The 231,775-nt window shown below is 37.1% G+C and overlaps 27 protein-coding genes across 44 annotated transcripts; 13 read left to right on the forward strand and 14 right to left on the reverse strand.

The window, feature by feature from the left end:
• The first annotated feature begins 22,978 nt into the window (after positions 1–22,978).
• On the forward strand, positions 22,979–30,126 carry LOC137710378 (agamous-like MADS-box protein AGL11). 6 transcript variants are annotated; one of them, XM_068449356.1, is made up of 10 exons: positions 22,983–23,187; positions 24,066–24,091; positions 24,689–24,920; positions 28,093–28,177; positions 28,437–28,498; positions 28,768–28,867; positions 29,031–29,072; positions 29,160–29,201; positions 29,539–29,696; positions 29,842–30,125. In XM_068449356.1, the coding sequence occupies exons 3-10, from the start codon at positions 24,739–24,741 to the stop codon at positions 29,843–29,845; spliced, it is 675 nt and encodes a 224-aa protein (XP_068305457.1). In that variant the 5' UTR covers positions 22,983–23,187; positions 24,066–24,091; positions 24,689–24,738; the 3' UTR covers positions 29,846–30,125. The 6 variants fall into 6 exon arrangements, with proteins under 6 accessions (XP_068305488.1, XP_068305477.1, XP_068305457.1 ...); XM_068449387.1 differs by lacking the exon at positions 24,066–24,091 and having other exon boundaries at positions 22,979–23,193; positions 28,096–28,177; positions 29,842–30,126; XM_068449338.1 differs by lacking the exon at positions 24,066–24,091 and having other exon boundaries at positions 22,984–23,193.
• Positions 30,127–31,799: 1,673 nt separating this feature from the next.
• On the reverse strand, positions 31,800–36,395 carry LOC137710355 (immune-associated nucleotide-binding protein 9-like). Of its 3 annotated transcripts, none has more exons than XM_068449319.1 (6): positions 36,324–36,395; positions 34,951–35,199; positions 34,507–34,784; positions 33,477–33,641; positions 33,254–33,388; positions 31,800–32,193 (listed from the first exon to the last, which is right to left on the reverse strand). In XM_068449319.1, the coding sequence occupies exons 2-6, from the start codon at positions 35,180–35,182 to the stop codon at positions 31,993–31,995; spliced, it is 1,011 nt and encodes a 336-aa protein (XP_068305420.1). In that variant the 5' UTR covers positions 35,183–35,199; positions 36,324–36,395; the 3' UTR covers positions 31,800–31,992. The 3 variants fall into 3 exon arrangements, with proteins under 3 accessions (XP_068305420.1, XP_068305413.1, XP_068305429.1); XM_068449312.1 differs by having other exon boundaries at positions 34,951–35,204; positions 36,324–36,385; XM_068449328.1 differs by lacking the exon at positions 36,324–36,395 and adding an exon at positions 36,194–36,228 and having other exon boundaries at positions 34,951–35,204.
• A 1,975-nt stretch (positions 36,396–38,370) lies between these two features.
• Positions 38,371–45,653, forward strand: LOC137710411 (regulator of nonsense transcripts UPF3-like). Of its 3 annotated transcripts, none has more exons than XM_068449425.1 (14): positions 38,371–38,640; positions 39,534–39,640; positions 39,929–40,024; positions 40,288–40,386; positions 40,543–40,622; positions 41,653–41,751; positions 42,089–42,212; positions 43,474–43,559; positions 43,720–44,203; positions 44,350–44,445; positions 44,571–44,689; positions 44,783–44,838; positions 45,093–45,232; positions 45,323–45,653. In XM_068449425.1, exons 1-12 carry the CDS (start codon positions 38,501–38,503, stop codon positions 44,822–44,824), a joined length of 1,572 nt encoding a protein of 523 aa, XP_068305526.1. In that variant the 5' UTR covers positions 38,371–38,500; the 3' UTR covers positions 44,825–44,838; positions 45,093–45,232; positions 45,323–45,653. The 3 variants fall into 3 exon arrangements, with proteins under 3 accessions (XP_068305526.1, XP_068305534.1, XP_068305541.1); XM_068449433.1 differs by having other exon boundaries at positions 44,786–44,838; XM_068449440.1 differs by having other exon boundaries at positions 41,674–41,751.
• A 394-nt stretch (positions 45,654–46,047) lies between these two features.
• On the reverse strand, positions 46,048–50,254 carry LOC137710432 (putative methylesterase 14, chloroplastic). Of its 2 annotated transcripts, XM_068449452.1 has the most exons (5): positions 49,721–50,254; positions 48,345–48,584; positions 48,118–48,261; positions 47,536–47,670; positions 46,048–46,573 (listed from the first exon to the last, which is right to left on the reverse strand). In XM_068449452.1, the coding sequence occupies exons 1-5, from the start codon at positions 49,967–49,969 to the stop codon at positions 46,301–46,303; spliced, it is 1,041 nt and encodes a 346-aa protein (XP_068305553.1). In that variant the 5' UTR covers positions 49,970–50,254; the 3' UTR covers positions 46,048–46,300. The 2 variants fall into 2 exon arrangements, with proteins under 2 accessions (XP_068305553.1, XP_068305562.1); XM_068449461.1 differs by lacking the exon at positions 48,118–48,261.
• A 2,839-nt stretch (positions 50,255–53,093) lies between these two features.
• LOC137742104 (vacuolar protein sorting-associated protein 60.1-like) lies at positions 53,094–57,229 on the reverse strand. 2 transcript variants are annotated; one of them, XM_068481854.1, is made up of 8 exons: positions 56,983–57,229; positions 56,715–56,869; positions 56,180–56,331; positions 55,287–55,380; positions 54,482–54,553; positions 54,277–54,388; positions 53,869–54,029; positions 53,094–53,721 (listed from the first exon to the last, which is right to left on the reverse strand). In XM_068481854.1, exons 2-8 carry the CDS (start codon positions 56,781–56,783, stop codon positions 53,665–53,667), a joined length of 717 nt encoding a protein of 238 aa, XP_068337955.1. In that variant the 5' UTR covers positions 56,784–56,869; positions 56,983–57,229; the 3' UTR covers positions 53,094–53,664. The 2 variants fall into 2 exon arrangements, with proteins under 2 accessions (XP_068337955.1, XP_068337964.1); XM_068481863.1 differs by having other exon boundaries at positions 53,099–53,718; positions 56,983–57,219.
• Positions 57,230–61,423: 4,194 nt separating this feature from the next.
• On the forward strand, positions 61,424–66,132 carry LOC137716324 (crossover junction endonuclease EME1B-like). The gene is made up of 12 exons (XM_068456077.1): positions 61,424–61,749; positions 61,976–62,131; positions 62,286–62,356; positions 62,904–63,080; positions 63,154–63,307; positions 63,397–63,506; positions 63,756–63,931; positions 64,203–64,266; positions 64,390–64,508; positions 64,803–64,892; positions 65,172–65,286; positions 65,642–66,132. Exons 1-12 carry the CDS (start codon positions 61,461–61,463, stop codon positions 65,855–65,857), a joined length of 1,737 nt encoding a protein of 578 aa, XP_068312178.1. The 5' UTR covers positions 61,424–61,460; the 3' UTR covers positions 65,858–66,132.
• A 1,438-nt stretch (positions 66,133–67,570) lies between these two features.
• LOC137744017 (pentatricopeptide repeat-containing protein At1g71490-like) lies at positions 67,571–74,648 on the reverse strand. The gene is made up of 5 exons (XM_068483878.1): positions 74,365–74,648; positions 74,020–74,099; positions 73,596–73,667; positions 72,749–72,844; positions 67,571–70,031 (listed from the first exon to the last, which is right to left on the reverse strand). Exon 5 carries the CDS (start codon positions 69,860–69,862, stop codon positions 67,685–67,687), a length of 2,178 nt encoding a protein of 725 aa, XP_068339979.1. The 5' UTR covers positions 69,863–70,031; positions 72,749–72,844; positions 73,596–73,667; positions 74,020–74,099; positions 74,365–74,648; the 3' UTR covers positions 67,571–67,684.
• A 1,637-nt stretch (positions 74,649–76,285) lies between these two features.
• Positions 76,286–88,481, forward strand: LOC137727832 (DEAD-box ATP-dependent RNA helicase FANCM). The gene is made up of 22 exons (XM_068466670.1): positions 76,286–76,678; positions 77,110–77,253; positions 77,554–77,636; positions 77,748–77,862; positions 78,077–78,168; positions 78,357–78,411; positions 78,483–78,604; positions 78,677–78,790; positions 79,138–79,325; positions 79,860–79,990; positions 81,234–81,294; positions 81,396–81,466; positions 82,497–82,546; positions 82,611–82,776; positions 82,897–83,024; positions 83,114–83,446; positions 83,538–83,619; positions 85,037–85,780; positions 85,888–86,340; positions 86,558–86,609; positions 86,815–86,961; positions 87,786–88,481. The coding sequence occupies exons 1-22, from the start codon at positions 76,303–76,305 to the stop codon at positions 88,321–88,323; spliced, it is 4,245 nt and encodes a 1,414-aa protein (XP_068322771.1). The 5' UTR covers positions 76,286–76,302; the 3' UTR covers positions 88,324–88,481.
• A 4,218-nt stretch (positions 88,482–92,699) lies between these two features.
• Positions 92,700–98,092, forward strand: LOC137710456 (probable alkaline/neutral invertase D). Its single transcript, XM_068449480.1, has 5 exons — positions 92,700–92,899; positions 93,639–94,140; positions 94,475–94,906; positions 96,081–96,639; positions 97,510–98,092. The coding sequence occupies exons 2-5, from the start codon at positions 93,754–93,756 to the stop codon at positions 97,803–97,805; spliced, it is 1,674 nt and encodes a 557-aa protein (XP_068305581.1). The 5' UTR covers positions 92,700–92,899; positions 93,639–93,753; the 3' UTR covers positions 97,806–98,092.
• A 1,529-nt stretch (positions 98,093–99,621) lies between these two features.
• On the forward strand, positions 99,622–102,939 carry LOC137708046 (F-box protein CPR1-like). 3 transcript variants are annotated; one of them, XM_068447026.1, is made up of 3 exons: positions 99,622–99,841; positions 100,011–100,094; positions 101,535–102,939. In XM_068447026.1, the coding sequence occupies exon 3, from the start codon at positions 101,564–101,566 to the stop codon at positions 102,821–102,823; it is 1,260 nt and encodes a 419-aa protein (XP_068303127.1). In that variant the 5' UTR covers positions 99,622–99,841; positions 100,011–100,094; positions 101,535–101,563; the 3' UTR covers positions 102,824–102,939. The 3 variants fall into 3 exon arrangements, with proteins under 3 accessions (XP_068303127.1, XP_068303135.1, XP_068303144.1); XM_068447034.1 differs by lacking the exon at positions 100,011–100,094; XM_068447043.1 differs by lacking the exons at positions 99,622–99,841; positions 100,011–100,094 and adding an exon at positions 100,598–101,387.
• Positions 102,940–105,699: 2,760 nt separating this feature from the next.
• On the forward strand, positions 105,700–110,284 carry LOC137747316 (probable alkaline/neutral invertase F). Of its 2 annotated transcripts, none has more exons than XM_068487412.1 (4): positions 105,700–106,421; positions 106,772–107,203; positions 108,306–108,864; positions 109,705–110,284. In XM_068487412.1, exons 2-3 carry the CDS (start codon positions 107,108–107,110, stop codon positions 108,732–108,734), a joined length of 525 nt encoding a protein of 174 aa, XP_068343513.1. In that variant the 5' UTR covers positions 105,700–106,421; positions 106,772–107,107; the 3' UTR covers positions 108,735–108,864; positions 109,705–110,284. Both variants share the same exon structure in this region, with proteins under 2 accessions (XP_068343513.1, XP_068343519.1).
• Positions 108,753–110,000, forward strand: LOC137727841 (cytosolic invertase 1-like). Its single transcript, XM_068466675.1, has 2 exons — positions 108,753–108,864; positions 109,705–110,000. The coding sequence occupies exons 1-2, from the start codon at positions 108,753–108,755 to the stop codon at positions 109,998–110,000; spliced, it is 408 nt and encodes a 135-aa protein (XP_068322776.1).
• Positions 110,285–118,547: 8,263 nt separating the features above from the next.
• Positions 118,548–121,732, forward strand: LOC137742928 (F-box protein CPR1-like). Of its 4 annotated transcripts, none has more exons than XM_068482877.1 (4): positions 118,568–118,692; positions 118,861–118,944; positions 119,961–120,164; positions 120,312–121,732. In XM_068482877.1, the coding sequence occupies exon 4, from the start codon at positions 120,341–120,343 to the stop codon at positions 121,598–121,600; it is 1,260 nt and encodes a 419-aa protein (XP_068338978.1). In that variant the 5' UTR covers positions 118,568–118,692; positions 118,861–118,944; positions 119,961–120,164; positions 120,312–120,340; the 3' UTR covers positions 121,601–121,732. The 4 variants fall into 4 exon arrangements, with proteins under 4 accessions (XP_068338982.1, XP_068338978.1, XP_068338972.1 ...); XM_068482871.1 differs by having other exon boundaries at positions 120,054–120,164; XM_068482866.1 differs by lacking the exon at positions 119,961–120,164.
• A 2,370-nt stretch (positions 121,733–124,102) lies between these two features.
• Positions 124,103–129,262, forward strand: LOC137710530 (adenylate kinase, chloroplastic). The gene is made up of 7 exons (XM_068449578.1): positions 124,103–124,512; positions 124,596–124,691; positions 125,069–125,197; positions 125,282–125,416; positions 125,704–125,850; positions 126,025–126,099; positions 128,858–129,262. Exons 1-7 carry the CDS (start codon positions 124,285–124,287, stop codon positions 128,960–128,962), a joined length of 915 nt encoding a protein of 304 aa, XP_068305679.1. The 5' UTR covers positions 124,103–124,284; the 3' UTR covers positions 128,963–129,262.
• Positions 129,263–130,108: 846 nt separating this feature from the next.
• LOC137710519 (serine/threonine-protein kinase-like protein CCR4) lies at positions 130,109–132,901 on the reverse strand. Its single transcript, XM_068449567.1, has one exon. It carries the CDS (start codon positions 132,685–132,687, stop codon positions 130,321–130,323), a length of 2,367 nt encoding a protein of 788 aa, XP_068305668.1. The 5' UTR covers positions 132,688–132,901; the 3' UTR covers positions 130,109–130,320.
• An 879-nt stretch (positions 132,902–133,780) lies between these two features.
• On the reverse strand, positions 133,781–139,376 carry LOC137710509 (receptor protein-tyrosine kinase CEPR2-like). The gene is made up of 3 exons (XM_068449555.1): positions 138,738–139,376; positions 134,531–137,248; positions 133,781–134,272 (listed from the first exon to the last, which is right to left on the reverse strand). The coding sequence occupies exons 2-3, from the start codon at positions 137,091–137,093 to the stop codon at positions 133,875–133,877; spliced, it is 2,961 nt and encodes a 986-aa protein (XP_068305656.1). The 5' UTR covers positions 137,094–137,248; positions 138,738–139,376; the 3' UTR covers positions 133,781–133,874.
• Positions 139,377–142,770: 3,394 nt separating this feature from the next.
• Positions 142,771–147,150, reverse strand: LOC137743920 (uncharacterized). Its single transcript, XM_068483852.1, has 5 exons — positions 146,819–147,150; positions 144,572–144,771; positions 143,754–143,855; positions 143,513–143,564; positions 142,771–143,416 (listed from the first exon to the last, which is right to left on the reverse strand). The coding sequence occupies exons 1-5, from the start codon at positions 146,907–146,909 to the stop codon at positions 143,304–143,306; spliced, it is 558 nt and encodes a 185-aa protein (XP_068339953.1). The 5' UTR covers positions 146,910–147,150; the 3' UTR covers positions 142,771–143,303.
• Positions 147,151–149,580: 2,430 nt separating this feature from the next.
• LOC137710555 (uncharacterized) lies at positions 149,581–155,406 on the forward strand. Its single transcript, XM_068449621.1, has 7 exons — positions 149,581–149,890; positions 150,152–150,220; positions 151,537–151,653; positions 151,731–151,805; positions 152,160–152,294; positions 153,126–153,267; positions 153,487–155,406. The coding sequence occupies exons 1-7, from the start codon at positions 149,663–149,665 to the stop codon at positions 153,645–153,647; spliced, it is 927 nt and encodes a 308-aa protein (XP_068305722.1). The 5' UTR covers positions 149,581–149,662; the 3' UTR covers positions 153,648–155,406.
• LOC137710564 (MICOS complex subunit MIC10-like) lies at positions 154,974–158,825 on the reverse strand. The gene is made up of 3 exons (XM_068449632.1): positions 158,564–158,825; positions 156,742–156,884; positions 154,974–155,403 (listed from the first exon to the last, which is right to left on the reverse strand). The coding sequence occupies exons 1-3, from the start codon at positions 158,694–158,696 to the stop codon at positions 155,389–155,391; spliced, it is 291 nt and encodes a 96-aa protein (XP_068305733.1). The 5' UTR covers positions 158,697–158,825; the 3' UTR covers positions 154,974–155,388.
• Positions 158,826–159,814: 989 nt separating this feature from the next.
• On the forward strand, positions 159,815–162,185 carry LOC137710573 (patellin-3-like). The gene is made up of 4 exons (XM_068449640.1): positions 159,815–161,028; positions 161,170–161,294; positions 161,436–161,586; positions 161,698–162,185. Exons 1-4 carry the CDS (start codon positions 159,979–159,981, stop codon positions 161,950–161,952), a joined length of 1,581 nt encoding a protein of 526 aa, XP_068305741.1. The 5' UTR covers positions 159,815–159,978; the 3' UTR covers positions 161,953–162,185.
• A 6,299-nt stretch (positions 162,186–168,484) lies between these two features.
• On the reverse strand, positions 168,485–171,394 carry LOC137710584 (patellin-3-like). The gene is made up of 4 exons (XM_068449653.1): positions 169,973–171,394; positions 169,616–169,740; positions 169,353–169,494; positions 168,485–169,098 (listed from the first exon to the last, which is right to left on the reverse strand). Exons 1-4 carry the CDS (start codon positions 171,272–171,274, stop codon positions 168,838–168,840), a joined length of 1,830 nt encoding a protein of 609 aa, XP_068305754.1. The 5' UTR covers positions 171,275–171,394; the 3' UTR covers positions 168,485–168,837.
• Positions 171,395–180,284: 8,890 nt separating this feature from the next.
• Positions 180,285–185,432, reverse strand: LOC137710628 (protein NRT1/ PTR FAMILY 5.10-like). The gene is made up of 4 exons (XM_068449705.1): positions 185,188–185,432; positions 184,885–185,102; positions 181,706–182,202; positions 180,285–181,323 (listed from the first exon to the last, which is right to left on the reverse strand). Exons 1-4 carry the CDS (start codon positions 185,330–185,332, stop codon positions 180,510–180,512), a joined length of 1,674 nt encoding a protein of 557 aa, XP_068305806.1. The 5' UTR covers positions 185,333–185,432; the 3' UTR covers positions 180,285–180,509.
• A 10,612-nt stretch (positions 185,433–196,044) lies between these two features.
• Positions 196,045–201,834, reverse strand: LOC137710620 (protein NRT1/ PTR FAMILY 5.10-like). Its single transcript, XM_068449693.1, has 4 exons — positions 201,551–201,834; positions 201,205–201,422; positions 197,520–198,016; positions 196,045–197,020 (listed from the first exon to the last, which is right to left on the reverse strand). Exons 1-4 carry the CDS (start codon positions 201,693–201,695, stop codon positions 196,207–196,209), a joined length of 1,674 nt encoding a protein of 557 aa, XP_068305794.1. The 5' UTR covers positions 201,696–201,834; the 3' UTR covers positions 196,045–196,206.
• Positions 201,835–208,705: 6,871 nt separating this feature from the next.
• Positions 208,706–209,050, reverse strand: LOC137727864 (uncharacterized). The gene has a single exon (XM_068466704.1). The coding sequence runs from the start codon at positions 209,048–209,050 to the stop codon at positions 208,706–208,708; it is 345 nt and encodes a 114-aa protein (XP_068322805.1).
• A 1,850-nt stretch (positions 209,051–210,900) lies between these two features.
• LOC137718680 (uncharacterized) lies at positions 210,901–211,750 on the reverse strand. The gene has a single exon (XM_068458231.1). The coding sequence runs from the start codon at positions 211,691–211,693 to the stop codon at positions 211,073–211,075; it is 621 nt and encodes a 206-aa protein (XP_068314332.1). The 5' UTR covers positions 211,694–211,750; the 3' UTR covers positions 210,901–211,072.
• Positions 211,751–213,762: 2,012 nt separating this feature from the next.
• Positions 213,763–214,539, forward strand: LOC137727875 (uncharacterized). Its single transcript, XM_068466714.1, has one exon. The coding sequence runs from the start codon at positions 213,763–213,765 to the stop codon at positions 214,537–214,539; it is 777 nt and encodes a 258-aa protein (XP_068322815.1).
• A 6,473-nt stretch (positions 214,540–221,012) lies between these two features.
• LOC137710671 (26S proteasome non-ATPase regulatory subunit 1 homolog A-like) lies at positions 221,013–229,625 on the reverse strand. The gene is made up of 13 exons (XM_068449766.1): positions 229,368–229,625; positions 228,507–228,576; positions 228,046–228,151; positions 227,644–227,755; positions 227,402–227,570; positions 225,075–225,538; positions 224,827–224,962; positions 224,481–224,732; positions 224,173–224,393; positions 223,692–223,950; positions 223,333–223,565; positions 221,877–222,396; positions 221,013–221,656 (listed from the first exon to the last, which is right to left on the reverse strand). Exons 1-13 carry the CDS (start codon positions 229,508–229,510, stop codon positions 221,324–221,326), a joined length of 3,018 nt encoding a protein of 1,005 aa, XP_068305867.1. The 5' UTR covers positions 229,511–229,625; the 3' UTR covers positions 221,013–221,323.
• Positions 229,626–231,775: the final 2,150 nt, after the last annotated feature.

A 231,775-nucleotide genomic window follows, 5' to 3' on the forward strand; every position in this document is an offset into this window, starting at 1 on the left:
ATTTTTTCTGTCAACCTGCATTAGTGAAGAAGAATTCAGAAAGTTTATCCTATATTAGATAGAAGATATATGAACATAGGATATAAAAACGTTTTGAGTGTTGCATGAGTACGACCATCAATAGTTGGAACATTTGAGGATGATCTTTTGATTATACAAAAACATGATCAAGTCTAGATCAGGATGTCATGATGGATGAGTGTCGTAGATTGTGAATCTTCGAATACAGAATCAAGGTGATTTGTCAAATCTAGAGGTAGCATAATTGAAAATAAGCTTGCACGGAACAGTCTGAATTGATTCTGTTGTGTGCTTTTTTACTAAAATCGCAGTACGTAATAACAATGTCAATTGGGGCTGAACGCGATAACCTCATGGATCATTGTAATCTAGTTAAAGAAAAAGTTTCTGGTGATAGCTACCGGTGATGTTTGGCATTATGAAATATCATGCAATGGAATATTTTTGTGAATTGAAGTTATTTCTTTCTCTTGTCAATTGTGTCGTATGTGATGCTAAAGTTATTGGTATGCTTTTGCACTCTGGGATTTCTGGAGCTGTTGATGGTCTCTATCTAAACCCTTTCGTTTTTTTTCCCTAATGTTTTAATGTTTCAACTGAAGTTATTATACAATTGTGTGTGTTAAACAATTTGGTTAGAGAGCTTCATTGGGATGGAATTTTGAGAGGGATGAGAAGATGCTTCTAGATTTATATCTTTTAAAGTAGGTAATGCCATAATAGAGTGGTTTGCTTTTGGCATGTTGCATGCTGATGTTCTTTTGAAATGTCTTTTACATTGATCTGGTCTACAATATGGCTACTGATAAGCATAAAGCACGTGACGGTGAGTTGTATAGGTAGGGTTTGGGTCTTGAGATTTATTATTAAGTAGTTGCATCCTATTTTCATTCAGAATATGAAGGATCTAGTGATGGGAGATGTTATTGTTGTTAGGTCTTATGAAGGCCCAGAGCATGTGGGAGAGGTCATGATGTAAGAATCTGGAGGATAGGTACTAAATGGAACCTTATTCATTCGCTTGAAATCTTAGTATTCGTCTCTGTGTGGGATTTAACCAGTATTCCTAATCTGGTGTTCGGTGGTTGTTCGTGTAGATATTATTGTTCTTTTTAGACACTCGTTAGAGAATCTGGACTCGATAATTTAATTAAGAGACGGCAGGTTATTGGAAACTGGTGTTGCATGTGTAAACAAGCAGGGAATCAGTTGAACATCCTCTATGGTAAAGGTGTTTAGATTCTTGAGTGGAGAAGTGTGGGAAGTGAGAATGTTAATATTATTTCCGATTTAGAAGGAACTGTTCAAGGAATACATAGGTTGTTAGTGTTGGAAATTCAAATTAAAAGTCATGTGATCTGTCCATGTGATGCTAACCTTTCTTTACAGATTGTTTCCAGCAAAATATAATCATCATTGCTCCTTCATTATTCAGCCGAATGGTGATGAAAGACAGCAAGTGTGCTGCCATGTGATGTGCTAGCAGGAAGGCAGCAGTGTGCTGCCATGTGCTAGCCGAATGTAGACAACCTGGAATACATTTGGTCTTTTCATTTTTCACGTTCCCATGTGTTAAAGACAGCAGATATGCTGCTGTCTGTGTGCTGTCAATTGATGGTGTAAAGGTGTAGGTTGTGTTGTATTTAAGGAAGCCTCTCGTAAGGCTTTAGAAATTAATCCCATCTGATTTGTCATTCAATTCTAGAAGTGTATTTGCAATCTGTTTTTTAATATCAAAGTGCATTGTTTGCCAAAGCTTGTAGCTTCCCTCATTTCTCAATTTTTGTCCAATTTTATTGAGAGTGAAAGTGAGAGGTGTGATAGAGTTTGTAAACTTATCACCCACATATTTTGGTATTGAGTTAGTAAACTTTTCAAAACCAACAATTGGTATCAGAGCCAGAATACCATTCTGGCAGGTGCAGCAGTTATGGCATCCAACTTAGTACAGCTCAAAGTTCCCACATTGAAGAAAGAAAATTATGAAAGATGGTGCATCCAATTCAAAGCATTGTTTGGATCACAAGAGCTATGGGAAGTTGTCAGTAATGGGTATGTTGTACCCACTACCGAGCAAGAAGCCACATATACTGCAGATCAAAGGAACACTCTTAAGGATTTACGAAAGAAGGACCAGAAGGCGTTGTATCTTCTTTATCAAGGATTAGAAGATTCAACGTTCGAGAAGGTTGCAGAAGCAACAACGAGCAAGCAAGTATGGGACACACTCAGTACAATCTACAAAGGAGTAGATCGGGTCAAGAAAGTGAGATTATAGTCACTTCGAGCAGATTTTGAAACTGCTCACATGAATAAAGGAGAGAGCATCTCCGACTATCACTCAAGGCTCATTGTGATAGTAAATCAGATGAGGAGAAATGGCGAGAGACTCGATGAAGTATGAGTTGTGGAGAAGATACTCCGGTCACTCACATCTAAGTTTGAGCATGTGGTGATTGCCATTGAGGAATCCAAGGATTTGGAGGCGATGAGCGCAAAGGAGCTACTAGCATCCCTCATAGTTCACGAGCAACGCATTCAGAAGAATGCAAGCCCCACAACGCTAGAGCAAGCTTTGGAGTCAAAGTTGAATATTGACAAACCAAATAAAGGTCATGGGCAGTGGAACTCATGTCGTGGGAGTTCATCCAACCGTAGCCGAGGACGAGCCCGAGGAAGAGGTCGAGGCTATGCACAAAATCTAGGTCAATCTCAGGAGTGGAGATCTACTCAAGGAAAGACGCATATCCAGTGTCACAGTTGCAAGCAGTATGGACATTATGCAAATGAATGTTCATATAAAAATGGTGAGCATGTCAACATGGCAGAATCAAGTGGAAATGCTGGTGAAAAATTACAGTCTTACTAGCACACCATGATATCAGTAGCCAAAAAGATGTCTGGTATTTAGACTCTGGTGCAAGCAACCACATGTGTGGAAAGAAAGAGTTTTTTGCCGAACTCAAAGATAGGCCTTATGGATCTGTGAGTCTTGGTGACTCCTCAAAGTTGCCAGTTGAAGGCAAAGGAAAAATCAAAATCATTTAGAATGATGGTAAAGAAGAATACATCTCCGATACCTACTACATACCAGGTATGAAGAGCAACATTTTGAGCATTGGTCAACTGCTCCAGAAAGGGTATGTTATACATATGGAGGATATGTTTCTCACTCTCAGGAATGCAAGAAGAAAGCTTATTGCACGTGTTCAAATGTCAAAAAACCGAATGTTCCCGTTGAAGTTGAACGCAAAGATTGGGAGTTGCAACATCGGTGTAATGGAAGATGGGTCATGGAAATGGCATCTTCGGTATGGCCATCTTCATTTCAATGGCCTAAAGTTACTGTCAAATGAAGGAATGGTTCGTGGTCTACCCCAGATTGAAACCACATGCCAAGTATGTGAAGGTTGTGTGCTTGGCAAGCAAGCACGACTATCATTCCCTGTTGGTGATACATGGAGAGCAAGGGCACCACTGCAGTTGGTGCACACAGATATATGTGGTCCATTGGATCCCATGTCTTATGAAGGTAATAGGTATTTTATTACTTTCATTGATGATTTTAGTAGGAAGACACTTGGGTTTATTTTCTCAAGGAGAAGTCGGCTGCCCTAAAAATCTTCAAGGAGTTCAAGGCACTCACAGAGGCTGAAAGCAACCACAAGCTTGTGGCTGTGAGATCAGATAGAGGTGGAGAGTACACCTCCAATGCTTTCCAAGCCTACTGCAAGGAGCAAGGAATTAGGCATCAACTGATTGCTGCCTATACATCACAGCAAAATGGGATAGCCGAAAGAAAGAATCGAACCATCTTTGACATGACAAGGTTCATGCTTAAGGAGAAGAATTTGCCAAAAGAATTATGGGCAGAAGCTGTAGCTTGTTCGATTTATTTGTTGAATCGATGTCCAACAAAGAGTGTAAAGAGAATGACACCACAAGAGGCTTGGAGTGGGTACAAGCCGAATGTTGCACACCTAAGAGTTTTTGGGTGTGTTGCATATGCTCAGGTTCCAGAAGCCGAGAGGAGAAAGCTCGATGATCGAGGTGAAAAGTGTGTTTGTGGAACCTGAGCATATGCAACACACCCAAAAACTCTTAGGTGTGCAACATTCGGCTTGTACCCACTCCAAGCCTCTTGTGGTGTCATCTTCTTGACATTCTTTGTTGGACATCGATTCAACAAATAAATCGAACAAGCTACAGCTTCTGCCCACAATTCTTTTGGCAAATTCTTCTCCTTAAGCATGGACCTTGTCATGTCAAGGATGGTTCCATTATTTCTTTCGGTTATCCCATTTTGCTGTGGTGTATAGGCATCAGTCAGTTGATGCCTAATTCCTTGCTCCTTGCAGTAGGCTTGGAAAGCATTGGAGGTGTACTCTCCACCTCTATCTGATCTCATAGCCACAAGTTTGTGGTTGCTTTCAGCCTCTGTGAGTGCCTTGAACTCCTTGAAGATTTTTAGGGCAGCCGACTTCTCCTTGAGAAAATAAACCCAAGTCTTCCTACTAAAATCATCAATGAAAGTAATAAAATACCTATTACCTTCATAAGACATAGGATCCAATGGACCACATATATCTGTGTGCACCAACTGCAGTGGTGCCCTTGCTCTCCATGTATCACCAACAGGGAATGATAGTCGTGCTTGCTTGCCAAGCACACAACCTTCACATACTTGGCGTGTGACTTCAATCTGGGGTAGACCACGAACCATTCCTTCATTTGACAGCAACTTTAGGCCATCGAAATGAATATGGCCATACCGAAGATGCCATTTCCATGACCCATCTTCCATTACACCGATGTTGCAACTCCCAATCTTTGCGTTCAACTTCAACGGGAACATTCGGTTTTTTGACATTTGAACACGTGCAATAAGCTTTCTTCTTGCATTCCTGAGAGTGAGAAACATATCCTCTATATGTATATCATACCCTTTCTAGAGCAGTTGACCAATGCTCAAAATGTTGCTCTTCATACCTGGTATGTAGTAGATATCGGAGATGTATTCTTCTTTACCATCCTTCTGGATGATTTTGATTTTTCCTTTGCCTTCAACTGGCAACTTTGAGGAGTCACCAAGACTCACAGATCCATAAGGCCCATCTTTGAGTTCGGCAAAAAACTTTCTTTCCACACATGTGGTTGCTTGCACCAGAGTCTAAATACCAGACATTTTTTGGCTACTGATATCATGGTGTGCTAGTAAGACTGTAATTTTTCACCAGCATTTCCACTTGATTCTGCCATGTTGACATGCTCACCATTTTTATATGAACATTCATTTGCATAATGTCTATACTGCTTGCAACTGTGACACTGGATATGCGCCTTTCCTCGAGTAGATCTCCACTCCTGAGACTGACCTAGATTTTGTTCATAGCCTCGACCTCTTCCTCGGGCTCGTCCTCGGCTACGGTTGGATGAACTCCCACGACGTGAGTTCCACTGCCCATGACCTTTATTTGGTTTGTCAATATTCAACTTTGACTCCAAAGCTTGCTCTAGCGTTGTGGGGCTTGCATTCTTCTGAATGCGTTGCTCGTGAACTATGAGGGATCCTAGTAGCTCCTTTGCGCTCATCGCCTCCAAATCCTTGGATTCCTCAATGGCAGTCACCACATGCTCAAACTTAGATGTGAGTGACCGGAGTATCTTCTTCACAACTCGTACTTCATCGAGTCTCTCGCCATTTCTCCTCATCTGATTTACTATCACAATGAGCCTTGAGTGATAGTCGGAGATGCTCTCTCCTTTATTCATGTGAGCAGTTTCAAAATCTGCTCGAAGTGACTGTAATCTCACTTTCTTGACCCGATCTACTCCTTTGTAGATTGTACTGAGTGTGTCCCATACTTGTTTGCTCGTTGTTGCTTCTGCAACCTTCTCGAACGTTGAATCTTCTAATCCTTGATAAAGAAGATACAACGCCTTCTGGTCCTTCTTTCGTAAATCCTTGAGAGTGTTCCTTTGATCTGCAGTATATGTGGCTTCTTGCTCGGTAGTGGGTACAACATACCCATTACTGACAACTTCCCATAGCTCTTGTGATCCAAACAATGCTTTGAATTGGATGCACCATCTTTCATAATTTTCTTTCTTCAATGTGGGAACTTGGAGCTGCACTAAGTTGGATGCCATAACTGCTGCACCTGCCAGAATGATATTCTGGCTCTGATACCAATTGTTGGTTTTGAAAAGTTTACTAACTCAATACCAAAATATGTGGGTGATAAGTTTACAAACTCTATCACACCTCTCACTTTCACTCTCAATAAAATTGGACAAAAATTGAGAAATGAGGGAAGCTACAAGCTTTGGCAAACAAGGCACTTTGATATTAAAAAACAGATTGCAAATACACTTCTAGAATTGAATGACAAATCAGATAGGATTAATTTCTAAAGTCTTACGAGAGGCTTCCTTAAATACAACACAACCTACACCTTTACACCATCAATTGACAGCACACAGACAGCAGCATATCTGCTGTCTTTAACACATGGGAACGTGAAAAATGAAAAGACCAAATGTATTCCAGGTTGTCTACATTCGGCTAGCACATGGCAGCACACTGCTGTCTTCCTGCTAGCACATCACATGGCAGCACACTTGCTGTCTTTCATCACCATTCGGCTGAATAATGAAGGAGCAATGATGATTATATTTTGCTGGAAACAATATGTAAAGAAAGGTTAGCATCACATGGACAGATCACATGACTTTTAATTTGAATTTCCAACATGCCCCCTCAAATTAAAACGCCTTCATACCTAGCATTTCACGTAACAGCCGGAATGATTCAACTGGTAATGGCTTAGTGAAGATGTCTGCCACTTGTTCCTTCGTGTGACAATAGACAAGCTCAATTGTCTTTTGCTTCACATGGTCCCTTAGAAAATGGAACATGGTATCAATGTGCTTGCTCCTTGCATGTTGAACAGGATTCTTTGCAAGCTTGATTGCAGACATGTTATCCACATGAATCACAATCGATTCCACTTGTGGATGACACACTGACTTCAATAGATTTCTTAACCAAATTGCTTCACATACTGTTGAGGCTACAACAACATACTCGGCTTCACATGATGACAAAGCAACAATTGATTGCTTCTTTGAAGTCCATAAGAAAGTTGTTGATCCTAGAAAAAACACATAGTCAGTTGTGTTTTTCCATTCATCTTGGTCACCTCCCCAATCACTATCTGAATAACCAAATAATTTTGCATTTTCACCAAAATTATAAAACAGACCATAGGTTAGAGTACCTTTTATGTACCTCAAAATTCTCTTAGCAGCCAGCCAATGAGACTCCCTTGGTGTTTCATGTATCGACTCACGAGTCCAACACCATAAACTATATCAGGTCTTGTGATTGTAAGGTACCTTAGACTTCCAACCAAGCTTTTGTACACGATTGAGTTTACAAACTCACATTCTCCTTCCTTGGACAGCTTCAATCCAGTTGCAACTGGAGTGTTGACAATATTGCACTTATCCATATTGAATTTCTCCAATATATCTCTCATGTACTTTTGTTTCTATGTAGATGAGAATAGCCATGGAGGAAGAAATCCATGCTATCAAGAAAAATGACACTTGGAAGTTGACAAAGCTTCCACCAAATCAGAAGGCTATTGGTGTTAAGTGGGTGTACAAGATCAAACGCACTGCAGATGGGAGTGTAGATCGGTACAAATCAAGGCTTATAGCAAAGGGCTACAAACAGAAGTATGGAGTGGACTATGATGAAGTCTATGCTCCAGTTGCAAGACTTGACACGGTAAGATTGCTAATCTCTCTTGCCGCTCATCATAAATGGAAAATTTATAAACATGTCAAGTCAGCCTTCCTTAATGGAGTTCTTGAGGAAGAAGTGTACGTGGAACAACCGGAAGGCTTCCAAGTACAAGGAGAAGAAGAAAAGGTGTATCGTTTGAAGAATGCTTTGTATGGCCTCAAGCAAGCACCACGAGCTTGGAACTCAAAGATTGATAACTACCTTCACCAAAATGGATTTCAGAAATGTCCATACGAGCATTCAGTTTACATGAAGAATGGTGCAAAAGGGGAGTTCGTAATTATTTGTCTCTATGTAGATGATTTGTTGTTTACAGGAAATAATGAAGCAATGTTCTGTGAGTTCAAGCAATCCATGTTCAGTGAATTTGAGATGACTGACAATGGATTAATGTCATACTTTCTTGGCATAGAGGTGAAGCAAGAAAGTGACGGTATCTACATCTCTCACAAAAGTACATGAGAGATATATTGGAGAAATTCAATATGGATAAGTGCAATATTGTCAACACTCCAGTTGCAACTGGATTGAAGCTGTCCAAGGAAGGAGAAGGTGAGTTTGTAAACTCAACCGTGTACAAAAGCTTGGTTGGAAGTCTAAGGTACCTTACAATCACAAGACCTGATATAGTTTATGGTGTTGGACTCGTGAGTCGATACATGGAAACACCAAGGGAGTCTCATTGGTTGGCTGCTAAGAGAATTTTGAGGTACATAAAAGGTACTCTAACCTATGGTCTGTTTTATAATTTTGGTGAAAATGCAAAATTATTTGGTTATTCAGATAGTGATTGGGGGAGGTGACCAAGATGAATGGAAAAGCACAACTGGCTATGTGTTTTTCTAGGATCAACAGCTTTCTCATGGACTTCAAAGAAGCAATCAATTGTTGCTTTGTCATCATGTGAAGCCAAGTATGTTGATGTAGCCTCAACAGTATGTGAAGCAATTTGGTTAAGAAATCTATTGAAGTCAGTGTGTCATCCACAAGTGGAATCGACTGTGATTCATGTGGATAACATGTCTGCAATCAAGCTTGCAAAGAATCCTGTTCAACATGGAATGAGCAAGCACATTGATAACAGGTTCCATTTTCTAAGGGACCATGTGAAGCAAAAGACAATTGAGCTTGTCTATTGTCACACGAAGGAACAAGTGGCAGACATCTTCACTAAGCCATTACCAGTTGAATCATTCCGGCTGTTACGTGAAATGCTAGGCATGAAGGCGTTTTAATTTGAGGGGGCATGTTGGAAATTCAAATTAAAAGTCATGTGATCTGTCCATGTGATGCTAACCTTTCTTTACATATTGTTTCTAGCAAAATATAATCATCATTGCTCCTTCATTATTCAGCCGAATGGTGATGAAAGACAGCAAGTGTGCTGCCATGTGATGTGCTAGCAGGAAGACAACAGTGTGCTGCCATGTGATGTGCTTGCAGGAAGACAGCAGTGTGCTACCATGTGCTAGCCGAATGTAGACAACCTGGAATACATTTGGTCTTTTCATTTTTCACGTTCCCATGTGTTAAAGACAGCAGATATGCTGCTGTCTGTGTGCTGTCAATTGATGGTGTAAAGGTGTAGGTTGTGTTGTATTTAAGGAAGCCTCTCGTAAAGCTTTAGAAATTAATCCCATCTGATTTGTCATTCAATTTTAGAAGTGTATTTGCAATCTGTTTTTTAATATCAAAGTGCCTTGTTTGCCAAAGCTTGTAGCTTCCCTCATTTCTCAATTTTGGTCCAATTTTATTGGGAGTGAAAGTGAGAGTTGTGATAGAGTTTGTAAACTTATCACCCACATATTTTGGTATTGAGTTAGTAAACTTTTCAAAACCAACAGTTAGGAAGTCCACCTTCTCGGTTTTGAGTGCATTGTTGACAATTAGGGGGTGCAAAGAAAAAAAGAAGAAAAGCAGTGAAGAATAAAGCAGATTGATTTGATGTAATACCCGTTTTTTGTGAGCTTTACACGCGATAGAAATTTCTTATGAAGTGCAACCATCTTAATAATGATTAATTTTCAGATTGATTTCATGAAATTCTCTGTTGTATTAAGCACCATCTTGACAACTACCTATTTGTTTTCTTGTTAGGCTATCGTCTTTCTTCTGTTGTCTATTTTCGGTGCCGGATAACAGTAAATATTTTATGTTGGTTATCAGTGTTGATGTGTAGATTCTAGACAAGAAGAATACGTAATTGATAGTGGAAACTCGGAGCCAGGTTCAAATCATTCGTATTCGAAGAATTATGTTGCTGCTCTTGTTAGTGGGGTTTGGGTAGGGATGAGGGTAGAGTTGGCTTTCAATTCAACCTCTGGTGTATTCGGATTTAGGATAATTGTGTGTACCAAACTGCGTAAGTTGTGGATGCATTTTGGGACTCCTTGCAAAATCCCGACGTCTCATCGCAGATTTCTGGTGGCCTCATTAGATCGTGCGCCGTATTGCGCAGCATAGCGAGCTACTTAATAATATGATTCATTGACAAGTTTCTAATGTGGATGCAATTCCATTTACTTTGGATGCTAATTGCTAGCCTCGGTACCTTAAAACATTTCAAACTAATGGATGTTCGGTTTTGTGATCTTTAGCCCGAAATCATCATACCAAACCGGACAGACCGAACCGGCCAGCAAAGAAACCGACAGTCCGGTCTAGTAACTGTCTACTAAAATACAACCCTTTTATGCAAAGGGATCCTCATTTTTTTTCAAAAAATGGGAATTAGATATGGGATCCATTTCACATTGAACTTCAACGATCAGAACCGTCTATTTTATAAGTCTCGATTCATAGATCATCCTTTCAAAATTTTAATTCAATCCAAAATCAATTGTCTATTTAATTATCAAGATTAAATTTCATTGTTTCTTATATAACAAAATATTTGTTTTTTTTTTAACCCAATTCGATGTCTTAAATATTTTCAATTTGACTAATATTTTGCAAAAATGATCTATGAGGTGTAATTTAAAAAATAGATGGTTTGGATCGTTAAAATTCGATATGATGTGGACCCACAACTAATCTTCATTAAAAAAACAAAAAAAAAATCACTTCTCTTGAAGGCTTCCCATAGATATATGACAAAGTCAACATCAAGTCAAAATCAATAGAAGGGAAAAAAGACAACAATTTCCAATTTACACTATACATGATGAATATGCTACCTTTCGGCTACTGGTGCTAGACATTTAATTACAAGCCCACACACTAGGCTTGACGATTACTTCTCTATTCAAAATTAGAATACTTGAAAAGAAAAACAAAGTAGAAGAAAAATGCATAACCAAAGTTGAATTAAGGATAAAAATTTTGTACCAGAATTGTAACTTCGTTATTTTTGCAAAATACTTGTAGCTCAGTTAGTTAAAAATACTTCTAAGATTTTTAGGATTTTATAACTGTTAGATTTTGATTTTTGTGATTTTAACAAAAAATTTAACAGTTAAAAAGTTCGAAGTATCTGAAACTCAAAGCCAACCTAGCAAACAAGTCGTGTTTGTCGTATTTGTGTCGTTGTCCTGTCAAATTTATTATCTTAATGAGTTCTTAACATGTGACTCGATAACAATCATGTTCGATATGGTTCTTGTCATCTTGTGTCGAATTAACAAGTCTGCAAGAAATTGTCATGCCTAGATTTGGCAAATGATATCTTATCGGGTTCTAACGAATGACCCAATAACGACCCAACTCATTAATGTGTTCTTAACAAGTGACCCAATAACAATCCAACTCGTTAACAAATTGACCCGAAATCTATTATTTTAATGTTGTTTCATGACAAATTAACGAGTCGTGTGAAAAATTGTCAGACCTACTCTGAAGCACATTAGATCTCAAATGAGTGCACGTCGTTTTCATCATAAGTGGCAAGAGAGAAGAAAGAGTAGGCACAAAAAACGATGCCCTAGCAAGCAAATGCAGTTCGTGAAAGCTCTATGCATTCAGATGCCGTAGGTTTCCTAAAGCGTATAGATTTCACGTGGCCCAAATAGAACTTCCTTCCATAACAGGTTAGGCTATTGCTCTCCTGCCTTTACTGGTCACTAATAATAAAGTATTTTGCTTCATATTATATGTAAGTGTCGTAGTTCATATTTTATATCTATTAAATTATTGTAAAATGGGGGATAAATTCAAAATAAGCAGAGAAGTGTTTGTTGCATCTTTGCAATCAAGAAAAATGGTAAGTAAGAACTTGTCACATCGGTGATACACAAATAAGGTGTGAGTCAATGATTTTTCGACGTCTAAATTAAACTTAAATGGTGAATAGTGTTTCTTGGTGGATGAATGGTTACATTCCATTAGTGAAATGCTATCTTTTTTTATAGCAGTAGAGATGAGCATGATGAATAACTTATAGAGAGAGGTCTATGTCGTGTGTTGTCATTGGTTCCTTTATGAACTGTTATCCTTCTCATCAAGTCAATTAGTCTTTATATTTGAGAGACGGGGTGAAGGAGGTAATTACGAGCCTCTGAGTTTCGACTTTTTAAATACATTATGAGTTTCTGTGGTTGACTCATAGCTCAAGTTGGCCATTGTAGTATAAACGTTGTTGATCATAACTCCGTGATCAAGATTTTCAGTAATCATAGCCCAATTCCAAATTTCTATCAAAACTCCGTCCACTTGGGTCAACTTAAAATATGAACCTCATCACCTGGACCACAAAAATAATTTGGCCTAAATTATAATTTTTTTTTATGGACAGATAATTAGTTTTTTTTTTTTTTTAGTCCTGTATGTATGTATGTGTGTGTGTGTGTGTGTGTGTGTGTGTGTGTGTGTGTGTGTGTGTAATAATATATCAAAAATTAGAAGGTATGAAGTAAGCATATCAAGACCCAGTAAGCCAATCATGTATTATGGATCACCATTTAAGGAGGGGATAGGGATCTCATACCAATGAGCATATATCAGCTAGCTAATAATAACTAGTCAATTTTGTTATACATATATAGGCCTCTGATCTCCTATCACCGATGAATTCCTACATCATAAACGATATATAGGCAGACCCCAGTTACTGGAAGGTTGCAGCCAAAAATGGTACTAACATATATCAAACTAAAATGGCCAAAATATATTGAATTTTATACTGCAATCAGATCATACTAGATTTGACGTAAAGACCACGATAACCATTTCAGAAGCTACGTTGCATTTTCTAATGAATGTCCAACCACAATATTTAGTTGAAATTCGGTTTCAACAAGAATTGAATTTAAATTGTTTTAATTACAACTGGAAAAAAAAATATTAAATTATTGTATTAAGTGATCCTCTAATGATCAACATAATGGGGTAACTATAATATTTCCACTTTAACCAAAATCCAAAGCTGACATAAATTCTAAACATGATGATTTCATAGTATAAGGACACATCTGACATGTTTTAACAACTTTCTTGGATCATCTTCCATGTCTCTTCGACAAGATTATTCATTGACATATGCTGGTACGAAATTGATATTTGTTTTTAACCTTGTGTTATGATGAGCTAATACTATACCACAGAAAGTTCTTTGATTAGATCTTGTTGTAAATATATGGCAGAATGGATCCATCCACCCTCCAGGTTGGTTGGTTTGTACATTTTACAAGATCATGATATCATTGTGTGGTTGTAGGTAGCAGCCTTTATCGTGTTTATTGGGAAATTAATCCATATTTTTCTTCTGTAATCTTCTTTTGATGCCTTTTTCTATTTACTAATGTATGGAAAGGAAGATAATACCACACAAATACAATGGCTATCTCAGATCTGGTTTTATCTTGTGAATTGCAGCTTTAATTGGTCGAACGTCGAATATCTAGTGATCTTGATGTGTTCAACACCGTTTAACTTGTATTTTTTACTCTAAAACTTTTGATTTACAGATAGATGTGGTGATGGTACTATGATTTAACTTTGCTAGGTTAATTAGTTGAACATGATGAGTACTACTGACAATTATAGAGCAATGTGATTTTTATTTTTTCTGTCAACCTGCATTTGCGAAGAAGAATTCAGAACGTTTATTCCTATATTAGATAGAAGATATATGAACAAAGGATATAAAAACGTTTCGAGTGTTGCATGAGTACGTACGACCATCAATGGTTGGAACATTTGAGGATGTTCTCTTTTGATTATACAAAAACATGAGCAAGTCTAGGTCAGGATGTCATGGATGGATGAGTGTCGTAGATGGTGAATCTTCAAATACAGAATCAAGGTGATTTGTCAAATCTAGGGGTAGCATGAAAATAAGCTTGCGCGGAATAGTCTGAATTGATTCCGTTGTGTGCTATGTAGAGCAATTACTATCGAGGGGTATGCTTTTTTACTAAAATCGCAGTAATAACAATGTCAATTGGGGCTGAACGCGATAACCTCATGGATCATTGTAATCTAGGTAAAGGAAAAGTTTCTGGTGATAGCTACTGGTGATGTTTGGCATTATGAAATATCATGCAACGGAATATTTTTGTGAATTGAAGTTATTTCTTTCTCTTGTCAATTGTGTCGTAAACTCGTATGTGGCACTAAAGTTGTTGGTATGCTTTTGCACTCTGGGATTTCTGGAGCTGTTGATAGTCTCTTTCTAAACCCTTTTGGTTAGAGACCTTCAGTGGGATGGAATTTTGAGAGGGATGAGAAGATGTTTCTAGATTTATGTCTTTTAAAGTGGGTAATGCTGTAATGGTAGAGTGGTTTGCTTTTGGCATGTTGCACGCTGATGTTCTTTTGAAATGTCTTTTCCATTTATCTGGTCTACAATATGGCTACTGATAGGCATAAAGCATGTGACAGTGAGTTGTTGTATATGTAGGGTTTGGGTTTTAAGAGACGGCAGGTTATTGTAAACTGGTGTTGCATGGCAGGGAATCAGTTGAACATCCTCTATCGTAAAGGTGTTTAGATTCTTGAGTGGAGAAGTGTGGGGAGTGAGAATGTTAATATTGTTTCCGATTAAGGAACTGTTCAAGGAATGCATAGGTTGTTAGGATGTCCGCCCTTACGGTTTTGAGTGCATTGTTGACCACAAAGTTTCTTAGGGGTGCAAAATAAAAAAAGAAGAAAAGCAGTGAAGAATAAAGCAGATTGATTTGATGTAATATCTACAACTCTTGATAACTATGCTTTACAATTAGCATGAAGAGCCTTTCTCCGAAGGGTCGATGGCTCGCTATCGTAATGAGATAAGAGTTTTGGGGCTGATCCTTTATCCCGAATTTTCCGTTTTTGTACGTGAGTCCCATATTAGTTGAAGACAATAACGGCTTATAGGAAGCCGGGTGTTCGATTCTGAGACTGATTGGAAACCTGCACCTGTTTTTTGTGGGCATTACCAGCGACAGAAATTGCTTATGAAGCGCAACCATCTTAGTAGTGAATAATTTTCAGATTGATTTCGGGAAATTCTCTGTTGTATTAAGCTCCATCTTAAGGACAACCTATTAGTTTTCTTGTTAGGCTATCGTCTTTCTTCTATTGTCTATTCGTTGCTGGGTAACAGTTAAATATTTTATGTTGGTTATCAGTGTTGATGCGTAGATTCTAAAGAAGATCACGTAATTGATAGCGGAAATTCAGGGCCAGGTTCGAATCATTCGTATACGAAGAATTATGTTGCTGCTCTTGTTCGGGGGCCGGGTTTGGGTGGGGATGAGGGTAGAATTAGCTTTTAATTCAATCTCCGCTATATTCGGATTTAGGATAATTGTGTGTACCAACCTGCGTAAATTGTATATGCATTTTGATACTCTCGGAATCCCGACGCCTCATCGCAGATTTCCGGTCACCTAGTGTGCGCCGTTTACGCAACATAGCGAGCTATTTAATAGAATGATTCATTGACAAGTTTCTAATGTCGATGTAATTCCGTTTACTTTGGATGTTAATTGCTAGCCTAGATACCATAAAACATTTCAAACTAATGGACAGACCGAACCGGCCAGCAAAGAAACCATCATACCAAACTGGACAGACCGAACCGGCCAGCAAAGAAACCGACAGTCCGGTCCGGTAACTGTCTAGCTACTAAAGATATATGACAAAGTCAGCATCAAGTCAAAATCATTAGAAGGAAAAAAAGACAACAATTCCCAGTTTACACTATTCAAAATCAGAATACTTGAAAAGAAAAACAAAGTAGAAGAGAAAAGCTTAATCAAAGTCGAATAAAGGATAAAATATTTGTAAAAAAATTGTAACTCCGTTATTTTTGCAAAGTACTTGTAACTCAATTAGTTAAAAACACTTCAAAGATATTCTTTTATAATTGTTAGATCTTGATTTTTGTGATTTTAACAAAAAATTTAACAGCTAAAAAATCCAATGTATCTGATACCGAAGTAAGCCTAGCAAACAAGTCATGTTTGTCGTGTTCGTGTCGTTGCCCTGTCAAATTTGTTAAATTAACGGGTTCTTAATATGTGACTCGATAACAACTCGATTAGTTACGGAGTGTCATTTTGTGTCAGATTATCAGGTCTACAAGAAATTGTCATGCCTAAATTTGGTAAATGATATCTTATCGGATTCTTAATGGATGATCGGTAACGACCCAACTCGTTAACGGGTTCTTAACATGTGATCCATAGCAACCTAACTCATTAATAAGTTAATCCAAAACTCATTATTTTCATGTCAAATCAACGAGTCGGGCAAAAATTTATCAACGCGTACTTCGAAGCCAAGTAAAAGATCTCATACGAGTGCATGTCGTTTTCATCATAAGTGGCGAGAGAGAAGAAAGAGGAGGCACAAAAAACGATGCCCTAGCAAGCAAATGAAGGTCGTGAAAGCTGTATGCATTCAGACAATGAAGGTTTCCTAAAGCGTATAGATGTTCACGTGGCCCAAGTAGAACTTCCTTCCATAACTGGTTAGGTTATTGCTCTCCTGCCTTTTACTGGTCACTACTAATAAAGTATTTTACTTCTTATTAAATATAAGTAGCGTAGTTCATATTTTATATCTACTAAATTGTTGTAAATTATTTTGGGGGGAAAATTCAAAATAAGCTGTAAAGTGTTTGTTGCCTCTCTGCAATCGAGAAAAATGATAGGTAAGATTTAGTCACATTGGTGATACATAAATAAGGTGTGAGTCAATGATTTTTAGATGTTTAAATTAAACTTAGATGGTGATCAATAGTGTTTCTTGGTGGATGAATGGTTATGTTCCATAGTGAAAGCCTATCTTTTTTTTTTCTTTGGTTTTTTTTTTTTTTTTTTATAGCGGTAGGAGTGAGTACAATGATAGCTTTATAGAGGTCTATGTAGTGTGTTGTCATTGGTTCCGTTATGAACTGTTATCCCTCTAATCAAGTCAATTAGTCTTTTGACTTGAGAGACGTGGGTGAAGGAGGTAATTACGAGACTCTAAGTTTCGGGTCTTTAAATGCATTATGAGTTTCTATGGTTGACTCATAGTTTCAATTGACCATTGTAGTATAAAAGTTGTTAATCATAACTCCGTGGTCAAGTTTTTTAGTAATCATAGCCCAATTCGAAATTTTCATCAAAACTCCATCAACATGGGTCAACTTACAATATGAGTCTCACCACCTAGACCACCAAAATAATTTGGCCTAAATTATAAAAAAATTTAGTACATCATGTTCAGTTAATTCAATAGCTTTTTTCATTGCTTTGCGAAATGAACTCTATTCTTTAATTGTCCGGCTATAAATTCTGCAAGAATATTGGGGTGCCCGTAAGGATTTGCAATTCTTGTAATAGCAATGTTGAGTTTTCGGTTTACACAATTAAGTTCTTTTTGTACATGTGTCTGTAATTCTTCAATTGTTCGGGTCATGTCTTCTATTTGATGAATAATGTAGGCTGATAGGAAAACTGTTAGTAGCAGTTAGTACTGTTAGTAGCTATTAAAACGGTTAACTAAAAGGTTGTTAGGTAGTTGGTTCTGTTAAAAACAGATTGCTTAGAGTGTAAGCCATGTGTGGCTACATAAGCAAATGTAATAGCATCAAACAAACAATGGAAATACAATATAGAAAATACAATTGAGAATTCTCTTCCTTCTCTCTTCTTTCTCTCTTTAAGGATTGTTCTTCTTTCTTGTTTTCTCTACAACATTGGTTCATTTTCTGCGACTCTTTATTTCTGTTATCATGGTATCAATCGCTAAACGATTCTTGGTGTTGTTCTTCCGCTGACATTGTTGAAGATTTATGGTGTTTCTCTGTGATTTGGGTAACGATTTTGACAATCATCAAGCTTGTTCTTTTCATGGTTGCTGAAATGCACATCACCTATTTGTTTCAATGCGTCAATGAACATTGTTTTGCATGGTGTTTTACTTGAAAATTCAAGGCTGATAGCCATAAATTGAGTCTTTGCAGTAGAGAATTGTTAAGGCCGATAGCCAAAGAGTGTGTTGTTGATAAGGCCAATAGCCATTTCTAGTGAATTTCAACAAGGTCAATAGCCATTTCTTGATTCTTGCACTTCTGTAAGGCCGATAGCCAAAGTGTATTGTTGGGTACTCCATATCATATGCGTTCTTTCATTACAAGTTCCTTAAAATATCATGTCTGAGTTCGTGAAGATTGAGGGGTTGCTGGGAATGCTTACAGATAGGCTTCAAGATGATAATTGTGTGAAATAGAGCTTTCAATTTCAGTCTGTTTTGAGAGGTTATGATCTGTTTGATTTCTTCACTGGAGATTCGCCATGTCCACCAAAGTATGTAATCAATATAGACACTGGAGTTACTACATCATATAAAGATTGGGTGAAGAAGGATCTTGCATTGCTAAGTCTGCTCATTGCCACCCTGTCTGATGATGCCATGGAACATGTCTTTGGGTGCAAAACTTCACAAGAAGCTTAGAATTGTCTACGAGAAAGGTTTGCATCTGTATCAATGGTTCGTGTGAATCAACTGAAGACGGAATTTCATACTGCACAAAAAGGAGGAGACTCTGTGGACAAATTCATGCTTAGACTCAAGGGGATTCGAGATCAATTAATTTCTGCTGGTGAAAAGATATCAAATGATGATTATATCATTGTTATTTTATCTGGACTACCTACAGATTTTGAAGTAATCAAGACGGTGATTCTTGCAAGGGATTCCATAATGTCACTTAAAGATTTTCAAGCACAATTGTTGGGTGCAGAAGCTAGTATTGAGCCTCGGATGCAGGTTCTTTCCAACTCCATGTCTGCAATGTATGTACAAGGCGATGGGGCAAGTTCTAGCACATTTTAAGGAGGAAACCAGAGTTATGAGCATGGAGAAAGTTCAAATTCACAAGGGGGTGACACTAGCTCAAACTTTAAAGGAGGATCTTGGAATGGCAATACCAACTATAAGAATGCTATCTCACCTGAGTGTCAAATCTGTTCAAAGAAAGGACACACTGCACCAAATTGTTATTACCGGGCTGATAACAATGGACAACCTTCAAATTTGTTGTGTGCCAAATCTATGGAAAGAAGGGTCACATTGCCCTTGAATGCTATCACATGAACAATTTCTCATACCAAGGTAATCCACCACCACCTTCCCTCACTGCTTTGTCTGGACAAACCAATCTGAGGCAACCAAATACAAATGTTGTCAATGATAATGGATTCAATGCTGCTGAAACTTGGATTCTGGACACTGGTGCAACACACCACATGATGGCCAATGCTACCAACATTAATCAAGCTACCCCATACAATGGAAATGAGAAGATTATCATCGGCAATGGGGAAGGACAAGGCCACAAGAGTGATTTTATATCAAGGAATGAGTGATGGTGAGGATTTGTTCAGAATTCCAGTTAATGCATTTTCAAATTCATTTGCTACAAGGTTGAGTAGATGTGCTTACTAAAGGTCTTCACAGTCCTACCCTTGTTAAGCATTGCTTCAATCTCAAACTAGGAAACCCAGTTGAGATTGAGGGGGGGGTGATGAAGCCGATAGGAAAACTGTTAGTAGCTGTTAAAAAGGTTAACAGAAAGGTTGTTATGTAGTTGGTTCTGTTAAAAACATATTGCTTAGAGTGTAAGCCATGTGTGGCTATATAAGCAAATGTAATAGCATCAAACAAACAATGGAAATACAATACAAAATAATACAATTGAGAATTCTCTTCCTTCTCTCTTCTTTCTCTCTCTAAGAATTGTTCTTCTTTCTTGTTTTCTCTACAACATTGGTTCATTTTCTGTGACTCTTCATTTCTGTTATCACTATTAATAACTAGGGGAATCCCATATAATGATATTTTTACACTAAGGGAGGAGAAGTTCGGCTTAACCACACAATGGGCAGCTAAATTTGATATTGAATTCATCAATCACGAGATTCAAACCTAAAGTGAAGACAAATACCACTAAACCGTAGTACTAAATGGCAAATTATAAATTTTTTTAGATGGACAGATAATTAGTTTTTTTTTTTTTCCTAATCCTACATGTATGTATTTGTATAATATAATATATCAAATATTAGAATTGGGTTACTTCCCCCAAAAATGAAGGGAGGCGGCACCACCGCAGCCGGAGCATGGGGGAACGGCTCCTTAATCCTCACTACAACCAATAAAAATGTTCTTCATATTGATATATTGTGCTAATTCGAGACCGAGATAGAGAGAGATGGCTGCTAAGGTATGAACTAAGCATATCAAGACCAGTAAGCCAATCATGGATTATGGATCACCATTTAAGGAGGGGATGGGGATCTTATACCAATGAGCATATATCAGGTAGCTAATAACAACTAGTCAATTTTGTTATACATATATAGGCCTCTCTCCTATCAACGATGAATGATGTAGAAACGATATATAGGCAGGCCCCATTTATTGGAAGGTTGCCACCCAAAAATGGTACTAGTAGATATCAAAGTAAAATGGCCAAAATATATTACATATGAAGTTTTATACTGCAATCTGATCATACTAGATTTGAAGTAAAGAACCACGATAATCATTTCATAAGCTACGTCGCATTTTCCAATGAATGTCCAACCATAATATTTGGTTCAAATTCGGTTTCAACAAAAATTGAATTTAAATATTTTACTTACAATTGAAAAAAAAATATTACTAAACTGCAGTACTAAGTGATTCTCTAACGATCAACGTAACGAGTAACTATAATATTTCTACTTTAACTAAATGCAAAACTGACATAGATTATAAACATAACGATTTCATAGTATAAACACACATTTGACACGTTTTAACAACTTTCTTGGATCGTCTTCCATGTCTCTTCGACAAGATTATTCATTGACATATGTTGGTACGGAATTCATATTTTTTTTTAACTTCGTGTTATGATGAATTAATATCATACAAAAGAAAGTTCTTTGATTAGATCTTGTTGTAAATATATGGTAGAATGGATTGAATATCAAGTTGAAAGGCGCAAATCCGGCACTATTAATAGAACTCTGTGGATTTGGAATCTAGTGTTTGATTTAGGTCAATGACCCACCTTTCTAAAGAAAATAGTATCATGAGTTCACTATGCCGTGACATATGGGATTTTTCAGCCGAAATCTATTGTTTGTAATGTTTTATTAGGATTCTAAGATTTTAGGACGTTTCAGTATTCTGTCATTTTTTAATACTTTTCCAATTTGAACTCCTGAAAAGTATATTAAGACTAAGAGGTATTATAAATACCACTTTCTTGTTTATTTCATAATTTTTATCATGAACTTTGAGATTTTCTCATACTTTTTAGTGAATTACAGTTTCATCATTCTTTATTATTATTATCAATTTATACCCATTATTTGTCACGCTGCGCCAAATTTGCATATGAAGTTCCTCGATTGGATCTAATTAAGCCTCAGTCTCTTGATCTTCAATTTTCATCAGATAATGATATAGGAGTCTGTATGTGAATATGCAATTCATATTTAAGCAATTGAGAACATAGCTCATTGCGTCAATAATCCAAACGAAATGAGTATGTCAAACTCGATCGGTGGATAACTAAATTGAAATGTAAAGTTTCGTAAATCCTTTGTCAAGAACCTACCGTTTTTTACCAAGGCCTGCAGTCCATTGATTTTTTGAAATCCAGCAAGAAGCTCATTAGTGCTATAAGTTCAAAAGAGGACCCGAACTTCTCAGTTATGTTATGTAATTAGGCATTGAGCATAGCTCTACCGCACACCTAAACATTTGATGAAACTTTTTATAAAGTCCCGATTAAGGACAAATTAAAAATGGTTGAAACAAATTAACATCTGATAGAGAGGTCTTAACTTATTCACATTACACCTTAAGATTTTAAAATTGTATCAATTTATGCCTTTTGTGAGTTTGTCTAACGAATTCTTTGAATCTTCGTAAAACTGATGATATGGTGAGCATGTAACCTGTAATTGGGTAAGCCACATTTGTATCAGATTGATTATAAACTCATCAATTTAACGGAGAATTATAGTTCAATTAAACAAAAGGTATAAATTGATACAATTACAAAACCATAGAATGCAACGTATATGAGAATTAAAACCTCATAGTTCAATTTAAAAATCACTTAAAACGTTAAGGGTATAAAATGTAATTAGCCCTTAGCAATGCCTGAAAATGACTTTTCATTCTTCTATTTGTTGAAAAACCTAGTGCAGGCATATATGGATAGCACCATACCCTAATCTGTCATACGGTAATTAATTCCATTGACCCATTTTGGAAATTTCCCTCACATATTTTGATCGCTAGAAGAAGAAGAAAAAAAATTTGTATACCGATGATGAATAATTCATTAGCTAGCTAAAATAGATTAATAGATAGGATTCTTGTAGAGAAACTTACATAAAATCGATTCACTGTCATGTAGTGTTTCAATTCAATATCATGATACGTGTTGAAAAACCATGTCATTTTTTTATAGGAATGAGATGCCACAGAAGAGATAAACCTCATTGTATGCAAGTTCTATTATTCTTTAAGGGCATTTTAGTCAGGTTAGCTCTTCATTTCACCAAATAATTAATTATAAACTAACATTTGAACAAAACTTGCAGTTATATATGGAGCGAATTTGAACCTGCAAAGCTGTTCAAATCAGCTCAAACAACCACATCTTGTATCCCATTTCGGTAAAGGGCCAACCCTCTCTCTCTCTCTCTCTCTCTCTCTCTCTCTCTCTCTCTCTCTCTCTCTCTCTCTCTCTCTCTCTAGACTCACACACACACAAATCAAAGTTGGACAAAGTAAGAAAGAGGCTATAATTGGCGTGGGAAAGAGGACTTGCCTACAAGCTTTGGCTTCTTCGGGATTAGATATTTCCGAAAGCTGAGGTGAGGTCAATTGAAGAGAAGACCCAAAGGAGTTGTGGGGAGTTGTGGAACCCTAAAGTAAAGGTCCTCAGCTCATTATGTTTAAACAAAATCATCTCATCATTTTTCCATGGAAAAACTAAAACAATAATTATGTTGTTTAATTTCCAAATACTAATTATTTTTCATCGTGTCGCATTTCATATGTAGCTAGATCTTTGTTTCCGAACTTTTATTTAGCTAATCTTGTCTTCTTATTTTATTTATTTTATCTTGTATACAAATTCTGGGTTTTATAGTGTTCTTGATATATATGATCCCAAATATATATCATCTGTTGCTTCATCTTTCTGACTTTCTTCACTTTCTTTTTCTTCCCTGTCAACTTTTTTATTTTCATATTGAACATGATATCAAGAATAAAATAACTGAGACTTCGTTTTTATATAAATTTAGGCCTTTGGCTTTGCAATATATATATGTGTATATATGTGTGTATGTGTGTGTGTGTGTGTGTATATATATATAATTTAACATATATGTGTGTGTGTGTATTCTAATTAATTTGCAGAACCACCACCTCCTTCTTCTTTTTTCTTTGAATTTGATTTCAGCCCCAGTTTTCTTCAGCTAACTTCCAGCATGCTCACAAACCTAGCTAGCTCAGTAATCTATATATTACTGATCTGTGTTTCTCTCAAATGGTTGAGAGAGAGGGGGAGAGAGAGAAGGAAAGAGTTCCCAGTAAAGGGTACTGCACCATTAATGGTGCCATGACTACCGAAATCTTGTTCAGCATGTTGTAGATTCTGGTACCACGGTTTGTATAGGGCATTTTTTTCTATGCTTAATATATATTGGACTCTTTTCTTTTTTTGTTTTTGGGTAAAATATTTATTGACTTTTTTCTATCTTAGTTTGGCCTCCGCATTAATCAAACTGCTGTTTTTTTTCAGTGGCCTACAACCCTCATACTTTTCCGGTGAGATCTACTTCTTCTAGATCTCCTCAACTTTTTGTCTGATTTCCTTTTTTCTTATCATACTTTTGTCTGATTTCCTTGATCTATTTTTCTTTTGTTATTTTCGTCTCTAACACAATAATCCTTGATGTCTGCAGTACTCGTTATATTATCCCATTACCCGATCGATTCTCCATTATAATCATCTTTTTCTTTTATAATATCTTAATTTCAGTCGTTGATCTTCTCCAATAAAACCCCTATTAGAAAAAAAATTTCTTCCTTAATCGTTGTATGTACAGAGTTCAATCTGCTGAATTTTAATTTTGTAACTATTTCTCTTTCCCTTTGATAGCTCGAGAAGAGAGAGGAGGAGATATCTCAAAGAGGATTTTCTTCTTTTTTTTTAATTTTTTTCAGTCTGTTCTATTTAATTAGCAGTTTATTTTCCATTTAGTAATATATATGTATGTATGCGCACACATATGCTAGCTTTCTCTTTTATTCAGAATTAATTCTTGTTATTTTAATTAGTGATCATGCTGCAACGATCTATATGAAATTAGTACTATATATATCCTATTTATTAATATTGTATAAATTCTTTTATGTATACAGGCAGGAGGTTGGTTCGCTCTTGGATCTGATCAAAGTAATTAGATATTAAGATGGGGAGGGGAAAGATTGAAATCAAGAGGATTGAGAACACGACGAATCGGCAAGTGACCTTCTGCAAACGAAGAAATGGGCTGCTGAAGAAAGCATATGAATTATCCATTCTCTGTGATGCTGAAATTGCCCTCATTGTCTTCTCTAGCCGGGGCCGTCTCTACGAGTACTCTAACAACAAGTAATATCCTATAACTAAATTCGTCCTTAACTGTTCCTTAACTTCACTTCACTTCACTTATCAATTAATTATTTATTTTCTTCACTTGCATGCATGCATTGATTAAGTAGTTAATTGCAACAACAAGAAGTATTATCCTACTAAGTTGGTCGGGTGTATGAATTCTATAACGTCACTCGTGAGCTCGGTTTTTCCGAGAAGTCTTCTATTAGCTCCAATTTCTCTATTTCTTTTCTTAAAATCTCTTTTTAAGTCTTCATAGGTCTTCATGTACCTCTTTTATCCTAAGCCCCTATCTCATAATTGTATTTTCTAGGAGCATTTGTAGATCTTCGTTTCACATGTCTAAACCACCTTAACCAATTTTTTCTCATATTATCTTTAATTGCAACCACTCTTACTTTACCTCAGATATACTTGCTCTTAATCATGTCCTTTCTCATGTGCCATACATCCGAGACAGGACATGATTAAGAACGAGAATATCCAAGATGAAATAGGAGTGGTTGTAATTAAAGACTATTCAAATATTTTGAGTCCAACTATATATTATTGGAGATTTTTCTTGTCTTTATTAAATCCCAATTTTTGAGTCCAACTAAATTTGATTTTATGAAAATAATTTAGAAAGCGTTGAGTCCAACTTAAATAGCGCTTGCATGTGTCTGTGTGGGTTTGCGTGTGTTACTGTTGTATATATGGTGAACCACTGTAGTCACAGTTTTCTCAAAGATATAAAAGTGAATGAAAAGGAAACAGTTGCACCAATTTGGACCTACTTTGTTCCACAGGAATCCAGTACTTGTTGGGTGTGTTTGATACTTCATTTTCTTCATTTTTAGGGTTACAAATCTATTAGAATCTCTCTCTCTCTCTCTCTCTCTCTCTCTCTCTCTCTCTCTCTCTCTCTCTCTCTCTCTCTCTCTCTCTCTGCAGTGGCATGCATTGAGATCACATATATCATGATACCGTGTCGATGGTCTTCCCTTTCCATTTCTGGCTTTCAAACCCTTACTACCCTTCTGTTTGTCTTTATCTAGCTATTGTGCAGTACTCTAATTCAAGAGAAAGCTTCTTCGACTTTTCACTTTGGCTTTCACTCTGAAAGGTTAAAACTTTCATAATATATATATATATATATATGTATGTATATTTACTTACCACTTTGCAAAAAAGAATATGAAACTCTAATAAACCCTGTGCTTAGTTTTAGTTTAAGGGTTTCTATTTTAATACATGCAAGGGTAACATGCACGTGCCATGCTGCTGCATGTGTGGGGGTTATGCATATGGAACAAGTTAACTGACCCATCCATGATCCACCCATACTCTTTTTTGACTCTTGAGGTTTGGGGTTGGACTGGAATTCTCTCCGGATCTCTACCATCTGAATCCTCTCTAGATCCTTCAATTATGAAGCTGGTGAGAGAGAGAGATGGAGATCAAGGGGGAAGAAGATGAACAAGGAAGAAGATGAACGGAAGAAGAAGAAGGTGAAGGTGAACAGGGAATAAATTCCTGACCGTTCAAATTTTGGTTAAACAGACAGATCATTGAAGAGTTTGGAGAGCTCATTGATCAATGGGGTTTCTTTGCATGAATGGGGAGTTTTACACGTACCGTACGTAATTGTGCTGACATTTAGTCTTTTGTTGCATGCATGCAAGTCTTCCTACATCCTCCTAAGTCCAAATTGCCTTCCAGTGTCAAATTTTCGTCTTATTCGTCTTCAACGTCAAAATTGTCTGCTTTAGCACAGATCTAAAGCTATGTCAAATTAAAAATTGCAAAACTTTTGAACTATTTATTTTACAATAGCAGTATGTCTTTTGATAATGACTTGTATAGAATTGAGTTACACCTATGTAGCAGTAAACTCGTTTCTTATGAATTATTCTTCTATCTTTTTGAGAGTCCACGTTTTTTCTCTTATGCTTCCCATTTCTTAATTTGTTTGAGAAAACCTCCTTGTTTAATTAACATTTTTCTCCCTAAAACTAAAAAACTTTCGAAATAATTGTTTGTTTTATTAAGTGGTGATTTATATATTTATGTATATAGCTGAGAAAAGAAATACTAAAAGTAGGGGAGAAAATAAAGTGTCTTATTTGTAATAGACATCTGCGTGGCTGCGTGGTGGCCACTGCTGTGCATATATATGTCATTGCCCTCCACAAAAGGGATTGAATTGACTCGAGAGCCACGCCATGCATATATAGTGGTTCCCTGTTTAATCTGATATATTATCCATAGGCAGTGTGCCCTGTCTCTCATTCATGTCCCGTCTCACCAACATATATATGTGCTTTCAGCCACCCCTTCATTGTTTGACACCTCGAAATCGCATGAGGTTATTTTTGCACTAAAAGTTCTGTTTATTGAACAAAACCAAATATGCTCGTATATAAGTATTTAGGTCATCTTCAGTCAAGGGTATCTAACAAAGGACCAAAATGAATCAGCTAAAAGAATCAAATCTAAATTTAACAAAGGGCAGGCCCGGCAGGGTATATACAACGAGCCCTCAAGTCCCTTGGCGGCCCCAACGTGTGCTTCTAAAGTCATGCCCGTTTAGAGATGAAATAATTTAGTCATGTATGACTGGAGAAAGAAAGACTTAACCTTACAATATTCTTTAAAATATTGGTTTATGAGTGGCTAAAACGTAGCCAAGGGCTAAGTACGTTTTAGCCGTCCATGACTGTAAATAGCCTTAGCTAAAGAAAGCTGAAAAACATTATTTGGCATGGAATAGCAGTTTACAGTATCTAATAATCTTTTTTATATATTTAGAATCACCCCTTAAAAGTCATGTAGTTCTACAATATTCAAGCTCACTATAAGCCGAACTTCGTTGACACCCTCAAAATTCATCTAACATAAGATACAACTTCCAATTATATATTGTCATGAATTATATATATATATATATATATATATATATATATATATATATATCTAGCTCTCTCTGCCTCTCTATATTTATAATGTTTCAAAAATTTATGAACCCATACAGTGCGAGTAATTATTCTATTGGTTCATCAACTCTTTTTTATCCTTCCTGGATCCTTTTTGTGGGTTCATGTGAAATTAACTTATTTGAAAAAGAAGTTGATCAGTTGACACATCTGTATCACCCATTGACAATTCACAATTTAAATTTGACCTGCAGCAGTATAAGAAACACCATAGAGAGGTACAAGAAGGCATGTTCAGATAGCACAGGATCAACTTCTATTACTGAAATTAACGCTCAGGTACTCCATATATATATTATATACATATTTTTTTAATGTATTTTTATTTTAGTTTTTATGCCTAACCAGATATTATGTGAGTGTGTGTGTGTGTGTGTGTGTGTGTGTGTGTGTGTGTAAAAACCTTGGTCCTTGCATATACCTTTCTGTTGAAGTTTGATACATATCTTGTGGTCTGGTTAATGGGTTAACTTACTTTGGATAATGGCATTTGTCAAATTGACAGAAATTCTTGCTGCATTTTTGTCTTGATATGCAGTATTATCAACAGGAATCGGCAAAACTGAGGCAACAGATTCAAATGCTGCAGAACTCTAACAGGTGATCCACTCCACTGTATATTTCCTTGTTTATACATGCATTGAACTGGAAAAGGACCATTAATTTGATCGCAATTATTTATAACCTCCCGAATGAACCTGCATGAAAATAGTCCAAAATATATACATATTTCATCAGTTACCTAGAGATATCAATTATTTGTTTTGAAATTAAAGTATACTTCTCTATAGAATTGACCTAGTTTGCATCTCAAGGCGCTTAATTGTATATATAGTGGATGAATAAAAATATTGATTGCTTAATTGTAGGCACTTCATGGGAGATGCCTTGAGTAATCTAACTGTGAAAGAACTAAAGCAGCTGGAGAATAAGCTTGAACGAGGCATGACTAGAATCAGGTCCAAGAAGGTAATTAATTCGCTCAATTAAACAATTGATTTATACGATATTCTTGATGGCTTTCGAAGAATGCTGCATACGCGTATTTTCCAATTTAGTAATTGGCCATCTTCAATGTTCCTCTCGCAATTAATTATTTCCCGGTATGTATGTATCTGATGCTTGAGAACAGGAAGAAATGCTGATTGCAGAGATTGAGTACTTGCAGAAAAAGGTAAACCTTTTACATTTAAGAAGAGTTGCCCTCTTCCTATGAAGTGAATGCTCTAAATATAATCAATTATTTCTGTTATGTACGTAGGAGATTGAGCTGGAAAACGAAAATGTTTATCTTCGAACTAAGGTATGCGCAAGCGCAGAGATTAGTATTCATATACGTTAATTTTATGAAAATGCATGCCGAAACTAATTCATCATCAGATGAAGACAGTACTTTCCCATCTGTGCGTGTATACATATATATATATATATATATATATATATATATATACATGTTTAATTAGCCACTAAAATCACTCAAAAAAAACTGATATGCATGCAACTCTAAGTTATATATGTTTTATATAACTTCTCAAAAAATATAATGTACGTACGATATTCCAAGATTTACTATCTAATTGAATCACAAATTATTGATATATGCACAACGATGTTTAATTTTCCGATGGATCGATGATCAGATATCAGAAGTTGAGAGGCTTCACCAAGCAAACATGGTTTCTGTGCCAGAGATGAATGCAATCCAGGCATTAGCTTCTCGCAATTTCTTTAGCCAGAATATCATTGAGGGTGGAGGAGCTACCTTCCCACAGCAAAACAAGAAGATTCTCCATCTTGGGTAATCACTAAATTACTAATAATTATATATACATATATATATATATATAAATATAATTTAACCTGTAATTTAATTCGTACAGAAACAATAATTAAACACAAATTTTTATCTCTTGAGTTTCATATTTTGTTGTGTTTACGTGCAGGTAATTAATTAGCTTTTTGGAGGCAGAATCTTCAAATGCAGGAAATGCTACCTCTGTCACCTCAATCATCTTAATTATATCCAGATATTAATAATGACGATTTATCTTCTCCCATGTGTTCGGAACGAACATTGACTTTTTCAACAAGATTTCTAATTAGTAGCTTAATTATGTATTTGTAAGGATTGTAATATGACTTTGGGATTTAGTACCTAGTACTACCCAGAATAATTTTTTTTTAAATACTACGCAGAATAATTACTACACTATGTCTTGTAATTTAATTAATTAGCTTAATTATGGCAGTGATGATGAACTATTCGTTACATAAGATGAGATAATGAGTAGCTGGGTTTCCCAGTTTCCTTCATGGTGTTATCTATGCTAGCACGTACTAGTATATCTTCGACAGAACTTTCCCCTTCCGTTGATTGGATGCAATAATTAAAACTACTAAGGTTTCGTTACACGACGATGCAGTTTTGCAATTATCATCGATTTTGATAACCATGGTAGTTTTCAATTTAAATTTAAAAAAAAATTGCAAGACTGAAAGTTTGTGACTATTTTTTTTTAGTTTTTAATTTTTTTTTAAAGTGAAAATTGAAAAAAGTAGCTTTTTTATTTTCAAAAACCAAAACCAAGCACACTTTTGAAAACTAAAAGCTACCGAACAATCTTTCATGTAAAAAATAAATGAAAACAAAAACTAAAATATAAAATCGAAATAACTATCAAATACACTCTAAACAGATTAAATGAGTGTCATCATGTCTCTTTGCCAAGTGTTACCCCAAAGAGAAACTCTTTGAATTATAGAATAATGTCTAGAAGTGTATTATCCACACTTTTTTTTTTATTTCTCACTCTTATTAATATTTTTTTTTAATTCATTCGATCTTACCTTCACTATTTAAAAAGGTACATAAGTAAAAAAAAAGATATACAGCACAATCCTAATGTCTAATTGTGCTTGCAATCCCTACCTTTTCGTACAAAATTAAAACATAATATTATTTGTTTAGACAAAGAAAACTCACCCACTAATAGACGTGGGTCCTACCATAGCCGACAACTCTATTGCCGACATATCAATTGTTGTACCCTAATTTGGGTGTGACTTCTTAGCCCACGTGAACGTATGTAGAAAAGGAGGCTTGCGCTTATTTATAAAAGAGCAACCTCACCCAAATTTGATACGAGGCGCGTAACCCTAGATACCTCACTCTCTCAAACTCTTGTAAATGTAACCAAACAATTTTTCCGGTAAAAACGGAAACGACATCAGTGTGGATGTAACCCAACTTCAGTTGAACAACGATATATCACTTGTGGCTCCACATTTAACATCAAACAGTTTGACACCGTTATGAGAATCGACGCGAAAAGCTAGGAGAAGCTGGGACTCTGGTACAAAAATTTTGGCAAGGATTTTTTGGTTTCTTTTCTTTTTATGGTCAGTGATTTTTTGTTCCTATTCCAAGTTTCAGTTCTCTTTTCTCCGATTCATTTTTCCTTTCATCTTTCCATCGTACGCATACCATCACTGGTTGCTCAAAAAAATAAAACAATGGCTTCTTTCGATCTCCACAAGTATCCCATTCTCTACAAACACTTCACGACACACACAAACTACGCTTAACACTTAAGCTACAAATCTCTTGCCTCACTGGAAATTCGATTGACAAATCAAATTCGCAAGGCAAGGAAACTCTAAGGATTCTCTAATGGATCAGGGTCAATCTTATGGTAAGTTCAAAATGCAAGGGCCGCCTTGTCTTCGAGTCGACCCTTCCTGGCTTAAACTATCAATTAAAACTGCGTAAAATAAACACAGAGAACCGAAGATAAAGATTTAACTCATTCAAGAAATCTAAACGGGTGGTATGTGTGAAGGTGGTTTCAGTTGCAAACTGAAGGATATGCTGAAATTGTAAGCCAAAGTTGCAGACAAAATATATAAAATATATGTGTAGGTATAAAACAGAAATAGTAAACTTAGCATCCTACCGATTTATTTACATAAAAGGTTCAAACCATAATCATTGTCAATCGCTGTCGCAAACAGTTTGCAGCAAACTCCACATTAACCAACAGTTAAACGAGGAGAAAGATTGATTCCTTACCACGCATCTTTGTTAAAAGTTACGTTTATAGAATGACACACTTGGTGTCACCTCTTTTACGAAGCTCCTCCTCTGCCTTCATTAAATGTTCTCGAAGCTTTCGAATTTCATCATCAGACTTCAGCTGAGCCCGTTGCGCATTCTCTTCTGCTCTCAGACGTGCAGCTTGTTCATCTGCCAACTGTTGCTCAAGCCTCATAGTGGTCTCTCTTAACTTTGACTCGACCTGTAAAATATCATCATGTTTCAGGACTAAAGAATAATGCAACATTTGATCCTTTCAAATAAAAAAAAAATAACGTAAGCCCAAGCATATAGACGTTTATTTCAATCAAATATGGTTAGTCAAAAATTATAAATGCTGAGAGAAATAATAATGCAATTAATCAGTGAGCCACACAAAGGCCAATTTTGTAAAGCCTCCCTATAGTCTTTCTCACCCAATCTTTCAACTTCCACAAACAACAAAAACTAAAAAGACGATGACAAAATTCAGTTAAAGTTATCTTCAGAAAAATTCTGTTCCGTAGTTTACAGAAAAATACTCTCTTCAATTATTTTTCTTATCAAACTCGTCAGGTGATCCCAGTTTCATGCTTCATACTCTGTTATATGACGAGAACATAAGCATGCAAACCAGATATGTCAACTAGAAACATATGATGTCAAAGTCCTATATATCAGACGATATGGCTTGAAGGAAATTTCCAACTGTTAACACTTTTTTGTACTACCAACTCTGCAAATACTAAATGTCAATTCTTGATGACCACTCCACTCATTTCATTCTACCTAAACTACTACATAAACATTAGAACAGATGAAAAAATATAAAGCAAACTTATGAAGCCATCCCTAAACTTTGTAACGCACGATGCATAAAACTGTACATCTCCATACTTATGTGAGAGAACTAATAAACTATGCAAAATCTCATCTGAAGGTATTCTACAACCACGGGACTGACTACTAAATGCATTCAAGAGTTCATTGATCCCAACCTTATATGCAATAACTTGTCTACAAGGTATTCACAAGTGATAATATTTTCAAAGGCAATCAATGGAATGAAAAACATGGGACGGTGATTTAGGTATGGAAAGAAATAGGTCCTAACATATTAAAAAAAAAACTTGGTTGAACAAGAGGTGGTCAATATCATTGTCAAAGAGTGCAACCAAACATGGTATTCTAGTTTTAACCGAGTATGAAAACTGGAAGAATATATTGACATCCATAGCTAAATCCAAAAGCAAAGCATGTGAAAGCTTAGGGCAATCTGTTACCATCTCAGTAATCCGCTTAAGCTGCTCGTCATGTGCACGCTGCATCTGATCCTTCAATTCAGATATTTCTCGTTTGGAATACCCCTTCAAGGAGTTAACCTCTTCTTGTTGGTCACGAAGTTTAATGGCCCCTTTCTGTCGGATACAATGAAAACTTTATCATGATATTAACAAACAAAAAGACAATTTAAGCAAGTAGTTAATAATAAAAATAATAAAACACCTTCACTTCAGCAAATATCTCATCTGTGTATGGTCGCCCACCATTTTGTGATATGACCTTGTTTACAAGGGATAGAAGGTTCTCGACTTGTTTAACCCTCTTGCTTTCATCCTTAGTCTTATTATCAAAAAGCACACACCGGTTTTCACACAGAGTAAGGATGTCCTACAATAATCCAAGAATTCATTAATCTTTTAATACATAACATCCACGTATTCAAGACGGTAATGGATTACATAAGAAATTGTACGTACGTGGTTGCAAACCATACATTAAAACGTAAATACAAACTATAATAAGCCCTTATTCAGGCATGGTTGAAGAAGAAAGAGGATAGGGCCTTGTTTGGGCGAGGATTGATAGAGTTTTCCCTAATCTAGGTTGGCCTGACGTTTTCTCCTGTATCTACTACTATAGTGAAAATCCATCATCCATTATACCATGCTTACTAATAAACAATATTCTTTGATCTCCAGCACACTAGACATTTGAAGAGAAGGGATCAAAGAAAAAGATATGATCAATGACAGAGTCCATTTTTAAATACAAAAATGGAGCCGCTGATTTCACGGACATGCTGAAAATGAAGTTACTGAAAACTGTCCCAATAAAATAAGACGGGAAGTCCGGCTCTTACTGTCTTAAATAAGGATGATGTAAGCTTATGAGGAAATGAATGGTCATCCAGAATGAAGGAAATGGAAAACCATTATGAGCATGGGGTGGGTTTAACAGGTTTTTAACTTGACTTCATGTTTCTACACAAAACTTTAATAATGTGAAGTAATTCAAGTTATGTAGCAAATAATTCCAGATAATCGTAGAACTAGGTGGAAGTAATAAGCACAACCCTGTTGATATATATCAAATAAAAGGAAAATCAATTCTGGAAGAAATGCAAAAAAAAAAAAAAAAAAAAAAAAAAAAAAAAAAAAAAAAGACTAATGGTGAAGATAACATAATATAGTTTATAGAAACGAAACAAAAGAAGCAAAAAGTTAAATAACAAGGTTAAAATTTGGTGAATAACCTTTAAAGGTTCTGGGCATTCACGGCCCAAATAGTCATCCAAGGTCTCATCATTGTCTTCAAGATCATCTCCCCCAGTAAAGACCACAATCATATAATCAATAATTTTGCTTCCAAACAAAGTTTGCAAGCTACGCAATGCAGCTTCTTCTTCTTGTGAAAAGCGAGTCCTAACTGAGAAAACTACAACCACAGCATGGATTCCATCTTTCGCCAAATCAATACATCTGACAATTTCTTTGCCAACAAAGTCCGACTTTGCAGAAAAATCAAAAAGACCTGCAGTGGTGTGCCACACAAATCAACACAGGGAGAAAGATTAGCTTTTGAAAACTAAATTCATTGATGCAACTACCCTATCCATCTGTCTCTCTATTCCAAGAAATGGACAGAAATTATATATTCAGATTGAATGTACAAAGAATACAAATTAGCAAGATTATACCAGGAGTGTCTATAACATTTACGACTTGTCCATCTCTCAATACAGTTTTCTCCAATTCACAAGTACTGGTAACACCAGAGGAGCTTGTCCTGGACTTGAAGGCCTTTCTTCCAAGAATACTGTTTCCCGTTGCACTTTTTCCATTACCAGTACGTCCAACTAAGACCATAGTGCGAACAGCACTAGACAGTGAAGCAAGCTCCCAGTCATCATCGATCGAACTTCCACCCATTATATAAATCAGGAAACCTGAGCTGGCATCTAGTTATGTTAGTATATATAGTAAAAAAAGGTATGCATCACATAAGGCATAAATGTGCAATGAAAAAAATCACGTTTGGACCAATAGAAAATGTTTTTTTACGACACACCCACTGCATGAATGAATCCCTATTTCATGTAACCACAATTCCAAAACTCAGAAGTCATATCTCCGTTCTTTGATAGAAACAAAATTATGCGAATGACCTTAATTCAATATATCGTTTTTTATTCTGAGCAGAAGATAGTGATTTCGAAACATGGTCAACGAATTGTTTCCCTTTTGAATGTAAACTTTCTCAGCACCCAAAAGCCACACGTATTTCCATGGACCGGCAAGACATTCCATTAAGTTAAAATTGTTTTGAAGTAATCAAATAAACAAACATAACACGATTTTCGAACAATTATAGGGAGTCCCAAATAAATAAATTAAAAACTACAACTGAAACACCGACCCGATGTTCTAATTTCGTTCTTCTATTTTCGGCTAATACAAGGGCTGATTATGCTTCAAATATCAATATTAATTCCATTTAAAAAAAATTCCAACCACTAAACATAGCATAGGAACCAAGACAGAAGCAAACAAATTGTACGAATACATGTAGCAAATTATACGAAGTCCCAAATAAATAAATTAAAAACAACTGAAACACCGACCCGATGTTCTAATTTCGGCTAATACAAAGGCTGATTATGCTTCACATATCACTATTAATTCCATTTAAAACAATTTCCAACCACTAAACATAGCATAGGAACCAAGACAGAAGCAAACGAATTTGTACGAATACATCTAGCAAATTAAGCAAACGATCATCAAGTACTGCAATCTTCAAAGTAAATCTAATATATTTAATCATAATCATCGCAATTAAAGCTAGATAACTCCCCAGTCAACAAAATAAGAAACAATTAATCAAATCCAAAACCTGAATCAGCTAAATACGCTAAGAACACAGCTCAGAAGCAGAAATACTCGGGATTTTCCGGGAAAACGAAAGCCCCCAATAATGCACGAATTAAGTAGAATCAAACAAAAAGTAGAAATTTGGTTCGAAAGAGAAGAAGAATTTGTTAAAGGGATTAGGAATTGGGAGATGACTTACTTGCAAAGGAAAAGAGTAGAGTCGCAGTCGCAGTCGCGGACGCGGTGGGGGAGACGATAAGTTCCCCAAGACTTGTTTACTTGTATTTATTATCGCATGTTTTTGTATAGGGACCCTTGGCGTTTGTGGGGCCCGCTAAAATTACAATCAACGGCCGAGATTTCACCTATCGTTTCCATGTTTATTGGGATTTGTTTTTTGTCAATTGTTTTTCAGATTTTTAATTTGTGCTGCGGCCAATTTTACAAGAAAGAGGAAGAGAAAATAATCTTCGCAAGAAAAAAATATCTTCAAACAGGTAAATCACATATGAGTTGTCATGTAAATAGAGTTTTACATATCTAAAGACTACAGCACCGTCTTTATCTAAAGAGAACAATTTACATAATACGAATACAATATTATATAGCATCTTTATTAATATAAAAGTGATTTATAAATAAAAATTTACACATATATTTATTTCATTTACATGAAACCCACCATAAATAGTGTACACGTACATATAACAGTTTCGAACTCTTCTTTCTCCCCTAATATTAAACAATATTCAATATCTTAATGAATAGGGTTTTACGTTTAATAATAAACAGTGTTCAATATCTTAACGGATGGGGTTTTACGTTTCTACCCATGCGCTCCGGATTCAAAACTTCTTCATCTTCTAAATATAGTTTCAAGCTCTATATTTTATAATAATAATAATAATACTAAAATAATAAAAATAAAATAAGTGTACACAAAGTCTTTCTCACATCCTAGTTGCTCATGTTCCGGAGTTGGGTTGGACCTTATACACTAGTTAGTGGCCCAATTTCCTGGGCTTTGCTTCTTAGATGAACCCAATCTCCAACACTGGGAGAAATTAGTTATTTATAAATAAAAAAAAATTAAAAATGAGACTAAAATTACAGTTTGGAAACAAATTTAGCAATTATAAAAGTCAGAAATAATCAATTAAAATTAAGTTCAGCGAGAAAATTGGCAGCTATACGTAATTGGAGCAAAGGGACAATACCTCTAAAAGAAAGCAGGGAGGGAGGAGGGTAGAAAGAAGAAGGAAAAGGAGAAGTAGGAGGGCAGGCAGATTGAAAAAAAATTAAAATCAGAAGAGAAAAAAAGAAGATGAAGGAGCCATTGGTGAGGACGAAGGTGTTAATTCGGCACTTGCCTCCGTCTCTGTCTCAGTACGATCTCTTCCGCCAAATAAGTATACACAAAATCTTTCTCACATCCTAGTTGCTCGTGTTCTGGAGTTGGGTTGGACCTTCTACACTAGTTACTGGCCCAATTTCCTGGACTTTGCTTCTTAGATGAGGCCATCTCTTACTAAAGGGTTCAGATAGTCGAAAATAGCCTAAAAATCGTCTTCAACTGAGAATCAGGCCAAAGGGCTCGTGGACCCTACAGGACAAAAAATGACCAAAAGGCCAACCAGCTAGCCACTTTCAGCCAGCTAACCCGCTGGCTAGCCCAATCTCAAATTTTTTTTTTGTTTTTTTGTTCTTTTCCATTAGCCCATCCCTTTTATTTTTTTGGGTTAGTTTTCACTGCCCAGCCCACTTTAGGGTTTAGGGCTTAGTTTATTTTTATAGTCTCAACCCACTTTTTGTTTTTATGTCAGTAGCCCTTTTTTTTTTTAATTTCTAATTTTTTCTTACATTATTTTTCATATATTTTTCATCATTTCATACTTTCTTATATCATTTTATTTCAATTCTTCACATTTCATACTATACCTTTGGAGACAGTTTTTTGTGACAGGGCTAAAACGAGCTGACCCTTTGGCCCTCGGTTGCAGATGGTAAGGAATATGGTCTGCATTGTTCATTAAAATATTAATTTCTTGAAGGATTAGAAGGCTAAAACAAATTATCTGGTCAGCCTTCGATTAAAGATGACATGAAGCCAATCCCGAACGCTAAAAGAGAAATTAGTTATTTATAAAATTTTAAAATGAGACTAAAATTAAAGTTTGGAAAAAAATTTACCAATTACAAAAGTCAGAAGTAATAAATTAAAAATTAAGAAAATTAGCAGGTCTAGGAATTCGGAGCAAACGGACAATACCTCTAAAAGAAAGCGGGGAGGGAGGAGGGTAGAAAGAAGAAGGGAAAGGAGAAGTAGGAGGGCAGGCAGATTGAAAAAATTTAAAATCAGAAGACAAAAAAAAGAAGATGAAGGAGCCATTGGTGAGGACGAAGGTCTTAATTCGGCACTTGCCTCCGTCTCTGTCTCAGTCCGATCTCCTCCACCAAATCGACCACCAGCTCGCCGACCGCTACAACTGGCTCTGCTTCCGTCCAGGAAAGAATAGGTTATGCCTTTTCAATTCCTTTGGGGTTTCAATCATTTTTTCTTATTCTTACTGTTTCGTAGAAAAATTAGGTTTAGGATTGTAATTTCAATTCGAATGGGGATTTCATTCATTTATTTATTTTTAATTGGAGCTGTTTATACAACAACAACAATCAAGCCTTATCTCGGTTTTGCGCCATGTCTTCCCTTATCCCACTAATTGGAGCTGTTTATATGGCATTTTTATTATTCATTTTTGTGCAAATTTTGGATTTTGGATTTTGGTTTTGATATTAAAAGCAAATAAAAATACTTCCGGAATGCATTTCTTGACCCTTTTTTGGTGGCTTGGGGAAATTGAACTTGTTACATTAAGGGGAAAGAGAAAAGGATAAATTTTTATACAAATATGTTTTTGTTTTTGCATTTTAGAATGGCTAATTATTTATTTGTTGAGTTTGTATACCCATAATCTGTTATTTGAATAAATTCTGTGCTGAGCTTTGGTCTGTGTCCGCGCTGAAAACAAGAGGAAATCAATATTGTAGATGTTATGGGGTTTTATAGGTAATGAGTTCCCCATGCAGTTCCTACTCCTGTACTTGTTCTAATGTCGATAGATAGACGTGGAAAGTGGTTTTGTTCCCTTTTGTTCTCAGTTGTAAAAACAGTTGTTGGGCAAGAAGGAAACCATTTATATTTGAATTTTTCATTTTTACTTTAATAAGTTTTGCTTTGAGTAGCCGGATTGATTTATCAATTTTGGTGGATTCACATGTTTGTGGAACTCATGATTGATGGGGAAGTTTGGTTTTGCAAGACTCTGTGTTTTCCAATTCGTTTCTTGGCAAAGAAATGGAGAATAAGGAAATTTTCTCATTTAAATAGTTTTCTTTTGAAATAATGTTGCAGCCAGAAGAACCAGAGGTATTCTCGGGCCTACATAGATTTCAAGCGACCTGAGGATGTTTTTGAGTTTGCTGAATTCTTTGATGGACACTTGTTTGTCAATGAGAAGGGTAATGAACACTGGAAATATGTTTATCTACCATGGTATATTCATATGTACGAATGTTTCTGTTTTTTTGGCTTTAGTTAGAACCTTGTTTTAATGACTTTGTGTGATATTGATGTATCCAAATTTTCTTTGTAACCTGAGAGAGAGAGAGAGAGAGAGAGAGAGAGAGAGATTGCTTGATCCTTGCAATATAAAAAGAATATGTCCACCTTGGTGTTAGAATTTCAATCGTATATTATATTTGAAGCTTGGCTTGAAAGTTTGAAACTAATTATTTTTTTCTTTCCAGGGGCTCAATTCAAGGCTATAGTTGAATATGCACCCTCACAGCGTGTTCCAAAACCTAGTACGAAAAAGGATGGCCGTGAAGGGACCATATATAAAGGTGCTAAGTTAGGACTAGTTTGATAAAGTTTTTATTTTCTGAATAAAGAGGAAATAGCGAGGAGAGAACGGAGAGGCATAAAATGGAAATGAGAGAGGCAATGAAGAGAAGTTGAAGAATAAGTAGAATTAAAAGTAAAAAACTACCTTTCATTTTAGTTCTCTCCCCACCCCCCGGCGGGGCCCAAAAAAAAAAAAACCGCGTAGACTAACGTGATCTGACCTGACTTATTCAACTAACTGCAACATACTTGACGAATGTAGATCCTGATTATTTGGAGTTCCTCAAACTTATTGCAAAGCCTGTCGAGCATCTTCCTAGTGCAGAAATACAGCTGGAGAGAAAGGAAGCAGAACAAGCTGGTTAGTTATGCATTTTACTAACATTATGTATGTATGTTTTCTTAGTACTTGCATAATATTTTGGTAGTCCAGAAAGTTTCCCCTCTTCTTTTTTGGTTATATCAATACGAGTTAGTTTTCTCAAGATTTGACACTATTTCTCTGTTATTTTGTTAGGTGGTGCAAAAGAAGCTCCTATTGTTACACCCCTCATGGAGTATGTTCGTCAGAAACGAGCTATTGGAAGTGGGACTCAGGTAATGGCACTACAACTGTTTTTCTATGTGTCCTTGTGTTGAAAATACATTACATAGCCCTAAATAATAAATAGACTACGTTTCCTTGTAGTCTTCTTCTCAACTTATCGCTTCAGTACCAGAAAAAAAAAAATTAAAAAAAAAAAATATTGCTTTGAGGACAATGTTGCTTTGAGGACATTATAAAATTACCCAATTAAGAAAAGAAGTTGACTCCCTACTTTTATTTATCTGCCTATTTACCTAATATGCAAGGGTCTTTTTATTTGTACTTTCTATCCATGAAAACCTTCTCTTGCGTCTGAAAATATGTATAGTTAAATTAAGATAAAGCTCTGGAGCACACAATGGTAGTCTGGAGTTCTGTTATGGTCAGAATTTGATATATGGTGTCTCTTGGGCTGTCTTTTATCTACTTTACCCTATAAAATAATAGCATAACTCACTGTCTCAAATCTTTTTCCAGATCAGCATTTATTATGCCTCACAGATGTACCTAGTCACTTTTGAAAGCTGAATCCTGAATAATAAAATTCATCATTTACTATCCAATAATAAATCCACTTTCCATGAAGGGCTACCTTATTTTAAAACAGACACACAAACGCACATGAAAGTAAGCATAGTCATGCGCATCCGCATAAGCACATATTCATATTTTCAGACTCTAGCTAGACACTCTGTGTTTATAAGGTTAAACTTTTACCCTCATTATTTTTTCTAGCGAACAGAATGTTTTAAGCTGTCCTGATTTTGTACGGTTTATTTACATGTGCACTTGAGTCCCTTTTCTCTGCAAACAACCTATAACGATCAGTCTGCTAATATGTTAGACAATAAGAGATAAGTTTTGTGGCTTTACTGGAGTTCCTTTACCGTGGTAGAATCTTATAAGAAATTTAATTTTGTACATCCTAGTTTATAAGGTATTAAGGTGAAATGTAATTCTTTTCCTTTCTCCAGGTACATCCTAGTTTATAATTTTCATCTACATTTCTTTTGAGGTATTGAATTTTTTGTTTGATAATAGGTTTCATCCGTTGTTCGGAAGGTTAGAAGAAGAGTCGGGGCTGCCTCTGTTAGCAAACGTGGCTCACCTTCTACAAAACGGGTCTCTGAGAAGAAAAAGGCATGTGCCGCCATTATATGTATATTTTAAATTGATTCTTAAATTTATTTTAACATGCAAAATATGTTTTGTGGTATTGGGGGGAGAGGTTTCTCATGCTTTTAGTTTCGGTAGAGTATGTTCACAATCACATGTAAAGAGGGGTTTTGAGGGCATCTTTTGTCAATAGACCTTTCCTTTCAGTTGTGATTTCTCCTTGCGGAGGCAAAATATGCTCTTGACTCTTTGTTCTTTTTTATTTATGTTTACCCCTTCTTCTATTTTACCCTGCGACATGTACCACATATGTCTGTATAGAAAGTAACAGAATTGTAAATTACCTTTTTGATTGACACAGTACATAATAAAGGACGGTACTAAACAGACAAGTCAAAGGGACAAGTCCACTTTCAATGTGGTACCCAGGCGAGAGGATCAGTTGGCTCGTTCAAGTGGAAAAGAAACATTAGAAAATGAAATTGGTACTCAGTGTTTTTTTTTTTTCTGTTAGTGTTTTTTTTTTTTTTTTTTTTTTTTTTTTTTGCTTCTGTTGGTGTTTGTTGTTTCTATTCGTAGGAGATGTTTTCAATTTTAAACAATTGCTCAAGGTGGGCTGATTATTATGTGCATGAAGGAATTTCTGCCTCTAATTTAATTCGGAATTGGCCACTCTTTCCAGTATCATTTGGTTGCAAGCAATACTATCTCATGTATGCGATTAGTGTGTGAAGTAATACCTAATCACAAATTTCCTCAGTGGTTAGTCACATGTCATAATGTTACTGTATTAGTTTAGATAGGGCTGTCAATGGTCAGATCAAAGATTAGTTGAATCCAATTAGGTTCAAATATCTTACAGAAAAAAGTCTGATGGTTCAAACTTGAATTTGATTCTGAATCCAATTATTGTTTGGTCAAATTTAGGATTCGGTGAAGGTGATTCGAACTGTTAGGTTAGATTAGATCTGAATTTGATTTTAAATATTAAATGAAGAAGTGTTACGTATTTAAATGAAACTTTATGTGAGCAATCATGTTCTTAGATGAAAACATTGTTTCAAAACATTGAAAGTTGATATTTTTCTTGGACTTTGCTTTATTTTGGATATTACTCTAGTAGTGATCTGGCTGAAATATAGACTTCTCTTCATACTTGATCCGTGCTGAGTTGAAGCCACTGACAGCCCTAGTTTGAGATGATGTGCTCCCTTTGAATCCCCACTTGCCTCCTTTCCAAAATGTCCCAAATTTCTGTTATTACTCTTCCATGAATTTTTCTTGACGATACTTTCCCAATTACCACTGAGTATTGTTGTGTTTATAGCTGATTGTAAGTTTGAACAGGCCTAAACTAAATAATAGTTTGATAGCTCTGCAGAATGAAAAGTATATCATGTAATTGAAGTTTCCATTTGGCGCAAAAGTATAATACGAAATAATTGCTTAAGAAAAAAAAACTGAAAAAAAAGGTTTCCCCCACCTTGTTTTAGTCATCATTAGAGTCTGTCATTAATTGAGAGCATTATGCAAGTTAATCATTTTTGTGATTAAAGCGGTACTGTCTTGTAGTCAAATTTTAATTTAGTTAATGTTTTCACTTGACGGAAATTTTGGGAGAATGAACTTCCAATCTTCTTTAGACACCAAACTAGATACTACAAAGAAAAAAATATATGCCCGTAATTTCTCGTATCTTTCTGCTGTGTTTTTATGTTTGCTAACTTAAATTTTTTATCAATGAAGGTTCTGTTTCAGGAATCCCTGTGATTTCTGACTCTGGAAAGAAGAAAATCTTACTTATTAAAGGAAAAGAGCGTGAAATACCTCCCGTATGTTCTTAGTTTTTTTTAGTTGCCTTCCTATTTGACTCTCTGTTTCGGATATTTATACTATTTTTTCATTTATCACATGGACATGATCTATTATTTTACCAGTCTTTAAGTTTTTATAATTTTGAATTAGTTGTGATGGTTTTTTAATTTTCCCCAGGCTGAGGGTATGTCACAACTTGGAAGTTCTCCTGTTTCACATGCTCCGAAGCAGAACCAAAGGCGTGAGGCTACTGGAAGAATGATCAGAAGCATACTTTTAAATAATGAGGGACGCCAAAGTCAAACTTCAACTGAAACTCAGCCTCAGCAGAAAATTCAAAGTCTGAACTCAGATGTTAAGCGAGTATCTCGACCTTCCAATGCAAGGTTAGGGCTGAATGGTCAGGTCTCTACTAATGAGCTTAACTCAATGAGCTCTGAAGGGAATAGAAAGAGGGCAACAGTTGATAGATTTACAAAAAAGGACCTGCATAGTACAACTAGTGTTAGTGAGAGGCAGGAAAAAAATACACGAAACAAGGATAGACCTGATCGTGGTGTTTGGGCTCCTCTTCGTCGTGCTGATAGTTCATGTGCTAGTGATGAGCATTTGCCATCCTCCGGGGTACAACGCCCTGAATTAATATATGATTCCTTTGAAGGTAAGGGCTGTTCCTGTACATGGATGCTCAGGTGTTTGTGAGTCTTTAGATGATCTACTTTGAGAACATGAGTTTAGTATTAAATCATTCCTGAGTCAAATCTCAATGCATGAATATACACTCACCATCAGTGCAAGATTTTCTAGGTCATGGAGAAGGGAAGGACGACTCTTCTTATGGAAGCAGGACTGGAGAAGTTATAAACCCTACAAGTGGACGTAATAGTTCTCATGTAGACAATGGTTAGTTAAATCTTCAAAGCCAAGATACTAGCAATTCTGAACTTATCGCATGTCATCTATTTGTTTATATTTTTAAAATATCACCTGTACATCTTCTGCTAAACCAACTTTTATACTTTGTCTAGGTTCACATAGACATTTTGGTCGCCATGGAAGTGCGCATAATATGAAAGATGACGGTTCTGTAAATGTAGGTGAGGGGAAGCCATCTAAAAAAGGTGCTTCTGTTCATGGTACCCCTGAGGTATGCATCGCTCTTGCCATGTTGATTACCATATTATTTTTATTTAGTCTTCCTTTTATCTGAAAGTAGTTGGAATATTTCGCCGTTCACTAGCAGAAACAAGTGTGGGTTCAGAAATCTTCCTCAGGTTCTTAGAACATCCAAGGCTGGTACGTCCTTGATTACTTACATCTTTAGTTTCCTTCTTTGTTTTACCTTTTTAACTTTTCCTGCACTTGTACAGAAAAGGAAATTGCAGTAGACTTTTCTGCTGTTAATTTCAAGTATCAGATCAGTTACATAATTTATGACTGTTTTGAAACCGCTCATCGGTGTGGAGTTGTTTTCAACCAAGCTTCTGTAGCTTATTTGTTGCGGGTATGATTTGGTAGATTATAATGGGTTGCTATTCTGTTGAAAACAGATTATGTCATTCAGTCAGAACACTAATTCCTCATATGTTCAAGGCGATCATCTCCGTAATCGTGGCTTAAGGCCTCCACTGAAGACATCATGAAAATGGAGGCATACCTAAAAGGGGAGTTTTGTTCGGGCCAAATTACGGTATGTCCGCGTGCTATTAGTTTGAACTGGTTCTTAATCCTGGGTTGCAATCTCACATGAATTTATTTATTTACATTTTGGGGATTCTAGACCAAATTGTCCAATTTGTGCCGGATGGAAGGATTGCGGCACGCTCCAAGTTACAAGCCTTGCAAACATGACAAAAGTTTGAGAGATGGTTAACTTTTTTATCTTCAGTGTACGACTTTATCGTTATGTCATATGTATAGTTTAATTCGTGACGAATTTCATAACGCTAAAATGCTCGTCGAGTTCGATTGTTGTGTGTACTTGGCGGACTGGTAAGAGTATAAGAACCTCCACCTCTATGTACCAAAACGATGACGATGAACGGTGTACCATGCAATAAGGAATATTTTCGTGAAGAGAAATGTGCAGTGGTTTGGCGCTTTTAGACTAATTTTGTTGTTTTATTGGTTGTTAACAGTAAACAGTACCTTCATTTATTTGTTCCTTAGTTACTTATCAAGCTTAACTTTAGCACTGCTGTTCTGTTAGGAAATAGGAAGTCACATTGAGAAGAGAGATATCACGAGACTTAAATTTGCCAAACTTATCGAGACGAGACGAGACGATCTTTCTCTGAGCCTAATTGGTCAGTTGTGATATAAAAAATGTTAAGAAGCTAATCAATACCTCTAATATTAGTATTCTTTTTGTCCAGAGCCATAGAAATTTTATTAAAGACTAATGGCAACATTAATTTACATCTTCCGTTAGAATATTGCAAAGATGGTCAAAGATGATAAGATGAACCGTACAAATTGGAGTGAGACTCTGGATCACACAAGCCGGAGCTCTCGAACCGAGCAATTTGTACCGTTCAATTTAAATCTTGCAGTCATGAGATTTCTTTTTCTACAAAATAAACCAGAGAATTTCATTTCATCTATATGCTAATTAAAAAGAAATTGGACAACTCGACCAACCGTGTTCTACATACAACCGTGGCCTTCCACGCCGGAGAACTACGCAATCATCTATGTTTTGTTCTGTAACTGGAATGTAAAATAAAAGGAAATCCCATTTGTGAATTTTATGAAGAAGCTATGGAATTTGAGCAATTTCCAACAACATTTTGTGCAATGATTGCGGCTTTGAGAAGAACGGGCAATGGTCACTCCCTTTTATCTTGTACACTCCCTCCGGTGGGTTTTCCCTCACTAGCTTTTCCTGGACGTCTGATGGAAGTGCCCGATCATCCAATGTTTGAATGAAGAATCGCCGGCTAGAACCATAATTTTCAGGTGTCAATGACAGTTTTTCCATGATCGGACCTAGTGGGATAGGTCTCATGGAAACCATGGCCAGAGCAACATCCTGCAAATGAATTAACTTAACATATAAATAATGTAATGGTAGGTTAAATCAACTTACAAAAACAAAATTTCGTATAAGATTCAACCACGGTAAAGAAACTCCAGTAAAGCCACACAACTTATAGCTGATCTTATTGTCTTAACACATAAGCAGACTGATCGTTATACGTTGTTCTCACAGAAAAAGGACTCAAGTGCACAAGTAAATAAACCGTAAAAAATCAGCACAAATTAAAACATTTTGCTTGCTAGAAAAAAAAAATGAGGGTAAAAGTTCAACTTTTAAACCGGGAGTGTCTAGCTAGAGTCCGAAAATATGAATTCTGAAAATACGAATACATGCTTGTGTGAATGTGTGTGCCTGTATGTTTACGTTCGTGTTCACTTGTGTGTGTGTTTTAAAATAAGGTAGCACTTCATGAAAAGTGGATTTATTATTTAGGACTTGGCTTTCAAAAGTGACCACCAGGTACATCTGTGAGGCATAATAAATGCTGATCAGGAAAAATATTTGAGACAGTAAGTTATGCTATTATTTTATAAACCCTTCACATGGTTTTACTTTAAAATATCCTAGGCAAAGAGGACAGCTCATATTCTAATACTCAAAGTGATTCCAAGATAAGTATCATCAAAGCACCAACGAAATACTAATCAGGTATGAACAAGGCTCGCTTATATGGTCGTGCCATAAAGTATTGACTCATTGTTACTGAACTACATATAAACACGAGATTACAATGGACTACGTGAAAACTAAGGTATGTAAAGAGAGAACTATCTACCCTTAATGAATCAGAGAATTTTCAACTTTTCTCTTTCCGTTTTAGACTACCACAGAACAAGATCTAGCACTAGCACCAAACATCTCTTCCAAGCTTAAGCAAATGCCGTTTACTATGAGAAAAAATTACCAAGAGAATAAAAACCTCAAAAAGATAGACTGCTTAAGTTGTAACATACCTTCGCATTAGATTGGTTGAAGTATAACCCTTTCATCTGCTCTTTCTCAAACATGAATCCTGTAGGAGGCTTTTCTTTCCCATTCCCATGAATCAAAAACTTTGATCCTTGCATGAATTGTTCTGCGGAACCAAGCTGCAATACAGATTTCCTTCTTGAGAACATGAAATCAGAAAGAATTAAGAAATGAAACTGTTTAAGTGAACTGCACCCCCAACACGAAATTTAGAAGTAAATACCTCCTGGAATGGGTAAATGAAAAGATTGAAATGCACAAATAATTTATTTAACCCATGAGAAAGAGGCAAGCTTGCTACAGAAGGATAGAGTGGCAACATGCCAGTAAGGAGAAGAAAACGGCTTCCTTGAAAAGGAAAATAGTTTTTTCCTAAGTTACTTCAATAACCTTCATCACTCATAGGAATGTAAAGATAATTTTTCTAGAACAAAGGTGAAAGATGGAAGTATGTGGTGTTTTTGAGAAGTAATCGGGGCATATGCAGAATCGTTATAATTTTCAGGCATGCACAACAAAAGCTTAACTGATCTTAGCCTGAACTGGTTCATATTTAACTATTTTACCTCTGCAGCAAACACATCAAAAGGTCTCTGCCCATCAGACACCATAGTAGCACATATGAAAACTGTTTTTGAAATTTTCTGCGAGAAGTGCTCCATTGCATAAGATACGCAGGCACCCCCACTACTGTGACCAACTAAGATGACCTGGACAAAATTAATATGCATTGAAGATTTGACAATATAGTACATGCTTAGAGTGACAGAATGAATAACATATCAGCTTGTACCTTTTCATCCTCTGGAAGATTTTGTAGATAGTCAATCAATGGCCTTGAATACTCTTCCAGTGTAATTACAGAGTTCGTATCTGTGAGATCAATACCAGAACCCTTGAGATCAAAGGTGATTGGAAGCAATCCTGCTTCCTCTAGTAAAGCAATTGTTTTGTACCAACACCATGCCCCAAATCCTTCTCCATGTACAAGAATAAACTTTTTTGATGTAAGCTTCTCCAAAAATTCCGGTCCCTGTAAAATATAATGAAATCAGTAATCATGCCAACAATTAAAGGGAGGATGAACATGAATTGGTGTATGACCACATCCTGGTGGTAACCAACTGCTATGGTAAAAGTTTCTTGACTGTATAAAATAGAAAAGGAAGCAGACCAGAAACCAAAAGAAACGAACAGCAGGAAGGCAAAAGTTTTATGGACGTTGAGAGTTGTTAAAAAACCATGTTATGCATTATTGTGTTCTAGAAGAAGACAAGTGTACATTAATGGATTATCTTACCCGGTGCTAATTTTGAAACCCACTAACCAAAACATAAACAGTTATGACATAATTTAAAGACCAGATGATGTCAAGGTTATCAAAAATTTCAAATACAAACAATCTATTCTCAGTGTTCAATAAGTACACGTTCAGACAAAACCTAAATTACATCATACAGAGGACACAAAACTTATAAAAAGATGCCTCCAGAATCTTGCTTAACGACATTCCCAGGACATACAGCCAAATCTTTTAGGACAGCTTCAATCCAAACATAAACGTATATATACAACCACTGCTTTCTGTTTTTTTATGGAAAGATCTGGCTCTCCTGAAAAGGGATGTACCATTGTTTAACAGAATGGCGCTAGCAACTTTGCGGAAGAAGAAAGGACTCAATTGGTCCAATACGCTCCACATTGGAAGGGACCTCAATACTTTGTTCGAGTTCCCCCGGGCTTTAGCAGACTAATCACATTTAGTGCAATTAATTTAGGTTAGATAACATAAATGCGCTGCTCTAAACTAGCTAATCAAGGGATTCAACGTAAAAGTTACATGGTTCTCAAGGGAAAGTGAGAGTCTTGAAACGCACTTTATCTTCTAGGTAAAGCAAAACAGTAGAATAATAAAGTAGCAAGATCCTTGAGAGGACAATCCACATAGAATAGACCTACTTTTAATAAGCACTTTTCAAGCCATCATAGCAAAGCAGTGGAATAATTCCCTCCTTTTGCCACTTATTCCTTGAACTTACTGTTGATTTCATATATGATTAAGCACTTTTTAGCTTTAACCAAAAGCTGATTAAATCAAATCATGAAAACATCCTTTTCATCACAGATCAAAAATTCAAAATCATGAAAAAGTAAAAAGTGGAAATCAACCTGCTTCCCATTAGATAATGGATCAGAGAGAGCGAGTCTCCTGGAGCTTGTGGACCCCCCAACCCTCCTAGACATGGATCCGTCAAACCTCTGTGACATTTGGTGCTGATGGAGAACCCTAGACAGAGCTTGCCTGTGCAACAAGTCTTCCTCCGCCGCCAGTTTCCTCTGCGAGCGACTCATTCTCTTGCTTCTCGATCCAGTTTCTTTGGTGTCCTTCTTTAACATGCAAATAAATCGATTACCCATTGTTGGAGAAGGAATTTTAAGCACAACCCAAAATTCGTTTTGGCGAATTTCCCCGGAAAATGGAAGAGAGTCAGTACATTTTCCCGGAAAATGATGTCTTGGTGAGGCAAGATGGTACTGTCTGTCCGTAAAGATGCAGTCTTTGGTGCCAAAGCTGATGAACTTTCTATCAGTTTTTCTTGTTCTTCACTCACACAGAGAGAGAAGTTTGTTGGGATTAGTATATAAAAATGTGTGCTGTGTAGTGTGCGATGAAAAACTGGACCACTCTCCCCCCCGCGCCCCTCTCTCTCTCTCTCTCTCCCTACAACTGAAACGAGAGCTATTAATTGCCTTACTCTGTTTCTTTCTGTGCGTTTCAACGGTGGAAAGACATTTCAATGCTCTTTCACTCTTTCTTCGTCCAGAAAACTAACCTAGTAAAATGGTAAAAAGATTTACTCCCTCTCAATTAAAAAAATGACTTGTATACACACAATGCATCGTCACGGTAGTTTCTGTGTGGAATGCTTTTGCTCAACTCCTAAAATGGGGGCTAAAAAATAGCCCTCTTCGTTGGAGAATGATTATGTTTCTGTGACTTTTTGATTCCTTGATTGGAGATGGTATAAAATATGATCTGTTATTATTTATTAAAAAATAATTTCTTGTAGAGCTATAGGGCTAAACATCACCCTCATTGATCATTGTTATATTAGTTTAAATTTTAAGGTTCGTGTCTTAAATCAATTAAGCTAAACTAATTTGATAGTAAACAATTTGATAGTAAACAATAGTAGGGTGAGCATCACCCCCTACTTTTAGAGGTGAGCAAAAATACACAAGTTTATGTGCCAAAATAAGAGTAAAACTACATTTAACACATATTTGTATGTTCTGCCAACAAATGTAGGTTCTGTCTTTATTAGAGAGATGATACCAACAGTGGTGGATCTAGGATTATAACTTTGGGTGGTTCTAATTAAGGGACGTTAGGCAAGCTAGGACGCTTATGTGCCTAGAGACATAGGCCTACGTGCACTAGGCGGATTTAAGTGAACTTATCATATATCGTACAAGTAAGTGCCTAGTTAAATTACACTTACAAAATAATATACTTGTCTTGAGAATTTGAGGTTTATTATTTTAATTATGTTTATTATTAAACATATAACATACAATAATATCAAAATTTTTGTTTTAGCATTTTAGTGAATTTGATGGTATAAGATGAAAATGCAAGCGACTAGGAGTTCATAATACTTTACAAAATACTTTTTAGATGTCGTATGAATTTATATGGAATTAAAAAAAAAAAATAACGGTGTCAAACATATGGTATAAAAATATTAGTTGAGTAATACACCATTTTTTGTGTAGATAATATCGTTTGTTCAAAAAAAATATTACACCATTCCTTTGCTAATTAAATGCTAGGGTGATTGGACAACAATTAAAAAAAAAAAATGAGAGTTTGTTATGTGGGAAATAGAGAGAAAAGTCTTTCTTCTTTGTTGTAACCAAGGTTCAAGAACATCAGAGCCATGATAGGAGCCATGATGGTTTCTCTCTTCCACCAAATGTCCAGACCGTTGGGTGGTCCTCGAAGGTTCTCACATGTGCTTCTTCGGATGTCCGGGTGGTCCCCGAACCACCTGGGTCCAAGAGTGGATCCGCCCATGGATACCAATATGCAGTAAAGTAACATTTTTTTATAAAAGAAATGTTAAGGGAATTCTCTCAAAGTAAGACTATCATAGTTTAACGTCAATACTCATGCTAACATTGTATAATATTGTGCCAAAAAAATAAAGTAATAGAGAGTCCAAAAAGTCTTCTTAGCATTTTTCTTTTAATAAAATAAATGTTGTATAAATTTTTGCGTACATGTCATTGTTTCATTACTATTAGAAATCACGTCGGCACATAAGTTGTTGTCCTGAGTCTCTACTAATGGCCGTAGTAAAAATTGTGCAGTAATTTTTTTGGTGGTAGAGGAATCGTACGTTGTAAAGGAATATGCTTGCTTGATGTTAATATCTAATCTAATGCTCCAAAAATTGTGGGCTCGTAATATTCCGCTTTAAATTTCCCTCAATCCTCGTATAATGAACCTGAAAAGTTAGGAAGTGTTCGGTAAGCAGACAGAACGAAATGGGACATAATGAGACATAATAAGCCGGAATAGAGGTTTCTTGTTGCGTTTGGTATGCGGATGCAGGAATGGGACAATTGTTTTGTTCGGTGTTTGTTGCGCGCAAAGGCGGAATGAAATGAAAATATTCAATAATCAACTACCTATGTTAAGTTTGTTGTTTGGTACAATGTTTGTGGGATGGGACGACGATTTTTTAATTGTTCATATTTGAACACATATATACTTATTTATCATATAGTTGTTACACTAACACCTATTTAAAAACGCAATAGCTAATGAAGAGTTTTGATATATTAATTGCAAAACAAATGGTGCTTGAAATTCATAGATTGTTGTGACCTAATAAAAAGACATTCTAGACAATGGCAAATCTATGATTCTAACATCTGATAGTCCTAATCAAGGTAAGCTAGTTGTTAGTCAAGCGGCGAGTTTGGACCTAGCACCTAGGCACCTAGACGGATTAAAATAAATTTATTACATATTATATGAATAAGTGCATATTTACACGTAAGAAAATTATACATGTATTGAAATTTTGGATTTATTATTTTAATTAGGTTTATTATTTGACATAAAACATACAAAATATTAGAATTAGTATTTTAGTGAATTTGGTGATATGAGTCGGGGCGGATCCATTCATGGACTCGGATGGTGCCAAGACTTCCTGAAAATTCGAAGAAGCGCCTATGAGGACTGACTTACGGCCTAAGCAAGTGGTGAAAGAGAGAAGACCATCATGGCTCTGCTGTTTTTAGACCTTGGTTCCAACAAAGGATAAAAAATTCCTCTCTATTTCCCACGTGACCAGCTCTCTATTTTTTTTTTTCCATTGTTGTTCAATCAGGTTGTGCCTAAGCATTTTAATTAATAAAGGAATTGTCTATTACTCAACGAATACTTTTTATACCATATGTTTGTCACCATTAATTTTTTTTAAATACACTACGGATTCATACCTCCGAAAAATATTTTGTCAAGTACAATGAACTCATAATCCCATAAACTTCAACGTCAGTTAAATCAATCTAAATTTCAACGTTAGTTAAATCAATCTAAACTTTTGTGTGATTATCTTCGTTAACCGTCATACTACACGTCTTAGACTAATAACCTTGTGAGTTGTGAAGTGATTTCCACTTTTTCTGTTCCAAATCTCAATAATATTTGAACTCATTTGGAAATGTTTGTAAAATAACTGAAGAGAATTTTGATGAGAGACTTTTAGAACCAATCTTTAATAAAAATGAACATGAATCCTGAAAAAGCACTTCTTGAAAAACGCTCAGAGCTGGTGCGTCTTTGAGGAAGCACTCTAGGTGCTTTTGGAATCCAAAAATACTTTCACCGAAACCGCTTTAAATCATTTTAAAAACATTTCTAAACGAGCCCTTATTATGAAAAGTTGAAAACCAAACTATTTCCAACCACAAAATACGTGAATTTGAACACTGCACAAATGAATATTCACTTCTGCACAATATGTTTGATACAAGGGTTGTTACTCCTCCATCCAGCTCTGTCCCGCATGCACAAAAGAAAGAGCAAATGAACCCTAACCGCGAAGTGTTGCCCGAGGGACAGCCGGTAAACCCAATTCGTCCTCAGCCTGCCAGCATTGTATTTCAAAGAAGAATTAGCACAACAGAAAACAGTTATGTGGAGCATGCTGCCAATCCAGCGAGCGGGTACTCTGAAAGAGACTTTCTCACCACAAGGAAAACATCCAATTCAGCAAACAAAATCAAGGCACATGTACCTGGGCATTGGATCTCCCAGCTGGAGCTGTTGCATGTCCTGTGGGTGCTGAAGGCAAGCGGAGCTCCGCACTCAAGTCCGGTTCAGCATCAGGTTGGAGATAGGAAGGAACTCCATCAGCTTCTGTTTCCATACCCATGTCTGCTTCTAGAGCATCCAGCTCTGCACACCAAATTGAGAATACGGTAAGACAATTAGAAACAGAACCATCAAGAACACAGAATCATATCAGCTTTGAATGTGACCAGAATAGATCTTAACAGCGCATGAGATGAATAAGAAGGTTTCCCCTAGCCTGTAGTCTAAAGATTGACAGTCCGAAATTGATCAGAAAGATTTCAGCCATGAATGAAATGTGAAGGTAGTATTTCCTTCAATAGTTGGGAACTTAAATGATTTCTAAGCTTACCACCCATAAGATCTTCCTCGTCAATGTCATCAGGAACACCATAGCTTCTGCCAAGGGTCTCTTGAATTTCATTGCTCACATCCATCAGGTCCATCATTTCATCTTGCAAATTCTACAACAAACAAGTATTCACATGTAAGAAAGATAGCTTTCAAAAGTAGCTAGTATGGAAGCAAGGGAACAAAAGTAGAACGAGACTACTGACATCAATATCTTGAATCTTCACAGTTTTCATCATCCCTTTGAGCTCCTTGTTCGCAGACTTCAGAGCTGTCATCTGTGTAAAACATATCAATGTTATATTCCAAACAAAAGTATTCTTACGGCAGAAAATATGCCTCCTTGGCGTCTACATTTAGAATCCTAAATGGATACCAGGAATGAGCATAACGGAATCCAACTTATAAGAAAAAAACCCTCCCCATACACAAATGGTCCATCTCCTACCTCTCATGAGGTAGGCAGCCGGTTCCAATCAGGGTACAGAAAAAGCTCCACCTCAACAGCCTTGAACTATGCCCCTTGGGCCGCTACCAAGGAAAATCAACAATTTTAAGGTGAATTTAGTATATTCCCAGTGCAACCAAATTTGATGTAGAATACAGAACCTCTCCAGCATGCTGCAAATCAATAGTTAACCCTTTAATTTGGGCATCCTACCTATCTCTTCTTTTTTTTTTTTTTTTTTTTTTTTTTTTGGTACTTGTTTTTTAGAGGAAAGAAGGCATCTAATCCATCTAAATACATGTCATAATTAAAACATACTGGGTACCTACGCCCAGCCCTCAGTGCTAAAGGTTTGGCTTCACTAATAAAATGAAAGCAGTTCGTCATACAATGTCATTTTGTTATGTTGAGCTATGTCATTCAGTATTCTCGAATCCTCACATTCGAAAATCAAAACAATCCAACACATGGACGAACATTAAACGAACAGATCCTTATATGTCTATTTACTCAATACTAAACATATGACGTTTATCACAGAACGTAACAGCTTAGGACATTACCGTTTGCTGAGCATCTTTTATACCCTCTGAAGCAAAGGCAACTTGATCAAGGTTGAATGTCTGATTATATAGCATGTCCCGTTGTCCTTCATACCTGTCCAGAATCTTAACGAATTATATAAATCATCAAAGAAAAAAGGATAATGCAGATTGATTCATGTGGTATATTCACCCCATACCTTACAAGTTGCAAAAGATATCTCAATAATTCTAAATTCCAAAGAGCATGATCTCATAATTAGTGAAAATTTTAAAATGATATCATCATTGGTGAAAAAAATTTAAAACTTAAATTTTATTATTATTATTATTATTTTTGCATATTTACCATCATGGCCTGCTAATATTGAAAAAAGGCATGTAATAGGCAGAAATGTCCTCACATGCAGATCATAACCTAAACCACTGGACATAATGAACCAATGATGCTATAACTGTTCATATTTGAAAGATTTCCTTTTCTCATTGAGGCTAAACCATGCAAAGACACCATAAACTAATGCCTTTAGTTAGCTTCAGGACACTTCGGGATGTCTGAGTGTGTACAGAGACTCATGCACGCCTAGTTTGTATTCTATTTGACGTACTTCTAGCACTATTGTGCACCCATAAGTTGCTCCTCATGTATTTTAAAAAACTTCCTTTTTTTTCAAAATTTTTATTTCAATTAACCACTTAAAGTTCACTCCCAAGTCCCAACCGTTCTTAAGTCACAGAAATGTTTAATCATTGTCACTCCCAAGCTTTTTCCAACGTCAAAATAAACCAATCTCAAAATCCTCGCAAATTTCATATGAATGAAGCAGAACAAAAGGGATGCAGTAAATATGAGAAAAGATAAACCACCGAGGGAAGCAATAAGTTAGAAACATGGAAGAGGGGGGGAGCCCTACATTCGTTTCTGCTTGAGAACCCTCATGGCTCGAGACTTGACAGCTTCTTGTGCAGGACCGGGCCTTGTCTTCTTGATTTGCTCTTTGTATCTATTCAGTTCAATATCAAGTTTTTTTATCTTTTCATCCACTGTTTCGCCCCTTTTATTGATCTGTTACATGATAATGTTTTACTTCTTCAACAGTAGTGGCAGATAGAACACCAATCGTAACTACAAAGCTATGAATTGAAACAATAGACAATAGTTTCTCGGAAACAAAACATCGCGTTTAGTTACAAAAACTATCGATTCTACAGCTAGTCGTAATGATTCAACTAAATCTTCAAACTCATGATTATACCAATTTTTACAATTATTCGTTTCGGTTTAATTAAACCTAATCGTAGTAGAGCAATAAATTGAAATCCCCATTCCCCATTCCCAAAAAATTGGAACAAAAACAAGACGCTGATAACCCCACCTCTAATTAAATTAAGTGATACCCAACCCAACAATCAACCATCAATCACAAGAGAGGGAGGGAGGAAACAAACCCTATCGGAGGCATCGCCAACAGAAGGAGGGGGCTCTTTGTCTTTCTTGACACCGAAGACCCTTTTCATCTCTCTTCTCCTACTTGAACTTGCCCGCCCCGTCCGCCTTTGACCCGACCCGACGACGACGACTGATTCCACCAAAAGCACTTGAACTGAACACAAACAACACAGACAGACAGAGTAAGAGAGAGGGGGGGGGGGAGAGAGAGAGAGAGAGAGAGAGAGGAGAGAGAATTTTCCAGATCCAGATCCAGATCGAACTTACCACGAAAATGGCAACTTTCTGGGAAACCAGACTTTCCCAAAAACCGAGAGGAGGACGAAGGGAGAAGAGACTTTGATTTGAATTGATGCGAATATCCAACAGTGGCCGTGCCCTAAAAACCAAATTAATTTTGGGATTTTTCGCGGTGGCTTACTGGCTCTCTTTCCTTCTGCAACACTCTGGAAAAACAAAACCCTTTATACAACTCGGGTCGGATCAGCCCGAATTAGCCGAACTCTCCAAAACCCAATATTTAACCCGCTTTGTTGTGTTGTCAATCCTCTTATCTTACCTTTTTTTAAGGTTTATTTTGGTAATGCCTCGTCCAACTCAAACTTAATTTCATTTTTCTTTCGCCAATATCGTCGCTTTACACTTTAAATCTCCATTTTGCTCCACTTTAGCTATAATCCGTCTCTATCATCCAAAGTAGTGTCAAATATGCTAATATGTAAATTGTACGGTTCCGTTTGGTATGCGGAAAGAAATTCATGAGAAATTATTTCCTATTTTTTTTCTTAGAGGAAGGGAAATGCAAAATTTTTTTCTTATATATTTGGTAACAATAGGAAAGTAAGTAGGAAAGATTTTTTTTGGATTCCCGTGGAGAAGGAAAATAAATACCAAAGGATGAAAGGTAGGGATGGGTAACGGTTATGGCAAGCGGGTAAACGCGGTTATTTACATATAACCGTTTATGTTCATACCCGCATAACCGTTTATTCATTGGATAATTGCATAAACGGTTATACTCGTACCCATAATCATTTATAAACGGTTAACCATACTCATAATTGTGTACCCATTTAACCATAATCGTTTACCAATTTAACCATAACCATTTACTCGTTTACCTGTTTTTGAACTCATTTATCCTTGTTTTACCCATTTTTCACCTGTCTGCATGTTCTTTTTTAACAACTTGAAAATTACAAAATAAAAATTTGTCATAATTTTCGTTTTTTGACAATTAAACACTGTTATAGGTACATTTTAGCATGCATTTCCCTATTTTAATCATCTAAGTCCTCATACAATTCCAATAATTGAAATAATAGTTTACGAACGATATTTTTCTGATACACCCAAGCAAGTCTTTAATTATAATTCATATGATTACAAAGTAAAGCTTCTAAAAACAAAAAGTAGTCATTATCTTGAATACTAGATGATTCAAAGCTCCAAAATATTCCGAAACTAAACACTTTCGAACACTAATGTTTTAGCACGTTTAATCACAAAGTCCGACTCATTGTCACCAAAAGAGGCCTACAAAAGAAATGAATTACATAGCATCCCAACAAGAATTTGATTTCCTAGAAGCAATATGATCACACACACACACACCTACCTATAATGGATTCATTTGCATAGAGGCAAAAACCAAGTAAATTATATTATAAGCATTCATAAACAAATAAATCAATAATCAATTAGATAAGTATGAAATCAGAAGGGTAAAACACACCTTGAGGGGCGAGGAGAGAGAGATGGACAACGAAGATGAGAGAGAGATGTGCGACGAGGAGAGAGAGATGAGCGGCGTAGATAAGAGAGAGGGCGGCGAAGATGAGAGAGAGGGCTGCAAGGAGAGATAGATGAGCGGAGGAGATGAGAGAGAGGACAACGATGAGGGAGAGATGAGAGGGGGATGATGTGTTTGAGACTCTGAGTCTGGTGGAGAGATTGAAAATTTAGGGTTTTTATTTTTATTTTTTTTAAATTTTACATATATGAAATTAAATGGGTAAATAGATACTAGTTATAACCGCGAGTAATACCTATAACCGCTCATTTAAATTTCATGGATAAATGGTTATACCCATAACCGTAATCGTGAACTTTAAGTGGGTGGGTAACCGCGGTTACCCAAATCCATGAGTATTTTGCCCATCCCTATTGGAAGGTTTCACTTTTCCCCTATTTTTCATAATGCTGGAAAACATTTCTCAAAAGGCTGGGGTTTTCAAACAGGGGAATGAGCTAGGTGGTCCTAGGCGGCAGGTTAGGTAGCACCTGGGCGGTCTTAGGCATATTTGGTTTTTTTTTTTTTTTTTATTAATTGTGTGCTTTTTTATTTTTTTTAGTTTCATTATGTTATACTTATATAAATGGTGTACCTAATTTGCAAATTATGGATTGACTACAAGTTCATCAAATTGTGAAATGAATTGGAAAACTTTTGAGGGGATACATACAAAAAAGAAGAAGAAATAAACTAGATACAACAACTTCAAATAGTTTAGCCTATGTCTAATCAATGCAAGGCTCATGAACAAGAAGAATTTAGTATATCATCTAAGAATACTCCTCATTATGATTATATGCTTACTATTTTTTAAATATTGAACTTGTTGGATGGATGTACTTTGTGTATTCTTCTACTTCTATTTTTGCATTATATCATTATTCTATTAACTAGATACAACAACTTTAAACAGTTTAGTCTATGTCTAATCCAATGGAATGATCATGAACAAGAATAATTTAGTCTATCATCTAAGAATACTCATCATTGTGATTATATGCTTACTATTTCTTAAACATTGAACTTGTTGGATGGATGTACTTTGTGTATTCTTCTACTTTTATTTTTGCATTTTATCATTCTTTTATTATCCATATAAGTATAATTTTTTTTAGTGTAAATAGACACTTATTTATAAGATATATAATAAATTTACATAAACCCGCCTAAGCCTCCTAGGTGTCCACCTAGCCGCTTAGGAGCTAGACCTGCTGCCCGACTAGCCCCTGACGTTTTTTAGAACCTTGCTTATACGAGAGAGGTCATAAGTTCAATTATCGCCAAAGATGAATTTGAACTACATTATTATGGCTAGCCCAGTGTGAGGCTTAGCTCACTCCTCGCCCTATTAAAGTAACTCCACCATTGCTTATTGCCTTGGGGATAGGCAACCCAATCCACTATCCTCCCTCCCTAAGACATTCTAGCCCACTCGGGCAACTGAATCCAAAGCGAGCCCAATGAAAAAGTCAGACAATAATCGCCTAGCCTAGCCCTGTCTATATGATGTAATGCTAACATCATGATGATGTCAGCCACAATTTAAATTATAAAAAACTAATTAGAAATATACAAAATTATAATTTTTTCTATAAATACTTAACCATGTTCTTCTATTTTGCACATTTCAATATTTTCAAATACTTTCAACCAATCTTTTATTATTATCTGAAATTAAAAATAAAGTTATCTTTTATTATTTTAATATGAATTGCTAAGGCAATTCAATTTAGGGGTAAAGTTACACTTGGGTAGTTACTGTTCATTGCAGGCAATTACGATTCATTTAAGCGGATTGAGTTACTTATTGCTTAAGGAGCCTTCATACACTGGAAGTGTTCTTAGTATAGATACTATCGTTTGTTAAAAAAAAAAAAAATACTACATATTTATAAGGTGGTGTTTAAGCAATTAACTCATTTTGTCGTTGACAATCTTGTCACTCATGTCTCTCTAATGTCAGTCTTTCTATTTTAAGTTTTAACATATTTATAATGTTTCAAAAATGACTACCAATTTCCCAAGGGCGTGCACACACATCCTTTTATAGCCTTTAAACGAGAGAATTTTTAATGTGTTTAGAACATGAAGTGATACACCATATATAATTATGTAATTAGATGGCTATTTAAAAAAAAAAAAAAATTCCAACACTTGTATAATAACATATGGTGTACCGTCTGTATTCCGGACACCTTAAAAATTCTCCCATCTTTTGAAACTCTTAGACCTACTCCAATCCTTAAAGTAAAACTCAAATTTTAGGTTCTAAACTTACTCCAACTCTTGGGGCAAATATGAATTAAAACTCAAAACTTATTTATGGGTCAAATTTAACCCATGATTTCCCCTTGGATTAGTTGGGTTGGTCCATCATATATGTATATTTTTTTTAGTTTTATATTTATAAATTCATTGAATCCAACGATTAAGATCTAATTTGATGAAATCCAACGGTAAAAAAAAAAAAAAAATCTAACTGTCCAAATTTAAATTCAACAGCTACAGTAATTAAATAAAAAATTCTTTTATATGTTTCATATTATTTCATAGTGTTTCACGAGTTTTATGGCGTCGGTTAGTGATTTTTCAATATTTGTCAGAATCTAAATAATTTTAGGTTAAAATATTCATAAAATTAAATTATGATAGTTTACATAATTTTTTTCTTTTAAAAAAGTTACTTAAGAAAAAAAAAAAGCTTAAATTCATTATTTTATGATTTGGAGCTAAAATTTTAATTCAGAATGATTGGAGAAAACCTACGTTTTCTGAGTTAAAAATTTTAGATTTTAGCCAAGTAGGAGATGGTAAAAGAAAACCGGAAACAAGAGGGAAGACAGAATTGCCGCTTAAAATTTTGAAACGCAAATTGCCTTTTGTTGATCACTCACAGGAATCAAGAGTGCAGTGTCGTCGTTCTACTCTTCCCTCCCAGTCCCAGTCGCAAATGTCGGAGCCTCAGCAGCCAATCGTCCTCTCCGACGAAGAAGAAGACCGAAATGCGCTCTCTTCAACCCCTCCATTTCAATCATTCCACCACTCTAAGAGACGCCGAACAGAACTCGTTCCATACCCGAATCCTCCTCCTCCTCCTCCTACCGTTCTCGTCCTCGACGACGACGACGATGGTCCCACCTCCTCCCGCTACTTGGTCCTCGATGAGTCTCCATGCACAAAAGCACCTTCGGACTTCCAAACCCAAACTAGGGTTTCGCATTCCCAACACAAATTCTCCGGTTGGCTGTTTGATTTCTGTTTTTGTTTCAACTACGGTTTCCGTAACACTAATTGTGAAATTGCTTATTACTTGCCATGTTCATTTTGTTCGAAAATTACGTGTTTATGCATTCTCTGCTATGCTTTGGTTGGTTTGAATTATATTATGATTTTGTAGAATTGCATTTTTTTTGGGCTAAACTTGGTTAAATTTGGTCATAGAGGCGTTGTTTTCTTTTCATTCAGGCGCCGATGGATTGGTATGCTTGGAATCTGACGATGAGTGTGAAAGTGGTTGTGGAATGGGAAAGGAGAAGGAGAATGAATCAGCTGCTAGTGGTTCTGGTGTGCTGAAGGACTTAGGTTGGATATCCGAATTTGACGAGTCCCTATGTTCTTTTGGTATGTTAAGGGTTGTATCTGTTAGACCTGTGGTTATGGTTGGGTGTTCACTTTTGTTTATCAGTTTTGAATTCAAAATGTTAATTAGAATGACTCAACTCCGTGCAATATGTTTTTGCTCCTAATATGGACCCTTCAAGCACATGTTTATCAGGACATGATGATCTACAACTTGTTTCTGGGAGTTCTTCACAACCTACGGCTTTTCAAGAAGATATTGATCAGGTTTTTTTTTTTTTTTTTTTTCTGATGCTAGATAGCTATGGAGTAAGCAACACGTCAGGCTGCCATTTCTTATAATTGTATGATAGTTGAGAAACGTGATTCCTGTCAAAGTTTGTATATTAGGCACGACATTTTTCAGGATGTATGATTCCTAACCGAACTGATTCTGAAAAGTGAAGCCTGCGGTAAAATTACTTTGGCATGAAAATTGAGGCATAGTGCTAGGAGTAACGCCTGGTAAAAACTTGAAACGTGACTGATGAATGGCAGTTTTATGATTTGGATGTCAAAATGAGCTGATGAAGATGTCCAGGTAGGACTGGTGAAAATTGGTTAAAAGAGTACAGATTGAAATGGAAGTTACAAAGGGAAAAGTTCGCTATACTTCAGTATTTCAACAAATGTATAACTTCATAAGAACAAATTTGTTCACATTTGTAGTCTAATGGCAGTACCATTATTTTAATTTTCTCATTGAATAAAAGTGTGCTGTTCAAAGCATGAAATTTGGTATTTATTCTAAAATTTAATACCATGACATGATCAGGTATTTGGTTATCCTGACAAAGAAAATAGAACGGATCAGACGAGAAACATTGTGAAACAGAGGAGAAAAACTAAAGCAAATTCTGAAAACGAAAATATTGCACAAGCAACGGACAAAAAGAAGATGGCGAAAGAGGAAAGGATACGCCAAAGGGAAGAAAAGAATAAAAAAGAGCACGTAAGTTGTTCTTTATGATCTGTTCCTAATTATTTTTAACAGAAACAAGATGACTGATGTATGTGAAAAACAGGAAGAGAAGCTGCAAAGAACATATCTGAAAGCTGAAGCAGCAAAAATGAAAAAACTTGAGAAAGAAAAGCAAAAGTGGGAAAAAGGAAAGTTTGCTCTAAAATCCATTGTGGCTGAGATTGATACGAAAGTATTGGAATTGGGGTCAGTTGGAGGTGTGGTCTTAATATTATTCTCCATCTGTGTATGTATCTCGCATTATTTCATATATTGTAGCTCAGAAGTTATTTGAATTTTATGGTAGGAAGTCTGCTTACAAAGATTTCTGAAAGAGGGCTAACATACCGCATAACATCAAATCCAATTGAAAGATCAATTATCTGGACCATGACTGTTCCAGAACATATTTCACAGGTAATAAGTTTTTGGAATTGAAGAATAAATCATGACGTTGAAGGTTTATTGTGGGTGTGAATTGTGTGTGAATGGAGACTAGTTAGTAAAGGATCATGATAGGTGCATCTTCTTGGGTTGTATGCATAGCCAGATTAAACTAAATTTTTAAGGATTTCATGAACGTCGGCATCACTTGATTTACTTTACATCTTTGATGCATGCCTGGTGTAACCACTAACATATGCTAACCTCAATAACTGATTGCAGACTTCTCCTGAAGGAGCAGAGGTTAAATACATATTACTGGTGTATGAAGCTGAAGAATTTTGTAACCTTGTCATCAATGAATCTCTTTTGGACCATGTTTTAAGTGTTCGAAGTCGTTATCCAACTTATACAGTGTGTTATCTAACAAATAGGTTGATGGCTTATATTGATAAAAGGTGAGAAATTGATGAAGATCAATGTATCCTTGTGATGAAAAAAATAACCTTGCCATTTGACTGTATGAAATTGCAATAATTATGTATTGTGTGTTGAAGTTTTTCTTGCTAGAGTATCAGTTTTTCCTTTTTAATTTTTGCTTTTGGCTTTTTCAAATTTACGGCTGGTGGTGAACCTGGAAACTACATTCTCTATTTTCCTTTCTACTATAAAAAAGCAGTTATTTGTTCGGTTTGTGCATACTCATCGTTGAATTGTTTACAATTTTAGGGAACAAGAAGTGTACAAGAACCCAACAAATCATAATGGCTGGAGACGCCCACCTGTTGAGGAGGTTGAACCAATAACACAAAATTCTTAGAATCGAGACACGTTAATGCTTTCTGGCGGTTCATACATGTCTTGCAGAATAGCAGTTCTTGGTTTTTTTAGTATCTTAACTTCTCTTTTTAACCAGGTGCTGGCAAAGTTGACCACTAATTTTATTAAAGTACATTCCAGGCTGTGCATAGATGAGGCTGAACTTGCTGAACATATTGTTGGTTTAACATGCAACTTGTCATCCTGCCAATTTAGGTATTTCACATGGCATCACTCAGTTTTTTATCTATTTATTCTTCTTTCTACAGCTAGCTTAAGAAACCAAAATTAATCAAGACACGAGAGCTTCCCAATTTAGTACTATCGGATGCATATATGTTCATAAAAACAGGAGATAGAACCCCAATACACTGCTCAAACTTGACCTTCTCTCGCACCGCATTCACTTCCAACCCCCTAACCATCGAAGTAGATGGACCTTCTGTCTATCTACATTTTTAATGTTAATTGGTCGATATTCTAATTCTACCTTTTGCTCTAAAAATGCAGAAAGAAGTTAACCAGACTGGATGTAAATGCTAATGAATCTCTTACCATTAAGGACTGCGTTGACAGGGATTTAATCAGAAAAAGCTCATGGTGAGTTGTTTGATGTCAACAGACAACATACAAAAGTAATGCAAAATGTTTAGGCAGCTCATATTCTTATCATCTCCCGTGGCTTTTACGACAGTGGTTCTAATTGATAATTTCATTTGATGCACTTTCTTGTTTCTGGGGTCAAATGATGAGGATGATGGGTTCTAAACTGAGGATGCAGTGCAATGTTTGTAGATACTGCATAAATGAAAATGATTTGTCTGATTTTATAACTTTATCATTTATCTAAGAGCATTTTATCTTGTACCTGACATTTAGGTTAAAAGCATTGGTGGCTATCCCGAAGGTACAGCCGCGATTTGCTATTGCTATATGGAAGAAGTACCCTACCATGAAACTTCTTTTGAGTGTTTACATGGACCCAAATATACCAGTAAGTATAAGATGCTGCAACCTGTCATGAAATATAAATAGAACGTGTGTTGATTTAACTTGACATGGTCACTATCCTCTTATTTACGGAACAGATTTGAACTGTTTCGGGAAAGTTAAGTTTCAACTGGATGGGTTTTCTTTGTGCAATGCAGATGAAAAAAATGTCTGTCTAGTTAATGAGTGATATGTTTCCTTAAGTAGCAGAATGCATAATCCGCAAAGGCATACTTACATCCAGCAGCAAGCACATTGCTCATTGCTGTATTGAAGGCGGAATTCAAATTGTTTCTGCATATTCTATTTACTTTCGTTTTTCCCTACGTTTTCTTGGCTGCTAAGTATTGCAATGTCAGGTTTGCGAAAAGGAATTTCTGCTCAAGGACTTGATAACGGAGGGTTTACTCGGCAATGACAGAAGATTGGGTGAGGTTTGTTCCAGAAGAGTGTACAGAATACTTATGGCACAAAGTGGATCCATTAAAACTGATGATGTTGAGGACGGTGCTGATTTGTTCAGGCGTCAATTGACTGGAAAAAACTTCTCTCCAGATTTGTGTAGTACTTTTTGATCCTCCGGAGTCCGCCATGCCCATGATAATCCGGCCGCCATGATTTATTTTTGGTAAATGTTATATTTGGGGCCTTAAATAGTAGTTCTTCTTTATAGTATAAAAAGTAAAAAGATTCTTGGCTGTATAAAAAAAATGGTTAATTTCATATTTCCCACCTAAAGTTTTACAGTTCTTTCACTTTGGTCAACTTTTTGAGTGTCAAAAAGGAGGAAAGACTTGTATTGCATGGGTCACTGCCATGGTCGCATTCTATACTAATAATATAAGGACATGTTATTGTTAACCCGTTAGTACAAGTGTCTAATCCACGGTAGTATCGTAAAAGTTCACAAAATTCTCAGAACTCAAAAGGACATGTTTTGCCTTCAACATACCATTATTTGATTTGTTTTTATAACGTAATCAAGAAACAGCTAATAATTTCCTTTGATCGGAAGATTTGACAATTATACAATTATACTTTAGAAAAAACACAAAAGACATACAAATTCGTACTATGGTTCGGTTTTGGTTTATTTTTCTCCTAAAACTTTTTCGGTTCGGTATTCGAGTTGGGGTTTTCGGTTCAATTACCGAACCAAAACCAGTCCTATGTATGGTACCGTAAACACATCAATTGATCAATAAAGAAACTGGATATAAATCGAACAAACCAATAACAAAAAATTTTCGTTGAACACACGAATCAAATTAACCTAAAATTAGGTGGCAGTTGAAGAGAGAATAAAACTCAGTTTGAGGTTAGAACCCCCTGAAACCGTATATCTTCTTCTATACACCACCTGCCTTCTCGCTCCTTAGCCAAAATGCAACAGCTCAAGCATGCCCAAAATTTTGTTACAGTACAAACTAATGCAAGAACTGAATGTTATCACGCAAACACACGATAAAATATTGTTACGATACAAACAATTCTAAGCTTGTAGTACTTATGAAATGTATGTCAAGAACCAGTTCCCATAGCTAGACATCAATCTAATCCAAGGAAACCTTAACATAGCTAAATTCAAAACAATTCATCGAGACAATGCCCTAGAAAGCAGCTCTGGCAATATTCACTCAAAATATAATTACTTTCATAGGAGAAAAGACTAGAAGAAGAATGGAAAACGCCCGTATGAAATTAAACCCAAACCCAGCAGGAGACTGGGACTTCGAGTAAAGGAACATACCTGTGAAGTTGCCCTCACCAACAGGCGCATGTAACAGGAAAATAACGCCAGCAGTTTCCCTTTGACACAAAAGTAACCAATCCCTGTAAGCAAACAGAAGTGTTGAATGCCACTAATACTGGAGTTTTGAGAAGTCACTAGACAACGAGATGCTATTAGAAAACCGAAAACCATGATATCGTGGTCTGCATTAGAAACACTTTACTAAAATAAGTAAAAATCATATTCTAGGAAAATTACTATTGCTCTCTGTACTCAGAAAAGAAATAATGTTTTGTCAGTTCACAAAGGTGCAACGTCTCTATAAAGAAGTTTCGGCAAATAGCCACTAGCAGGACTGGAATTAGCAAAATTATGTCAAATCAGTCATATGCACTACAAAACTGAAATGTCAAAGCACAGAAAGAAGATAAAATCTGAAAACAATTCCGCCCAGCATCAACCTTTAGATGTGAATCATGTGATAAGTTCAAGTGGGACAACTCAAGCATTCGTCATGAGACTCTATCCTGCACCATATTAGCAGAATATTTTCACTTCAAAATTGGTAAAAACCCATGGATCTGCAAGTGTTTCTCAAGATTACAGAATTGAAATCAATTCACATGACATGTGTTAGCAATCCTTTTCGTATAATCGGCTTCCTTCTATTCTAATCCTCATCATAACCTGAACTTATATCCCCATTTACAACGGAATCAGTATCTTTCATTAACTCCGTTAAGCCATCCAACAAAAGGTAAATTTCATCTCTCAGCCGATTTGTTGTGTCCCCCACCAAAAAGGGTGAAAATCCATCGCCCACATCAACCCAAGCACAGCCAGGATCCTTCTTCACACCCAAGTCCCTCATGAAAGCCCTCACTCTTGCTAGGTTGTTCCAACAACCAGCAGCAGCATACATGTTAGCAATTAACACATAGTAACCAGAATTTTCTGGTCTCATTTCTAACAGCTTCCCAGCTGCCCATTCCCCTATCTCCATATTTCCATGGATACGACATGCTCCAATAAGTGTAGCCCACATAGCAGAAGTTGGCTTGTAAGGCATCCTTGTGATAATCTCCTTTGCTTTGTTTAGTAGACCGGCCCTCCCAAAGAGATCAACCATGCAGGCATAGTGCTCCGAATTGGGAGTTATACTGTATACACTCAGCATCTTTTCAAATAGCACTTGGCCTTGGATTACTAGACCGGAATGGCTACAAGCTGATAAAATTGAAACCATAGTTACATGATCTGGTTTTATGTGTAACAAGTTCATCTCTTCGAATAACTTCAGTGCAGCTTTTCCTTCACCCTGGACTCCATATCCCGCAATCATGGAAGTATAAGTTACTTCATCCCTCATCAACATTGAATCAAATACTCTTTTCGCCTGTAAAACCTTGCCTGATCTGGCATACATGTCCACAAGGGAATTCCACAGCAATAAACAATCATCAAACACTAAACGTTTTGTAATGTAGCAGTGGAACTCCTTCCCATGTTGAAGATTTGCTACCCGAGCACAGAGGGGAAGGATGCTGGCAATAGTAACATAGTTAGGTTCAATTCCTGAACACAACATCTCCCTAAATAAGAATGAAGCTTCCTCAGCTCGATCCAAGTGGGAATAACCAGAAAGCATGGAGTTCCAAGTAATTATACTCCTATCTTCTATCAATTCAAACAAAGTATAGGCTTTCCTAAGGTCTTTGCACCTAGAATACAATGTAATCAATACATTATTAACATTATCATACCCATCACAACCACTACGAATCGCAAAACCATGAATTTCCTTCCCTAATTTAATGTCTCCAATGTGGGAACAAGCACTCAAACCAATTGTCAATGCTACCGAGTCCAATAAAATACCACAACTTATCATTTGAGAAAGCAACTCAAGAGCGCCCCTGAAATTACCTGTCCTCAAGCACCCTCCAGCAATGGTATTCCAGAGTAAGATATTAACTCCAATACCCTCCATCTGCATGTTTCCAAACAGCTCGAATGCGTCTGTCCACATGCCCTTGGAGGCATAACCAGAGATCATTGCATTCCAAGAAATTGCATCCCTTATGGGCATTTTGTCGAATAAGTGGCGAGCAACGTCGAGAAGCCCAAATTTCCCATACATGGAGACCAATGAATTATGCACAAATAAATTCCACTCCTGACAACAAGCATCAATGGACTTATGCACATCCCTACCAAAACTTATATCCAATTTTTCACCACAAGCCTTGAGAACAGATGGGTAAGTGAAACAATCTGGCCTAATCCCCTTGTTGACCATTTGTTTATACGTAGAGAGAGCCTCATCCAAAAGTTCATTTTTAACATATGAAGAGATGAGCACATTCCAAGGTAGAGGATGCAATATATTTGAATTCTCAATAATGATACGAGCATCAGCATGGAGATTAAAGCTCGAGTAAAATGTAACCAGCTTGGGAACCAAAATGGGGTGTCGTTCAAACCCCAATCTGACAATATGTGCATGAAGCTGTTCACCATGCGGTAATGCTTTATGGTTGGCACAAGATAAGATAACAGAAGAGATGGAATGTAAGATAAGGTCACAAGTAGGAGAAGAGGCATAGAGCTGGACAAGAGAGATAGTTTTGAATGCTTTTGATAAATTTCCTTGGCTTGCATAATTCTTGATGGATGTAAGAAGAGAATCTATCATAGAATCATCAACAGCTGAACCTGTTTCCGAAATACATAAAGCAGATAATTTCCCAAATAGTTTCGTTCCTTCCTTCCAGCTTTTAGGTATGAATCTTTGGATTTGAGATATAGAAAGGCCTCTTGGGAAGAAACGAGAATAAGATGGTGGCATACACTATAAAGTATCTTCTGCACATAATAACATGGTAAGCAAGAACTGATCGCATGACTTTGCCCGAATTTGCAGCAGGTGTCTCGAGAAAACTGGCTAATAGGAGATCCACTTTTGATTATTAAGATCAGGGACAACTGATCAGATTAAAAAGAAAACCACCTCTCTCCTGAAAAATAATTAGAGAAAGTGTTAGAAAGGGCATATTTTATTTATACAAGGATTTTTAGCCAAAATGGTCCCTGAGATTGTCATAACTACTCATTTTAGTCCCTAAGATTTAAAATCGATAGAAGTTCCCCATGAGATTGTCTACCATCAATCATTTTGATCATTATGTGAAAAATCTTCGTTAAATTTAAGAAGCCACCAGTTCAAGTGGAGGGCTTGATATGACAAAAATACCCTCAATTTAACGGAGATTTTCACAAAAGGACCAAAATGATTGACAATGGACAATCTCAGGGACCACTTCTATCAATTTTAAATCTTAGGGACCAAAGTGAGGAGTTGTGTCAATCTCAGGAACCATTTTGGCTAAAAGGCCTTTATACAATCATGAAATGTGAGACCGGTCACCATATGCATGCATCTTAAATGGTTCATATACAATAACTTGAAAGTAGGGTGTGTTTAAATTTATGCGTGTGCTTGTGTGTGTGCATGAGGGATTGCCTCAAACTATGACCAAATTGATCAGTAAAAGTAAATGACAAGACAACACATAACAGGTTTTGGTTAAGTACTTTGCAAAACAAAAATTACCATGGCAAGTTACACAGTTTCTGATGTGGCCACTGGCACAGTAAGATATTCTGAATTTTTGGAAACACACATGTAGAGTCCTATTCCTTCACAGCGCTCAGCTGCTTTTCTACTTCTCCACACCCATTGGCACAACAACCATTTTCTTTAATCTTTTATAGGCTTAGGGAGTAGAATTTATGGTTGATTACTTTAGGATGTAATCACCGTTTAAAAGCTTAGGGTATAGGGCTTAGCTCTTAACTAGGAATCAAGAATCTGTACTAATCTCTTGTAACAAAAAAAGGTCTCTGAAAGAGAAACTAATTCATTGAATTGAACCAATAAAATTGGCAATTGTGGTCCTATTTAAGTTTTCCTTCTTGAAAAGAAGGAAATTTTGCATTGTTTCCCTTCAATCTGTATTTAAAATCAGTTGTGATGCCGAAGGTCGGTGTGATGCTGGAATTTATCTAAATACTCTATTGCAGTGATTCCAATACCGTTTTGGTGTGATACCCAGGGCCGGGGTGAGTCCGGATATCTACCCCGTTCGTATTTATTCCTATTGTCCTGCATCACATATTCCAGTAAGGAACCAGAAACTAAGACTACCCATTAAATCCTATAAAAGTTTCAGCCTTTCTAAAAAGAGAATCTACTATGAGTACATTTGTTATCTAACATTATAACTTAATTACTTCAAGCATTCTTTCTTTTTGTAATTTTACTAGCAAAGTGTACCCGCACGTTGCTGCATGGTTTGAAACACTATTGAAGATGTAAAAGGTCTCGAAAAATATATATACTAAAGAGTGGTTTTTTTTTTTTTTTTTTGAACAAATGCTATTATCTACCCTAAGTGGCAAGAGAGATGTTGGTATGCATATTATATTACAAAAATTGGTGATGTTGGTATGCCATCCTAAAGGATTGTTTTTCAAAAGCTATGGCTCTATCTCATGGAGTGTTTTATGTTTACAACTATACAAAGTAGAAAAAATTTTTGATCACTCATGAATTGAATCACCCTAAATTGCATTATGAATTGAATTGAATGAAAATTAAAAAATGAAGGGAAAGTTTTCATAATTTCACTATGCAAGATTTCACTATGCCAGATTTCATTTGCAGGCACCAAAACATGCGCAATATTAAAGTTGGGGTTTTCATACTCTATTGGGCATCAAAAGTCATGTGAAAGCTCAGAAATAACCAAACCAACATCCAATTTAGTACACACCTAAATAAAACTTAAGCAAGAAAATATATCCAACTCCTCAATCATTAATCAAACACAGTAATACAATCATTGAAAAACTCTCAATCATTTATCAAAATTGAATTAATAAAATTGTATGTGGGGGTCAAACTTTTGTGTCCGCTTAAGGATATTTGAGGTTAAAAATTTAATTTTACTCAATTTAGCTTTTAAGTTATTTTATTTTCAGTCTTCAAATTTAGAGTAAATATTAACATTCTACAGTGTGGTTTCAATTTCAATTTTCATGCAATTCGTTATCTTCAAAACTTCAAGCCAATACAAACTCTACATGCATGTATTCCTCGTATTATGAACATCAGCCTATATCAATATATAATTTTAGCACATACTTAGTGGGAACCAATTATTCTTGATGCTCTTGACAATGACAAATACACACACACACACACACACACACACACACACACACACACACATAGATATATGTATATATATTGATGTCGTTTATGTACTTACATCTTCACCGTGCATGCCAACTTTTAGGTTTTCATTTTGGGATTGTGACGTTTCAAATGAAAATTTTGGTACCCTTTAGTGATAGTTTGTATACTGGATTTATCTTCTTTAGCCCTTTGTTTGCAATTTGAATTACATGACTCAAAGTCTGTTGTATTTCTTCAATTTTCAGCTTCCGGTTTAGAGAAAAATTGGGGATGTGATTAATAATCTATTGTGTCCATTTATGTAATTTAATTATTTAATAATGGTCTAGCAAAATACAACCCCAATAGAACGAAATGGACCATAGAAAAAAAATGCGAAATATTTACCAATCACTATTCACAGTTTTGGTCAAAGAACTCAAATTTCAGAGATAAAAAACAGAGAAGCATGTATACATCATTTATAAAGGTTACCTCCTTTTGGTTGAAAAACTGAAGCGTGACGCTAATTCTTCTTCTGCTTCCACCTCCTTATAGAACTTGACCCGCCAGTAACATTTGTACTTCAACCTACAATCAGTAACCAGTCAATACCTTTGGCAAGCTCATTGGTTATGGCAACAATATGTATGGGAAGATTATTGCAAACCTAACAAACGAAGAAAAAGAAGGAGGCATTCAGTTGAGGATGTCGATGAGGAAAAGAATAAGAAGAAGAAAAGAAGAGCTAGTTGAGGAACAGAAGAATTTTGGTGCTGTGTTCAGTTTGGAGGTATGGTCTTAAGAGTTTAGAAACTGCCTAATGATTCTCTCACTCCAGTGTTTACAAACTGCTCTGGTTTAATCTAATTTGGTAGTAAATTAATGATTTTACTCGAGGTAATTGAGCACGTTGCAGACCCTACTGAATTCTGTAAATCTCTATAACCCTTAACTGTCACGGTGAAGCAACTGTTACTTCAACTATTAACCGTTCTATGAGAGTGTATGCTACTGCCATAATTGCAGCAGTTTATAATCTAATCAAATTAGTAAGAAAAACATATGTTCTCATGCATGTAGAAACTCAGTGGAGAGAATACTACATTTGCAACACAATGAAAAGAGGCAAACACATGACAAATATACCCAAAATATAGAAGCATCCAGGAAATAAAATGACAGCACAAAAGAGCCCACCAATTTAATGACAGGTGCACCAGAAAATTCCAAAACTCAGAACTTTAAACGTAATTTTACAAAATCAAGAAAAATTTACTAAAATCCAAATATACGTAACAAAATTGAAGCATATCTTGACATGCAAAAGGTCAAAAGGTACCTGAAGTGATGAGCAATGGTTTGACATACTTTTTTTTTTCTTCACCTCTTTGTAAGTTGCTCTTTGCATAAGCTACATCAATTAAAAATAAAAAATAAAAAACCCATTACGTTAAATTTATCTGAATATTTAATCACAGGTGCACCAGAACATTATAAAACTCAAAATAAAAAAATCCCAAGATGAATTTGAGCAAAACCCATATCAGATTCTAAGTGGGTTTATGAAAAATAGTATTAATCAGATATCAACACAGTAAATAAAAAAATTGAAATTCTCCTACCTTTAAGTTTCAAGGTTTTTACTTTAGAATCCAAGGAAAACCCAGATCAGATTCTAAGTGGGTTTATCAAAAATAATAATCTAATAAGAAATTAACACAGAAAGTAAATAAGAAACCGAAAAAAAAATTGAATTTTCTTACCTTTAGTTTCTGGGTTGATGCTAGACAGCTACCAACCCAAAAACAAGCAGCATCCTACAATAATCATCAGCCCATAACACCTTAAAAACAAATCCGTAAATTCGAAGAAATAAACCAAACAAACAATTAAACAAGTAAACCAAGAAGCAAAAGCAAATAAACCACATACAAAAGCATATTGATTTCAATTAATACTAGTAATCACAACAAAATCAAAAATTTATCCGCAAGTTTCCAAAATTAACAATCCCAGTCTTTTCAATTATTCTTTTTCTCTTTCCAGGAAACAAAAAAGTTAAATATTAACGAAAACCATAAATACAATACAATAGGAACGAACAATACCTAAAGCGGAGAAGATGAAACCGTGGCGGCGGTGGCTGTGGAGATTAATATACGGGAGGAAGCACAGTCTGAAAATGCAACATGAAGATGGAGGGGCGGAGAAATGAGAAAAGAGAGGCTGAGGCCGACTGAAGATGGTAACCCAGCAGACCCAACAACTCGCAGAATTCAGCTATCGCGCGGTGGGGATTCGCTGCACAATTGTGGCTTTATACGTTGGAGGACGGCGGGGACTGTGAAATGGGACAAGAGTTTGGGTTTTACTGAGGTTTAAAGCCGGCCGTTGCCTTACTCATCTAACAGTAAAAAGAGATGAGAAAAAAGGTTACTAATTCTAAAATATAGAAACTAAAAAAGGATCTGGATTGTCTACCTCCTCGTCCCATCTTTTTCTCATCCCCTTTTATATTATGTGATTATGATTAAGTCATGTCAATATTTTATATTAATTTTTAGGGTGTGATATCCATACATCCTATTTTACTTCTCACACAACTTTTTAATTTTCGACCGTCGGATCGGATTAATTGAAAAAGATCAACAGACAAGAGTGTGTGAGAAGTAAAATGGGATATGTAGATAGCACGTCCCTTGATTTTTTTTTTTTTTTATAAAAATAATAAGATAAAAAACAATGGGAATATAAAATGTTGACGTGACCGTGACCACATAAATATGAGAGGATGGAAAGGGTATGGAACTAGAAGCGCAGACAATCAGGTCCAATAAAAAAATAGACGGGTTCTGTATTTAATATGTAACGCTTGTGTCTATCATACTCACTGTACTGTGATAATAGTTTAGTACAAATCAAACTCACTAATTCTTATATATAGACATCACACTTACTTAAGCTATCGTTAAATACTTAACAATAATATTATATAAATTAGACAATCAATCAAATTCAAGTTGTCTTATTCATATATATATATATATATATAGAAAATCAAACTCACCAAAACAACTATCGAAAGCCTAATGGTTTATTTCAAAGTTTAATATAAATTAGACAATCAATCAAATTCAAGTTGTTGATTCATATATATACATATATATAGAAAATCAAACTCACCAAAACAACTATCAAAAGCCTAATGGTTTATTTCAAAGTTCATTTTGTTTCAACAATAAAAAATGCAAGTGAACATGAAAGCTTGAAGATAATCATGGGTAGGGTAATAAATTTACAAAAAAATAGTTTAATTGTTATGTTAAACAATATAAAACTATTACTAAAGGACTAAAAACACACACATCTCTTTACCTTTCAGACACTTCTCTTAACTTTCAGTCGCTAAATTAAATGAATAGAAGAAAATCAACTGACAGAAATTAACATGGTATGCATGTGAGGTAAAAAGAGGTGTGTGTTAACACCATCCTAAATACATTATAATCACGTAATCAATGAAAAAAAAAAAAAGCTACAAGGACACTACATAAAAAAGACGGATTAAACTACAATCATTATCTGATAGTCAGATATAATTATTGTAGATATATATATTTAATATAATTATTATCTGATTGATGAGATGGTTATTTTATTAAAGGGAACTTTAACGGAAAACTTTTATTACTGTTCATTTTAACGAAAAACCATATTTTTACACTAAAAAGTCAATTATGGTACTATTTATTTTACCTTTATTTTGTTATTATTTTTAAAACTCAAAGTTTTAAAATCATTTTTATTAATTTTCTTTTTATTAAATACACGTTAGTATTCAAAAACTCATTTGAAAGTCTTTTTAAATAGATTCATACGAATGGGCTTGTGCAATGTTCTCATTTTATTTAGTTAAGTCCAGTAGCAACGACAACGAAAGCCCACATATAGAAGCGTGCGAATTCTTCAAGTTTTGCCGCCAAAACGCTCTCTCTCTCTCCAAGGGTTTATCGATTCACATTTCTCTCTCCTCGCCCAGTTCTCCAATGACTTCCACCAATCCTCACCATGTCATCGACGACGACGACGACGACAATTTTGATTGGGAAGCGGCGGCGAGAGAAATCGACGTGGTTTACCAGACCAAGACTTCAAAGCCCTCCTCTACTTCGGATCAATCTTCCCATTTTGCCCCTCCCCCCAGTAACATTAACACCCCAGTGCAAAATCCGATTGCCCCGATCCCTGGCAACAAGAAGAAGGCCGGCACTTCCCGGCAGAGCACCCTCGACAAGTTTATCGGCAGGCCTCCACCAGAGATTCGAGATGTCGAAGAACGAAACCTGGATTGTAGTGAGGGTGATGGGAGGGTGTCCTGTGTTCCAATTGATGCTGAGGCAGCTAAAACTTGGATGTACCCAGGTTGGATTCATCTTTTCTCTGCAATTATTTTCTCTACTGCGTGGAAGTTTGGATTTTGGGTATTCAGGAAGAGGGGTATAGTGTTCTTATTTTTTTACTTTCTGATATGGGATTTGGAGACTGAAGTTGGAATTTGATTATTTGAATGAACTAGATGGCATATTGCCCCGGATGCTAGATTCTCAATCGCATTTTTATCGAAGTATAAATTTTGCTAATGAGTTGTGTTATTGAGCTAATGTGGGTTCAAATGCATCGGACTATTTAGGGAAAATGTGAGTACTTGTGCAGAGATTGAGATTGTGAACTTATGATCTCACTTTTTTTCGATATTAATGCTTGGAAAGGGTTATGCTTGTCTCATTTTTTCTGTTTATTGTTAAGTGTAGAAAACATTAAACTTATCTTCGGACTCTTATTCCTTATTGCAGTTAATTTTCCTCGGCGTGACTATCAATTTTCTATTACCCAGACGGCATTATTTTCAAATACATTGGTGGTACTGCCAACTGGACTTGGGAAAACGCTAATTGCTGCAGTTGTTATGTATAACTATTTCAGATGGTTCCCTAATGGTAAAGTAACTTGTACCATGCTTCTTCACCAATTGTTTATTATACGTGTTCTGATTCTGGATTCTTAATTTTTGTTTGTTTGATTATTCTGAATTCTTTTTATTTTAGTACGAACCAACTTCATCCTATTGCAGACAGTTAGACACTTTAGGCTATGCCCTATTCGAATTTGTTCCTATTATGATTTATTCACATTCTCATGTTAATTCATCCTCATTTCTGTTCAGTTTCTTTTGCTGTTGGCTTTTCAAGTTTGTTTTCATTAGTTATGATACGTGGACATTGTTCTTCCCACAACAGGAAAAATAGTCTTTGCTGCTCCTTCTCGACCACTTGTTGTGCAACAAATACAAGCGTGTCATAATATTGTAGGAATACCACAGGTAAGAACCCCATTTACTTGTAAGCAGTGGGCATTGTTCAAAATTTGGTGGTTTCTTAACAATTTTATTCACTTAGGAATTATAAGAAGATTCTGATCAAACTGATTGCAGGAATGGACAATTGATATGACAGGTCAGACAAGTCCTACGAAAAGAGCTTGCTTGTGGAAAACTAAACGAGTTTTTTTTGTTACTCCACAAGTGCTGGAGAAGGACATTCAGTCTGGTGATTAATTCTTGAACTAATACACTAGGATTATCTAATGAAAAGCTTTAGAAATTTGATATTTTCATTTGTTCTATTCTAAAATGTGAAACTGTCCCCACTAGAAAATAAGTATATTCCAACACCATTTTTATGCATATAAATATCTAGATTTTTTTTCCTGTTGAGAAAGATCTTTTGTTGCTGGATTCTGATCAGGGGTAATTCGTTGCAGGCACATGTGCAGTAGAATACTTGGTATGTTTGGTGATTGATGAAGCTCACCGAGCATTAGGAAACTATTCTTACAGTGTTGCAGTTCGTGAGGTATGTTCTGTTGATTTCTGATCTGTAAACTATGTCTGATCATCCTTTGCATGTGTACTGGTTCAGAGTGTGGTGTCACTATCGCCACTAATGTTCTTGTGTTGCTACCCTTATAAGTGTTGGCTCGGTGTGTTATTATCGGACAAAGTTAATGGTTTTAGGTACTAATGATAATTTAATTTTTATAGTTAATGGCTGAACAAGTGCAACTGCGAATTTTAGCTTTGAGTGCAACACCGGGATGTAAGTTGCTAACATACTGGGTTTCTACTAAATTTCGTTTGGAGTATCCTAAACTACATGCACTTGTACAGCAAAGCAGCAGACTGTCCAGCAAGTTATTGATAACTTATATATATCAACACTTCAATATCGCAATGAAGACGACCCTGATGTCAAACCATATGTCCACAACAGGGAGGTAGAGTTGATTCAGGTATGCATTGTAATCTCTTGTTTGCTGAATTTTTTTGTACAGAGGAAAACACTTTTGTTGCAATATTTCTAGGTTGCAATGGGTCAAGCTGCTGTTGAGATAGACAATAAGCTCTTGGAAGCAATGCATCCGTTTGCATCCAGGCTTTGTGCCATTGGAGTTCTCCCAACTCGAGACATTCAGAATGTATGGTTCAGTATAATTTGAATTCTTCTAGTTTGCTCTAGGAAAACTGTGCTGGATGGGATTGTTTCTTTGCATTTTTATTCTTTTCTGGCGATGCCATCAGACATGGTAAAAAAGGGATGGTTTTGAGTTTTTCTAGTAACTTATCCTTTTGTTTTTCCTCTAGATTTAAGGAATAGAAAAGCCACTGTACAGATAACCAATTTCTTTTACTAACGAAAATTTATTACCTTATCTTTCTATCTGTTATTTCTTTTTCTGTTTAATTCTTACTGAAACAATTACACACTTTCTGGGTCCACATAATCTCACTCCTTTTTCTTTGGGTTGGGGGGGTGTTGTTACAGTTAAGCCCTTGTCTATTACTTAATTCAAGAGAGAAATTTCGTCAAGCACCTCCAGACCTCCAAATTAAGCCTGGAGACATTGAAGGTTTCTTTGGAGCACTGCTTACACTTTACCACATTCGTAAACTAATATCAAGCCACGGAATAAGGCCAGCATATGAAATGCTTGAAGAAAAATTAAAACAAGGGTATGGCTTTTCTATACTCTCAGTTTCCTCACTGTCTTTATTAGCTCATACTCGGATTCTAATAACTATTTCCTATTATATGTGGAACCATCATGCATTTTATTGTTTACTTTTCTCGAGTTAAATATTCTTTAATCTATGTAGGAACCTTCCCAATTCCCATTGATGTGTTAGTAATGCACCTTGAAAATGAAGTGCCAGAAGCTGTTGCTTTTGATGAGAATCACCTAATAACAAAATTTGGTATCAAGCAATTCCAAACAGATCTGCCTTGCAGAGATTTTGAGGCGGATAATTTTCTATGTTTTAAGATATTTTTGTTACGTGAAAGGCACACACTCTGTTGTCTCATTATGATAATTGGTGTTTGACTTTTCCGTATTTGGACTTTGAGTTGAAGAACAAAAACTTCTTGTATAGACTTTACTAATATCTAATATACTATATATTAATGTTGATGGCATGGAGTTTAAGCTGTTAAATTTTTTAGCAAGCAATTCAAGACCGTTAAGCTGTTCAAGATCATTTTTTCAGGTCTTTTGCAAGGTATATGAGCAGAAATGAAGATATTTGTAAAGCAAAGCTCATAATGCAGCAAAGTTTGTCACATGGTGCTCCGAGTCCCAAATTGTCCAAAATGTTAGAAGTACTGCATGATCATTTCAGTATGTGGTCTCTTTTCTTAATTTTATTGTATGCTATCATTGCTGGTTTTGATATTTTATAACTCCTGCTTATGAAATGTATAAGTGTATCAAATGTTAGAAGTACTGCTGCCTTCATGGTTTCAATATTGTGTTCGTCAAGAAATGCCTATTTGTAGATAAATAATTTTTGTTTTCAATGAAGGGCCTGGAACATCTCCCCAGCTTTTTTCACTTGTTCTGAATTCGGGAGTAAGGGATTAAATGCTTATTCTGATGTATAAACAATTTTAGTTAGCAATACTAGCAATGTCAAAACTTTAATGTTTCTGTGAGCCAATATACCAATTTGTCCAGAAACTATTATTTGTAAATGACTAATTTTTGTTTTCAAACAAAGGCTTGAAACATCTACCCAGCTTTACGTTCACTTATGGCTGAAGTAGGGATTAAGGGATTAAATTCTTATTCTAATGTATAAATAATTTTATTTAGCAAGACTAGCAATGCCAAAAGTTTTACATTTTTGTGAGCCAATGGACCAATTTTGTCATGTATAAACAACTGCAAAAGATGAGATTGCTAATACTTGAGAGAAGAAGATAATTACCGTATCACATCTCAATAAAGATTTTCAGAGCAATGATAAAGCAAAAAGACTTAGCATGGCATAGTAAAGGAGGTCGTGGGTTTAATACTACTTCTGCAATTTGAGCTCCACAAGTTGAGCCCTATAGCACTGGAAAGAGGCCCACATATGAAGGGGAGTGTTAGAAAATAAATTAATTGTTGATCCCCATCATAATAGCTTAAAACTTTTTGGACAATATGAAACAGAAATTTCTGTCAGACCTGTTCAATTTTTTTATTTGATTTTAGGGAATTTTTATATGAAACATGTTTAATTTTAATTGGGATTACTGTTGCTTTATGGGTTTATATTTCTTTACCATTAGGGTTTCCCTGTTGGCTTTATTTCTTTGTTGGATTTGGACTGTGTATTATTATCTGAACAGAACTTGTTGCGGCTAAACTCTGAAGACTTGAGTTTTAAGTTGACATTTGTAGATGGGAAATGGACAAAATGTTTGAGTACTTACTATTTATACCAATGATTGTATGTGCTCTGGCTACAATGATTTAGTTTTGAGTTTTTGAGTTATGTCTGTGCTGATGAAACACTGGTTTATATTGATAGCATATATTAATCGTATGACTCAAAGTATTAGCTCTCAGTGGTTGATAATTATATTTCTCATTGTAGAAACAAATGATCCACAGAAATCAAGGGTTATAATTTTCTCAAATTTTCGGGGAAGTGTCAGGTGCAACAATTTATGTGTTTAATTAATTAATGATGATTTTATTTTTATGTTTTCTCAAGCTAATTATATATAAAATGTGGAAAACCCTTCTGAGTATACAGGGACATAATGGATGCATTAGCAAACCTTGGCAATTTAGTCAAAGCTACCCAGTTTATTGGTCAAAGTTCAGGTTTGAAGCTCCATTCTTCACTTTGTTCCTTTTCCCTATTAAATGTGATGTTTAATGAAAATTAGTTATCTTTTGTTGCCTAAATAAAAATTTATTATAAGATGCAGTTGTTCTTAATTCTTTAACTTCCTCTCTTGTTTTATGTTCGCTTTTCTCATTTATATTTTTTTTATTTTATATATAAGCTTGGTTCAAAACTTCAAAACAAAATTGTCATATCCAATGTCTCTATTACATGGTCAACCTTTTCAACCATGTGTCCGGCATGTTGAACAGGACATGTTCAGAGTGAATCTGACATGCAGGAAGACAATGGAGTTTTCGTCTGATACTGACTTATCTTCTCCTTTTTATTATATTGCCTCTTATTTGTCCACCTCTCTCTCTCTCTCTCTCTCTCTGGCTTTCTCCCACTCTTCAGGTCCTTGACCTCTTTTGAAATGTATTTGTGTTCAAGGCAAAGAGAAGATAATAATTGTTAAGAGATCTTCTTAGGAGACTGGATTGAAACGGTTTCCTAGTTCTTAAAATGGCATACTACAGCCAAGAATTTATGTATGTCTTGGTTAACGTTTGCATTAGGATTAACTTGTATAGTTGGCCTATTCCCTAATACCTCAAGCATTTGGGTTCTAGTTGTTGCCTAACATGGTATCAGAGCTCTGGTGTGAGGAACTCCTCAGTTCAAAACCTCTGATCCCTCGAACTCACTTAATGATTTACGTGGGTATTGTGAATTAGCTGGAGTAGAGCTTTTGGAAACAAGAATAGGCTTCTTGGTTTGTGCGGTGATAATTGGGATTTAATTTAAATAATCTGGTCTGAATGATAGCTGTTTGGTGGAAAACCAATTATTTTAAAATAGTTCTATAAGCAGAATTTAGAACACTGATTATAAAATAAGTATATAAGCCTATAACAAAATTGGGATGGAAATTACCTGTGAAATTTTAGGGCCTCACAGGTTGCCTCACAATTATATTGGTTTGCGTGTCTATTGTGAAATATATTGACTATTATTTTCTTACAGGGAAAACATTAAAAGGCCAGTCACAAAAAGTTCAACAAGCTGTTTTGGAGGTAATTGTGTTGTACTTATTTCTTTTTGTAGCACCGTGCATTAGCTTATTTTGATCTCCCACAGAAATTTCGTGCTGGTGGATACAATGTCATTGTTGCCACATCTATTGGTGAAGAAGGCCTGGATATTATGGAAGTTGATCTGGTTATATGCTTTGATGCTAACGTATCACCATTGAGAATGATTCAACGCATGGGGAGAACTGGAAGGAAGCATGATGGACGAGTTGATATCCTTTTCTCATATGACTAATGCATTTTATGTAGTTAGTTGTTAGTGAGATCAGTATGAATATTCAATGAATTTCTTGCTTCCCCTGAGTAAATCCTAAATCCTTGACAAGTCTTACTAGTTCTAGCCTGTGAAGGGTCAGAGTTGAAGGGTTACCATCGTAAGAAAGGAAACAATAAGAATATGATGAAACACATGCGAAATGGGGGAATAAATAGCTTCAATTTCCATTCTAGTCCAAGGATGGTGGGATTTTCTAACAGATGCTGCATCTGTATAACTTTTAATGCTCCGGTCCATTTTTTAGCTATTGATTGCATCAAATTTTATTGCAGATTCCTCATATTTTCAAACCCGAAGTCCAGTTTCTTCAGTTTTCAGTTGAACAATTTATTCGTCGTGGAAAGAAAGTTATTGATGATAACATTGTTCAGACACCTGTGATCTCAGAAACGTTAACGGTAGCTGAGACTAACTTAATTGCCAAGTATTTCCACCCTCATGGACTTACATGGAAGCCATCTCTTATTGCCTTTCCTCACGTTCAAACGTATCCGTCAAGAGTGTATAAAGTAATGCATTCACATCGGACAACAATGCTGATTGATATGATGCAATGTTTGCAAGGACTAATGTTTTCTAGGGACAGCAATATCTCCCTTGTTGAGGTTTGATTTGATCTATGTGGTTAAGTTGTTTTCCTTCTTGTAATGTATTACATATTCTTGAGTTTTACAACTTTTACTTAATTGCTTTCAGGATGAATTCTATGTAGAGGGAATTGACACTACTGAGCAACATGTCATTGACACTGCTGAACATCATGACAACAACAGACAAGGTAACTCAAAGGGAAAATAGCTACAATAAACATATTTTGACATTTGGTTTGCATAAATGATCATTTTTCACTAACACGGCGACATATTGATAATTTAATAATTAATAATGACACAAACGATGACATAACAACAACACGACGATGATATAATGATGACTGATCATTTCTGCAACCAACTGTCAAAATATGTTTATTGTAGCTAGTTGCCCCAACTCAAAAATGGCTGTGTAACAAGAAAATTTGATTTCAAAATTCTTCTGTTTATTTTAAGGATTCATTCAGATTATATGCAGATGTAACTTTGACGATGTGAAGAAATGTCCCACATCGGAAGTTTACTGAACCTTGCATGTGCTTGTAAGGGTTGGGCTACTCCCCGTGTTGCCAATTGGTTTCATGGTGGAACCTCAACTTCCTTCAATTATTATGAAAAAATGAATATTTTTTTACTAGGAGTAGTTTCATCGTGTCAAATGGAGTTCTGAAGTGCATTTAATTCGTCATACTTTGCATCAATGCCCTGCATCAAACCTATGCATGTTTACATGTTAATCAAAATCCAGCTGAGCTTCTATAGTTTATCGCACTTATATTTTCTTTTAAAGTTTATTTGAGATAAGTTAATATTATACTTCAATACTCGTTCTACAAGTGGTTCAGAAATTAAGCTTAGGATCACCAAGTCATTGGTGTATGATGTCTTTATATTCTCGTTTTTGTTTTAACTTTTATATTTCATCTTATATGCAACCATAATGTAATACTGGATAATCTTATCATATTCTTTGAGCCATCTTGTTCTTTACTTTGTAACTTTGATTTTTTTCTCACTTTTTGGTCCTGTGTATGCATGCATGCCTGTTCAAAGTTGTTCTGAAATTCATTCCTCTTAACCTGACATTTTCTTGATTGATGAATGAAATAATGTTGTTGTCTTCTGTATACTCTTCTGATGATAATAGTAGTACAACAGCTATGAGGTTGGTTATCTTTTCTTGGAGTTAACTAACGCAAGGAATGGACTGCAAGTATCATAATGTTCACTCTTACCACATTTTGTACTGTAACTAGTATGCATAATCATGCTGCTAATTTGAAGTCATGATGCTGCACCTGGATTCTTTAACTAATTCAGTTGATTAATATTGCGAATCTAAGAATTTGAACCTTCTACCTGTTGGCTAGATAAGAAACCCCATTTTGTTTTCTGTCCGAGGGTATAAAAGAAATCCCTTGTAACGGAATACGAAGTTTAATCAGGATTTGGTTCTCATGTTTCAAATGAAATTGTAGAGAGGATTTGTTTCTTGCTATCCCCTTAGCTATTTTGTGTTATGGCTTAAGTCATCATTTACTTAAAAACTAAGCACCCATCATCTCTTCATTTCTTCTTTTATTTTATTTTATTTTTGGCTAGGGGAATTGAATGCAGAGAAGATGCAGGCTGTGCTACCCATTTTCTTAGTATTGTACTCAAATCTTGAATATTTTGTTGCAGGTTTTCTTAATCTTGATGATTCTTTAGAGAAACAGTCGGAAAGAAAAGTACTGGATTCTGAATTATCACCTACTAGTACATTGAAAACCAAGGAGAAGCATTACAAACTTAATTTCCCTGGTGAAAATCCTTATGAGCACTCTTACCTCTTTGGTTCAGATGTTGTAAATGTGGATGCTTCTGGAAAGGTCTTAATCATGTCTGTTCCTGTATTTCGATCGAAAGACTTATCACATTCCATGTTCACAAGTGAAAGTAGTATGAAGTTGGATAGCTTGAAGCAAAATTCTTACCATGGAAGGACTTCAGGTGAAGACCACACAGAACTAGCTACTCAAGGTGGTGCCAGTGGAGATGTTAAAACTATTCAGATGAAAAGCATAAAGTATGAGAATTCACTTAGCTCTATATTGTGCAAGTCCGAAATCTGGATGGAGAAAACATTTAATGGGGCCGAAAAAATTCCTCGAACTACAATTTTGAAGGGAGATTTGTTAAGTAAAGGAGAGAGTGTTTCCGACACACCTGATGTTCTGGAAAACAAGGCATCATTGTTGCTCACAGATGAAGACAATAGTATTTCGAGAGATGGTGAGCTCAGTCCACGGCTTACTAATTTAATGGAAGGTGGAGTTGTTCCAGAGTCTCCTATCAACACTAGCGGTTAGTAACGCACTTAGTAAGATTTCATTTAAATTCAAATTGGGATAAACTTTCCTGAGATTGCTATTGTCCCCTAGTATGAAAATTGATGCTAACATATGATGCAGGACTTTCAAATAACTCAAATGAGTATGCAGTTCCTGTCCCTGTTTCACCTGCCCAGTTACATCCTCCAAATAGAGAAAAAGTAAGTACGGAAAACAATGCCTGTGGAGGAAAAGTCTCTGTTTCTTCTATGGATACTGAAATTCGAACTCCATTCCATAACAAGCATAGTAGTGCTAGTATAAGAGGCTGTACCTCCGCATCACCAATTAGTGGAAGAGCTAATACTGTTTTAGCTGACCTTACAAACAATAGTTGTGGCAAAGATTGGAATATAAGTTCTGGAGACAAGTCGGAAAGTGTTAAAGAGGCACGCAAGTTTAGAAGGTTGCGCAAAGTCGGGGATCGTTGGAAAAGTAGGAATCGAGAAAGCGTGACAAATAATGTGGGGTCAACAAGAAACCTTGCTAGATCATTTTCTAAAACTGGTTCACTCCATTCGAAGCACAATAGAGGTACCGTGAATACAATAGAGATGCTAGTTTCCCTTCCCGTATTCTTTATTGTTTTGCTAATCTATCTATTTTTGGAGTTCGATGCTTACTGACTAGTTTTTAGCGATCCTCATTTCCGTAATTTAAAGTGCAACCACACCAAGTCTTTTAGGACTGCCTTTCAGATGCTAATCTTTTTATGTGACCTATTTACCGATACATTGCTGTTGTTACTTAGGTAAAAAAAATTCAGTTGATGATGTAAGGGCCTTCATCGAGGAGGAAGCTGAGTAAGATCATACTTTTTTCTATATTAGAATGATGTGGCTTAGCTTTTTTTTTTTTTTTTTGGTAAATTTGTGTAGTTGCAATTTCACCCAACAGAATAAAGAATGTTTACTGTTTGATTTTTTGTTTAGTTTTTGTGGGTAATAAAAAGAAGCTTTTGTTGAAAACTAATATTTGAAATGGTGTTACTCCACTGAAATTACTCAGGGTATCTTCAGAAGCTGGTATGTCTGATGATGAGGAAGATGATAAAGATGACTATTCAAATGATAGTTTCATAGATGACAGAATAAATCCTACAGCTGCGGCTACTCAGTCTGCAAGTGGAGGAAATGATATGATGGCAATATACAGGTCTTTCATCTCTCTCTCTCTCTCTCTCTCTCACACACACACGCACACACGCACACACACACACACACACACACTCCGACACATGTGAATGGATGATCAAGTTGTACACTTGGTCGCGGAGTGAGCAGTTTATTCTTCACAAACCATTACCGGTTTGACTGAACTACTTTTCATAATGTAGCCTTTCATTTGAACTGGGTAGTTGTAGGAAGTTTTTTTGTTTTTTTTTTTTTTTGAAAGTCAATATTATTGAATACTCCATCTTGGAAAAATGTAGTAGTAGAAGTTGAATCCAACTTTTACTTTGTTTCACATATAACATCATTCTGTGATCAAGTGACATTTGTAAGGAGAATCAGATACTGATCCAAAGAGGTGCTGGTTCCAAAGTTTTTGCTATCATTTAAGGAGTTTGGAAACTAATATCCAATTGTTATAAGAATTTAGATATAACTTTGCAAAAATTAAAATTACGTGCAGTTGATTAATCTTCCCTTGGAAGCGGTGGCGGTTGTTTCTCGAAACTACTTTTACAACCAGTGGGTCACTTGGAATGAGATTATTTAGCTGAACTTCTTTTCTCTCTCAAAATTTCTCTAAGTTACAAACCGAAGTGAGAGTTGGAGTTGCTATGCCCCATGTAAAACCATTTACCAGGCCCCAATCCTCCTGCATTTGGCCGGTGAACTGTGCCATCAATGTAGTTGCTTTAGGTTTCTTTGTTTCCTTGCTCTTTGCTCTTCTTTTTTATTTGTTATTATCTCTTCTAGTTCTGTAACCTGTATTAAAATTCTTACATAAGTTTTCTTTGATTTCTTACAAAGGCGTTCATTGCTCACCCAATCACCCATGGAGAGGCAGCCGGTTAGTTCTGCGGTATATTCACCTGATTCTGTGGCAGCGACAACGAGGACAACCGAAACTGGAAGTTCCTGTGGCAAAACATCGTTCTCTCTCCAAACGCCCCAAAGTGATGGTACAAATCAGTCAACCAGGATGGATTCAAAGTCCTTGGAAATGAACCGGGTAAGGGTAGACATACCTTGTACTGGTGGTGTTTCCCCAGAATACGAGAGAGATGTTGAAAGCCGTAAAAGAAAATTGAGCTGTCATCATTCAAGATATCCTGCAGTCAACTTGGAGCGAGAGTTCTCGCTCGAGTCAGAGGCTGCAGGCAGAGACTTGCAGCGCATTGATGCAAACGATGACATGCTTGACGATCAGTTTTTCGAGGGTCTTGATCTTGACGCAATGGAAGCGCAAGCTACATTGCTTCTTAAACAGAAAACAGAAGCGCCAAGGCCGCAGGCGCAGCATCTGGTTCCCAAGTTGTTCGAGCCGACATTTGATCTTGGTATATAATAAACTTACAGGAAAACACATCTAACTGATATTGTTTCTCACTAATTGAGATTGTTTATCCATGATTGGTTGCAATTTATTTATTTATTTATCGTTTATCTAAAATGACAAAAATACTTTTAAATTTTGTTATATCATATTGGCCCATTGCTTATTAAATTAAGGGTATTTTTCTCATTTTGGTCCGAATTTAACATAATCTTTTCTCGGAATGATCAAAATGATTGATGGTGGACAAACTTAGAGATCACTTCCATCGATTTCAAATCTCATGGACCAAAATAAAGAGCTATATTAATCTCACTGACCATTTCGGTTAAAATGGCGCCAAAGAATGACCTTTTGATGGGTGCAAATGTAGTCATTTTTTTTAGTACAACGATATATTTTACACTAAGAGGAGGGGGAGTACGGCTAAGCCATACAATAGGCAGCTTAATTTGGCATCGAAATTGCCATTCTTGAGATTCGAACCTAAAATCTCTTATTTGTTCATTGGTAAGATATATAAAAAAAAGGTTCAGCTGACTCCTCTGGAACTTTAATCTTAAGTAGGGGTGATTTTCAGATGGTTGGATCATAAACAACGTGTGCTATTTTCATTCCAAAATTTCGGAATAGGTTCAAAGTGAGTTAAAATTTTCAAATTTGGAATATTCGGAATTGGAGTAAGTTTGAAAATTTCGAAACATAATTCAGAAATTCATATAAATACAAGAAAACCTCTATAAATGAATAATGTTGGGACTAGAAAAGTTATTACTATAGAGAGGTTATTATACATCGATAAATGAATATTATTAATTTATACAGAATTTTACATTTTGTTCATTTTTCTTTTTTTCTGATAAGATACAAGTATCTTATAAAAAAAACTAAGACACATGCAATTTGTGTTTTTGAATATTCTGGAATTTCACATGCAATTTATTATTCTATTTAATGAATGGTATAAGCTTATGTATAAATTCAATTAATTTTTTGTTCTACTAATATGCTTATCCTTTTTAATAAAGTGTATGATTAATATAAAAAAATAAACAAAAGTTTTATAAACATTGTATTTAAGTGTGATTGTGTAAACCCTAGATTAGATTTGCTACTAGTTATTTTTTCCTATTAGAACTTGTATTCCTTAGAGAAGAAGAATTCTTTCCTCTATACAATTGTATACACATATCTCTATGTGGTGCACCCCCTCTCTCCGTGCCAGATAAAATAAGCCACAAGAAAATAACACAATTTGAAGAGACTGTTTGTACCCAATATTACACGTTGAATGAATAACTCGATTGATTGTGGGTTTAGTCATTAGGGCTTAGGTCTTGGTTTCATGACTCAAGATTTGGTTTCTAGCGAGGTTCCCTAGACAAACCAATCTCGGACAGAAAATAAGATCTTTCTTTTTTGATATCTAAGTCGGACCTGACGTTGGTTGAAGATAGATTTCTAAAGAGACTGTTTGTGCCCAATATTACAAGTTGAATGAATATAGTTCTAAGACATTGAATGAAAGAACTATTAAGATAATTTTTTGTGGATGTTATTATGATTTCTTTTATAATCATAGAGCTTGTGTCGGGAGGTTATCTTGACGTCTATTTATCAATCTCAAGATTTGGTTTCTAGCAAGGCTCCCTAGACAAACCAATCTCAGACAGAAAATAAGATCTTTCTTTTTGATGTCTAAGTCGGACCTGACGTTGGTTGAAGATAGATTTCTAAAGAGACTGTTTGTGCCCAATATTACACGTTGAATGAATATAGTTCTAAGACATTGAATGAAAGAACTGGTAAGACAATTTTTTGTGAATGTTATTATGATTTCTTTTATAATCATAGTACTTGTGTCGGGAGGTTATCTTGACGTCTCTATATCAATACCAAGATGGTGTTATCAACAATTGGGATGATTTGGGTCCATGCATGTGTTTACCCAGATATGGTTTATTAGTGATGCAATTCCAGCAAATTTGCCATGTGGTCTTGATAGCCAGTATGCAGTGCCGTGGATTGTCAAGGCTTTCAAGGGATAATCATCACCACCAAAGAATGGTCAGTTATCACCAAATAGGATCTTATCCGGATCTTCTTTGTAAAGATCTCGGATGTCCATTCATCTGTCATCATGCAGCTATAAATTATTTTGAATTTTTTTAATTTAAAACTAGCAGAGAGCACTCATTTTGTGTGTGTATGAACAATTTCTCGTAATAAGTGTATATTTTCTTAATATTACATAATTATTGTTTTGTCATCCTTATGTAAATATTGTGTATAAAAAATGAGGGTAAAATTAGAAAAATAAGTATAAAAAGAGGGTAAAATAGGAAAAATAGGGATATGGTTGTCATTTTGTCAAAAGATACAAAATTACTATTTTGCCCTCCTTTGTCAATATTGTGTATCAAAAGTGATGGTAAAATAGGAAAAAAGTGGCAAAAAGTTGACAAGCAGGTTTCTCTTAATAATAATATAGATTAAACACAAACAGTACCTGATAAAAATTGACAACACGATGAAGTAATCACTAAAATCCTCACAAAGAGGATCCGAAGAGGATCCTCATCTAGTCATCACCATGGAGTCCCTATCATTATTTGTGAGATAAATCCTTGATCTAAATAATGTTTAACTAGCGATGGGGATAATGATTAGGATGTGGTGGTTTTTGGTAATGATCATCACGTGTGAGGCCATAAGCGTTGGTTGTGCACGGGACCATCCACTAATTGGCAAATGATTAACATGGCCACGCATGTTTCACAAATATAGTTGAAGCTGCCAAATTTGATGTAAAAGATCTTAAACTTAGTAGTGAATTGTATAGTCTTGTCTTCAGGTTCTAGAATTCTAAGTCGAGAGTGTTCATTCCTCGGTCATAGTTGCTTGGTGCAGAAGTCAACAACACGTTTCATCACCACATCACCACATTTAATCTTGGCTGCTGATTGTGTTTGATTTATTCAATTTCGATGACCATAAATAAAGATGTGTGTGTGAAAGTCATTTTCTCTTTTTTTTTTTTTAACAAATTTAGCCATGGTAGGCCTCCACAAGCATTTTTTTTTTTTAACAAACAATATTATCTACACTAAAAGAACGAGATGAGTCTAACCTCATAATAGACTAACAATAATGTAATTCAAATTCGTCTTTCAGGGAGAATCAAACTTAAGACCTCTTACAAGTGAAGATAAATATTACTAAATACTATTAGAATGTAATATTAAGTATCTTATTTTGACTTTTAGAGTCTCAACATCACCTTAATTCTTCTGTATATCCGCCATTAGATGTACCCATACCTTGGTCTATTCTCGTAAACAGAGGAAAAACTGTCATAATCATATGTAATTGAATATTTTCTCAGTATTTAATTAGCTTACCAAACCACCACGTGGAATTATAGTTAGTGGGGAAGGAATTGGCAAGTACAAAAAAAACAGTGTTTTAAATGGGAGAAGACCAACGGATAAAACAACTTGATAGCGGGCGTGCCTGCGGAGTGCGGGCAGTGAAACGTCCAATGCGGGCAGTGAGGCGTCCAATGCTGAGTCAGAGACGGAGACACTTGCGGAGGCTCACACGGTGTCGTTTTACCCACGTTGACAAATCACTCGTGCTCTCTCACCGGCTATTCCCGGTCTACTCTCTTACACTTCATTTTGCCTTTTGTCCATTTTTTTAAAGGCTGGCATCTCATATATGGTTGATTACACCATACGCACTAAAAACACTTCACATCTACTTTCTAAATTAAAAAATATCTTAATACATCCCATATTCTTTCCAAAACTACCCTCATACCCTAAACTCTTCACATACATCCTATATCAAACTCGCGTATTCGTCTTCACAAACTTGTTTCCTCCAGTTTTCTTTTCAATTTTTATATTAGTAACCTATATCATTAAAGCAAAGACAAAAGGACACAAACCTTACCCAAATTGACTCTAGAGCAAAAGCGTTTTAAGTCTTGCAGTTGTATGTATATATATTGAAGTGATGGAGTTTTGCATTGAGTTTTCAACCTGTTCATTCTTTTTTGGAAAAATAATCATATTGCTTATGTAAGAGCGTATAAGTAAATTTTAAGCATGACTCAAGGGTGTATTTAGAATCTTCTTTTTAATTTTTAGAACATTTTAGGGCTTAAACAGTCATTTTATGAGCAGTTTAATATTAAATTATTATGTAAAGTGTAGTCAACAAAATATGAGATGTTAACAAAAAAAACCTTTTTTTAAATTAAAAAATAAAATAAACTCCCTAAACGGTGTCGTTTTTGACACGTTGGCAAATCCATCGCCTGCTCCACTCTTTCAGCTACCCTCCCACGCTATAAATAGTAGGTGCTTAACCACCTGCTCTTTTTTTCTCCTCTTTCTTTTCTTTCTCCTTTCTTCCAAGAAGCAAGCAAATCGCCCTACTGTTGTAATAATATTAATATTATATTTTTACGTCATCTTTCCGAACATTCCCCGGCGATATCGCCGGCGATCGCCCTATCACGCCGACGGAGACTCCACCTCCTCCGCCTCCTTTGACATTTCTCTCTCTCTCTCTCTCTGAGGTATAATCTCTCTTTCTCTCTTCTCGTTCTCTCTCCTTAATTTGCATTTTTTTTTTTGCTGAGAAGGTTCAGATCTGGTTTTCTTGTACGTTAATGCTGAATGTTACTTGTTGATCTTGATCTACCATTATTGCAATTTATTATTATTAAATAATGTTTAATTTTCTCTGCTGTAATGATTTAATCTGTCAGATACTCTGTTATATAGTGCTAGTACTATTCACACTTTTGTACTGTTCACGCACCTTTGTTCATTTTATGTATTAATATTCTTCAATTCATTCTGTTCAATAGTTAAAAATTGATCTGACGGTGAAATTAAGAGATTAAAAGGTGTGAAAAGTAAAAATGAATACGCATGGGGATTACATCACCCTAAGTAATCTGTAATTTTCTGTTTTGTTGCATATTTTTGTACGCAGGTTTTGAAAAATGATTGTTCATCCTAATAATATTTTACTTATGGATAATGATAGGAGACGAATTTTTCAAACCAAATTTTATAAACTCATATGAAGTTGTCGTTGATGATTGGATTATTACTTAACTATTGATTAACGTCCTTAATTTTTGTTGGTGATAGATTATATGATTCACTGGAGCTGCTTTCTCTCTCTCTCTCTCTCTCTCTCTCTTTTTTTTCCAATTTTATTTTATTTCTGAAAGGTTTATGTGATTTTGTTTTTCATGTAAATTGTATGTTTTGCCTGATAAAATAATAAATGAATTGGTCTGGTAGGAGTTGAACACAACACAAACAGATTTCAGATCTGTTGAGACTTGAGAAGTGAAGCAAGTCATTTTGTTCGATTGGAATCTGTTGAAGTTCGAAGAAGAAGAAACGGACCAAGGAAATGGAAGGGACCAAAGAGTTTGGGCTACGAAATGTGAGCTCGCACTGCTCCATTTCGGACATGGATGACTACGACCTCTCACGCCTTCTCGACAAGCCCAGGCTCAACATTGAGAGGCAGAGGTCCTTTGACGAGAGGTCACTCAGTGAGCTCTCCATTGGCCTCACAAGAGTCGGCTTGGACAACATGGACAGCACCTACTCCCCCGGTGGAAGGTCTGGTTTTGACACTCCTGCTTCCTCTGCACGCAACTCGTTTGAGCCCCATCCAATGGTTGCTGAGGCATGGGATGCTCTCCGCCGGTCTTTGGTCTTCTACCGCAACCAGCCTATGGGCACCATTGCCGCATACGATCATGCTTCTGAGGAAGTCTTGAATTATGATCAGGTCAACTTTTCACAATTGTCAACCCTTGCTTGCCTTTTGTTTTCAATTTCATTTTGTGTGAGATTATGCAATAATCTATCCGTCCTTGAAATAATAATTTTGGCAATCAAATCAACTTGGGGAAATATCTAATTAGACTCGTGAGGTGAGGTGATGACGCCGAGAAACTTATTGATCCTGCAAATGTCGCTTGTTCTCTTTGATTTTGGCATAATATTGGATATAAAAAGGAATTACACCCTTGGGAGAAGGCAAACAAAGCTCTAAAACATTTATGTTTTAAGTGTTCAGTTAAGTGATTATTAAATCTTGACATGATTCTGGTTGTGTTTAGGTTTTTGTCCGAGATTTTGTACCTAGTGCTCTGGCTTTCCTTATGAATGGTGAGCCGGAGATAGTTAAGAACTTCCTCTTGAAGACCCTACAGCTTCAAGGATGGGAAAAGAGAATAGACAGGTTCAAGCTCGGGGAAGGTGCAATGCCAGCAAGCTTCAAAGTTCTTCATGATCCTATCCGAAAGTCAGATACAATCATTGCAGATTTTGGAGAGAGTGCAATCGGAAGAGTTGCTCCTGTTGACTCTGGTTTTTGGTGGATTATACTGCTCCGTGCATATACAAAATCAACCGGGGATTTATCTCTCGCGGAAACAGAAGATTGTCAAAAAGGAATGAGGCTCATATTGACTCTATGTCTCTCAGAAGGTTTTGACACGTTCCCAACGTTGCTTTGTGCTGATGGATGCTCCATGATTGATCGTAGAATGGTAAGTTGCACTTCATTTTCAAAGGAATTTCTTTTTTCGAAAAGAGACTTAATTGCCAGTGCATATAAGAAGTAGCTTGAGAAGTCCTTTAAAGCCATCATAAGGTCATTAATCTTTAGTCTTTCTGTCCCTAACCGTTATAAGATTACAGGTTTGCAACTGTGGTTTCTTTGCTAGGTTTAGTTTCAAATAGATGATACACTGTTTAAATGTGGTTGGAGTGCACATGAAATTGGATGTTATGTACGTAGCACATTACCCTTAGTTCTTACGTTCAATATTACAATTCTGAGAAGTAACAAGGCATAGTTGGCATTTGACCCACAAGATGAATTATCTGAATAATATGTGCGTGGAAGTGCGTGGACTGATGGTTAATACTCGGTGATGAATTTATTGTGCCTGAAGGAATATATCACCAATAGACTTCTCGTATAGCAATCTGTCTGCGTATGGGTTGTCCCCTAGTATCGTTTTTATTAGCAGTATATTCTTGCTTTCTTCATTTGAAGACAACAATGATAGCTGCATTGACATTGATTAAAAGTGGCTTTAATCAATGCTCTAGCTTATAAAGAAATTTGTAATTATTTAAAGTGTTGAAACTTGAAAGTCATGTTCTTGCGGTTCTATTTGTTAGTGTTTAATGCCTTATCCATTGATATGTATGGATGGATAGCCGACTAAGTTCCACTTCCTCCCATAATAAAAGTGAATATGATTTGTAGTCCCAATAGATGAGGGTTTTGAAGCTCTTTCGTTTGCTACTGACCCCGAGGTACTATACGGTGGATGACCAGGGTCCCCTCTGGAGATAAGGGCGGAGGGTGGGGAATGAAGGATATTATTTATTTATTTATAATAAAAGAATAAAAAAATGAGAAAAGGATAATTCTGGTCTGTTATGAAGGTTTGTATCTTGAAGTTTTTAGTAAAAGAAAAAAACGAGAAAGGAAACATTTGCATAAATCTTTTCGTATTTCTTACATGATATATTATGCATTTTATTTCACTGTTTATATATTATTGTCCATTAGTCTTCACGTTTATGCAGGTTTGTAGCTGACTTCAAGTTTTCTTGTCTGCCTGATTGCTGTATTTCTATATCATGGTTTTAATATACTTAACCTTAAAAAATGTCTTATCTTATTTAACATGTTATATGGTTATCCAGGGAATTTATGGTTATCCGATTGAAATCCAAGCTCTGTTCTTTATGTCATTGAGATGTGCATTGGGAATGCTGAAACCTGATGGAGAAGGAAAAGAATTCATAGAGCGAATTGTCAAGCGTTTGCATGCCTTAAGTTACCACATGCGAGTTTACTTCTGGCTTGATTTCCAACAATTAAATGATATATACCGTTACAAGACTGAAGAGTACTCGCACACAGCTGTAAATAAGTTCAATGTCATTCCTGATTCCATCCCAGATTGGGTATTTGATTTTATGCCATGCCGTGGTGGCTACTTTATTGGCAACGTGAGTCCTGCTAGGATGGATTTTCGATGGTTTGCCTTGGGTAACTGTGTTGCAATTCTATCTTCTCTTGCAACCCCAGAGCAATCAGTGGCTATAATGGATCTCATTGAATCTCGTTGGGAAGAGTTGGTTGGAGAAATGCCTTTAAAAATATGTTATCCTGCAATAGACAGTCATGAGTGGCGAATCGTAACTGGTTGTGATCCCAAGAATACCAGATGGAGTTACCATAATGGAGGATCCTGGCCAGGTTTGTCCCTCTACTTGAAGTTTCTATGTTATTGCTGCAAATAAAATTCAAATTGAATAATTGTGATGGTAGATCATTTTATCATTATTTGCGTTATGGATTATAGCTTGGTTTCCAAGGTGGAAATCAGTTTTGGACTATGGATGTTTTACGTAATGGAAGATTTCTTGCTTAGATGAGCTTTCAAAAGCATATTTTAAATACAGTGTTCAAGTAGTATGAAAATAGCAGCCTTGTTTTGTTTTCATTTTAAGTCTTTGACTTCTGAACTGAATACTCATCCTGAAAAAGTAAGTTTGATATCTCTTTCTTCAAGTTTGTTTTCGGAAAACGGTGGTGGTATATTTCACGCAGTTATCTATTTTTTCAATTTCGTAAAAGAACCAAGCAGGCTTCGTGCCTAATATACTCGATTCCCTTGCCTAGTGTTGGGCTGCATTCCCTTGCCCCGCCTTGTTTTGTTTTGTTTTGTTTTGTTTTCATTACCTGTTATTGCCCCCATTATCTACCCCAGGACTGGTCTAGATGAAGTTTCCACTTTGAAAAAACCACACCAAGATTATTACCATACATATCGACAACAAAGCCTTATCCCACTAGAGGGGTTGGTTGTATGAATCTTAGAACGCCATTCCTCAATTTTGAGCTAAGTCTTCCGTTAGTTCCAAGCACTCCATGTTATTTCTTAAAGTCTCATTCAAGTCTTCCTCTACCTCATTTGGCCTGAGCCTCTGTCTCATAATCGCATTTTTTAACTGGAGCATCTTTAGGTCATTGTTTCACATGTCTAAACCAACTTAACCTATTCTCTCTTATAATCACATTACCATACATATCCTTTTAATATTTTTGTCTTTCAAATTGCTGCAGTGCTTTTATGGATGCTAACTGCCGCTTGCATCAAAACGGGAAGACCACAAATTGCAAGACGGGCAATCGAGCTTGCTGAGAGTCGTCTGCTAAAAGATTCTTGGCCAGAATATTATGACGGGAAATTAGGAAGATATATTGGTAAACAAGCAAGGAAGTACCAGACATGGTCAATAGCAGGATATCTGGTTGCAAAGATGATGCTAGAGGATCCGTCACACTTGGGGATGATTTCGCTCGAAGAGGACAAACAAATGAAGCCAGTCCTTAAGAGATCGTCGTCTTGGACTTGCTAGAAGCTCAAAAAAGCTAAACAAAAATGGCAGGAAAAATAAACAGAGGAAAATCAAAAGGTGAGAGATACTCGTAATTTCTTTGCTACACAATTCTTTCGGGAGTTTGTAATCGTAGCTTTGATCGACAATGTGATTTTGTACAATAGTGTCTGCTGTGCTGAGACTGCTTATTGTTTTTAAATAAATTTGAACATTCGGCCTTCTATGTTTAAAATTCGATGGAACTCAGCAATGCCTGTGCTGCGAAAAAAATTAATAAGCTCAAGACTATTGGTTTTGTTTTTTTTACTAGTTTACTTGTAATTTCTGTAATTTGAATTTCTATTTGCTTTTTATAATTTTTTGTGTGCATCTCATTCCCTTTCCTCCTCTCACTCTTTTCTTTGCTTTTTGTCTTTTTGTCTGTATAAAAAAATCAATATAAGATATTGACGTAGCTTAATCTTAACCGTCCAAGTAGAAGGAGAGGAAAGGAAAGAGAGATACGGAGGGGAGAGAATTCTCTTTCTAGTTTCTCGACAATTAGTGAAGAGTACGTATGGAGAAGTTGAAAGTCCCTACTTTTCGTGGGTCAGCTTGGCTTACAGCGGTTAGGAATGGAAAAGATGAGGCTGTTTTTGCTAGAAGCACAGAAATAACTACAGGATGGGTTGGGCAGCCACTTGGACTGTCACTGTATTCCTCCGATTAAGCTTACTAGTCTGACATACACTCAGAATCTAATATGTTTAATTAAAGAGTCGAAATAATTTTAAATATTTTTATTTAAAATTAACTACAAATCGTACCTAATAAAAAATAATCGTATAATATATAATAAAAGGATATGATTTACAGATTTTCAGAATCCTGGATCCTTTTGATGAGATAAGGTAACTCCCAAAAAATGAAATTCAGGGTCAAAAGTAATAAAAATTTAATTACGGCCGTGATGACTGACTAGTAGACTCACTCCCCACGCCCACGGCCGACCCACTCGATGACGTCAACTGACTGGATTGACTGGACTGACAGAGGAGGAGCGGAGAGGATAACTGGTACTCGGCGGGGTTCCCTTCTTTTTTATTTGACTTTCTTTTTTACACTAAAATAAAATAAACCAAAACTTAACAACTAAGCTTTTGTTTCAAAAAAAAAAAAAAAAAAAAAAAACTAAGCGAAGTATTAATCTGTTGCCTTGTGCTCACGATAGTTTGGTGGTCCTGCACTACCCTTAGCAGAGGTTCTTCTAGTGGTTAGTTTGGAACTCCTCAACTAGAACTTGAGGAGAAAATTTTCAGTGTTTTTAGAATACGAGTTGATTGTTCATATGTCATAATATAATTGGTAAAAAATATGTAAGTGTTTCATTACTTGTATATTGATATGTGGTGTACTCGTATTTTAGAAAAACTAAAAAATTTCTCTAATTCTAGAGTTTAAATTCTCACAAATACATTTTTTTTCAGACTATCGCATCGCATCTATTTTAACCTTCTGTTTGACTTGATAGGCCAAAGTAATTGTATTCCCATTTGACATTTGGAAGAGACTGCACTTAATTTTCTTCCAAAATTTCAAAATTAGATTGCACGGGATAACATTTTCTCTTTTTTTTTTTTTCATAAAATAAAAAGATTGTGATATTCACAAACCAATTTTTATATCTCACACATTCTTATTAATTTTAAGTCATTGATATCTTTTTTATTTATTTGATTTGACGACCGAAATTGAGAATGATGTATGAAAAGTAAAAATGAGTGTGTAGATTGTCTTACACGAAATAAAATAATATTAAATTGTGAGGGACACGCTTCAACCGAAGAGAGAGAGACAGAGGGCACGGGGCACCAGCTGGCGTTGTGGGTAACGGAAGACAAGCATTTCTCCTTTGGTTTGGTCGTGGTCTTGGTCGTCGCCTTTGTCGTATAAGTGGGGTGGTAGTAGTAAGTAGCTTTTGTTTCAGTTTTCATTCTCTCTACAAAATTTCGAGACGCAGACGTCGTGAATTTCGATCACTTTCGCCAGACGAATCAATCACAATCATCGATCAGGTAATCCCATGATCCCATTCCAATTCCAATCGCAGGGAATTTGAGATATGATCCCAATTCCCAACTCTTTTTTTTTTTTTTTTTTTTTTACCATTTCACATTCACTTCGTACAATTGAATTAATTCTTCTTGATTCTGGGTTCTCTCTTTTGAAAAATTTACTCAAAAGGTTGCGATCCTCGGCGTAACGGAAATGTTGCTTCTTTGTGACTGAAGGGTCACATTTTTGAGTCGCGGAAGCCTGCAAAGCAAGGTAAGTCTGCTTACCGTAGAATTAGACGTTCCCCGACCCTCGTAAAGCGGGACCCTTGTTAGCTTGGGGCGCCCTTTTTTAGTGAACTACCGTTGAATTTCCCTCTCTTTTTTTCCTGCTTGCGATTAGATCTAGGGAGGGAGGGCCGGCTGCTTGCTTTGTGGACCACCGGTCCTGCCACCGTGGAAGTTTTGGTGTGGTGTGATGTGGTGTTTGTCAAATAAATAGTTACTCGTTCTTTGCTAACCAGTCTGTTTCTGAATTGAATTTGATCAACAAAAGTCAAGTCGTAGTCTGTCTTAATTAATGGTTTCATTACTATTACTACCCTGAAATTATATGCATATATGTGTGTGTGTGTGTGTGTGTGTGTGTGTGTGTGTGTGTGTGTGTGTGTAATGATTTGTTTGGCAATCTCGCTCTAAAACGACACCGAGGTTTGGTTTGGATCATTTTATATATGATGAGGAGGAGGAGGAGGAGGAGGAGGTGACAATTATATAGTGCAGTGTAAGAATTGTGAAGCAGTTACTGTTTTCTTTGATTCATGTCGATTGCGATTGGTGGGGTGCTGTAGTTGGATGATTATTATTGTTGTTAGTTTGGTACGCAAGCTGCGGAGGCAATGCATCAACCTATTTTGGTGAAGTAATCGGTAGCCACTAGGATGCAACAAATATCCTCAGGAGCTCTGTGCAGAGGTTGGGGGTTAAGTTTCTAGAGTGGCTGTCGAGGTGTTGCGGAGAAGCTCTGACACTTGTCTCATTTGTGCACATAAATCTGTCATCCTAGTGCATAGTTGGCTAGATTTTAGAACCTTTTTTACTAGGGTACACTCCCTGTCATGAATTATATTCTTAATACCTTTTGAGCTTCTTTAGGTCCTAAGCAAGTTAGATGTCATCCTAAGTAGTACCTTCTGAATAGCATGCCCCCAGCGTAGTCGTACCTGGTCCTTTTATACTGGCTTAACTCAAGAATGATTGTAGCTTGTAGCGGTACATGTGGTGTGTGCTCATTGGTCGCAGTATCAACCGTTATCTGGGTTGTATTCCTTATTAGGCCCTGCAGGGGTTGATGAGCTTTTGGGCAATAATTGGTATGTCTGGTACGCGAGCCCAACAGAGGAGACTTCCTCTGTGGGTTTGCAAGTCGAGGCTTCACCTACCTCATTTGATGCAGGGTGAGATCGTGCATAGTTTTCCCGTGTTGGTTTGAGGGGTACAGTGAAAGCGGCATCCTTCAGTTCACTTGTAATATTCTCATTGGGCGGTGGAAATAGGTTTCCACATAGTACGTTTCATAACTTCATTTGATGCTTTCCTGAAAGCTGCCAAGCCATTGTTATCCTCACTCTCTTGTTTTATATTTTATTTTTGGCTTATTTAATACTTACTTCATTTGGAAATGAATGTTTGTAACGTTATCCTTTATTTGTAGGTGTCAAGTGCTGAAACTAAAAGGCCATAATGGAGAAATTAATTGGAAACAAGAATGCAGGCTTATTAAGGTTAGTGGAGGAGAGATCGTTGACCAAGAAATTAGAGGAAGAGAAAAAACAGTGGCCAGAAGCACAAGCCCCTTACCTCCATAAAGATTGTATATCAAATATCCTTGTGCGACTTCCTCTCGACTCTCTTCAAAGGTCAAGGTTTGTCTGCAAGCCTTGGTATAACATAATTAAAAACCCCAAATTCATTGATGCTCATCTCCATCGTTCTGAATCTGTTTTGATCTTTCTATCACCAATTCCAAAGGACAGTTTCTACCCTTATTCTAAGGCTTCTATACCACGAGAAAAGCCAAACACTGTCTCGGTTGAACTAAAACTTCTTTATCCAAACCCTATCCCCATTTTTGGCCACCCTCTCATAAACTCTCCAATGTATTCTGTCCAGTTTCTGGACTTCAAAAATGATAAGAGTGAGATAGGAGAGTACAATTTAAAATGCTCGGGCAAGATCAGAGCCACCTGCAATGGTCTAATTTTGCTTGATAACATGGTGAAGAAAGGAGGACTGGCAGTCATGAATCCTGTGACTAGGAAGCTGATTGCACTTCCACTGGGTACTTTATCTCATCCACATCGTGAATCCTATGGTTTTATACTGAATGATGTTACGGGTGAATACAAAGTAGTCCACTTGTTTTGGGATGAGTTGGGGTTTGACAGCTGTGAGATTTTGGGTCTTTGGACACAAGCATGGAGAGACGTAAATGGCCCTCCATTCAGGCTTCTTCGTTGGTTTGGATATGAACCTGTTTCAGCCATTGGAGCTCTTCACTGGATTCCTCAAGTTGACCGCAGCGATTACATAGTATCTATGGAAGTGGATAAGGAGAAGTTTCACCAAATACCGCTCCCAAAACCCAGCCGAACTCGTGACAGGATCCTTGAAATGGGTGGCCTTTTGAGTTTTGTCATTCATGAAGACGTGAACCATATCGACATTTGGATCTTGAAAGGTTTGTGTGGGGAAGTCTGGACAAAGAATCACAGCATCACGGTGGGTTCCGTCATAGACATGGTTCCTCTTTTCAGTTTAAGAATCAAGGGAGATATTATTTTCCAGAGAGACGAAGATGGCTCGTTGTATGCTTATAGTTTTCGAGACCAAGAGATGAGGAAGGTCGACATGGTAAATGGATGTATCCGGCGGTCTTACATGCCTCATGTCAACACCCTCGTTTCATGGAGGAAAGCAAGTCAGGACATGTCTGATGATTGATCTTTCAGCAATGGTGTGTATATAGAAAACATTGATCTTTTATATATACTTTGGTTTTACCCCTTAATCTATATTGCTACTATTGGGGTTGATCACAAAATTGTCCATGAGCTTGTCCCCCTCCCCCTTTCATTTTCACTCTCGACTGGAGTGGCATTTTAGTTCTTTTCGTCAACTCCATCTATTTTTTCTGTTAAATGAAGGGGTAAACAATTCAAAAATTGATCTTACAATCTTCTATTTGGTAAACTTTTCGTTTACAGATACAAAAAAGGAGCTAAAAATGCATTTGGTAGACTGTTTTTAAAGAATTGAACTTACAAGTAAAAAATACAACTAATTTTTCCATTAGATAAAATTAATTATAGTGAATTTCTCCCTATAATTTAGGTCCTTAATTCACTGGAACAATGCTCTAAGAAATGGGCATGGTTCAAGATGGACCGCTATCCCAAACCCATGCCCATTTTCACTCACATTATTCGATTCGGATGTGACAAAAATTCTAAGGGATATCATACCAAATTAATTTTGGATGATTTGGTTCGGGCAGTTTGGACCTAAACCTAATAATCATTAGCCCAATTATAACAATAAAAATCCATAATTTACTACATAACTTTTATTTTCTAGCATCAAACCATCCTAAAAATTAAGATGTTACCAAAGTTCAAGGGCTAGTAACAAATATAGTTACAACTTAAGAGTCAATGACTTCATAGTTTCAACCTTCAATTTTAAGTACAGGGTCGTATTTTCTTCCTTTGTAAGTGAGAGATTATAAATTTAAATTTTGTGGATAATGAGTTTGATAGCAATTTATGCTCTTATCCCTTAATGTAAAATAAATATGTAATGGTCAATCAAGTTCAGTTTACGGCTGTTTACAAAGCTCAAAATTGTAGCCAACCCAATTGTTACACTTCTGATTTTTTTTTAAACAAACGATATAATCTACACTAAGAGGAGTTGGCTGATTTTGAGTTGTTTAACTTGTTATTTGAAGTCAAAATCAAACCAATTTACTCCCCTCACCCCTAAAAGGGTGAGTTTGTAAATGTATCGTTGCATAACAAATTAAACTAAAATGGTCATTTTTATATAATAATATATTTATACTAAAGTCTTCCGAATAGGAAATTAAGTGTGATACTAATAATATAAAAATCAAACTCCTATAGCAGCCGAAAATCTGAGTGTTATGAGTTCGTATTTTTAGTTTAATATATTGAACTCATATATAAGATACCTATACAATACATACCAAGAGAGAGAAATGAAGTAACCAATCATAAAATAGAGATAAAACAAAGAAACTTTTAACGAAAAGCTCACGGTACTGTTCACTTTAATGAAAAACCACAATTTTACATTAAAAAGTCAATCATGATACTATTCACTTCCCCTTTATTTTGTCCTTATCATTAATATATCAAACTCATCCTACAATGGCAATAATGTAATTTGACTCAAACTCACGGTGTATGAATTTCAAACTCCATTAATACCTATAAGATTAGAACTTAAGACATTTCGGTTAGGCCTTTCATGGTAAGTTGGAAGCAATGAGTGTGATATCAATATATTGAACTCATATAGGAATCACACTCTTACAGAGGGCTGAAAAATTGAGTGTGATACCAATATATTGGACTCACACTAATGTAGCAGTAGTGTTAGCAAACTCAAGTTGTCAGATTCCTATATATAAGTATCACACTCACTCAAAATATTATAGAAGTCCTTATAAGTTAAGAGGAATATTCTTAAAATAAAACTGTAGTAATAAGTGGTAGACGCCTACCGCAGTTAGGCCCTGTTTGGTTTTCATTTTATTTTTTACCAAAAACTAATTCACATTACAGTTAAGCAATAAAAAGTGTTTGGAAAAAAAATAAAACTTTCGCTTATTTTGAAAGTAATGTCATCTAGATAGTAGCTTTTAAAAGGAGTTTGTAGGTTACTTTTAAAAGCTACTTTCATAAAAAAACAGAGTTGCGCCGTTAATGGATATTTTACACCCTTCTTTAATCATTCTACATTTATTTTCTTTGTCGGAGAACAAAGTGACGTTCACCACCTACCACTACAACCACTAACCTTGCACAATCACCACCATTACCACCACCCATCATTGCCACCGTCGCAGCTGCTGCCACCACCACCATCACAACCACAATTGCCACCACTACCACCCTTACGACCGCCGTCCCCACCACCACTACCACCATCACCACAACGATTTGCAGCTGCCATCACCACCATTGTCCTTACCATCACTGTCATCACCAGCATCCCGGCCCACACCACCATGTCTATTTTTGTCATATACACGATTATATCACTTTTATATTAAAATTTACTAAACGCTTTTATACTACCTTTCCTACTCGCAACACTCTCAAAATACAATTTATCAAACACGTAATCGCTTTATTTTACAACTAATCTATCCACACACTCATGTTTACCTTTTATAGACCCATCTCAATTTTTGGTCTCGAATCAAATGAATCAAAGATGATCAAATAACATAAATTTTTGTTTTTGTTTTTTTCTTTTTGAACAAACGATATTATCTACCCTGGGGATAGAGGTGGACTTAGCCTCACAATAGACTAACAATAATATGGTTTAAATTCGTCTTAACAAGAATGAAACTTAAGATCTATCATTTACAAATAAAGAGAAATACCACTAAATGATCGAAATTCATAATGTTGTATAGAAGATAAAAAATGTACACAGATAGCTTCACCCTTATTCCATGTCTTCGGAAAAACTACAATCCCATGTTTGGCCGTATGGATGCCCACCCCTAGATAATAGCCGAAGCCAAATCTTTAAATATTAACGCTACAGTTGAATTTAACGGTGGATGTGAAGCTCTGCGCAGTGGAGTCTACCCGCCGAGAAAGAGAGAGAGAGAGAGAGCGCGCGCAAGGAAGAGAGAGAATGGCTTGCAATGTAAGTGTAGTCCATCAAGCATTGGCACCCGCCATAGCACAGCCTAACAAAGCTCCTCCTTAGCTCCCCTGCGCACATCTGTCTTCGTCTTCCAATTCAAAGCCCAACCCCTTCAAGCTCCTTCGATCCTCCCAATCTTCTTTCGGTTCCACCTTCTCCCCCTCTCGCCCTCAAACCCTAATTCCCTCTCATTTGTTCGATTGGAATCTGTTGAAGTTCGAAGAAGAAGAAACGGACCGAGGAAATGGAAGGGACCAAAGAGTTTGGGCTACGAAATGTGAGCTCGCACTGCTCCATTTAGGACACGGATGACTACGACCTCTCACGCCTTCTGGACAAGCCCAGGCTCAACATTGAGAGGCAGAGGTCCTTCGACGAGAGGTCTCTCAGTGAGCTCTCCATTGGCCTCACAAGAGTAGGCTTGGACAACATGGACAGCGCCTACTCCCCTGGTGGAAGGTCTGGTTTTGACACTCCTGCTTCCTCTGCACGCAACTCGTTTGAGCCCCATCCAATGGTTGCTGAGGCATGGGAAGCTCTCCGCCGCTCTTTAGTCTTCTACCGCAACCAGCCTATGGGCACCATTGCCGCATACGATCATGCCTCTGAGGAAGTTTTGAATTATGATCAGGTCAACTTTTCACAATTGTCAACCCTTGCTTGCCTTTTGTTTTCAATTTCATTTTGTGTGAGATTATGCAATAATCTATCTGTCTTTGAAATAATAATTTTGGCAATCAAATCAACTTGGGGAAATATCTATCAGTTGAAATATCTAATTAGACTCATGAGGTGAGGTGATGATGCCGAGAAACTTATTGATCCTGCAAATGTCGCTTGTTCTCTTTGATTTTGGCATAATATTGGATATAAAAAGGAATTACACCCTTGGGAGAAGGCAAACAAAGCTCTAAAACATTTATGTTTTAAGTGTTCAGTTAAGTGATTATTAAATCTTGACATGATTCTGGTTGTGTTTAGGTTTTTGTCCGAGATTTTGTACCTAGTGCTCTGGCTTTCCTTATGAATGGTGAGCTGGAGATAGTTAAGAACTTCCTCTTGAAGACCCTGCAGCTTCAAGTATGGGAAAAGAGAATAGACAGGTTCAAGCTCGGGGAAGGTGCAATGCCAGCAAGTTTCAAAGTTCTTCATGACCCTATCTGAAAGTCAGATACAATCATTGCAGATTTCGGAGAGAGTGCAATTGGAAGAGTTGCTCCTGTTGACTCTGGTTTTTGGTGGATTATACTGCTCCGTGCATATACAAAATCAACCGGGGATTTATCTCTCGCGGAAACAGAAGATTGTCAAAAAAGAATGAGGCTCATATTGACTCTATGTCTCTCAGAAGGTTTTGACACGTTCCCAACGTTGCTTTGTGCTGATGGATGGTCCATGATTGACTGTAGAATGGTAAGTTGCACTTCATTTTCAAAGGAATTTCTTTTTTCGAAAAGAAACTTAATTGCCAGTGCAAATAAGACGTAGCTTGAGAAGTCCTTTAAAGCCATCATAAGGTCATTAATCTTTAGTCTTTCTGTCCCTAACTGTTATAAGATTACAGGTTTGTAACTGTGGTTTCTTTGCTAGGTTTAATTTCAAATAGATGATACACTGTTTAAATGTGGTTGGAGTGCACATGAAATTGGATGTAATGTACGTAGCACATTACCCTTAGTTCTTACGTTCAATATTACAATTCTGAGAAGTAACAAGGCGTAGTTTGGCGTTTACATGAATTGACCCACAAGATGAATTATCTGAATAATATGTGTGTGGGAGTGTGTGGACTGATGGTTAATACTCGGTGACGAATTTATTGTGCCTGAAGGAATATATTACCAATAGACTTCTTGTATAGCAATCTGTCTGCATATGGGTTGTCCCCTAGTATCGTTTTTATTTGCAGTGTATTCTTGCTTTCTTCATTTGAAGACAACAATGATAGCTGCATTGACATTGATTAAAGGTGGCTTTAATCAGTGCTCTAGCTTATTAAGAAATTTGTAATTATGTAAAGCGTTGAAACTTGAAAGTCATGTTCTTGCGGTTCTATTTGTTAGCGTCTAATGCCTTATCCATTGACATGTATGGATGGATAGCCGACTAAGTTCCACTTCCTCCCATAATAAAAGTGAATATGATTTGTAGTCCCGATAGATGAAGGTTTAGAAGCTTATGAAGGATATTATTTATTTATAATAAAAGAATAAAAAAATGAGAAAAGGATAATTCTTGTCTGTATTGAAGGTTTGTAGCTTGAAGTTTTTAGTAAGAAAAAAATGAGAAAGGAAACATTTGCATAAATCTTTTCGTATTTCTTACATGGTATATTATGTATTTTATTTCTCTGTTTATTTATATATTATTGTCCATTAGTCTTCACGTTTATGCAGGTTTGTAGCTGGCTTCAAGTTTTCTTGTCTGCTTGATTGCTTTATTTCTATATCGTGGTTTTAATATACTTAACCTTAAAGATGTCTTATCTGATTTAACATGTTATATGGTTATCCAGGGAATTTATGGTTATCCGATTGAAATCCAAGCTCTGTTCTTTGTGGCATTGAGATGTGCATTGGGGATGCTGAAACCTGATGGAGAAGGAAAAGAATTCATAGAGCGAATTGTTAAGCATTTGCATGCCTTAAGTTACCACATGCGAGTTTACTTCTGGCTTGATTTCCAACAATTAAATGATATATACCATTACAAGACTGAAGAGTACTCGCACGCAGCTGTAAATAAGTTCATTGTCATTCCTGATTCCATCCCAGATTGGGTATTTGATTTTATGCCATGCCGTGGTGGCTACTTTATTGGCAACGTGAGTTCTGCTAGGATGGATTTTCGATGGTTTGCTTTGGGTAACTGTGTTGCAATTCTATCTTCTCTTGCAACCCCAGAGCAATCAGTGGCTATAATGGATCTCATTGAATCTCGTTGAGAAGAGTTGGATGGAGAAATGCCGTTAAAAATATGTTATCCAGCAATAGACAGTCATGAGTGGCGAATCGTAACTGGTTGTGATCCCAAGAATACCAGATGGAGTTACCATAATGGAGGATCCTGGCCAGGTTTGTCCCTCTACTTGAAGTTTCTATGTTATTGCTGCAAATAAAATTCAAATTGAATAGTTGTGATGGTAGATCATGTTATCATCATTTGTGATATGGACTATAGCTTGGTTTCCAAGGCGGAAATCTGTTGTGGACTATGGATGTTTTACGTAATGGAAGATTTCTTTTTTAGATGAGCTTTCAAAAGCATATTTTAAATACAGTGTTCAAGTAGTATGAAATAGCAGCCTTGTTTTGTTTTCATTATAAGTCTTTGACTTCTGAACTGAATACTCATCCTGAAAAAGTAAGTTTGATATCTCTTTCTTCAAGTTTGTTTCACGCAGTTATCTATTTTTTCAATTTCGTAAAAGAACCAAGCAGGCTTCGTGCCTGATATACTCGATTCCCTTGCCTAGTGTTGGGCTGCATTCCCTTGCCCCGCCTTGTTTTGTTTTGTTTTGTTTTCATTACCTGTTATTGCCCCCATTATCTACCCCAGGACTGGTCTAGATGAAGTTTCCACTTTGAAAAAACCACACCAAGATTATTACCATACATATCGACAACAAAGCCTTATCCCACTAGGGGGGTTGGTTGTATGAATCTTAGAACGCCATTGCTCAATTTTGAGCTAAGTCTTCCGTTAGTTCCAAGCACTCCATGTCATTTCTTAAAGTCTCATTCAAGTCTTCCTCTACCTCATTTGGCCTGAGCCTCTGTCTCATAATCGCATTTTTTAACCGGAGCATCTTTAGGTCATTGTTTCACATGTCTAAACCAACTTAACCTATTATCTCTTATAATCACATTACCATACATATCCTTTTAATATTTTTGTCTTTCAAATTGCTGCAGTGCTTTTATGGATGCTAACTGCCGCTTGCATCAAAACGGGAAGACCACAAATTGCAAGACGGGCAGTCGAGCTTGCTGAGAGTCGTCTGCTAAAAGATTCTTGGCCAGAATATTATGACGGGAAACTAGGAAGATATATTGGTAAACAAGCAAGGAAGTACCAGACATGGTCAATAGCAGGATATCTGGTTGCAAAGATGATGCTAGAGGATCCGTCACACTTGGGGATGATTTCGCTCGAAGAGGACAAACAAATGAAGCCAGTCCTTAAGAGATCGTCGTCTTGGACTTGCTAGAAGCTCAAAAAAGCTAAACAAAAATGGCAGGAAAAAAAAACAGAGGAAAATCAAAAGGTGAGAGATACTCGTAATTTCTTTGCTCCACAATTCTTTCGGGAGTTTGTAATCGTAGCTTTGATCGACAATGTGATTTTGTACAATAGTGTCTGCTGTGCTGAGACTGCTTATTGTTTTTAAATAAATTTGAACATTCGGCCTTCTATGTTTAAAATTCGATGGAACTCAGCAATGCCTGTGCTGCGAAAAAAATTAATAAGCTCAAGACTATTGGTTTTGTTTTTTTTACTAGTTTACTTGTAATTTCTGTAATTTGAATTTCTATTTGCTTTTTATAATTTTTTGTGTACATCTTATTCGCTTTCCTGCTCTCACTCATTTCTTTGCTTTTTGTCTTTTTGTTTGTATAAAAAAATCAATATAAGATATTGACGTAGTTTAATCTTAACCGTCCAAGTAGGAGGAGAGGAAAGGGAAGAGAGATACGGAGGGGAGAGAATCCTCTTCCTAGTTTCCGGACAATTAGTGAAGAGTACATATAGAGACGTTGAAAGTCCTTACTTTTCGTGGGTCTGCTTGGCTTACAGCGGTTAGGAATGGAAAAGATGAGGCTGTTTTTGCTAGAAGCACAGAAATAACTACAGGATGGGTTGGGCAGCCACTTGGACTGTCACTGTATTCCTCCGATTAAGCTTACTAGTCTGACATACACTCAGAATCTAATATCTTTAATTAAAGAGTCGAAATAATTTTAAATATTTTTATTTAAAATTAACTATAAACCGTACTTAATTAAAAATGATCGCATAATGTATAATGAACAGATATGATTTACAGATTTTCAGGATCTTATCTAGATCCTTTTGATGAGATGAGGTAACTCCCAAGAAATGAAATTCAAGGTCAAAAGTAATAAAAATTTAATTACGGCCGTGATGACACTGACTAGTAGACTCACTCCCCACGCCTACAGCCGACCCACTCGATGATGTCGACTGACTGGATTGACAGAGGAGGAGCGGAGAGGATAATTGGTAGGGCTGGGTTCGGTTCAAAACGGTTCGGTTTTTTTCCAAAACCGAAATCGAACCGAAATTTCGGTTCGGTTCATTTTTTTTTCAGTTTCGGTTTTTTCCGGTTTGGTTTTGGTTTTTTTCGGTTTTTTATTTTTATTTTTAAATGATGTAAATGGAAGGAACCTACCTATCAACCTCCCAGTTCTCATATATCAGAGAATTGAGAGCCTCAAAATCCTAAATATATTCAAGTAATTCAACTACTTGTGATCAAGTAGAACGAATTCAAATTTTCAAAAGTTAAGCAAATACATAAACATATATTCTTCAAGGAAATGTACATCGCCAGGATTCAAAATTCAAAAACTTTAAAATTTACAAAATCATGAAATAACTCAACAAATTAACTGATCGATGCAAATCAAAAAAAAAAAAAAAAGCAATTAGGTTCTTCTAAAAGAAGAAAGAATGCTTTTCAAATGATATATTATTTCATCTCAATCAAGGGTATATATACAATCATATACAATCCTATCAGAATAAAGGAAAAAATAATTACATCCTAAAAATAGGAAACCAAATATGGTAGGAATCCCACAATTGTAGGAATCCTAATACAAGTCAACACTCCCCCTCAAGTTGGTGCATAAATATTGCACATGCCCAACTTGTCTAGAAACCTCGAGAACTTGTCACTTGAAACCGCCTTAGTGAGAATATCTGCTACTTGGTCTTCCGTTCTTATGGGAGGAACCTCAATTACTTTGCTATCTAGCTTCTCTTTAATAAAGAACATGTCAACCTCTACATGCTTGGTTCGATCATGTTGCACTGGATTATGAGCAATATCATGAGCAGCTTTATTATCACAGAATAACTTCATTGGCTGACCATGTTTGACCCCCACATCTTGTACCAGAAACTGAATCCACAAGATTTCACAAATATTAAGTGCCATGCCTCGAAATTCAGCTTCTGCGCTTGACCTTGATACGACATTCTGCTTCTTGCTTCTCCACGTTACTAGATTCCCCCCCAACAAAGGTGAAATACCCGGATGTTGAGCGCCTATCATCCGTCGATCCTACCCAGTCAGCATCCATATAGCACATAATTCTGAAATGCCCATTTTTTCGAAACAAAATTCCTTTACCAGGGCTTCCTTTCAAGTAGCTCAGTATTCTCATAACTACACTCATGTGTTGTTCTGCTGGATTGTGCATATATTGGCTAATTACACTTAAGGCATGAGCAAGATCCGGCCTAGTGTGAGCCAAACACATCAACTTTCCTACTAACCTTTGGTACCTCCCTTTATCAACCGGTACTTGGTTCTGATCAATACCCAACTTCATTCCTTCAGCTAACAGAGTAGACACTGGTTTGCACGCCGCCATACCTGTTTCTTCCAACATGTCAAGAACATACTTCCTTTGTGATAGAAATATCCCAGACTTGCATCTCGATACTTCAATCCCAAGGAAATATTTTAAAGAACCAAGATCTTTCATTTCGAATTCTATGGACAAATAATTTTTTAAAGCTGCTTGCTCAACATGATCATTACCGGTAACCACCATATCATCAACATATACGATAAAAGCTGTAACCTTTCTGTTCTGAAGTTTTAGGAATAATGTATGATCCCAATTACTTTGCTTATAACCGAATGCTCTCATGGACTTGGTAAATCTACCAAACTAGGCTCTCGGAGATTGCTTTAACCCATACAATGATTTCCTGAGCCTACATACCTTCAGTTTCTGTGTGTCCGAATCATTACACCCTGGTGGAAGATCCATGTAAATCTCCTCAGTTAGATCTCCATGGAGGAATGCATTTTTTACATCGAACTGTTACAAAAGCCAATCTAGGTTTGCTGCTAAGGACAATAGAACACGAACTGTATTGATCTTAGCCACTGGTGCGAACGTATCAGTGTAGTCGATGCCATATTTCTGTGTATACCCCTTTGCCACTAATCTTGCTTTAAAGCGATCTACCGTTCCATCTGCTTTGTATTTTACTGTATAGACCCATTTGCATCCCACAGTTTTCTTTCCAGCTGGCAAGTCAATTATTTCGCAGGTAGCATTCTTCTTCAATTATCTAATTCCTCGCTCATTGCATCTTTCCAGCGGGAATCTGCTAAAGCTTCCTGCACATTGTTAGGAATAGATACAGTAGACAATTGATTTACAAATGACTTATTTAATTCTGACAGGTGATAGGTAGACACATAATTATTTAATGGATATCTCACTCTTGAATCCGAATTTGGCTCACTCATAGAATACTTGTGTTTACACTTGGGATCTGCCTCATAAGCAGGTTTAGGAATACCTCGATTAATACGCTCTGGAAGACGACGGATTGGAGGTGCACCCGGTGTAGAAGACGATTGGTTATGAGAATTAACAGAAAATGGGTTCATATTTGGACCTGATATAGCGTCAGGAGGAAAAACTCGGGACAATTGCTGCAGTTGCTGCTCGGTTCCATTGCAAATAGTGGGCCGCTGCTCATTTTCATATCTAAACTCCATAGGACTCGTGGGCTGGTCTTCCTGCCGATTTGGTTACTGCCGCTCAGTGGATATATCACCAAAAACTGTGGGCTGATGTTCTGCTTCATCTGCCGTGGACTGATTATCAACACACATATGATGCTGCTCTTCTTCAGATGCCGTGGAGTGCAATGGCTGCTCTTCATGCAATTCGGTTCTAGCACTAGGAGAGTAATCAAAGGTCAAAACTTCATTATTATCTCGGGTCAGAACTTCTTTACTTTGGTACTCCCCCTGAAGTGAGGACGCGGAGGATCCAAAAAACATTTCATGCTCATGGAAAATCACATCTTGAGTGATAAACATTTTCTTACTCGGAGGATGATAGCAACGATATCCTTTCTGGGTAGTGGCATAACCCAAAAATACACAACGAATGGCTCGAGGCTCAATTTTATTATTCCGTTGAAGAGGATGGAGGTGAACAAAAGCAACACACCCAAAGACCCGTAGGGAAAGATTTGGAGTCGGTGGACTGCTAGTCTGAGATGTGAGAGCTTGAAATGGCGTAAGAAAGTTGACAGTACGAGACGGAAGACGATTAATAAGATAGGCCGCGGAGGTAAGTGCCTCACCCCAATAATGTAGAGGCAGATGTGTCGCAATGAGTGAAGCACGAACCATTTCTAGCAAGTGTCTATTTTTGCATTCAACAACCCCATTCTGTTGAGAAGTATACGGGCACGTGGTCTGATGAACAATACCATGCATGTCAAGGAATGAACGAAGTTCCATATTAACATATTCGCCACCATTATCACTTCGAAGAACTTGGATATTCCTGTTGTATTGCACAGTAACCAATTTATGGAACTTTTGAAAGGTTGAACTAACTTCGCTTTTCGACTTTAACATAAGAACCCAAGTCATTTGGGTACAATCGTCAATAAAAGTAACAAACTAGTGAGCACCACCAAGAGTAGCTATTTTCGAAGGCCCCCAAACATCAGAATGCACAATCATAAAAGGAACAATACTTTTATTTAAACTAGGAGGAAATGAAGTTCTATGGCTTTTAGCCATTTCACAAACATCACACTTAAACTGAGAAACATCATGCTTGACAAACAAACTAGGAAATAACTTATGCAGATAACCAAAGGAAGCATGCCCAAGGCGTCGGTGCCATATCCAGATGTCTGACACTTTATTAGTAGCCCCTTGAGAATCATCAACAGAAAGAGCTTGAGTCAGCGAGCCAGAACTACCAGTCATCAACTCCAAGTAATAAAGTTTCCCTCTTCTAATACCATAACCAATCGTCTTCCGCGTCTGGATGTCCTTAAAAATACAAAAGTAGGGCCAAAAAACAACCAAACAATGTAAGGCAAGGGTTATTTGGGCAATGGATAACAAATTATAATTTAGAGAAGGAACCACAAGAATAGTGTCAAGTTTCATGGTATCAGAAAGGGAAACAGTGCCTTCCCTAATAACAGGGACGACATTACTGTTAGCAACATTGACTATGGTTTGTGTGGATGTTTTTAGTGATTGAACATGTCTAGAATCACAAGTCATATGTTCAGTAGCTCCGGAATCAATTATCCATGTATTTTAAAAACAGAAGTAGAAGTACTTAGGGCCTTACCATCACTACCTGCCGCAGCAATCATGGCAGATGCCTTGTCTGCTATCGAGTCCGAATCATTCTTAGTTTCTGTAATGAAGGCTCGAGATTTGTTGCACCTAGGATCACGTGTCTTATCCCAATTCTCGGGATATCCGATCAACTCAAAACAGCGACTCTTGGAGTGTCCTGTCATGCCACAGTGTGGGCACTTACCTTGGGGACAATCCCGGCTTGTTTGGCTAGGACGAGTTTGTCCTGACTTATGTTGTGACCCGTCTCGGTTTGACCAAGAAGATGATCCACGGGCCTTTGCTGCCATGGCAGCAGGTTCACTTTTGTCAACCTCCTTTTTCATTGCTTCTTTTCGATTAGCTTCTCGATGAACATATGCATAAGAAGCTTGAAGGCTAAGCGGGGGATCCTTTCGCAGCACTTCGCCACGAACCTGATCAAACTCATCATCGAGACCACCAAGAAACACATAGACTTGTTGTCTCTCACTGGATTTTTGAAACACTTTGACATCGTTTTCACACTCCATGGATACTTTATTAAAGTGATCCAATTCTTGGAAAATCTCAATTAGCTCCCCGAAATAGGTAGCCAAAGGTCGGCCATTTTGACGAAGCCGTGATGCCTTCTGATTCAAAGAATAAATTCTAGCTTCATCATTCTCATCAAAGTAGGCTGCTTTAAGAGAGTCCCAAATTTCCTTCAAAGTAGACAACCGAATGTACCGTTTCATAATCTCTGGCTTCATTGAAGATAAAAGCCAACTCTTAATTTTTTGATCTTTAGAGAACCAAACATCATATTTAGGATCGTCTTCGTTAGGTGCCTTGATAGACCCATGAAGATATCCCATCTTCATTCTTCCAGTAATATGGATTTGAATGAGAGGAGCCCATAAATCATAGTTTTTTTTCATCTAAAACCATACCATATTAAGGCTTGAATTTTCTGACTGCACCATAATTGGAGCAGCCACTGGAACAAGATGAGAACCGGCCCCCTTTTCTTCAGCCATTAGTCTTGCTGTCGGTACTGCTTAAAACCTGCAGCGGCGTTGATTGGACAAACTGGGCAGCGGAACAATATGGACAAACTGACAGAACAGGGGCAACAACAATTTCTTGCTCGCTGCAATTGAACAGAGACACGGGCAGCAACAATTCTTGCTCGCTGCAATTGAACAGGGACACGGACAAATCCAAACTCAGTTAGGGTTTGGTGCTTTCCTTTTTTTTCTCTAACTCGGCTCTGGTGCCAAGAAGAAAGAATGCTTTTCAAATGATATATTATTTCATCTCAATAAGGGTATATATACAATCATATACAATCCTATCAGAATAAAGGAAAGAATAATTACATCCTAAAAATAGGAAACCAAATATGGTAGGAATCCCACAATTGTAAGAATCCTAATACAAGTCAACACTAAACACCATAATCGGACTTCAACAGCGCATGCCCAGTGCCCACATTCAAATTCATAGTCAAGTCCACAATAGATCTAGAAAATTCCAAAACATATTCAGAGAAAAATAAGAACTTTTTCACCTTAAATTACATAAATTTCAAATTGGTAACCATACAATTAAAAACCTATGAACTGACAAATAAATAAAACCACAACCTTTTTTGCAACGATATCACCATGATCGTCGCAAGCTCTTTCAATTCCTCTTTTCGTCGGATCTCGAAAAGGGCGAGGGAAAATCATGGTTTGGAAGAAGGAATCCGCGAGGAGGACAGGAGAAGACTGGAGAGAGAGTGATTTGGAGGAAGATAGGAAGGAGAGGGAAAGGAAGGGGGAGAGAGAGAGAGAGGAAGCAAAGGCAAAGAGGAAGCAGTGGACGGAACAGAGAGGTGTTTGAGATCTGAAATGAAATGGGAGTGAGACGGCTAGGGTTTGTAAAGTTAAGAAATTTTATAAAACATTAAACATAAGAAACCTATAAATAAATTACAGGTACAATTTTAACAACACAAAGCCTACAGTCAAGCTGGCTTGCAACAAGCAACCCCAACCCGTAGGGAAAGGGTTCAAACCCTGACGGCAACATGTATTTTTTTGTATTTATATATCATTTTTTTTTCGGTTCGATTCAGTCCGGTTTGGTTTCCAAACCTCAAAAATCGAAACCGAACCAACCAAATTTGGTTCGGCCTCGTTTCGGTTTGGTTTTCGGTTTTCGATTTTTTGAACCTACCCCTAATAACTAGTACTCGGTGGGGTTCCTTTCTTTTTTATTTGACTTTCTTTTTTACACTAAAATAAAATAAACCAAAACTTAACAACTAAGGCCTGGTTTGGTACTGAGGTGATTCTGAAAAAAGCTGGGAGCTGTTTTTGTGTTTGGTAAACATTCAGCTTCAGCTTTTTTTCACAGTTTTGGGTGAAAAAAAGCCAAAAGCAAAAAACTACAAAACCCAGCTTTGAAAAACCGGTTTTTTTTTACATTTGTTTTACATAAAAGTTTACCAAACACTATAATACTGCTTTTTTTTTTCAAAAGTACTTTTACAAAAAAGTTTACCAAACACTCTGCTGCTTTATTTCAAAGCTGCTTATTCTCACAGCACAGCAGAAGTAACTTTTTTTCAAAGCACAATAATACCAAACCAGCCCTAAGCTTTTGTTTCAAAAAAAAAAAAAACTAAGCGAAGTATTAATCTGTTGCCTTGTGCTCACGATAGTTTGGTGGTCCTGCACTACCCTTAGCAGAGGTTCTTCTAGCGGTTAGTTTGGAACTCCTCAACTAGAACTTGAGGAGAAAATTTTCAATGTTTTTAGAACACGAGTTGATTGTTCATATGTCATAATATAATTAGTGAAAATATATTTATAAGTGCTTCATTACTTGTATATTGATATGTGGTATACTCGTATTTTAGAAAAACTAAAAAATTTCTCTAACTCGAGAGTTTAAATTCTCACAAATACATTTTTTTTCAGACTATCGCATCTATTTTAACCTTCTGTTTGACTTGGTAGGCCAAAAGTAATTCTATTCCCATTTGACATTTGGAAGAGACTGCACTTAATTTTCTTCCAAAATTTCAAAATTAGATTGAACGAGATCATATTTTCTCCTTTTTTTTCATAAAATAAAAAGATTGTGATATTCACAAACCAATTTTTATATCTCACACATTCTTATTAATTTTAAGTCATTGATATTTTTTTATTCATTTGATTTAACGGTAGAAATTGAGAATGATGTATGAGAAGTAAAAACGAGTGTTTAGATTACCTTACACGAAATAAAATAGTATTAAATTGTGAGGGACACGCTTCAACCGAAGAGAGAGAGAGAGAGGGCACGGGGCACCAGCTGGCGTTGTGGGTAACGGAAGACGAGCATTTCCCCTTTGGTTTGGTCGTGGTCTTGGTCGTCGCCTTTGTCGTATAAGTGGGGTGGTAGTAGTAAGTAGCTTTGTTTCAGTTTTCATTCTCTCTACAAAATTTCGAGACGCAGAAGTCGTGAATTTCGATCACTTTCGCCTGACGAATCAATCACAATCATCGATCAGGTAATCCCATGATCCCATTCCAATTCCAATCGCAGGGAATTTGAGATATGATCCCAATTCCCAACTCTTTTTTTTTTTTTTTTTTTTTACCATTTCACATTCACTTCGTACAATTGAATTAATTCTTCTTGATTCTGGGTTCTCTCTTTTGAAAAATTTACTCAAAAGGTTGCGATCCTCGGCGTAACGGAAATGTTGCTTCTTTGTGACTGAAGGGTCACATTTTTGAGTCGCGGAAGCCTGCAAAGCAAGGTAAGGCTGCTTACCGTAGAATTAGACGTTCCCCGACCCTCGTAAAGCGGGACCCTTGTTAGCTTGGGGCGCCCTTTTTTAGTGAACTACCGTTGAATTTCCCTCTCTTTTTTTCCTGCTTGCGATTAGATCTAGGGAGGGAGGGCCGGCTGCTTGCTTTGTGGACCACCGGTCCTGCCACCGTGGATGTTTTGGTGTGGTGTGATGTGGTGTTTGTCAAATAAATAGTTACTTGTTCTTTGCTAACCAGTCTGTTTCTGAATTGAATTTGATCATCAAAAGTCAAGTCGTAGTCTGTCTTAATTAATGGCTTCGTTACTATTACTACCCTGAAATTATATGCACATATATATGTGTGTGTGTATATATATATAATGATTTGTTTGGCAATCTTGCTCTAAAACGACACCGAGGTTTGGTTTGGATCATTTTATATATGGTGAGGAGTAGGAGGAGGGTGTAGTGTAAGAATTGTGAAGCAGTTTCTGTTTTCTTTGATTCATGTCGATTGCGATCGGTGAGGTGCTGTAGTTGGATGATTATTATTGTTGTTAGTTTGGTACGCAAGCTGCGGAGGCAATGCATCAACCTATTTTTGTGAAGTAATCGGTAGCCACTAGGATGCAGCAAATATCCTCAGGAGCTCTGTGCAGAGGTTGGGGGTTAAGTTTCTAGAGTGGCTGTCGAGGTGTTGCAGAGAAGCTCTGACACTTGTCTCATTTGTGCGCATAAATCTGGCATACTAGTGCATAGTTGGCTAGATTTTAGAGCCTTTTTTACTAGGGCACACTCCCCGTCATGAATTATATTCTTAATACCTTTTGAGCTTCTTTTGGTCCCAAGCAAGTTAGATGTCATCCTAAGTAGGACCTTCTGAATAGCATGCCCCCAGCGTAGTCGTACCTGGTCCTTTTATACTGGCTTAACTCAAGAATGATTGTAGCTTGTAGCGGTACATATGGTGTGTGCTCATTGGTCGCAGTATCAACCGTTATCTGGGTTGTATTCCTTATTAGGCCCTGCAGGGGTTGATGAGCTTTTGGGCAATAATTGGTATGTCTGGTACGCGAGCCCAACAGAGGAGGCTTCACCTACCTCATTTGATGCAGGGTGAGATCGTGCATAGCTTTCCCGTGTTGGATTGAGGGGTACAGTGAAAGCGGCATCCTTCAGTTCAAGTGTAATATTCTCATTGGACGGTGGATATAGGTTTCCACATAGTACGTTTCATGACTTCATTTGATGCTTTCCTGAAAGCTGCCAAGCCATTGTTATCCTCACTCTCTTGTTTTATATTTTATTTTTGGCTTATTTAATACTTACTTCATTTGGAAATGAATGTTTGTAACGTTATCCTTTATTTGTAGGTGTCAAGTGCTTAAACTAAAAGGCCATAATGGAGAAATTAATTGGAAACAAGAATGCAGGCTTATTAAGGTTAGTGGAGGAGAGATCGTTGACCAAGAAATTAGAGGAAGGGAAAAAACAGTGGCCAGAAGCACAAGCCCCTTACCTCCATAAAGATTGTATATCAAATATCCTTGTGCGACTTCCTCTCGACTCTCTTCAAAGGTCAAGGTTTGTCTGCAAGCCTTGGTATAACATAATTAAAAACCCCAAATTCATTGATGCTCATCTCCATCGTTCTGAATCTGTTTTGATCTTTCTATCACCAATTCCAAGGGACAGTTTGTACCCTTATTCTAAGGCTTCTATACCACGAGAAAAGCCAAACACTGTCTCGGTTGAACTAAAACTTCTTCATCCAAACCCTATCCCCATTTTTGGCCACCCTCTCATAAACTCTCCAATGTATTCTGTCCAGTTTCTGGACTTCAAAAATGATAAGAGTGAGATAGGAGAGTACAATTTAAAATGCTCGGGCAAGATCAGAGCCACCTGCAATGGTCTAATTTTGCTTGATAACATGGTGAAGAAAGGAGGACTGGCAGTCATGAATCCTGTGACTAGGAAGCTGATTGCACTTCCACTGGGTACTTTATCTCATCCACGTCGTGAATCCTATGGTTTTATACTGAATGATGTTACGGGTGAATACAAAGTAGTCCACTTGTTTCGGGATGAGTTGGGGTTTGACAGCTGTGAGATTTTGAGTCTTTGGACACAAGCATGGAGAGAGGTAAATGGCCCTCCATTCAGGCTCCTTCGTTGGTTTGGATATGCACCTGTTTCAGCCATTGGAGGTCTTCACTGGATTCCTCAAGTTGAGCGCAGCGATTACATAGTATCTATGGAAGTTGAGAAGGAGAAGTTTCACCAAATACCGCTCCCAAAACCCAGCCGAACTCATGACAGGATCCTTGAAATGGGTGGCCTTTTGAGTTTTGTCATTCATGAGGACGTGAACCATATCGACATTTGGATCTTGAAAGGTTTGTGTGGGGAAGTCTGGACAAAGAATCACAGTATCACAGTGGGTTCCGTCATAGACATGGTTCCTCTTTTCAGTTTAAGAATCAAGGGAGACATTATTTTCAAGAGAGAGGAAGATGGCTCGTTGTATGCTTATAGTTTTCGAGACCAAGAGATGAGGAAGGTCGACATGGTAAATGGATGTATCCTGCGGTCTTACATGCCTCATGTCAACACCCTCGTTTCATGGATGGAAGCAAGTCAGGACATGTCTGATGATTGATCTTTCAGCAATGGTGTGTATATATAAAACATTGACTATCAGCTTAAATTTGAATCTCCCTTTTGTATCTTATATATACACTTTGGTATTACCCCTTAATCTATATTGCTACTATTTGGGTTGATCACAAAATTGTCCATGAGCTTGTCCCCCCTCCCCTTTCATTTTCACTCTCGACTGGAGTGGCATTTAAGTTTTTTTCGTCAACTCCGTCTATTTTTTCTGTTAAATGAAGGGGTAAACAATTCAAAAATTGATGTTACAATCTTATATTTGGTAAACTTTTTGTTTTACAGATACAAAAAACTAGTGTAAAATGCATTTGGTAGACTGTTTTTAAAGAATTGAACTTACAGGTAAAAAACACAACTAATTTTTCCATTAGATAAAATTACTTATAGTGAATTTCTCCCTATAATTTAGGTCCTTAATTCACAGGAACAATATTGGGCATGGTTCGAGATGGACCGCTATCCCAAACCCATGCCCATTTTCACTCATATAATTCGATTCGGATGTGACAAAAATTGGATATCATACCAAATTAATTTTGGATGATTTGGTTCGGGCAGTTTGGACCTAAACCTAATAATCATTAGCCCAATTATAACAATAAAAATCTATAATTTACTACATAACTTTTATTTTCTAGCATCAAACCATCCTAAAAATTAAGATGTTACCAAAGTTCAAGGACTAGTAACAAATATAGTTACAACTTAAGAGTCAATAACTTCACAGTTTCAACCTTCAATTTTAAGTACGGGGTCATATTTTCTTCTTTTGTAAGTCAGAGATTATAAATTTAAATTTTGTGGATGATGAGTTTGATAGCAATTTATTCTCTTACCCCTTAATGTAAAATAAATATGTAATGGTCAATCAAGTTCAGTTTAAGGCAATTCACAAAGCTCAAAATTGTAGCCAACCCAATTGTTACACTTTGATTTTTTTAAACAAACGATATAATCTACACTAAGAAGAGTTGGCTGATTTGAGTTCTTTAACTTGTTATTTGAAGTCAAAATCAAACCAATTTACTCCCCTCACCCCCAAAAAGGTGAGTTTGTAAATGTATCGTTGCATAAAAAATTAAACTAAAATGGTCATTTTCATATAATAATATATTTATACTAAAGTCTTCCATAGTAGACAGGAAATTGAGTGTGATATTAATAATATAAAAATCAAACTCCTATAGCAGCCGAAAATCTGAATGTTATGAGTTCTTATTTTCAGTTTAATATATTGAACTCATATATAAGATACCTATACAATATATACCAAGAGAGAGGAATGAAGTAACCAATCATAAAATAGAGATAAAACAAAAGTAAACGGGTCCCACATTTAATATATCAAACTCATCCTACAATGACAATATATTAAACTCACACTAATGTAGCAGTAGTGTTAGCAAACTCAAGTTGTCTGATTCCTGTATATAAGTATTACACTCACTCAAAAATTTATGAAAGGCCTTACAAGTTAAGAGGAATGTTCATAAAATAAAAATGTAGTAATAAGTGGTAGACGACTACTGCAGTTAGGCCCCATTTGGTTTTTATTTTATTTTTTTACCAAAAACTAATTCACTTTACAATTATGCAATAAGAAGTGTTTGGAAAAAAATAAAAACTTCCGCTTATTTTGAAAGTAATGTCCTCTAGATAGTAGCTTTTAAAAGGAGTTTTTAGGTTGCTTTTAAAAGCTATTTTCATAAAAAAACAGAGTTAAGCCTTTAATAGATATTTTATACCCTTCTTTAATCATTCTACATTTATTTTCTTTGTCGAAGAACAAAGTGAGTTCACTACCTACCACTACAACCACTAACCTTGCACAATCACCACCATTACCACCACCCGTCATTGCCACCGCCGCAACAGCAGCCGCCACCACCACCACCATCACAACCACAATTGCCACCACTACCATCCTTACCACTGCTGTCCCCACCACCACTACCACCATCACCACAACCATTTGCAGTTGCCATCACCACCATTGTCCTTACCATCACTGTCGTCGCCACCATCTCGGCCCACACCACCATGTCTATTTTTGTCATATACATGATTATATCACTTTTATATTAAAATTTACCAAACTACCTTTCGTACTCACAACACTCTCAAAATACAATTTATCAAACACCTAATCACTTCATTTTACAACTAATCTATCCACATACTCATGTTTACCTTTTATAAACCCATCTCAATTTTTGGTCACAAATCAAAGGAATCAAAGATGATCAAATGACATAAAATTTTTTTTTTTTAAACAAACGATATTATCTACACTAAGGGATAAAGGTGGACTTAGTCTTACAATGGACTAACAATAATATGGTTCAAATTCACTTTAGCAAGAATCGAACTTAAGATCTATCACTTACAAATAAAAAGAAATACCACTAAATGATAGAAATTAATAAAGTTGTATAAAAAATGTACACGGATAGCTTCACCCTTATTCCATGTCTTCGGAAAAACTAGAATCCATGTTTGGCCGCTTGGATGCCCACCCCTAGATAATAGCCGAAGCCAAATCTTAAATATTAACGCTACAGTTGTACTTAACGGTGGATGTGAAGCTCTGCGCAGTGAAGTCTACCCGCCGAGAGAGAGAGAGAGAGAGAGAGAGAGAAAGAGAGAGAGCGCGTGCAAGGAAGAGAGAGAATGGCTTGCAATGTAAGTGTAGTCCACCAAGCAATGGCATCCGCCATAGCACAGCCTAACAAAGCTCCTCCTCAGCTCCCCTGCGCACATCTGTCTTCGTCTTCCAATTCAAAGCCCAAGCCTTTCAAGCTCCTTCGATCCTCCCAATCTTCTTTCGCTTCCACCTTCTCCCCCTCTCGCCCTCAAACCCTAATTCCCTCTCGTTCCAGCAAAGCTCCCAATTTCCTGGTACGCATTTACCCTCCCACCACAATTTCTTGTTTCTGTTTACTTTTTAGTTAATTTTATTGATTATTATTGTTGTTTAATAGGTTGTAGGTTGTGGCAAGGCGGAGCCGCTAAGAATAATGATATCGGGGGCGCCTGCTTCCGGTAAAGGAACGCAGTGCCAGCTGATTACTCAGAAAGTGAGTTCTTGCTATTACGAAATTTTATGCCTAATTGTTTTGATTTGCTGGTTCTATCTGCAACTTGGGGACTTTTACTACTCGAAGGCGCAACGATACCAATGTTTTATTTGCCTCAGAGGAGTCCCATTTTGTACAATTTTCATGCAGTTTTTGTTTGCCTAAGATATAATGGGTATGCACGTAAAGCAATTGATTGATTTCGGATGATTGTATGTGTAATGTATGTATCTTCGTGACGCTAAAATTTGAGGCCGGAGAAGTTTTCAAATTGTTATGAATTTATAGCATTGTTTATATAAGTTACTACTTACCACTTTATGTCATGATTTTCTCATGACGAAAGCAGATTGAATCAAGTCATCCTCTATATGCAGTATGGTTTAGTGCACGTCGCTGCTGGAGATTTACTTAGAGCAGAAATTGCTTCTGGGAGTGAAAATGGAAGGCGTGCGAGGGAGTACATGGAACAAGGAAAATTGGTTCCGGATGAAATAGTTGTCATGGTAGGGAGTACATGGAACAAGGAGAATTTATTTATGTCGACATTTTGTCATGCTAGTGATGATTCCTTGGTTTTAATCCCGTAGATGGTGAAAGACCGTCTATTGCAGCCAGATTCTCAAGAAAAAGGTTGGCTTTTGGATGGGTACCCTAGGAGCTCATCGCAAGCAATTGCTCTTAAGGAATTAGGCTTCAAGCCGGATCTTTTCATTCTACTAGAAGTAAGGATTAGTTTTTGCTGCTGTTGGCGTTTACTGTTTTATAATTGTTCAAACATTGTGCATAAATAGGAGATAGTCTTGAAGAAGCATCGTTGCATATTTTAGTTCTTTTATTTGATTATTTTTTTTAGTTTAAAAGCCAGGAAAATTGTTTTATATCACGAATTTTAGTTTTTCTGATGCATAGAGGGGGAAAAAAAGGAACAATGGAAATTTTCGTTTGTTGGATGCAAAAAGTCAGTGTGAGCTTCACAACTGTTGTTAACCATCTGACTTTTGATTTGCAGGTCTCAGAAGATATTCTTGTTGAGAGAGTTGTTGGAAGAAGGTTAGATCCTATTACTGGAAAGATATACCATTTGAAGTATTCTCCGCCAGAGACCCAAGAGATAGCGTCAAGGCTCACCCAACGTTTTGATGATACAGAAGAAAAGGTAAATTTTGAATCATTCTTCCAATTCATAATACTTTGACTTCAAGGTGATCAATTATCATTTTCTCTTGTTTAATAGATTTTCTTAATTCTTTGATAGTCCATGTAGGTTTTTAATCAAGTATAGCCACTTAGTGACTAAACTATATTTATTTTTATTTTACTTCAACAAAAGGTGAAATTGCGATTACACACTCATCATCAGAATGTGGAGGCGGTACTTTCAATGTACGAAGACATAACAGTTAAGGCATGTATATAATGTCTCTCTCTCTCTCTCTCTCTCTCTCTCTCTCTCTCTCTCTAATGTGTGTATGTGATGCCTCTTGTTTAAAAAAAAAATTGCATATATTTATTTGCACAATGTACATATCCGTGTAGTACTCAATGTGTGTATTTACTTGTACACCCTATGTGCATGTTCTATTTATTCTTTTATGTGTATGCTATTTACTTGTATTCCTGTTGTCTATTGATATCTAGTCTTCTGCTAATATGATGTGAAATCAACTTAGGATATCAATGTTTGTTGATAGCTAGTCTTCAGTGGTTTAAACATTCTTGTCTCATCAACCATTTTATCATTTGTTTAATTTCATAGCTGGATATTAGAACAAATAATCCACATATTTGGGGTGTCCAACTATATCCTTGCCTGAACATGTGCTATTGACGCTAGTATGTTAGGTTAAGGATGAAAAATATTGACCGATGTTCTGATAGGTCAGCCAATATATTGATATTTTCCTATAGAGATACAAATAAGGGGTGAAGCAATTCCTTCCACGGTATCTCTGCTATTGTTTGTTTCTGCAGGATTAGTTTCACACCCTTTCTTGGCCTGTCACCACGGGCGTCAAGCCCCTGGATAGATTCCAGTTATCTTTTATTATCTTTTAATTTCAACTTTTATGTATTTTTGCTTCCTCTAGTCTACCAAATTCTGCTGTCCAATCCCATCCTACCTCATCTTACATGCCCACCATGAACCCAAAGACCCACCTACCAGCATGAGCTAGCTGAACCTAAATGCCATGGAGGCTGGAGACCAGCCAACCCAATGGAGACCTCATATTTCCTCACTATTATAAAATATGAAATTTTTGCAGTCGTAGCAACATCATCTTTCTAAAGCATTATTCTAATCAATTGGGAGTGCTTTATGTATCATCCGTTTACTAATCATGGTTGTCTTCGAGACTACCTCCACTATAAGAATAAAGTCACACGATGGGAAAGTGTCTTGAAATTCAACACCTTGATTACAATCTGCAGGAAAGGAATTCCTGGAAAGTATATCCTTGTGCTTATCATATAGATGATATCTAAGTAGCTTAATACAACACTTGTGTCTGAAGCCAAGATGAGGTGCTGTTCCCTTCTCATATTCCCATTTCAAATTGTCAATCTTCATATATCCAAGAGGCTGATTACCCAAGGGTAGAGTTGTAAAATAAAACTTATTAAAAGGTCAGTAGGGAAAAGGGTTATTTATTTGTTAGTGTTGTTTATTTTATATTTTGGAGAGGGTGGGGAGGAATAGAAAAAGGAAAAGGAAGAATCACTTCACCTCACTCATTTCTTATTCTTTTTTAACAATTTATTAAGTGTTTGTTTTCTTGATATACTTGCTCATTTTCGGCGTTACTCTACTCATAATTGTACACCTATGCAATTGCAAGTTTGCACCAGCATAGTCCACCATGACGAAAAGGTTTTCAGTGTGCCGGGAACATTGCCAATACATCGTGTCATAATATAAGTGGTTGAAATTATTTTTTTAAAGTATCCAATCATTTGTAATATGACACTTGGTGTACCGGGCCGTGTTCCTGGCCTACTGAAAAGTCTCTTCACCTTGACAGCTAAGTCTGGTTTTCTGATAACATAAACGGTGTAAAGTCAAGCCTAGTAGCAGGCTCCATGGGCATATTCTTTTCCTGGGAGAAAAAAAAGTGCCTGCTAAACTGTCTTTCTCCAAGGTAGCTAACTTTATAAAAAATTGCGTCATATGGTATCATGATATCATGAAGTGAAGGATCCTAAATAAACAGACCTGTTCTCGTAGACCCCAGGGTCCAAGGAAATTGTGGTCACCCCCATTTCAATCTCAATCCAGATGGTCACTTAACTTTTTTATTGTGCTTTCTTCTCCAATGTTAAATTAAGATCGAACGGTGGATCACCATGATTTCCTTGGACCCTGGGGTCTAGGAGAACGGGAGTCCCTAAATAAACATATGCATAGGTTGATCATGGTATCATAAAATTTGTAGATGTATAACTTGCTGGGGTTAATTGAATTTTTTTTTTCTTTTTCTTTTCTGTGAAAAGTACTGCAGAATTTATTTCTTGACTGTTGACACCCCTCCCTCTTCACATTGCTGATGCCTTTAACCAAGTCATTTTGTTGTGCTTATAAGCTTAAAGCAAATTATGATGGTTATGAGATGGCAGAAGTTTGACATGGGATTAGTGTCAAATAGTTAGAATGGATTATGTTTTTTATTTTTGGGAAAATTACACCAATACCATCTGATCTATAGCCGTTGTTTCCGTTTTCCACTTGGAAAAGAATTGAGTGAGTTGGCCACTTCATTACAATTTTGCTGCACTGTGGCACCTATAGCCTACCTCCCGCCAAACTTTTTTGTCAAAAAAGTTGCACATGATTCGCAGGTCAGCCTGTTTGAAGGGTATTTTGAGTTCTAAGATGTCAATACACACTGTTGAAAGGGTCATGTGCAAAGTACATGCAACTTTTTGGACAGAAAAAAGAACAGAGTTAGTCATAGGTTGCCTATTGCAATTAGATTAAACTGAGGTGGGTGACTCCATTTTCTTTATCCAGGTGGCAAATTGCAACAAGGCCCAAAATACAGGTGCTATTTGCATAATTTGCCTTTTATAGGCAACCGTTGGGATGAGATTGTATACTGTACGATGAAAATACAGTATCCATTTGGTTGTGGATTATGTAACTTGGATTGTGCTTCTGTTTGCTTCAGATTAATGGAAGTCTTGCCAAGGAGGATGTGTTTGCCGAAATTGACAGTGCGCTGACTAGACTTGTTGAGAAAAGAAAGTCGACTTCAGAATCTCTAGCGGCATAGAAGGTGAAGTGTTCCTATTCTTACAAGTTTAGTTCAAGTCGGTAATTTTGCACAATTTGGTTGTTAGGCTATGCTTGCAATCTCCTGCGAACGGAGACCCAACTTCTACATGTCTTATGGAAAGGTCAGCCCTAAAAAAAGAAAAGAAGTAAATAAGTTAACACTCATATTGTGTTAGACCACAGTTATTTATTTTCAAGGCATATGAGTCAGCTTAAATTCCGAGTACATTTGTTTTATAATCACAACTCGGATAATATTTTGAATCAAAATTGGAGCGATATGGAGAAATATTGTTTATTTCCTTTTTCTATCCTGGTATTTGGCTAAGCGACACAGTGGGTCAATTATATTTATGTGTTGAGTTTGAACCCTTGATGTCCTGTATTAAAATCAAGAGTTTTTAAGAAAACTTTAGAGAATTGAAGTTTGGTGCTACGGTGCATCACCAAAACTAGCTCACAGGGTTATTACAAACAGAGTCTTAGCTACGCTCGTCGTATCATCAAATAAACGACAGTGATACCTGAGATCCATATTATAGCAATATAGCCACGATTAGCAAGGTCATCCGCAATTATGTTTTTCTTCTAGTACACATGAATTAATTGCAGTCCCAAACCCGTCTCATGTACAGTCTAGTATTATCACTCAAAGAATGAAGAATAAAGATTTCTGTATGTTATATAAACCACTATATTGTGGCCATAACAAACAATGGACTGAACTCAAATTTATTTTAATCGGTCACAACCTATCCCAATCAACCTACCAAATAAGGCCAGGGTTTATGGTTGAGGGTTTTGTTTTGTTTAAGTAATAAAGATGAAAGAGGATGATAGCTTTGCTTGTTTTTGTGGGCCAAATATTAGATATTATACTTTTTCTTCCTTTTCAGTTTTATTCTATTAGGTGTTTTTTATCAATTTATATTAGATATACATTTACTTAAGAGCTAATGGAACACATGGTGTAAAATCAAGCGATGTTGCATTCTAGAATTCATACAGCTGACTTCACTTAATGAGATTAAGCTTCATTGTTGTTGTTGGTATTCTATTTGTGGACTTTTCCTCCAATTTGACTTGTTCTCGAAGGAGAAAAAAAAATTCAAAGCTAAACCATTTGAATGAAACAAAGACCAAGTTGAAGAAAAGAAAAGGTCCTGGCTTGAAATCCAGTGGTTGCAATTTACGCATATAATTATATACACTTTTTGCCTTGACCAATCAGCAAATGCCAAGAAGATTAAGAAAACAAAAAAAGTCCAATATATGCATAAAAAATTGGAAACATGAAAAGGAAGTGAATGGTTTTTGCTCTACAAAACTTGACAACGTCATGGCACCATTACATCATCACGTGGATTCAGTCGTGGAACTGGAACGAGAGTGAGAAGGGTGTGCCAAAAAATAAGCCGACGCATTTTCCAAGCAACTTACAATGTGAGTCATGGTTGGCCTGTCACTACCTTGTAATCTTACACAGTCCGCTGCCAAGTACCCAACATATGCCACTGCCTCTATTTCAAACGGCGTTGGGGGTGCCACTCTTGGATCCAAAATCCTGTGTATCTCGTCATTCGCAATGTACGGCACGACAAAATCAACAACATTTCTTGGCATCCCATTCTCATTTTTGTGAATTGCGTTGTAACCGGACAACAATTCAAGCAACACCACTCCGAAGCTATAAACATCACTCTTGGAAGTTAGACGACGAAGCCTATAGTACTCCGGGTCCATGTACCCAAATGTGCCAGCTGCGCCAAGCGAAAGGTGAGTTTCTTCATCCTCCGGCCCCATCAAAGAGAGGCCAAAATCGGCTACCTTGCCCCTCAATGTGTCATCCAACAGTATGTTGGATGACTTAATGTCGCGGTGTATGACTGGTGGGATTGCATACACATGTAGGTACTCGATCCCTCGGGCTGCATCAAGAGCCACTTCGATGCGCTTGGCCCATGAGAGCAAAGGGGAGTGTGGGAGCTCGTGGAGATGGTCATGGAGGGAGCCATTTTCCAGGTATTCATACACGAGTATTCGCTCTTTTGCATCTTCAAAGAATCCAAGTAATTGAACCAAGTTCTTGTGGTTGAGGCGTGAAAGGGACTCGAGCTCGTTTACAAAAGCACAGTCCTTGTCCTGCTGGCGCTTTGTGTAGCCTCCGTGTGATGAAGAGATTGACGTCTCAGCACGCTTGATAGCCACTTTTCGACCATCATCTAATGTGGCGTGGTAGACAGAGCCGTAGCTGCCAGTTCCGACCTTGTGTTCTTCGGAGAAATTGGAGGTGGCTTCGAGTAGTAGTTGCAGTGGAAATTCCTCCAAGGAAGCCCCATTGCTCACCAAATGGCTTAGCCGCTTCTCTAACACCGGTGTCCCTGCCATTGCCGCTGCACCTTGCTCGGCTTGTAACTGGGGCTGGTCATCCAAGGGGCCTGAGTCATGAACACGGGATCCTCCAACTCCAGTTTTGCAATACTTGAACACAAAGAAACATACCGACACCACCAAAGCTAAGGACCCAACACAACCGACTACAAGAAAAGCAACCATTTTGCGGCTCCACTTACTACTTCCTGATTCTAATGGCGGCGATGGCGAGGGCACCGGCCCCGGCGACGTTCCATCATACTGCTGACAAGGTTGGCAGACTTTATATCCGTGTTCACAGAATCTACCATAGCCTGGCAATGGATTGCTGCCGTGCGGACATTCCCTTGTACATGACCCCGGCTGCACATCACTTCCGAATACCGTGAATTTGTTTGAGGCGTTAAAAATTGGGTTGCCCCAACAATACAAGGAAAAATTGTATGATGAAACTCCGCAGAAGACGCTGCGTTTTGCTTCAATTGCTGTGAAGTAAGTATCTTTCAGTGCATCGGGCATGCTGAAGTTGTTTTCCCCCCAACAAACAACTGTTCCGTTAGGCCTGAGAGCACAGCTGCGGTTTTCTCCCAAGGCCAGAGACGTGAAACTCCCCTGAGGTTTCTCACCCTTCATATCTCCCCAGCAATCCAAACTGCTATCATCCGATGAGATGGCACACGCATGACCGAAACCTGCACTCACAGCTCGGTAAACATTCCGGCCATTGATAGCGCTGGGCTCCTTCCCAACCACCAAATGATTGCTTCCTAAGCAAGTAACCTTTCCGATTTGTGATACTCCGCATACAAAATTTTCTCCCACCGCGATGCTTGAAAATCCGTAGTTGTGTCTACTGATCGTTCTTTTGTTAAACCAATGCCATTGCCAGCACTGGAGGCGACTACTAGTACTAGACCCATCCTCAATAAGGCCGCAAACGTGAGAGTTTCCAGCAACAAGTTGCTTGACAGGGGGGCCGTGGTAGATGCGCTTATGATTGCCAGACAACCTCCAGCAGCTCAAAGACGAATAAGTATTGGAGGAAGAAGACGGCGGGGGCCTCAAGGCGCATAAGAAGCCATCTCCGGCAACTATAGCAGTGAAGGAAGAAGAAGCGTTCTTGTTGAGACGAATTTGACTGCCGCCGCCATTGCTTCCGGTTGCAGCTGTAGGAAACTTGAAACTAGTACAATTGAGAAACGATTTCTGGTTTTGGGGATGTATGAGTGCGCAGATGAAGGTCTGGTTAGAATATTCCGAAATCGACACGGTGGAGGACAGAGAAAGAGGAAGGAAAGTAAGCAAGGAGAAGGTGATGATGAAAAGTGTTAAAGAATAAGGAGCAGCCATAGTGCAGAAACTTTCATGGCAGAGAGATGATGATGAAGAAGAAGAAGAAGAATGAGAGAGAAGGGATAAATTAAGTTTGTGGTGGCAGTCTCAATTTAAACGTGTAGAAGGTGGAAGAGTCGGAGAGTGTGGACCAAAGACTCGCTTACACGCTTTTGAGAGTGTTTTTGAGGACCAAAGACCAAGTCCCTTTGAACACCTTAAGTTTTGTATGCATGTATAAAGACAGAAGGGGAGCGAGAGAGAGGGGAGCGTGTGGGTCAAAGACTCGATTAAGTCCAACGTAACAAAGGATAGACAATTATTTCTTAATTTTCTTTCATAAAAAGTCTTGCTAATCTTGTTCTAAACAGGGAACTAAACTTAACCTTAGTTTAGTAGAAGAAGAAGGAAAGACTTTTTTTCTTTCTCATATTTATTTATAAATATCTAGTAGAAAATACGGAAAACTATTAAGAGAATACTATCTATTTTTCTCCTATTTTCTTTGTCTATTTGCGTGTTGAGGGTTCGAATTTCACATTGAAAAAAGGAAAAACTTTGTATGTACTTATAAAAAATTGAGTTACCTCCTATGTTACCAACAATGGTTTTAAAAACGAGCCTTGCGATGTGCCTAGACAGTCTTCGAGGCGGGGCGGTGAGGAAAACGCCTCTGCCCCGCAGGAGTAGGTTTAAATGCGCTTAGGGTGTTCGAGGTGCGCCTAAGGCATCAACTGGGGCGTTTTCTTTTCAAGGTTAGGGTTTATCATAGTGGAGAAATTTTTTTATTTGATTGTTGATTATTCTTCTACAATTAATTTTGACTTTGTATTTTTTATTTCGACTCTATATATTTGATGTCTGTTGTATTGTTATATATATTAATAATTTTAGCTCCTGTGAGGCTTCGCTTCATGCCTCAAGACTTTCGCTTAGACGGGCTATCCATAAAACACCTTGGTTTCGCTTTCACCTTTAAAAACATTGATTACCAATTCATTTTATATTGAACCTCAACTTCCATAATTGTCCAGCTAGGTAAAATGACAAACACACATGATGCAAGGAACAACACTTTTAAACTTTATGGTACATTTAGTAATCATATAAATGATATTAAATTCTTTACTTACATTACAAGCATTATGGAAGAAAAAATTCACACTTGCATCAAACTTCTGAACCTTAAAATTACGTAGCTACTGCTAAAACAGCAACTCATCGGTACTGGGTGAGAAATCCTTGACTTTTTTGTCGTTACCGGTATTGTTCCTGGACCGGAAACTGCAAGGATCAGCATCCGCAAGCATCTTTATAACCTCCCGCATTGTCGGGCGCAACGATGGTAGCTTCGTAGTACAAAGAACAGCAACCTTCAGGACCTTGATCATGTCATCCTGGACACTTTCATCTGCCACTTTTTCATCGAGAATCTTAACAACCGCTTCACGGTCACTCAGATGCGTTGAAACCCAGTAAACAATATCTTTTCCTTCCCCGTAATCCTCTTCAATTGGTCTCCTACCAGTTCCTAGCTCTAGCAGCACAACACCGAAGCTATACACATCGCATTTTTCGTTCACTTTAGCAGTATATGCCAGCTCTGCAGGAAATTAGTTCAAAATGTTTGAATACATGCATGTTATGGAACTTTTGGATACAATCCGAATTGAATGAGACGGTCCAATATAAAAAATGAAAGCAACATCAAACCTGGTGAGCAGATTAAAATTCTAGAGTTGTAGAAAACGTCGCAGAGCAATTGATACAAGCATAGTTGAAATAAGAAACCAACGCTAACATATGTGACCAACAACGATGGAAGGATAAAAGTATGTGCTTTTGCAGATTTGAAACTCACCGGGAGCAATATAGCCATGTGTGCCGGCGAATGAGCTGTAATCAGAACCCTTCCGAGAATTTTCTGCAATCTTTGCAACCCCAAAATCAGCAACTTTTGCCTCATAATCGTCGTCGAGCAGAATGTTGGTGGATTTAATATCTCTGTGAATTATAGCTGGTGAACAATCATGGTGCAGATAAGCAATCCCCCGAGCTGCTCCCAAAGCAATCTTATACCTCTGGCACCAATCCAATTCGGGCTTCCCGCATTTAATCTCTCTGTGAAGCGCTTCAAACAAATTACCATTTGCCATGTACTCAAACACGAGAACACTAGATCCGCCCTTCACTAAACAAGCGTATAGCTTCAGTATATTTTTATGCCTAATCTTCCCCAAAATGTCCATCTCTGCAATCAAAGGCTTCATGCCATCTTCTTTCCAAAGTTGTTTGACAGCTACCGTGCCACGACCTTTCTTCAAATCTATGCGGTAAACTTTCCCTGTACTGCCACTTCCAATCAAATTTTCTTCTTCCAAATCGCATATCTCATCTGCATCTATTTCCAACTGGTGGAAAGATGCAAGTTTCCATTTCGGATCTATCTCCTTCCCCGCTTCCAAATTATTTTCTCTGTCAACCGCCTTCCCAAGCTTGAAATTCTTATAACTGACAAGCAGTAATCCAGCAAAAGCAGCAACCAACGCCGATGCTATAATAAAGAACAAAACCAGTTTATTTTCAAGCACCCTTTTTTTATTCGGCTTTTCAGTACACATGTTCATCCCAGAATTTGTGCGAGTTCTGGAATATTGATCGATGCAGAGTCCCTTGTTTCCGGCGAAGGCTTTGTCTCCTCCCATGGTCAGAAGATCAGATGGAACTCTTCCAGATAAATGATTCCCCGAAAAATCTATAGAACTTAGCTTCAGTTTCGCCAAAGCTTCAGGAATAAAACCCATGAGGTGGTTTTTCGAGAGATTTAGAGAGTTCAAAGAGCTCATTAGTGATAATGTACGAGGGATATTACCAGTTAAAGAATTCGAAGCAAGATTCACGTCCACCAACTTAACACAGTTTCCCAATTCTGATGGTATTGATCCCGTCAAAGAATTGAATTCGAGATGCAAAGATGACAGCTGCTTTAGAGCACCCATTTCAGAAGGAATTTCACCAGAAAAGTTATTACTGCTCAGATAGAGCTTCTCCAAGCTCGATAGTTCCCCAAGTTGCGGTGGAAGATAACCTGAGAAACCATTGTTCTGCAATATCAACTGATTCAGGCTGGTAGAAAACCCAATGCTGGGGGATAATTCTCCGCTGAAGTTGTTATCACTAAAATCAATCATTGTCGCGTAGGGAAGTGACCAAAACTCCGCTGGAATCTTCCCAAACAAACGGTTCTGATTGACTCTCAGCCGCTGTAGAGATTTACAACGAACATAAGAATCTGGAAACTCCCCAGAAAAATTGTTGTCCAAAGCAAGCAAGAAATTTAACCTGCCGTTTTCACAAAGAAACCTTGGGAAACCACCTGAAAACTGATTCTCGGATATGTCAATGCTTTCCAAAGGTGAGAATCTACCAAAATTGGTTGGAAATTCCCCAGAAAATCTGTTTCCGTAGATTGAGACTGATCCAAGGTGTTTCATATCGCCGAACCCAGCAGGGAATTCCCCGGAGAAATTGTTCCCAAATAACTGAAAAACCTTCAAGTTCTTGAGATTTCCCATCTCCGAAGGCAACTTCCCATAAAACTTGTTTGATGAGATATCAAATTCCCTTAGGAGGGTGAGACTAGCAAGCCCTGGTGGGATTTCTCCAGTCAAATTGTTTTGAAAAAGTTCAATCTTATTGAGGTATTGTAGATGGGAAATGGACTCCGAGAGCTTCCCAGAGAGCTTGTTTCTCGACATATCCAACGTCTCCAATGCCTTCATTTCGTAAACAGATTCCGGAATCTCTCCTCTCAACTGGGTAAACCCCAGATGGAGCCAAGTTACGTTGGTCAAGTTTTCAAGCCCCTCAGGAATTTCACCTTCATCAAACTCATTTTCCCCAAGCACGAGAGAAACCAACCCGGTCAGATTCCCCACCCAGGATGGGAATGCGCCAGAGAAGAAGTTTGTAGAAAGATCAAGAATCTCCAATTTTCCGAGGGCAGAAAGATCGGGGATTGCTCCGACCATTTTGTTGCCGGTGAGATTTATAGTTTTAAGATTTGCGCAAAGAGTGACTTGGGCAGGAAGCTTTCCTGTAATGTTGTTGGAAGGCAGTGAAAGCGTCTCTAGGCTGTCAAGAACACCAATGGCGGGCGAAATCTCCCCCGAAAGGGACTTGTTATCAAGAGAAATTCCAATCACTTTTCCGCTAATCCCATCACAAGCAACTCCGAAGAAGTTGCAGGGCGACCGGTCAGCGGTCTCTTTCCAGGAATCGAGAACATTCAGAGGGTCCTCGAGCTGCCTCTTCAACTCAAGGAGGGCTTCAGTTTCCGTTTGACTTCCGACCGTTAGAGGCAAACATGGCGGGAAAAGCAAACCGAAGAGGAATACGGTTGGCAGCAGCAAGTACAGTGCCATTGGCAATTCAGTAATAGGTACTACTAGTAGGGGTAGAATGGTCAATTAAGGACAACGGAGCTTTAAATTTAGCGGCGACCACCACCACCACCCCTACCCCATGCCGATGCCATTATTTGAATTTGAACAAGTTCTGAGGAAGCGGAAGGAAACAGCTGTGCAGAAAAAGCCCATAAGTCAATGTCTCTGACTGCATTATCTTGATAATTTATAATTTAATAATAATAATTATTATTATTATTATTATTATTATTATAAAATACAGGGATAAATTAAGGAAATTGTTATTAGCATTTCACAAAAATCTTATTTGACACTTCAAATTTTTTATAATTAGAAAGAAAAATACAAAAGAGTGTAGAATGTAATTTTTGAAATGCTAATAATAAGTTCTTAAATTAAAATTATTAATTTATAATGTATAATAATATTTATTAAGCCGTAGTCAATACCAACTAAGGTGACGTTAAAACGTCAATTTTGTCTGTAGCTGTGGATTCTCTTGCTTGCATATGAGAGTTATCGTTACTGTAAATTAAGACAACTTGATAATTGATTACCCTTGCAAGTCACTCATTAGTCCATCATTTCTTTTGCATATTTTCTTTTTTAAAAAGAGATAAGCTGGTGGCTTACCGCGATCCATCATTTCTAGAGTTGGAAAGGCTCATAGAAATATTTCAATTTCTTCCTAACTATCATCGTTTATAAGTGCAAGGTATCGAATTTAAGACATGCAGTGTAAAATACGGGTCTGAAATTCTCCCTAATCACTGGCCACCCGTGATGGTTTTTTCCTTTGCATATTTGCGGTTTATGTTATAATTATACTGCCTACTAATTAATCAATTAAAAATTGTAAAGATGGGATCTCCTATATTCTTTTGCATATCTGAGGTTTATGTTATGATTATACTGCCTACTAATTAATGAATTAAAAGTTGTAAAGAAGGGATCTCCTTTATCGCATGAAATACCATCGAATTTGAGCTATGATCGAACTTAAAATCAGTGAGTATTTGTTTTTGAACTTGTCATAATATGGAGCAATTATCATTTTGAATATAACTTAGTTAGAACTTCCGCCAAATACCTTTTATTTTGAATGGAAGTTCTAACCGTGTTATGCAAAAGAGTCATTGATTCTCATCGTGACAAGTCCAAAAATCAGTACTCACATATTTTTAGTCCAGCTTCAATTGGACCAAAAATTTCCTCAAATTTCTTAATTAGGACTTTAACTAATTAATAAAAATTAAAGAAAGCAAAAACTTAAATTTTGCAATTACCAACTAATTAATTAAATCCACACTCGTGAGAAGAATGGTTAAACACACATAAATATTCATATTTTGAGCCAGAAAAAATAGTTTCATTTTGGATTTCCCAAATTTCCTTGCCAGTATATACGGTCGTGAAAAAGGAAAGAGATTGGATTAATTTTGGGTTCATTTTCAATAATCAAATCAGTGTTTTATTGTTGACCAAGACAAAAAGTAGTTTTTAGATAGTAATCCAATCATTAATCAAGCAGAAGCATTCATAAATTGAAAGAAAAATTTGAGAAAAAAAGAATTAATACAAGAGAATCGAAAATAATATTTAGAGTAAATAGAGGTGACAGATGAGATGAGAGTAGAGTACCTGATGGTGATCACTTCCAAGTGAGAGGTAGATCATGTGGAGAGGAGGAAGCAGCATCATCAAGTGTTGGGCAACCAATGCCTCATCTCATCTGATGAAGAACCGATTAACAGCAGCTGGGAATTGGATCAACCAACTGGATGAATTTGGTGGCCAAATTATACAGAAGAGAAACTAACAGAAGAGAGCATGCTGTATAACTTTACTTTGTGTATGTTTGGCTGATGGGATACATATATATATATATATGTGTATGTATGTATATGTAGTTTATGTGTAGATATTGAACAAGTGTTGAGCATTCATATGGTGATGGTCCATGGATGGAGACTGGATAAATAATATCTGACACTTCCTTCCTACCCACATGTTTCTTGCTTACTAACTTCACCACTCACCACTCACCACTCACCACTCAGTAATCTTTCAGCTACCTAGACAAACAGCGGTCGGTGGAGGAAGCAGAAGAGAAAAGGAAGAGAGAGAGAGAGAGAGAGAGAGAGTAAATAGTTCCGGCCGTACGTCGTCGAATTATTAGAGATGATGGGTAATCTATGTGAGTGACGAGTGGGGGAGGGAGGCAGGGATGGAGAGAGAGCAGAGACAAAAATGCTTTATGAGCAATTTTTGGAAATTAGTGGCCTCCTCGAAAACCACGAAAAGTAATTATGGTAATATGATATTATTGATTTTTGAGTGGATGATGATGATCCCAAATTCAGTTTCCCTTTATTCATTTTACGTCTCGTTGTGTGAGATACCGGTGGGGAAAAGAGAAACTTTCCTTTAACGCTGTGGGATCAGGAAATATTATTGAAGAGTCAATGACAATAGTGTGCACAACGCCTAAATTTTTGGACACTTATATCATGTAAATTGTCATTTTATCAAGTTTTGGTTTGATAGGTTTGAAGTTATTTATCAAGTCATATTGCACGTTTGTTAATAATTTTCGAGCAAGTACATCGACTGATATCAATAGCTTATGAGCGAGCATGTAGACGGATGTTAACATATGTCAAATGAGTGTATCGAAAGATGTCCATATCAACTTATACAAAGGTATGAGGCGAACAGATACCCTGCCTATGCTTATAAAGGCAATTCGTCGAACAACTGTAGGGCAAATTTTCAAAGACATCTCAGATTTTCTGAGGTCAGCACCCAGCTCTTGAAGAATTTCTAAGCTTGGAGGGTTTAGTTGACCTGCCTTACTCAAAAGTGGATATGTCCCTAATGTAATGTATACAATGATTGAGTATGTAATATCTTAAGTCACTAACATAAAACTTTATAAAAAAGAGATTATAAATATCATGACAACAATGTACGTAATGTATATATATCTTTACCCTCAACAACTATCTTATGAGATTGAAATATTATCTGAAACAACTGTCTTATGAGATTGATGACTACTATTTCCATGTGATGTGTTGTACAAAAGAAAATTAGTGGAACCAACAAATGCCATATGGTTGGTATTTAAGGACGAGTTTATCCCTTTCAAGCTAAGATAAAATAAGACGAACTTATTAATTCTACGCAAAAACAAAGTGGAAGTTAACAAGCCTACCTACCATGATCAAATTAAGGTTAAAAAGATAAAAAAAAAAAAAACTAAAGGAAAATAGTTTAAACCACTCTCTTGAGTATCCTTTAATTTTTCAACTGCACAAAAAAATATCCTTTAATTTACTCAATTGGAAAAACGAAAGTGAAAAGTAGGCGTACTTGAATCATTATAAAAACAAAAAAACAAAAGTAGATAATACAATTATGAATTTGAGACAACTAAGATATGAGTCAATTACACCAACTCAACTTTTTTAAGAGAAAAGTATTACGGAAGAAAATATAAAATGGAGTTTTAACGAAAAACTCATAGTACTGTTCATTTTAACGAAAAATCACATTTTTACACTAAAAAGTCAAACTTGGTACTATTCACTTTACCCTTTATTTTGTCCTTATCATTAAAACTCAAAGTTTTCAAGTCCTTTTCATTAGTTTTTCTAATATAAAAACCTAAGAACATAATAGCATTCGAACAACTAGCGCTTGTTTCGTAACTATTTTGTTTTTTGTTTTTAGACTGTTTGTTTTTTATATATGTGGAAAATGTAAAGGATAAAGGAAGATGAAGAAACGCTGGTGGATGAGTGGGAAAGAAATAAAAAAAAATGAAAGAGAAAGAAAACTCGAATATATATTTTGTTTTAGTTTTTACTCTTTAGTGTTCTTTGTGTACCCTTGTTCGAGCATTTCTTCTGACTTTTTAGTCAAAATTGTTCCTAAGATTGTCATAACGTATCACTTTGATCATTGACAATGAAAATAGATAAAATTGACTATGACGGAGCCAGAATTTCTAATGAGGAGGGACCTCACACAAGTATAGAAGAAAACTAAACCAATAGTGATTATAAACTTACTAATGCTAAACATCATAACATATATCCAAATAATTAAGTAGTCAAAATTAACATATGCATAGATAATTTTATCTATTTATGGTAATTATAATTATTCTTGACGAATTTCATATTTTGAAACCATTGCATGATGTCATCTATACTACTTGAAGTATTATTAAACTCAATAGAGAAAATTACTAAAAATTTTGCAAACCCTAAAACTCAAGGAAGAGGTAGGATAGAATAGAAACAAATATTTTATAGAGAATAATAGAGCGTCACAAACCTTATTGTTCTTTATTCAATACATTTGGGATTTGGAATGGCTAAATATATGAAATTCAAGAAGAATAGGAGGAATAGTTCTGCCAGTGCATGAGTGAAAGATGATTTTTTTAATTAAAAGTGAATAATGGGTTTTAATTTAATGTCATTGGTTTGTGATAATGACCATTTGAAATATTATACTTAATTTTGGGATGAGATTTGGATGAAAAGATAGATAAATGATTGGATTTTTGTGTGAAGTGTTGAGAAGGGTTGCAAAGCAATAGATATAGGTATAATACTAACCTTTTTTTTTTCAAGTTAGGATAGGCCTAGGACTACTCTAGTCCTCATGTGCCTCCGCCAGTGTCCTTGAGTTTGTCCAACATAAATCATTTTTGTCTTTCTATGAAAATTTGTCAACATCCTTGTTAAGTAGAGGAGTTGGTTTTGTAACATCTCACATCGACCAACAGAGAGGGGACGATTTGCCTTATATATACATGCCCACCTCCATATAGCAGGAGACATATGGGGAACTCACTGGCTTCGGATTCCATTGGAACTCCAAAGTTAAGTGAGTTTGGGCGAGATCAATCCTAGGATAAGTGACCCACTAGGAATTTTTCGTGTGAGTTCCCAGAAACAAAACCATGAGGGCGTGGCCCAAAGTGGACAATATCGTGCTACGGCAGAGCTGGTCTGGGATGTGATAGAATGGTAACAGAGCCACTCTGTCGTGTGGTGCAAGTGTGTCAACGAGAACGTCGGACCCCTAAGGGGGTGGATTGTAACATCCCACATCGACCAACGGAGGAGGGTGATGTGCCTTATATGTATATGCTCACCTCCATATAACACGAGGCCCTTTAGGAACTCACTAGCTTCGGATTCCATCGGAACTTCGAAATTAAGCGAGTTCGGGCGAGAGCAATCCCAAGATGGGTGACCCACTGAGAATTTCTCGTGTGAGTTCCCATAAACAAAACCGTGTAAGCGTGGCCCAAAGCAGACAATATTGTGCTACGGTGGAGCAGGTCTGGGATGTGACATGTTTGACCAAAAAAGAAAAAAACCCTTAAAAGGTGATCACATGGTTGTTTAGTGACAATTTAACGAAGATATTTACAGATTTTTCACAAAAATACCAAAATGATGTATGGTGAACAAACTAAAAAACCACTATCAATTTTCATTGTCAATGACAAAAGTGAAGAATTATGCTAATTTTAGATAAAAGCCCGTTTCCTCTTCATCTCTACTTTCTACCATATACTTCTTCACATCTCAAAGTACAAAAACATGAAAATTAAAAACCATATGTGATTATTTTAAGGAAATGAGCTCGGCTTAGTACTTCAACTCACATAAAGTTTGGACTTAATTCGATCAAGACAGAGTGCCGACACTAATTTGGAATCTAGATGTCACACTGTCAGTTGGCTCCACATGTCCCACGAAAGAATCATTTATAAGGAGTCATCATACAACCATCTCTATCAGATAATCCGTGTCTAAACCTCGTCATTACATACCTAACGTGATCAAATAGTAATACAACAGAAAGCTACGGAATACGGCGAGCTACGCTTACCCTAAACCCTAAACCCTACATACCGTAAAAAGCGTGTGGATGTCGATGTACTATTGACACTCGATGAACCGTTATAAACATAAGTAGTTCAAAAATCATGGTAATTAAGCATGAAATAGTTTAAAAATCAACCGAAACTACGCTGAAATGTATAGATGGCCTTCTTGTACAATCCTATCTTTCGTGAATCATCTCCGATTTTTCGACCCCATATAACGGGAAAAATATAAAATCCAGCTCCTTCCCTGTTTTTTTCTGTGTGATTAAAAATTTCCATGGTCGCACAGTTCAGGAGCCTCCATGACGGCGATAGAGTACTGACCGATAAATGGCAGCAACATGGAAGAACACAATGAGCACTACGAAGAAATCATCCAAGAGACCGGCTATACCAAATATTGCTGCATGAACACTCAAAAACAAGGATGATGTATTAATAATAGTGTGACAACGACTCCACAAGAAAAATACAACTAAGTTGAAAGCATAAGAAAGACCTTCCGGGATGAAATCAAAAGGACTGAATAGGTACGCAGCACCCATTATCATCTGTATATTTAAGAAAACAAAAATTTTAAAACGGTCAGAACTTCGTAACGAACATGCAGTATACAATATACTTCAGATTAAAGATGAGTTCTCACGTAACGTTACTGCCAACCACATAAACTGCATTAACAGCTGCATGAGAGTCCAAGATATAAGAGAAATGATCGCATATTGTGTCAATTACTTAACTGCAATCCAAACACGAGCCCTTATAACAAGGGGAAGAGATCTATCAGGATCAATTAGTTCTCGCAGCAGCCTCCGCAGGAGAAAAGGAAGGTCCTGTGCTCTCTGTTCAAAAAAGGATTGCCATTTATAGAAACAGATTAGAAATGGGGGAGTGATGATCTACTATTCTATATCAACTACGAAACGATCTTCAATGTATGGAATAAAGATACTTTTTCAGGAGTTAAGAAACCAAACTGGCATCTGAGGAAAAATTCTGTTCCTTACAGGAAAAGAAGATATAAACACTTTACTTATCCAGGAGTCCTAAAATAAAGAATTAATTTCTTTTGAAAGTGTATTCTTTTCATGCAGTTGGACGAGTACAGAAACTGCATATATTTTTCAACAAAAAACATATCTAATTGTATTATTCAACAATGGTGGGTGTGTGTGCGTGTGTACATGTCTGTGTATTATAGAGGGAGCTCCAATTAAGAGGGACACCCTTGCAGCTCCCACTTCCCATTGAACCTCAATAATTCAAACAGTCTAATGATTAGGTCTCCCCTCAAAGATCATCCTTGCAAAATATCACTGAAATCCGAAACTGTTGACTACTAAATTAAATGTTTGTCACTTTTAGTGTTTTCTTGATGTACCATGTTTGTCTATTTTCTTTACTCGAATTAGATGGCTAAACGGTCAGATTTGTCTCATATCATATTTTAAGAAGATGATCTTTGAATGAAGAACTAATAAATAGATTGTTCGGATTATTGACATAAATAAGAAATGGCCCCCACAAGGTTATTTGATGTATGCATATATTCATTTACCTGAAGAAGACTTCTGGAATGACCTCCAAAAACACGATTGTACCTTTCAACCTTCCTTAGAATCTCTGCAACCTCCGGCCTATTAAGCTGCCTTGAAGAAGCCCTACTTGGAACCAACAAAGTGATGGGACGACGACACAGCGGGCATTTACAAGGGCGAACTGCCGATCCATGATGCCAAACAAGCATAATACAATTTCCTGAAGAAAGGGAGCCAATGATGCATTATCAGCCTTTATTTTAATGATTACTCAATTGGAGTTCAAGCCTTGTAGATTATATGTAATGGAATCTGATACTTGCATGTTCGTATGTTGTAAGAGTCCTGCTAATTCTACTTACACTCAGAGTGTTATACTTGATCCGTTATCTGTGGCTGGTTTTGAGCATGTGCGATAGGTGCCCTTGCATAGGGCCCCCAATCTGTAAAGGACCCCTAAAAGATGATATCATCTACATATGTCCCAACTTGGTTTGTGGCAAAAAAAGCTTCATCTTTGGGAAATTTCTAGGTTCTGCATGAATAAGAGAAATATGACACCCATACGCATAAGAGAAATGACTTTTATGTTTTTAGTTTGGTTCTGCCGGCTTTGCCCTAAATTTTGATTTTATTCATATTTTTCCATGATTTTTTTGTTGATTTGAACTATAATTCAAGTAATAATACTTCATTTAAATTCCTTACTAATACAACCATTGACATATAAAATAGCTTTGTCGCAATGAGCCCGCACAGAGCCCCTAAAATCTCAGAGGTGACACAATATGCAGTGTATGCTAAATAGAACATCACACCCATTCAGTTCAGGTATATAATTCGTCCAAAAAGTATGGACAAATATTCTCAATATGCATGTTGGGGATTTTGTAACCACTTCGTATATCCACAATCTCTATAATCTATTGAAACAAAGCAATTCCAAGCATATATCACTTTTACGTACAATAGAAGCAGTAAACTTGTCAAACATCAAAAGTCCTTATGGTGCGCTTGGAGAAAGGGATTTTTAAGTTCAATGTAACGTATGATAAATTTGTTAAGAATGCACTACAAAAAATAGATAAAGGGGCTTGAAAATCACTAGATGCAATACATTTGATAGAACGTTCAAATAACTCCTTGAAGGTGTCATTTAAAGGTGTTCTAGTAGTAGCTTAACAGTGCTTGAGTAGTTCATTGGTAGTGTTATAGTGATGCATTTTAACAATAGAGCTTAAATTTCCTTGATACTCGAAAGTCTCTCATCCAAACATAAGGTTAAAGCCTAAGCGGGAGATGGTCTATAACTAGAGTCAAGCTCAAAAACAGCATTGGGCCTCTATATGAATCATGAATGAGTAAAGGATCTGTATCATCAAGTTCAAATGATCATTATATACATAAATATATAGGCACCATGGGCATCCGCGAGATTTATAACCAGACTTGGAATTGTGCTTGGAAAAACTGGCTATATCCGATGTTAGATGATATGCGGACCAAGAATATCAAGTCCATTCTACTTGGAATGAAACAGACATTGGTAGCGGAGAGGGGAATTTTTTTTTACATATACGCGTTTCCTTTTCAACATTTTTAAGATGCAAGTCTAGGAAACCTACACAAACGTGTTCTTCCTATTTACAGAACTCTGCAGAGTATAATTACATGTACAATGACATCCTGTTTTGACTCTTGATATCAATAAGAACAAGAGACTAACAGTCCATAATGAATATGACCAGTTTCTACCAAATGATAATGACCATTATCGGATATCTACAGTGATTTCTCGAAGAGCTCCATCTTCGGCCCCCTTCTTAGTTTTCACCAGACTTTTAAGTTAGTATGGCTAAGTATAGCTAAAGCTAAATTGGACTTGTTTCAAAGGGAAAACGTCATATAATTGGTCGAAATAAACACCCAATTTGGATGTGGATTATAAGTCCCTTCGCTCTAAAGAGCAAATGATATCGAAAGCCACCGCTACTAAAATCTTCTGAGTAATCAATCAAGTCTTTCAACACAAGCATGCTTAAATGATCAATCAATCGAATCAAAACATGAAAAAGCATGCTTGAGCAAAATACAAACAGAAGCAGTTGAAACAAAATAAAATGCATAAAATACAGTTGAATGGAGAAATTGAAGACGAATTGGGTTTAGGGTTCTTTTATATTGCACAAAACCAATAACAACATTGGTTGACCGACTGAAATGTAAGCGAGGAAATAGGAATGAGAGTGAGGGAGGAAGGAAGGTACCGCAAAACCAGTGAGAGCAATTGGCCTGACAAGGAGTGTCGAAGTTGCCATGGCAAACCGAACACAGATCGCCGCCTGGAGGGCCGTCCATTCCGATCTTTCCTTCGCTTACCCCGCCGTTCGTCTCTTAGATACTCTGTCCCCCATTAATCATGACGTGCCACGCAAATGGATAAACACGTATCGCTTTTTGTTTTGGAAATTAACTTTTGGAAGAAGAAAATAATTCAAATTTAGAAGGAAAAAGAATACAAAAATTGACATCCGTCGCTTGCGAGGACTTATAAACCTTGTAATCTAAAAACTATGCGTGGAAAAGGAAAGTTTAGAATTTGAAATCTCCAATCCATAAGTTTAAATTTTATATAAATAAATGCCATTTTCACAACCATATGTCGCCAACACTTACCACCTGCCACCACCACTCACAATTATCAGTTGTCGGCACTACTATATACGATTGTGACCCTGCCATTACCACTGCCAATATCACAACCTGCAACAACTACACACTATCATCACTACTACCACTTCTGTCACATTTTCTAACTACTATCTCATATATATATATATATATATATATATATATATATATATATATTATATATATATTAACGACTATATATACATATTAAATATTTAAATTTAATTATTCTTTTAGGTTACCCAAACAAGAAAAAAAATAAAAAATTAGAATTCTTTACTAATCTTAAATTTCTCATCCAACATATTAATTTTTGGGTTTTTATCATAAATGGTCCCTGAAAATTGACTATCACCATCAAGATGGTCTTTGAAATTGAAAATCAATAAATGTAGTCCTTGAAAATAGATGTCACAAATCAATGTGATCATTTCGTCACAATTATGTTAAAATTTCTGTTAAGTGTTGATGTGACACATAAATGGGTCCCATGAGTTTTTTTTTTTCCTCACAAATGGTCCTTAAAATTGACCTGCGACATTAAAATGGTCCATAAAATTGACTTGTGACATCAAAGTGGTCCCTGGAATTAAAAATGATCAATGTAGTCCCGCAAGTAAGTGTCCCAAATTAATGTAGTCATTCTGTCACAATTCTATCGAAAATTCTGTTATGTGCTAATGTGACACATAAATGGATAACACAAGTCTAATTAAATTTTAAAAATTACAACTAGGTTTAATAATTTAATAGTTAATAAAAAGTTGTGAACCCAAAAACCCAGTCCTATAGTCACCTCTAATACCAGTCCACATTCCTCTACCTCATTCGCTATTTATTTTCTAAAAAAAATAATAATAATAATTCTCAATACACTCATCTTTACACACTTCGACACCCTTCACCAAATTAAACCTAAATCGAGGTCACCTTTGGTGACGACTTGACTTATTGGCAACGACTTCTGGGACATCACTACTAACATTTAAGCGATCAACATCCTCACAACCTTAATCTTGGAGAGCTTGTTTGACGCTTCCCTTGTGGTCTGGTGACTCAAAGAATGACAAGGTATGCCTTGAGATAATGAGGTTATAACTGAGGTGCGTCTATTGTTGGTTGAAAACTATTTCTAAACCCTCTCTTAGGCCTTAGTTAAACATTGTGCCTTTGAGAATTTATGGAAGGGATCTCTCTTAGGAGTATGTCCTATACTATAAGGAAAAAAAATTATATTGTGCAAAAATGTATTTAGACAACTTTCTTAACTAATTATTAAACTCACATCAGCATATAACAATTTTTTTTTACAGAATTGTGGTGGAATGATCATATTGATTTACAATACTTATTTTCAAGGACTACATTAATCGATTTTCAATTTTAAGGACCATCTTAATGGTGTGGGTCAATTTCAAGGACTATCTTGATGGTGTGAGTCAAATTCAGGGACTATCTTGATGGCATGAGTCAATTTCATAGACCATTTGTGATAAAAACCTGTAAATCTTGTGGGGCCCATTTATGTGCCACATCAGCACTTAACGGAATTTTTAACAGAATTGTGACAGAATGACCATATTGATTTGTAATACCTATTTTCAAGGACTATATTGATTATTTTTCAATTTATGGGACTATTTTGATGGTCAGGGTCAATTTTAGGAACCATTTGTGATAAAAACCCTTAATTTTTTTATTTTTGAGTAGTCCAAATAGGTGATAGAAAGGCCCCACAATGCCACGTAAGCAGATAACAAGGATACTAACAAAAGATTGTAACTTTGATGGACTACAACATTATAATGATTGAAATCCTAAATTTTTTTACATGACATTGCAATAAGATATTGTATGAAGTTGCGATTTGACACAAATTTGATACTGCAAAAACTATAATTTACCCTTGGAATTTCATTGACCCTTTTATTGTACTAGATTGTAGCCACGCGTGTGTTCAGAATTCGAACTTGGAAGTGTGACAAGAACATAGTTTATAACTTATTCGATACGGTTGATTTTCCATGAAAATATCCAAAAAAAAATTAGAGAATGTATGGAAAATGGGTGGTGAACTTTAAACTTCAACTTATATCAGAGAAACTCTTAAGTTTAGGCTAAAATCGATAGATGTCGTCTATATTTCTGACATCCTGTTAAATATCGGAGAAACTTTTGTATATTTTTCTTCCAAACCAATGCTTGACAATATCTAAAGTTTTGTTTTAAATTTCCATCATTTATATCGAAAACAATTGATATTAATATCTATATTTCTACAAATTAGCATATCGATATTTTAAATAGAGGCCTATCATCGTGCGGTTGGAATTAGTTTAATAGTAGTAGATAACCCGTCAGACCGTTGTTAGTTGGGAACTTGGAAGGAAAACGAAAAAGCCAATTCGAAGCAGCAGAAAATGAATTGTACGGCCTTCAAATTCAATCCCACCACTCCGTTTGTCCTGGACAAGCACGCTCAGTTTATACCAGCGACACGAATCCGAAACCCGCACCGGAATGTCTATAGTTCCGTTGGTTTCAGTTTTACCAGGAAGACACTCAAACGATGCCGCCACTTGGCTCCTCCAAACGCCACCTCCTTGGTTGAATTGGAGCTCCCGCTCCTTCCCTTTCCCTTGAACGAGGTGTTCACTTCAATTTCTCTTTCTTTAAACTCAGTCTTTCTATTTTTATAGTCCCAACTTCGCAGCGGAAGGGAGCACTATGCTCTAGCCAACTTGGCTACGATTATGTCTGCTGTTGTTTTTGAACATGATTATATTTGTGTGATTTGATTTAGTTAATATTTGGATTGCTTGGAATGATTAATTCTTTTGTTTGTGTTTATTTCTTACAGTAAGAACAATTATTTCTAATTTTCGAAAAACTGGTTTTCGAAATTTCAGGTTCTAGTTCCCTCTGAGAGTAAGGCATTGCACTTATATGAAGCAAGGTATCTAGCTCTACTGGAGGAGGTAATATACACTTTCATTGCTACATTTTCTCCGATTTGATGTCAGCATGTGTTATGAGTGTTGAGCAAGTAAGGTGGAAGAAATTTTGTTAGAATAAACGAAAGAGTAACATACAACCACGAAAGTATATTGAAACAAGAACCAACCATGCGATAAGTTTTTAAGAAGATGCTTTTGCTGCTGTTGTTCTTCTGTTTTAGGTGCTTTGCTTTTACGAGCAGCTTTTAGTAAGCCACAGCATACCGAATCAGGCCTTCTTGTCTCTGAATTATATGAGGTCGGAAAAATTCATGGAGATTTAAGTCAAATTGGTATTGCTAGGGAATTTGTGAATTTACACTGGCAAGCTACTGAAAGTCTGTTTTACTTTCGCAAAGCTGCTATTGATAGGTAGAAGCACTTAGTGAGATAGTCGTAAGTGTTGTGAAGATATGATGTAAAATGAAGATGGTGTGCCGCCTTTCCGCAGACAAATACATGTCCAATGGCACATTAACATCGTAGCTATTGTGCTTATCTATAATCAAGTAGTTTTCTGTAAAGTTATATAACATTGATAGTAATAATATGCAGCACCTGGAAAGAACGACATGGCTGCTCTTCGGATGAGATTATGGAACACAGAAATATAAGTCCATATGAATTGTATAAATTGTTCGTTTGAATGCTTTTGAAAAGCATAGACAGAGACACCCGAATTCAAAAAATTTAAAAACCGGGGGATTTCTTGTATGCGTTAAGAAATGTCCGAGTCCTTTGGTGCTAATGATGAAATTCGATGGTTCAGTTAGCGTATAGGTTTTTCATGGCAGCTGCAGGTGCTCATCACATGTTCCATATGGAAGCCCCTTTGTTCACCTTGAATGCTTTTTGATGTTTAAATCAAGCAATGTGGTTGAAACCCAAATCTCTTTATGCTCAAGGAATGGGCCTTGGTTTAACAACTGACACCCCTTCAAGCCGAACAGGAGGGACTTCGGTCTTGTCCACCATTATTTGGCGTCTGCTTTAGAATTATTAACATATATAAATTCTGTTATTTTGTGTAGTTGTAATTCCCATATGTTTGTCAGTATATGTAGCCATGCGTTTGCACAACCGCCGGTCATTTTATGGTGAGAATCACAAATTGTTGTACACCCAATCACTCATTGATGCTACTTTTGTATTTAAGTATAACATGAATCCGAAAGGTGAGCCGGGATAAAACAGTCCCTCCTCGTACGCGTAGGTTAGGGAGATCCTATGGTGTGGTTTGGGATGTCAGAAAAACTGTTTGTATTCATCCTACTTACAGTTTATTCTATTTGTCGCAGTCGTTGACAAGGAAGAAGCTTTTTGTGCATTTTGTGTTGGATCCTATCATCATTGACAATTCATCAGGAGAAGCATCCTTTGCGGCCAGAAATGGTTGCTTGGTTTTCATAGAAAATGTAAGCTTCTGAACTTCAATGCAATTTCCAAATATTTGAAGGACCTTATGAACTAAAATCATTCCAGTACTCTGCAGGTTGAGCGTTTAGAAGTTGGAGCACTAGTCTCTATTAGAGGAATTGGTCGTGTAAAAATTGTGAAATTTGTGCAGGTGAGTCACAACAGATTTGGTGAATATTAGGAGCTTTTGATGCAACATCGAAACTTTATAAAACTCTGCGCACATGAAGTTAGTCAAAAACTTATTGAGACGAAAAACTTTTAATTGCAAGTGCAACCAAGTATAATATTTACAGAAAGTGTTACTATGCATGGTGATCAGAATTGATTGTGTAGTGAGTTCAGGAAGGAAGAGGAAATATAACCCTCAAGGTCTTTTATTTTTTCTTTAATTCTTCTTTTTCTTCTGCTCTTTCTGTTGTACTTGTACCGTCATTTGTATCTCTTACGAAATAGCTTGACTCTTATGCTTTCTAGATGTTGGTTTGCACTTTTGTACACGCAGGCAGATCCTTACTTGAAAGGTGTTGTCGTACCTGTGCACGACAGGGTTCCTGAAGGCGAGAGCGGATTAGAACCAAAAGTTATGCAAGTAAAGGAAGCTCTATATAGTTTAAATAGCTTGGAAATCAAGCTGAAGGTGTGCTTCTCTCTCTCTCTCTCTCTCTCTCTCTCTCTCTCTCTCTCTCTCTCTCAGAGACTATTCCCACTTCCAACACTCTCCCCACTTATTTTCTCCTTCTCCTCAAATTAACAAAACTACCAAAAAATGGAGCCAAGGTTTGGAAGAAAAGCTGAAATATCTTAATGAAGACAACGAAAACTCCGTCCAGTCTTCCAATCTTCTGAAGGCTGTTAAGTTGAGAGTGAATAATTGTGGGAAGCTTAAGGTTGTAGAGGTGAAAGTGGCTCTTACTTGAACTCATCGGAGGACACTAGAACCAAATTATACTGGCCATAATACCACCAGAACAGGAGTCGTTTGTCTCCCTACAGTATAGATAGAAGGGCATTGTTCTTGCTGTCGGTCGATCCAACCAGAATAGAACTGGAATACTGGTGGCAGTGGAGTGTTGTATGATCATGAAGAGGGTGGAGATCCAGACAGTGTCTCGTGCGGATTCTGATCAAATGAAGAAGGTCGAGAGTAAGGTGGAGTGTGAGGTGCTGGAGCTTACAAAACATTATGGAGAGACAACGCTGTAACCATAACTCACTCTCAAATCTGATATGGTGCTTCGAGCAGCAAAAGTCTGGTGGAAAAGAAAATTTCAGAGACAGGATAGTCGGACAGAGAGGGAGAGAAGAGTTTAACAAGGAAAGGAGAGAGACAAATAAGAAGAGTTTAACTAATGTTTATGGTTTTTTATGTGGTCCTTAACACGACTCTTTATTAGATGAGGAATGTATGTACATTCTACACTCATATGCATTTGTTGACTCTTGTCTGCTCATTTATCTGTTCTACTAGGCCCCCAAGGAGGCACCGTTGCAGACTCGAATTGCCAATTCTCTAATGTGGAGTGAAAAGGAACTAGTCTTAGATTGTGATGAAGCTTTCATTCCTTCCTTGCCCGAGCGTGTATCATTTGCAGCACTTCAACCAGTATCAGGTAACAAATTTTCTAATGGAATCAGTAAGTTGTGTTGGCATCCTGTTCTAGTGAAGCAAACTTAATTTGGCCGAAGCAGACAATCGAACAACATAGTGGACATTGGTCTAAGCGGACATAGGACAGTGTCATGTGGCTTTCCTTGTAAACTGGAAAATGGTGACAATGCCTGAGATCTCCCCCTCATGCATCTTGTTGTTTACATGTAATGTGTATCAGGATCAGGTGAATCGGAACTTGCGAAGCTACAGCTAGAGAAGTTAAGGGCAATGGAGCTCAAGGACACCGTCAAGAGGCTAGATAATTCCCTGGAATTTGTTAAAGATAATATCTCCATGGTTGCAGCCAAGCTCGCTATACAGTCAGTGGAGATGGAGTAAGTTGTGGGACGAATCCATTCGAGGATCACCTTTCATTGCAAAATATTATTCCCACACCTATTAACTCATCATCCTCTGAATTCTGGCAGTTTTGCGTGTATAATGTATGTTGAAACACTATATCTTGGTTTTTTTTGTTTGATCACAATTACATTTCTCGTTCTCAATGTTTTCCAATTCGACTAATGTTTCATCACGAATTCGGGATGATTTTTGGATAAGAATTCAAAATTATTGAACTGCGGTGTCAGCGTGAAGAATATGGGAGTTCGGTAACAAACTAAAAAAATTATTGGACTACAGTATCAAGTAACATAATTATTCAACTCAAAATAACCTTGATGTGCAACCATGGACGAAAATGAACTATGGAAAAGTTAAATGAAATTGTTTGGCTCATTACACGTGAAGAGTTGTGGTGGGTCTCACGTAAAGGAACGTGTTGAAGAATACAAGAATCTCACATCGAACAATTGACAAAATTAAATGATTTATTTTGAAAAGTTTTACTTCTAATATCGCCAAGGACGTTTGTGATAATAATCAATATTTGTTGATGACCCGACTCTGAAATCGTGACAGCATCAATGTTATTAGTTGTGGTCGATGAGCCGACTATGAAATCTTTACAACTTAAGGGTAGGTCCCTCCCTAAAAGTGGGGAAACTAATTTTGCGTCGTACGTTGGTTTTGAAGAATCAAAGATCAAACACAATATTTGATCTTGGCTAAACAAGCTTAATATTTGCTGTGCCGCTGTATGTGTTGTTCTACCTCAGTTTAGGTTCAGAGGCAATGCAGGTCGTCGGAGGTCAGCTGCAGCGAGTACAGCACAAGAGTTGCTTGTAGCCTACTAAACGTGGAAGACAGCGTAAATGACGTCGAAACATGTGAGCTAGGCATTGGAGTTGAACTTTCAGTTGACGGCAAGGGTGTTGTTTATTACAGGGGACAACGACTCGCTCTGTCGTGTGAGCATGGTAGGATGTTGAGAAAAGTATCGGCAGGGGATCGAGGGTGGTGAGTTTCAAGGGAAGAGGCCATTGCTTTGCGCACCGACCTCAATCCTTTGAAGAAGATGAAGATGCAGAGAAAGCTTTCACGATGATGAGAAATTGGCTGCATGATAGCTTGCTTGAAAAGTAAAAAGAAGGAAAATAGACTTTACCTTTCTTTAATTTTAAGATTTTTGCCCAAACTCAACTGCAGTCAACAAGTTAACAAGAAACCGAATCGTTCCATGCCTGAATCATTTCCATAGAAAACGTCCTCGCCCTAGCAAGAACGATTACGTAAGTTGAGCAAACATCTCGGCACGTATACAGCGATAGAGAAATTAATACCAATAAGATCAAAGCAGAATACTACATGACTGTTCAGCATTGCCAAGCACAACTACCATTATTAGCATACCCTAGAAACATTATCAGTAAACGACGGTGCGCATCAAACATACTTCTGACGGGTTTCCTTTTGCTTAGTCGTCAAAGACACCAAACGTCGGCTGCAATTGCAATTATTTCTTTCCTTCCACAAACTAAGTTTGACAGAGTGACAGCATTACAAAACAAGAGGTAACAAATTTGTATGAAGTCTGAGTAAGATCAGGTCATATCTTTATCAATCAAAAACAGTATTTGTACCACATACTCAAATCCCCTGCAGGCATAAACACGACCGACAGTCAAAAAACCTCCAATTTGAATCCCAAAACTGTCGGTTAACTTGACTTTGCATAAATTCAATTGTGTCCGTCCTGGAAACAACAGGAAAAAAAAGACATCAAATCACTTCCATGCACAATTCATCCTAAGGTATATGAGTGCAAAACAATGAACCTATATCCATCCTTACACATAGAAGGCCTGAAAATTTACATTGGTTTCAAATAAATCAACATGCTGAAAAAATCAAACGCCAGACTCAATGGACTGGCCTAAATCGATTGAAATTAGACAAAATATATGAATGTAGTAGCTGAATTTTTCACCGTGATGAACTCATTTTCATCAAGATATTTGAATACATCAAAAGTTACATTTCAGTCCATGCAGGCATCTCATAAATCCAAAGTATAAGAAGCAGGTGTTAACAAAATCTGGGCCTGTCTGGGATTACTTCGGGAAGGGCTAAAAGTACTTTCCAACAACACAAAAGCACTTCTGAATTTGGAAAAGAAATTCAAAAGTGATTCTAGGTTGTGATCAATGAATAAGAAAGCTATATTTATAAACGATATATACCATAAAATTTTCAACGTACTTCACAACCATACCAAATGTCAAAATGGATTTACCCCTGCAAATTGAGTGTGAACCAAGAGATGAACTGATATCATTTATCTGAATAGTAGAAAGGAAGAACCTCCAAATGACAAGGTACTCATCAGAGCTTTAGTTATGTTATTTTTCAAATAAAAAATTGAAAACAAATTATAGGAATTGGTCCCCATTTTACTTATTATTATTCTAAAATGGTGAAGTTTCCATATTTAAATTTGAGGCTTGAAAGGAGAGTTTTCGATGCTTCATTCAAACAGGTACTTTTGTTTAATTCATAAAGGAAGGGATTTCAAATTCACTGCAAGATGTTCACTTTTCTCAAAAAGTAACCAATGGAGTGAGGTGCAAATGGGTTCTCCTAAGCAATGTAAGCTTATGAGCACATGATATGTTCAAACTTCAGGCCATGGAGTCCCAAAGCATGCTTCCTAACAGAGCCCCATCCTCAACCCAAGCAAGCACCTCATCTTCCAGGTTTGGCGAGGAAACTCAAGGCCACATGTTGAAAATAAATGAGATAAACATCTCCAAGAGTGAAGTCAGACGAGTAGAGGCTTATGAGTCGATGGAAGCCCCCTCCTTCAATCATGTGTTTAATTTATTCCCTTTCTTTTCTTGAAGATTAATGAGTGCAGACGTTTAAGATTTCGAGTTTTATGGTACAAAAAGACAGCCATGCCTATCGATAGGGAATGTTGGTGGAAGAAACCAATGGTGTGGGGTCCCAATGGAATATGTTTAAACCACAGGGGGGTTGTAATTTAATTCTCCCTTTATCTTTTGTATTTAAAATCAGAAGAGATCAGCTCTACCTGAGGAGCAGGGACCTCAATAATCTTAGGAGCAGCCAACTTTGCAGGAGATCCCTCAAACAAACGGGAGCACTCTGTGTATGCAGATCCAATGCCCACTCCAGCGCCAAAAGCTACAGAAGTCCAACGAGTCACAGGACTCCCTAGTAAGAGTAAGACACAACAAAAACACATTTATTAATTCAAGATCACTAATTTTGGAAGATTTAAAACATATATTTACTGTTCAAGCAAATTAAAGACATTGGTCTCATCCTAATGATAATTAGATAAAGCATCAAAAGAGCCTCAAAAGGGACAACAAAAATGTAAAAAATAACGTTACTGATGTTTTTATGCTTTTGAAAGTCATACCCTTGAAAGCTCATGATGATACATATACTTGGACAAGAATATTCGATGAAGGTACATGTTCGTGTGTTCAATTAGTCTGTTTTTATAAGATTACCAATGACATCAGAGTGTCTAGTTGTCATTTTATCATGGTCAGGTCCTGTTGCAGGAATATGGCAGGGCAATTAGCTGTATCTACCAAATTACTGGTATGAATTTTTCAAGATATTAGACAGGCTCCAAGCCAATTTCCATTAGAAGCCACTAAACAGTACTGTACAGTATGCTTGGTTTTTGGAAAATGTGCAAATGGAAATTACTTTGCAACGATAAATGCAACATGACCTACCTAACAATATCCTGAACCAATTCCTAGAAAAAGGCTAATTGGGGATGGTAGACGTCATGCTCAAGATAGTTTCGGGATAGCCTATGACTATCCAGCCTGGGTTGCATTTCTTCTCCTCTTTGATGGAGGTCATAAGTTCAAATCTCATGAACGATGGGAGAGTTGTTAAAGAAAGAAAGATAGCTTTGACCAAAGTTTTGCATTTGATAATAGCCCAATACCCTGAGCGATGGTAATAAACCAAATTAAAGCCACAAAAACATGAAGACCTAACCTGAACCTTCTTCTCTTTGACCAATGAATAAAAATGGTAACAACATTACTTTTACATTGGCAGCCAATGAATCATAACTTACCTCACATTTCATGTTATTGAATTAAACAGTAAGCTCTATTTTATTTAAAAAAACCTATCGGGCGTGTTTGATACATAGGATTGGCATGGCTTGGACCTAATTATCCAGATTGGTTTGGATTGGTTTGGCTTCGCTTGGGTTGGCTCTAGTTCAAGCCCTCATTTTAACAAGGTCAAAATAAGGAGACTAGGTGAGGCACTAGTCCCACTTAGTGAGATTGCTAAATAGCACCCTGTTTGATACAACTTAGACTAACTCATAATAGCTCAATCCGGCAAAGTAATGCGGTGTAGCAAACATAGCCATAAAGTCCAAGTGAAGCAAATAGCCGGAGATCCTACCCCTCCATTTTTCTGATGTTACAAAATAAGGAACACAAAGAATGCAGTAATTGGATCGAGAAAAGTTCTAGAATCTCTCACATTCATTGGGCATAACCAGGTTGCCCACAAACGCGCGCGCGCACACACACACACGCACACACATATATATATATATCCCAGTATGTATGCTTTATGAAGGCAAATTAAGGTCCCATGTAGGTCAATTCAATTAGGCAAATATGGAGTGTTCGTGTTCCGAACAACTTTGGGCATTCCAAATTGCAGTGGCCATCATCCAACCAAATAATCTTCCAATTATTTGCGCGCGCGTACACACACACACACACACACACATATATATATATGCTTGGAATATGTATTTAATCATTGCAGAGAAGCAAAACGGAGAAAAAAGAAAATTAAAGGGAAAAGGAAAGGGGGTGAAGAGAAAGAGAACTGACTGAACAAAAGGAGGCCGCCAAAGGCACCGCCCAAGGAAGAGTAGACGAAGCGCCGGACCGTCAGATCGAGACACGCGTCCCATTTGGCGTTCAGGTCGTACTGCTGTGGGATGATTTCTTTGCTGTCTGCCATTGTAGCCACCTGAATTATTCCTCTCTCTCTCTCTCTCTCTCTCTCTCTCTCTCTCTCTCTGCTTTGATTCTTTTCTTCTCTATCTCTCTCTTGCTTCCTCCTCTTGCTCTGCGCTTCGATTTTGAGATTCTTCTGTGATTTTGGTTGGGGGCTGTTTACGTTTAGGTTTCGAGCTGCATACTTTTGGGCTTTAGTTGAATTTGTATGGCCTCTTCAAACAGTAGGCCCAGCGTTTTTTTTTCACTTTATATGGTTCGGGCCCAGATTAGGGCCAGTTTATGGAACTGGAAACCTCTGAATTTCAAGTTTAGTTTTGCACACGGATTTTTTTAATTTATATAATTATGATTTCAAATAAAAAAAACTGAGCTATTTCAATGTTTTCATTCTCGAATATCATTTTTGGACTAAACTATCAAAATCGTTCTAAAATGATAAAAATGTATAATTCTAGTCGTCTTTCTTTCATAACAGTTTTTCAAAAATCATTTTGTAAAATTATTAGACGGACCTAAATTTTTTTTTAACTTAAAGCTTATTTCGCTCCCCTTATGTAATTTTAATTCAGTTTATTTATACCAAAACAAAAATAGAAAAGATAATTGTTACTGGCACTCCATAATTCTTGTTTTGCACTCCAAACTTTCTATATTTAATTAAAAAAAATAAACTTATGAAGAGTGGCAAATGAGATTTTTGAAGTGTCACAAAAGATAGAATACATTATTGCTCATCACTTAAAAGTGGAGATGCTACTCCATATTAATTTCCGTTAAATTAGTTAAATTTCAAGATTTTGATAATAGATATTAAATTAAATTTATTTGACAATAATCAATGAGATTGTGAGCATCACTGTCATTTTAAAGTGGTATGCAAAAATATCTTTTGCCTAATGATAAAGCGACAATCTATAATATTTGATATTATCCAAAATATTTTCCAAAAACATAAAAAGGCAAAAAAAAAAAAAAAAAAAAAAAAAGAAAAGGGGTGGGGCTTGTACTTTGAAGAGCATAGGATTCCAGATTGAAGCATGGATCCTGACGGTGTTACTACAGTTCTGACTGCTGGTAGTATCATGTGCTGAGCATGCTTGAGTTCACACATACCTCACCACGCTAACAGTGCCACTCACTCACTGACAAAACAAAACCATCGCTTCTCTTTCTCTCTCTTCACTTTCCTCCTCCTTCATAATTCCGTATCTTCCTTCTGCTTCTCAACACCAACTAAAGTTCGCCCACCTAACTCCTCCTCCTTCCCATCTCCATCTCCAAAAATGGCCGACGAAATCCCCATAACACCATCATCTGACCTAGCGCCGCCGACACCGCCTCCTGCCGCTTCTGAGCCTGAAGCACCGGCTTTGACGGAACCAGAGTCTAAAGAAGACGCACCCCCACCACCACCATCGCTGCCAGAAGTGACAGAGTCTGAGAAAGAAGAGGCACTTGCACCACCACCAGTTGCGGCGGTGGGGTCTGTGCCGGTGAAAGAAGAGGCGGAGAAAAAGCAGATTCCTCGATCTTTGATTTCGTTCAAGGAGGAGAGTAACGTAGTGGCCGATCTCTCAGATTCAGAGAGAAAAGCTCTTCAAGAACTGAAGCAGCTCGTCCAGGAAGCTCTCAATACTCACCAGTTCACATCCCCGAAAGCCGAAGCACCAGCACCAGCACAAGCACCGCCACCAATAGGAGCACCGGTTTCCAAATCGGAATCAGAATCAAAACCAACCCATGAACCCAAAATCGAAGAGCAGCCAGTGAAGGAAGCAGAGGAAGTAGCTAAAGAAACAGCACAATCGGTGGTGCCGCCGGCGGACGAGGAAGTGTCCATTTGGGGAGTCCCTCTTCTGAAGGACGATAAGAGCGATGTGATTCTTCTCAAGTTCCTGAGGGCGAGGGACTTCAAGGTGAAGGATGCCTTTGTGATGCTTCGCAACACTATTCAATGGCGGAAGGAATTCGGGATCGACGCTCTTGTGCAGGAGGATCTCGGTGATGATTTGGAGAAGGTGGTGTTTGTTCATGGGTACGATAGGGATGGTCACCCTGTGTGTTACAATGTGTTCGGAGAGTTTCAGAACAAAGAACTGTACCAGAAAACATTCTCGGACGAGGAAAAGCGGACCAAGTTTCTCCGGTGGCGGGTTCAGTTCTTGGAGAAGGGTATTCGGAAGCTTGATTTCACTCCCGGTGGTGTTTGTAGTATTTTTCAGGTCAATGATCTCAAGAATTCTCCTGGTCCGGCTAAGAAGGAACTTCGAGTGGCCACCAAACAGGCTCTTCACTTGCTCCAGGACAATTATCCCGAATTCGTAGCCAAACAGGTAGTACATAGTACTTACTTGATTGTCTGTTGTCTGTTGATTTTGGTAACCTTGTATTATTGATATCTCTGTATTGAATACTGAATGCTGATGTTTGTTTGGTTGGTTTGGTTTGGTTATGGATAAATCTTGTTAATGAAGGTGTTTATCAATGCGCCGTGGTGGTATCTTGCATTCTACACCATGATCAGTCCGTTCTTGACGCAGAGGACGAAAAGCAAGTTTGTTGTTGCGAGCCCAGCCAAAACCGCGGAAACCCTTTTCAAGTTAGTAGGATTACTCTACTGTGACTATCAATTTATGCCCCCAATTCTCATTCGGTATCACGCCGGCTTACATTCTCATATATATATATATATATATGGTTGGTTGGTTTTGGTTTAAATTTCGATTGGCGGATAATGCAGGTACATCTCTCCTGAGCATGTTCCGATCCAGTATGGTGGCTTGAGTGTTGATTACTGTGACTGCAACCCTGAATTTACCATTGAGGATCCAGTGGCCGATGTTACAGTTAAACCTGCAACGAAACAAACTGTGGAAATTATAATATATGAGGTTTGATTGCTTCTCTTTTGCTCTACTTTTATAATATATGAGCATTGGCCAGGTGCTAAATTATTATTCATGGCTCATTGCTTTAATTCATATGGAATTGATATGTTGCAGAAGTGCACCATTGTGTGGGAGCTCCGTGTGGTCGGATGGGAGGTGAGCTATGGGGCTGAGTTTGTGCCCGAAGCCGAAAATGGATACACAATCATCATACAGAAAGCCACAAAGATGAGCCCGGCCGATGAGCCAGTGGTGAGTAACAGCTTCAAAGTTACGGAACTGGGTAAAATATTGCTCAAGATTGACAACCCAACCCCGAAAAAGAAGAGGCTTCTGTACAGGTTCAAGATCGAACCCCTTGATTACTAAGGAATTTGAATGAGGCTGCAGCACTTCAAACACCTGTTGTGCAATGTGCACTTTGGTCGGTTGGCATCATACTTGTTTATCATCATCTTTTTTGTGTTGTATTCTGTAAATTGAGTTTTCTAGTTATATCAGAAAAATACAGTGGTAACTTTTGAATTTTCAAAACTGTAGTTTCTATTTTCCTTGTAATTCTGGGTGGCTTCTATATTATAGTTTATGCTTTTCTGGTTACAGTTTTTCCTTTCTTTTTATCCTTAAAAAAAGCATCGGCCGGTGATTTCGTCACAGCAGTCCATTCTTTTGGGGGTCGGAAAACCTCACCGATGCATTTCAATCTCTCTTTGAATAACTAGGAGTCTAGCGCCAAGAGTCAAACTCAGGACTTACTGTGTGATATCAATGAGTTAGGTTATCTCCAACCAAAAGGATTAAACGTAGTCCTGTTTAGAATTACAAAAAATTATTTTTAAATAAACAATATCAGGTCGTCTTATATATCATCTCCAATCAAAATATCTAAACATAACCCTCTCAATACTATAATAGTTTTAAGTTTATACTTTTAAATTTATTGGTCAATTTAGCTAAATTACTGTTAAATGTTTTTAAATTTAACCGTTCAATTTGAATAAATTATTTTAATTGAGGAGCTGAGCCTCAAAAAAGGCTAAGAGTGGGGCTACTTCAACTAGCCCGATGTCCATTTGGCCAAATAATAATTTGATGAATTTCATAAAATAATAGTTTAACCATCGATTGATTGATGAATTTTTTGACAAATCAGATCATTTTTTAACTTTTGAACTCTAATCCTCTCCGTTGGAGATGGCTTTAATTGTGCTGAAAAGGAATCGGCTGTAATACATGAGCTGATGTCATCATGAAAACCCAAATGTATGGGCTGGATGTTTTATATCTTCGCAACTCTTGGATCTTTGCCCGTGACTTGTGATCCAACTGGAACGAATAAATAAGCCCACACCTCACTAAAATAATAAATTATATGCAAGCGAATTAAAGTTGAAACATTCCGCTTACAAATTAAAAAAAAAAAAAAAATTATAAATACAAGGAAGTGTTATTGGTATTTTAAAATTTTCATTCTACACTCCTCAGAAGTGTATTTTTCTTTCCAAATATAAAATGTTTGGAGTGTAAAATGAGTTTTTTGAAGTACCAATAACAATTTCTTAAATATAATATGTTCTCCTATTAGAGTAGAATATCGTTGTATAAAAATATAATTGAAAGAAGAAAGTCAACCAAACCTTGGAAAAAAAAACTCAAATATAATTCTTCATAAGCAAAATCTCAAACATGATCTTTCATTTTGCAAGTGGTTATTTACCACAGTAGTGGAAATATGAAAAGTCTTTGCATAACAGCGTTGGAAATGTGTTAAGTCCTTACATAACAGCGTGGGTTCGAATCCCATCGGTGAACTAATCTAACAAAATCTATCATTTGACAAAAAAAAAAAAAAAAAAAAAACACATGATCTTTCATTTCAAACGAATTTGAGAAAACATACAAGCTACTTTGAAATAACATAGTTCGAGGTGTCTCAAGAAAACAAACGAGCTAGTTTGAGTTTTACGAACCAAACATATCATTACTTAGCTTGACTTGTTTGTTATCAAACCTAACATAAACTTGACTTCTTCCAAGAGGCTGAATATCTACGAACAAACGCACGAGCCAACTCCGAATCAAATACAAGATTGAGTAGTTTCGAGTCGATTTACAGCCCTATGTTTTAAACACCAAAATATCATATGCCACGTAATATATTAAGCGGTAATCATGCTCTGACCCTGGTAATTGATGATAAACTTGGCAATAATATACGTTTAACTAATTAATTAATTGAGGTGGTGGAGAAAATGATTACAAACCAAACATGGTGAGGGTCCCAGGGAAGGAATCAAACATGAATAGAGGTGGCTAAGAAGACAACTAAGTTTGGTTTACTTTCGTGCCAAAGCGATTGATTACTGCCGGCCCTTACCTTTTTTCCTTTTCAAAGTAAAAAATAATTATAAACAAGCAAATCGGAAATTATTATAGTGGTTAGAACCTTTCTATTTAAATAGTTCTTTTGTTCGCTTACTCTAACTTAATGATATCGTTTGCGTTAAAATAGAAAAAAAAGTGTAAAAAAATTGACGGAAAGTGATCATGAATGTTAACAACATGTGCAATCCTTGTTCCCATGCATGTACTATTATGTATGATTAAAGAGCTAATTAAGTGCAATTTTGAACCTAAAAATAAAACAGGTAAGTGCAATTTGCTGGTCCCTCGATCTACCGACCTGTTCCTTTCCTTTTCTTTTTCAACGGTATCGAATTTGCCAATGCATCTATATATATATATATATATATATATATATATGCACATGATCAAGAGACAAATATTTTTACAAATACTTTTACATTTTTTTAAAGTTTTTTGATACATGACATTCAAGGATTCTTATTTATTCATTAAATGACATGGATGCTTATGTGGATTTTAACTAATATTAAATATAAAATAAAACTAAAAAAAAAACAAAAAATCTAGAAAATTAAAAATATAATTAAAAAGGAAGATAATTTAACTGAAATTGGTTCTCCCATTTCTATTTCGATCAAGACTTGGATTAAGACTTTGAACCCTAATAAAAAAAAATCATGAAACTTCTTCTTTGCCGGTGAGGAAGCTTGATGGAATCCCTTCTTTCATTTTATAAAAAATAAACCCTAATAATAACAAAACAACATACTTTTTAAATAAATAAAAAAACGTGATACCAGGCATAGGTAATACTCAGTGTAAACAAGGATTGAGTTTTTATTTTTATAAAAAATAAATCTTAATAATAATATCAAAAATAAACCCTAGCGTTTCGAGAGAGCTTACGGAAAGAGAGGTGGTCCTAGGAGTTGGTGAGGTGGTGGAAGTTGGAAAGCCGGGAGCTTAAAGCACTGGTCGACGACATGACGAACACAGAGAGGGAGGAAGGAGAGGCGAAGTAGTGGCTATCTCTGGTTTTTGGATAGGGTGGATCTCTTCAATACCTACCTCAATGCACCAAACAAAACTTTGGTTATTTTATTTATTTTATTAATTTTAGTTTTAATTTTCTTCCAGATTTTATGTTTTTTCAATTTTATTTTTATTTTTAATATTAGTTAAAATCCATATAAGTATCTAAGTCATTTAATGAATAAATAGGAACCCTTGGATGTTATAAAATCTAAAGGCTACAAAGAAGTGTAAGAATATTTAAAAATATTTGTTCCTTATCCTATCCCCCATATATATATATATATATATATATATATATATATATATATATATATATATATATGCATCAAATCTGCCAACGCATCTACACACACATATATATAGATGCGCGCGCGCACACACATATATATGTATTAAACAAAACAATAAAATAAATCAATAAAAAAGTCAATTGTCATACGCGTAGGCTTGCGGCAAGAGAATAGTTTGTATATAAAGTGAGAATGCAAAATTGTGAAGCTTTCATAATATCAAGAAATGCCCCTCTCTTGAACCACATTATTCGTAGACCACTGTGAGGCTTAGCCTACTTCTCCATTCCTTAGTGTAGATAAATCGTTTGTTAAAAAACGCATCTTCTTTTAAAAATTTTAATGAATGCAATTTAATTAAGAAGGGACAAATCAATTTGTTATTCTGATTCATAGACCATTCTTGTAAAAACTTAGGTAAATAAAAAACCATTAAGACATTTATTTGTAGTAAATAAAAACACAAATACAATTTTACAAAGAAATAAGAAAATGACTATCATTTACTCGAACAGTTATATAATTCGGATTTGAGTGACTTTTAGTAAAGACGATCTTTGAAGGAAACAAACAAAAAAAGTGCTAAGGAGTCTCTCAAAAGTTGAACTCTTTGCCCCCTCATTTTTTTTTGCATAATGTTTTATAATATTGACATGAGAATTAATGTTAAACTATGAGGTGACAAATAATTCAAAGAAAATCTCACTTTAAGATAGTTTCCTTAGAAATTTTCAAAAAATAATTTGCAGATCATAAAAATACATCATATATGCTTGCAATTTTTTATAATGTGTGTGCTTTGAGCTTGACCCTATATACATAATATAGGGTGAAGTGCCAATTTAGTTTCTGAACTATCACCTCAGTGAAATTAGTTTTCTGAATTATTTTTTTCAATAAAATAAGTCTCTAGATTCATTCAAATTTGCTAATCTTATCCCTACTGTTGTATTCAAAGCTATTTTATCCAATTTTTTGTTAACTTAAGTCGATTAACATACTTTAGAGTGTAATACTGATTTTTTTTCTCGCCTATAAGCCCTTAATATTTCATATAGGTTGCAAATGTAACGTCTAATTTACGCTCCAAAGTTAACTCCATACACTATTTCTTTATGTAAAATTACCAATCTATCTTCTAATGTGTATTACATGCAAGTAGTGTGACTTAAATTGATGGAAAATTAAATATAGTAGCTTCAAAATAATGTTAGGGATGTAATGGTAGATTTTTATAATTTAGAGACTAATTTTTCTAAAAAAGAATAGTTTAGAAATCTAATTTTTACTCACGTGATAATTCAATAACTAAATTAGCAGTTTACCGTCAGAGTAATAAAGGAACATGACACTAGTAAACAAGGAGTATAATTCTCTTCCCTTCTATTCTCATCCCCTCCTCTCACATATTACTTTTTGTTTCTATAAAAAAAATTAAAATAAGATGACGTGATTTAATTGTAACTATTTAAATAATAAAAAAAAAAAAAAAAGGAAAGAGAGATTAAAATGGGAGAGAATCATCTACCAGTAAACAATTCTTGACCAACAAAATGGTCCAACTCGCTCCTTCCAATAAATTCGAATTGTTCTTTTGGCTTCTGTGCCTTGGTATGTTATCCCTTGCTTCCAAAATTAAAAAAAATAATAATAATAAATTCGAATTGTTTGGTGCCGTGATGTTTTTGTTTACCTCCAAAGCGGTGCCAACGGATCAAGAAAGTGGTCCCAACTCCTAATCACTTTTCTTATTGCTAAGGGAACTCTTTTACAGTGTTCTTTATTGATTTTACGTCGTTTTATAGTTTAACATCAATTTTTATATTAATATTATAAAATATTATGTCAAATAATAAAGTGGTAAAGAGTTAAAAACAAATCTTATTTTTCAGAGAACCTCCTTAACAGTTCTCTAAATATCGATGTTTCTTATTTGTAACTAGCCAAACAAGCCATTATCGGTATTCCAAATATTTCTCAAAGCAAAACATCAAAACTTCCAAATTATATTCATTGTTCATAAAACGTTCAAAATTCGCATAAACACATCATATATGTATATATTTCTGTTTCTTTCAGGTCCGTCTAATCCATTAGGCTACACATGGTATGCGGAAAAGGGCATTGGGCATGAATAAAAACATTATCATTCCCATGTTTGGTAAGTCTAGGTTTGGGAAATGATTTCCTGGTCATGAAAATGCAAGGGGGAAAAGTGAATCCCTCCACTGGTATTCACTTTCCTTCCTCATAGGTAACAAAAAAAATGCCATTTTTATGACAAATATACCTTCATTTTTATTTGAAAATGGATACAGGTTTGATTCCCGTAAGGGATGGATTCCCAACCGCTTTCAATTAGGGTTCATTCTTGAGTGATCGCTCGCTATTTGATTGGAAAAAGCACTTTGGAAACTTCCTCTTTCCCAACAAGCAAGACGAGATCACCACTTCTCTCAGTAAAGAACTTCCTTAAACTCTTCCTTATCCAGATTCCAAAGTTTTTATTTATTCTTGACTTTTAAGTGAAGGGAAAGTTGGATCATTAAGAAGAGTTTGTTCCTAAGCGCAAGCACTAAGAATCCCACTCCTCGTTAATATTTGAAAGAGACCATTGTATCCAAAAAATTCGTATTTTCTACATAATTTCTCATTGTTACCAAACTAAGAAAAGCACTTTTGCGTAAAAATATTTGTCAAAAAAATTATCCCTTTATCTTAATCTGCATATAAGATACACCAGCAACAGTGACATGGACCAGAACAAAACTGATAAAAAATAAAGGTTCTATTCAAAATGGTCTCTGAAATTGGCATAATTCTTCACTTTGTTCCTTGAGATTTAAAATAGAATATAAATGAAATTGGCATAATTCCTCACTTTGTTCCTTGAGATTTAAAATAGAATATAAATGATCCCTAGATTGTTCGTCCTTCTTCCGTTAAATTAAAAATATTTTTGTCAAATCAACCCCTTAAGATTGTTCGTCCTTCTTCCGTTAAATTAAAAGTATTTTTATCAAATCAACCCCTCCATTTAAACTGGTAATTTCTTAAATTTAACAGATTTTTTCCAAAAGAACCAAAATAATCGATGGTGGATAATTTCTAAAACTATTTCTATCAATTTTAAATCTTATTGAATCTTAGTCATCAAAATGAAAAGTTAAAACAATCTATTTTCATTTCATAGCTAAAATGCCAAAAGAAAGGAGGGAGGGGACCAAATTTACAGAGATTTTATGATTTTACAGGCAGAGGAATAATCTGTTCCCACGACCATATATACCAACATAACATAACACAACATAGTATATACTGTGTCAAATGTTTCCCCCATCACAGCACATCATCTTCCACTACTGTTTACAATCCAAATCCAAAATTACCACAAACCCCATTCACTAAAACAAATATGAATCAAAATTATAAATATAAATACCTTCAGGCACATACACTGCAGGAGCAAAAATAAATATCAACCAGAAGAAGATGAAGAAAAAAATAAATATGGAGAGAGCTTGAGTTGAAATGTTGAATGTTCTGTTTATTTGTTGAAGAATCAGATTTCAGAGGAGGGCTTGGTCTTGGACCTGTAGAGGAGCTTCTTCTTCTTCGAGCTTTGGTTATCGATGGTCAGCACAACCTTCCCCGCCTCGCCAATCTTGTACGTGTTTGTGATCACCGGCTCATCCGCTGCCCCGACCTTCCATGCCTTTTGTAAGATTATGGTGTAGCCGTCCTCCGCGCTTGGCACGAATTCAGCTCCATAGGTTACTTCCCATCCCACCACTCTCACTTCCCACACCAAAACCTCCCCAGACTGCATCAATTCACAAAAACTCACACTTACTAAAAATTTACGTACTATTACAAAACAACAACAATAATTAATGAGGGCGCGCTGCGCAACAGAAAGGTTGCTCCTTTGTGACTGAAAGGTCACGGGTTCGAGTCGTGGAAACGGCGTATTTGCCAAGCAAGAGTAAGGCTGCGCACAATAGATGTTTAAAGTGGAGAAGCCTTGTTGCCTTGTTGTCGCCGTTTTTAATAATAATTACTAATTAGATAACATACCTCAGACACGGGAATTTCGACAGTGTGCTTGGATGCTGGCTTGACAGTAATCTCAGTGACAGCGTCAGATGTGGTGAATTCATGCTCACCCTCCTTGCTTAGCCCACCATACTGAACCGGCACATGCTCTGGGCCTATATATCTGAGTAATCACGTTTCACCCTAATTAGTTTCCGTATTTTTATCTTTCAGTTATACAAATTTAGCAACAATAATATTACTAATTTGAGACAAGTAAAAGGAAAGGGAATGAATTAAATTACTTGAAAAGGGTTTCAGCAGACTTGGAAGGACCGGCAAATACAAACTTGCTCTTGGTCCTCTGGGTCAGGAAGGGGCTGATCATCCTATTGAAAGCAAGATACCACCATGGCACATTGATGAACACCTTCACCAAATCAAACCCACAAATTCAAATTCAAATTCAATTCACTTAATCATTAATCGCGTAAATGTTCTCTCACCAGGTGATCAGAGAGGATGCATGGTCGCTCATCTTTGGATTTGATATAAAAAGTGGAGAATAGATAATCGTGCTTTTATCGTTTTAATCTCAGATGTCAAATGCGGTTTGATTTACGAGGTGACCACGAGAACGAGTAAGTAATAAAGTAAAGTACCTGTCTGGCAACAAACTCAGGGTAGTTATCCTGAAGGAGATGAAGGGCCTGGTTGGTGACCTGGTTGTGCTCCCTCTTGAAAAGCCCAGGAGAGTTCTTGATATCATTGACCTGAACGATGGTCGATATTCCGGTGGGGTTGAAGTCGAACTTTCTGATGCTCCTCTCCAAGAACTGGATCCTCCATTTGATGAACTTGGCCCTCTTCTCTTCGTCCGTAAAAGTATTCTGATACAACTCCTTGTTCTGGAACTCCCCGAACACGTTGTAGCACACAGGGTGGCCTTCCTTGTCGACGCCATGAGTGAACACCACCTTGTCCCAGTGGCTTCCGAGATCTTCCTCCAGCAGCCCCTCGATGCCCCACTCCTTCCTCCACCGCACGCTGTTCTTGATCATGGCGAACGCCTCCTTCACCTTGAAATCCCTCGCCCTCAGGAACTTCAACAGAACCACGTCGCTCCTTTCGTCTCCCAGAAGCGGAATTCCCCATATGTACACCTCCTCCGGCGCCACAGGTGGCGCCGCGGGGGCCTCCTCTTCTGGTTTAGTCTCCTCAGCAGCAGCAGCGGGAGTAGCCTCCACCGCCACCTCGGTCTCTTTAGATGGGCCTGCTTCCGCCTCTGCAGCCGGAGCAGGGGCTACTGCGACTATGGTCTCTTCAATCGCCTCCACAGTCTTGGCGCCGTCGTCATCAACAGTCTCTGTAACTTTCTCCACCAGAGTCTCCGTCACAACTACCGTCTCTTCCTCTGCTTTTGGCTTCTCCTCCTCTACTTCTTTTGGCTTTTCTTCCTCTTTGGCTTCTTGTACTGCTTCTGCGTCTGCTTTTGCTTCTTCCGTCTTGGGTTCCTCTTCAGCTTTGGGTGGTACTTCTTCAGTTTTCTCGTCCTCCTTCTTCTCCTCAGCCGCCGGTACAGGCTTCTCCTCCTCTTTGGCGGGCGGCGGAGCAGTGAACTCGTGCTTATTAAGGGCCTCCTGGATGAGTACTTTCAGCTCCTCAAGAGCCTTCTTCTGGGGCTCGGGAAGCTCGCTAACAACGTAGCTCTCTTCCTTGAAAGAAACCGACTGGGCGATGGCTTTCTGATCCTCGTCAGCCTTGGGAGCAGCCTTGTCCTCCACCTCCTCAGTCGTCGTCACAGCCGGCTTGTCTGCCTCGGCCTCCGTCTCTGGAACCGGAGCCGCTTCTTTCTCGGTCACAGACTTATCGGCAGGCGGCGCATCAGCCACCACCACAACCTCCTCGGATGGTGGTGCTTCTGGCGCAGCTGCAGCCTCAGGCTTCTGGTGTTCCTCAGCCATATCAATTAATTGATTATCTACAGTGAGAGAAAGAGAGAGTTTGAGAGAGGAGAGAGAGTGTGGGGGTGGAGGGGGAATTAAATGACGAGGGGAAGAAGTGGGGGTGGAGGAAGTGGAAGTTGAGGGGGAGGAAGAGGAGGGGGAAGTTTGAAGAGAGTGGAGAGGAGGATTGTTGATGTTGGGTCGTGTTGTCTATGGGAAGAACCAGTCTGTCAGACAGGTTCGCCAGCTCGTCCACCACTTTGTTTTATGGGTCCCACAATCCTCCACCCTACCCCACTCCTTGTTCTAAAACTTGCCCCCGCCCTTTTCATTGTATTCGGAACACACGATTTGAAAAATCACGTATCATTATATAAATATAGAAAAATTTTGTTTTTAAATTGTTAATTTTTTAACATACATATTTTATTATTTGTATAATAACACATTATATATCATTGGTGTTTTGAAAAAATTGAATCTCTCTCCTTCCCTCTGCCTTTGTTTCCCATGATCTGCTGTTATTCGGTGTCCAGTGTACTTTGTCGTCTAAATTTGTAATTGCCAATGTTTCTTCCGCTCAAATATCACCATCTCAATTGTCAATCTCAAGCCCAACCCTCTTGTCCGTTTCTCATTTATTTCTATTTTTATTTCGTCTAATGAAAGTTATTCCGTCTGGTGTCATAAATTCAAACTTATCTGATACCAGGAAATTTGACAAATGCTAGTGGACTTTTCATGTTTCATCTCTTTGTGAAACTAATAGGGCAATCACTCAAGATTTTAATTGAAATTTTGAGGAATTTAATTCATTTTACAAATTTAGGGATATATGATTCTCTAAATGTTTAATTGTATTTAAATTTTGAATCTTTTTGGGTAAACAATTTTGAAATATTTTATTATAATTCAGGGTATTCAATAACTTTTTTTTTTTTTTACAAAAAAAAAGAAAAAGAAAGAAAAGACACTTTAACATTCTATGTGTAATTAATTAGGAATTGATTTTAAAATACTTAAAAAGTTGAGAATTTCAAAGAAATTTGAGAGACTTTGTACTGTATTTTAAGCACTTGTAAATCTCACACCTCCTTTTGAGATTTTGAAGGGATTTTACTCAAAAGTTACATAAAATTTCTAGAAAATAACGAAAACTTCATGGATTTACAAATTCGTTAAACTCCATGAATTTATTTTGTTGCACACACAAATACACTCCCTAAGAACCAGTTACACCACTGTCTAATGGTATTTCTCTCGATTTTTAACTGAAATGCTTCAAGTTCAATTTTCATGAACAATAAGTTTTAAAATCTAATTATGGTTGGGTCATTTTGTGTTTAGACAATGTGTGCCGACCCAATAGTGTTGTAAAAAAAATATGATTCTTGATACAATAATGAATTAAAATCGAAAATATTTAGTTTCTACATCATCATATGATGAAAAATCAAGAGGACCAAAGATCGGTGGCACTATGATTCATCACGAGCAACTAATTATTTCAAGATCAGTCGATTTGTTCAACACTAAAATTAGTTATTTAATCTGATTTTTTTTTTAAGAGATGACCCTATTTACCTGTAAAATAGATAAATATTAGATGTTCAACATATTCTTTAAATAAATGGCCAAATTTTTTTTGTAGTCCCTGTCATGACACGTAACTTTCAATGTGACCCTTGCGATGAAAAAACTATTAATTAAATTCCTGTGGTGAGCTGTATTAGCAATTAAGGTCCAAATCCAAAGTTCCGTTAGTCTTCCATTAAATAAAATCATGTGACTGTCATATGTGGATCGGTCAAAATTAAGTTTATTTATTTTGGAAAATAAAAGGACAAAAACATGACTGTATTAAGAGAATTTTAACGAAAAGCTCACAGTACTGTTCACTTTAACGAAAAACCACATTTTTACATTAAAAGGTCAATCATGGTACTATTCACTTTACCCTTTATTTTGTCCTTATCATTAAAACTCAAAGTTTTTAAGTCATTTTCATTAGTTTTCCTTTGAATTAAAATAAAATTATAAATAAAGAAACTTGTGAAGATAAAAAAACTCAACAGTCCCCATATCTCATCTCAAGCTCCCAGCCACCACCATAGCCGCTAGTGGACCTCCACCGTCGTTAACCATCACCTCAAATCCTGTTAACCTAGTCAAATTGCATATGAAGCCAAACCCATTGTGAAAAACATATCCAAAGGGTTACAAGAATGAAAATTCAAGTAAGACTAAGACTCTAACTCATGATTAAAGACGTGTTGGCATTGAAAAAGAAACAATGGTTTATTAGAAGTATTAGGATTTTCAAAAGAAATTAAATCATACCTAAGAAATTAGGTGTGACTTCACATTCACCTCTTCTCCTAGCCATTGAAGTGGTTTTAAGAGTTTAGTTTCACTCTTTGTGTTCCAGCCTTTTTTTTCTTCTATAAAATCTAATTTCAATTAAACTCTAACTCATACTAGATGTCTATAGAATAGGATGTAAATTAGATTGAAATGACGAATTTGACCATGCATGTGATAGTCACATGACATGAGTTTATTTAATGGAAGACTAACGGAAATTTAGATTTCGACGTCAATTGCTAACAAGACCCACCACGAGGATTTAATTGAAAGTTTTTTCACCACGAAGGTTACATCAAAAGTGGGAAAAAAATTTAGCCTAAATAAATTGTCTTCTTTCTACTACACGTATAATTTCTACCCTCACGCCTGAGACTTCAACTCTTGTATTTTCACTTTGTTGATTAAAAGAAGAAGAAAATTTCATAAACGGTATTAGCTATACTAAGGAGGTAGGAAAGTGGCTTAAATCTAACAATGAACTAACTATAATAATGTGGTTCAAATTCACTTTTAGTGAGTTTGGAACATAAAATCTTTCGCGTACAAGTTAATAAGACCTTAATATTAAGTGACACAAAAAAACTTTTATTTTTCACAAATTGAGGATCAGAGGTTTAATCAATGTGTTAGCCTTGATACATAAAAAAGAAAAAAGAAAAAAGAAAAAAGAAAAAAGGATTATAGATTCACCACAAGCGTGGGTAGCTTTAACCAGGTGTAGCCTTTTTTTCGTTTTTTACTTTAGACTTTTTGCTGGTGAAAAAACTTTTTCTTTTAGTGATAAGATGATTTTTTTTAGTTTAACCGTTAGTCTGCCACTATGTTTCATGGGGTTACCATTATGCATGGCATAAAATGCGCATATTAATACACCGTATAACATTATAATCGTGACTTTTTTCAAAACAAAAACTATAAACTATAAACCACTATTTAATCATTGCAAAAATGTGAGATTAAAGCTGATTCTTTTAAATTAAAACATCATAGGATTGTGGTGAAAATGATCCTGCAAGAGCTGCTTTTTCTTTTCTATATTTTTTAAGGTTTTTTTAGCTAAAATGATTTCTAAGGTTAATATAACTATTCACTTTGATTATTAAGATTTAAAATCGATAGAAGTTGTTCCTGAAATTGTTTAACATCAATCATTTTGGTCATTTTGGACAAATCTCTATTAAATTGAGGGTATTTTTGTCAACCTTGTTTCTTCAATTTAACGCATATTTTTCACAGAAAATCAAAATGATTGACAACAATTTAACGCATATTTTAAAAGTCTTTTATTTTTATTTTTATTTTTTTATTGATGTGAATGCACATGCTTGGAATGAAGAAATTTTTAGTTATGACGGGAATACGAATGGTACATTACGTGTTTTTATGCAAGTGATGGAAACTTTTAATTTTTAAGTCATTAATCTTTTAACACACATAACCTACTATTTATATAGAAACAAGTGATGTACCATCTCGTGTGACGGTCACATTGAAAAATCTCTTCTTGGGATGCAAGGATGAAGTTCTAATCCTGAATTTGTGGAGAAAGTTGGTAGAGTGATGACTTATTGATTCTAGTGTCGTTTTGCTTTTTCTTTTTCAAAAAATAATCATAATAATAAATCTTTAAAACATAAACCCAAATAAACAGATAAGAAGATTGGAGGTATTGGTTGTCACGAATGATATCTCTGTCAATTCATCTACTCACAATCTTCTTTCCTTTCCCTTTCACAAATTAAATAGTCCCAAAAGCCGTCCGATTTCAAAAACAATGGGCCGCACGGCCCCTAGAGATGGAGGAGGAGTCGCTTGAAACGAAATTTCAGAAACCGCTAAGCACGTTTTATGATATTTATCATCAAAAAAACATTTTCAAAACATCATTCTACCTTCTCATCTTCGAGAATGTCTAACGCAAAATGCGTTTACCATGGTGTTTTATCTAATAATATAATATCACATAGTTGTTTAATATTGTGATGTACTGATATTTTTCTCTTGTAAGTGAGAAATTTTAGACTTGAATCTATTTGTTAGAAAGTTCTAAGCTACATTATATTTTGGTAAATAGCAGTATGCCAGTGACAAAAATCAATAATAGTTATGCAACTTGGTGAGGGTTCAATCCCCCGATTCCCCACCCTCACATTTAACTATTTAACCTATTAACTCTATCATTTGCATATGATCTGATATCCTTGCAGATAATATATTGGGTTTTATCTATGCATTCCGAATTCGAAACTCTCCATTTCCTAAATTCCGGAACTTAAACATCCATTTTATATAAATAAATCTTCTCCTCTCCGGCCTCTCTAAATTGAATAACTGAAAATTAAAATTATCCCCTCTTCCTTCACTCCAAAGATTTTACTCCCTGTAGAAAATAATAAAGTGACAGGACTGTCAACGAGGATTCACACCCGCAACCTAAGGCCATGGGTACACCGAAATCTGTGTACACGTGTCGCATTATTAGTAGCTGTTGGTACAACAGGCTGTCATTTGATCAACAACAATGCATTGCTTTCTTTTTTTTTGGGTAGAATTTTCTTTAATTTTTAATTTTTTTTTAAATTTATTTGAAAAAGGGATGGGGCATCACTTATCAGGTATGAAGGTAACCTTTGACAACATCGAGCCGGCCGCAACGGAACAGATAAACATTGTAACGCCTGCTGCCGCCAGTGGCAGTGCCAGGACGAGGAGGGGCCGTTTTTGTCTTTTAGGGACTCCGGTGGGACCCACGTCTATTGGTCTTGCTTCCAAAAGCAAGCCAAAGCTGTTGGCTAGCCTCTTCTTCGCTGTCTCTTTCTTTCCCATTTGAAATCTAAAATCTAAACTATTTGTTTTTTCTTTTGTCAACAAAATAACTTTAAATTTGTTTATTAAAGTAAGTCTAGCGGTACCCCAATTGTAATTGATGGGCTCCAGGAAGCCCGTTGGACGGGCCATCGCAACAATTGCAGGGCCTTGAGCCCGTTTGCAATAGGTGACGTTCGACCATTAGATTTCCAACGGTAAAAAAAAAGTTTTGAAAAAGATGCTGTTGTGCCGTGTGACGTATCTGATTTTAAAAAATTGAACATTTCAACAGCCAAGATTAACTCAACAGTAAAAAATCTAAAAATTTATATAAAAAAATTTAATAACTCACAAAGTTCTTACTTGAAAAAATCTTACAAAGTTAGATTCGCACTTAAAAATCTTAAAAAGTTCACATTTAAACAAACTTACAAAGTTCGAGAATTTTAACAAAAGTATTAGCGGATATTACTAATGGATAATGACACATGGCACAACAAAAGTGGTCGAAATCTCATCGAGAACCAAGGAGACAATGATGTATGGAAGATAAAGCAAAAAACACATTAAAAAGATAAAAAAAAAAAAAAAATGTATTTGTAGTAATTGCCATTGGCCTTGCTCTTCTTCTTACTAAATGGGTGGTCTTTCAAAAAGACAAATACTATTTAGAGGAATGCTGATATACTCACCCCAATGTCTTATCTTCTTACTCACCTTATATTCCCACCCACCATAAAAAGTAAAAAGAAACCCATACTATTTTCCCACCCACTGTTATTCCCAAGGCACTTTTACCCTCAACACCCTGCTCATTGGCCTCATATTCCAATCATTAATGGCCGCTTAAAGCCCAAATCCTATCATATCAATGCTTGATTTCCTTCTCCTGTAACATATTCTCCATTCTATTTTCAATTCTTTGAATAATATTTCCAAATATGATGGAAGCGTTGGCTTTCATTGCTGCATTCATCGGTATAAATAATTAGGTTGAGTTGCAAGAGTCGTACTGGGATACTGAGTTCCCAACTTCCCATCTATATCAAATACACAAGATTACAATTATCACATCCTTTGACATATTACAATATACTTCTAATCAACATGGAACTCTTGTTTAACAATTTTGAAACAAAACATAAAGGAAAATGTCGAGCTCGTCAGTCACTTGATACAATCATACGCATACTCTACATTTCCATTGCGATTTGCACGCTCTGCCTGCGCATGGCTAGCGGGTTTAGCAGTGGTTGGCTGGAAGCGGCAGTGGCATCTTAATCCGCAATAATCGCCTTCCCTCCAAATGCCTCATACCCGTCCTCTCTCTCCTCGCCATCCACCAACACAAAGTAACATAATCATGACCCTCACTTGTGTCACCTTTCCACGATCTAGTCCGTCTCATAACCTTGATCACAATAGCATGCTTAATCGTGTTGTCTATTCTGGAGGTTGAAGTTTTGGAAAAAGATTGAGAGGGCTCGGAGGAGACTATAAAATGGCGATGCGATGGGTGTGCTAAATCACTAGGATGAGGGACCAGCGCTTCCTTATTGACTATCCTTATATGTCATTTTATGAGAGGATAGATTAGTCATTAAAATTTTAATAAAAAGTGGAATGGAAAGATAAGACATTGGGGTGGGTGTAGTAGCACTCATTTAGAGTGAATAACAAGATAATTTTACTGCCTTTGCTTTCCTAAACTGAGTAGACTTGCTCTTTAAGTTAAGGTACTTTTTTGTATGGAGATAAATTTATACTTTGAGAAGCTAAGTAGCTAGAAAGACAATTTTCACAAAAGCAAAAAGTGGAAGCACAATTTTAATATGCAATCAAAGAAGTCTAGGGATTTAGACCAAGTGGCGAATAAATACACTACATAATATTAAATATGCATAAGAAATTAAAAGCATATTACAGGATCATTATTAGGGGTGGAAAAAAATACCGAAAATTCCAAACCAAATTGAAAAAATTCCGAAATCGAACCAAAAAAATCTCAAACCAAAAATGCCGAAAATTTCAATACCTAATCCTGAACCAATCCCGAAATTTTGGTACGGGAATCGGTTTCACATTTTCATTCGTTTGGTAATCCCGAGCTGAACCGAAATAAAAAATATATATATTATTTAATTTTAAATATATATTTGGAATTGTAACAGCCGTTGGATTTGGTTGAGATTTAATCTCAACCATTGAGTCCAAATAAAACCCTCACTCAGTCACTATTTATCTGGATCTCACCTTACCCTACTCTCTCAACCTTACCGATTTCTCTCAATCTCTCTCTTCCTCTTTATTTGCCGTCTTCGAATCCGGCCACATCACACAAATGACTCACCTCTCTTTCTCTCTCGACTGACCTCCCTGATCTCTTTCTCTCTCGACTTCTCATCCCTAACTGAAAAACACGTTGCAGGAATGGCAGAAGCTCAGGTGATAACATCGTCGATGCTCACCAAGAGTTTGGCTTCGTTTGAAGGACTCAAACCTTCAAGCCTTGAGTTCACTCAGTCTCAGACTTTCTCTGTTTCTCCTTCTCGAATTCGAAACTTAGCAGCCACTTACCCTTTCACAATCTGACTCTGACAAACTCTCTCCACTCCAGCCACCACCACACTTCACGGCTTCATCCCCCACCACCGATTCTCTCCAGTCTTTGAGTGTGTGGGGTTTCATATTAAGGTTAGGGTTTCAAATTGGGGGCTCGGGTCAGGAGGAGGACGCGGGTCTGTTTGATTATCTCTTCACTCTGTCTCTCTCTCAACCTCCGATTCACTGTCACTCTCTTTGATTTCAATTTGGGTTTTTAATGTAGGTTCAGATGATTTCAATTTCAATCTAAATGATTTGATTTTGATGCAAGTTTGGTTTTGGGAAATCTCGAAATACCGAAATTCAGGAATCTTGAAGTTTCGGTTCAGGATCGGTTGTTAGATTCTTGTCCCGAAAATTTTCGGTTCGGTATCCCATATTGAACCAGGCCTAATTATTATGAAAGTATGTAAAAGTGATTGCCAGTCATTTGCATATATCTCTCATGTCTTTGTAATGCTCGTCTGGTACATTTGTAAATGACTATTGTCATAATTTGTGATCCATTTCTTATTATTAGTATTTTTATATAAAATATATTTACACTGAGAAGTGGATGTAATAAGCTAGTATCGAACTTGCTATTTTTGTGATTCAAATTTAAAATTTCTCACTTATTAATATAATAAAAATTATTAAACCGTAATATTAAGTAATGTGGCCTATTTCTTATTGACCTAAAATTCCACTTAGGAATTAGAAGTACGTCACCCAAACATAACTTAAGTGCGAGTTATGTACCTCAAATAGGTGATGGCTATGGGCCGTTGACGCTGTCCATTGTACTCCTGATTGGGCTTCAGCCATTGCGTCCATGCAGGACTCTGCGGAAGAAGTTGTGGGTTTAATTGTCCCATCCTTCACACCTACTGGAAGCTAGTGGGTTTAACTCTTTCGTGGCAGTCACTTGGCACAAAAGTTTAATTGGATTGCATGTATACAGTTTAGGTCAACGTCCCTGTTTAAGCTTTTGGATATAAACTAATATAATCTTGTAGTTAATATGTATTTAGTCCTCACAGATTCTCAAAATAAAGACCTTAGGAGAGCAAGACTGGTTCTGATGGTTCTACATATCCAAAGTACCGAACTAACCAATTTAAAATTATAACGGGTCTACACGGATACAACCGGTGTATACAAGGATGATATGAGAAGTCTACAAGAGCATTTGGTCAATACGACAATCACAATTTAGTTTTTCATCATTTTAACCAATTTCCCAAACGGTCGATTATCCTCGTCATTGCCCATAAAAAGTATGATTAGTACTAATATATCTTTAATGCGTAACACTAGGAACTATTTAGGAACTAGTATATACAAATACAAGAATTCAAAATTCGAACTCTTGGGATTTTTAAAAGAAGTAATGCATATGCAATTTGTCACTAGATTCCATCTAGTATATATCAATACAAGCATCCAAACAATAAGATTATAAGCTGAATTTTCGTACGAATTATGAAGGAACTTACAGATCATGGGATTTATAAAGGTACGATTTTGCAAAGTAGAGGTAGATAACCAATTGTACCAAACTGATTCCACCAAGCAGCCAATAGAAGTAATCGAGATGTGCACGGTTAAGATTATTCGAAAACCAGCTACTTTCGCCTGGTAGACTGGTTATATCATCAATGACGGAAATAAGAAAGCTACTAATGAAGCTTCCCACGCCGAAGATGCTGAGATAGAGGGCAAGTCCAACACTCCTCAGTTCATTTGGCACCTGATCATAAAAAAACTCTTGCAGACCGACCATCGTGAAAATATCAGATATTCCTGTCAACAAGTACTGAGGAACCAACCACCAGATGCTCATTGGAACCGTGGCACTTGGCGTATCAAGCAGACCATAATCTTTGGCAGTTTTGAGCCTTTTCATCTCAACTAGAGCTGCAATTACCATGGAAATAATAGACATGAACATCCCTGTTCCAATTCTTTGCAGCATTGAAATTCCAGAAGGTATCCTGGTGAAAGATCTGGCAACTGGAACAAAAATGCGATCATAAATGGGAAGGCTGATGATAATGGCAATGCTGGACAAAGTCTGAAGTGAAGCGGCTGGTACATCGAAGCCAGGAACAATCGTTCTGTCCATGGTGGCACCTTGCTTGGTGAAGAAAGTAGAGCACTGTGCAAACACAAGTGCATATGCCAAGCATGTAGCCCATATTGGAAAAAGCCTAAGAACAGCCTTTGCTTCTTCAACGTCAACGATGGTACACACCTTTCTGTTTTCTTTCAGATCGTCTGGTGCAAGCAAAGCTTTATTGAGAAACCTGCCAGGAAATCATACATAGCACCTTCTTAGCTGAAATCACAGTCAAATTGTATGAGAAACTTTATTGTTCCAAACAGACTCAACAGTTCCATTCTACAGCAAAGTAATTATCGTATAACTGATGATGCAATCAAAGGCAATAATTCCAACTCGTTAAGGTTAACTGAAATTAAAATTGATAGACTTAAGTGGCTATGCAAGAGATTTTAACAATATACGAATACTGATCGTTCATGAATTGCTTTCGCAGGACAGGTTACTGAAAGAGTCATGAAGACAGTTTCTCCCTCCTTTTTAATCTAAAATAATATCAAACTTTCTCATTGCCAGTTTCTCCCCACTTTTTAAACTACAAATATGAGGACAGTTAACTTTCTTACTTGAATTGTTCAGAACTCTCGTGAGGCAAGGTTCCGCGAGATTCCTCTTCAGAAGTTACTGCTGCAGGAGTAGTTCGCCAGTTCCTCAAAGCAGCAACAAACACCTTTCCAATTCTTACAAATGGGCTTTCTTCATCCCCTTTAATGCTATACCGATAAGTTCTAGTTCCGAGCAAGAAAAGTAATAGTGCAAAGACCATTGCAATACAAGGAATTCCAAAACCTAGACCCCAACTCAGGTTTTCCTGTATGTAGGTCAATACGATATACGTCAATGAGGTACCTCCAATTAACCCAAAATACCACCAATTGAAGAATGAGCTTTTGGCTTTGCACTCCTCTGGATCGGACACATCAAACTGATCAGCTCCAAATGCCTGAACGCAAGGCTTGTGTCCGCCTTGTGCAACAGCTACTAGATATAGGGAGAAGAAGAAGAATATTACTTGGATCTCAGAAGAAGAAAGCACGGCTGACAGGGTCAACAAGCCAAGTCCCTGTGTCAATTTAGGTCCAAATTTTTTAGCATTCTGACATAGCAAGATGTAGAAAGAAAATAATCAAACTTGCACCCCTAATTATAACTGAAGAATAACCAATCATTTCTTAGTAACTTCGTCCATCATAAGGAAAAGTAAAATATCAATCAATCTGATGGAATTTTCTTAATTTTATTTTTCTAAGTTCTATATGGTCTATTTAGAAATGACACCCATGTAAGCCAGCCAAGCCGAAAAAAGTGAGAATCGGCTGAAACTCAAAACGTATCACTTAACCCCCTGAAAGTTGTCTTTCATTTGAATTGATGCACATGAACTTTTTTTTTTGGTTCATTTAGTTTTGTAATATGTTGGATTTTGATTATGTCAAAATTTCATCATCATTTGTATCCATATATTTAACTAAATGAAGTTATGCCATTGAGTCGCAAACGGTGAATGACCCTGGCCTTCTAGTGACATTTTAAAAATAACACACACACATTTTAGTTTATATTTTGACTTCTAAGGTAGCATAAAAGTGACATATAAGTTAGCAACGGCCGCTTTAAAAATAGGCTTATTTACACCAACGTCCCTTGAAACTCAACTTTAGTCTTACTTGGCCCCTTGTAACTCAAAACGTATCACTTAACTCTTTGAAAGTTGTCTTTGCTTCTCACTTTGCCCCCATTCTGTTATCTTCATAAAAAATTCTGTTAAATCATGTGATGTGGCAAATTTAGGGCCCATTAATTAGCTGACGTGTTGGCTATGTCATCGCCACATTTACAACTTTCATTAAAAGTATTTAATATTTTAAATTTGAAAGAAAAAAAGAAACAAGTCAAACAATAAGAACAATTACCTACCAAGGTGAGTGAGCGAAGATCTATTTTAGGGCTCGTGAACTATTACCCTCTTTGGAGGGACTTACGCCATCTTCAGTCAGCAGAGTTATCCTACACTCGATGAGTTCGGAGGAAATACTGGTGAATTAGGCAACCCCTCTACCTTGAATTCATAAGTTGGGGTATTTGATGTGGTTGGGTTACAACGGTGATGTTGCTAGCGATGGTTATGCAGAGCAAGGTAGGCGGTGATGGTGATGGAGTTACAAAATTGATATGAAATAAGGAAAACTAATGAAAAGAGCTTGAAAACTTTGAGTTTTAATGATAAGGACAGAATAAAGGGTAAAGTGAATAGTACCAGGATTGACTTTTTAGTGTAAAAATGTGATTTTTCGTTAAAGTGAACAGTACCATGAACTTTTCGTTAAAACTCCATATGAAATAAGCAAATTTGATGGTAGGAGCATGTGGGGTTTTGGTAGTGATGGCCTGATGGGGAGCAGGTGGGGAGACTTTTCTCAGTTTTTAGTTTTTTTTTTTCCTTTCTAAATTGATTTTTAATTTTTTTTTATTGGCACTGATTTTTAGTGTTAATAATATTATATTTTTATACGTAGCAATGACATCGCTAACACATACAATTAATGGGCCCTACATTTTACAACATTTTACACGTCACGTGATGTAACATAAATTTTGACGGAGATAATAGATGATAACTGAGAAACTAAGGGTATCAGCCACCCTTATATTGATAGATGGCACATAAATGCATGTATGCTACATAAATGTGATACATGGATCACAGATAAATGCCCCCTTCTTATCCTACATCATACACTTACTTCCTACATGGAGCAAGAAAACTAAAACTTGCGGCCTTGCAAGGATTTACTGCATCTACTATTTGGTAAAATCTCGACTTAACCAATATCCAAACATCCATCTTCTATCTCACCAAGAACACAAACAGAGGCCCAGACATTCACCGGCCACTTCCCTCCCCGAAGCCAAGGCTACATCGCCTCCACCTTTCCTCCGATTTGAGCTTCATTTCCCTAATAAATGTCTAAAATGGGTACAAGTTGTATTAAAGATGGATTAGATGCGTGTGGGATGTGTACTACGAAGAATACAACAAGGGCAGACAATGTGATTCCAACTCCAGTTCTGGATGTCTCATACCATCATTCAATTCGCTTGGCAGTTGATTTTGTACATCTCTATTTGTTGAAATTAATTAATGATTTGTTTGGTGCTAATGAATTCACCCTTTAATCAGAAGAGTTTCTGTAACTTACGAAATTACAAACCCTAATTGCTGAATGATCGCTTTTAAGAATAACGTATGTTGATATTTGATTTCGATCAGTTCAGCAATTGTCAATTGCAAAACCTAGCATTCATCCAATTTCCTAAAATATTTCCAAATAATACGGATTAACCAACTAATCTATTCTATTCTATTAAGAGAACCCTCATTGTCAACTTTTTGCCATTTTGTTTTTTAATTTTGTCCTCATTTTTGATACACAATACTTATATAAGAAAGGTAAAATAGTAATTTTGTATCTTTTGATAAAATAACAATCATATCCCTATTCTTTTTTTATTTTACCCTTACTTTTGATACACAATATTTACATAAAAAAGGTAAAATGATAATTATGTAATATTAAGAAAAATATATCCAAGAGATCTCTCATCATCATTGTCTTATAGAAAATGAAATTGTTCACGCGCTAAGTGTGTGCTTATCTTCCAATGCGGATTAAGGCAACTAAGTCACGTGCCAAAATTGTAGAGAGAGAGAGAGAGAGAGAGAGAGAGAGAGAGAGGCACGTACCAAAATGTAGAGTAGGGAAGCGAAATAAATAGTGCGGTAGCGTCCAAGAAAAGAATCAGCGACAAAGGCTCCGAGTAAAGGGAGCAACGACGCCGTTCCGGACCATATGTTGACATTCTCAGCCGCTGTGACGGTGGACTGCCCCAAAGGGCCCGTCAGAAACGTGATAAGGTTGGAGCTGATTCCATAGTAGGCAAACCTCTCCGCCACCTCCACCCCTGAAAATATTCAAATCAAAACTTCACCACACTTATTTAATTAATATATGATTGATTGGTTCAGTGCGGTGAGTTGCGGGCTTACCGATTATGAACCGAGCGGAACGCCAGCCGCCTGATCTGTATCTGTGAACGGGGCGGCCTTTGTGGTCAACGGCGCCCTCGACGCCGTCGTCTAGCAGTGGGGTTTGGGTGTCCCGGTCCGGGGATTGGCGGGGAGAAGTTGCCATTGAGTTTCACTGGAAATGTGGATTTGAATGAGCAACTAACATGATGTTATACGCAATAATGGTGGTGGGGATGTTTGTCGTTTCTATCTATCTGCCGTCATCGTTTTTGTTTGGTTGATTATAGAAAAACAAACGGACAAAAGAAATTTAAAATATTCAGAATAATACTCGTTCTTCTTTAGCACGAGCTCGTTCTCTGATTTGTTATTTGTAAATAACGTTTGAGGTATTTGTTGATTTGAATTTGTATGTCGTTGCTTTTTTTTTTTTTTTTTTTAATTTCAGTTATTACTTTATTAAACTTTTATAATTAGTCAATTTCTCTTTCAACTTTAATATTATATAGCTAATTTTTTCCTGGTGTGAGATTTTAAAAACTTTCATTCAATTTTTGATGGGTAAATTATACTTTTATATTTCAAGTTTGGGGTCTATTTCAATTCCTTACAACATCTTCAAAACATTTTTCTTATCCGACGAGGTCGTTCCCGCTCCTTTCCTTAACAGTTTCCTACCCAGCGCAGCGAAATTCGAACCCGACCTGTTTTTAGCCTGTTTTTCAATTCTCCTGCGATCAGATCCGACGGAATCACCAGCCCTGTCGGGTTAATCGGCTTGGCCTTGGAAGTCAATCGCTTTTCCATGAACTTTTTCACCATCGTGGAGATATTGGGGTTCGGGGGCTTGGATTTGATGATCGGGAGTGAGGAAATAGGGAGCTTGAGTTCTATGGAAGACGACGGGTCGGAGAAGTGCGAAGAGGTCGAGGAACACACATCGTACGAGCTGTACCACGACGAGGGTTTCATTGTAAGCTAAAAACTTACTGTTCTACTCTGTTAGGTTTTTGAGGAAGGGATTGAGCAATTACTATTGTTGTGCCGTTTGGATGACTTTTTGAAAAGAAGAGGAATGGAGCATATGACACGTGGCTTTTTTAGCACCAGGTGTTTTGCAGCTGCTCTGCTAGGTTTGGAGAAAAACGAACTCCAAATGTCAATTCGACAAGCTCTGACACGGAGCTACTTTGCCGGTATATTGGGGGAAGAGCTCGGCGGTGAGGTTCTCATCAGAGATGGAGGCGTAGTGGGGAGGGAAGTGGCTGCGAGTGATGGGGAATGGGGGATGGGGGTAGGGTAGGAGGGTGGGGATTCTGGGGAAGACGAAGGGGATCTGGGTTGGGTTTTTTTTATATTGTATTTTATTTTTTAAATTTCTATATTAACTTTTCTTTAAATAATTATTTTAAATTTTTATTAATTTTTTAGCCACGTGGCATAAATGTGGCAAAGACGTCAGCACAAATGGGGGCCCTATATTTGCCACGTCATCACTTAACGGTTTACTTAACAGATTTTCTAACGGATGTATGAAATTAAAATAAAATGATAAGTAAATGTATGAAATTGAAATGTTTTAAAGATGTTGTAAGGAATTGAAATAGACCCCAAACCTGAGGTATGAAATTGTCAGTTACCCATTTTTTATCCATCCAAATTTTCATCATTTTTGCCCTCATATAGTTGTCGTATGTTGTTTCCATCATAAAGATGGATGAAAAATTGAATGAAAATTTTAAAATCTAATGCCAGGGGGAAATTGGATATTTATAAAAGTTCAGGGGGTAATTGGCTAAAATTAAAGTTAAGGGGAGAAATTGGTTAATTATAAAAGTTCAAGGAGGTAATCGGTTAAAATTAAAGTTTAGAGAGGAAATTGACTGCTTCATACAAGTTCAGGAGGCAAATGGACAAATATGCCTTAACTAGCAAATTATAAGGGGATGAAGAGGTGCGACAAACATAGTATTAGGAAAGCTAAATTCTTTAGCCTTTAGTTATTACAATACAATAAAAAAAAAAACTATCTAAAAGACATGGTAGAATCCCAATAGGATTTACTAGGATTTACACAATCATATTCCTAACTAAATTAGGGCCGCAACACTCCCTCTTGAGTGTGTAATACTCAAGTAAATGATGCATAAAGTCTTCAGTGATGAAGTAAGTTCAGTTGATGAAGTCGTCAGTACGATGAGCAAATGCGATTCCCAAATCAACGGAGGATTGCATGAAAAGATAAAACTCACAAAACCTCGCTATGGTAAAACTAAGTATGGGAGAAAAAAAACCATTGTCTAAGGAGAAACATGAGAAGTTTTGCATTAAGTAAAAAATATACGTCTTCTGGACGCAAATAGAAAGCTGACAAGGGTCCCAAAATGGGTGCCTCCTAGTTAAGTAGCAAAAACCCAGCAAGAAAAATGTTCCTAATTATAGAGAAAAAAAGTAACTAAGATCAAGTGAGTATACTTCTAGATACTCCCCTTAAGTTTGATAAAACTTCCAAATGAGAACTATAAGCATTGCATATGAGTTAGTTACACATACCAATTCTTGGACAAAGCTTTTGGAAGGTAGACTTCGACAGTGACGTCGTGAAGAGATCATCAAGGTTGTCTGGGATCGGATTGCTTGACTTCAATCTCTTGATCCTGATGCTGCTGATGTGATGTAGACGCAATATTGCTTGGCATTGACTTCGTTAATGTATCATCTCTTGGTACGGTTGATACATATGGTGTAATCTTCATAGGTCGTCGTTGAGACTCAATGATGAATGAAAACATAGGTACTTTGAATATGCTTAACAAGAGCTCTCATCCATGACTCACATGTGGCGTAGTGAGGGTGAGTCTTAGACGATTTAAAGCTTTATTTTTTTGTGATAAATACAACCATTTGAAGCTCAATTTTAGTAAGAAAATAAGTATAAAACTTGACATAAGACTTCAGATTGCCATATCAGCCATCAATTTTAATTTGACTATTAAAATTTAACAATTCTTTTGGAGATGATCTTATCTACCTCAAATAGTTGATGGATTTGGGCTGTTGACGCTTTCCTTTGTACTCTTGATTGGGCTTCAACCATTAAGTCCATGTTCTCTAAGAAAGATATTGTGGGTTTACCTCAAATAGTTGATGGATTTGGGATATTCATGTTTTCCTTTGTACTCTTGATTAGGCTTCAACCCTTAAGTCCATGTTCTCTGACAAAGATATTGTGGGTTTAACTGTCTAAGCCTTCGCACCCATTAGAGGTTGGTGGGCTTAACTTTCTTGTGCCTAGTGATTAGTCATTCGACATGGGAGAGTGGAGGGTTTGCTTGGATTAGTAGGCCAAAATTAGCGATTCACTCAATGCGAGTGGGTTGACTTAGTGGTATATATAAAGGATATTGCACACTCATTTGTATCTACACATCCCTTTATTAATTTTTTACCATTGATCTTCTTCATATTCGATCCGACAACCAAAAATTGAGAAGGCCACTACCCTATGTAAAACTCCATCCAAGAATTGCATGTATACAATCAAGGTCAATGTGCTTCGTATAAGAGAAATTGATTGTTCTAATGGTTCTACAAATCCAAGTACTGAACTAACCAAATTAAAAAATTGATGGGGTCTATATGGTACGCTAGTATGTCTATAAAAGTAATATGAGACGTTTACAAGGACATCTGATCAGTATGGGGATAGGCAAAATACCCGTGGTTACCCACTCATTTAAACTTCACGGTTACGGTTATAGGTAATCATTTAGATAAATAAACGGTTATGGGTATAACCGCTCACCCGTGAAATTTAAATGGATGGTTATAGGTATTAATCGTGGTTATAAACGGGTAACCGTTTACCCATTCATTATATATATATATATATATATATATAATTTGGTGAGGAAGGGGAACTGGGGAAGGCGTTCGTGTGGGGAACATTTTTCCTACCTGGTTTAAACTTTGGTGTACATAACTCTCTACCTACTGTGTTGCCGTGTGCCGCATAAGATACCCAAAGTTTTTTTTTTTTCGAAAGAAGTACGATATTGCATAAATGAGAAGGCATCATACAGACATAAGGATATGGTGCTAATAGTGGGCCTCGATAAAAACCTTGATGGGGCTTTCAAACTGGTTCAAGGGAAAAATAGCGTTTCGCATCTTTAACTAGTAATAATATCCTCAAAAAGTAAATCAGAAATTACATTAGGTGATTCTTCAAACCATGAAACAAGACTAGCTAAAGTTAAACCCACTCTTGTAAGCCGATGTGCAACCTTGTTCGTCTCATGTCGACCAAACACAACCTTCTAATGCTGAAAGGACCGTAACATTTGCCTGGCATCCATGACAACGTTACCAAACATACCATGGCCAAGGGCTATCGTGTCACTGTACAAAGCATTGACAACCATTAGTGCATCCCCCTATAGTTCAAGTTGCATCACGCCCAGAGTGCATGCAAAGAAGACTGCTGCTCGAGCAACCATAATCTCAGCCAAAACTACTGAGCTAATCCTAATAAAATGCAAAGTTGTAGCTGCAACAAAATCCCTCTTCTCATCGCGCACCATGACCCTAACGCCATCTCGTTCACCTATCTCATCCCATGCACCATCAAAATTACATTTGACCCAACCCACACCAGGTTTCTCCCATTTTTAAGGGGTTGTCCGCCTGCTACCCTGTGATGAGGCATGCCATTTCCTATATTCCTACAGCCACGCTTGAGACTTACAAACCATTTTCACCTGAGTCAAAGCCCTACCATTCCATAAAAAAGAATGCGTTCTTTCTAGATACTCCAAATCAAAATAAAAAACAGTTCAAAGCTTTATTGTGCAAGTAACCTCGCCATCTCCACCAACCACATACGGAAACCCCAATGGATTTGTTCGTCAGTCCTCAAACACAAGGGGCTAGTAAACCATAATGACGCTGATCTCGGGCAGTTTAGAAACGCATGTTCCACATTTTCTAGTTCACCAAAACAGAATGGGCAAGCAGCATTTGTGATCACTTTACGTCGCATAAAATTTTTCTCGTGTTGGTAAAGCATTTAAACAGCACCGCAGACACATATCCTCACCTTTTCAAGTACAACCACTCTCCACAAAGCTTTCCACATATGTTTCAAATCCCCATGCATTGTAGAACTCGTAAACTTATCCCCCTCAACACTTCATCTTGACCGGGTTACCAAATATGCACTTTTTATTGAGAATAAACCATCATTCCCCGCCACCCAAATCAATCAATCTGGTGGTTTGAAATAGCTCAAGGGGATGCCTTGAATCAGTTTTGCCTCATCTTTGTAGAATATACTATTAATTAACTCCCCATTCCATTGGAGACTACTGTTATCCACTAGCAAGTTATCCACTGTATTATTGTGCTCCACTCTAGTAGGAATAAGACTTAAGACTTTAAAGAAACCCTCTCTAGGCAGCCAACTATCATCCTAGATTTTAATTTTCGTACCATCCCCAACTCTCCATCTAGCACCTCGCCGAAGTACCACTTGCTTCCGCGACACCTCTCCAACGAAACGATGCATTTGATCTTACCGAAGCTTGTAAGAAGTTCGTCGTCGGAAAGTACTTTGCTTTGAAAATATGGGCAGCAAGGGACTCAGGGTGCTGGATTAAACGCCATCCTTGCTTAGCAAGTAAAGCAAGGTTAAAAGTGTATAGATCCTTAAACCCCAACCCGCCCTCACTTTTTAGTTTACACATTTTACTCCACTTCATCCAATGGATTTGACGTTTACCCAATTCATGCCCCCACCAAAACTGAGCTACTATTTGACTTAGCTCTTCGCATACCATTTTAGGGAGTAAAAAAGTTTGCATGGTGTACAATGGCTCAACTTGTGCCATTGTTTTTATCAGAATTTCCTTCCCTACACTACTCAACAGACTTCCTCTCCATCCATTAAGCTTATTCCATAATCTATCCTTAAAAGTCGTTTTCTTGACCTTACCTACATAGACTGATAAGCCGAGATAGCGGTTGTGGTACTCAACCTGTGACACACCCAAACAATCTGCAAGTAACTGGCCATCATACTCGTTAAGGTTTCCACTAAATGACACACAAATCTTCTGATAATTAACTGCTTGTGCTGAAGCATTCTCGTAAACTTCTAATAAGTGCTTGACCTCTAAACATTCTTACAAGGAACTTCTCACTAAGATGAAGCTGTCATCGGCAAATAATAAATGGTGAACAATGGGGGCCTCCTTACTTATCACCACCCCTTTTAATCGGCCTTGTCTTTCCCACGCATCAAATAAGGCTGACAAACCTTCAGCACACAGAACAAATAAAAAAGGTGATAATGATCCCTTGTCTTATACCTCTCTTTGGATGCACATATCCCACCGGCTTGCCATTAAGTTTAAAAGAATATGTGACAGTAGTGACTCACATCATAATGAAAGATATCCAATCCTCGGTGAGTCCTAATTTCCTTATCGTCTGTTCTAAGAAACTCCACTCAATACGATCATAGGCTTTACTGATATCAAGCTTCAATGCCATCACCCCATTCCAAACACTTTTTTTCTTAGGCATGTGATGCGCAATCTCTGACGCCACGAGACAATTATCTGATATTAATCTTCTAGGTACAAACACACTTTGAGCAGGTGAGATAACATCCGGTAATATGCTCTTCAATCTATTAGTTAAGACCTTAGAACAAATTTTGTATATAACTATACAGACTAATCGGGCCCTGCTATTTCTCACCTCTTTTTTGCTGATGACATAATTCTTTTTGCAGAAGCCTCTAGGAAACAGAAATTGTGCTGAACTGCCTTGAGACCTTATGTGAAGCCTCTGGGCAAAAAATTTGGAGTTGGGTCATCAACGTGGGATCCTTGTTCTTCAGAATAAGAGTGACATAAGTATAATTAATCTTTCGCAACATACCACCCGAAAAGAGAAGAGACCGAACTCCATCACATACATCCTGCCTCATAATCTCTCAGTGCTTCTGATAAAATCTAGGTGACATACCGTTCAGCCCCGATGCCTTCGTAGGGTGCATTTGAAAAAGTGCATACTTTATCTCTTCATTTGTAAAAGGCAACAATAATTTAGAATTCATGGCTGCCGTGACTTTGGGTGTTACATGTTCAAGTACCATTGACGCATCTTGCTGTCCCTACGAGTCAAATAGCTTCAAAAAATATTGAATAATAACATTTTCCATACCTTGTTTATCCTCATGCTAGACACCACTATCATCAAACAACCCACATAAACCATTCTTTCTCTGCCTTCTATTAGCTTTCTGGTGAAAAATCTCGTATTTTGATCCCCTAACCTCATCCAATTCTCCCTGGATCTTTGTCGCCAATATGCTTCCTCTTGGGCTAGTAACGAGTGCAAACAATTATAAAGATCCTATCTTTGAGCAATGGTAGTCTCAGTAAAAGGTTGACCAAATAAATAATTTAGTTTATCTTCCGTCTCTGCAATTGCCCCTGCATTTGTTCTTTTTGTGCGTTTTACCCACTTTAACAAATGACACCTTGTGGCTTTAATTTATTATTTCACCTGGAACATGGGAGAACCCGTGAAAGTCGACTCCCAGCCAGCCTTTACTGCATGAGCACAACCCTCTTGAACCGTCCACCCATCTTTATACCTAAAACTTCTCCGGGCTCGTATTCTTCTTTTAGTCTCCCATTCTATCAAAATAGGAATATGATCAGATGACATGGGTTTCAAATGGCTCACCTGAAACTGTGGAAACAAATCAATCCGACTTTGATTAGCTATAGCACGGTCTAGTCGAACCCTAATTCCCTTATTTCGTGTAGTTTCCTACGTGTATTTGTTTCCGATAAACCCCGAGTCTGGAGTTGGCAGCTTGATAATGCATGTCGGAAACCCTCAATCTGTCTCTCACTGCGTAAGTCTCCACCTTCCTGTTCGTCCGCTCGTAAGACTTCATTAAAGTCCCCTATACAACACCATGGCAAGGACGAGTTGGCATGTAATCGCTCTAATAAAGTCCAGGACTTATGACAGTCGATCTCTGCTGGGTAACCATAGAAAAAAGTAACCCTCCAATGTCGTGTATCACCCAAACCTCCCACCTCAAAATCCATGTGATTATTAGAATATGTTCTGAGTGAAAGATTTGCCTTCTCTTTCCACATTGCACACAAACCACCTAATCTTCCTCGACTGGGTACCGTAAAAATAAAGTCAAACTGTAATTGTGATTTTAAGTTCTCCATATGCTCTCTTGAGCTCTTCGTTTCACACAAAAACATCATAATGGGAGCTTTTAAGAGAACTAGTCTTTTTAGGGCCCGAATTGCACGGAGGTTCCTAAGCCCCCGACAATTCCAACTAATGCAACTCATTGCTTTCGGCAGGGCTAATCCTCGTCAGCCGCTGTCGTTGAAAAATTCATAGACTCCATCACCACCACTCTTCTCTTCACTACATCATCACTGTTCCCACCCTCCTGCTCACGTATACGTCTCTTACCAAGTTTAGGTAACTTTGTATACACCCCTTTAGTTCGCCTTCTCCCTCTGCCTCTAACCTCCATCTTCCTTTGACCCCTTCCTTGCACGGGACCACTAGGCCCAAAGATAAAGGGATCTAAGTTAAATGGGTCTGATCCTATTACCCAATCAATGTCTGCCCTTCCTACATTACGCTGCTCTAATGATTCTTCCTAAATTGGGGTGAGTGCATTTAGCTGTCCCACACTAATAGGATATGCCACCTGCCGCTTACCTGAATGAGCTAGTGCCCTAAGCCTAGTGTCATTCTCTCCTTGCACCCCCTCAAGATCGTTCATCATCCCCTGTTGACCAGCAATAACATCATTGTTCTCCACAAATGGTATAATTGCCATTGATGTGTCAATCATCTCGTCATCATGGGCAATCTCATTAAGATCCAGAATACTGCTCATTAATACATGTTCATCAATCACTCATAGAGACTGCCCCAACTTACCAAACGAATCCATGGGAACCCCAACGATTTGGCTCCTATTTCTCTCTCTTGGCTGTGCCGTACGCCGGTTCGCTCCGCCATTCTTCGTCCCCACATCGACCTCCCTCATACATTCATCACCATCCTCAAAATTTGGCACATTCATGGACCACCCAACCTCTGAATCCAGACCAAATTTCTTACCTTGTGGCTTCCTATAGTCTTTACCTAAGACATTATCTTAAAACCACCTCCCATACGGTTTTGCACGATCATCATCCTTCTGTCCATTAAATTTCTCACATTGTTCCTCCACGTGGTCCATCATACCACATAGAAAACATGTAAGATGAAGCTTTTTATACCAAACATCCACCTGCACCACCTTCTTATCCAATCGACACCCAACGACGCAATGGTTTTCGAACATCAAGTCGAACTCTAATTCTAAGAATGCTTCCGAACTGGAACTCTTTCCTACTTTGATCTGATAAGACATATTCACCCAAGATATTTCCGATAAGTTTACCCATTTGCCTTGTAGCAAATCGGGAGCCCCTGACAGTAGCACCATAGCATGATGAGTTAAGTCATCAGCTTCCTCAAGGACCAACAAAGACTGCTTATTGTATAGCCATGGGCCACCCCTCTGGATCACAGTCCGTTCCTGCTTGGTATTAAAGCCAAACGCGAATCTGTCAGCCTCCAATTCAAATATTAGCACATTGGCATTAGGTCTCCATAAGTTTCTCATCCGTCGCTTGAAATTTTCTTTATTCAATGGTTTTCTTGTCAACACCTCCCCCACTAAGAACACTTTAGACGACTTAAGAGACAACTTCTCCTATCAACCACAGCAATCGTCTGTTATTGCAAATTTTCCAGAGAACTTAGAAACCGTATCCTCCATTGTTGCAAAGGCCGTACCTACCAACTCGCAACCCCGCACACAGAACTGCAATGGAACAACCTTCCCCACACCATGAAAGATGACCCCCTCAAAGTTAGTTATCGTCACCCCTAAAGGTTTGTCGCAACGGTGACTGGAATATCGAGAATTCTGTTAAGGCTTTCGGCGCTCTCCTAAGGTTTCCTACAGAGCCTTTTTTTCTTTTTGGAATTTAACATACCATAAGATACCCAAGGTTAACCATCCATAATTAATAATCTAAATTATCTATTAGTACAATTCTTTTTCTTACGCCAACAATAGTTAGCTGAGTTGGCTCAGTTAACCATCAATAATTAATAATCTAAATAATCTATTAATAATCTAAATTACCCATTTATTTATTTTAAAAGGAGTTACGTAACCCAAGAATACTTAACAAATATTATGTTACCTTCATTGGTAACAGTTAAAAATATCATCTGTAAACTATTATTTTAATTATTGGAATAGTATAAGGACTTAAAAATTGAAATACGGAAATGTATGATGAATGTATCTATAACGGTGTTTAATTATCAAAAAAAAGAAAATTATGACAATGTTTTTTAATTTTCAAGTTGTTAAGAAACATGTAGACGGCTAAAAAAAGGGTAATGGTAAAAATAAAAAAAAAAGATAAACAGGTTAAAAAAGGTAAATGGATAAAGAGGTATTAAACGGTTATGATTAAATGGGCATGCGGTTATGGGTATGGTTAACCGTTTATAAACGATTATGGGTATGAGTATAACCGTTTAGGCAATTACCCAACGGGTAAACAGTTATACGAGTATGAGCATAAACAATTATAGATAAATAACCGCGGTTACCAATCCGTCATAACCATTGCCCATCCCTAAATATGACAATCACTAAGTTTTTCATCATTTTAGCCGGTTTCCACTGAGATCGATTATCCTTGCCATCGAGCATAAAAAGTATGAATAGTATTTAACATATCTTTAATGCGTAACACTTGGAACTATTTAGGATCTAGTATATACAAATACAAGCATTCGAAATTCGAAATCATGGGATTTTTAACAGAAGTAATGCGTATGCAATTTATCACTAGATTCCATCTCGATAACTCTGGAATGAATTATACACTGTGCTCAAATAATAAGTTACAAGGCGTGGGATTTATAAATGTACGATTTTGCAAAGTAGAGGTAGATAACCAATTGTACCAAACTGATTCCACCAAGCAGCCAATAGAAGTAATCAAGATGTGCACGGTTAAGATTACTCGAAAACCAGCTACTTTCGCCTGCTAAACTGGTTATGTCATCGATGACGGAAATAAGAAAGCTACTTAGGAAGCTTCCCACGCCGAAGATGCTGAGATAGAGGGCGAGTCCTACACTCCTTAGTTCATTTGGCACCTGATCATAAAAAAACTCTTGCAGACCGACCATTGTGAACACATCAGCTATTCCGGCCAATAAGTACTGAGGAACCAACCACCAGATGCTCATTGGAACCGTGGCACTTGGCGTATCAAGCAGACCATAATCTTTGGCAGTTTTGAGCCTCTTCATCTCAACTAGAGCTGCAATTACCATCAAAATAATAGATAAGACCATCCCTGTTCCAATTCTTTGCAGCATTGTAATTCCAGCGGGTTTCCCCGTGACAGATCTAGCAATTGGAACAAAAATGCGATCGTAAATGGGAAGGAAGATGACAATGGCAAAGCTGATGAAAGTCTGAAGTGAAGCGGCTGGTACATTGAAGCCAGGCACAATAGTTCTATCCATGGTGGCACCTTGCTTGGTGAAGAAAGTGGAGTACTGTGCAAACACAACCGCATATGCCAAGCATGTAACCCATATTGGAAAAAGCCTAAGAACAGCCTTTGCGTCTTCAACGTCAACGATGGTACACACCTTTCTGTTTTCCTTCAAATCATCCGGTGCAAGCAAGGCTTTGTTGAGAAACCTGCCAGTAAATCATATCATAGCAGTTTCTTAGCTGAAATCAGAACAGACTTAGCAGTTCCATTCAAACAGCGAAGTAAACATCATATAACCGATGATGCAATCAAAGGCAAAAATTTATCCTCAACCACCTAAGTACATACTATACAGCATAGGTATGATAGTATAATCACCAAAACCATTAACATTTTATTAGATTCTAAAATGCTCTTACTACAATAGAAAAAAAGGTGCTGCAAATACCACTTTTTATACTCAATTTATTCCAACTAGTTAAGGTTAACTCAAATTAAAATTGATAGATTTAAGTGGCCATGCAAGAGATTATAAGAATATATGAATACTTGTCTTTCACGAATTGCTTTTGTAGGATAGGTTACTGAAAGAGTCATGAAGACAGTGTCTCCCTCCTTTTTAATCTAAAATAATATTAAACTTTCTCGTTGCCAGTTTCTCCCTCCTTTTTAAACTAAAAATATGCCGACAGTTAACTGTCTTACTTGAATTGTTCAGAACTCTCGTGAGGCAAGATTCCGCGAGATTCCTCTTCAGAAGTTACTGCTGAGGGAGAAGTTCGCCAGTTCCTTAAAGCAGCAACAAACACCCTTCCAATTCTTACAAAAGGACTTTCTTCATCCCCTTTAATGCTGTACCGATAAGTTCTAGTTCCAAGCAAGAAAAGTAACAGTGCAAAGACCATTGCAATACAAGGAATTCCGAAACCCAGACCCCAACTCAGATTGTCCTGTATGTAGGTCAATAGGATAAGCGTCACGGACGTACCTGCACACAACCCAAAATACCACCAATTGAAGAATGAGCTTTTGGCTTTGCACTCCTCTGGATCTGAGACATCAAACTGATCAGCTCCAAATGCCTGAACACAAGGCTTGTGTCCGCCTTGTGCAACAGCTACTAGATACAGGGAGAAGAAGAAGAATATTACTTGGATCTCAGAAGAAGAAAGCATGGCTGACAGGGTCAACAAGCCAAGTCCCTGTTCAATTTAGGTCCAAAATTATAGCATTCAGACATAGCTAGATGTAGAAAGAAAATACTCAAACTTGCATCCCTAATTATACCTGAAGAATAACCAATCATTTCTTAGTAACTCCATCCATCACAAGGAAAAGTAAAATATCAATCAATCTTACGGAGTTTTCTTATTTTATTTTTCAAAGTTCTTTATGGCGTACTTTGAAATAACACCCGTGTAAGCCAGGCCTAAAAAAGTGAGAACCGGCTGTGGCTGAGGTCATGAGAAGTAATTGGTAAATAATCAAATAATATATGTTCATTCATAATCACTCCTTGAGGCGTGCTTTTCGAAAAGGCATGGGAAATTTTCCCTAAGGTGCATTACGCCGGACATTTTCTTTCCACAAAAAGCGCAGTCTTCACACTATTTGATTTTTCAAACAATCCCAGTCCCAAAACATCATCATTTTGAGCTGGTTTTTAAAATCTACATCATGCCTCTCTTCTACCTAGGGACATCAGCTCTCGCCACCCACCCCCACCACCCCCCCCCCCCCCCCCAAACCACAACACACTAAATAGAGCTCACGCTTTCTCCTCACCCAAAATCAACTAGTCAAGCAAAGAAAGTAAAGATTAATAAAGACAATTCATTTTCTGCAAAATCTAATGAGTTATAGCCAATTCGGAAGCAAGAAAGATGAAGAACTTGGGATTTTCACTTTTAGCAGGTTAGGGTTTCGATAGCACAATGAAATTTTCTGCAATTTGTATGTTTCAATTCTTTTATTTAGTGAATTTTCACTTTAGGCTTCTTTTTTTTTTTTAATGTTTGTGAACAATCTTTATGATCATTGTGGTTGTTGCTTGTGGTTTGGAGCTTGGATTTCAATTGAATTTGGACAGTCTTGATGAATGATATGCCTTGCTTAATTATCATAATGTTATAAGTAAAAGAGACTCTTTTTTCACCTTTTTTCGTAAAGAAACATCATTGCACCTTGTTTTGCATGGAGTGAAATCAACTTGAGTTAAGACGGAGTTTAGATAAACCCATAAGAGCATCTCCAAGAGAGGTATAAAACTCCATTTTGCTATGCCATCTAAGATAAAAGCCCTCTTCAATGGGAGTAGCAACCTAAGTAGCAAATTAAAAAAGTACTAACTCCAATGTCAAATATACAAGGTGAGTTACCTATAGCAAATCAAACCTCGCAACATTAAAGCATGAACATTTTCCCCCCTGGATTAATGTTCTAATCACCTATTGGCATACATTGATGATTGAACAACTGTTTCCCTCCTTTTGGCTAAAACCTTTAAACCTTGATGAGAGATAAATGGGAATTTGCTTTTATTTTCTTTCATTTGAATTGATACATATGAACTTTTTTTGCCTCATTTAGTTTTTTAATATGTTGGATTTTGATAATGCTAAAATTTCATAATCATTTGTATCCATATATTTAACTAGAATTTGAAGTTATGCCATTGAGTCCCAAACATTGAATGACGTTGCCCTTCTAGTGACATTTTAAGAATAACACATAACACATATGACATACGTTAGCAAAAGACACTTTTAAAATAGGCTTATTTACACCAACAGCCCCCTAAAACTCAACTTTAGTCTTTGCCCTTTGTAACTCAAAATGTATCACTTAACCCCATGAAAGTAGTCTTTGCTTCTCACTTTGCCCCATTCCATTATCTCCATAAAAAATTCTGTTAAATCACGTGACGTGGAAAATGTGGAGCCCATTAATTGGCTGACGTGTTGGCTATGTCATCGTCACATGTACAACTTTCATAGTATTTAATATTTTAAATTTGAAAGAAAAAAAGAAACAATAAGAATGATCACACCATCATTTTTCTGGGTATTTGATGTTGTTGGTTTACAGCGGTGATGTTGCCAGTGATGGTTATGGGAAGCAACGTTGGTGGTTATGGGGAGCAATGTAGGTGGTTATGGTGATGGAGTTACAAAACTGATATGGAATAAGCAAATTTGATGGTAGGAGTGGAGCTTGTGGGGTTTTGGTAGCGATGGGGAGCAGGTGGCGATGGTGGTGAAAGTTTTCTCTCAGTTTTTAGTTTTTGTTTTTTTTTTTCCTTTCTAAATTGTTCTTGAATGTTTTTTTATCAGCATCGAGTTTTAATGTTAAAAGTATTATATTTGTATATGTGGCAATGATATGGCTAACACCTTTAGTTAATGGGCCCTACATTTGCCACGTCCATGATGTAACATAAGTTTTGACAGATATAATGGAATGGGGCAAAGTGAGAATCAAGGATAATTTTCAGGAGGTTAAGGGACACATTTTTTGAGTTACACGGGGCAAAGTGTAACTAAGGCTGAGTTTTATGGGGTGTTGGTGTAAATAAGCCTTTAAAATAACATTTGCTACCTCCCTTGGAGATATGGTTTTGATCTTACTCATAAACAGCTAGCAAGAGTTACATGTGTGCAACATAAATGCGATACATGGATCCTAGATAAATGCCCCCCTACTTGTCCTACATCATATACTTACTTCCTACATGGACCAATAAAACTAAAACATGCGGCGTTGTAAAGATATACTAAACACATATTATTTGACATAACAAATAGCTAAAATCTCGACATAACCAATACCCAAACATCCATCTTCTCTCCCACCAAGAACACAGACGGAGACCTAGACATTCACCAGCCACTTCCCTCCCCAAAGCCAAGGCTCCGTCACCTCCACCTCTCCTCCAATTTGAGCTTCATTTTCCTAATAAATATCTAAAATGGGTACAACTTGTATGAAAGATGGATTAGAAGCGAGTGGGATGTGTATTAAGAAGAATCCAACAAGGGCAGACAATGCGATTCCAACTCCAGTCGGCTATCTCATACCATCATTCAATTCGCTCAGAAGTTGATTGGGTAGATCTCTATTTGTTGAAATTAATTAATGATTTGTTTGACTGCTGATCAATTCACGCATTAATAAAAAGAGTTTTGTACCTTACGAAATTACAAATCCCAATTGCTGAATGATCAATTTACCGAATTTTATCAATAATGTATGTCGATATTTGATTTCGATCAGTTCAGCAATTGGCATTTGTAAAACCTAGCATTCATCCAATTTCCCTAAATATTTCCAACTAATGCGGATTAAGGCAACTTGGTCACGTGCCAGATTGTAAAGAGAGAGGGGCACGTACCAAAATGTAGAGTAGGGAAGCAAAAACAATAGTGCGGTAGCGTCCAAGGAAAGAATCAGCGACAAAGGCTCCGAGTAAAGGGAGCAACGACGCCGTTCCGGACCATATGTTGACATTCTCAGCCGCAGTGACGGTGGACTGCCCCAAAGGCCCCGTCAGAAACGTGATAAGGTTGGAGCCGATTCCATAGTAAGCAAACCTCTCCGCCACCTCCACCCCTGAAAATATTCAAATCAAAACTTTACCACACTAATTTAATTACAATTTTTAATTATTACTAATCAGAGCAATTAATTTAATTAATATCTGACTGCTTGGATTCAGTGCGGTGCGGTGCGGTGCTTACCGATTATGAACCTAGCGGAACGCCAGCCGCCGGATCTGGATCTGTGAACGGGGCGGCCTTTGTGGTCAACGGCGCCGTCGACGACGTCGTCTAGCAGTGGGGTTTGGTCGTCCGGCTCCGGGGATTGGCGGGGAGAAGCAGCCATTGAGTTTTACTGGAAATGTGGACTTGAATGAGCAACTACCATGATGTTATACGAAATAATGTGCTGGGTTTGTCGTTTTTTCCTTTAATTGCAAACTTGTCAGAGCTATCTGCTGTCATCGTTTTTGTTTGGTTGTTTCAACAAAAAGGCAACGGACAACAAAAATTTTGAAAATTAAGAGTATTAGTTCTTCTGCCTTTGCACGAGTTCATTTTCCGGAAAGATTTTTCGATATGATCAGTATATGAAGTATTACATCACGTATTATTATACAAATGGTAGTACATGTGTGCTAAAATGTTCATAACTTAAAAAAATAAAGTTTCTCACCACTCCTATTAAAACACGTGCTATACCACTTGTGTTCCTGTCACAACTAAAAATTTCTCTATTTTCTGATTTGTTATTTGTAAATAACGCATTCTATTTGGAGACGGTTGATTTAGACTTCGGTTGAAAACAGTTGTTTAAAAAAGATAACGAACTAAAAATTCTTAAAAACTTTAGTTTTTAACGAAAATGACAAAATAAAGTGTAAGTGAATAATACCATGAGTAACTTTTCAAGATAAAAATGTCTTTAACGTTAAAAGTGAACAGTACCATAAGTGTTTTATTAAGATTTCTTTTTTAAAATGACAAAAATCGCTTGTGGTAAACTTGTTTTTGAATTTCAAAAATATTAAAAGTGTATTTTAGAATAGCACGTGATTTTTTTTTTTTTTTTCCAAGTTGAAAATATTTGCTTTTACAAAATTCACTTATATTTATATTAAATTTTGAAGTTGTCTCGCCTAACTTGTCTATTTTATTTGACTCTTTTTTTTTTTTTTGGGTCAAGTAAACTTTTATTACAACTAAAAACATACACATACACACAAACCTAAGGCCCAAACAAAACACATACACAATCAAAACACGGGCCAAGAAAGACAAGCAACAAAGGGCCAACAAATAGTTGAAGCCCAAAACGCGCAAAAGGGGTTACAAACTCCAGAAAGTTCTACAACATTCATTGTCATTCTCGATCTGTCCAGTTCCTCGTCCACAGCCAAGCATTGCCATATCAATTTCAGCATCCCACCCCAATTATCTTCCTGAGCACAGCCATAGAGAAAGGATAGCTAGCAACTTAACTGAAGAAGCCAACTATTAGGATGAAGTTTGTGGCAACCCACGAACAACACTGCCGGTGAAGGTAGATAACAAGGAGAAGGTGGTAGTGTTAGAAACACCAGAGCCGGTGCAAACACCGGAGCTCTACACATGATCTCAATAGTATCCATGGCTGAAAATTGGCAAATGGATGAACAAATAGGAGGGATAACAACTGTATAAGTGGAATTGAATAGACCAGGAGAAAAAATAGGGGGAATAAGCTATAGAAGTACATAACAGAGAAGAGAAAGAAAGAAGGAGGGAAACAGCGACAGACCTTAGTCGAAACTAGGGTCGGCGCCACCTGATTTTCTTAAGTTTGTAAGCCTCACATTAAAGGGTGAGAAAGACTCTCAATAGGAGAGAAAGATTCTTAAAGATTCTTAAACATCAAATCTCCCAAACATTTTATAATGAAAAAATTAACCTCATGTAACAATCCAAATTAAGATTTAGATATTCTAATTCGAGAAATGCTAAATGGACTCTTTTAAAAATGAGACTATCTATCACATCACATTTTAACGTTAATTTGTGTGCCAATATTATATATTGCGCCAAAAACATGAGGTGGCAGAACATATATGAAGAGTCTCATTTTAAGATAATCCCATTAACATTTCTCAATTTAAATTCACCAAGGTCGGTGGCGATGCTATGCGGTCAAGAGTGAAAATCGCTCTCCATTACTAACTTTTACAAGCAAGGTAAACTCATGAAGGAACTTCGCTAGCCTAGTAGTATGCATACCACCACTACTTCCACTTTTGTACAAGACCAAGCACAACCTTTGCTTCTTCCACCTCCGAAGCAGTGAGCAACTCAGTCCCTGCGGAACATTCAAATATCTTGGTGGATAACATTCAATCATAGCCAAAATGTAGAGTGAAAAGGAATACAAAAGGAAAAAAATTACATTTATACAAAAAAAATTATAGTGCTCCGACATGTAGATCATCACATCCAATGATTTTTCTCCAAATTCTCGTAATGTTTGTGGAGATTGACAATTTTGAGATATGTTTATCATGGCTTGTTTGCGATTTATGTGATTTCAAGTTCTTTATTACTTTCAATTTTTCAGTAATTGGGATTTAGTCTTTACCATAAGAGAAATGAACACTATATCGTATTTATTGTCACTGACTTTTATTCCATTAACTTTTCCCTACGAGCATTCCAAAATATAATCTTCGTGATTTAGTTGCTAGATATAAGAAGCAGGCATGCAAGAAAGCTCATGTGACATTTAAATTGCTTTTAAAAAGCCTGTTTTGGTCTAAACATAGAGTGGAGCTAAATAACACACATAGTTAACGCATATATGGTTCTTGTTTACAAATCAGTCTAATGTTCGGGTGGATTGGATAGAGGTTAAATTTTTTTAGACAGTCAATATATTCTCTTTGCACAATGAAAGAACAAATAAACTCTGAAAAATAGCGTAATCACTATGCGCTTTGAAGTAATCTTTCATCTTAATGGTAATAAATTTTGGGTGAAGCTGAGACTTTTAATTAGACCGTTCATCTACCATATTATTGTATATGGGGCTAGAACTTTCTTTTGGCATGACAATTGGCACCCTCTTAGTATTGGGACCGTGGTGATATTGGGCATGTTGGGATAAGAAATAATACTTTGGTTTGGTAAATATAATGCATTATCTTCATTTATGTGAGTTAAAATTGTGACTTTTGAATTACAAGTGAAGATTGTGGATGTAAATTTCTTCTTCCTTGATCTTAGACAAATTTGCACTTACAAAACAAATCACACCTAAGGCTTTTTTTTTTGGGCTGGGGGGGTGGGGTGCTTTGGCCGAAGAACCTCCGATGCCAAAGTTAGAATTTTGAGCGAAAAGTGTTTGGAGAATTTTGAAGTATTTTTGCAAGAGAATTGGAAGTCAACTTTCAGGAGAATGATGGGGTTTAAATAGGAGAGTGGCCGGCCTCCTTGGATGAGAGAGGACCGGTCACCTAACTCCCTTTGTGGCCTACGTTCTTGATTTGTGTTAAATTGGGAGTTATGGAATAATTACCTAATCAATTAGCTAATTCATAGAATAATTACCTAATTGATTAACTAATCAATATAATAAAAAAGGGAAGATTTGAGAGTTTACCTTGTGGAGAAGATTGGATGAGGATGGATGAAATAGGTTTTGAATTGTTACCTATTTTGGGCACTTTTGACTTGGTTGAGTGATGATTGCCCGCTGTTCACGCGTAGGAATCCTGGTATGCCTCAAGGGTATTTTTGTCCTCTTTTACCCAAAAATCCACGTGTCATCTTGTGATTTTTTTTGCTTCACAGATGCCTTCACACCTGTTGGGTTGCTCGCAGGAAAAGGCAACAGGTGTAGAGATTTTCTTGCTTTAGAAAACGTAGGATTGCTTCCTATTTTGATGTAAATTCCCTCTTTAATTGGAAATTAGATCCTTCTAGGAAAGGGAAATATATTTCTCTCAAAACCTATTTAAGTCCACCTTAAGTGGATTATTAAATCAACTTTGGAGAGCGATTTATTCTACCCTACAAGAGAGAGAAAGTTAGAGGATATTTGTTCCTTCTCCTCTAGCAATCTTCTACACTTGCTAGTGCAAATGACGGTCTTTCGTTGCTTTCTTTGTCTTCTACGTACCGCACCGAGGTAAGAACAAATTACTTTTCCTTATCTTCATCTTGGATAGTGCTGCCACAGGGCAGCCATCGTGGTGGTGCGGCACATTGGCTGGCAAGGGCCAAGAGTCGGCTCGGCATGGGCTGAGGAAGTGTTATGGCAGAGACCACTGCTTGAGCTACTTGGTTTGGCTAAAGCCAAGGCAGCTGTGCAACTGGGGCCGCGGATTGAGGCGCTGGGGCGCGGTGCTAGGCAAGCCGCATGACTTATGCCATTTGAGAAAAACAAAGAGGTCGCGGCCCTCTTGGGCTGCTGAAATGTTGGGCATGCAGGCCTCCTGCCTGCTGGTCCGAGAGAAAAATAAGGGAAAAGCCGGTATGGGTTGAGCTCCCCTGCTGAGTATTATGAATGATGTTGGTTGCTTAATCATCTTCGCAGGGAAAAAGGTGGACTACTCCCAAGAGAGGAGGTAAAAAAGATCAAGGTGAATGCATTGGCTCGTCTAAATGTTGTCGTGGAGCCTACTACAAATGAAGGTGGAAATAAGAGATTTTCCCCGCCTGCTCGGGAGATGCCGGTTGAGAAAAATTAAAGGCTTCATCCGCTGCTTGTGAGGGTTCGCCTACTGCTTATAGGCCTATGATTGACATGACTTCTTCCAATGGGAAGAAAATAAGGCTGCTAGATCTGAGCATGTGGTATCTGCCATGTCAAAAATGGCTAGTACGATTGTTGATAGGATTGCTCAGCGTAAAGGTCCTGTCATGCCCTCAATGCTGAAGTCTGTACTAAGACGTCTGTTGGGAGCTAAGTCTGGTTCACCTTTGGAGAGACTTGCTATTATGAAAAACGATAAGGTGGACTTTGCTGCTAAATTGGCGCCAAGGCGCACTCCCTCTGCTGTTGAGACTGATTCGCTTGTTAAGAAGGAGGAGATTGCTCGCGTGGGCAGCTATAAGAAATCCACTAAGCTTGTTTCTAGGAAGGCTATTAAGATCTGTGTGCTTGTGAAACCAGATCTGCTTGAAGACATGGACGTTTGTGCCAAGTTTGTTGATGGCGTTAGAAAGGTTGTTTGCCCAAGTTCCTTTGCGATGCATACGACCCAATATATAAAGACTGCTATGCTTGCTATGATGCAGATATAACAAGGCTGCCAATGAGGTGGTGAAGACTATGGCAGCTGAAGCTTATTCCTCAACCGAGGAGATCAAGAGGTTGGATTCTAAGCTCGTTGCTTTGAAGGGGTCTAATATTTCTGCCCCCATTTCTCTGCAGCTCGAGATCGCTCGCCAAGAAATCGTTGACTTGAAGACTAGGCTTGACGCAATCTAAGTTAAGTATGAAAGTGCAGATAAAGAGATTGGATGTTACATACCTCAGATTCAAGATCTTAAGTTTGCAGTTTCTAAGCTTCGTTTCGCTGCTTATGCAAAGGATGAAAAGTTGATCTTTGCTTATAATCAAGTGATCCACTTTAAGAGAATCGTCGATAGGCTTGAACCCCAAGTGTTGGAACTTCAAGGTGTACAGAAGATCAACGAAAGTCTGAAGAATGGAGTGGATAAGCTGCAGAGCGTCCGTGTTGGTCTACTTGAAGAGAATGAGCAGCTGAAGAGTGATAATGATGGGCTCGAGGTTTCTCTATTTCTCCGGAAGACATGCTTGCTTTTACTTTTGAGGTTTCCATTGGTGAAGTAGTTGGAAAAGTTGGTACCTAGGCTGGGGCAGTCAGGGGTGAAACATTGGATGATGTCGCCGCTAAGAGCGTCGTGGCTGCTAAAGGTGTGGCGACCGAGTAGTCGTGGAATGTTCAAGCTGCTGAAGTGCAATCTTCTAGGTAGCCTTCAGGATTGTCTTTGTTTTTCCTTGTAACTCTTGTTTTGCATGAACTCTTTCGGCCTTTGCTAATTATTTGTAAACATGATTCCTTTACCTTTCTTCATATTTGCTTTTTTTGTTCATGCCCTAACCTTTAGACTTTATAGACCAGTGGCAGACGTGCTACTTTTCTATAAGCAGACAGGCCCACGTAGCCTATGCAGCCGTAGATGTTGGTGTAGAAATTTGCAAAGTTGTTAGCCATAGGGTTGGCAGTTGAATGCATTACTTATAGAAGCAAACAAGTCCGCGTAACAACTAGGCTGTTAACCTTGGCTTTCTCCAATTCCATAGGTTGTGTAGCAAGTATCACAACACTTTAGGACTTGGTGTAGGTTGTTCCGCGCTTGGTAGAAATGAAGCTTGTCGACTATTTAGCATATCGGCAGTGGATAAAGCTTCTTATATGCACGCTAGCTTGTTTAACCTTTCACAAAAATGTGCAGTTGTATAAGTCTAGCACGGCTTTACTGCACGAAGGGTGAACCGTATGCAGTCTTTCAGAAACCGTAGGTTACCTTTGTGCACTCAGTAGCAGCTTTAGGGTTCAAGAGCAGCCGTTTGTAAGGCGTACTGCGTAATGTGCCTCATTCATCTCTAAGGCTCGGTTCCCTGTAGATTAGGCCAAAAGACCTAAAATCCTTCAGTTAGCTAAGCCTTGAAAAAGACCATTGTGGCTACTTCTAGGAATCTCAGTGCAAGTCATGATATATCCAGTTACACTAAGGCAGCCAGGCTCATCCACATCTGGATATTCGGAGTGTAGAGTTTATCCTCCCGTCTTGGAGAGCTGACCCATGTTGGTGTCGAGGAATTAGTTTACCCTCTCGCACTAGATAGCATGGTTGGTCGCTTGGGGGGCGCAATTCCTGCGATGAGTCCCTAAGAAGGGCGCAGTTTTCTTTTGAAGTGCAAAAATGATCAGTTGTTATAAGTATGTAGCTGAGCCAAGTTGTGATTACTTCTGAATTCCTCATTGAAAAACAAGTGAAACGAACGAGAACTTAACTGTAAGGTAGGCACTGCATAACAACTGGATAGTCCTGAGTTTGTGAGGTGGTACCCGTCGAGCTGCTTGAGTCTTCAGGCTTTGATGTAGTGGGAAGTCACACATGGTACATCCTTAGATTGTAGGCACTCCACTGTTTGTCGATCTTTTTGTCGTTTCATGGTGGCGAGGGTGTAATTACTCTTCCACCTACTATGCTGATCTTGTACGAACCTTCCCAGATGGGATCCATCTTTTTCGAGCCTTCTCTGCGGGCAGTGATGAAGGCTTTTCTTAGGACTAGATCTCTGTGCTGGAACTGCCAGATCTTGGCCCTTTTGTTGTAGCTGGAGAGGGGCTGCTACTGGTAGGCTACGATGCGAGTGATAGTCTGCTCGCGTTTCTCCTCTACCAAATCTAAGCTTGTGGCCATCTCCTTATTGTTCTGCTCAATACTTAGCAGTAGTGTGCTAATGCTTGGCACGATGATGCTGGGTGGAATGATTGCTTCCGAACCAAATGCCAAAGAGAAAGGAGTCTCACCGATTACTCGTCTCTTGGTGGTGCGATATACCCATAGACATCTAAGGAGTTCGTCTAGCCATTTTCCCTTCTTGTCGATGAGGGATTTCTTGAGGCAGTAAAGGATCATCTTGTTGGATGCTTCGACCTGCCCATTGCCTTCAGGATATCTCGGTGTGGACATATGCTGCTTGATGCCATACTTTTGGAAAAACTTCGCCAAATCTTTGCCCACGAATTGCGGGCCGTTGTCGATGATGATGGACTGAGAGATGCCAAATCGGCGAATGATGTTCCTCCATATGAAACACTCTATCTCCGTCTAAGTCGTGGTGATCATGGGCTCTACTTCTACCTATTTGGTGAAGTAGTCGGTTGCCACAATCATCATGCCTCTACCCTTACTAATAGGCGGCAGAGGTCCTACCAGGTTGATTGCTCATTGCATTAACGGCCAAGGATTCGTGTGCAAGTGTAGCTTGCTAGCAGGCAGTGCTACTACCAGCTTGTAGCGTTGGCAACGGTCGCACTTTTGTACTAACTCCTTAGCATCTTGCACTTTTGAATTACAAGTGAAGATTGTGGATACAAATTTCTTCCGCCTTAATCTTAGACAAAATTACACCTACAAAACAAATCACACCTAAGGTCAAGGCCAAAAGCTTCACGCGCCCATGATGAATAGGGAGGGGGCTTCGACCGAAGAACCTCCGATGCCAAAGTTAGAATTTTGAGGGAAAAGTGTTTGGAGAATTTTGCAGTATTTTTGCAAGAGAATTGGAAGTCAACTTTGAGGAGAATGATGGGGTTTAAATAGGAGAGTGGCCAGCCACCTAGCTCCTTTTGTGGGCTAGGTTCTTGATTTGTGTTAAATTGGGAGTTATGGAATAATTACCTAATCAATTAGCTAATTAATAGAATAATTACCTAATCAATTAACTAATTAATAGAATAATTACCTAATTGATTAGCTAATCAATATAATAAAAAAGGGAAGATTTGGGAGTTTCCTTTGTGGAGAAGATTGGATGAGGATGGATGAAATATGTTTTGAATTATTACCTATTTTGGGCACTTTTGACTTGGTTGAGTGATGATTGCCCGCTGCTTGCGCGTAGGAATCCTGGTATGCCTCAAGGGTATTTTTGTCCTATTTTACCAAAAAATCCACGTATCGTCTTGTGATTATTTTTTGGCTCCACAAAGATGAATACAAGTTTGTACAAGTTGGTTTAATCTCAATGGCTTAAATGATATATATATATATATATATATATATATTAATAAATAATATTATCTACACTACAGAAGTGAAGGAGTGGGCTAAGTATCAATAAAGTTCGTACAAATTGGTTCAATCTCAATGGCTCAAATTTGCAATAGTACTAGCGGCCAATGGGCCAACGGCTTTAAATTTAACAGTTGTGTTATTCACATCTTCTTCTTTTTTTGAGTAAACTGCCAATATGCCCCCTGAACTATCACTCAACTTTCGATTTCCCTCCTGAACTTTTTAATTGGAAAATTAAGGACTTAAACTAATTTTTTTGGCCAATTTACCCCTGCTGTTAATTTTTCATTCATTCCATCCAAATTTTTGTTAAACAAGCATGTGCATAACAAGTGTGGGTAGTTCGATTGTTTCATTCTTTAAAATAATTGAAAACCTTAGATTTCTAAAATATAAACCTATGCAAATATGTGTGATTCTATAGCTTTTGTGTCTAAAGGTCTAGTGAAGTAACGCTTTTGTCCACAAATGAGAGTTACGTGGTGGGTACATGATAAGAGTTAACGTTAATTTGGATAAAATCTATGAAAAACTAACGGTAGGGGGATATTGAAGGTTGAGTGATAGTTCAAGGAGCAAATTGACAGTTTAACCTCTTTTTTTAATCTATCCACACCTTGTTATATTTTTGTCTATTAATTTCATTCGATTTACAACCGAAAATTAAAAAGATGTATAATAAGAAGATACGTACTAATAAGTAAAAGTGGCTGTGTAGCACTACCAAAATTTGGTTACCAACAAATTCAAATCTGCCAATATCCTCTTTCACAAAGCGAAAATCGTATTCACAATTCGTAGAAAGGAATCCCATAAAACTTCACGAACAAATTTCACCAAAAATCAACCAAAAAGAGTGTAATGTACAAAAACAAAAACAAAAACAAAAAAATGAAAAGAAAAAAAAACAATAAATCAAGCCAAAAGAGGAGTAGTGTTGGAATCATTATCATAGTCATGAATCTCGTGATACAAATCGTCACTATCATCGTCCCTGCAATCATACACAGATCCAACCAGCAGCAGCTGATCCTCCAAGTACCTCTGCAGCAGCCCCATCTCTTCTTTCCCGTCTTCCTTCCCCGCCGCCGCCGCCGCACTTCCACTGCTGCGTCCTTCTTCGCACCGGCGCATCTGCTCCTCCTCCTCCCCGGCCTCATCGTGAGAAATCTTTATACGGCGGCGGCAGAGGTGTAGGCAAAGCTCCGCGGCACAGAGCAGTGGGAAGATGGCGCAGAGGAAAGGGATGAGAATCGGAGAGCAGAGGAGAAGGAAGAGGTAGCGGATGCGGTGAGCTCGGAGCCATGTTGTGGAGGAGGATGCGGCGGCGAGCATGATTATGGGCGTGGCGAGGATTGGGAAAGGGGAGGGAGAGGGAGAGATCGTGGCCGTTGAAGTCTGGTAATCGAGGAGACTGACTTCATAGCGTATTTGTCGGAAACGACGGTGAGCGTGAGCGGCTTTGGGTTTCGAAGTGGGGGATGGAAGTGGGACATCACGATTCACATGAGTTGGGTTGGGGGGATTTTTATACATGTGGGAGCCATGTGAACCTCATCTGACTTCTCACTTTCCATTTGATTTCCACCTGCAAGTTCTGACTCCTAGAGTCAGCTAATCACAAATAATGGCCCATCTAAGTCCTTCGGCATCTGAAAATGTGGACTGTCGTAACTAAGTCATCACTTAATCTTACGAAAAATAAATAAATAAAAATAAAAGAATCTACAATACAATTAGATTCTACTTGAAATTTTTGAGACGTAATTTACAAAAGGTAAACGATATCTGTCTTGTTGTAAACATTCCTAGTTTAAGTGTGATTGAGTAAATCATATATTAAATTTTATTCTAATTATCATTTTCCTATTACAACTTGTATTACTTGGGGAATAAGGAATATATTCTCTCTTATATTACTATACATAAAAGCACAATGTAGGAGGGATAACAACACATTTTTCCCTATAATTCTACAAACATATCTCTCTCAATCTCTCTTCCTCTACCGCCGGCCCCCTTTAACCTTGTCAGATAAAATAGACCACAACATGTTATCAGCACGCTCTTACCGCTATGCTTAGGAATCTGACGTTGAAGAATTTTTCTGCATCAAACCAGTTCATCCATATCATCACGCAATCAGGTTCTTTCAAAACAATGGTTTTTATCTCGATATTGTTGCAGTCCTGATAGCATGAACATTCGCCATAATGCATGACCCAACTTTACGTTTTTTGAATTTTAGATTCTACATAAATTGTGTATGCATTATATTCATAATTATTAAATTATTTGAATTTGATATTTGCTATGAATTGAATCAAATATATTTGTATATACGTCACATTGACTTAAATCAACATATTATTATTTTGAATATGCCTCTAATTGAATTATATTTGAATTGAAAAAAAAATGAAATTGGGAATCACGGTCTGGGTTCTTCAAACCCATGACCTTGCGCCTTCAACCAAGCCTGAAGCTTGGATGGCCACACTGAGTCCCCAAGATGGAGCCGCAGGCTCCAGGTTGAAACCCAGAAACCCGACGCCCTTCACGGCATCTCTACCATCACAGGATGGCCTGCAGCCCATCCTCCCACCTTGGGTCACCATGTTTGACGACCTGAAGCTCATCCCCGACATCAAATGACCAAGATTCGATTGAATCCTATCAGTTTTTTTTTTTTTTTTCGAAAACCCGATTCGAAATCCTAGGGTTTTACAACGAATTCGTTCATATTTGAGGTCCTTCACGACCCACAAACTCGCCCCAAGCATCGTTGTCCCAAAGCCGACCGCCTGACGCAGCGCCATCGACCAAACCTGACTTTCTTCCCCAGCAAAGCACACCCAACACGACTGGCATTTGTGACCCACAACCTTGTTTGGGCCCGAACTCTTCTCGGCCTTCATCACAAACCTTTGGGGCTCGCCTGAAGCAGCCGGTATGAAGTTTTTTTAAGCTTTTGGGCTTGCCTACTGCAGCCCATCCCTCTGGCCCATGAAAAAATATAAAAAAAATAAATGAAAAATCCTTAGGCTCGGCTGAAGTGGCCCACCGTTTTTCGCTCTCCCCGTGGGCTTGCAGCCCTACCCGGAGACCAAACACAGCCCACCCTAGGGCCTGGGATGCATGGCACAAATTTTTTAAGTCACTCGTGGGCTTATTTTTTCTCTTGGGCCCCGAGTTTTATTCGCCTAATTATTTTAGGCCCAATGGGTTTTATATTTTTCCACCCACACTTTTAATTTGACTTGAAGTCCAAATAATTAAATTCAATTATAATTGTAAACCTAAAAGTTATATTTTTGCATATTCTTGTTGCATATTTTTGTGTATATATTTGTGTTTGCTTGCACAAATATATGAACCTGAAGTTCATAATTATTATGAAACCTGAAGTTTCTTACAAACATGCCTTGTTTGAAAACCTAAAGTTTTTCATTTAAAAACATCACCCATGAAAACCCAAAGTTTTTCATGCAAAAATAAACCAATATATGTCTATTAGAACCTGTATGTTCAACTCCTCTGTGAATGGATTGATTTTTTCTCCATTACACTAACCACATCTTGTCCATTTATTTTGTGATAGGAACATGTCGAATTTGAAAAAACTCGGCTTCACCGCTTTGGAGGTCTTTGGAAGGAACAACCTCAAGTGGGTCCAAGATGTGAAGCTCTACCTCACTGCAAAGAATTTGCGTCCCACTATTAAAGAAAAGACGGACAACCCTGTTGGCAAAGCTGAAAAAGCCATCGTTATGATCTTCATCCAAAGACATATCCATGATGCTCTGCAAACTGAATATCTTGATGAGAATGATCCACGTGCACTATGGGTCGCTTTGGCTGATCGTTTTGATCACCAAAAGGATATATTCTTGCTTGAAGCAAGACAAGACTGCCAATATTTGCTATTCCAAGACTTTAAGTATGTGATTGAATATAATTATGAAGTTTGTCGAATCCGATTACTTCTCAAGTTTTGTAACGAAACTTTGACAAAAGAGGATCTCCTGGAGAATACCTATTTAACCTTCTCCACTTCTAATATTGTCTTGCAACAACAATATAGAGCTCAGAAGTTCACTAAGTTCTCGGATTTGATCTCTATTTTACTTCTCGCTGAAAAGCAGAAAGTTCGACCTATTGGGGCGACTGCTGTGCTTGAAGCACATTATAGCACAAACGAAAGCCCAAAACACCAAATGAGGTGTGGTAGGGACGGCCAGAAGCTTTCCCACCAAGGTCAACAGAGTCAAGGCCCATCAAAGGGAGGAAACAAAGCACAAAAGCGCCTAAACCTCGCTCCCAATGCCCCGAACTTCAAGAATAAAGGTAAAGCACTTGAAACCATGGATGCGGATATGTGATATCGCTATGGTTCAAATGACCATTGGTCCCATGTTTGCTGAGCTCCCAAGAAGGTTGTAGATGAATATCATTCTCGTTGTAAGAAGTTTGAATCAAATTTCGTGCAAGTGAACGAATTGGAGACTACAAAGATGGAGGTTTCTGAATTTCAGGAGGATACCACCCTTATGGAACATTAGAATCTTAGACATAGACTTATTTTTTTAGTTGAAATAAGACAATGGGGCCGAATTCCACCTAATGGCCGAACCCACCCTTTGTTTTTGGTTGATTTTTTAACAATTTTCCTTTATGTCTGGATTATTTGTTGGTGATTTGTTTTTGGATATTAAGTTTTAATTAATTACCATACTTGAATAAATGAAATTATTTTGAATTGATATTTGTTTTAACGAACTTCTATGCATATGACCGATTCAAATTAATTTTTCATTCTAGGTATGACTAGTGGGAAAGTTAGTTGTCAGGCAGATAGTGCAACCACGCACACAGTTTTACATGAACACATCTATTTCACTAACTTCATACCTAAGAATGCACCTCGGACAACCCCTATCAGGCCCATCCATCCTGATTGTAGGATACGGTAAGGCATGTATAATGTTGTCTAATGGTACAATCTTGACCATTTCTGAGGAACGTTGTTAAGTTTCAAGGACATTAGAGATAACAATTACCACGTTAAAACCCACGTAGAAAATGGAGTTGAATTTCTGTGCATAAATTCCTATGAATATAGCCAGAAACGTATTCTAGAAAAAATGGAGCGTATCCTGAGCAATCTATATACTACGACCCTATGCCCTATCCAATGCCACTATATGGCCGACTCTACTACCGGGATCGCACACGAAATTACACTTTGGCATGATCGTTTGGGATATCATGGACGAATAGCGATACGTCGTATCCTCAAATCTTCACATGGGTATCCACTAACCCGAAGTTTAGCTTTGATCCAAGGAATCGCATGTCAAACATGTTCAATGGGAAAGCTTATTACTAAGCCTTTTCATAACAATATTCATTCGAATCCTCCCATTTTTCTATAACGGATTCAGAGGGACATTTGTGGATCAATTCATCTTCTCTGCGTACCATTTAGATACTTTATGGTTTTGGTTGACGCTTCCACACGTTGGTCACACGTGTGCTAGTTGTCTATAAAGAACATTGCATTCTCCAAACTGTTGGCTCAAGTTATCAAGCTCAGGGCTCACCACGCTAATTATCCGATCAAATATATTCAATTAGATAATGCTGGAGAATTCACATCTAAAACTTTTGATGACTATTGCATGTCGGTTGAGATTGAAGTTGAACATCCTGTACCTCATGTTCACACCCAGAACAGCCTGGCAGAGGCTTTCATTAAGCACTTACAAATGATTGCTCGACCGTTGGCTATACGTACCAAGCTCCCGATCATTGCTTGAGGCCATGCAATATTGCACGCAACAAAGTTAGTCTGCCTGAGGCCTGTTGCGACACAACCATTTAGTGCCCTTTAGTTGGTTACTGGATACAAACCCGACATATCGCATCTGTGCGTATTTGGTTGTGCGATATATGTACCGATCTTGCCGCCCTTACATACAAAATAGGGCCTCAACGAATGATGGGAATCTATGTTGGATATGATTCTCATTCGATTATTCGTTACTTAGAACCTTTGACAGGCAATTTGTTTACCACTCATGTCGCGGATTGTCACTTCTATGAGACAGTCTTCCCGTCGTTAGTGGGAGATAAGAACGTCAACGTTCCTGAAGAATGACGCGAATTATCGCGGACGACTCCTACTTTGTCTCATTTAGATCCCAGCACCGCTTAATCTGAAACTGAAGTACAATGCATATTAGATCTCTATAGCATAGCTTAGAGCATGCCAGATGCTTTCACCAATCTAACATGTGTGACAAGATCACATATTCCAGCTAAGAATACGCTTGCAAAGATGGATGTACCAAATGTACAACGGACTTCCCTCCTGGAAGCCCGGGACACCAACATTGGTGATCCACGTATATTAACAGCTAGCCAATCATATGCCCTTACACAAAAGTGCGGCAGACCTCTTGGTTTAAATGATTCACACCCCCTGAAGAGGAAATCGACGGCACAAAGTCATGAAGAGCTTATTGTGAATCCGACTATCACTTACTCATTCTATCCAACTCATAAGGAAATTCTATATTACAGAAGCGTCCTTGAATAGACGAATCTTCCTCCTGAGAATCATAAGATTTCGGTCTATTATGCTAGCTTAGATGATGTGTAGCGTAGAAATGAGATGATTGTCGATGATGCATTAGCATTTGCAGTAGTTACTAAAATCATGTTAAGCGATGACATTGAACCACGTTCCATTGATGAATGTCGATGTAGAACTGATTGGTCAGATTGGAAACAAGCAATCCAAGTTAAACTCAATTCGCTTACGAAACGTAAAGTATTTGGACCTGTAGCTCTTACTCCTCTACATGTGAAGCCCGTTTGCTACAAGTGGGTTTTCGTTCGAAAGCATAATGAGAAGCACGAAATTGTGCGTTACAAAGCTCGTCTTGTTGCACAAGGCTTCTCACAACGCCCCGAGATTGACTATGACGAAACTTACTCACCCGTTATGGATGTGATTACTTTTCGTTACCTTATCAGTTTGGTAGTTTCCAAAAAATTGGATATGCAGCTAATGGACATAGTAACCGCGTATCTCTATGGGGATCTTGATACGAAAGTTTATATGAAAGTTCTCAAATGACTTACATTGACTGGTTCAAATATTTCCAAACTCTAGAACACGCTCTCAATTCGGCTGAGGCATTCACTCTACGGTTTGAAACAATGTGGATGAATGTGGTATAACTATCTGAGTGAGTATTTAACTAGTCAGGGATATGTGAACAACGAACTGTGCCCTTGTGTGTTCATTAAGAAGTCACATTCCGGTTTTGCGATTGTTGCAGTATATGTCAATGACATGAACCTTATCGGAACTCTTGAAGAGTTTGCGAGAACTGCCGCGCACCTGAAGTCGGAATTTGAGATAAAAGATCTAAGTAAGACTTAATATTGTCTCAGTCTCGAGATAAAGCATTGTTCGGATGGAATCCTAGGACATCAATCGAACTATACCCAGAAGGTGTTGCGACGTTTTAATGAGGATAAAACGAAGCCTTTGAGTACTCCTATGGTTGTTCGATCGCTAGATGCAAAATGAGATCCCTTCCGTCTGAATGAAGATGATGAAGAGATTTTGGAGCTTGAAGTTCTTTTATCTAAGTGCAATAAGTGCTTTATTGTACTTAGCTCAATGCACTAGACCCGACATCTCCTTCACTGTTAATCTTTTGGCAAGATATAGTAATGCACTAACACGCACACATTGGACTGGCATGAACGACATCTTCTGTTACCTTAAGGGTACTATGGATTTGGGCTTGTTCTATCCCTACGGATCCTTGAGTGATACCGCACCCTTGTTGGTTATGCCGACGCAGAATACTTGTTTGATCCGCACAAGGCGCATTCTTAAACGGGTTATGTCTTTACTGTTAGAGGCACCGCAATCTCTTGGAGGTCAACTAAACAGACCTTAGTTGCCACTTCGTCTAACCATGCCGAAATTCACGCCTTACATGAAGTAACTCGAGAATGCTTTTGGTTGAGAGCAGTAGTGGATCATATGTGAAGCTCCTGCGATCTTTATCTCGTCGTTGATGTCCTGACGACGATCTTTGAAGACAACGCAGCATTCATCGAATAGCTCAAGAAGGGTTACATCAAAGGAGACAACACCAAGCATGTTGCACCAAAGTTCTTCTTTTCACATCAACAACAAGAGCATCAGAAGACTGAAGTCACGCAAATCCATTCACAAGACAATCTGGCCGACCTCTTCATCAAATCACTACGAAGACGTTTCAGAATCTTGTTCATGGAATTGGTATGCGTAAATATTTTGAGTTGTAACTTTGCTATTTCTCTTTGGAATTGTGTCAAACTCAGGGGGAGTATCCTGAAGATACTTGCTTGATCTTAATGTACTCTTTTTCCCTACGATTAGGAGCATTTTTCCCACTGGGTTTTTGCTACCTAACTAGGTTTTAACGAGGCACCCACCTTGGGTTGGTCATATCCCTGATGACGTCTCGTAGACGTTTCTTTAGACTTTGCATTTCTCATGCATTTTTCCTTAGACTATGGATTTTGTCCCTACTTGGGTTTTTGCCATAGCCTTAGGGTTTTTTAGTGAGACTCATTTACTTATACAAGCTCCTACCTTATTGAGAATAAGCGTTGTTCTTTAGAATCAATGTCGACGAGTCGACTTCCTCAACTTCTGCATGATGCTAAATCTACCTTGAGTATTTACACACTCAAGAAGGAGTGTTGTAAACATTCCTACTTTAAGTGTGATTGTGCAAATCATATATTATATTTTATTCTAGTTATCCTTTCCTATTACAACTTGTATTACTTGGGGAAGAAGGAATATCTTCTCTCTTTTACTACTATAAATAAAGGCACAATGTAGGAGGGATAACAACACACATTCCCCTACAATTCTACAAACACATCTCTCTCAATCTCTCTTCCTCTACCGCCGGGCCCCTTTAACCTTGTCAGATAAAATAGACCACAACATATCTTTCTAATCAAGATAGAATCTACAATATAATTAGATTCTACTTGACATAATTTAGACGTCATATAAAGAATGTGTACTATCTGGCATTTCTCTATTAACTGGATGTCAAATAAAAAAATAAAGAAGTTTCTTGAAAAAACATATATAAAATAAATTTTTAACAACTTGTATTTTAATATTTTTTTTAATTATCCATTTTTCTTATCTCACACTAATGTCGATAAATTTTTCATCCAAAATAACCATGCTCAAGTCACATTACTTGCATTTATGGTTTATTACGGACCTTTTCAACTCCCTACAACCCTTTTCTCAAGTTGTTTTGGGGCAAAATTTATTAGGCTTTCTCGTTAAAGTTGAGAGACACAACAAAAGCTTGAGACAAAAGATCGATAGATGATGTCATAAATCATCATGACTTAATTGAACACTTTTACTATCCTAAATGACACTTAAATGACGTACTTTTTGCTTACATGAACAACAGATTGATGCCAAACGACAAAATTCATTTCTATATATATCTAGAAGGGTATAATTTTCATTAAGAAATATTCTTATTTGTTCATATAAAATTTGTTAATACATTTGTTATTCATGATTATTGCAAGCAAAAAAAAAAAAAAAAAAACCATCCAAGTGCAGTCGGAAAAATAAAATTAATATTTAAACTTAAGAGGGGCCAAAAGTGTAGGAACTCATAACTCAATGGTAGTAAAATATCAAATTATAAAATTTAAGGACCAAAATATTACTGACCCTAAATACATGGGTGCAAAGTGAAACTGTTTAATATTTTAGGAGTCCGTTGAGCAAAGAGAGAAAAAGTGCCAAATCTAACATTTCACGGTACAACAACAACAACAATGCCTTGTCTCATTAAGTGGGTCGGCCGTATGTGAATCTCATTTGACTTTCTCACTTTCCATTTGGTGTCCCTCACATATTCTGATTCCTAGCGTTAGTGAATCACACGTTGGTGGTTAGAGAAAAGTTGAAATGCTTATGCAAGTTCTCTGGCTTTTGGATGTGTAGACTGCCGTGACTAAGTCATCAGCTGGTTTTTTTTTTTTTTTGGAAAAAGAATAAATAAATAAAGATAAAGAGTCCACAATACAATTAGATTCCACTTGAAATGGTTGAGACGTGATTTACAAAATGTAAACAGTATCTATCTTTCTAATAAAGATAGAATCCACATTGTAATTTGATTCTACTTGAGATAATTTAGACGTTATATTCAGAATGTGTACTATCTAATATTTCTCTATTAAGTGGGCGTCAAATAAAAAAGGAAAGAAGTTTCTTGAAAATACATATATAAAATAAAATTTTAAGCAACTTGTATTTTAATTTTTTTTAAATTATCCATTTTTCTTATCTCACGCTAATGTCGATAAATTTTTCATCCAAAATAACCATGCACAAGTCACATTACTTGCGTTTATGGTTTATTACGGACCTTTTCAACTCCCTACAACCCTTTTCACAAGTAGTTTTGGGGCAAAATTTATTAGGCTTTCTCGTTAAAGTTTAGAGGCACAACAAACGCTCGAGACAAAAGATTGATATATGATGTCATAAATTGACACTTTCACAATTTGCAAGTGCATATCTAGCTATTTAGCCCTTTTCTCTTAAAAATCGACACTTCTGCTATCCTACATGACACTTCAAGGGACGTACTTTTTGCTTAAATGAACACCGGATTGATGTCACACAACAAAATTCATTTCTATATATATCTACAAGGGTATAATTTTCATTACGAAAAATTAATAATTGTTCGTATAAAAATAAACCAACAGAGTGCTAAGTCGTAAAAGTAAAATTAATGTTTAAACTTCAGAGAGGCCAAAAGTGTAGGAACTCATAACTCAATGGCAGTAAAATGAGAAATTATAAAAGTCAAGGACCAAAACGTTACTGACCCTAAATAGATGGGTGCAAAGTGAAACCCTTCAATATTTTAAGACTCCGTAGAGCAAAGAGAAAGAAAGCGAGTGTCACATCTAACATTTGGTCACAGTACTACACACCATTGTGCTTGGTTTTGCATCAAAGTCTTCCGTTAGCACCAAGAGGGGAAAATACTCGACTCAACCTTGTACATAACACGCTTTTTGCCTCTTTCATTGATTAGAAGTGTATTCAAAAGGCTGAGGTGGGTGAGGTTCCTCATCAACAGCCATGGTCGATGCAGAATCCTGCTGTCCGGTTGCTGATACACCACCAGCTGCAGATGCTGTAGAAGACGGAGTGTCGGTAAGTGAAAGCACCTCGGGCTCAGTAGGTCGCAGGTCTTTCAAGAGAACAAATCCCGAAGGTGCTAACTTAATTGGCACGTATCTACTTTCTTCCAGAAATTTGACATATTTCTCCTGAGAAGGAACCACCCTAGCAGGGTTCGTTAATATCTCAAAAGAAGGCTCAGGCTCTGATTTCTTTTCCGCTTGGCCATCAACCTGGCAAAAGGATGGATCAGAAACTAAAAGACTGTAAAGTACATTGTTCTAATCATAGTTCCTTTTTCTTCCAATAGTAACCACGGTTTGTGTGTACTGTGTATAGATAAACAACTTGATGATTATGGAATATAAACCGAGCAACTTTCGGAAGAAACATAAACCGTAAACATTGAACTTTCTGAAATTGCATAAGAGGAAGGGGTGAGACAGGACTTACCTGCATTGAATCCCCACCCTTCTCACTTGATTTTCCTTTCTCAGTATTTGCTCTGGAAGATGAAGCCTCCACCCCGGATAATTTTCCAGCATTTGCCTTCTGGTCTGCTTCTTTCTTGGCCTTAGCTTTGCTGGCCTTTGCTGACGTTGACAATACAGCAGTGGGGAGTTTTACAGCCGATGTGGCAGTTGGCACAGTGGTCGGTTTAGGATATTCAAACAGCGAAGGTTTTGCATGTGACATGAACTCAAACTTCGGCACTTTCAGGTCAGAGTTCAGTCCTATCAAAGCTGTTGGTGAGAATGCCAAGCTTATGAAATAAATGAGGGGATACCAATACCAATACTGGCTGAAAACAGCAAGGCCGACAACTGCGGTGACCTTATCATGTTTTGTCTTAGAAAGTAATCTTATGGTCACGTTCCTTCCACCAGCATCGAGAATTCCAGAGGCCAAGATTGCTCCCATTTTGCTCATGGTGTCCTCATGCTTATCAAGAATAATTTTCTCCAATTGCCGCCTATAGTTAAAAAACAGAACCAAAAATAAAACAAGTTAACTTGATTTTCTAAATTTCAGACATCATTGGAAGTAAATGATAACTATATTTTATCTATATATGACTCCATGCTGTGGGACTCAACCAATGTTACGGTCCAATGTTCTGAACAGTCCATTTTCTAGGTCTCCATCAAAAGTATCATCGCGCAATGATTTCAATGTTTATCACAACAATTCATCTATTTATTTGATCACAGTTAGATAACTTAATGACTTTCAATTTGGCCGACTTTTGGTAAAGATGATGTTGGATGGAAACCTAAAAAGTAAATGGTTCTAATCATTAGACCGCATTGTGGCTGGATCCCACAACGTTATCCCTAGAAATTGCTCATAAAAGGAATCCCTCATATGAAGCCACCCCTATGGATAGACATATACATAAATATACAATCAGTCTTTCCAAGGATTAAATGGTTAACAACTTCCAATTCAGATAAACTTTTGCCATAGAGATCTTTGAATGGGTACTCAATAGAAAGATGGTTCAGAATACTGAACTATAATGAAGGGTAAGCCCCACAAGCGATCCCCCTTTTTCTGCAAAGCTAAATCCCTCCTTCAAAGCTCCCGATGTGTGTGCTTGTTTGGTATATGTATACACGGTAGAAAGGGACAGTAACCCACTTAAAAATTATCCATAAAATTGCAAAATTCAGCAAAATCGGAAACCATTTCACCATTTCATTATCATTGTGAGCATTGCAGCACATTATGGTTGCTATTTATTTTGTCTAGATAGATCCTAATGATTTTCAAATTGGTTAGTTTTTCCTATGGTTGATCCTTGAAAAGAAAACCTAAGAAATACAGTTAAGATCATTGGCTTGCACGAGATGTGTGTTTAGAGAGAGAGAGAGAGAGAGTGAGAGTTGGAAAAATACAATAACGGTACCTGAAAACTCCTACACGAGAATCACTGGCTTCACTTATCTGGACCATGACCATAGCCATTGCAATGAGAGCACCTTGGCGCACAAAATCAACAACATCTGAAGTTAGAGGCTCTAGCAAAGATATGGCCTCACTCAAGCCAGTACCAGCACAGGAAATGCCTACTGCAAGAGCAGCACCATAACGAACATGCGGGTTGTAAGACTCAGATAGCAGGGAGACAATTCTCGGCGTCTGCAGTTTGTGCAATTTTGGAGATACAAAGGCATCATAAGCAAACAAAAAATAAAATAAAATAGGGCAGCAGCATCAAATTGATTTGGACAGAGCATAGCAATGGACAAATAAGAAAGTACCAACCTGCTCTGGCTCAGAGTACAACACAAACCCAAGTGCTAGAACAGCAGTCCTCCTAACATCATCACTCACATCAGACACAGCAAAATGCAGCAGCTGACGAATGGCTTTGTTGTTTGCTGTCCCACTGTAGGCCAATGCCAAAGCATACATACCACCATAACGTAGTATAGGATCTTGATCCCTTGTCATCTGCTCAATTAGCGTGTCTGCTTCTTCTTCTCTTCCATATACTGTCAAGGCAATTCCCAATGCTAACCCCCTGTAACACATTATACAGTTAGCAAAGACCTTAAGCGTATTATACCTACCACAGATCACAAATTATCATGCTTTGCTCGATAAAATAGTATAGTATAAGTAAAAGAATGCCGAGAGGCAACAATAAAAAGATAAAGCAATTCTCTATACCTGATGATCTTTTCATGTTGTGTCTCATGTGCATAAACAAGCATCTCTAAAAAGATAAAGCAATTCTCTATACCTGATGATCTTTTCATGTTGTGTCTCATGTGCATAAACAAGCATCTCACTAGCCTTCTCACTTGCAGTTCCAACCATAAGCAAACCTATACTAATCCCAGCAGCTTCACCCGCAACAGCACTGTCAGTATACAGCACATTTTTAATGTCATCATAGATCTCTTCGTCAGCAGTTCCTAAAGCTGATAAGCCAAGACCTAAGCATGCACCATGTTGAATAACCTGCGTCAATAGATCTCCCATTAGAAAAATTTGGCAAATACCAAATATGCACAAAAAGGTATCATCACTGATTTACAGAGTACACACCTCTACATTGGTATTACGTAGGCTATCACGGAGGAATTCTTTGATGCCCCCGCCATGGTTGGCATGAATAAGACCCAAAGCATACAGAGCACCGCCTTCTGAGTACGGACTGCCGCCGCCACCACCAGCACCACCCTGAGGCAAGTAAGGTGCCATCAGAGATCTTCCTTGCTGCAAGTGGCCTCTGTGAATAACACCTAACCCTGCTGTCGCACTGAATTTTGCCCAATTTGTGGCTCTGCTCAACCAGTCCTGACAATTTAAATTGTTGTTGTCAATATTGATAACAAAGAAATATGCCAACGGAGACAGTGGTCAAATGAAAAACTTAAGAGATGTGCTTTACCAGATTCTCCCTAAGAAATGTGTCCACAGTCGTTCCAGCATGCATAATTGCATTAGCATAAATAGTTGCACTATGGCATACACTATTTCTCATCTCAACAGACTGCTTTATTGTCTTCAGAATAAGAAGATCAGACCTATATGCAAATTTCAAAACACTCAAAACACTTTTCCACCACTCAATTCAGAAGAAACAGAAGTTCTGATGATTGCATTAAAAAACAATAGGGAAGAAAACAGAAGCCTCACTTGTTATGACTGTACAAAAATTGTAGAGTCAACTGTATTGACATCTCGCCAGACAAAATTCCTTTAATTTTTGTTAGCCTCTCAGAATAGATCACTTCTTTTGGATCTTCAAGCACGCTCACATTAGAAGTAGAACCTCCATCTGTCATTTGAACATCCTCAGGAGCAGAACTTTCATTTGTTGCAGCTTCACTGGCTTCTGGCTGCGCAGCTTCTGATGGCTGAGGCTTGGGAGGTGAGAGGCGATTTCTCACACTTAAGAGAAAAGCTTGGTGTTCATTCTCTATGAGATCAAAGGCTACTTGATATGCCAAGAGCGCATCGTCCTTGTTTTCAGAACGCAAAAGCTTTTCCAATATGCTTGCAACACCTTCAGGTTCATCTAAGAACATGAGACACTGACAAATGCTTAAGTAATCTGGAGAAGGCAGTTTCTGATACACATTTACCAGAAGACGAAGTACCTGTCACACAGAATCAAAGCAGAAAAAAAAGTCTCACACCCCAGAATAACACTTGTAAATGCATGACTTGATTCAAATAACCAACATCTGTAAATGCATGACTTGATTCAAATAATCAACTCAGCAGAAAGCATTGAGGGGTAAAGGATTGGGTGCTTCTCTCTATTAAAGGATTATAGAACAAATCAACGAATCATATTTTTACCACTAAACTATAGCCACTACAATCTAATTAATGTATATAAACGAACCTTTTGTCAAACAAGAAAATTGGCCATAATGAAGAGATAGGATCATCAGATAATCATGAAAATTAGAGCGTTAACATGTTGTATCAGAGACCCCAATGAGATTAGGAAAAGAAATAGAATCCTTTGAATTTATATAACTAAATAACAAGTGTTTCTTGCCAGAGGTTTTTGACCTAGATGTCTCGACATCACTACTCAAGCTATAACATGCATGTATTGTGCAAGACTACAGAGTCCCTTCTCTCAAAGTGTGAGAAATTATCAAACATGACACTTGAGGAAGCATAATAAAGAAAATGAGACACCAACAGGCCACAAAAAAAAAAAAGACAACAGACAATTTCCTATCAAATCATCTGAAAGCCTTTGGTTTTGGTTCCAAACCAGTTAAATCCCCATCTTTCTCTAACATCAAGATTTAACTTCAGAGCATGTAACCTGGCATACAGAGGAAAGAAGAAAGAAGAGAACACCTCTAAGATTTATAACCTAGCTTTCCTACATAAGAACCATGTAATTCGTCCCATCTTGCATGTGTACCCATCAAAACACCTCCAACTGAGTGTTGGAACACATTTCCCAATACCTTGGCAAAAAGTAACCCAACATTCATATATCAACAAAGAACGTCCAAAAAGGAATTAAAATTTGTCTTCCAGGTGTACTACGACATTGTTTGTAATTACCAAATAAGGCTTTTCTTTCACTCAAAACTCTAGTCCTCAATATCTACAGGAACATCCAGAACACCATCATCAGAACCGCTAGAGCTCTAAATGATTTTCTCCTATTTTAATTAACTCCACGTTATTTAAACGTAATATTATATGAATACAAAATTATTATGGAACAGAAATCTAAACTACATCATGAACGTGCAAACACATGTTAAAGCTATGCAATGTACTGTACTATCCATGCACACCTTTGTTATACATGTATCATACATCTTTTCTTTAAACACTGCATTACTGTACTATCCATGCACACCTTTGTTATACATGTATCATACATCTTTTCTTTAAACACTGCATTTCTGTGAACTTCTCAAGAGAATAAAAAATACATAAACTTTTAAAGAGAACAATATAATAAGACACAAGCCGCTTGGCAATTAGCTTTTTTATAACTTAATTTTTATTTGAACAAAAAAGTTTAAACTTATAATTTGTGTAATTTAAAAGAATTAGACAAATATAAAAGAATTCAAAAAAGTCAGTAACCACCCACAATGTGTGGAGTGTGTAACTTATTTTAAAATTTTAATTCAAAATTTTTTCAATTCAAAATGTTATATGATTACTATTTTGTCCTTGATAATTAAATTCTCATTTTGTAAATGCCTGATGGCAACTTTTGGTATTATGAATATTTCACCAAATTACCCTTCTCCCGTTATACATAGAGATGATACTTTCCAGTTTAAACAAATCTTCCATGTTATAGACATATAGCCTCAAGAATCAACAAAAGGTAAATGCTTCTACTATCCTTATATCAACGTGTTTAACAAAATGTTAGCCAAAAAAGGAGATATGAAGTCACACATTTTCATGTTATCAAAAGAATCAAATGTATTTAAAAGTTACAAGCCAACAAGGTATCATCTTACCTCACATCTATATTCTCTAAGATTAACAAAGGAATGAGAGACATTTATGCAATATGACAAAGTTCCATGCACATTATCACTTTTTGTGATTGCTTCCTCAAGTATATCCAATCTTCGGCATTCAATTGCAATCCCCATAGCCTGGTGATACTTTCCATCCATGATACACCTAAAGGGGAAAACAAGTAAGAAAACCAAAGGTACTGAAGTACTGTATTTAAAGACACTAGAGGCCTGCATACTTATTCAGCATTCTCTCTACAATTGCCTCCAATCTAGGATCCACATTTGCTGCTTCAGTACTTGATTCTGCTGCCTTAGACTTAAGACTGGCATATTCGTCTATAGCTTTAGCTGAGGAGGAGCAAACAACCAAATATGTCATGTAAATAAATTGTGGTTGTGTATCCTCAAAATTCCATACAAATCCACTTCTAACAATACTAAATTGGAGATGATGTTCTACTAGATCACAAAGCAAAGTTGATTATCTAGTTTGAGATATCTTCAACCTGCTTGCATTGTCCTTTCACAGTTTTCTAACCCTCAAAGTACATCGTAAATTCTACTTATCACAGTCTTCGCTTACAAAGTGAAGTCAGTTTTAATACCTTAGAGTACCATACTTACAAAAATATGCTTACCTAGAAGAGTATGGACATAATCAGAATCCTCTGACACGTCAAATAACGCACTAGCTCCAAGGGCATAGGAGAGTGAATCATTAAGTTCACCCAAATAATAGAAAACCTGGAGTGAGGAAAAAGATCATGCAAACAAAAGATTGAAGTAGTTAAGCTTACATTCCAGAATAAAATAGGAAATTTTGCACCCACAAATGAAAAAGAGACACACGAACTTCAAATTTAACCAGTCAGATTGCATGCAAATACTTAGTATTACGAATTCATTGATGTTTTTCAAGAATTTCTTGGTTGTTCGAAGGAAAAAAATGCAACTTTACAAAATTCGGCCTACAGGGCCCAGGTTGCCAATAGACTTTCCCAACCTTATTTGTGTGCAAAATTGCAACCAAATTGATTGATTGAAAAATCACCTTCGAACTGCCACACTAATTCCAAAAGGTAGGCTGCACAGTTTTTACCTTTGACACAAGCAACGCCGCCAGTTGTCTTTGATGTTGATCAAACTCTTCATCTTCATACAAACTTTCTCTGAGAAACAATAAGACATCTTTATAAGTATTTTGTTGGCTCATATATTATTATTCATGAACCTAGTCTGATTATTCCAAGAATATATCTCAATGCCTCCAAAAAAAATTCCAGGAACCATTGACTGATCAAGATTATGGAGGGAGAAAGAATCAAATAAGGAACACCCTGCCACTGCCAGGGGCACTGACTGGACACTGGCAACGAGGAGCAAGAAATATTCGTCCTCAGTTCCTCTTAAGTATCTGGAAAATCAAAGTTTTCAAAAATAACGCAGAAAAACTTAGTTGCATTTCTCCATGTTCGTTGTAATATCAATCCAAAGTCTAATTTCTCAACACTGCCTTAAAAGTACAATTCAACTGCCCAACGCCGAATTGAAGACAATGGAAACCCATTATCTGCTTCCATAGCCTACTCTGCCTAAACCATGATCTCAATTACTCCATCCTACACAACGCTCACTCTTCCACCAGCACCCACAAAACAATTGCAATCCAACACATAAATCCAATTCCGTTCTCATTAAAATAATCCTAATTTCATAACTGGCACTAAGAATTGAAACCCTTATCCCATTCGCACAAAATCGAAAACAAAACAAATTATTCGAGTTCACACGTCCTTCAACTACTCAATACTCCAAAATAAACACACACACAAAAATTCAAACAATTCTTCTCAGAACAAGCCAAAACACTAACCCTAAATCACAAGCATTCAGAAAAAAATTAAGAAAATAAATGTGTGTCAGAGAGAGAGAGAGAGAGAGACGGAGAGAGAGAGAGTACATGATGGGGACGCTGGTGGAGATCTCGGGCCAAAAGTTGTCGACCAAGTTGTTGAGGTTGGACAAAGCGTGGAGCTTGAGCAAAGGATGGGACTCGTTCAGCATCGCTAGTAGCCCACCGGCCGAGCTCACCAGAGTCGCCATAGCTACACCACCGTACACCGATTAACGCAATTTCCGATCGGGTTCCCTGCGATTCGCGTTTTGCCAGACGCAGATTCGAAACCAACACTCGAATAATAAAGATGCAGAGTGCGGGTTTACTTCTTTTTGTTTTTTTTTTGGTATGAAATTACTATCAACCCCCTGCATGACTTTTTGTTACATTTAAACCCTCAAATTGTTCAAGTAAAAAAGTAACACTGGCATGACAGAGAGGACGTTGTAGGAAGTAACTACTAGACGGATTGAAATTTTTCAAAAACTCGCAGTAGTCGAGAACATAAAGAATGATTTATGAATGTCATATCAAAATATAGATGGTTAGAATCATTGTAATGAAATATAACCTATAAAATGTGTGTAAAAAATATGTGTAAAAAACGTTTTCCGGATCATAATTTATATTCAAATACACAGTCAATGAAGATTAAATATCGACAACATATCAATAAAATATCGATAACATAGTGAATAAGGATTAACAAAATAACGATCAAATATTAATGATATAATTGTTGGTGCCATAATTCCTTCTGCATTTGTGGTAAACTCTGTGTCAGTTTAAGATTACTTTTGACAAGCTTCGAGTAGGCCTTCAGGCTATCTTAAATGAGTTTGTTTTAGGTTGCTTGCTTACGTTATAAGTAATTCAACTTTGTGATCGAAAGGATTGTGCCATAAAAGGGTTATATATATGTTAAGTTCTTTTTTATGCCTTGGTGACAAGGACTTTATATTTTCTTTATGTTAATGCCAACAACCAAAAACTGATTAGAACTCTATGTCAGTTTGCAATTTTTATGTAAAGAGAATGATAGAAAGCAAGACAAACAGATAGAAAAGTGAAAAACTGAATGTAAGGGCAATGTAAAAGCTTGTCAAATGTTAATCGAAAGAACAATAACTTGCACAAAATAATAACTTCAAAGTAAATGATAAATACAAATATCCGAGCGAAGTTTAAACTTATTCGGGCAAGATCAATTGCCAGTTGGCGCGAGTTCTTACAAGTACAAGATGTGTTTTGGGAAAATAATTTCAATACAAGAAATTGATACTACAAAGAAAGTAATAGAGCTATAAAAGTAAGAGTGTTTGAACTACAAAAAGGAATGTATGAAAAGTAGGCTGCAAAGCTTTCAAATTTTTTTGTGTTGAGTTGAGCTTGAGTGTCCTTGATCCATCTTCTTCTCTTATGTTGCCTTCTATAGAACCACATCTTTCTTCTAGAATAAACATTGCCCTGTCAGTTCATTTCCTCTGATTGAAACTACATAATTGCCATTGTAAAATACTTTTCTTCTATAAACTCGACTAATCAATCTTCCTTCCGTGTGGAAGAGGGTTTTTTGCAGCCCATAATTGCCACGTCATAAAGCACTTTTGAATTTGTCGGGCTTCGTACTTCCATTTGCCTTCAAATTAAATACCCATCAGTCTTCAAACAGAATTCAGTGGGTTGGGCCTTGAACAGAGCCATGTTTTCAGCCCAAACAAGGAGTCCCATTTTTGTAAAATCACATACATACCCTTCCCAAAGACATTTCAGCTTATACAAGGAGTCCCACTTTTGTAAAATCACATACATACCCTTCCCAAAGACATTGCCAAGCCCAAATTATCAGGGCACAAACCCCTAGGCAGAGCAGAACAGAAGAAAGCAAGTAAAAGCATAACCACTTTCTGGTTGTGGTGAGCATTTGTGGAATGGGAACCCTAGCTGTCTCCTCTCCTTAAATTTTCCACAAAAAGCATATAACACAAATTCCACAGATTAAATATCTACCTGCCTACCATAATCCACCTCCACGCATCAATGTCAACCATTGCATCCATTTTAATCCACACGTTCATCCACGCGCCATGTCTCGTGTGGGGCTTGACACTCTCTGTGACATTGAAGACACCGTTATTAAACTTATTAGACCATAAAAACGCTGACGTTGGAGCAGTCCAGCCTTACATACATATGTTACTGACCCTACATGTAACCTGCACGTCATTGTTACTCACTCACCGTTGATTTACCAATTATACAAAATCAAGGAGGAGCTATAAGAGTTTGCAAAACACATATTTCATTTTGGATGTTATCATGTCATTTTCAGAGCGCTTTAGATTGTAGTTTGACGCATATTTTTTAGTTTAAGAGAAAATTATAATTATTATGTACTCGATTTAATCATATCACATGTTTAATGGATATTGCAATATTATGTACTCAATTTAACCATGTCATTTTTCTGT

The sequence above is a fragment of the Pyrus communis genome, chromosome 1 (assembly GCF_963583255.1).
Source record: "Pyrus communis chromosome 1, drPyrComm1.1, whole genome shotgun sequence".
In the NCBI taxonomy this organism is placed as follows: Eukaryota; Viridiplantae; Streptophyta; class Magnoliopsida; order Rosales; family Rosaceae; genus Pyrus; species Pyrus communis.

Coding starts and splice junctions, on each gene's coding strand:
- LOC137710378 (XM_068449376.1), top strand. CDS start 24,739: ATGGGGAGGGGAAAGATTGAAATCAAGAGGATTGAGAACACGACGAAT. Junction 28,178..28,436: donor TTACTGAAATTAACGCTCAG/GTACTCCATATA, acceptor CTTGATATGCAG/TATTATCAACAGGAATCGGC. Junction 29,073..29,159: donor TTGAGTACTTGCAGAAAAAG/GTAAACCTTTTA, acceptor TTATGTACGTAG/GAGATTGAGCTGGAAAACGA.
- LOC137710355 (XM_068449319.1), bottom strand. CDS start 35,182: ATGGGTGGAAGTTCGATCGATGATGACTGGGAGCTTGCTTCACTGTCT. Junction 34,785..34,950: donor AAATGTTATAGACACTCCTG/GTATAATCTTGC, acceptor ACACCACTGCAG/GTCTTTTTGATTTTTCTGCA. Junction 33,389..33,476: donor AGATATTTGCTGAAGTGAAG/GTGTTTTATTAT, acceptor TGTATCCGACAG/AAAGGGGCCATTAAACTTCG.
- LOC137710411 (XM_068449425.1), top strand. CDS start 38,501: ATGAAGGAGCCATTGGTGAGGACGAAGGTCTTAATTCGGCACTTGCCT. Junction 41,752..42,088: donor GGGTCTCTGAGAAGAAAAAG/GCATGTGCCGCC, acceptor TGATTGACACAG/TACATAATAAAGGACGGTAC. Junction 43,560..43,719: donor AAGAGCGTGAAATACCTCCC/GTATGTTCTTAG, acceptor AATTTTCCCCAG/GCTGAGGGTATGTCACAACT.
- LOC137710432 (XM_068449452.1), bottom strand. CDS start 49,969: ATGGGTAATCGATTTATTTGCATGTTAAAGAAGGACACCAAAGAAACT. Junction 48,262..48,344: donor ATCTTCCAGAGGATGAAAAG/GTACAAGCTGAT, acceptor AATTTTGTCCAG/GTCATCTTAGTTGGTCACAG. Junction 46,574..47,535: donor TCAACCAATCTAATGCGAAG/GTATGTTACAAC, acceptor ATTCATTTGCAG/GATGTTGCTCTGGCCATGGT.
- LOC137742104 (XM_068481854.1), bottom strand. CDS start 56,783: ATGAAAAGGGTCTTCGGTGTCAAGAAAGACAAAGAGCCCCCTCCTTCT. Junction 55,381..56,179: donor GTTCTCAAGCAGAAACGAAT/GTAGGGCTCCCC, acceptor GATTCTGGACAG/GTATGAAGGACAACGGGACA. Junction 54,030..54,276: donor CGAGGAAGATCTTATGGGTG/GTAAGCTTAGAA, acceptor TTTGGTGTGCAG/AGCTGGATGCTCTAGAAGCA.
- LOC137716324 (XM_068456077.1), top strand. CDS start 61,461: ATGTCGGAGCCTCAGCAGCCAATCGTCCTCTCCGACGAAGAAGAAGAC. Junction 63,081..63,153: donor AAAAGAATAAAAAAGAGCAC/GTAAGTTGTTCT, acceptor TGTGAAAAACAG/GAAGAGAAGCTGCAAAGAAC. Junction 64,509..64,802: donor TTGTCATCCTGCCAATTTAG/GTATTTCACATG, acceptor CTAAAAATGCAG/AAAGAAGTTAACCAGACTGG.
- LOC137744017 (XM_068483878.1), bottom strand. CDS start 69,862: ATGCCACCATCTTATTCTCGTTTCTTCCCAAGAGGCCTTTCTATATCT.
- LOC137727832 (XM_068466670.1), top strand. CDS start 76,303: ATGACTTCCACCAATCCTCACCATGTCATCGACGACGACGACGACGAC. Junction 78,791..79,137: donor CAACTCGAGACATTCAGAAT/GTATGGTTCAGT, acceptor GTGTTGTTACAG/TTAAGCCCTTGTCTATTACT. Junction 82,547..82,610: donor TTCAACAAGCTGTTTTGGAG/GTAATTGTGTTG, acceptor GATCTCCCACAG/AAATTTCGTGCTGGTGGATA.
- LOC137710456 (XM_068449480.1), top strand. CDS start 93,754: ATGGAAGGGACCAAAGAGTTTGGGCTACGAAATGTGAGCTCGCACTGC. Junction 94,141..94,474: donor AAGTCTTGAATTATGATCAG/GTCAACTTTTCA, acceptor GGTTGTGTTTAG/GTTTTTGTCCGAGATTTTGT. Junction 94,907..96,080: donor CCATGATTGATCGTAGAATG/GTAAGTTGCACT, acceptor ATGGTTATCCAG/GGAATTTATGGTTATCCGAT.
- LOC137708046 (XM_068447026.1), top strand. CDS start 101,564: ATGGAGAAATTAATTGGAAACAAGAATGCAGGCTTATTAAGGTTAGTG.
- LOC137747316 (XM_068487412.1), top strand. CDS start 107,108: ATGAGGCTCATATTGACTCTATGTCTCTCAGAAGGTTTTGACACGTTC. Junction 107,204..108,305: donor CCATGATTGACTGTAGAATG/GTAAGTTGCACT, acceptor ATGGTTATCCAG/GGAATTTATGGTTATCCGAT.
- LOC137727841 (XM_068466675.1), top strand. CDS start 108,753: ATGCCGTTAAAAATATGTTATCCAGCAATAGACAGTCATGAGTGGCGA. Junction 108,865..109,704: donor TAATGGAGGATCCTGGCCAG/GTTTGTCCCTCT, acceptor AAATTGCTGCAG/TGCTTTTATGGATGCTAACT.
- LOC137742928 (XM_068482881.1), top strand. CDS start 120,341: ATGGAGAAATTAATTGGAAACAAGAATGCAGGCTTATTAAGGTTAGTG.
- LOC137710530 (XM_068449578.1), top strand. CDS start 124,285: ATGGCTTGCAATGTAAGTGTAGTCCACCAAGCAATGGCATCCGCCATA. Junction 124,692..125,068: donor GCCAGCTGATTACTCAGAAA/GTGAGTTCTTGC, acceptor CTCTATATGCAG/TATGGTTTAGTGCACGTCGC. Junction 126,100..128,857: donor ACGAAGACATAACAGTTAAG/GCATGTATATAA, acceptor TGTTTGCTTCAG/ATTAATGGAAGTCTTGCCAA.
- LOC137710519 (XM_068449567.1), bottom strand. CDS start 132,687: ATGGCTGCTCCTTATTCTTTAACACTTTTCATCATCACCTTCTCCTTG.
- LOC137710509 (XM_068449555.1), bottom strand. CDS start 137,093: ATGGCACTGTACTTGCTGCTGCCAACCGTATTCCTCTTCGGTTTGCTT. Junction 134,273..134,530: donor ACATGGCTATATTGCTCCCG/GTGAGTTTCAAA, acceptor AATTTCCTGCAG/AGCTGGCATATACTGCTAAA.
- LOC137743920 (XM_068483852.1), bottom strand. CDS start 146,909: ATGGACGGCCCTCCAGGCGGCGATCTGTGTTCGGTTTGCCATGGCAAC. Junction 143,856..144,571: donor ATTCCAGAAGTCTTCTTCAG/GTAAATGAATAT, acceptor TTTTTTGAACAG/AGAGCACAGGACCTTCCTTT. Junction 143,565..143,753: donor GGGCTCGTGTTTGGATTGCA/GTTAAGTAATTG, acceptor TTAAATATACAG/ATGATAATGGGTGCTGCGTA.
- LOC137710555 (XM_068449621.1), top strand. CDS start 149,663: ATGAATTGTACGGCCTTCAAATTCAATCCCACCACTCCGTTTGTCCTG. Junction 150,221..151,536: donor ATCTAGCTCTACTGGAGGAG/GTAATATACACT, acceptor TATTTGTCGCAG/TCGTTGACAAGGAAGAAGCT. Junction 153,268..153,486: donor AGCACTTCAACCAGTATCAG/GTAACAAATTTT, acceptor AATGTGTATCAG/GATCAGGTGAATCGGAACTT.
- LOC137710564 (XM_068449632.1), bottom strand. CDS start 158,696: ATGGCAGACAGCAAAGAAATCATCCCACAGCAGTACGACCTGAACGCC. Junction 156,885..158,563: donor TGGCGGCCTCCTTTTGTTCA/GTCAGTTCTCTT, acceptor TACTCTTACTAG/GGAGTCCTGTGACTCGTTGG.
- LOC137710573 (XM_068449640.1), top strand. CDS start 159,979: ATGGCCGACGAAATCCCCATAACACCATCATCTGACCTAGCGCCGCCG. Junction 161,029..161,169: donor CCGAATTCGTAGCCAAACAG/GTAGTACATAGT, acceptor TTGTTAATGAAG/GTGTTTATCAATGCGCCGTG. Junction 161,295..161,435: donor ACCGCGGAAACCCTTTTCAA/GTTAGTAGGATT, acceptor CGGATAATGCAG/GTACATCTCTCCTGAGCATG.
- LOC137710584 (XM_068449653.1), bottom strand. CDS start 171,274: ATGGCTGAGGAACACCAGAAGCCTGAGGCTGCAGCTGCGCCAGAAGCA. Junction 169,741..169,972: donor CTGAGTTTGTTGCCAGACAG/GTACTTTACTTT, acceptor GATTTGGTGAAG/GTGTTCATCAATGTGCCATG. Junction 169,495..169,615: donor TCTGCTGAAACCCTTTTCAA/GTAATTTAATTC, acceptor GTGATTACTCAG/ATATATAGGCCCAGAGCATG.
- LOC137710628 (XM_068449705.1), bottom strand. CDS start 185,332: ATGGCAACTTCTCCCCGCCAATCCCCGGACCGGGACACCCAAACCCCA. Junction 185,103..185,187: donor TTCCGCTCGGTTCATAATCG/GTAAGCCCGCAA, acceptor GAATATTTTCAG/GGGTGGAGGTGGCGGAGAGG. Junction 182,203..184,884: donor CTTCCCTACTCTACATTTTG/GTACGTGCCTCT, acceptor AAATTGACACAG/GGACTTGGCTTGTTGACCCT.
- LOC137710620 (XM_068449693.1), bottom strand. CDS start 201,695: ATGGCTGCTTCTCCCCGCCAATCCCCGGAGCCGGACGACCAAACCCCA. Junction 198,017..201,204: donor CTTCCCTACTCTACATTTTG/GTACGTGCCCCT, acceptor TAAATTGAACAG/GGACTTGGCTTGTTGACCCT. Junction 197,021..197,519: donor GAGAGTTCTGAACAATTCAA/GTAAGACAGTTA, acceptor ATTTACTGGCAG/GTTTCTCAACAAAGCCTTGC.
- LOC137727864 (XM_068466704.1), bottom strand. CDS start 209,050: ATGTCCACACCGAGATATCCTGAAGGCAATGGGCAGGTCGAAGCATCC.
- LOC137718680 (XM_068458231.1), bottom strand. CDS start 211,693: ATGTATAAAAATCCCCCCAACCCAACTCATGTGAATCGTGATGTCCCA.
- LOC137727875 (XM_068466714.1), top strand. CDS start 213,763: ATGTCGAATTTGAAAAAACTCGGCTTCACCGCTTTGGAGGTCTTTGGA.
- LOC137710671 (XM_068449766.1), bottom strand. CDS start 229,510: ATGGCGACTCTGGTGAGCTCGGCCGGTGGGCTACTAGCGATGCTGAAC. Junction 224,963..225,074: donor TTTTTGTACAGTCATAACAA/GTGAGGCTTCTG, acceptor ATTTGCATATAG/GTCTGATCTTCTTATTCTGA. Junction 223,951..224,172: donor CAACATGAAAAGATCATCAG/GTATAGAGAATT, acceptor AATGTGTTACAG/GGGGTTAGCATTGGGAATTG.